This window comes from Oncorhynchus masou, chromosome 33, assembly GCF_036934945.1.
Source record: "Oncorhynchus masou masou isolate Uvic2021 chromosome 33, UVic_Omas_1.1, whole genome shotgun sequence".
NCBI lineage: Eukaryota > Metazoa > Chordata > Actinopteri > Salmoniformes > Salmonidae > Oncorhynchus > Oncorhynchus masou.
Window position 1 is genome coordinate 26,573,301 of NC_088244.1, and position 284,892 is coordinate 26,858,192.

General features: G+C 42.2%; 7 protein-coding genes and 1 long non-coding RNA gene across 32 annotated transcripts; 3 read left to right on the forward strand and 5 right to left on the reverse strand.

The window, feature by feature from the left end:
- The first annotated feature begins 2,932 nt into the window (after window positions 1-2,932).
- On the forward strand, window positions 2,933-75,969 carry LOC135528161 (E3 ubiquitin-protein ligase MIB2-like). 4 transcript variants are annotated; one of them, XM_064957039.1, is made up of 19 exons: window positions 2,933-3,042; window positions 24,789-25,178; window positions 32,372-32,543; window positions 45,361-45,467; window positions 47,418-47,612; window positions 49,519-49,661; window positions 50,023-50,130; window positions 50,889-50,993; window positions 52,216-52,378; window positions 53,472-53,605; window positions 53,683-53,831; window positions 54,459-54,615; window positions 59,890-60,044; window positions 67,637-67,763; window positions 69,074-69,349; window positions 70,557-70,735; window positions 70,955-71,148; window positions 72,919-72,984; window positions 73,169-75,969. In XM_064957039.1, the coding sequence occupies exons 2-19, from the start codon at window positions 24,956-24,958 to the stop codon at window positions 73,408-73,410; spliced, it is 2,895 nt and encodes a 964-aa protein (XP_064813111.1). In that variant the 5' UTR covers window positions 2,933-3,042; window positions 24,789-24,955; the 3' UTR covers window positions 73,411-75,969. The 4 variants fall into 4 exon arrangements, with proteins under 4 accessions (XP_064813111.1, XP_064813112.1, XP_064813110.1 ...); XM_064957040.1 differs by lacking the exon at window positions 2,933-3,042 and adding an exon at window positions 9,329-9,411; XM_064957037.1 differs by lacking the exon at window positions 2,933-3,042 and adding an exon at window positions 10,237-10,375.
- Window positions 75,970-81,322: 5,353 nt separating this feature from the next.
- On the reverse strand, window positions 81,323-84,000 carry LOC135528162 (ubiA prenyltransferase domain-containing protein 1-like). The gene is made up of 3 exons (XM_064957041.1): window positions 83,794-84,000; window positions 82,691-83,291; window positions 81,323-82,575 (listed from the first exon to the last, which is right to left on the reverse strand). The coding sequence occupies exons 2-3, from the start codon at window positions 83,247-83,249 to the stop codon at window positions 82,088-82,090; spliced, it is 1,047 nt and encodes a 348-aa protein (XP_064813113.1). The 5' UTR covers window positions 83,250-83,291; window positions 83,794-84,000; the 3' UTR covers window positions 81,323-82,087.
- A 957-nt stretch (window positions 84,001-84,957) lies between these two features.
- On the forward strand, window positions 84,958-96,278 carry LOC135528166 (matrix metalloproteinase-23-like). Of its 2 annotated transcripts, none has more exons than XM_064957058.1 (8): window positions 84,958-85,313; window positions 92,361-92,500; window positions 92,708-92,847; window positions 93,296-93,463; window positions 93,928-94,092; window positions 94,468-94,578; window positions 95,561-95,687; window positions 95,779-96,278. In XM_064957058.1, the coding sequence occupies exons 1-8, from the start codon at window positions 85,164-85,166 to the stop codon at window positions 95,957-95,959; spliced, it is 1,182 nt and encodes a 393-aa protein (XP_064813130.1). In that variant the 5' UTR covers window positions 84,958-85,163; the 3' UTR covers window positions 95,960-96,278. The 2 variants fall into 2 exon arrangements, with proteins under 2 accessions (XP_064813130.1, XP_064813131.1); XM_064957059.1 differs by having other exon boundaries at window positions 92,365-92,500.
- A 1,336-nt stretch (window positions 96,279-97,614) lies between these two features.
- Window positions 97,615-114,393, reverse strand: LOC135528163 (cyclin-dependent kinase 11B-like). 16 transcript variants are annotated; one of them, XM_064957044.1, is made up of 21 exons: window positions 114,327-114,393; window positions 113,653-113,689; window positions 113,142-113,269; window positions 112,562-112,701; window positions 112,228-112,406; window positions 111,955-112,099; window positions 111,347-111,525; window positions 111,065-111,205; window positions 110,856-110,954; window positions 110,544-110,645; window positions 110,341-110,415; window positions 109,910-110,178; window positions 109,600-109,690; window positions 107,912-108,033; window positions 107,589-107,694; window positions 107,178-107,299; window positions 106,853-106,960; window positions 106,313-106,429; window positions 103,201-103,349; window positions 98,995-99,184; window positions 97,615-98,784 (listed from the first exon to the last, which is right to left on the reverse strand). In XM_064957044.1, the coding sequence occupies exons 3-21, from the start codon at window positions 113,250-113,252 to the stop codon at window positions 98,692-98,694; spliced, it is 2,538 nt and encodes an 845-aa protein (XP_064813116.1). In that variant the 5' UTR covers window positions 113,253-113,269; window positions 113,653-113,689; window positions 114,327-114,393; the 3' UTR covers window positions 97,615-98,691. The 16 variants fall into 16 exon arrangements, with proteins under 16 accessions (XP_064813116.1, XP_064813124.1, XP_064813123.1 ...); XM_064957052.1 differs by having other exon boundaries at window positions 111,347-111,486; window positions 111,955-112,096; window positions 112,228-112,355; window positions 113,142-113,272; XM_064957051.1 differs by having other exon boundaries at window positions 111,955-112,096; window positions 112,228-112,355; window positions 113,142-113,272.
- Window positions 114,394-114,539: 146 nt separating this feature from the next.
- On the reverse strand, window positions 114,540-151,157 carry LOC135528167 (solute carrier family 35 member E2A-like). Of its 2 annotated transcripts, none has more exons than XM_064957060.1 (9): window positions 151,049-151,157; window positions 138,521-138,965; window positions 138,209-138,344; window positions 137,679-137,806; window positions 132,633-132,753; window positions 132,459-132,512; window positions 132,147-132,219; window positions 120,216-120,361; window positions 114,540-119,913 (listed from the first exon to the last, which is right to left on the reverse strand). In XM_064957060.1, exons 2-9 carry the CDS (start codon window positions 138,798-138,800, stop codon window positions 119,676-119,678), a joined length of 1,176 nt encoding a protein of 391 aa, XP_064813132.1. In that variant the 5' UTR covers window positions 138,801-138,965; window positions 151,049-151,157; the 3' UTR covers window positions 114,540-119,675. The 2 variants fall into 2 exon arrangements, with proteins under 2 accessions (XP_064813132.1, XP_064813133.1); XM_064957061.1 differs by having other exon boundaries at window positions 151,044-151,148.
- LOC135528168 (uncharacterized) lies at window positions 142,210-143,825 on the forward strand. The gene is made up of 3 exons (XR_010453514.1): window positions 142,210-143,234; window positions 143,350-143,422; window positions 143,584-143,825. It is a non-coding gene; the product is annotated as an uncharacterized LOC135528168 (long non-coding RNA).
- A 9,029-nt stretch (window positions 151,158-160,186) lies between the features above and the next one.
- On the reverse strand, window positions 160,187-194,367 carry nadka (NAD kinase a). Of its 5 annotated transcripts, none has more exons than XM_064957064.1 (12): window positions 194,141-194,367; window positions 189,886-190,047; window positions 183,371-183,454; window positions 168,907-169,036; window positions 168,511-168,616; window positions 167,924-168,009; window positions 167,653-167,755; window positions 167,394-167,503; window positions 166,674-166,773; window positions 166,020-166,177; window positions 163,299-163,381; window positions 160,187-162,902 (listed from the first exon to the last, which is right to left on the reverse strand). In XM_064957064.1, exons 2-12 carry the CDS (start codon window positions 190,032-190,034, stop codon window positions 162,755-162,757), a joined length of 1,257 nt encoding a protein of 418 aa, XP_064813136.1. In that variant the 5' UTR covers window positions 190,035-190,047; window positions 194,141-194,367; the 3' UTR covers window positions 160,187-162,754. The 5 variants fall into 5 exon arrangements, with proteins under 5 accessions (XP_064813136.1, XP_064813134.1, XP_064813135.1 ...); XM_064957062.1 differs by having other exon boundaries at window positions 168,511-168,619; XM_064957063.1 differs by having other exon boundaries at window positions 168,511-168,619; window positions 194,321-194,339.
- A 17,527-nt stretch (window positions 194,368-211,894) lies between these two features.
- On the reverse strand, window positions 211,895-270,509 carry LOC135528171 (guanine nucleotide-binding protein G(I)/G(S)/G(T) subunit beta-1-like). Its single transcript, XM_064957067.1, has 11 exons — window positions 270,131-270,509; window positions 238,410-238,516; window positions 232,610-232,648; window positions 232,035-232,141; window positions 227,601-227,664; window positions 226,611-226,773; window positions 222,903-222,969; window positions 222,509-222,710; window positions 221,784-222,000; window positions 219,630-219,745; window positions 211,895-213,772 (listed from the first exon to the last, which is right to left on the reverse strand). Exons 2-10 carry the CDS (start codon window positions 238,464-238,466, stop codon window positions 219,639-219,641), a joined length of 1,023 nt encoding a protein of 340 aa, XP_064813139.1. The 5' UTR covers window positions 238,467-238,516; window positions 270,131-270,509; the 3' UTR covers window positions 211,895-213,772; window positions 219,630-219,638.
- Window positions 270,510-284,892: the final 14,383 nt, after the last annotated feature.

Genomic DNA, 284,892 nt, shown 5'->3' on the forward strand with positions numbered 1-284,892 from the left:
AACTTCACCCCATTGGCGTTGTTCCTATTTTGTTGCATTACAACCTGTGAATTAAATGGATTTTTATTTGAATTTTGTGTAATGGACATACACAAAATATACCAAACTGGTGAAATGAAATAAAACAAATGTCTTATTTCAAAAAATTCTAAAAAGAGAAGTGGTGCGTGTATATTTATTCACCCCCTTTGCTATGAAGCCCCTAAATAAGATCTGGTGCATCCAATTACCTTCAGAAGTCACATAATTAGTTAAATAAAGTCCACCTGTGTGCAATCTAAGAGGCACATGATCTGTCACATGATCTCAGTATATCTACACCTGTTCTGAAAGGCCCCAGAGCCTGCAATACCACTAAGCAAGGGGGACCACCAAGCAAGCAGCACCATGAAGACCAAGGAGCTCTCAAAACAGGTCAGGGACAAAGTTGTGGAGAGGTACAGATCAGGGTTGGGTTATAAAAACATATCTGAAACTTTGAACATCCCACTGAGCACCATTAAATCCATTATTAAAGAATGGAAAGGATATGGCACCACAACAAAACTGCCAAGAGAGGGCCGCCCAGCAAAACTCACGGACCAGGCAAGGAGGGCATTAATCAGAGAGGCAACAAAGAGACCAAAGATATCCCGGAAGGAGCTGCAAAGCTCCATAGCTGAGATTGGAGTATCTGTCCATAGGACCACTTTAAGCTGTACACTTTACAGAAGAGTGGCCAGAAAAAAAGCCATTGCTTAAAGAAAAAAACGTTTAGTGTTCTCCAAAAGGCACGTGGGAGACTCCCCAAACATATGAAAGAAGGTACTCTGGTCAAATGAGACTAAAATTTTGTTTTTTGGCCATCAAGGATAACGCTATGTCTGGGGCAAATCCAACACCTCTCATGACCCCGAGACTACCATCCCTGTGGGGATGTTTTTCATCGGCAGGGACTGGGAAACTGGTTAGAATTGAAGGAATGATGGATGGCGCTAAATACAGGGAGATTCTTGAGGGAAAGCTATTTACATCTTCCAGAGATTTGAGACTGGGACGGAGGTTCACCTTCCAGCATGAATACTTTTGCAATAAACTGTAAATAAAATGTACTTTTTACTCCATACATTTTCCCTGACACCCAAAAGTACTCGTTACATTTCGAATGCTTAGCAGGACAGGAAAATGGTCCAATTCACACTTCAAGAGAACATCCCTGGTCATCCCTACTGCCTCTTATCTGGCAGACTCACTAAACACAGATGCTTCATTTGTAAATTATGTCTGAGTGTTTGAGTGCCCCTGGCTATCCGTAAATAACTAAAAACTAGAAAATTGTGTCGTCTGGTTTGCTTAATATAAGGAATGTAAAATTATACTTTTACTTTTGATACTTATGTATATTTTAGCAATTACATTTACTTTAGATACTTAAGTATTTAAAACAGAATACTTTGACTTTTACTAAAGTAGTATTTTATTGAGTGACTTACTTTTACTTGAGTAATTTTCTACTAGGGTATTTTTACTTAAGTATGACAATGATGTACTTTTTCCACCACTGAGTGATACCATGCAAAGCAACTGTTTTCTGTCCCTCAAACTTTCTCTTTTCTCTGTTTGCTCCACACAGACCCGACAGTAAGTGAGCACGCAATGGATTACGGTCATTGTAGTGGATTACCACGTTTTATGTGCTAAACTATGTAGAATATTGGTCTGTTTGAAACTTCAACTCCCTACTACATAGCACGGTTTGGGATTGATCTGATTTATCTTTACAGAAACTGAGCATCAAGCTCACAGAAGAAAAAAAAAACTACGAAATGGAATTCAAATAATTTCACCAATGTAGGTCAATTAGTTATATATAAAAAAAAGACTTTTCGGTTAATCATTCAGCACTAATGTTGAAAATATTTGACTGCAGAATGTATTACCCAGCCTTGAATCAATGATGCTGTCGGTCTGATCAAGGAGTCAATCTGCTAGTTAAATTACGTTACTGGATAGGTGACAAACTATGTCCCCTGAGCAGGCTATTGTTATTTAATGTTTACAGGAAACATAAATACATTCAACACATGAATAGATACATTTTATGCAAGGAGTTAGCCACCCAGCTATTTCTGTGCATGAGAAAACAAGAAGTGACGCACTGTATTTCCTCCACAATTCATTGTATGGGCACAGATAGAACAATGAGCCAGATGTTTCATCGGATGTGTAAATCTGACGCATCCTGTTGGCTTTTTCACCCACCACTAAATATGGTGATGAGAGGAAGCCCAGTGGCTGGCGGTGGGAGAAGATGGAGAACAAATATAGAAAACCCGTTGTCAAATGTCAATTTAAAATATGTTGTTTTCCAATGAGACAGCTTTTAAACAAATTAAAACAGAACTGAAAAGGAGAAGAACAATCTAAACAGAACGTGTCCATATTTAGTCCTTTGAATATTTAAATAAATGTATTTTAAAATAAATAACAATCATAAATGCAACAAAACAAGAGGATGCAAACACATTTATGTATCTCTTCAAAGCGAAAAATATGATTTTGGCCGATGTTCTGCTTATTTTCTCATCTATGAAACATTCGATCTCAGTACAGTTTTCTGTTCCCCAAACTAGACTCTGTTACGGAGAGTGGACTAAGTTTAGTAGACTTTACCCTTTGCCAAAGTTTTTAAAGTTGCTTGTTTAGAAGGAGTTCAAGGGCAAATTGAGTTAATGCACACCCCCACTTCAGAGTTCCCTAACCGAAATATGCAAATAGATGCTAGAACATGCCAATAGGATCACACTAGCTAGTGCCTGGCTCGGCCCACCTCCTTGCTTGTTCTGCCCATTATGGTTCATTTGCCCCCATTGGAAACGACAGGCTGTGGTCTATCTTGGGTTAGTTATAAGAAATCTTTGGTATGGGCGTGTGGCTGACTGGCTAGGTTGCAACTTGCTAGTTAGCCAATCAACTTCCGTCCTGAGCACAGCAGACGTTAACCATGACCATAGACACCCATATGGAGTTACACGTTAACACCGATTAAATATTTGAAGTCGGGTAAGGAAAGCACGATAAAACATTTTTTTCGAACTAGTAGCTTAGCTAAAATGTTAGCTAAACGTTTTTAGAGTTAGCTCGCTAAATGTGTGCTAGCTAGCTAACGATAGCTTATTAACAGGACTACCAGCTGTACCAATGAATGTAGCTAACGTAATGCATATCAGGGGTGTAAATAAGGCGATTCTGTTGCAAAACGTTTCGTCTGTTCGTAAACGTTTTGCAACAGAAACCGTTTACTCCAAACGGAAAACGTTTCTATTGGATAAATGCAGGTAGGTCCCTCCCCGTTTCGTTCAGGTTGGTTCTGTTTGGATCTTAAAACGGTAAATATTTTTCACTACGTACTCAATAAACCTCAGTCCATGCATGGCAGCTGTTATCGCCTAATGTCATTATGGCCATTGAAAAGGATAGAATTCCGGACATTTTAAGCAGCTTTGTGGATTGCACTTTAATGTATATCCACTTACTTTCACACATTTAAACCCCACGTGGGTCTAACGTTACACCGATACCTCCTGAAATTCAGGAGTAGCCAAAGTGTTTACATTGTGTGTCAGTGAAGTAGTTTATGTTCATTTGGTGACACATGAATTACATTTTTGTAGGCTGATTGGCTAAACTAGCAACATTAGACCTACTGCCAAAGAATAGCCTCAAAGCCTCAATATGGTTGTATTGCATAAATGAAGTCAGCTACATAATAAGTAGGCCTATGCCTTTAGTTAGCCCAAAGCCTTTATCAGGGGTGGCAGGTAGCCTAATGGTAAGAGCTTTGGACAAGTAACCAAAAGGTTGCAAGATCGAATCCCCGAGCTGACAAGGTAAAAATCTGTCGTTCTTCCCACTGTCCCACTTCCCACTGTTCCTAGGCTGCCATTGAAAATAAGAATTTGTTCTTAACTGACTTGCCTAGTTAAATAAAGGTAAAAAATATATATACATGAAAATCTCTGTTTTGCCTAACATCGCACCATAAGGACACACTATGTTTGGTTTCAATAGCAGGTGTGAGCCTGCTTCTTCACTGGTATCAGAAAAGTGTGATAACTGTTAAAGATAAACTCCAGATTTTGATGATAACATTTCCTCATTGCTGCCCAATGCCCCTGATTTGCAATGACCCTTCTCTGGGGTGACCCATTGATTTGCATACTCCTCAGCCAGAAGAAGTATTTGCTCAGTCCACTGCAAAGATGCAGGTGATACATCCCCCATTGCCACTACTGCTGAAAAAAAATCATAGGGAAAAACAATGTCTAGCCTTGCTAAATGTATGTTTTATTGTAAAACTTTGCAAAAAATGTGATACAAATACAGAGATTTGCACATTCCTCAGGCAGACGAAATACTTGCTAAGTGCCGCTCGTCCATATATTTATATATTCTTATATCCTTTACTTAGATTTGTGTTTTGGTATAATTTGTGAAATTGTTAGATATTGTTCGATATTACTGCACTGTTGGAGCTAGAAACACAAGCATTTCGCTACACCCGCAATAACATCTGCTCAACACGTGTATGTGACCAATAAGATTAGATTTTGAGTAGGCTATTCTAGCCTTGAGGTGTGGTGGTTCAGGTGCTGTTATTATCACACATTCTTTCTAAACAGAGGTCTTAGAATCAATAGTTTTTGAGTGGTGTTTGACTGGACTGGACTGCGTTGCTGTTTCTGTCTAGTTTGTCACCATTGTTTGATATTAGCTTGGCTAATGTTCTTAAGGCTGTTTTGGGACAATGAGGTTATCACTGTCTATCCTACCATACAGGATATGTGATAATTTGCTCTGTATTACTCAAAAATTAATCATATGTGCCCCTATGCTTGAGCTATGCCTCATGGGTTTGTTTGAGTGTTCCTTCTAGCCTAGTATACATTTAAGCTGTTTTTTCATTTATTGACATTGATCAGACATCTCTGATTGTTGAAACATCACAGGCATTATGCCTATCCAGTTTATGTGTATTGCCAAGATGCTGCTGCTGAAAGTTGTCTGAAACTTGGAAGTGCAGAATATGACTTGTGTGTGGGTCTTTCTATAAAGTTTACACACACCTTAGCCAAATGCAATTAAACTCAGTTTTTCACAATTCCTGACATTTTATCCTAGTAAAAAATCCCTGTCTTAGGTAAGTTAGGATCACCACTTTATTTTAAGAATGTTAAATGTCAGAATAATAGATTTCAGTTTTTATTTATTTCATCACATTCCCAGTGGGTCAGAAGATTACATACACTCAATTAGTATTTGGTAGCATTACCTTTCAATTGTTTAACTTGGGTCAAATGTTTTGGGTAGCTTTTCACAAGCTCCCACAATAGGTTGGGTGAATTTTGGACCATTCCTCCTGACAGAGCTGGTGTAACTGAGTCAGGTTTGTAGGCCTCCTTGCTCTCACACGCTTTTTCACTTCTGCCCACAAATTTTCTATAGGCTTGAGGTCGGCTGCCACCACCGTGGTTCACGGTTGGAATGGTGTTTTTCAGCTTGCAAGCCTCCCCCTTTTTCCTCTAAATATAACGATGGTCATTATGGCCAAACAGTTATATTTTTGTTTCATCAGACCAGAGGACATTTCTCCAAAAACTACGATCTTTGTCCCCATGTGCAGTTGCAAACCGTAGTCTGGGTTTTTTATAACGGTTTTGGAGCAGCGGCTTCTTCCTTGCTGAGCGGCATTTCAGGTTATGTAAATATAGGACTCGTTTTACTGTGGATATAGACACTTTTGTACCTGTTACCTCCAGCATCTTCACAAGGTCTTTTGCTGTTGTTCTGGAATTGATTAGCACTTTTCACACTAAAGTACGTTCATCTATAGGAGACAGAACGCGTCTCCTTCCTGAGTGGTATAACGGCTGCCTGGTCCCATAGGGTTTGTACTTGCGTACTATTGTTCGTACAAGCGTTTGGAAATTGCTCCCAAGGATGAACCAGAATTGTGGAGGTCTGCGATTGTTTTTCTGAGGTATTGGCTGATTTCTTTTGATTTTCCTATGATGTCAAGCAAAGAGGCACTGAGTTTGAAGGTAGGCCTTGAAATACATTCACAGGTACACCTCCAATTGACTGAAATGATATCAATTAGCCTATCAGAAGCTTCTAAAGCCATGACAATATTTTCTGGAATTTTCCTAGCTGTTTAAAGGCACAGTCAACTTAGTGTATGTAAACTTCTGACCCACTGCAATTGTCTGTAAGCAATTGTTGGAAAAATGACTTGTCATGTATAAAGTAGATGTCCTAACCGACTTGCCGAAACTATAGTTTGTTAACAGGAAATTTGTGGAGTGGTTGAAAAACAAGTTTTAATGACTCCAACCTAAGTGTATGTAAACTTCTGACTTCAACTGTGCATACATACATACATACATGCATACATACATACGTACGTACGTACGCACAGTTGAAGTCGTAAGTTTACATACACTTAGGTTGGAGTCATTAAAACCTGTTTTTCAACCACTCCACATACATTACATTACATACAGTGGGGAAAACAAGTATTTGATAAAGTTGACCAAATATTAAGTTCTGCTTTTCTGATGTATCAAATACTTATGTCATGCAATAAAATGCAAATTAATTACTTAATCATACAATGTGATTTTCTAGATTTTTGTTTTAGATTCTGTCTCTCACAGTTGAAGTGTACCTATGATAAAAATTACAGACCTCTACATGCTTTGTAAGTAGGGAAAACCTGCAAATTCGGCAGTGTATCAAATACTTGTTCTCCCCACTACATACATACCTACCTACCTACCTACCTACCTACCTACCTACCTACCTACCTACCTACCTACCTACCTACCTACCCACCCACCCACCCACCCACCCCTTTGACTTATTCCACATGTTGATGTTACAGCCTGAATTTAAAATGGATGAAAACATTTTCTCACCCATCTCCACACAATACCCCATAATGCCAAAGTGAAAACAGGTTTTTAAAAATGTATTCCAAATGAAATATATCTTGTTTACATAATTATTAACACCATTGAGTCAATACTTTGTAGAATCACCTTTGGCAGCTATTGCAGCTGTGAGTCTTTTTGGGTAAGTCTCCAAGAGCTTTCCACATCTGGATTGGGCAACATTTTGCCCATTATTCTTGAAAAAATTATTCAAGTTCTGTCCAAATGATCCCTCATTTATGTCACTTGTTAAATCCATTTCAATCAGTGTAGATTAAGGGGAGGGAACCGGTTAAAGAAGGATTTTTAAGCCTGGCAACAATTTAGACATGGATTGTGTATATGTGCCATTCAGAGGGTGACTGGGCAAGACAAAAGATCTCAGTGCCTTTGATCGGGGTATGGTAGTAGGTGGCAGGCGCACCGGTTTGAGTGTGCCAAGAACTGCAACATTGCTGGGGTTTTCACACTCAATAGTTTCCCGTGTGTATCAAGAATAGTCCACCACCAAAAGGACATCCAGCCAACTTGAAAAAATCTGCGGGAAGCATTGGCGTCAACATGGGCCAGCATCCCTGTTAAACACTTTCAACACCTTATAGAGTTGAGGCTGTTCTGAGGGAAAAGGTATATTTTGATATTTTTTGTCTTCTGTGTGAAAAACACAGAACTCTGCATTAACGAGACCCCTGGGGTGTGTCCGTATGAAGGGACCAGTATCGAGAGCTATCCGGCTAGTAACAGTGACTAAGGTTCAGGGCAGGGCACTGGGCGGAGGCCGGGTAGCGATGACTATTTAACACTGATGGCCGGGAAATAAACAGCTTCAATCGGTCTCTCGGTCCCAGCTTTGAAGCACCTTTACTGTCTCCTTCTTCTAGATGATAGCGGGGTGACAGGGGTCCTTGATTATTTTCTTTGCCTTCATGTGACACAGGGGACTGTTTAAGTTCTGGAGGGCAGGCAGTGTGCCCTTATGCATTCGGCTGACCGCACCACCCTCTTGAGAGCCCTGCGATTTGCGGAAGGTGCAATCGCCATACCAAGCGGTGATACAGCCAGACAGGATGCTCTCAATGGTGCATCTGTAGAAGTTTGTGATGGTCTTAGGGGCCAAGCCAAATTTCTTCAGTCTCCTGAATTTGAAGAGGCACTGTTGCGCCTTCTTCACCACACTGTCTGTGTGAAGGGACCATTTCAGGTTGTCAGTGATGTGCACGCTGAGGAACTTGAAGCTTTTGACCCTCTCCACTCCGGCCCCGTCGATCTCAATCTGCTGTGTGGCGCACCACAACCCCCTGCTCCTCCTTTTCATTGGCTAGTTGGCAGTAGGAATGTCAGCTGCATATTAGGTAGCTTGTTCATGAGCCAGTGACTGTTAGTAGAATGGCTGGCTGCAAAATGCACTGTCCTGTCCGTTCCATGCCCTCCACAGCTGTGCCCATTACTGTATTACTGTGCTGTTCAAGGCTGAGAGAACACACACTACCCCCATTTCTCTTCCACTTCCCTTGCTATACCTCAACACACACACAAACACACTCGGGTCTACTCACAGTCCGTGATTGAAAATCGGAACCAATGACAGGTGCTCATTCTTCAAGTCCCCATCCATCCTGCCCCTTTTCTAACACAGAAAAGCACAGCCTTTCTCCAAACACACTGCCCCTCCCTTCCCCCAGCTCTTGCTGCCCCTCCCCCTCATCTCGGTTCTCCGGCTGTCTGTTCACTGGCAGCAGAAAGAGAGAGAGAGAGAGGTGTCCCTGGGTATGGAAAGGAAGCTGTGCAGTGCAGTGTGTAAAATACACACACAGGCATAGTGTGTTGGTGAGGGAGACAACGCATACCCGTGTGTGCCACCGGTGTTCGACAGTAACAACGGATTTAGCAGCTGAAGAGAATCCCGTCCGCCTGTGTGTGAGAGTGGGTGTGTACGTATGCATGCACGCCAACCCGAATGGCCTGCTTGGGCAGCCAATTTCCTCACTGCCCTCCTCCTCTGATAATCTCTGCTGACACTGCACACAAAGGACTAAATGCTGGCCGCATCCTCCAGAAAGACCCTCTTCACTCTGCTTATCTGTCTGTCTCGTTCCGATTACCCACAACCAGGCTGGCTACAGGGAGGATGCTGCTGCCGTAATGCTGTATGCCTGCTGCTACATCAGCTCTTGTTACTGGGCTGCTACCTCCTTCCTTCTCCTCTGCTGGTCCTTTCTGCTGGTCCAGTCCCACTCCACCACAGCGCTCTAGACCCAGGATCCTCCCCCCTCTCAATCTTTCACTGGAGGTGTTCCTAGGCTGCTGGTAGAACCGCTGCATGGTCTCTTTCTCCTCACCATCTTGAGCTGATCTGAGGAGGCTGTCGCCGCTGCCTCCTCTCCTCCTCCCCTGTTTTTGTGTCTCTCGCTGACTGTGCCGCACACGTCTATTCCAACAGGTAAACCTGCGAACCGAGCCACAAATTTGTAGCCATGACACAATATTTCACAAAATTGGCGCTAGTTTCAGTGTGAAATGAGAATGATATTTGGAAATTCAGACAGTAATGTTGTTTCTTATCACACTTCTGGTAATGCAGTGCATGTGTTGCTTTTTATGTTGCTATAGCTATTTCATTGTTTTGGTTTGAAGGATCACTAAAATTAGAGGAGTGTCTTTTGAAAACGTGGCTGTATCCTGGAAACGTTTGTGTATTTTTTTAAACTTTGAAATGGAGCATGGTGACCATCTTATTAGATTTTCTTTTTCTTTATTGATAAATAGGACGGGACTGTCTCTTTTCCAGTAGGGCACAAGGAATGGTGGACAAGTGAAATATTTTAATATTATATATTATTAATAATACTATTTTATTGTTTGAGATTGAGGTGGCAAATCTCGGAAAACTGTTTAGAAATTATGAGTTAGGCAAATTTCTCACATGAAAGGTATGCTATTTGATCATACATGTGCCCAGCTATAAGAATAATTTTACACATGTAATTTAATTACCTCAAAATGTGGATTGATCTAAGGGCCTACTCTAAATATTCAAAGCTATCATCAGTAGGCCTACTTCTGTAAGTCATCAGTGATATGAATGCAGTTAGTGATACAGGGCTACCATCGGGCTATTGCTACAACCCTTTGACAGACTTTCTTTACCTTGTTTTTTTGTGACAGATAGTGAGTCCAGCATGTTCCATTCCAAAAACAAAGAGCAAACTTCACCCCAAAGCAAATACTGTAGGGTAGAAATGGCTTGAACATGTATATTCCTCTGATAGCAGGATGACTGGTCCATAGTGCTAAGACAGTCACATTGACAAGGCAATGACACAGCACAAAGCTGCTCATGGTGTCCTGCGACTCTGGAATAGAGCTCTTTGAGATGTTCAGGAGTGGGATGAAGATCATGGGGAGTGAGTTTACGTCTCTCTTTTTACAAACTAGTGGATATACTGACTCAATGTTGCATTATTTGGAGCTTTGATATAATACAGAAATATAATACTCAGTAGGGTTGGGTACTGTTCAGGCTTCTGTTCAGATATTGTGTTTATGATTGTTATGTGGTTTGTGATAATGGTTCAGAGGCTCTGGGATGCGAAAATTTCTTCTTTCTCAGTCACAGGGTGTCCAGTGAGAGTACATTGAGTTTTTGCCACATTCTGGCAATTTTCAATATGACTTAGGTCTAATTACACACCAAATTATACAAAAAATATATATATGACGAACACTGCTTTACTCCAGTTGGAATATACTGATACAATGTAAACAGTCAATAATTACCTTGTACAGCAAGTTACATCAAATCAAAACCAGGGAAGTCACGAGCCAGAAATGGAAAACGGCAAATTAAGTTGGTCCGGTGTTTTAGCCAGGGCTACGTGATGCAATCTTGCCAGATGGGTTGTTTATCCAGTTTTCAGAAAACCCTGCATCACCAGATGTTTCTGACATGTGTCAGTTCCATCAAGATTCCACCAAGTACCCAGCCTAATTCTAGCAATACGCACAGCCTATATGGGGCGGCAGGGTAGCCTAGTGGTTAGAGCGTTGAACTAGCAACCGAAAGGATGTAAGTTCGAATCCCCAAGTATGTAGTTAACCCACTGTTCCTAGGCTGTCATTGAAAATAATAATTTGTTCTTAACTGACTTGCCTAGTTAAATAAAGGTAAAATAAAAATATACTTCAAAATGTGTGTATGTCTAGCCCTAGCATAGGCCTATATGATTAAATAAATTATTATCCAGATAAGATTTAGATGGGCATCAGATGTTAGTGTGATAGAATATGATAACATGGCCGTGTGGGCACTCAATCCTGTGTGGGCACTTAATGTGAAGCATTTTATCACACTGTTGAAATTTAGTCAATCAATCAATCAAATGTTCACAGTAAGGTATTGGTCAGATAGCATTTTTTCACCGATATTTGTTTTTATAGACGGGCAAAGAATCAGAAAAATGTCATTTAGGCTTGGGTAACTTTGAATATTTCGCTATTGATAAATCTGTCTCAACTTACATTCAGCCCATGCACCTTGCCTCATATATAATGCTTAGAATTGTGGGGAAGGGCCGCTCTTTGAAATGAGTGATTTTCATTTGTAATGTTTATGATTAATCCACTTATACAGGGTTGGAGACTTGGGTACGCTATGTGTCTTGTACACTTATCAGAAAATGCCCTTTAATTTACACTCTTATTATGCACCTAGAGAGTATTACCTTGGAGGTATGCTATTTCTGTCTCTGTCCGAGCATCTGTGTGTACGTGTGTCTGTGTGTGTGTTGGTGACGTCAGCTTCACAAGGCCAACATCCCGGAGTCGCCTCTTCACGTTTGATGTTGAGACTGGTGTTTTGCGGGTACTATTTAATGAAGCTGCCAGTTGAGGACTTATGAGGCGTCTGTTTCTCAAACTAGACACTAATGTACTTGTCCTCTTGCTCAGTTATGCACCGGGGCCTCTCACTCCTCTTTCTATTCTGGTTAGAGACAGTTTGTGCTGTTCTGTGAAGGGAGTAGTACACAGCGTTGTACGAGATCTTCAGTTTCTTGGCAATTTCTCGCATGGAATAGCCTTCATTTCTCAGAACTAGAATAGACTGACGAGTTTCAGAAGAAAGTTCTTTGTTTCTGGCCATTTTGAGCCTGTAATCGAACCCACAAATGCTGATGCTAAAGATACTCAACTAGTCTAAAGAAGGACAGTTTTATTGTTTCTTTAATCAGAACAACAGTTTTCAGCTGTGCTAACATAATTGAAAAGGGTTTTCTAATGATCAATTAGCCTTTTAAAGTGATAAACTTGGATTAGCTAACACAACATGCCATTGGAACACAGGAGTGATGGTTGCTGATAATGGGCCTCTGTACGCCTATGTAGATATCCCATAAAAAATCTGCCATTTCCAGCTACAATAGTCATTTACAACATTAACAATGTCTACACTATATTTCTGATCAATTTGATGTTATTTTAATGGACAAAAAATGTGCTTTTCTTTCAAAAACAAGGACATTTCTAAGTGACCCCAAATTTTGAACGGTAGTGTATATTTCTCATTACCGCAATACCACCTTTTCTGAATATTTGTTTTTGTCATAATTTCTTGTGTATAGCCTACATGTTATTTTTAATCAAACTATGAAATAACACATATGGAATCACATAGTAACCAAAAAACTGTTAAAACCTCTCTAGGATATGTGGGACGCTAGTGTCCCACCTGGCCAGAAGCCAGTGAAAATGCAGAGTGCCAAATTCAAATAAATTACTATAAAAATCAAACTTTCAAATCACACATGTAAGATACCAAATTAAAGCTACACTTGTGAATCCAGCCAACATGTCAGATTTCAAAAAGGCTTTTCGGCGAAAGCAAACGATGCTATTATCTGAGGATAGCACCTCTGTAAACAAAGAGAGAAAAGCATATTTCAACCCTGCACGCGCGACACAAAATGCAGAAATAAAAATATAATTCATGCCTTACCTTTGACGAGCTTATTTTGTTCCAATATGTCCCATAAACATCACAAATGGTCCTTTTGTTCGATTAATTCCGTCGATATATGTCCAAAATGTCAATTTACTTGGCGCGTTTGATCCAGAAAAACACCGGTTCCAACTTGCGCAACGTGACTACAAAATATCTCAAAAGTTACCTGTAAACTTTGCCAAAACATTTCAAACTACTTTTGTAATACGACTTTAGGTATTTTTTACGTAAATAATCAATCAAATTGAAGACGGGATGATCTGTGTTCAATACAAGAAGAAAACAAACTGTAGCTAGCTTTCTGATCACGCGCCTCTATCTAACAGTACACTTGAAGTGACCCTCGTTCTGAACAGTGCTACTTCATTACACAAGGGAAAAACCTCAACCAATTTATAAAGACTCTTGACATCCAGTGGAAGCGGTAGGAAATGCAAGAAGGTCCTTTAAAAATCTGGATTCCCAATGAAAACCATTGAAAAGAGAGTGACTTCAAAAAAAAATCTGAATAGTTTGTCCTCTGGGTTTCGACCTGCTAAATACGTTATGTTAGACTCACAGACATGATTCAAAACAGTTTTAGAAACTTCAGAGTGTTTTCTATCCAAATCTACTAATAATATGCATATCTTATCTTCTGGGGATGAGTAGCAGGCAGTTGAAGTTGGGCATGCATTTCATCCGGATCCCCCCTGTCACCAAGAAGTTAAACAAATCCAAATATATTTGCGATTTTCGATTCTTCAAAGTAGCCGCCCTTTGCTTTGCTGATAGTTTTGCCTACTCTTAGCGTTCTCTCAACCAACTTCACCTGGAATGCTTTTCCAACAGTCTTGAAGGAGTTTGCACATATGCTGAGAACTTGTTGGCTGCTTTACCTTCACTCTGTGGTCCAACTCATCCCAAACCATCTCAATTGGGTTGAGGTTGAATGATTGTGGAGGCCAGGTCATCTAATGCAGCACACCATCACTCTCCTTCTTGGTCAAATAGCCCTAGCACAGCCTGGAGGTGTGTTGGGTCATTATCCTGTTGAAAAACAAATGATAGTCCCACTAAGTGCAAACCAGATGGGAAGGCGTAAATAATTTACTCTCCGACAGTGTCACCAGCAACGCACCCCCACACAATCACACCACCTCCTCCATACTTCACGATGGGAATCATACATGTGGAGATCAGGATGATCACCTACTCTGCGTCTCACAAAGACACAGCGGTTGGAACCAAAAATCTCAAATTTGGACTCAGCAGACCAAAGGACAGATTTCCACCGGTCTAAGCAAGTCTCTTCTCATTGGTGTCCTTTAGTAGTGGTTTCTTTGCAGCAATTCGACCACGAAGGCCTGATTCACGCACTCCCCTCTGAACAGTTGATGTTGAGATGTGTCTGTTACTTGAACTCTGAAGCATTTATTTGGGTTGCAATTTCTGAGGCTGGTAACTCTAATGAACTTATCCTCTGCAGCAGAGGTAACTCTGAGTCTTCCTTTCCTGTGGCGGTCCTCATGTGAGCCATTTTCATCATAGCGCTTGATGGTTTTTGCAACTCAAATCAAAGTTTGTTTGTCACGTGCGCCTAATACAACAGGTGAAGTAGACCTTACAGTGAAATGCTTACTTACAGGCTCTAACCAATGGTGAAGTGTGTGTGTGTGTGTGTGTGTGTGTGTGTGTGGTAGGTAAGTAAAGAAATAAAACAACAGTAAAAATACATTTGAAAAAAAGAGTAACAAGGCTATATACAGACACCTGTTAGTCAGGCTTATTGAGGTAGTATGTACATAAAGAGAACAGTCTGTGGCTGGGGTCTTTGACAATTTTTAGGGCCTTCCTCTGACACCGCCTGGTGTAGAGGTCCTGGATGGCAGGCAGCTTTGCCCCAGTGATGTACTGGGCCGTACGCACTATCATCTAAAGTGCCTTGTGGTCAGAGGCCGAGCAATTGCCGTGCCAGGCAGTGATTCATCCGGTCAGGATGCTCTCGATGTTGCAGCTGTAGAACCTATTGAGGATCTCAGGACCCAGGCCAAATCTTTTTAGTTTCCTGAGGGGGAATAGGCTTTGTCGTGCCCTTTTCACGACTGTCTTGGTGTGTTTGGACCAATCCAGTTTGTTGTTGATGTGGACACCAAGGAATTTGAAGCTCTCAACCTGCTTCACTACTGCCCCGTTGATGAGAATGGGGACGTGCATCTCCTTAGTCTAGGTTACGTTGAGGGATAGGTTGTTATTCTGGCACCACCCGGCCAGGTCTCTGACCTCCTCCCTATAGGCTGTCTCGTCGTTGTCGTACAACTGCACCTGAAGAAATGTTCAAAGTTCTTCAAATTTTCCTGTTTGACTGACCTTCATGTCTTCGTTGGTTATTTGAGCTGTTCTTGCCATAATATAGACTTGGTCTTTTATCAAATAGCCCTATCTTCTCTATACCACCCCTACCTTGTCACCTCACAATTGATCGGCTCAGACGCATTATGAATGAAAGAAATTACACAAATTAACTTTTGACAAGGCACACCTGTTAATTCAAATCCATTACAAATCCATTACTCACGAAGCTGGTTGAGAGAATGCCAAGATTGTGCAAAGCAAAGGATGGCTACTTTGAAGAATCTCAAATATAAAATATTTATATTTGTTTAACACTTTTTTTGGTTACTACTACATGTTATTTATTAGTTTTGATGTCTTCACTATTATTTTACTATGTAGAATGTACAATGTAGAAACCCTTGAATGAGTAGGTATGTCCAAACTATTGACTGGTACTGTATGTGGGGTATGGACCAAAAACAGGTACACATGTCAAAATTAAGGATATCCTCCTTTTTAGTGCTAAACTCCAGATTGTGGCTTTAAGTAAATTTAAAATGGGGTTTATACACCCATATTTCCTGACAATCCCTACTTAAATCAATAACTGATGTTTCACAAAAAATATGTATAAGTAGTGGTCCAAGTAAATCATTCAAGTTACCTAGTTCTGGCAGATCCTGGCTGACTGGTGGTGCCGGCAGATCCTGGCTGACTGGCAGCTCTGGCGGATCCTGGCTGACTGGCGGATCCTGGCTGAATGGCGGATCCTGACCGACTGGCGGATCTAACGGATCCTGGCTGACTGGCGGCACCTGCGGCTCCTTGCAGACTGGCGGCTCCTTGCAGACTGGCGGCTCCTTGCAGACTGGCGGCTCTGGTGGCGCTGGGCAGACTGGCGGCTCAGTCGGCGTTGGGCAGACTGGTGGCTCAGGCGGCGCTGGGCAGACTGGCGGCTCTGATGGCGCTGGGCAGACGGGTAGCTCAGGCGGCGTTGGGCTGACTGGCGACTGATGGCGCTGTGCAGACTGGAAACTCTGGCAACGCTGGAGAGGAAAGCTCTGGCAGCGCTGGACTGATGAGCTCTGGCACCTCTGGAATGAGGGGCTCTGGTGCCTCTGGACCGAGGGGCGGGAGCTCTGGCAGCGCCGGACAGGCGGGAGACTCCGGCTGCGCTGGAGAGGAGGAAGGCTCTGGCAGCACTGGACTGAGGAGCTCAGGCGCTTCTGGAATGAGGGGCGGGAGCTCTGGCAGCGCCGGACAGGCGAAGCGCACTATAGGCGTGGTGCTGGCACTGGTGGTACTGGGCCGAGGACACGCACAGGAAGCCTGATGTGGGGAGCTGCCACCGGAGGGCTGGTGCGTGGTGGTGGTACTGGATAGACTGGACCGTTGCAGGCGCACTGGAGCTCTTGAGCACCGAGCCTGCCCAACCTTACCCGGTTGAATGCTCCCGGTCGCCCTGCCAGTGCGGCGAGCTGGAATAGCCCACACTGGGCTATGCAGGCAAACCGGGGACACTGTGCGCAAGGCTGGTGCCATCTAAGCCGGCCCAAGGAGACGCACTGGAGACCAGATGCGTAGAGCCGGCTTCATGACACTTGGCTCGATGCTTACTCTAGCCCGGCCGATACGAGGAGCTGGTATATACCGCACCGGGCTATGCACCCACACTGGAGACACCATGCGCTCCACAGCATAACACGGTGCCTGCCCGGTCTCTCTAGCCCCCCGGTAAGCACAGGAAGTTGGCGCAGGTCTCCTACCTGGCGTCGCCATACTCCCTGTGTGCCCCCCCCATGAAATTTTTGGGGCTGACTCTCGGGCTTCCTTGCCAACCTTGTTCCCTCGTATCGCCGGCTCCTCTCTCCGGCTGCCTCTGCTCTCCTATGTGCCTCCACCTGTTCCCATGGGAGGCGATCTCTTCCAGCCAGTATTTCCTCCCAAGTGTAACAACCCTTGCCGTCCAAAACGTCTTCCCGTGTCCATTCCTCCTTTCGCTGCTCCTGCTGCCGCTGCCTGTCACCATGCCGCTTGGTCCTGTTGTGGTGGGTGATTCTGTAACGGTTTTCTTGAGTCAAAGGAGAGGCGGACCAAAACGCAGCGTGGTTATTATTCATGGTTCTTTAATAAAGAAACTATACATGAATAGACTAACAAAACAAGAAATGTGAAAAACCAAAACAGCCCTATCTTGTGCAAACACAGAGACAGGAACAATCACCCACAAAACCCAACACAAAACAGGCTACCGAAATATGGTTCCCAATCAGAGACAATGACTAACACCTGCCTCTGATTGAGAACCATATCAGGCCAAACATAGAAATAGACAAACCAGACACACAACATAGAATGCCCACCCAGCTCACATCCTGACCAACACTAAAACAAGGAAAACACACAAAAACGATGGTCAGAACGTGACAAAACTACAGCAACATATTTTGTTTTATTCAAATAATTTAGATTTTTCTAAAGTAACATTTTATAAGAGACACAAGAATTTAAACTGGGTGCATTTCGGTAATGACAATTTTGGGGTGAAATGTACAAAATTCTAGGGAAATGTTGATTTAAAAAAAAAACTAAGCATCTTAGTCTTCAGAATGATAGTTGATTGTGGCAAATGCATCATGGTTTTCTAACCATTTGTTACTGCCATGGATAAAACTGGTTTCATGCGACTCACCCAACCACAGTACCCTGTATGGCCCACAAAAGAATATGGACCTCTGCTGTGTTGGTGATGTTGGGTTTTGGCTTGCTTGCGCTCTTGCTTGCTTACAGTAATTATAGGAGGATACAATTTGGTGGCTGAGAATCCTTTTGAAAAACCTGGTTGTCCTTTATGGCTGCCCTACTCCTTTTTCATGTTGATTTATTGATTAGGTTCTAAATGTGGTCCACCCAGAAGTCTGCTGTACACCTTTGTGGGAAGATCCGTTTAGCATGCCACAAATGTAACCCATTGATTGTGAATATCGATTCCCAGTTTTTCTTCTTTGGTCCGATGTCAGCCAACTAGCCACTGTATCCTACTGGGTTGAGCTAAGCTCCCACTGTGGAACAGTGTTCTTCTAAAGCCAGGATAAGGGCTTGTTGTGTACGTAGTCACCCCAGATTCATCCATGCTGGGAGTGTACTTGGCACAGTCATTCCTAGTCCAATTTGAATTCTGATTAGATATCAGTATGCTCTGGCAGGATGGTGAAATCCCTGCCTGATCAAGAGGCACAAGCATGGAGGGAGATTGGTAGGCAAATGTTTCCTTTCCCTAATCTCCATAGATCTCTCCATCCAAAGGGTGCATCTCAGTCATTTCAATTATCCCAACCTTTTCTGTTCCAGGGACCAACAAATCACTGTCAATCTCTTTAGGACAACCAGTCAAATTTATCAGTGAATATACTGTAACAGATTAAAGGTTTTAATATTGTTATAAACAATTTGCATTGTGAAAAGTAAATGTAAAATTGCTTATAATTCCATTAGCCTAATACTCCCATGTCTCAACTGTGAGGCCTATTCTTTTTGGAAGAAACATATGTTAAAAACATTCGGACCACCTGCAGTAGAAAACAGCTGGCCTAGATGATCTCTTTATCCTAGTTTATTTTCCTGTATCAAGGGTGATCTGAAAGAACTGCTAGGATTTCTAATTTATTGTTTTCACCTCACCGGTAGATCAGAGCAAATGGAGAAGAGGAGCCAAGGATAGGAAGCTACTTTAGACTATCAATACTCACTCGAAGGCTCCCCTTAAACACAGTGTCAGATGACTGGCCAGAGCTATTAATCCAGTGAAGGCAGGCTAAACTGATTTTAGGGCTGGAGAAAGAGAGTATGAGCAGCCTGCTTGTTCTCTCTCTGATCCCCCCCCCCCTCCGTATGTTTTCACGCTTAAGCAGATACCTTTAACACACAAATGACACAGTAATCTCTGTGAACATACAAATATAATCTCAAAAGTAGTATAATAATTTTGTTCGGCCTATTGCTGCTGGATTAAGATGGATTTAGGCATACACTAAACCAAGTATCTGAATACTTATCATGGGATTAAGACTAAATTAGGCACCAACAAAAAATGCATTTGGTCTACATTGTCAGTTGTATCAACCAGGGTGAATAAATGTTGTTTGTAAGCACAAAGCTTCATAGGTAGTGTTGTATGCATGGGTAGATAATAGTTGCAGGCTCTGTCTGTTATTGGAAGCTGTGAGTGTTAAATAGTCTTTCCAGTGAGAAGTGACAATTAAAGGGAGAGCTGTGAAAAGTTCAGAACTTCTGTAGATTAGGCTACATGCTTGGTTTTAACAAGGGAAAATGTCAAATTTGAGTGTGTTTCACTTTACGATCCATTTGTGACAGGTTTTTATTGGATTCGTCTCTGCTTTTTTCTTGTCCTCACACAAATGCACAAACAAACTTCTGTAGGCCGTTACGTAAAGGCTGCAAGCCCACAGTAGGCAGCCCAGGCAGGCAGATGAGGAGGATGCAGAGAGACAGGCTGATCTAGTGTGCTCCACATCTACAGGCGACTGGACTGCCTGCCTCTATCTATGCAGTAGCTCCCCCTCTATTCCCCTGTGTACGATAGACACAGACCGAAGCAGCATCCAGGAATGCCATCAACAACATGATCAACGTAAATCAACCAAAGCCAAGCATTTGTTGGCCGAGGGACAACCGAGGTAGGCCTCCCCTGCCTCAACAATGGTAGGGTCATTGACCGTGGTTAACTCAGCAGTTTAAAAAATGTGACTGTGCTTTTTAGCCTCTTGTTGTGGCTGTGTAGACACAGTGTTTCAACAACCGGTCAACTGAGACATTCCTCCTAGTGGTTAAGGGCATTAAGTTAAGGGCAACTTTTGGTTAAGGGCAACCAAAAGGTCACTGGTTTGAATCTCCAAGCCGGCAAGGTGGAAAAAGGTCCTTTAGCAAGGCAGTTAACCCCCAACAACAACTGCTCCCCAAGTGCTGATGACGTTGATTAAGGCAGCCCCCCAGACCTCTCTAATTCAGAGGGGTTGAGTTAGAAGCGGAAGACACATTTTGGTTGAATCCATTCCGTTATGAATGGATTCAACTGACTACACTACATGACCAAAAGTATGTGGACGTGCTCGTCGAACATCTCCTTCCAAAATCATGGGCATTAATATAGACTTGATCCTCCCTTTGCTGCTATAACAGCCTCCACTCTCCTGGGAAGCCTTTCCACTAGATGTTGGAACATTGCTGTGGGGACTTGCTTCCATTCAGCCACAAGAGCATTACTGAGGTCGGGCACTGATGTTGTGCGATTAGGCCTGTCTCTCAGTCGGCGTTCCAATTCATCCCAAAGATGTTCGAAGGGTTTAAGGTCAGGGCTCTGTGCAGCCCAGTAGAGTTCTTCCACACCAATCTCAATTGATTTCTGTATGGACCTCACTTTGTGCACAGGGGCATTGTCAGGCGGAAAGGGCCTTGCCCAAACTGTTGCCACAAAGTTGGAAGCACAGAATCGTCTAGAATGTCATTGTATTCTGTAGCGTTAAGATTCCCCTTCACTGGAACTAACGGGCCTAGCCCGAACAATGAAAAACACCCCCAGACCACTATTCCTCCTCCACCAAACTTTACAGTTGGCACTATGCATTCGGGTAGGTAGTGTTTCCCTGGCATCCGCCAAACCCAGATTCATCCATCGCACTGCCAGATGGTAAACCGTGATTCATCACTCCAGAGAACACGTTTCCACTGCTCCGGAGTCCAATGGCGGTGAGCTTTACACCACTCCAGCTGACGCTTGGCATTGCGTGTGGTGATCTTAAGCTTGTATGCGCCTGCTCGGCCATGGAAACCCATTTCATAAAGCTCCCGCCGAACAGTTCTTGTGCTGACGTTGCTTCCAGAGGCAGTTTGGAACTCGGTAGTGAGTGTTGCAACTGAGGACAGGTGTTTTTTACGCGCTTCAGCACTCTGTGGTCCCCTACTGTGAGCTTGTGTGGCGTACCACTTCGTGGATGATCTGTTGTTGATCCTTGATGTTGCCACTTCACAATAACAGCACTTACAGTTAACTGGGGAAGCTCTAGCAGGGCAGAAATTTGATGAACTGACTTGTTGGAAAGGTGGCATTCTATGACGGTGCCACTTTGAAAGTCACTGAGCTCTTCAGTAAGTTCATTCAACTGACAATGTTTGTCTATGTAGATTGCATGGCTGTGTACTCGGTTTTATACACCTATCAGCAAATCCACAAATTTGAAGGGGTGTCCACGTTATTTTGTGTATATATAGTTTAGATATCCCCTTTCCCTATGCTAAAGTAGGCCATATATGCAGCCTGACTGGCTGGTGGGCTGTCAGATTGGCATACCTCTCTTATTTGTGAAAGTTCCTGCCATTCTGCCAACTCAGTCCTCCACATGAATAAGCACTTCCTTCCTGCGTTTGTTGGGTTTCAAGTGGCCTGCTGAGCACTAATGCCACATGCCATAGTGTCATGATGAGGGCATGACTGTGGCTGCTGTGTCATGTCAGGGGTACAGAGGAAAGCAGTGAGCGTGTTAGGGGAGTCTAATGTCCAGCTGCTCCTCTATGAGTCAGCCCATGTCACACAGCATGGGGCTCAGTGAATGTTGAAGAAGGGACAGGATAAAATCACAGGGCTTCAGTACATGGGTTAATGAGACAAAAGTCATTGCTGCTGCAGTGTCGCTGACAGTATCTCTGGGAGTGGTGTAAAGCTCTCTGATTATTGAGACCATAGAGATCCTGGCTATGTCATAAACTGTCAAAGTCCCAGAATGTGGTGAAAATAGCAGCCATATTGGTCAGGGAGAAATCCAAACAAATTTAATTGGAATGAATGGCAGAAGAGGCATAATCTGGATTTTATTTACGCAAGGAAAATTTAAGTAAGGCATGTGATCTATCAGAAAATGTGTGATAGAATTACTGTTACCCAATAATATTGTCATATAATTATAAATGCGGATTATATGGGTTTTAAACAAATGTTCTGTGATATATACAGTGGCAAGAAAAAGTATGTAAACCCTTTGGAATTACCTGGATTTCTGCATAAATTTGTCATAAAATTTGATCTGATCTTCGCCTTTGATCTGATCTTCGTCTTAGTGGGGGAGCAATATGTATTGGACTGCAGAGTGAAGGAAAAGCAGCCAACAAGTGCTCAGCATATGTGGGAACTCCCTCAAGACGGTTGGAAAAGCATTCCAGGTGAAGCTGGTTGAGAGAATGCCACGGGTGTGCAAAGCTGTCTACTTTGAAGAATCTCATATCAAATATATTTTGATTTGTTTAACACATTTTTGGTTACTACATGATTCCATTTGTTATTTCATAGTTTAGATGTATTCACTACTATTATACAATGTAGAAAATAGTCCAAATAAAGAAAAACCCTTGAATGACTAGGTGTGCCCAAACCTTTGACTGGTACTGTGTATATATAGCCTCTAAAATATATGTAAAAAGACCATACATTTCAACATTTTTGTTTTCTTGAAAAGCTATTATATGATACAATATCAGTACTTGTTGCATTTACAACTTGTCAAAGTCCAATCAACTAATTTCAGCCAATAAATGGCTGTGGATTGACTGCATTGTTTGAATGGAGTGTTAGCATATTGGCACTTAATTAGAAAAATGATGGAATCATAACTCTAAAACTGTCTGGCTAGCTAGTTAGCTAACAGAGTGCAGATTAAAGGTGCGTTTCGTAAATTCACTCGGCCATCCACTCCAATTTCAGAGCGCTCTCATCTGAGTGTGCCAGAGCACAGAATAACTAATGAATTTATGAACGTTCCATACCTGTTGAATATGGCCAGTGTCGGTAAACGTCAGCAAAAAAACATAATTAAATTGTTGCCAGCAGCACAGTTACAGTGACCAATGCTCTGGATAACATGAAAACAGCCTAACCAGCTCTGCAAGGGCGAGTAAAATGGTCAGTGAGTTGTTTTTTCATTTGTGTCTGGAAGTAGCTAGCCAACGTTAAGCAGTTAGCTCAGGTGCTGGACTGCCGTTGTGAGGTCAGAATGCTTGGATCAACCTTACTCCTCCGAGAGCGTCCAGTGTGCGCTCTGAATGTTCCGAGAACGAAACGCTCTGAATTTAAAAACAGACAATCTGACAATGCTCTGAATTTACGAATACCCAGAGCGCATTCTGAGAGCACTCTGGCACTCCAAAATGAATTTACTAACACAACCATATTCTTAATTCATTATTTTTCACTATCTTATCAATAGAAATAGAATGGAATTCAAGTCAATGATGGCATAATGGATGGCCTCCTGAGTGGCGCAGCGGTCTGAGCACTGCATCAGTACAGACCCAGGAGACCCATGAGGTGGCACACAATTGGCCCAGCGTCGTCCGGGTTAGGGGAGGGTTTGGCCGGCCGAGATGTCCTTGTCCCATTGCGCTTTAGCAACTTCTTGTGGCGGGCACGGTAGCAGTGCGGGGTTATTTTTCAGAGGACGCATGGCTCTCGACCTTCGCCTCTCACGAGTCCGTACGGGAGTGGCAGCGATGGGACAAGATTGTAACTACCAATTGGACATCATGAAATTGGGGAGAAAAAGAGGTAAAAACTACCAACAAAAAAAAGATGACATAATGGGTGGACTAGAGGCCATTGCTAGTGTACCCATAGACAACAACATCTAGGTTAACGATTACAAGGTTAAGACAACGTGGTTATAATTTCCCATAACTCTTTGCAATTCATGGGACCAGCGGCGCTAATAGTTATCAATGGCACTGGTCTCATTAATTTGTTTTATTTAGAACGCTTTTCCATGGAATTATTACATTGTCTTAACCTTTTGGTTGTTTTGTTTTTTACCTAGAAGAAAAGCCAGATGTAAAAGCAGGAAGTGTACCCATCAATCTGGAATGTGATTTGTTGAATCAACTCAACTGACATTACAAAAGAATTACATTCCATTGCATGAGCCACATCAGTTAGCATAATTTGAATGAACATTTGACATTACCATGGAAATTATTGCATCAAAATACCAGGCAGCCATTGCGAGTGTACCCATGAGTTTACCAGTCAAATTGCCAGTGTTAGAGGTTCCAAGCCCATTCTATTTCTATGATCTTATCACAGCACTGGCAAACCATGGTTTACCAATTCCCTGACAAACATGGCTGACATTTATCCCATCATAAGACGGTCCATGTCCATTCTGGTGTTCTAATTCCTAATTCTATGATTGAGACCATTGTTTTAGGGCTTAGGCTGACTTCTTTTTAAAAAAATGGTCAAGATCATGAATTTGTTTACCAATGAAGAAGTGCCGGTGAATGGCCAATCTGAGCTAGCCTATTTACAGAAAAAGATGCTTGGCTGCAATAACTATTTGTCACAAAAAAAACCCTCAAATGCCGGTTTTCATTCACATCTCTGCTCGTAGACAGCGCCCCAATTGATTAGACATCTTTTTCTTTCTCTCTCCTTCTCCCGTCAGTCACCCCTGATCTGGTCCCGGAGCCCCTGGTGCTACCCGTGGTGCCCTCCCTGCCCTCTGTGCGGGTCCGTCCTGTCCTTCACAGGCCCCGGAGGCGCAACAACAGCAGCAGCGGAAGCGACCCCACCAGGCCGTGGCCCTTGGGCCCGGCTGGCCCGAGAGGCAGCATGGAGGTGGGCATGCGCGTGGTGCGCGGCCTGGACTGGAAGTGGGGGAATCAGGATGACAGTGAGGGTCATTTGGGCACAGTGGTGGAGATCGGGCGGCAAGGCAGCACCACCACGCCCGATAAGACGGTGGTGGTACAGTGGGACAGCGGCACGCGCACCAACTACCGCACAGGATACCAAGGCTCCTACGACCTGCTGCTCTACGACAATGCCCAGATCGGTGAGCATAGCACCCCACCTTAGCTGTTTACACACATATAGACTATGTACTTACAGTGAATTCATAAAGTATTCAGACCCCTTCACATTTTGTTACATTACAGCCTTACTCTCAAAATGATTAAATTGTTTACCATCAATCTACACACAATATCCCATATTGACAAAGTGAAAATAGGTTTTTAGAAATGTTTGCAAATGTATTAAAAATAAAAAAACAAATAAGTATTCAGACCCTTTGCTATGAGAATCGAAATTGAGCTCAGGTGCATCCCGTTTCCATTGATCATCCTTGATTGGAGTCCACCTGTGGTAAATTCAATTGATTGGACATGATTTGGAAAGGCACACACCTGTCTATAAAAGTTCCCACAGTTGACAGTGAATGTCAAAGCAAAAACCAAGCTATGAAGTCAAAGGAATTGTCTGTAGAGCTCCGAGACAGGATTGTGTCGAGGTATAGATCTGGGGAAGGGTACCAAAAAATGTCTGCAGCATTGAAAGTCCCCAAGAACAGAGTGGCCTCCATTCTTAAATGGGAGAAGTTTGGAACCACCAAGACTCTTTCTAGAGCTGGCCGCCTGGCCAATTTGAGCAATCGGTGGAGAAGGGCCTTGGTCATGGAGGTATGCCAATCAGGAATTTGCCAAAAGGCACCTAAAGGGCTCTGTTCATGAGAAACAAGATTCTCTGAAACCAACATTGAACTCTTTGGCCTGAATGCCAAGCGTCATGTCTGGAGGAAACCTGGCACCATTCCCTACGGTGAAGCATGTTGGTGGCAGCATTGTGCTGTGGGGATGTTTTTCAGCGGCAGGAACTGGGAGACTAGTCAGGATTGAGGGAAAGATTAGCTAAGCAAAGTACAGAGAGATCATTGATGAAAGCCTGCTCCAGAGCGCTCAGGACCTCAGACTGCGGCGAAGCTTCACCTTTCAACAGGACAACGACCCTTAGCAAACAGCCAAGACAATGCAGGTGTGGCTTTGGGACAAGTCTCTGAATGTCTTTGAGGGGCCCAGCCAGAGCCTGGACTTGAACCCGATGGAACACCTGAAAATAGCTGTGCAGTAGCATTCCCCATCCAACCTGGCAGAGCTTGAGAGGATCTGCAGAAAAGATTGGGAGAAACTCCCCAAATACAGGTGTGCCAAGCTTGTAGCGTTATACCCAAGAAGACGTGAGGCTGTAATCGCTGCCAAAGGTGCTTCAACAAAGTACTGAGTAAAGGGCCTGAATACTTATGTAAATGTACTTATGTAAAATTTGTTTTTTAAATATTTTTTATACATTTGCAGAAATGTCTAAAAACCTGTTTTTGGTTTGTCATAATGGGGTATTGTGTGAAGATTGATGAGGGTGGAAAATGGTTTAATACATTTTAGAATAAGGCTGTAACATCTCAAAATGTGGAAAAAGTCAAGGGGTCTGAATGCTTTCTGGATGCGGTGTATATACTGTACAGTGCCTTCAGAAAGTATTCCCACCCCTTGACTTTTTCCTCATTTTGCTGTGTTACAGCCTGCATTTAAAATTGATTAAATTGCATTTTTTTTTGTGTCACTGGCCTACACACAGTACTCCATAATGTCAAAGTGGAATTATGTTTTGTGAAATTTTTACAAATTAATTTAAAAAATGAAAAGCTGGAATGTCTTGCGTTAATAATTATTCAACCTCTTTGTTATGGCAAGCTTAAATAAGTTCAGGAGTAAAAATGTGCTTAACAAGTCACATAATACGTTGCATGGACTCACAAAGAAGGGCATCTACTGGTGGATGAGTAAAAATACACTGAGCAAAAATATATACGCAACTTGCAAGAATTTCAAAGACTGTACGGAGTTAATGTTCATATAAGGAAATCTGTCAATTGAAATAAATTCATTAGGCCTAATTTATGGATTTCACATGACTGGGAATACAGATGCATCCATTGGTCACAGATAACTTTTTTTTAAAGGTTGGGGCATGGATAAAAAAAACAGTCCCTTTCTGGTCTGACCACCATTTGCCTCATGCAGCGCGACATCTCCTTTGCATAGAGTTGTTCTGTTGATTATGGCCTGTGGAAATCCTAGACGGAGAAGGACCCTGGGCACAGCCTGGAGAATATCGCCGCCCCAAGGAAGAACTGGAGGCGACGAAAGTGGAGAGGCGCTGGTATGAGGCGGCAGCACGGCGACGCGGATGGAAGCCCGAGAGTCAGCCCCAAAAATTTATCGGGGGTGGCTCACAGGGAGTATGGCGACGCTAGGTAGGAGACCTACGCCAACTTCCTGTGGTTACCGGGGGGTTAGAGAGACCGGGCAGGCACCGTGTTATGCTGTGGTGCGCACGGTGTCCCCAGTGCCGGTGCACAGCCCGGTGTGGTATATTCCAGACTTTCCTATCGGCCGGGCTAGATTGAGCGTCGAGCAAAATGCCATGAAGCCGGCTCTACGCATCTGGTCCCCAGTGCGTCTCCTTGGGCCAGCTTTCATGGCACCAGCCTTGCGCACGGTGTCCCCGGTTCGCCTGCATAGCCCAGTGCGGGTTATTCCACCTCGCCGCACTGGCAGAGCGACCGGGAGTATTCAACCAGGTAAGTTTGTGCAGGCTCGGTGCTCAAGAGCTCCAGTGCGCCTGCACGGTCCGGTCTACCCAGTACCACCTCCACGCACCAGCCCTCCGGTGGCAGCTCCCCGCACCAGGCTTCCTGTGCGTGTCCTCGGCCCAGTACCACCAGTGCCAGCACCACGCATCAGGCCTACAGTGCGCCTCGCCTCTCCAGCGCTGCCAGAGCCTTTCTCCTCTCCTGCGCTGCTGGAGTTTCCCGCCTGTTCAGCGCAGCCAGAGCCTTCCTCCTCTCCTGCGCTGCTGGAGTTTCCCGCCTGTTTAGCGCTGCCAGAGCCTTCCTCCTCTACAGCGCTGCCGGAGTCTCCCGCCTGTTCAGCCAGAGCTGCCAGTCTGCATGGATCAACCAGAGCTGCCAGTCTGCATGGAGCAGCCAGAGCTGCCAGTCTGCATGGAGCAGCCAGAGCTGCCAGTCTGCATGGAGCAGCCAGAGCTGCCAGTATACATGGAGCAGCTAGAGCTGCCAGTCTGCAAGGAGCTGCCAGTCTGCAAGGAGCTGCCAGTCTGCAAGGAGCTGCCAGTCTGCAAGAAGCTGCCAGTCTGCATGGAGCTGCCAGAGCTGCCAGTCAGCATGGAGCAGCCAGAGCCGCCAGTCAGCATAGAGCCGCCAGTCAGCATGGAGCAGCCAGAGCTGCCAGTCTGCATGGAGCAGCCAGAGCTGCCAGTCTGCATGGAGCAGCCAGAGCTGCCAGTATACATGGAGCAGCTAGAGCTGCCAGTCTGCAAGGAGCTGCCAGTCTGCAAGGAGCTGCCAGTCTGCAAGGAGCTGCCAGTCTGCAAGAAGCTGCCAGTCTGCATGGAGCTGCCAGAGCTGCCAGTCAGCATGGAGCAGCCAGAGCCGCCAGTCAGCATAGAGCCGCCAGTCAGCATGGAGCAGCCAGAGCCGCCAGTCAGCATGGAGCAGCCAGAGCCGCCAGTCAGCATGGAGCAGCCAGAGCCGCCAGTCAGCATGGAGCAGCCAGAGCCGCCAGTCAGCATGGAGCAGCCAGAGCCGCCAGTCAGCATGGAGCAGCCAGGATCCGCCAGTCAGCCAGACTCTGCCAGAACCGCCAACCAGCCAGGATCTGCCAGAGCCAACGACCTGCCTGAGCTTCCTCTCAGTCCCGAGCTGCCCCTCAGTCCCGAGCTGCCCCTCAGTCCAGTGGGGTCCTGGGTGAGGACTACTAGGCCATGGTCGGCGGTGAGGGTGGCCTATCTAAGAGGGACTAAGACTTTGATAGAGTGGGGTCCACGTTGTCTTGGGGTTTTTTATAGGTTTTGGGATTGTAGCTTAGTGGGGTGTTCTAGATAAGTCTATGGCTGTCTGAAGTGGTTCTCAATCAGAGGCAGGTGTTTATCGTTGTCTCTGATTGGGAACCATATTTAGGCAGCCATATTCTTTGCGTGTTTTGTGGGTGATTGTCCTTATGTCCTTAGTGTCCTTTTGTCTGTAGTGTATTAGTTTGCACCAGTATTAGGCTGTTTCGGTTTTCGTTACGTTCATTGTTTTTGTAGTGTTTGTATTTTGATTCGTGTTTCTTCAGTTTATTAAACATGGATCGCAATCTACACGCCGCATTTTGGTCCGATCCTTGCTACACCTCGTTGTCAGAGGAGGAGATAGAAGAAAACCGTAACAATCATGCTGAAATATAAGGTGATGGAAGCAGATGAATAGCACGACTATGGGCCACAGGATCTCGTCAAGGTATCCCTGTGCACTCAAATTGCCATTGATAAAATGCAATTTTGTTTATTGTCCGTAGCTTATGCATGTCCATATCATAAACCCACCACCACCATGGGGGCACTCTGTTCACAGCATTGACGTCAGCAAACCACTCACCCACACGATGCCATACACGCCATCTGCCCGGTACAGTTGAACCTAGGATTCATCCATGAAGAGCATACTTCTCCAGCGTGCCAGTATCCATCAAAGGTGAGCATTTGCTCACTGAAGTCAGTTATGACACCAAACTGCAGTCAGGTCAAGACCCTGCTGAGGCGATGAGCATGCAGATGAACTTTCCTGAGAGGGTTTTTGACAGTTTGTGCAGAATTTCTTAGATTGTGCAAACCCACAGTTTCATCAGCTGTCCAGGTGGCTGGTCTCAGACGATCCCGCGGGTGAAGAAGCCTGATGTGGAGGTCCTTGACTGGCGTGATTACACGTGGTCTGCGGTTCTTAGGCCGGTTGGACGTACTGACAAATTCTCCAAAACCTGTGTAATGATCATGCTGTTTAATCAGTTTCTTGATAAGCCACACCTGTCCAGTGGCTGGATTATCTTGGCAAAGGAGAAATGCTTACTAACGGGTATAAACACATTTGTGTACAATATTTGAGAGAAATACGCTTTTTGTGCATATGGAACATTTCTGGAATATTTTTTTTTCAGCTCATGAAACATGGGACCAACACCTTTACATGTGGCTTTGGCTTTTTTATGGTGGTTTTGGAGCAGTGGCTTCTTCCTTGGTTTTAGAGCAGTTCCTTGGTTTTGGAGTGGTTTTGGAGAAGTGGCTTCCGGCCTTTAATTTTGTCGATATAGGACTCGTTTTACTGTGAATATAGATACTTTTGTACTTGTTTCCTCCAGCATTCTTCACAAGTTCCTTTGCTGTTGTTCTGGGATTGATTTGCACATTTCTCACCAAAATACGTTCATCTCTAGGAGACAGAACGCGTCTCCTTCCTGAGCGGTATGACGGCTCCGTGGTCCCATGGTGTTTATACTTGCGTACTACTGTTTGTACAGTTGAACGTGGTAACTTCAAGCGTTTGGAAATTGTTCCCAAGAATGAACCAGACTTGTGGAGGTCTTGGCTGATTTATTTGGATTTTCCCATGATGTCAAGAAAATAAGCACTGAATTTGAAGGTAGGTCTTGAAATACATCCACAGGTATTCCTCCAATTGACTCAAATGATATCAATTAGTCTATCAGAAGCTTCTTAAAGCCATGACATAATTTTCTGGAATTTTCCAAGCTGATTAAAGGCACAGTCAACTTAGTGTATGTAATCTTTTGACCCACTGGAATTGTGATACAGTGAATGATAATTGAAATAATCTGTCTGTAAACAATTGTTGGAAAAATTACTTGTGTCGTGCACAAAGTAGATGTCCTAACCAACTTGCCAAAACTATAGTTTGTTTACAAGAAATTTGTGGAGTGGTTGAAAAACAAGTTTTAATGACTCCAGTGTATGTAAACTTCCGACTTCAACTGTGTGTGTTTAAATATTTGCTGCGAAGAGACCGATATCGCTTTTGGTCGCAGGTTCAGGAATGGCTGAAGAATTGCAAAGCAAACTCTGTAATCGCACTGCTGGGTGATTTGAAAAGTTTAAAGTCAATCGATCAATTATATAATACTTTTTTAGAAAGAAAAACATCTTTAATTTACAATCTGTAGAAACTATGAGAATAGAAAGGTTCAGAACTTGTGGGAAACATCATAGCAGATTAGAAAAATATATTGCAAATGGAAATCAAAACTGGATGGTGTTAAGAGATAGATGGGAAGGGTTGAGTGGAGCTGATGGGGGAGACTAAAAACAACAAGATAACTAATGTAAAATATACTGGTCCGTAAAATGTTTAGAGGTTCAGAACGTTTGTGAAACAGCACAGTTAAAAATATATTGCAAATAGAAATCAAATCTGGATGGTCTTCAGAGATAGATGGGAGGGGTTGAGGGTAGCTGACAAGAGGGGATCAAAATAAAAAAAAAGTGAACTATTGTCAAATGCATAAATACATTGTGTCCGTAAAATGTATATAGTATGACTAAGCTGGAAGTAGAAGCCTAAGTGTTGTTGTCCATTGGTTTACTCCAATTAGGGGAGGGGTGGTAGGAATAGGGGAACACATATGAAAACAGGATGCACCTGAGCTCAATTTGGAGTATCATAGAAAATGTCTGAATACTTACGTAAATAGGGTATTTCTGTTTTTTTATGAATGTGCAAAAATGTCTAAACCTGTTTCTCTTTGTCATTATGGGGTATTGTATTTAGATTGATGAATGAAAAAACAAACAAATATAATAATTTTTAGAATAAGGCTGTAACGTAACAAAATGTGGAAAAAGGGAAGGGGTCTGAATTCTTTCCAAATGCACTGTATCTAATGTATTGTTTGTATATCATTTGTTATTTTTAGGTATTGGTCTCATCTTTGTGACTCAAGCAAGGTTCCTCAAGCTCATGTTTACTCAGCATCGCAGAGCAAAGGGCATCTCTCTCCATCTCCGTAACTCTCGACTCAAGCAGGAGACAGGCAATACAGCCCTGTTTTAGAATCGGCTGTATTAGAATTGAATGCCAAGTGCTAATGCAGGATTCATCTGCATTTTCCCCATTAAAACAGAATTGTTCTGCCTCAGAAGTCAATAAGGCTTCAATTAATGTAGCGAAAGCAAAGAGAAGGAGAGTGAGAAGGGGGAGGAAGATTTGCATCTCTCGTCATCTCTGTCATCAGTTAACTCTTCTCATTTGCTGTACTATGAACTAATTCTGGACTGGCTTGTCTTAACCTCCTTCAACCTCACTCTGACTTTCTCGCTCCCCCCCCCTTTTCTCTGTCGCAGGTGTGCGCCACTCCAACATCATCTGTGACAGCTGCAAGAAGCATGGCATCATGGGGATGCGCTGGAAGTGCAAGGTGTGCTTTGACTACGACTTGTGCACGCAGTGCTACATGAACAACAAACACGACCTGGGCCACGCATTTGAGCGCTATGAGACAGCCCATTCCCAACCGTGAGTACCATACACCCCCCCCCCCAAACTCTCCATTCCTTCAATCCCTGTCTCCAGATTCACTCGGGTTGATTTCTGTTCAAATTCACTTCAAAATACAGTGTGTGATTTGCTGAATTTGATTACAATTTGTTTTACTTTTCAAATAATAACTTGTGCCAGATTAACTGGAGAGGAACCATTCTAACTGTCCCTGTGTCCCTGACTCCCCTAAGTTGATTCCCATTGTCTCCTCTGCCTACCTTCTCTAATTAAGTGATCATGCCAGAGATTTGCCAATCTTTGGAGGATATATTGGCATGGCTGTTGTTAGGCCCGAGACGATGTCGAGGGCCGGAAGACCGTGCCAATATATCCTCCAAACAATGGCTTCGAGGGCATTATCACTTTTATACAAGTACGCAAATTATCCCCTCCTCTCTCCTTATCCAGTCAACTGTATCAGTTCACAGTAAAGCTCCCAGCCCCTACAGGCACTGTCTGAATGTCAGCTGGGTGGACAGTTCCCTTTATAATATTGGGTGATACTCATGGCACACTGAATTTAAAATGGGGCACAGAATTCTTCTACTAGTCCACCAGAGAAGAGCCAGCTCAAACCTCTGTATTCCTTTGTGTGCTCGCTGGTGAATGTGTTTCTGGGCTTTTTGAAGCTTGAGACTGAATTTCTCAAGAATTCTCCATTCATGTAGTATAATACACTTAGTATTACACAGACACGGGCTAATCATCTGGCCAGGAGCTAAAACTCAAAATGGGAGAACAACACTTAAGCAAATATGTTCAGTGATGCCATGCAGAATACTGTTGGCCAATAGTACAGTAATTCCTTATGTGGAACCGATTCCCTCTTATCCGTGATCGGCACACATTTCATCACATAATTAGTTCCCTCAAATGAGTGAAGCCTTTTGGAGATCATAGACATTGCGAAAGACATTAGGTGAAGATAGAGGTACTGTGTCAGAGAACAAGCTTACCAACCCTTCAATGGCTGTAAGAGTAGCCTGAACTACTGAAAAGCCTGTAAGAATTAGTATTCATCTTGAAATTCAAACAAACCCCATAAGCAGTTTGGATAGTAGGACCGCCGGTTTACATTTTTCTCTCATAACGAGAGAATAGATCAAATGTATTTGACACTGTTGGCCAGCTCTCATATTCTGTACCAGGGTTCAGTACTGCAACTAAAACAGTCGCATTTGCAACACACATTTTTATTTGGTCGCAAGGGTGCCAGCAAACATTTTTTTTACCTGGTCATGTTCGTTTTAGGATCACAATTTGCTCTCTTTATCATGTTTTATTCAAACAGTTATGTGCAATTGACCAAAAATTAACCCAACTGTATGAAGCATCAGAGATCGACTTACAGGGGAGGTCGATCATCCCCATCAGTGGGCCACTTGGGCCAGTGAAAGAAATATTGCAATAATGCTATTTTTAACCTAGGCTATATAATTGAGCAACTCAATGAAGAACTACAGCAGTAGGAAAGCTGTTCCAAGTTATGAGGCAAGAATGGGTGTACAAACCAGGTATTTAAAAAGTTATAAGTCTTGGTTGAATATTTGCGATGTACAATTCAGTCATCATGGAATGGCGTACCTTCAAAATCATACATTTCCTCTTGGCTATTTGGTCTTTTGAAAAGTCATTGAAGTTATGGTAGCTGATTTAGAAGTTCTACTGCTCCAATATAATTATTCCATGATTTCATTTCTGATCCGTTTTAATGAGAGATGAAGGCACTTTCATTTACTTCCCGCCATTTCAATTGAAGGGTGTTTTTTCTGTAGACTATTACAACAAATATACAATCTTGGTCCTTGAAAAATACAATTAAGTGTTTGGAAATGTCCTTGAATTTGACCCTGTAAAGGCTACTTGCTCAGACTGTAAATGAAAGGTAATATATTCTTAAAACAATGAAAGCATAATTTGCTTTCCTGTCAGCTCTTGACCCGGGCCAGTATTTTTTTCATTCGAGCCAGTAGCTTTCAGTTGGCACTGGCCCGGTGTGACACTGGCAAATTTACCTGAATGTCGAGCCCTGATGTGTGCAGTGCGCGTAGGGCCTATATAGCTACCACTTTGTGTAGCTGTTAGCGATGCTAATGATAACAGTTTTCAAGCAGATTGAAAGGCAACTACAAAGTAGCCGATGTCTGGCATAATCATAATTATTTGCGTCAATCCAGTGACCATTTTCTTTTGAAAATTCCCACACAAGTGTGCTACAGAAACACTGCTGGCCAAACACAACTGTCTGGCTGGTGCACACCTGAGTTAAATGGTAACTACAATTTCTTTTTTTTAATTTTACCTGTCTTTAACCAGGCAAGTCAGTTAAGAACACATTCTTATTTTCAATGACGGCCTGGGAACAATGGGTTAACTGCCTGTTCAGGGGCAGAACGACAGATTTGTACCTTGTCAGCTCGGGGGCTTGAACTCGCAACCTTCCGGTTACTAGTCCAACGCTCTAACCACTAGGCTACCCTGCCGCCCTGAAGAATATGGTTTAAGCATTGTTATGGACTCCGAACATCCCATTTTGAGAATGAAAACCTGCAAAAACTGGGGGAAATATATATAAATACAGTACAACAGTGGTTCCCAACCAGGGGTACTAGGACTTCTGGGCGTACTCAACCTATCCACAGGGGGTACTTGAGAAGACTCATGAGACCATAGGCCTACTGGTGAAATGCACATGAGGGGGTACTTCTGGGGGCAGAGCAAAATTCAGTTGGTGGTACAATAACCAAACAATTTTGGAAACTACTGCAGTACAATACCGTCTGACAGAGACTCCTTCCCCCTCTCACTTTGACTCCCACCTCAGTTTCTCTACGGTATTGATTAAACATTGGGCATGTATGCTGTTTGGCTCAGCAACCTTCATTAGAAGAGTCCTTCATTAGAAGAGAGCCCTTCAGACAGTCCTCAGGATTGATGGCTCTCCTGTTCCTGGAGACTTCAGGCCAAGAACAGTGGCCAGTGCTTTCTTAGCGGAAGGCAGGGATTCATCCCACTCACTTGATCGAGTAAAGATACATTTTGTAGATTCAGTGACGGGATGCTTGCCATTTACTAATTTCTCCTATTGTGGTAAATGTGATTTGATTAAGGTTGTTTGGTTTTTAAAATGTTCAAGGTTGTTTGATTTAAACTTGAATGTAATTACTTTGCGTTATCACATAAAGAGATGGGCTAAGTCTGGAGTGAAAAAGTTATAAGGTCGGATTTATACTTAACTCTTTATTTGAAACAAAGTAGTTAAGTCTGGACTTGAGGGCCTGAAAGCTGTCCAGAGAGTAAACACAAGGCCAAATGTTTTATTTCTGTCCTTTGAAAACACTAGTGGACAGCAGTGTGTCCCATAAGACCACTATAAGATCTAATCATCTTATTGGTCTTGTTATTTGCAGGTTGTTTACAAACTATTCAATCCCAGAGTAGAACTTACGCTAGCTACCTGACGAGACTGCAAATCTCTACCTTTTAAAAATATATATATCTTCTACTTATTACATGTAAGAAGATTGATACAGTGCCTTGCGAAAGTATTCGGCCCCCTTGAACTTTGCGACCTTTTGCCACATTTCAGGCTTCAAACATAAAGATATAAAACTGTATTTTTTTGTGAAGAATCAACAACAAGTGGGACACAATCATGAAGTGGAACGACATCTATTGGATATTTCAAACTTTTTTAACAAATCAAAAACTGAAAAATTGGGCGTGCAAAATTATTCAGCCCCTTTACTTTCAGTGCAGCAAACTCTCTCCAGAAGTTCAGTGAGGATCTCTGAATGATCCAATGTTGACCTAAATGACTAATGATGATAAATACAATCCACCTGTGTGTAATCAAGTCTCCGTATAAATGCACCTGCACTGTGATAGTCTCAGAGGTCCGTTAAAAGCGCAGAGAGCATCATGAAGAACAAGGAACACACCAGGCAGGTCCGAGATACTGTTGTGAAGAAGTTTAAAGCCGGATTTTGATACAAAAAGATTTCCCAAGCTTTAAACATCCCAAGGAGCACTGTGCAAGCGATAATATTGAAATGGAAGGAGTATCAGACCACTGCAAATCTACCAAGACCTGGCCGTCCCTCTAAACTTTCAGCTCATACAAGGAGAAGACTGATCAGAGATGCAGCCAAGAGGCCCATGATCACTCTGGATGAACTGCAGAGATCTACAGCTGAGGTGGGAGACTCTGTCCATAGGACAACAATAAGTCGTATATTGCACAAATCTGGCCTTTATGGAAGAGTGGCAAGAAAGCCATTTCTTAAAGATATCCATAAAAAGTGTTGTTTAAAGTTTGCCACAAGCCATCTGGGAGGCACACCAAACATGTGGAAGAAGGTGCTCTGGTCAGATGAAACCAAAATTAAACTTTTTGGCAACAATGCAAAACGTTATGTTTGGCGTAAAAGCAACACAGCCCATCACCCTGAACACACCATCTCCACTGTCAAACATGGTGGTGGCAGCATCATGGTTTGTTCCTGCTTTTCTTCAGCAGGGACAGGGAAGATGGTTAAAATTGATGGGAAGATGGATGGAGCCAAATACAGGACCATTCTGGAAGAAAACCTGATGGAGTCTGCAAACGACCTGTGACTGGGACAGAGATTTGTCTTCCAACGAGACAATGATCCAAAACATAAAGCAAAATCTACAATGGAATGGTTCAAAAATAAACATATCCAAGTGTTAGAATGGCCAAGTCAAAGTCCAGACCTGAATCCAATCGAGAATCTGTGGAAAGAACTGAAAACTGCTGTTCACAAATGCTCTCCATCCAACCTCACTGAGCTCGAGCTGTTTTGCAAGGAGGAATGGGAAAGAATTTCAGTCTCTCGATGTGCAAAACTGATAGAGACATACCCCAAGCGACTTACAGCTGTAATCGCAGCAAAAGGTGGCACTACAAAGTATTAACTGAAGGGGGCTGAATAATTTTGCACGCCCAATTTTTCAGTTTTTGATTTGTTAAAAAAGTTTGAAATATCCAATAAATGTCGTTTCACTTCATGATTGTGTCCCACTTGGTGTTGATTCTTCACAAAAAAATACAGTTTTATATCTTTATGTTTGAAGCCTGAAATGTGGCAAAAGGTCGCAAAGTTCAAGGGGGCCAAATACTTTCGCAAGGCACTGTATGGTGGGTGTGGTGATGGGATAGTAGTAAACACACAGACCACCACGCTGCCACTTTGTTGTGAGGGAAATAAAATCCTATTATTTAGTTAGTTCACTATTGATGAAATTACTCCCACACACACACACACATTAACTTCTCTATATCAACAAACAGTACAGCCAGGTAAAGGCAAATGCAGGATAAGATATCTCAGTAGTTGAGTCCTGTGCATGAATGATGATGGTTTTTTTTTACCCAAAATGGCTGATGGTCAACACATGTTTAGTGCGTGCGGTCCATGCAGGGAATTGTTTGAATATGAAGTGGTTCTTTGGAGGGATCTCTGTCACCCCAATACTAACACGTTATAAAGCTCAGAGCCATCTTTCTGAGCCATCTTTAAGTAAAGGAGTATTTAGTCTTAAGTGGAATGAAAGAATATGACTCAGCTGAAGTCAGTTGGCCTGCAGTGATGTGATGGGCCCTTTAGACATCTCTGGCCTTAGCTAGAGAGGACATACAGTAAGTAACGTGATGAATGGAGGGCTCTTACGCAACCCTCATCCCGACAGAACATTCATTAAGATGAATCTACTAATGTTTTCCCACCATTACCACTGAGGATTTGGAGAAACTAATCTCACGTGGACAGTTTTACTTCTTGGTAACTGAGATTAGGAGAAATGGATGATACAAAGAGCCATTGATGGTCTTTCTCAGTTCTGTTTAGGCCTCGCTACTTAGCCTAATTTTGTAGTCACACAGCTCATGTGGTGGAGCAGACGTCTTTAGAGAAACCCACTGAATCGTAATTCGTTTATTTGAACTATGAATCCCATTGGGGTTGAATTCGCTAGATTGGTGTCAGGCAGGAGGCTGAGTCGCTTTCAGTTCTCCTTTGACCAAATATGCCATATGCACGAAATATAGCCAGTCATTTCTATTTCTACAGCTCGTCATACCAAAACTCATCCATACTTCATTAGATCATGCCATTAGCGTTTTTGACATACTTACACACACAACATTCCATCTTTACCGTACAAGATTACAAAACATTGCACTCGTCCGTTGCAATAAGCGTATGCGTATAAGGTTTCATTATGAATCCAACAGTTTTTTGATCAGCTTGGTCTCATAGTAAATCTGGGACACTCAAGTTAGTTTGATATGTCACGTTTGGTATGGTTATAAAAGACAGAAGGTTAATTAAGGCAAAAACAAAAGGAGGGTGGTTGGTCGGGGGGAATGTATAACGCGAACGTATAGCAACAATTTTTAGCTAACCCTTCCCCTAACTCCTAACCAGCTAGTTGTGGCTAAAGTTAGCTATGTGGATTGGTTGCTAACGTTAGCCACAAAAAATTGGAATTCGTAACATATCATACGTTTTGCAAATTCGTAACATATTGTAAATTGTGCAAGTTTGTAATGCAGTGCATTCAGAAAGTATTCAGACCCCTTCACTTTTTCCACATTTTGTTACGCTACAGCCTTATTCTAGGTGATACAGGAGTAGATCAAAGTAGGGAAATGGTGAATAAATTAGTCAATGTTTATATCCAACCATTTGATCACAATTCTGGTTTAGATGTAGTTTTGATGTCATTCATTACACACAGTGAAGATAAATTCAACAGAACATTGACTGTTGCTGCTCCAAGACCCAGCCTCTAAAGCAAAGGGGAAAAACATCATATGAAAGTCACACCCGCAAACCCTCGTTCTTCTTCATGCTTGTTGTGCATGGGGCAAAACACAACAGTGCCCCTCTATACAGAGCCTTCAGAAAGTATTCACACATTTGACCTTTTCCACATTTGGTTGTGTTACAGCCTGAATTTAAAATGGATTAAATTGAGATTTTTTTGTCACTGGCCTACACATAATACCCCATAATGTCAAAGTGGAATTATGTTTTAAATTGTTTTTACAAATTAATTAAAAGCTGAAACGTCTTGTCAGTAAGTATTCAACCTCTTTGTTATGGCAAGGCTAAATAAGTTCAGGAGTAAAATTATGCTTAACAAGTCACATAATAAGCTGCATGGACTCACTCTGTGTGCAATAAGTGTTTAACATGATTGTTTAACATGATTTTTGAATGACTACCTCATCTCTGTACCCCACACATACAATTATCTGTAAGGTCCCTCAGTCGAGCAGTGAATTTCAACCACAAAGACCAATGAGTATACAGTGAATGTTCCTGAGTGGCCTAACAGTTTTGACTTAAATCTACTTGAACATCTATAGCAAGACCTGAAAATGGTTGTCTAGCAATGATCAACAACCAATTTGACAGAGCTTGAAGAATTTGAAAAGATAAATGGGCAAATGTTTTGCAATCCAGGTGTGGAAAGCTCTTCGAGATTTAACCAGAAAGACTCACAGCTATAATCGCTGCCAAAGGTGATTCTACAAAGTATTGACTCAGGGGTGTGAATACTTAGGTAAATTAGATATTTCTATATTTAATTTTAAATAAATTTGCCAAGATTTCAAAAAACATGTTTTCCCTTTTTCATTATGGAGTATTTAATCAAGTAAAGTCAAATTGTATTTGTCACATGCGCCGAATACAACAGGTGTAGACCTTACAGTGAAATGCTTACTTACAAGCCCTTAACCAACAATACAGTTTTAAGAATATACACAAAAAAAGTAAGAGATAAGAATAACAAATAATTAAAGAGCAGCAGTAAATAACAATGGCGGGGCTATATACAGGGGGTACCCATACAGAGTCAATGTGCGGGAGCATTGTTGTCAAGGTAATATGTGCATGTAGGTAGAATCCATTTTGAATTCAGGCTGAAACACATTAAAATATGGAATAAGTCAAGGGGTATGAATACTTTCTGGAGTGAGGGAGTCCTCAGTGATGTCATCCAAAGTGCTACAGTCTGTCTCGCGTCTCATAAGACCTGGTCCGTCTTAAGAAAATGCAGGCATTCAATCTGTCCCAAATTGATATTGGGGGAGCCGAGAAGTTGGCTGGCTTCCATGATGAGAGAGGCCCTGCTTTATTTTGCTGATCATTTGTGATGGAGGGATTGGATCTGGGCTCAGCAGCACAACTAATGGGATTCATTTAATGTCAGAGACGGAGAGAGTAGCCGAGCAGGTGGCTCAGCTGAGGGCTTATTAAAGCAGAGAGAGAGCCACTGTTAGGCACACACCGCCATGGGGTCAGGGGGTTCTTATTGAGTAGTACAGGACCTGCAGTGCCAGAGTTTTGCTGTATTCTAATTAACCCACTTATTAATGGGATTAGCATGTTAGCAGAATGTCATGTAAATTCTAATCAAGCAAGGGAGAAAGGACTTTCAATTTCTTCAAACAATCAACCTTTAATACCGATTAATTATTGCAATAATGGAGCTGGTCAACGACCACCCGTAGGTGATCAGTGAGAGCCCAATAATACAGAAAACGCAAGGGGTTTATATAGAAACCCCAAAACTGCTTAGTCATGGTTGGTTCCAACCCTCCCCAGCAGATCGGGGCATCACAAGCTACTGTGGTTTCTTCTTTGTCTTATGCCTTGTGACCAAGTTACTCAGAAACAAAGATGATTGTAAACAATCTCATGTCCTTAACTACACGCCCAGACCAGCTGCGGTGAGTGAACGTGGAAGAGAGGAACCATCCCTGAGGCGGGGGAAGTGGTGAAACTATCTTGTAGTTTCAACCCTCCATATGTGCACAGCAATATGCCTTCTTTATTCCTGTAAGCAGAAAGCTCTTTAAGATCACTAAGCTCCTATTTTGAAGCTACAGATAATTATATAGATACATCTAATAGATCCTGCAAATGCATGTTTTTCCCTCACAAGTCTCACCTTCCTCCTCATTGAAGTGTGTTATGTCATTAATAGTGGCTGAGTGTGAATACAGATTTGGGGAAGTGAGGTGCCAGTGGATGTGCTGTGATTTTCCTTAATGCAGGATGTTCATTACCATGTGTGTGTCTGTGATCATCTGGATAGAGGCTAGGTCATCTGGATACTCTCTAATAATTTAGTCACGTGTTTTGTAGAGTGTTTTGTCACGTGCGTGTGTATAATAACCAAGTGTTCACAATGACGTTTGGTCACCGTTGTTCATGGTAAGTGGTGTGTATCGCCTTGACGTGTGTGTGTAGGTTATGGGGTGTTGACGGTGCCCTGTGCAGCATATGGGTGTCCATATGTTTACTGAGGGGGGTGGGGGTGGAAACGCAACAACAACTTCGCGGTTGGTTAATCGTCTCTCTCTCTCACACACACACACACACACACACACACACACACACACACACACACACACACACACACACACACACACACAGAGGCCCTGTCAAGTAGGCTCAGTTTAATCCTTATCCTGCATATCTGGCAATTCAGCACCTCTCTACCTCCTACTGGTCATGTTTCAGCTCACCACATCCTCTATCTCAGAGACCATTGGTCAGGCAGGATGAGACGTCCAGGTCCTTTTAAAGAGCTCGTGTTTAACAGCGACAACACCAACAACATTAATATGTCAAAACAGTTGCTGTCTTCACTAATGCCATCTGTACCATTCATGCATCATTATATTTACTCTCTACTAGATCTGTTTTGGATAGTTCTGCCCCCACCCTTTACATATTTTGCCCAATGGTATCTCGACCCATAAATTTCTTAAAGTGGTGTTTTTAATCTGGCTAAAATCTATTGTTGAAAGCAGCCCATTAACAACCTCCACCCTAATCTACCAAGTCAGGAAATCCTGCTGTATAAACCAGCATTGTTTTATTCAGGTCTTATCCCCACCGCATCATCATCTTTGCATGGAATTCTCTGAAAATCATGTTGCGTACCAACCCTTTCACCGCCTGTGGCCGTACACAGTAAACACAGTGTCTACAGCAAAGGCCTACAGTTGAAGTCAGAAGTTTACATACAGTTTAGCCAAATACATTTAAACTCATTGTTTCACAATTCCTGAGATTTAATCCTCGTAAACATTCCCTGTCTTAGGTCAATTAGGATCACCACTTTATTTTAAGAATGTGAAACGTCAGAATAATATTAGAGTGATTTACTCCAATACCTTTACTTTGTAGTCCTTAAGCCATTTTGCCACAACTTTGGAAGTATGCTTGGGGTCATTGTCCATTTGGAAGACCCATTTGCAACCAAGCTTTAACTTCCAGACTGATGTCTTGAGATGTTGCTTCAATATATCCACGTAATTTTCCTCCCTCATCTATTTTGTGAAGTGCACCAGTCCCTCCTGCAACAAAGCACCCCCACAACATGATGCTGCCACCCCTGTGCTTCACGGTTGGGATGGTGTTCTTCGACTTGCAAGCCTCCCCCTTCTTCCTCCAAACATAACGATGATCATTATGGCCAAACAGTTCTATTTTTGTTTCATCAGACCAGAAGACATTTGTCCAGAAAGTACGATCTTTGTCCCCATGTGGGGGTGCAAACTGTAGTCTGGCATTTTTATGGCGGTTTTGGAGCAGTGGCTTCTTCCTTGCTGAGCGGCCTTTCAGGTTATGCCGATATAGGACTCGTTTTACTGTGGATATAGATACTTTTGTACTTGTTTCCTCCAGCATCTTCACAAGGTCCTTTGCTGTTGTTCTGGAATTGATTTGCACTTTTTGCACCAAAGTACGTTCATCTCTAGGAGACAGAATGTGTCTCCATCCTGAGCGGTATGACGGCTGCATGGTCCCATGTTGTTTATACTTGCGTACTATTGTTTGTACAGATGAACGTGGTACCTTCAGGCGTTTGGAAATTGCTCCCAAGGATGAACCAGACTTGTGGAAGTCTACAATTGTTTTTCTGAGGTCTTTGCTGAATTCTTTTGATTTTCCCATGATGTCAAGCAAAGAGACACTGAGTTTGAAGGTAGACCTTGAAATACATCCACAGGTACACCTCCGTTTGACTCAAATTATGTCAATTAGCCTATCAGAAGTGTCTAAAGAGATCATTTTCTGGAATTTTCCAAGCTGTTCAAAGGCACAGTCAACTTAGTGTATGTAAACTTCTGACCCACTGGAATTGTGATGCAGTGAATATAAGTGAAATAATCTGTCTGTAAACAATTGTTAGAAAAATTACTTACATTTACATTACATTTACTTGTGTCAGAGATTGCCAAAACTATAGTTTGCCAAAACTATAGTTTGTTAACAAGACATTTGTGGAGTGGTTGAAAAACGAGTTTTAATGACTCCAACCTAAGTGTATGTAAACTTCAGACTTCAACTGTATATATGTACACTTGTATGCTCACAGGACCATTTGGCACAGAAAGCTTAATAAGGGCCATATGTTATCTCCGTGGTGACGCGGATGTATTTTTGTAACACTCTCTTAGCTGTGCTGTCTGACATTGTGCTTCCTGATTGCGCTGCTGTCTAGGGATTAGTCCTCAAATCTCTGATTTTAGACACATGCCACCTCACCTCCCCATTGTCCGTGGCCACACAGCCCACACCAGGATTTACTGTCAGTCTACAGTAAGCCTCCAAGAAGCAAAGGTGCCACCGGCTTCTTCTTCTAAGGCCAACGTGCCTCACAATCTGACCTGATTAGTTCAGAAGATAACCAGGGCTAGCTTTGTTTTCCCCCCACGTTTGCGTTGATGGACACCACTCGCAGCCGAAGGGAGAGTGACGCGTAGGTGTAGCAAAGCCTCTTTTCATCCCAGAGGAAGACCACCCACGGGAGGATTGTTTTACTTTGAAGATAGTGGATTGAGAGAAATTCAAGTCACGTTTCCAGTCTTCCCCCAAGCTGCATGGCAGAATGAAGCCTCAATGCTGACCTCGTGGAGAAATAATGGGAATAGGCAGTTAATTTGCCCCTTTGAGATCTGACCAAATCTTTACCATAAGGTACGGCTCCTCCTAGACCCCTCCCCCCTTCTGATTTCTGATGAATTTGATATAACTGCCTGCTTGAACCTGTCAAACAGGTCTGGGTTTTTGGCAGCCATATTCTGCTCAGTCTTGTGGTTGTGATGACATTGAAGTCCCCTGAGTAATTTAAGGGTTTTGCAGCATGTTTTTTTTCAGTTTAGGACGCCTCTCAGCCCTCAGCTATGCTGAACGACCCATCAAAAACAAAGACCTCTCCTTAATTTGGATGAGCAATCGAGCACATGTATGTCATCTCCCCTTGGCAAGCATCCACCACAGAATAGACTCCCCTTTGTCTCCCCACTACCCTTACTGATTCAAGTGTCTTCTGAGTGTGTCTCAGTAACATAGCCCCAACATTGTTGTATCTTATAACCCCCTCTGACTTTCAGGCTAGTGTCTGTGACATAGCGTGTCTATAGGCCAGAGAGCTGTTACATCTGGGCTGTTTGCTTGTGCCCCACTTAGTTGGACAATAATGTAGGTCAGACGGTTGGCTTACTTATTCGAGATAGCTATACGTTTTAAAGGGTTTTAGCTTGGGTTTTTCCTTGTGGCCGATAAGAGAAGCATTTCGAACAAGCTTCTGTCAGTCAGTGGTTATGTTTCTGAAACTGCACAATGTCATTTGGACAGAACATTCTGGATACACTCCATGATGTTGTATCACAAGTCATAATGCTATCTTCTTGCCATAGTGTTTCATTGAGAATGTGGTTTGTACTTTTTGCCTTTCACAGAGTGTGCTTGGCCCCGAGGCAGAATCTCCCACGGATCATCCTCAAAGGAATCTTTCAAGGGGTGAAAGTGGTACGCGGACCTGACTGGGACTGGGGAAACCAAGACGGTGAGGGAGTGAGCGGAGCAATCCATCCATACCGACCAGGGCCTGGCAATGTTGTTGTTGTTTCAACTGTTTCACCATGACCTCTTAACCTCATTCCATTATACTCTAATGTTCTCTAATTACCCTGCAAAGTGACAGTTTGAACTGGTGTCTTTGTGCTTCAAGAATCTTTCCCAACCCAAAAGTATCTCATTGAGTCTGTTTAACAGATATTTCTTAACGATCAGGTTTATTTTGTCCTTTCGTACCGTTTCCCCTCTAGTGTAGTGGAATATACCAAGAAGTCACATGAATTCTAATTATAGAATGTGCTGCAACTCCGGGGAGGAAAAAATTGTCTTCGTGGTTCAGTTAATTTTGGGACATGGCTACTGTGCTGTTGGGTTTCTGTGGGTTCGCATAACATTTAGAATCAAGAGTCAAGAGAATTTGTCTCTCAATGGCAAATTATTATGAAAGAAACCGATTTTCCATACAAGTACTAAATTAACTCTTTGCAGGATCTCCATCTGTGGAAAGTTTGATAATTGTTCCTTTCAATTTCACAACCCTTCAATATCATTGCCTCTAGGGCTGGAAGAAATCTGTCATTAGCTCTTTGTATTACCTCATGTGGGGTCAGACCCGGGAATGGCATTGGGTCCTCTCTGTGTTAAAGCACTGGCCATTGAGTCAAAATGTCCTATGGTGTCTTCGAAAGTGAACCCCTGGGGTCTAAGTCAGTCATCATCAGTCTTTAAGCAGCATGCGGTAAGTGCATAGGGACATTCTGGCTATGCTTAGAAGAGAGGCTGTCCCTTACCTGAGTCCTGTCCTGAACTGAGGTTACCTGGCAGGCTGTGTAATCCTTGATGTAACTGTTAACCTGCATAAACTAGGCTATACAATGTCAGGTTATCTATGTTTGTGGTGGAAACTGAATGAGGTATTTGATGACATTTGACCTTGAAGCAAGTCATTATGTAATAAAGTAGATGCGTATCGTCGTGGTTGTAAATCAATGTATTGTATCTTGTATCCGGTACAGTAGTTGAGAATGTGAGGGGTGCTAGCCACAGCCTCTAAGTGTGCTTTGTTTTGTGTTCTTCCTTGTTAGATTTCTCACTTCTAACCATAGTCAAAGGGATGATTATTTAGATTGGTCTTTGAAAACTTTTCAGCATCCAGAGCACAGATTGGAGTCATGATCCTACTTGTTGTTTCTTACTTTAAGTATGTGATGTTGAATTAGCCAAGTCTATAATTGACAAGATTCCTGTGCCAGAGTATGGTCTTTGTGTTGCAATAAGGTTGAATATGTGGATGTGAAACAGTGATGGACACCATCTCCTGTTTTAACATTGGGTGTGTTTGTAAATTCACCCTGGCTATCTACTCCGATTTCAAAGCACTCTCGTCAGTGAGTGCAGAATAACTGATTAATTTATGAACGCGCAACACCCATTGAATATGACTGGTGTCAGTAAATGTCAGCAAAAAATATAACTAAATTGTTGCCTTCAGCACAGTTACAGTCACCAACGCTCTAGATAACATAAAAACAGGCTAACCAGCTCTGCTAGGACCAGTAAAATGGTCAGAGTGATTTATGTCTGGAAGTAGCTAGCAAGCTAGCCAACTTTAGCCAGTTAGCTTGGGTGCTTTACTGCCGTTGAGGTCAAAACGCTCGGATCAACCCTACTCCTCTGCCAGAGTGTCCAGTGTGCACTCTGATCGCAGTCTGGCAATCCAAAATGCATTTACGAACATACCTATTGTGTCTTTGAAGGGATAATATCCTGCCTGTGCACAGAATCAAACTACACAAAATATAATTGTTTCCATTGTGCTTGATATATTCATCCAAACTATCTTCTCATTATTCCTAATTTTCCCCCAATAAGCCAATTTTACTTGCTCTCTTCGGTTTTTCTCTTCTCTCATACTCCTACATCGTGTGTGCGTGTGCAGGAGGAGAGGGTAAGGTTGGAAAGGTGGTGGACATCCGTGGCTGGGACACAGAGTCTGGTCGCAGTGTGGCCAGTGTCACCTGGTCCAATGGCACCACCAACGTCTACCGTTTGGGTCACAAGGGCAAGGTAGACCTCAAATACGTGTCGGACATCCAGGGAGGCTTCTACTACAAAGACCACCTACCAAAGCTTGGTATGAACCAAGGGGGATAGATTTTAAGTTTCTGCCTGTTGTTAAGGAAGCATGCTTGTTTTCGTAATTCATCAAATTGAATACACTACCGATCAAAAGTTTTAGAACACCTACTCATTCAAGGGTTTTATTTTATTTTTTACAAATTTTCTACATGTAGAAAAATTGTGAAGACATCAAAACTGTGAAATAACACATATGGAATCATGTAGTAACCAAAACAGTGTTAAACAAATCAAAATGTATTTTATATTTGAGATTCTTTAATTAGCCACCCTTTGCCTTGATGACAGCTTTGTACACTCTTTGCATTTTCTCAACCAGCTTCATGGTAGTCACCTGGAATGCATTTCAATTAACAGGTGTGCCTTCTTAAAAGTACATTTTAAAAATGTCTTTCCTTAATGTGTGGGAGACAATCAGACGATCTGTTGTGACAAGGTAGGGGGGTTATACAGAAGATAGCCCTATCTGGTAAAAGACCAAGTCCATATTATGGCAAGAACAGCTCAAATAAGCAAAGAGAAATGACAGTCCATCATTACTTTTAAGACATGAAGGTCAGTCAATACGGAACATTTCTAGAACTTTTAACATTTATTCAAGTGCAGTCGCAAAAATCATCAAGCGCTATGATGAAACTGGTCCTCATCAGGACCGCCACAGGGATGGAAGACCCAGAGTTACCTCTGCTGCAGAGGATACGTTCATTAGAGTTACCAGCCTCAGAAATTGGAGCCCAAATAAATGCGTCAGAGAGTTCAAGTAACAGACACATCTCAACATCAACTGTTCAGAAGAGACTGGGTGAATCAGGCCTTCATGGTCGAAATGCTGTAAAGAAACTACTACTAAAGGACACCAATAAGAAAAAGAGACTTGCTTGGGCCAAGAAACACAAGATTTTTGATTCCAACCGGCATGTCTTTGTGAGATGCAGTGTGGGTGAACGGATGATCTCCTCATGTGTATTTCCCACCGTAAAGCATGGAGGAGGAGGTGTTATAGTGTGGGGGTGCTTTGCTGGTGACACTGTCTGTGATTTATTTAGAATTCAAGGCACACTTAACCAGCATGGCTACCACAGCATTCTGCAGCGATACGCCATCCCATCTGGTTTGGGCTTAGTGGGATTATCATTTGTTTTTCAACAGGACAATGACCCAACAACGGGGCAGCAGGGTAGCCTAGTGGTTAGTGTTGGACTAGTAACCGAAAGGTTGCAAGTTCAAATTCCCGAGCTGACAAGGTACAAATCTGTCGTTCTGCCCCTGAACAGGCAGTTAACCCACTGTTCCTAGGCCGTCATTGAAAATAAGAATTTGTTCTTAACTGACTTGCCTAGTTAAATAAAGGTAAAATAAAACAATAAAAACCCCAAGCTGTGTAAGGGCTATTTTTACCAAGAAGGAGAGTGATGGAGTTCTGCATCAGATGACCTGGCCTCCACAATCCAGACCTCAACCAAATTGAGATGGTTGGGATGAGTCGGACTGCAGAGTGAAGGAAAAGCAGCCAACAAGTGCTCAGCATATGTGGGAACTCCTTCAAGACTTTTGGAAAAACATTCCAGGTGAAGCTGATTGAGAGAATGCCGAAAGTGTGCAAAGCTGTCATCAAGGAAAAGAGTAGCTATTTGAAGAATCTAAAATATATTTTGATTTGTTTAACACTTTTTTTGGTTACTACATGATTCCATGTGTGTTATTTCATAGTTTTGATGTCTTTATTGTTGTTCTACAATGTAGAAAATAGTAAAAAAAAAATAAAGAAAAACACTTGAATGAGTAGGTGTTCTAAAACCTTTGACTGGAAGTGTATGTATCTTACAGATCAATATGAAAGCACTGCAGTAGAGTATGTTGTCACGTGTGTGTGTTTTTATCTATGGTTTGTGTGTACACAGGTGAGCACGCAGAACTGCAGAGGCAGGAGAGTGCAGAAGGCCACACCTTCAACCAGGGGGACAAGGTGAAGTGTCTCCTGGAAGTAGACATCCTCAGACAGATGCAAGAGGGCCACGGAGGATGGAACCCCAAAATGGCAGAGGTACTAAACTAAACTCCCTCCAAGTCAATTGGTGGAATTTCTCTGACATAATCTTATCAAAAGAGTCTTACCTCATTCCAAGCTTTCTCCAGTCGTAGAACTACTTTGAAGTGTATGCCATGTTGTCACTGCATGTGCTATGTAGGGCAAGTACTGGTTCAAATTCTGAGTACCGTATCCCCATTTTGAACTTTTGAACCCAGGTTTATGTAACGTTGCCGGCGTGAATGGTCTCTGGTGTGCAATAGAACAAAATCAACAAGCACGTATTACTTTCAAATCAATGGAGCCAGCGAAATGACGATGCCAAGGCCGGCCACAATCGGCAACTGCAAATCAAATCTGATTTGTGTGTTTACAGTACATCTGCAAAATCGGGACGGTACACAGAATCACTGACCGGGGAGATGTCAGAGTCCAGTACAGCAACAACATCCGCTGGACTTTCCACCCAGGTGCCCTGACCAAGGTACTCTAGCTCTACCAGTGAGAAATGAATACAGGCTCACAGCATGGTCTTATACTGTAGGTTAGCATTAGCTAGCGATGTGATGCTAATCAAATCAAATTGTATTGGTCACATACACATATTTAGCAGATGTTATAATGGGTATAGCGAAATGCTTGTGTTTCTAGCTCCAACAGTGCAGTAGTATCTAACAATTTACAACAATAGACACAAATCTAAAAGTAAAAGTATGAATTAAGAAGTATAAAAATATTAGGACGAGCAATGTCGGAGTGGCATTGACTAAAATACAATAATATAATACATTATGTACATATGAAATTAGTAAATCAGTATGTAAACATTATTAAAGTGACTAGTGTTCCATTATTAAAGTGGCCAGTGACTCCATATCTAAGGTGCAGGGTTGAGTAACCGGGTGGTAGTTCCATTATTAAAGTGGCCAGTGACTCCATATCTAAGGTGCAGGGTTGAGTAACCGGGTGGTAGCCAGCTATTGATGGCTATTTAACAGTCTGATGGCCTTGAGATAGAAGCTGTTTTTCAGTCTGTCGGTCCCAGCTTTGATGCACCTGTACTGATCTCACCTTCTGGGTGGCAGCGGGGTGAACAGGCCGTGGCTCGGGTGGTTGATGTCCTTGATGATCTTTTTGGCCTTCCTCTGACATCGGGTGCTGTAGGTGTCCTGGATGCTGACAGATTAGCATTAGCATCATAACGCTAACAATTTGCTGTCTTCTTCCCCTTTCTTGCCGTAGGTCAACACGTTTGGTGTGGGCGAGCTGGTGCGAGTACTGGAAGACATAGACTGTGTAAAGAGGCTTCAGGCTGGCCATGGAGAATGGACAGACAGCATGACACCAGTACGTTGACATAGGCTGAGGCTAACTATCTGTAGGCTAACGCTAACTTCCGGTAGCCTAACTGAGTGGGGAGAGGGAAACTAAAAACTAGCTGTTATTGGCAGAGAGGTTTCGAACTCTCTTTCTTATTAAGGCATCAGCATGCTTCAGTTAAGCAAGTACCTAGCCAAACTCAGCTAGCCGAACCTTCAGCTAGCCAACCTCTTCACTTGAAAAAAGTGGCAATAGTTACTGTTTGTCCATTTTGAGATGCCATAGCCAGTATACACTTCCTCAAAATAGTCAGAATTAATCTAAGATAACTCAAGAAATCTTATAAATGTTGACGTTTTTGCCGAAGAGATCTTAGTCAATCTTAGCAATTTTACATCTAAGATGTTTGGTGCAGTATTTCTTTATGAAGAAATGTGCATGAAAATAAATGATCTCTTGTTGAATGACAACAAATACTTTATTGAAGAGTCTTTACTGTTAACTTGGGGCATAGACTTCTACTTCGAACTTGGGATTGCCTCCAGAAAAAATTGTCATTACCCTCACTGAAGTTCAAAACGAACAAAAACGTCACAAAATGTCGTCATAATATATGCACAAACTCTACCTAACTGTTTCGACTGGGAAGCATGCAGATGCTTTTAGTCTAACTAATTTACCGCCTGGTGTATCTCATCATCCCACCAAAACAGGCTAACATTTCAGCCGGTCTTTTCAAACAGCTCTTACACTAAAAGGGCATTATCATTTTCACAATTTCACAGTATTTTTTCCAATCTCATAGTGTGGAAATATATAGTACAAAACACAGGAAAAGCTAGTTTTTCACTTCACTGGGCCTTTAAGGCTTCTGCGAAAACAAAGCATCTTGATTATTTACCTATAAATAAAAGCCCTGAGAATTTCCCTGGGTGGCATGGGTAACTGAAAAGAGTGTATTTGAGATGGCACGATGAATCATGGTTGGATGGAGGTTCTTTGAAACGTGTTTATACCTAATAAGTGTTTATACCTAATATACCTCAAATCTTGTCATATCAATGGTCGTGATGGAAAGGCGAAAGTGGGGAAAGTGTAATGGGAAAGAATCCATAGGCCTGCTTACCTATCTGGTGTCCTAACACTGTCAATACCACTGTCTTTTCACTCTCCTCCCTCTCTCTCCTCTGTCCTCCCACTCTTCTTCCTCCTCCTGTTTTTTACACCCCCTCCTTTCTCCTCCGATCAGGCCCTGGGGCAGATGGGCAAGGTGCTGAAGGTATACGCAGATGGGGACCTGCGAGTGGCCTTCGGCGGCCAGACGTGGACCTTTAACCCGGCGTGCCTCTCAGCCCAAACCATGGAGGTGGATGCCAACCTCATGACTGCTGAAAACCCCAATGAATCTGGAAGTAAGGACTACTTAGACCTTGCAAAAAGGAGGAAGGGGGCCTCTTATCCAACAGTCTTCCAGCGACCTCTGCTTTTTGTCCTTCCTTATTCCCCCTCTCCACCCCTCTCTCTTCTTCCAGCACTATTGCTGCAAGCCATGCATGCACTACTGGCCAAGGACTGTGACAGTGGCTGTCTATTGCATAGACAGCCAATCATAACGCTGTTTCTCCTGGTCACTGTCTCCGCATGCATGGCCAATGGGTTTCATTTGCATGTCTCTGAAATGTCTGGTTTCTCTCTCCGTATCATTTCCATGCATGTAGTAAATAAGAATTTGTTCTTAACTGACTTTCCTAGTTAAATAAAGGTCAAATAAAACATTTAAATAAAACAAATGTTGGAGGGAAGCTCCACAGGCCTCATCAGCATATGTGCCTCTACTGCTCCTCATGTGTGTATACGAATGTGTGCTTCTCCTACCAGTCTTGAGTGCCCTGACTCAATCCCCCCTCTTTCTATGTCTGTCATATTCATAATGATGGCACAGAGTGGGGACGAGAGGCTCATAATGCTGGGTTAGGGTGCACAAGGACATTTTGACTCATTCCAATGATTGTACTTTGACTTGACTTTACAAACCGTCTTGGTAACTCTGTGTGTATGTATGTGCTCTCTGGGTTTAGAGGGGCCTGGAGGGCAACGCAGCACAAACTGTTTCCCACGCTCTCGAATCCATCACTAACATGTCACACACTCTCTTCTTTCTCCTTCCCTTGTTCTTTATTCCTCTACATTGTCTTTTTTCACCCTCCCGCTCCCCCTTTTTTCGTTGGCCTCTATTCCCGATCTTCTCTCTCTCTCCCTCCTTTCTTTCTTTCTTTCTTTCTTTCTTTCTTTCTTTCTTTCTTTCTTTCTTTCTTTCTTTCTTTCTTTCTTTCTTTCTTTCTTTCTTTCTTTCTTTCTTTCTTTCTTTCTTTCTTTCTTTCTTTCTTTCTTTCTTTCTTTCTTTCTTTCTTTCTTTCTTTCTTTCTTTCTTTCTTTCTTTCTTTCTTTCTTTCTTTCTTTCTTTCTTTCTTTCTTTCTTTCTTTCTTTCTCCCTCTCATCTCCAGACACAGTCATTTCAGTCCTGGAAAAGCTGCTGTCTCAGTCTACAGAGCAGGACAACCCCAGCCGGCTGGTCATCGAGGCGGCGCATGGCAGTGCCAGCAAAGTCAGAGAGCTAGTGCAGAAATACCCTGACAAGGTGCGCTCACTCCCCACCTCAGACTGTGTGTGTGTGTTATATTTCTTAATGTAATTGTGTGTGTTACATCTCTCCAGGTGGATATAAAGAACCAGGGCAAGACGGCGCTGCAGGTGGCAGCCCATCAGGGCCACATGGAGGTGGTCCTGGCTCTGCTGCAGGCCAACAGCTCCATCAAGGTGAAGGATGAGGACGGAGACACCGCCCTGCACTACACAGCCTTTGGGTGAGAGGAGCACACACAGACCCACGGGACATCTGAAGGTGGCCGTCTAAATCCTGTATTCACATTGTGAGCAAACAAGTTATGGGGAGGGGTTATCTGGATTTAATTGGATTTGGGCTTGTCCATTTCTCCAGCTGGGGTGCATTGGGTTCAGTGAAATCACTCCACACACACACACAGAAGCAGACACAGACAGGCATTACTTTTGTCCCTAATCCTCCACACGACAGAACAGGGATTAGATAGGCCGCTTTAGATTCCATCTATGAGAAAATGAGCCATCGATGGGATTTACAAGTATCTCTCGGTGGTTACATAGAATGTAAACAAGCATCAGCTTTGGGATGGATCTGTTATGAGCCTTGTGCTGTGGGTTTGTTATTCAGGCCTGCGTGTTTTAGTGGTTCGTTCTCCATTTTCAATTCAGTCCAATCCAGTGAGGCTTCATTGGTGTGGAACTCATTGGTAAATATTGCCAAAGCTGAAATTCATTATCAGAATGAGTAAATAAATACAAAACACAACAATTATATGAAAATGCATAGAGTAATGCATATTGAAATGAATATGCTAACTAGATATGAAAAATTATTATGCTTAGGCCTAAGTGTGTGTGCGTGTGTGCAGGAACCAGGCGGAGATTGCGCGGCTGCTGCTGAGCAAAGGGGCCAATGTGAACTTACTGAACAACTCCATGTGCACGGCACTGCACATAGCCGTCAACAAGGGCTTCACCGACGTGGTGCGCGTGCTGTCAGAACACTTGGCCGACATCAACGTACAGGTCAGTACCGACTAATAAGATTTACATTACCTGTGCCTGAAATGGCATCCTTTTCCCTATATAATTCACTACTTTTGTTCATGCTTTCACCTGCCAGGCTCACTGCCCATACATATAAAACACACGTTCACGCACAAACACACTCTCACAAGTCTCTCGAAATAAACAGCATCCTTTTTATCTTCTGCTTTGGAGCTTTTTAACAAACACGTTATATACACTACTGTTCAAAAGTTTGGGGTCCCTTAGAAATGTCCTTGTTTTTTAAAGAAAAGTACATTTTTTGTCCATTTAAAATAACATCAAATTGATCAGAAATATAGTGTAGACATTGTTAATGTTGTAAATGACTATTGTAGCTGGAAACAGCAGATTGTTTATGGAATATCTACATAGGCGTACAGAGACCCATTATCAGCAACCATGACTCCTGTATTCCAATATCACATTGCGTTAGCTAATCCAAGTTTATCACTTTAAAAGGCTAATTGATCATTAGAAAACCCTTCTGCAATTATGTTAGCACAGCTGAAAACTGTTGTTCTGACAATCTAATGTACTTGTCCTCTTGCTCAGTTGTGCACCGGGGCCTCCCATTCATCTTTCTATTCTGGTTGAGCCAGTTTACGCTGTTCTGTGAAGGGAGTAGGACACAGCGTTGTACGAGATCCTCAGTTTTTTTTGCAATTTCTCGTTTAGAATAGCTTTAATTTCTCAGAACAAGAATATACTGACGAGTTTCAGAAGAAAGTTCTTTGTTTCTGGCCATGTTGAGCCTGTAATTGAACCCACAATTGCTGATGCTCCAGATACTCAACTAGTCTAAAGAAGGCCAGTTTTATTGCTTCTTTTAACAGCACAACCGTTTTCAGCTCTGCTAACATAATTGCAAAAGGGTTTTCTAATGATCAATTAGCCTTTTAAAATTATAAACTTGGATTAGCTAACACAGTGTGCCATTGGAACACAGGAGTGATGTTTGCTGATAATGGGCCTCTGTACGCTGTTGGATTCTGGGTAAACTTTGAACATTACTATACTAGAGATATGATAGATCAGAAGTAATACTATAGTATCTGCGGGGTGAGAGAGCATGGTTGTTACATCAGAAGTTAATGGTTATCTGTAGGAGACCAATGGCTTTGGAATGTGCTGGGTGGACGGGAAGAAGTCACAGGAGTGCTATAGGTGATACGGGTGGAGAGCTTTGGATTAGACATCAAGGGGGTTGAGGTCAGGTCACCTTGAGGGAGACAGAGCGGTTAATTACTCACTTAATCACTTCATCTTCCTGTCAGACCTAAGACATAAGGATTGGAGAGAAGGAGTGTCTAAATTGGAGTGGTGGAAACGTGATGTCTGAATGCAGCTGTATCGACCCTTTGGGAAGAAGGAAACTTGTTAAGCTTTTCTAGTGTCCGTTAGCGACCTAACAACGCCTATGTAGATATTCCATTAAAAATCTGCATGTTCCAGCTACAATAGTAATTTACAACATTAACAATATCTACACTGTATTTCTGATCAATTTGATGTTATTTTAATGGACAAAAAATTAGCTTTACTTTCAAAAACAAGGGCATTTTTAAGTGACCCCAAACTTTTGAACGGTGTGTGTGTGTGTGTGTGTGTGTGTGTGTGTGTGTGTGTGTGTGTGTGTGTGTGTGTGTGTGTGTGTGTGTGTGTGTGTGTGTGTGTGTGTGTGTGTGTATATATTTTATTTATGTATTATTATTATTATATATTTTATATATATATATACACACACACACAACCGTTCAAAGGTTTGATATATATATGTGTGATATATAGGGGTCTGAATACTTCCCAAAGGCACACACATATTTTTGTATATATATATACAAAAATATGTGTGTTCCTTTTGGGAACTATTCAGACCCCTTGACTAAAAACAAATATATATATATATTTAAATTGTACCCCTTTTTCTCCCAAATTTCGTGGTATCCAATTGTTTAGTAGCTACTATCTTGTCTCATCGCTACAACTCCCGTACGGGCTCGGGAGAGACGAAGGTTGAAAGTCATGCTTCCTCCGATACACAACCCAACCCAGCTTCTTGACACAGCGCGCATCCAACCCGGAAGCCAGCCGCACCAATGTGTCAGAGGAAACACCGTGCACCTGGCAACCTTGGTTAGCGTGCACTGCGCCCGGCAGCGCCACAGGAGTCGCTGGTGCGCGATGAGTCAAGGATATCCCTACCGGCCAAGCCCTCCCTAACCCGGACGACGCTGGGCCAATTGTGCGTCACCCCACGGACCTCCCGGTCGTGGACAGTAGCGACAGAGCCTGGGCGCGAACCCAGAGTCTCTGGTGGCACAGCTGGCGCTGCAGAACAGCGCCCTTAACCACTGCGCCACCTGGGAGACTCCCCCTTGACTTTTTACGTTAAAGCCTTATTCTAAAATGTATTTAATAGTTTTTTTCCCCTCATCAATCTACACACAATACCCCATAATGACAAAGCAAAAACAGTTTTTTTTTAAGAATTAGCTAATTTATTTAAAATAAAAAACTGAAATATTACATTTACATGAGTACTTACATAAGTATTCAGACCCTGTACTTTGTTGAAGCACCTTTCGCAGTGATTACAGCCTTGAGTCTTCTTGGGTATGGCGCTACAAGTTTGACACACCTGTATTTGGGTAGGTTCTCCCATCCTTCTCTGCAGATCTTCTCAAGCTCTGTCAGGTTGGATGGGGAGCATTGCTGCACATCTATTTTCAGGTTTATCCAGAGTTGTTAGATCGGATTCAAGTCCAGGCTCTGGTTGGGCCATTCAAGGACATTCAGAGACTTGTCCCAAAGCCACTCCTACATTGCCTTGGCTGTGTTCTTAGGGTCATTGTCCTGATAGAAGGTGAACCTTTGCCTCAGTCTGAGGTCCTGAGCGCTCTGGAGCAGGTTTTCATCAAGGATCTCTCTGTACTTTGCTCCGTTCATCTTTCCCTCGATCATGATTAGTCTCCCAGTCCCTGCCGCTGAAAAACATCCCCACAGCATGATGCTGCCAACACCATGCAGGGCGGCATGTATCCTGGCGGGTAGGAGCGTTGGGCCAGTAACGGAAAGGTTACTGGATCGAATCCTCGAGCTGACAAGGTAAAAATCTGCCGTTCTGCCCCTGAGCAAGGCAGTTAACCCACTGTTCCCCGGGCGCCGATGACATGGATGTCAATTAAGGCAGCCCCCTGCACCTCTCTGATTCAGAGTGGTTGGTTTAAATGCGGAAGACACATTTCAGTTGAATGCATTCAGTTGTGCAACTGACTAGGTATCCCCCTTTCCCTTTCTCTCATGCTTCACCATAGGGATGGCGCCAGGTTTCCTCCAGATGTGACGCTTGGCATTCAGGCCAAAGAGTTCAATCTTGGTTTCGTCAGACCAGAGAATCTTGTTTCTCATGGTCAGAGCCCTCCAAGCGGGAGCTGAGAAGTGGCATCCGTCTGGACACTCCACCATAAAGGCCTGATTGGTGGAGTGCTGCAGAGGTTCTCCCATCTCTACAGAGGAACTCTGGAGCTCTGTCAAAGTGATCATTGGGTTCTTGGTCACCTCCATGACCAAGGTCTTTCTCACCCAGTGGCTCAGTTTGGCCGGGGAGCCAACTATAGGACGAGTCTTGGTGGTTCCAAACTTCTTCCATTTAAGAAGGATGGAGGCTACTGTGTTCTTGGGAACCTTCAATGCTGCAAAAATGTTTGTACCCTTCCCCAGATCTGTGCCTCAACACAATCCTATCTCAGAGCTCTATGGACAATTCCTTCGACCTCATGGCTTGGTTTTTGCTCTGACATGCACTGTCAACTGTGGGACCTTATATAGACAGGTGTGTGCCTTTCCAAATCATGTCCAATCAATTGAATTTACCACAGGTAGACTCCAATTAAGTTGTAGAAACATCAAGGATGATCAATTGAAACAGGATGCACCAGAGCTCAATTTCGAGTCTCATAGCAAAGGGTCTGAATTCTTATGTAAATAAGGTGTCTGTTATTTTTAATACATTTGCAAAAAATTCTAAAAACCTGTTGTCGCTTTGTCATTACGAGGTATTTTGTGTAGATTGATGAGAATTATTATTATGTTAGTACATTATAGAATAAGGATGTAATGTAACAAAAAGTGGAAAATGTCAAGGGTCTGAATACTTTCTGAATTGTGTGCTGCTTTTAGTGTCTTTGTCATTTGTTTTGTATTTATTGTTGGTATATCTCTTGGCCGGTACAATTACATGTTCCCTTTGTGTGATTAATAAAGTACTATGTTATCTAAAATGGACACACACATTCACCCCCAGCCTGATTAATTTTTCTATAAGGGCTGTGTGATTTTTTTTTCTGCTCACTTGGGTCCAGTTGTTGAGCTCATTAAAGCCATTTAGATGTCTCTCCAGCTCTCTGTCTGGGCTTTACTCAAATGGCCACACCTCAAAACAGCTCCTTATGCCTCACAACAAGTCTCTGGTTTTGGGTACGGCTCGGGATATTTCATTTTTCCGCTTGTGCAGTGTGCGTGCTCAGGTGGAGTGGAATGGCTGCCTGGAGTTGTGTGTGTTATGTCTTGCTCCAGTAGTAGGATACTGGGTGATGTTGGCGTAAATGTGCAACATGTTTGAGGTGTTGGCAGCTGCATTGGCTATTCTCGTGAAGCAGTGGTGACGTACTCTCTCTTTCCATCACCGTTGTAATCTACTGGGAAGCCAGCATGTTCCCAACTGGAGATTTAAACGATGATGGAGAATCCTCCTGGTTTATCGACCCCAACACTCGCCATTGTACAGAACGAGTTCCCGACTGCGCCTCACAAAAGGACAATTTGAAGTGCGCCAATTAAGATTTTAATTTAGATTACAACTTGCACATAGGCTCTAGTTCTTTTAACCAAATAAGCCAGAAATGTTTTTTTCAGCTCAGATTTACTCGAGGCATACAACGCAGTGTATGCATAGCCTAGTGTATTTAGCCTAGTGTATTTATTTGTTATATATTTTTTTTTAATCAATTTGGGTTCACAGTGCTGACTGAACCGAGGTCCCTGTACCGAATGGTTTTGTACGAATATGTGTACCGTTACGGCCATATCTCACTTCCCTCCAGGACTGCTATTAGGACAAGATGCTGTACAGATTTAGGATCAGCTCTCCCTGCCCAAGTTATAACCCTCTCCTTTAGGGGCTACCATCCTCTAAACTAACCCCATATAATTTATTATAGGGCTAACTACTTTCTCCTCCTATCCCACCAGGACTCGTATGGAGACACACCACTGCACGACGCCATCGCCAAAGACTTCCGGAACATCATTGAGATCCTGGCGGTGGTGCCCAACATCGACTTCACCCAGCAGAACAACCGCGGCTTCAACCTGCTGCACCACGCAGCCCTCAAAGGCAACAAGCTGTGAGTACCACACTGCTGCTGTACACTACACATTACCTCATACACACTACACACACCACGCCACCCTTAAAGGCAACAAGCTGTAAGTACAATCAACACTACTATAAGTACTAGACACTACACACACACATACTACTAGACTATACACTACACACACATACTACTAGACTATACACTACACACACATACTAGCTACATCTCACTACAACCCTCATACTCTTCACACACGCACAAACTAGGACTGGGCGATATGGCCAAAATATTATATCACAGTATTTACAAAAAGTTGAACGGTATTTGACGGTATTTTTAGTTTTTGAATAATACAAGTTCTACATTTCCTTTATGAGTAGTGAGTAATCCGAGGAAGGCAACACATACATTCTAAGTGATATCAATGAGTCTCTCCATTCTGATTGTTTTATACTATTCAATTCAACTTCAACCAAAACAAATTTCAGCACTTTTATAATTTCTGCATTTCCTGCACTCAATTGCAGTGGTAGAAAAAGTACCCAATTGTCATACTTGAGTAAAAGTAAAGATAGTGTTAATAAAAAATGATTCAAGTCAAAGGGAAAGTCACCCAGTAAAATACTACTTTAGTAAACGTCTAAAAGTATTTGGTTTTAAATATACTTACGTATCTAAAGTAAATGTAATTAAGTATCAAAAGTAAAAGTATAAATAATTTCAATTTCCTTATATTAAGCTAACCAGATCAGAGGCAGTAGATGACCAGGGATGTTCTCTTGACAAGTGTGTGAATTGGACCATTTTCCTGTCCTGCTAAGCATTCAAAAAGTACTTTTAGGTATCAGGGAAAATGTATGGAGTAAAAAGTACAGTATTTTATTTAGGATTGTAGTGAAGTAAAAGTAAAAAGCTGTCAAAAAAATAGTAAAGTAAAGATACCAACAAAATTACTTAAGTAGTACTTGAAAGTATTTTTACTTAAGTACTCTACACCACTGCTCAATTGAGATAATTTACACACTGCCACGTAGGGCTGCACGATATGGGCAAATAATGTAGGATTTATCTTTAACCAAATGTTGCAATTGTGATTTGACTTGCGAATTAGAGCAAAACTGTCGTGGAAATAGAAAGACTTCTAACGAATTAAAATGCCAGGGAAAAGTTTTTGTGACAGGGTAGGAACTAAATTGCTGATAAGTGTTTCTTAGGGGACCCTATAAACTTTGGCTACATTGCACTTTTCTCTTAGCTACTTCATGTAGCTAACATATTCTTGCTTTGCATAGTCCTCTTTGATTTAGAAGATACTGTTGCACAAACAACATGCTGATTTAGGTCTACACCATCACTGGTATTATCAGGCTGTATTAGCTAGCTACGTTTGCTCTTACTCAAGTACATTTATTTGATAGGTAGCTAGCTATTAGCATTAGCGGCTAACAATTAGCGTCTCACAAAATGCTGGGCAACTTGCTAAGGAAAGAAAAAATAGCTGTTTGCTGATTTAAGAAACACAAACGAATAGTGTAATATTAGAACGCTAGTGGATTTATATTAAGAAGCAAAGTGAAAACAGCATTATTGTCAATAACATTGTTGCATGTGCTGCATTGACCATGCAGACTGAACACAAGTGTCTCGTGGTAGAGGACCAACAAATGCGCTCCTTGAGTGACAGGGGGCAGGGCTAGGTCTGTGTGGAAAGTGGCACGGAAAGAAAGGGCAGAGAGTGAACGAAACATTAAAATACCGGTATAGAAGATAAAGTAAAAACCCAAACCCCTGCTTCAATACCAGTATATCATAAAATACCGTATACAGTCCAGCCCTAACACACACCAGGCTGAGACGGGAAGCTCCCACACAGCTTCTGTTCCCATGAGCCTCAGCACTGAGAACAGCCAGGCTCTCCTGTCTCTCGCCCTCCTTCCCTTCCCACCAGCACTATTAACACTGAGAGAGAAGACACTCAAGACGTCCCACACACATTCATGGCTAGGCTACATTCTTTGTCCATACAGTTTGTGATGATGAACTGGTAGTTTGTGCTCAAACAATCAGGGTAGTGGTGTTGCATTGAATAAGTACATACCAGATACAGACAGAAGGCGCAGATCTCACATCAGAAACAAAAAACCCTAGTGTTGGCAAAGAGTCCACAATGACTTTGATCTGAAATCAGTTTAGTTACCAAAGCCAGGGTGAAATACATTTGTTTCGGCAATGACTAGAATACCCAGCCCAACAGTGTTTAAAGTTGTAACATTGCTTTCAGTTTTGTTCTTCGTCAGGCCTTTAAACCCCAGAGTCTAGTGAAAGCTTGAGCTGGCGCACACCCCAAAAAAAGTTAGTAAAGGTACTGACAAACAGTGAAAACTGTAGGCTATAAAAAATAAAGAGTTGCACACTCTATACAAGCTCCCAGTAATTTATTGGGTAAACCACCAACGTATGGGCATCACTGTGCCTTATTCAGGGTGATAGGACTGAAATACAGGACAGAACAAATGCTTATAGACCCAACAAGTGATTGAAGTACATCAAAACGCAACTGTTAGACATTCTATTGGCATCAGAACAGTCTGTTAGTCATGGCGTAACCAGTGGTTCCCGGCTCCAGTCCTCAAGTACCCCCAACAGTACACATTTATATTGTAGCCCCAGACAAGCACACCTGATTCAAGTTGTCAACTATTCATCAGGCCCTCAATGAGTTCAATCAGGTGAGTTTGTCTGGGGCTACAACAAAAATGTGTGCTGTTGGGGGGTACTGGAGGACTGGAGTTGGGAACCACTGGTTTAGAGTAACTGGCTTTGCTTAACCCAACACCATATAGCAAGACACTTGTGTTACTGTTAAAGGGATAATTCACCCAAATTACAAATTGGTTTCCTTACCCTGTAAGCAGTCTATGGACAAGGTTTGGCAGCAATCATGTCCAAGGAATCCAAAAGTTTCTACAGTTGATTGTGAAGCTCAACAAAGTCACATATAGATGAATTGAACCTGAAGCACAAAAAGTATATTATCAGTATGGGATTTGTGCCACAAGCCAGGACCCTCCTCCCCAAATCAAATCAAATGTTATTGGTCACATACACATATTTAGCAGATGTTATTGCTACTAGTAGTTATGGCCCAGATTCTCTCATCACATTGGCACAGCTCACTCCCACAGCTCTGGGGGGACTAAATAACTACACCCCCCCATGCCTGAATTCCACAGTAAACACACACACACATCTGCCCTATCCTGCTTGTATCTCTATTCCATAAATGTACACACAGTGGGGAGAACAAGTATTTGATACGCTGCCGATTTTGCAGGTTTTCCTACTTACAAAGCATGTAGAGTTCTGTAATATTTATCATAGGTACACTTCAACTGTGAGAGACGGAATCAAAAAATCTAGAAAATCACATTGTATGATTTTTAAGTAATTCATTTGCCTCTACATGCTTTGTAAGTAGGAAAACCTGTAAAATCGGCAGTGTATCAACTACTTGTTCTTCCCACTGTACATGTATTACAGCAGTGGTATTCAAACTTTTTGTATGTATGCATGCATGCTGAGGTATAGTGGAGAACAATGGAATAAAAAAAAAAAATGTATTTATTGCTAAAAGTAGAACCAACTCGTTTCGGCTTTTGGCCTTTAGGATTTTTTTGCTGAAAGATGCACAAGTGTCTGTGTTTCTTTCATTGTTTAGTTATTTGGGTTTCTTTTACCCCAAAGTAGCAACCTTAAAGTGGTTTTGAGTTTAGTCATAATTATCAAATTCTTCTCTTGCTCCTCTCAAATGTGCATTTGTTTATTTGGTTGAAGGTATTTATTTCGTTTATCTGAGGAAATGGGGAAAGAACCTAGTTCTAAAAGGATCCTCGGAAGGCAGAGGAGTACTGGAGCTCCCCAGAGGCAGGCAGCCAGAGGAGTACAGGAGCTCCCCAGACACAGGCAGCCAGAGGAGTACTGGAGCTCCCCAGACACAGGCAGCCAGAGGAGTACTGGAGCTCCCCAGACACAGGCAGCCAGAGGAGTACTGGAGCTCCCCAGACACAGGCAGCCAGAGGAGTACTGGAGCTCCCCAGACACAGGCAGCCAGAGGAGTACTGGAGCTCCCCAGACACAGGCAGCCAGAGGAGTACTGGAGCTCCCCAGACACAGGCAGCCAGAGGAGTACTAGAGCTCCCTAGACACAGACAGCCAGAGGACTACTGGAGCTCCCCAGACACAGGCAGCCAGAGGAGTACTGGAGCTCCCCAGACACAGGCAGCCAGAGGAGTACTGGAGCTCCCCAGACACAGGCAGCCAGAGGATTACTGGAGCTCCCTAGACACAGGCAGCCAGAGGAGTACTGGAGCTCCCCAGACACAGGCAGCCAGAGGAGTACTGGAGCTCCCCAGACACAGGCAGCCAGAGGAGTACTGGAGCTCCCTAGACACAGACAGCCAGAGGAGTACTGGAGCTCCCCAGACACAGGCAGCCAGAGGAGTACTGGAGCTCCCCAGACACAGGCAGCCAGAGGAGTACTGGAGCTCCCCAGACACAGGCAGCCAGAGGAGTACTGGAGCTCCCCAGACACAGGCAGCCAGAGGAGTACTGGAGCTCCCCAGACACAGGCAGCCAGAGGAGTACTGGAGCTCCCCAGACACAGGCAGCCAGAGGAGTACTGGAGCTCCCCAGACACAGGCAGCCAGAGGAGTACTGGAGCTCCCCAGACACAGGCAGCCAGAGGAGTACTGGAGCTCCCCAGACACAGGCAGCCAGAGGAGTACTGGAGCTCCCCAGACACAGGCAGCCAGAGGAGTACTAGAGCTCCCCAGACACAGACAGACAATGAGACAGAGAGCCTCGGAGAGGCCCTTTCTCTCTCTTTCCCTCTTTCTCGCTCGCCGCTGTCTCTTCTCACCCTCCCTCCCTCTCTCCAATCTTCTTCAATCTCTCTCTTCATCTCTCTATCTGGTGACCTGGGCTCTCAGTGCTCCTTCCCGAGTACCCAGCAAGGCTCCCAGCCAAAGGCCAATCCATCTGTCTGTACTTACCCCAGCTCGGCCTTATCCCTCACACACAGTCCAACCACAGCAACATTAAACATCTGAGATGACTTCCTCTGTCCCTCTGCGTCACATAGTTACTCAGCAAATTAACACACATTTCTTTCCACCTCCTCAAATCAATGTCACTTAGAAGCGATGTTTATTTCCCCAATGAGTCCACGATTAATACCAAACGATGAAAACCCAAAAATACATTTGCTCTCGAGTGTAGTCATTATCATAGCTTTGGAATGCCCTCAAGTCGTGCTGTTTGAGCTCATGTTAAGACAGTAATGCCTCGTAGATATGGGAATATTCATGAATGTGCAGGGGTTATTATGGAAATGATGCAGAAATCTAAACCGAGGGAAGGCGAGGTGAGATGCGACGGAGTGATTGGGCAAAAATCCAATCAGAAACACTTTCCAAGGGCTGCAAGGGGAGGGGGGGCCGGGACTATGAGCTTGTGAAGTGGGGAGGGGTAGGGGGGATCTGAGAGATGCGGTCTTGATGGAGGAGCGAGGGAGGCAGCCGTGACAACCTCCCTATCCACCCTCCATTTTACCTCCCCCTCCTCCCTATGTGATCCACACTGCAGGTACAAATGACCTGGATGTCCCCCCCCACCAGTAGTACAGTATGTGGTGAGCTGCTTCTAGCAAGGCTGGCTGACCATGCCCATCTGCTGGTTGTTTCCTAGGGATAGGGGGGGGGGATCTATACAGTTACATATCGCAACATTATTTTGGACGATATTATATTGATTTGTAAAAATTAAATGCTGTACCTGCGCCAAAACTCTGGTATTTTTCATTGTATATCTTGTTCCCCATCTTTTTTTTAAATAGTGAGCCACTTTTATTTCCATGACTGATCAAACTTTTATCATGCTCCCTTATCTCTATGCAGCAGACATAGTGAGAAATATGTATGGAACATCAAATCGCAATGAAATCTCAGTATCAAATCACAATACATGTAGAGTCATGAGAATCACATTACATATTGTGTCGGCACCTAAGTATCTTGAGAATCGCAATACATATTGTGTCGGCACCTAAGTATCTTGAGAATCACATTACATATTGTGTCGGCACCTAAGTATCTTGAGAATCACATTACATATCGTGTCGGCACCTAAGTATCTTGAGAATCACATTACGTATCGTGTCGACACCTAAGTATCTTGAAAATCGCAATGCATATTGTATCGGCACCTAAGCATCATGATAATATCTTTTCGTGAGGTCCCTGGCAATTCCCAGCCCTTTTGTTTCGTCCCAGCCAGCTCTGCTGGTCGTGTACAGTAATGCGTCTGAAACAGATGAGCATGTGTTAATGAGGGCTGCAATTAGCAGCACTTTGTTGCTATCATAAATAATGCTGCATTAAACCCCCTTATTGCACTCCGCAGCAGAAATAATTTGACTATGCATCCTCTGACCGTGCTTTTACTGTACACTACTGTAATTACTTACAGTAAACGGTTACCCAGTCGAGTCGACACTCAAATGTCTAATTTGCTGTTTAGTGGTGGTCATTTACATTTTTCTTGAAGAATATAATTTATAGATGCCTCATGACATTTCAAATTATTTAACAGTAACTTGGAGATGCAAATGCTTCATGTTGACATTAGATTATTAAAAATGAGATGCAAGTTAAAAACAACTAACTAATGGAAAAGAGCCTGCCTGTCTGCAGTGGCCCGAGAACTGAATAATACTCTACAGGCCAGGGCTAAGGGACTGGGGCACTGACTAACTAAGGTCTGTTGAGTTCAATTTCACACGCCATAAAGCAGCCGGCGCAGAGGATGGACACGGACAGCCCTGCTTTACAGCCAGCCAGCCCTTCGACGGACTGCAATATCAAAACCCAGTGCTTGAATAACAAAGCAGGATTATTCAATACACCCTTCCTATTCTTTCTCAAAGCCCCAGCTCAGTCTTTCCACCACCACCACCTCTCACTTTGCATACTATGGAGATTGGCGGAAGTCTGTAGAAGTAGTTATAGAAAACATTTTGTGGCATGAATATGTGGTGTGAATTAGAGTGAATTATGATGAGTGCTTGAGGAAGATTTATCTGAGTGTGGGAATGGTGGAGGAAGTGACTGATGGTAGAGTGAGATGTATGACGGGGGAGGAGGAGGGTGTTAGGAATGAGCAACGGCAATCCTTTAATGCAAGTTCAGTCGAGAGCTGGAGGTCAATGCTGTTCAGAGCTGCTGCTCCTTAGTAAAACGCTTAGCACTGCCTAATGGAAATCCCTGACCAATATTGGGGCTCGCTGGCTGTGTCGTTTCCTTTCCTTCTTATGACGGCTTAGTTCTAACTCCTGAAGCAGCTGTCTGTGCCATCATCCAAATGCCCCTTAAGCTACCGATGTGACACATTGACCTACGTCACAACATTGTCTCTGATTCCAGGGTTTCCGTGTGTGTGTGTGTGTGTGTGTGTGTGATTATAATCCATAAAGCACTCTTCTGTCCCCAAGGCACGAAACATGTACATTATATGAGTAGTGCACTATATATCACATCTGAACTCAAGGCCATTTGTTTCCACAGGGCCACGGAGAAGATCTTGGCTCGGGCACGTCAGCTGGTGGACGTCAAGAAGGAGGACGGCTTCTCAGCTCTGCACCTGGCCGCCCTCAACAACCACCGTGACGTGGCCGAGATCCTTGTAAAAGAAGTAAGGAACGGGGCTAAAAAGGGGTTTCACCCAGCCTGTATATCTGTGTCTTTCTGTCTCCCCTTCGCTCTCTGCTCCCCAGAGTAATGAAGGAGACCTCCTCCTGGTGGCTGTTAACCGATATGACATGTTTGGTTGTGGAGCAGCTTGAAGAGTTGTTGTTTCCATGCAACACTTGTTGGCTTAAAATGAACTTTCCAAGAAACTTTCCTTAATTCTGCATTGACAGCATCCTTTGAAACTGGGACAGAAATGCCACACTAAACATTACAAGTACTAGAACAATTGTGCTGTTGGAAAAAATCCCTCCTTGCAAACCAAACAGCCAATAATTATAGGCCTACACATAGGCTAGGCCTACTGTCAATTAAAGTCGCAATTAAACGTTACTTCAAGTTAAACTTCGACAATATTATAAATATTTGTTTAAGTGCTCCCACAGCAGATAAATGAATGATGAGTCTGTATTTTCAATAGCTTAAAAATTTGGCATTTATATAAAAGTCAACAACAATCAGAAAAAACAAATTAATATATAGCTTATAATATTCTTTACAACACTTAAATGAACATTGGGCTAAAAATGAATAGGCCCATTATCCCTAGGCTATGCCTTTTGCCTATCGAACTGTAAAACTCCTAGATAGACAATCAGATAAAACAAAATTATTATTTGGAACTTTCTTTGTAACGAATGAACATTGGCTTATTCCCCAAAAAAACAAATAGGCCAATTAGGATATGCCTTTTTCCTATCTAACTGTACAAATCTTAAAATAAGAACTACAAGTAACAAAATAAATAAAGTAGCCTAAACAAAATAATATATTTTAGCCTATCCTATAGGCTATGTCTTTCGAATAAGATGCATCTGGATTTGAATATAGGCTACATTTAAAATTAAATAAAAAGGTGCTATAAGGAACCATTAGGTCTAGTTGTTTTTTACCATGTCTTAGGCCTAAAGACCTAAATGTTTCTGACAAGAAACACAAGCATTTGAACCCTTTTCTGCCCCAGAAAAGCAAAATCAGCCGTTTGTCCTTAATATTGTATTCTTCCAGCCAATTGACCCCTCTGTGCACAATCTTAGTGCAGTACAGCATAATAGCAGCATAATACAGTACAGCAAAACAGCACAGGGAAATACTAAGATACCAGGCAGTCACAGGACAGTGACATAAAAAGCAAACCCATACAATCTAACATTTGTACCTTAGCCTTCCAAAATTGTTTACATGACAGCAATACCTAAAGATGATCACAAACACCAACTAACTTTCCCTGGCCTCTCACCCACCCTCTCTCAGGGCCGCTGCGACATCAACATCCGCAACAACCGCAACCAGACGCCGTTGCAGCTGGCGGTGACGCAGGGCCACGGGGACTTGGTGCAGCTGCTGGTGGCCGAGGGCTCCGACGTCAATGTGGAGGACGAGGACGGGGACACGGCCATGCACGTGGCCCTCAGCCGCCCGCAGCTGGCCAATGCCAAGCTCACCCCGGCCACCTCCAGCACCACAACCACCACACAGGAGAGAGGAGAGGGGGGCCCGGGCTCATCCTCGTCCTCGCTCTACTGTCAGGTAGGACTGTGAGGAGGGGTGTGATCCTTCTTGATTAGTCAGGAATTCCTGCATTTCTAACATTGTCCTCCATTCATATACATTTGAAACTGACCTATCCCCTAGCCAAAATCCTGCTTTTCCTAGAATGGTGAACACAGCGATCAGACTAGTTCCAACAGGCTAGTTTTTCTATGTTGTCCTGATCACATCCTTAACCGGGCAGCCTGGTCCCAGATGTGCTTTAGCTAAATTCCTCTGATTGTTGTTCACAATGGTAGCCAATGGAGTTGGCTGAAGCATGTAAAGATGGAGCCCAGGCCAGGAGAAGGATGGTGTGAGATATATTCTCCCCCAGCTTTATATAGGCACAATCACTCCTCACCTCTATTCAAAAAAATGTGTTCCTTCTATTAGCTAGGTAGGTTATTGGGAATTAATTATATTTTACAATATGGACAAGGTAACAACAGAGCCTTGTATGACTACACTCCCAGGTCGGTGCAACAGATTGTTGGTGGAAGGAATTAGTTACCCCCCAATAACTGCACAATTACAACATAAAGCACTGTTATTTTGAGAAGAGCTTTATATAAATGCAAATCATCAGCATTGTGTTCTAGCTGCCACTGGCGAAGGGCATCCTCTCATATCGGCACGACCCCAAACACTGCAGCGCTCAAACAATGCTGGCCAACCGCCAAGCCTTTTTTGGGGCTTGGTGGATGGATGGGGTAAACAAACACAAACTGGCCATCTCAAGGTGGCCAGTCTTAGTACCCTGTATTCACATTGTAAGCAAAGGAGGGGGGGGCGGGGGGTTCTGGATTTGTCCAGCTGGGGTGCATTGGGTTTAGTGACAACACACCCTTGCGGTACTCTAGTCTGTGTATGAGGACCAGACATGCCCTTTGAATTCTGTAAACAGGTGTGCAGCTTGCATCTCTGACATGCCACTGACTACTATAATTAATAGAAGATTATTGATGAATTTATACTAATGATCAGTTACTAGCAGTTTAGTGTAATCTTATGTCCCCCGTAATTACACTCTTGTTGTGGTTGTTGTACACTGTACTGTCTGTCTCTCTCTCTGCTATATCGTATGTGTGCGGCTTTCAAGCTCACTTATGTGATTCCTTTAATTTACCAGATTAAAGGTTCATCAGAACTCAATTCTCTTTCTTCTTCCCCTCCTTCTCCCTCCCTCTTCATGTCTCCTGTGTAGCTGAGCAGCTCGGGGTTGATGGGTAACACGGAGCTGAGCGTGGGCGCGGCCATCGCCTGTTTCCTGGCACAGGAGGGCGCCGACATCAACTATGCGAACCACAAGGGCAAGAGCCCCCTGGACTTGGTGGCGGATACAGCCGTGCTGCAGCTCATCAAGGGCTTCTCCGAGAAGTACCGGTACATACAGCAGCCAGTGACTATTATAACAAAACCTCTCACACTCCTCACTCCGATGGCTCAGCTTGGAGATTAATGCCCCAATCAGACATAAATGGGCTTTAAAATAAGTGATAAAGAAAAGAGCGAATAACTAACCAAAAGAAAGAAGATAGGATTTGTCCTCTAATCATACAGTATGTGTACCAAATCAGTCTTCCATCCAATCGTTCCTTTTAGGTTGCAGCGGCTGCAGGCCATCACGTGTGGCACGTCACTGAGCAGCACCAGCCTACGGCGGGTCCACACAACGCCCAACACCATGACCAACCTGGCCATGCCCGCCCTGCCAGGGCCCAGCGAGTGCCTCATCTGCTCTGAGCTGGCCCTGCTCGTCCTCTTCTGCCCCTGCCAGCACATTGTTGCCTGCGAAGGTAGATGGATAGTGTACAGAGCTCGACATTAAGGCTTGTCCGGGGCAATAAAAAAAAAAAAATTGTCAGACAACCAGAATATAGATTTCAGTTGTCTAAATGGACGAGTAAAAAATTCCAATATCAAACAATTAGTCCAATCAGAATTGGATACGGCAGCGGTGATGCTGCAGTGCACAGCAGGGTTGATATTCTCAGTAAATTGCCTATATATATATATATATATATGTGTATGTATGTATGTATGTATGTATGTATGTATGTATATATATATATATAATTTGTATTTTATTTATTTTTTTACCTTTATATAACTAGGCAAGTCAGTTAAGAACAAATTCTTATTTTCAATGACGGCCTAGGAACAGTGGGTTAACTGCCTGTTCAGGGGCAGAACGACAGATTTGTACCTTGTCAGCTCGGGGATTTGAACTTGCAACCTTTCGGTTGTCCAACGCTCTAACCACTAGGTTACCCTGCCGCCCCAACACTCGAGTGTCTTATTGTTGTTGGATCCCAAATGTTCTATTTTCTCTCCATTTGACATGAATATGACTTGGCCTATTAAGTCACTCTTTCAGTTTAATGCATGCTAGATCTGTCCTGCCCTGCAATTTCATGATTTCAGAAAGTTTTACATTGTTTAAGGTGAGGCCTAAGGTAATAATGAGATCCTTTAAGGTAATAATGAGATCCTTTAAGGTGAGGCCGAAAGGATCTGGTGTCCTTTGACAGCTCTTTGGTCTTGGCCATAGTGGAGTTTGAAGTGTGACTGTTTGAGGTTGTGGACAGGTGTCTTTTATACTGATAACAAGTTCAAACAGGTGCCATTAATACAGGTAACGAGTGGAGGACATTGGAGCCTCTTAAAGAAGAAGTTACAGGTCTGTGAGAGCCAGAAATCTTGCTTGTTTGTAGGTGACCAAATACTTATTTTCCACCATAATTTGCAAATAAATTCATTAAAAATCCTACAATGAGATTTTCTGGATTTTTTTTTCTAATTTTGTCTGTCATAGTTGAAGTGTACCTATGATGAAAATTACAGGCCTCTCATCTTTTTAAGTGGGAGAACTTGCACAATCGGTGGCTGACTAAATACTTTTTTGCCCCACTGTATATTTGGTCAATGTCATGATTGCGCTTGTCCCTCCCGTAGCATGTCAGCCAAATGTGTAGCGGTCTTCTTTCTTTTTATCTATTTTTTTGTAGATTATTTTCGATGGTAGCTAGGGGAGTTCAGGTGAGGGGAGTTCCTTACTAATCAGTGACTTTTATTCAATCAATTAATTACAAGGGAGAAGCAAAAAACCCGCAGACACTCGGACCTCCATGGAACAACTTTGACATGTGGTCTATGGGCAAGCTTAGAAATGATTTCAGATTCCTCCTATGTACTTCACTCATTTTCAGTCACCCTTTTGGCCGATGGTGTTAGGGTCCTTTTTTATTTGTTGGAACAAGTGACTTCAGCTTTCGGACAAGTAAAAATATCAGTCCTACTTGTCAGAAGGGTAGGTGGCAAAAAAAAATGTATGTCAAGCCCTGGTGTGGGTGGCGTGTGGGGTGGCATCTGGAGCATTAAGGATAGTCCTGGACTAAAATGCATCCATTGAAAGTGGTTTTAGTCCAGGACTAGGTTTAGTCTGTGTCCGGGGAAACTGGCCTTTGATGTTTCCACAATTGTACTCTGTACCTTATTTTAGGATTGAGGTCTTGATGTTTGGGATCTGAGGTAACTCCTTGTGCTTCTCCCTAATCTCTCCACAGAGTGTGCTCATCGAATGAAGAAATGCATCAAATGCCAGGTCACGATCACAAAGAAAATTAGACAAGGTAATGATACCACAGATGAGTAGAAGGCCTGTCTTGTTTTCAGATTTTTATTGATGCGTGTCGGTGAGGAGCATTGGTAGAAATGGATAAATAGAAGATGTCCGGGTCATACTAATACTAGTACAGATCACAATACTATGTGATGTTGAAGTGAATGATGTGCATCCCCTTCCTCTCCCTCCAGACCAGACAGAGGTGGACTGCAGCCCGGGCTCGGAGAACTCCGAGCAGCACAACCTGCTGGAGCAGCTGCAATCACGCTACCGCCAGATGGAGGAGCGCATCACCTGCCCCATCTGCATCGACAACCATATCAAGCTGGTTTTCCAGTGCGGCCACGCCTCCTGCATCGACTGCAGCGCCGCCCTCAAGACCTGCCCCATCTGCAGGCAGACCATCCGGGAGCGCATCCAGCTCTTTGTCTGAACCAGGCCCTCCTCCTTTCTTCCTCTCTTCCCCTCCCCCTGTGGCCCAGTCAGTCTGCTCCTCAGTCCTTTGGGATTAGCCACTCGATCGTCCATCCTGGCTCAGCTGCTGTGCTTTGTTGTGTTCCATTGCGTGACGTTGCACCCAGGGTTCCCAGCAGTGTTAATTTGCTGGATGTGGTCGTACTGATTTTTTAGTTTTGTTGTTGCCTGTTTCTTCATTTCTTCAAATCCAGTCATGGCCTCTGAAATGCTCGGCAATGCTTTGTCCGTGGCTCCCAGTGTGTAGCAGCCGCAGCGGGTTGCGTCAGGAGGAGTCAGTAGTGCTGCAAGCTCCATTCCCATTGGTCCACAAGGAGGACATCCCTACGAACCAGGGAGGAAGTCCCTCTGAATAGTCCATCACCTGTGCTGCTCTAAGAGGATGTCTGTTACTCCCTGTTAGATTGCATCCCACCCTGTTCCGCCAGTTTGCCTGTCTTGCCTACCCTGTTTACAAGGCTGCAGAGAACTGGCTGATGTTTCCCTGTCTTGAATCCGGTGTATTATGTTTGCTCTCCTTCGTATGAAGCTCTTTGTTATCAGTGTTAGTCTCCTGAGGGTGATGGTATAACTAAAGGCTCCTCTGTATAGCCCCTCACGCTTGCCGTACGTACAAAAGTGGGAAAATACACACTTTATATATGCATGAGTATATGCATATTCTAAGCTGAAGACTGTGTTGTGGGTTTGGTTAGATGTGTGGTTTTAAGAGTACCAGTAATTAGTACTGAGTTATTTATGTCTAAAGGTGTTTCTATTTAGCTCTATTTAGCTAAGTCATATTATTTTTGGTGTTTGCTCAGTAAAAAAAGGACTTCTGCTGAAATTTCACCCAAGCCTATGTCCTTCTCTACTCAGGGTCCTGATTCATTGAAACACTTCTAGTATCAAAGGTTACGGAATGTTGTTTTTTTGTTAACCCTTTTTACGTTGGAGCCATCTGACAATTTGGTGTGTGTTCATTAAGGGACTTCTAGTTGAGATCTGGTAACACAACAGCTAGAGCTTTTATAGCAGAATAGACCTGTGGAGAAGTTCACTTCGGTCCAACATACCTTTCCTGCTTTAGGTATGAAATTGTTTCAATTACACCATCGTAGAGAGGGGTTTGCGTGCTGCTTCAAAGGAAAGACTTTGTCAGATGACAAAGTGCAACTAATTTTCATTATACCATCACCCAGATACACATCGGCTTTGTTTTTTATAGATATGTATTGAAAGCATAATCGAAGCCTGTGTCTGTTGTTCATCTGAACCTGAGCGTCTGTTATACTCCTCAGTGTGTAGTGTTGTACTACACAGCCCACAGACCTGCTTGCTAGCATCATCACATTCAGCCTCAGACATGGCTCAGCCCATTTGGTGGTGCAGAGAGGTTTGTCATTATGTATAGGTCAACTTTGGACTCTTTTTGGACAGAATGACTTTTGACTTCTGGAGGCCTTTGTGTCCTCAAATAGAGGAAAAACACTGATACTGTACACGATGATGAATCAATCCTCCAATACAGAACAGGAACGATTATTGATCAAGCGAGGTGTGTGAACTTCTACCAAAGCTGAGCCAGAAAATAATGAGCATGTATTTGCTTTTTCTTTATTTCGTCACAATGTGGAATTTTGGCAGCCTTTTGGACTCTGTTTTCTTGTCATGTATCTTTTTTCTTTCAAACAGATGTCTGTCTCACATCATAGTCATCCTACCTGGAAGAAACCCTCCCCAATCTGTGTTTGGCAAAGCATTTTGGATTGTACTTTATCGTTAATCATCCTTTGTAATGTTTGGTTTGTTTTCCGAAGGGCTTATGCATTAAAAAAAATTGATCTATTTTAATCTTCTATTTAATTTTTCTATTGTAAACTTCCAGTGACAGGGGTTTTGTAACATTAGATCCCAACTTTGGGAGAGCCAATTAAGATGTACATTTGAATGTCAGAAAAATGTAACCTGTAACCTCTGCCTTGTAAAGCTGCGTGGGAGAGAGGAAAGTAAGGTTTACTCAGAAGTACTACTAACGTTGCACCAGTGCCAAATCTTCAAAGGGATGTGCGTGGCTCTGGTAAAAGGTGGTGCACTACATAGGGAATAGGATGTCATTTGAGACGGCGCTTCTGATTAAAAGCTGATATTAAAGAATTCTGATCCAAAGTATATCAATCAAAAAAAAAATGTGGAGCCCAAACATTTTTTTTTTTAGTCATGATGAGTATAGCGAGCATTTCTGATTGAATGAATTAGATAATCAAATATTGTCATCTGGGGTCATGTGAGTAGTCTCTGTGCACAGGTAAAGGTAATAATACTTTAGAAGAGCCAGGAGGTTTTGAAATATACCACTAGAGGTTTGCTATGAGAAGTACATACATAATATTTAAGCAACAAATGTTACTATTGGTGTGTGTACAGTACAGCACTTGGAGTTCTGTTGGCCTTACTGTCCATTCTTATGTTAATGTTTTTTTTTCAGTTGTATTCTGTACAAAAAATATTTTGCAATAAATATGGAACTGTTTTGTAAGGATTGTGTTCTGTGCTTAATCAGTCACTGTCTCCTCCCAACATGTAATTGGCATGTCACCCATCTAACTTGAAATATGTTTATCCAACTCAAATAGTATATTCATGTTTTCTAACTCAAATTTAGTTTACTCACAATAAGTGTAAATTGGGGTAATTAGAGTTGGGTAAAGGTATTATTTTGAGTTGGATAAACTGATTGATTGGCATGATGGTTTATCATACTTTAATATTTTGAAATGTTTTGTGCTGAAGCTCGGATCCACCTGGCTCTCCCTTGGGCCCAAGGTGCAGAAGCCCCGCTCCAGGTAACTCTGGCTCAATTAAACCACGGTTTGTGACTGAAGTTTCATGCTCGTTGAATGACAACATTTAAAGCTTTTCTCTTGAACACAGTAGTACCGTGTTCAGCTAAATGCTGCTGTGTGCCAGTTCTTAGGCCTAATTGTCTACACTGCCACCTGGTGAGGTTAGCATAGGGCTAATGTGCCAGGTTATCTGATGGGACCAGCTACAATGTAGCGTTCTATCACATGCGAGTAAATCAACAATTTTAAATTGTAACTTTTTCTCATTTTCAAATCCACAAGCGGCTCCCGGCATTATACCTAAAGCGGACATTGCCATTGGCTGAACGGAAATCCCTCGTAGCCTTGTTTACATCTCACATTCCAGTGTTCAAACTTGTAATCTACACAATTCAACTGATATAATCCTGAATTTAATGATTTTCAATTTGAGCGTCATTATTTCTATATAGCCTAGACTTTCTAATTCGGAACTTTTGTGAGTTGGAGGGGTGTAGATTTCTGACAATGATCACAAGAGCAGCTGCTCACAGATTTGACCGCTCCGACACCGCCAAAACATCAGCTATGTGGGTGTCAGTTGTTGCTGGTTATTGCTCAATCCAATTGAATTTAGGCCTTTCACCTCTGTATCACCTCTGTAAGTCATTGAGGAAGAATAATTGAGAAGGATCCCTAGAATTCTGCCCAAATGAGTTTTCCTCATTCAGGTCAGGATTAAATTCATATAGTGTCTTTTCAAAAAACATTTTTGATTATGTGGTCAAGATCAGATCATTATGACTACATTAACACAGGCAGCAGCCTAATCTTTTTTTTCTCCATTAATTGGTCTTTTGTCTAATCAGATCAAATCTTTTGCCAATAATTGGGCAATCGATCACAATTGAGTTGCCTGTTTAAACAGCCTACAATATGAAACACTATGTATTTCTGAGCCCCTCCAAGACTTGATACCTACTAATGGTTTAGTTACTATAGACAGAAACAAAAGTAGGGTTAAAGAGGGTGGGTGGGTGTAATCGGCGATCTTCTAGCAATCTCAAGGTTCCATGTTCGAGGAGAGTCGGGGACAACTTTAGCTAACCTTTGCCCTTATTCTAAGCTTAGGTCAATTCACCTAATTGGCTACGTAAATTCACATAACTTTTGTGATTTTAGTTCTAACCTTTTCAAATAATCCTAACTTTTGTTGTTAGTTCCCCTAACCACCAATGTGAATTCTCCCCGTAATTCTTTGTTGTTAAAGCACGAGGTACCTGTATGGTAAGTCAAATTTATTGAAATCAAATCAAATGTATTTATATAGCCCTTCTTACATCAGCTGATATATCAAAGTGCTGTACAGAAACCCAGCCTAAAACCCCAAACAGCAGGCAATGCAGGTGTAGAAGCACGTTGGCTAGGAAAAACAGGAAGCACGTCCGGTGAACAGGTCAGGGTTCTATAGCCGCAAACTTACCTCATCCAATTTGTATGCTATTTTACGTCCAGGTAAGATGTATGATATTGTACGACCGCTATTCCATTCATAATGAAACCTAATATTTCATACTAAATGGGGTGTCACAGATTTACATACAAAATAAGACGAAATGCCCTGAGACCACGTTAGTGTAAACGCAGCCTATCTGTTTAAGCTTAAGCTTATATATGTCGACACATGGTAATGTCTCCACATTGAGCCAATATTTCCTGGTCCCTACCTATATGTATGAAAATGATTTGAGATGCACTGTTTCAAAATGATAATTTTTATTTGATATTTAAGACAAATATTGATGTCTTGAGTCAATGGTGTCACCTGTCAACAAGTATTGAAATATCATACTCAAGTAGAAGTACTGCTCCTTAAATTACATTTTAATCAAGAAGTAGAATTACTTAAAAAAAGTACAAGAAAAGCTACTCAATAACAGTAACAAGAGCCGTTGTAATTTGTTACTTTAGATCTCTGCTTATTGATAATTACAGAGCTGTGTAATGAAATGACACCATTATCCTCAACGGTAGAGTTGGATAATGGTGTAATAAGCAACGGTAGAAATGCAGACAAAACATTGTGCGAGCGCCTCACTATTCCCAATTCAGCGTCTGTGCTTTTAATGGGTCAATTATCTCGCTCTGCTGCAGAGCACACTGATGAGGCTAGACAGCCTGTTCTTAGCAAGGCCTGTATCATAAACAATCCCTGTCCTTAGCCGAACATAACAACCTCATGCCCACTTCATCAGGAACACATATGGTACAAACACACAAATTGACTTGCATATGACAAACTGCTCATGAGTGGATGATGACAGAGCCACATGAGAGCAGGGGCTTAACTCAGGTGGTGGAAGCATTTTGAGCAGTGCAGATAGAAATGTGATGAAATAGAGGAGACATTATGATTTTCTTATCATGGAGTTTAGATCTTTCTTTTCTTTCAAGGAGAGTATAATTATTTTATTGAGATGGACTAGATATTCCCGAATAGGCCCCAGCCTAACCAGAGCAATAATTGTCTCAAGGAAGAAAGGAAAGATGGAGGAAAGAGCATTTGGTCCAGTGTGGCTCAGTTTATAAGAGCTTGTCGCTAGCAATGACAATGTGGAGGGTTCAAATCCTGCAGGTATGCACTCAAACTTTGGATACAAGCATCTGCTGAGTGGCATATTTATGTATTTGTAAAGTTGTTATTCATTATTAAATACAACTTCAGTTGTAAAACATTGAAATGGTGGATGGCTATTATGCACCTGGTGGGGTGAAGCTGAAGCGTTAGAACTGCAAAAGGTTGTCTGTGGTTTGGTTGAACAAATAACCTTTTTCTCTGTTTGTACCTTTTATTCAGATAGGCAATAAGTAGAGGGGGTTCTATACTAAATGGTAGATCTATACTAAAGTTCTATACTAAATGGTAGGGTGTGGCGATAAATAGCCTTTTAAAGAGGCGATCTGCAGTTGAAACAATAACAAAGCTCATCCCCACCCCAGTCCCCAGTTTAGGTCAAAGGTTGAGGGATGGGGTTGGAGAAATGTAACCACTCTCAAATTAATAGACAGAGCTATGGATGCAAGACTGACCATCCACGTTTTCAACATTAGTTTTACCCATGTAGTGAGGCTATACACAGTGTACAAAACATTAAGAACACCTTCCTAATATCAAGCAGCACGGGAAACAGTTGAGCGTGAAAAAAACAGCAACGTTGCAGTTCTTGACACAAACCGGTGCGCCTGGCACCTACTACCATACCCCGTTCAAAGGCACTTAAATATGATTTATTTCCCATTCACCCTATGAATGGCACACACACAATTAATGTCTCAATTGTCTCAAGGCTTTAAAATCCTTCTTTAACCTGTCCCATCCCCTTCATCTACACTGATTAAAGTGAATTTAACAAGTGTCATAACATTCACCTCGCCAGTCTGTCATGGAAAGAGCTGGTGTTCATGTTTTGTACACTCAGTGTATGGTGTTGGTTTACATTGACTTTATTTACAAACATTGGTTTATGTTGGCTTCTGATGGGGTACAACAATTGAACTAAGCTCATGAGGCATTTCTAAGTTATATTCTTCAAGAATCAATGGGTACAATATTATTAGTTTGAAAACATTTATGTAGCAACTACAGATTGCTCTTTTAAATTATACTGGTATGGCTTTTTACAACACCGTCTATAAAGGCATTTCTACATTTAGTAAGTTAACATGATGCATATTCTTACCATCAGACTGAGTAGTTTGGCTGACAAGTCCAATGGTCATGTCCCAGTCCTGTTCCATATAAAACACAAGTTATTTACAAATGGATACAAGTCAATCAATCAAATGTATTTATAAAACCCTTTTTACATCAGCAGATGTCACAAAGTGTTATACAGAAACCCTGCCTAAAACCCCTAACAGCAAGCAATGCAGATGTAGAAGCACAGCGGCTAGGAAAAACTCCCTAGAAAGGCAGGAACCTAGGAAGAACCCTAGAGAGGAACCAGGCTCTGATGGCAGGCCAGTCTTCTTCTGGCTGTGCCGAGTGGAGATGATAAGAGTACATGGCCATTAAGGCCAGATTGTTCTTCAAGATGTTCAAACATTCATAGATGATCAGCAGGGTCAAATAATAATTACAGTGGTTTTAGAGAGTGCAACAGGTTAGTACCTCAGGAGGAAATGTCACTTGGCTTTTCATAGCCGAGCATTCAGAGGTCGAGACAGCAGGTGCAGCAGAGAGTCGAAAACAGCAGGTCCGGGACAAGGTAGCACGTCCGGTGAACAGGTCAGGGTTCCATAGCCGCAGGCAGAACAGTTGAAACTGGAGCAGCAGCACAACCAGGTGGACTGGGGAATGCCAGGAGTCATCGGGCCAGGTAGTCCTGAGGCATGATCCTAGGGCTCAGGTCCCCCGGGACGAGAGCGAGAATTAGAGGCAGCATACTTAAAATTCACACAGGATACCAGATAAGACGGGAGAATTACACCAGATATAACAGACTGACCCTAGCCCCCTGGCACATAGACTACTGCAGTATAAATACTGGAGGCTCAGACATGGGTGGGTCGGGGGCAACTGTGACCCCATCCGACAATACCCCCACCCACTTTGCCAAAGCACAGTCCCCACACCACTAGAGGGATATCAACAGACCACCAACTTACTACCCTGAGACAAGGCTGAGTATAGCCCATGAAGATCTCCTCCAACACATAAGCCCGAGGGGGAGCAAAACCTCCTGGCTTCCAGAGGATTAATACTGTGGGCTTGCATATCTAATGATTAGCACTGGCTCCAATTGGTGAATTGAGGTCTTATTCAAACCTGAAGTTTGGAGCTCAACAGAAAGCTGTGGCAGAGTATGGGCACTGGCCCCATTTACAATGCATATTTCAAAACCCTTTAAAAAAATGTACAGCTATAGTCTTCTCTGAAATAGTCAAAAAGGATTTCAATATCAAATTCTGACAGCAAGAACCTGAAGTAAATAAATAAAAACATTAAATGTTTTGCTGTTTTTTTTAAATGTCATTATGTGAGGAACAAGACAAAGACAATAGATGTCATTTCTTAATGAATCCATAACTTCCCAAAACATACATTTAATAGTAAAATCCTAAAAGATCACTAACTGGTCCGATGCAAATTAGGCTGAGATTTGGACCATTAGGGGGCATTTCCATGTGCATTAATTGATATTTGTTTATAGACTGGATCGATTAATGGTTGCACTCCTCTGTCTAACAAAATAAAATTTGAAATTCCAAACCATGACTGCAAAACCTGATAATTACAAGGCTACCATCTCATACCCCCCCAAATAAAAACATTGCAATTCATCATTTTAACCTCAAAACCTGACTAATAAATCAGGCTATTGTCTTAACTTAAAAGAAATACATTTAATTTCAATTTACAGAGATTAAATGGTTTAGATTTTGTTTTATTGACATTTTTGAAGAATTGCATCACCGGTAGCAAGTCTGAGGGCCCGCTGCAACCCATGGCAACCGTTTCTTCAATGTCTGTCCTCATTTTGAGGCATCAGGACTTGAAATGTCCTCTGTACTGTAGTCTTATACCAAATGAGTCTGAGCACCTCTGACTTCAGTCAATACACAGAACTATGCAAAATACTGGACCAGTTATGCATCTGGTTATATCTGTCAGTATTAAAGAAAAGTAACTAAACTGTTTCTCTGGACGTATAAATTAGACAATACATTAAAGCCTTTGAACTCAAGTAAATAATTACAAATACAAAGACGTACATAAACTAGTCTGCATTTCAACAACAACAACAAAAAGCTATAAAAGCTGCAATTCAATCACAGTAGCGGTAAGCTGCCTTGAGGTGCCAGAATGATCCCAAAGACATAGAAAAGTCCCATCAGGAGGTTGAGCTTGGCTGTCTTTTGGGGGATCTTGGAATAGCACTGGCTGCGGAACTGCCTCTCCAGGGGGAAGGCCATGGGCAGCGTGAGCAGGGGCAGGGCCATGCTGATGGTGTAGTGGGTGGCCAGGATGCAGAAGAGCACATAAGGGACAAACAGCAGGAGGTTGAAGAGGATGTAGGACAACGTGGGCCCGATGAGAATGGCCAGAGTGACTATGCCCGCCTGTTTGTCAGAGTCCATGTCTCTGGTATTGTTGCTGTGGAGGATAGCCTCTGTGTTGAGGGCCAGGGGGACGGCGTAGACCAGAGGCAGGACAGACAGGTAACCCACCTGCACGGCGTGGGCAAACATGACCGCCAGGGGGCCAAACGTGATCAGGATCACCACGTCCCCCAGTGCCACATACTTAAGACCAATGCCTGGAAACAGGACAAGGAAGGTATCGTAAGAATCTGGATATTAGTGTGTGTACTTGTAAATAAAGCGAGGGTAATAATGTCAGTACATTTTGAAACAGGTTAATGCCAAGCTCACCTCCCGTGTACAGAAAAGAGCTGGAGAGCCCTCCAAAATAAATAAGGGCCAGATGCTCCATCCTCAACGTGGAGAGAAAGTAGAGCAGGGTGGCACACAAGCAGCCCAGAGAGTAGAGCAGCGCTCCGAACATGACCACGTCCTGCGGCGCCAGGATCTCATCCACCAGAGTCCTATCGTCGCTCTTCTTGTGGTCAATCCCTTTGGAGAAGTCATAGTAAGTGTTAACCAGATTCCCTGCCCCGTGCACCACCAGCACTGCCACGGCACACACCATGAGGATGACCAAGTCCACAGAGCCCTCCAGCTTGTAAGCCAGGGCACTGCCCAGAGCCACCGGTGTGAGGGAGGCGCTGAAACTCCACGGCCGCAGGGCCAGCACATAAGCAGCACACTTGTACCTCATGTCGCGTCTGACTCTGGCCCTCCCCGAGCTTCGCTGGTCGGCAGAGTGATTCTGCAGAGTGTCATTCAAACCGGTGTGCCTTGTCTCACTATGTCCATTCAATCCAGCCAAAACAATTGTCTCTGCACTGCTTGGTTTCTGCCCCACAGCCATACCTCTGCCAGGGTCCACAAAACAAAGAAACAGAAGGTAAACCTGTAACAGAATTACAGAGGTCACACATAGAATGTCATTTATGTACAATGAACATCTCATTTAATGAACGAGAGCATCAGAATACAGGCTCTTTAAGTTATTGAAAACCAGTATGGAGTAGTTTTTGTATTGTCCGTCATAATTGAAGGGTTGCAAGAGCGTGAGACCAGAATGTTTTGCTGTTGTTGAGCAGGATTAAAGCGTGCTACTACATGCTAAAACGTAGGTAGCAAACGAGTCTGTTTATTTGCAGTAGTTCCCGAGTAGCTAGATATATGCTAGTAGGATCACCTGAATTTCAATGCACCATGTTGTGAATTGTACAACACACCTGTTGGATGGCCACATTGCTTGCTCCCTACAACCTCGCAAAATTGGCATTTAAAGCATTGCACTGCTGGATAGTCAACTCCATAGATTAAAGGATTAAAGCTAACTATCCAGTGTGCTATTAGCAAGCCAAAAACCAGGGCCAAATTAAATGTCCGAAACCAGACTTTACCTGTTTTATGTATCCGTTATCTGATAAACTATTTCACGCCATGTAACAACATATTTATGTGACCGCTACCTAACCACAGGGCTGACCCTACTCCATTGGTAAACTTGCTACGTGTCAATTTCGAGAATATTTCACTGGCTGATCACAGTTAACCCTGACGGACGACATTTCGTCCAACCCTCTTGAGTGAGTGCAGACGTAAATAGGCGCCGTCAGAAACATACTTCAATGTGATCTGCGTTCCGGGTGTTGTAGATGACATGTGCAAGAAGAAGCCTTTCCTCAATAAGAACATTTAAATAAAATAAGAAAAATATCTTGAAAATTGTGGGATGTAAAATATCGCTTATTTTTACACTCGCACCAACGGATGTATTAGAAATACTAAGGCAGGCCAGGAAGTTATTGATTCTCTGGTGGTGGTTCAGTGCGATCTCTCACTATCCCACCCAGATTCGTAAACGGAGGACAACGTTCAACTAAATTAAGACCATCATCGCAGGGCAAATGCCATACTCTCTTAAAAAACACTTGTGAAGTAATTTGTTTTCCAATCATTTTTGAACGTTGCTGGATACGAATGCAGCCCAGACTCAAATTGCGTGTTTTGGGCCTTCACAAACGCACGAGTTTTACACAGATCTGTAGAATATATGCCTATTAGCATAGGCCTACTGACATACATTTTCACAATTCATTTGATGTAGGTAATTTACTCCAATTAAAATATAATTTGAGAAATATTTGTTGTTTGCATCAGGCTATAGCCTGTCGCAGATATACCATTTTCCTATGCAATTAGAACAAAAAAATATAGCATTTTTAATTAAGAGTCAGAAAATATTTAAATAAGTTTCAATAAAAATGAAAGTCAACCTATTGCCCTATGCGTATTCCTCAGCTAAAATGAGAGACCCACACATAGGTATTTTAGCAGGCCTACATTTTTTTAAATCCATGATCAAATCTCTGTTATGAACTTCTAGATTAATAAGCATGCAAAAATAATAGTTAAATCAAAATATAAGATTGTCGACTTGCAAAAATAATAGTTACATCAAAATGTAAGATTGTCGACTACGTGCAACTGGTATCCTTTCCATTTAAACTTGTCAAACTCTGACCTCCATTTAAAGTAATGTGAAACCATTTGGCAGACTGCGGAATAGCGCTGCGGCCGAAGGTTGTATAGAAAGCTGCAACGTTTGATGCAGCCTGGAGCTGGCGACGGGTGACCAAGGATTCCAGCCTTAACACCGTTATCCTCCGTTAATTTGTCAAATAAAAGGATGCATTGGATGGCCATTGATATCCATACGGATAGATGGTGGTGAAATTGACTAGTCTGTCTTTGTTTTGGGATTTTTTTAATGGAAGGTGATATCGCAACGATGGTGTGTCAGACGTTCAGAAGTTTACAAAGAGGCGACTTCAGTGCTCTTCTGCTGGCTGTGGCGGTGCTTGGGATTCTGTTTGAAGGGATGCAAGAAACCACGGCGTTTCCCACCTGGAGAATAGAGGTATGGTGTGAGAATTCAACGTTCTAACTTGATACCTCCTTTAATTGCACTGCTGAATACTTCATTCAGTTTCTATACTGAACAGGTTATGCTGGAATAAATTATGATCAAAATGTTGGATGATTAAACCCGTTTAGGGCAACAATATTTTCATTTTATTTTAACTAGTTTTTTTCAGTGTCTACCAAGACATCTGCTTGGTGACAACTGAGCAAATAATAAATAAATAAAATGTAATTGTAATATAAATCACATTTTTGGTTAAACTTCATCAGACAGAAATGCCTTCAAAAAATCAGTAATTATACATATAATTTATAATGTAGCCTATTCATATTATATAATTGGAGTAATTCTTGGTTTTGCCCTGATTTTTGTCCCGGTTGAGGAAAAAACAACTATTCTTATTGCATTGTAGCCACAATAAAACTGGTTTGATCTGGCTGGATGAAGTCTTAATCCTCACTTATGCCAAGTTAGCTATTCTAAAAGTATCTTATATTGTTCATTAATTCACACTAAGTCAAATGCAGATGTCTCAGAATCCTTGATTAATAAACCAGGGGCAAACAGTTTGGGAATCTTCAAAGGAGAGCACAGTAAGAGGAGCTTAGCATGTTGGTTGAGCACTGAATGATCAGGTTCTAAATGTTATCTCTAGTGTACATGCTTTGGAACATTTTCAGTTGTTTTCCATAGGAAGAAATGGTGTAGCAAATAGTACAGCTTAGAACAACATGTAGCTTCAAGAAATCATGGACTGTTCTCACATTGCTCCAATTTAAGTGGAATGCCTGCTCCAACTTCTAGGCTATGTCCTCTTCTTTTGTAGTGCATGTTTCCTTGACTCTGTTATCAGTGTGGCAGGAAGACTTCAGTCTTCTGCAGGGCTCCTCTGGTGTTTGTCTGGGTGTCTAGGCCTCAGCTCTTGGCATAGCCCTTGTTTTCCTGAGAATTTAGGAACATTAAAAAAGGAATGCATATGTAGCACATGGGGATCTGTGAAACTTACTCCTCAGCCTGAAGTGTCCCCACTTGTGCCAGCGAATAGCTTTTTCCGACTGGTAAGACACTTCAGGAGGGCGGTCACGTGTGCCAGCATGGCCGAGGCCCCGAGTTAGCTCCAGGTATGGGCCGAATCAGCAGCGTGGCAAGCAGCGTGACGTCCTTTACATATAGTATCTACATTATTTCTCTGAGAAAAAAATAATAATTTTCATATAGATATTTTAATAGTATAAATTCATATTTTTAGAAATAGCCATTTTTGGGGGTTGTATTTCCACTGTATTTGTATGTAAATGTTGAACTTGGTCAGGTCATGTTGGTCCAATCCCATATCGTTGATGATAAGGACTATGTAGTAGATCTGTGGATAGGCTAAATTAGCTCATTCACTTGTTATAAAAGTCCCCGATAATGAAGTCACCTAAAGTTATTGGATAATCAGTCAAAGTGTACACAACCGTTCAAAAGTTTGGGGTCACTTAGAAATGTCCTTATTTTTTGAAAGAAAAGCACATTTTTTTTGTCCATTAAAATAACATCAAATTGATGTGTAGACATTGTTAATGTTAATGTTGTAAATGACTTTTGTAGCTGGAAACGGCAGATTTTTTATGGAATATCTACATAGGCGTACAGAGGCCCATTATCAGCAACCATCACTCCTGTGTTCCAATGGCACGTTGTGTTAGCTAATCCAAGTTTATCATTTTAAAAAGCCAATTGATGATTAGAAAACCCTTTTGCAATTATTGTTAGCACAGCTGAAAACTGTTGTTCTGATTAAAGAAGCAATAAAGCGGTCCTTCTTTAGACTAGTTGAGTATCTGGAGCATCAGCATTTGTGGGTTCGAGTACAGGCTCAAAATGGCCAGAAACAAAGACCTTTCTTCCGAAACTCATCAGTCTATTCTTGTTCTGAGAAATGAACGCTATTCCATGCGAGAAATTGCCAAGAAGCTGAAGATCCCGTACAACGCTGTGTACTACTCCCTTCACAGAACAGTGCAAACGGACTCTAACCAGAATAGAAAGAGGAGTGGGAGGCCCCGGTGCACAACTGAGCAAGAGGACAAGTACATTCAAGTGTCTAGTTGAGAAACAGACACGTCACAAGTCCTCAACTGGCAGATTCATTAAATAGTACCTGCAAAACACAAGTCTCAACGTCAACAGTGAAGAGGCGACTACGGGATGTTGGCCTTCTAGACAGAGTTGCAAAGAAAAAGCCATATCAGAGACTGGCCAATAAAAAGAAAAGATTAAGATTGTCAAAAAAACACAGACACTGGACAGAGGAACTCTTTCTAGAAAGCCAGCATCCCGGAGTTGCCTTTTCACTGTTGATGTTGAGACTAGTGTTTAAACTGGCGAGTTGGATTATCTAATACACAGGAGTGATGGTTGCTGGTAACAAGTCTCTGTACGCCTATGTAGATATTCCATAAAAAATCTGCCGTTTCCAGCTACAACAGTCATTTACAACCTCAATGTCTGCACTGTATTTCTGATCAATTTGATGTTATTTTAATGGACAAAAAAGTGTTTTTATTTTCAAAAACAAGGACATTTCTAAGTGACCCCAAACTTTTGAACGGTAGTGTATACTGTAACTGTACATTTTACATTCTATTAGTATTACATAAAAACAAAGTCACAACATATTTCTAAACACTCTTAAACAGTAAGCACCTATAGCTGGCCTTTCACAGCTGTAAAACAAGAATAGAATCCTTGTGTTATTATTTGGAGAGTCTCATTTGCCCCTCCCCAAAGGGACATCAGACATATTGTACCTGCAAAATGTATCATACTTAAAGTTTGGAAAGCAGTTTTACTGCTGACCACTTCCTTTTCTAGAAAATGGAATGCCCTTGCATTAAAATGTAACATGTAACATTCACATGCAAGGCATTGGGATAATAGCTCTCGAAACTGCAGAATCACAATAGAGTTGAGTGTCCTCAGCTGGTCTCGTCAAACCAGAACCCTTGCAGCATGGAACTGTTGATTGTTTAGATTTTGAACATTATAACTATAAATACTGTATAAATTAACGCCATGAATCACAACTGTCAGTTCAACTAACCGTGTAAGTAGATTACAGTACAACGTTAATTCTGTGCTGCTCTCAGCCTGCTACTTAAAGTGTGTCATAGGGTTGGGTGCTGTGGCAGTAAAAAGGCAAATGACGTCGAATAAATGTGTTATGCATTTTTTAATGAATGATACTGCAGACACTTGAATGAAGGTGTATTGACTAGTATCATAAAGGTATTATGCATGCTTCATGTATACCCCCTTCAAGTAAAGTGTTACTACGTTTTACTTCTTGGGAATCTCATTTAACATTACATTTACATTTAAGTAATTTAGCAGACGCTCTTATCCAGAGCGACTTACAAATTGGTGAATTCACCTTCTGACATCCAGTGGAACAGCCACTTTACAATAGTGCATCTAAATCATTTAAGGGGGAGGGGTGAGAAGGGGTGAGAAGGATTACTTTATCCTATCCTAGGTATTCCTTGAAGAGGTGGGGTTTCAGGTGTCTCCGGAAGGTGGTGATTGACTCCGCTGTCCTGGCGTCGTGAGGGAGTTTGTTCCACCATTGGGGGGCCAGAGCAGCGAACAGTTTTGACTGGGCTGAGCGGGAACTGTACTTCCTCAGTGGTAGGGAGGTGAGCAGGCCAGAGGTGGATGAACGCAGTGCCCTTGTTTGGGTGTAGGGCCTGATCAGAGCCTGGAGGTACTGCGGTGCCGTTCCCCTCACAGCTCCGTAGGCAAGCACCATGGTCTTGTAGCGGATGCGAGCTTCAACTGGAAGCCAGTGGAGAGAGCGGAGGAGCGGGGTGACGTGAGAGAACTTGGGAAGGTTGAACACCAGACGGGCTGCGGCGTTCTGGATGAGTTGTAGGGGTTTAATGGCACAGGCAGGGAGCCCAGCCAACAGCGAGTTGCAGTAATCCAGAAGGGAGATGACAAGTGCCTGGATTAGGACCTGCGCCGCTTCCTGTGTGAGGCAGGGTCGTACTCTGCGGATGTTGTAGAGCATGAACCTACAGGAACGGGCCACCGCCTTGATGTTAGTTGAGAACGACAGGGTGTTGTCCAGGATCATGCCAAGGTTCTTAGCGCTCTGGGAGGAGGACACAATGGAGTTGTCAACCGTGATGGCGAGATCATGGAACGGGCAGTCCTTCCCCGGGAGGAAGAGCAGCTCCGTCTTGCCGAGTTTCAGCTTGAGGTGGTGATCCGTCATCCACACTGATATGTCTGCCAGACATGCAGAGATGCGATTCGCCACCTGGTCATCAGAAGGGGGAAAGGAGAAGATTAATTGTGTGTCGTCTGCATAGCAATGATAGGAGAGACCATGTGAGGTTATGACAGAGCCAAGTGACTTGGTGTATAGCGAGAATAGGAGAGGGCCTAGAACAGAGCCCTGGGGGACACCAGTGGTGAGAGCGCGTGGCGAGGAGACAGATTCTCGCCACGCCACCTGGTAGGAGCGACCTGTCAGGTAGGACGCAATCCAAGCGTGGGCCGCGCCGGAGATGCCCAACTCGGAGAGGGTGGAGAGGAGGATCTGATGGTTCACAGTATCGAAGGCAGCCGATAGGTCTAGAAGGATGAGAGCAGAGGAGAGAGAGTTAGCTTTAGCAGTGCGGAGCGCCTCCGTGATACAGAGAAGAGCAGTCTCAGTTGAATGACTAGTCTTGAAACCTGACTGATTTGGATCAAGAAGGTCATTCTGAGAGAGATAGCGGGAGAGCTGGCCAAGGACGGCATGTTCAAGAGTTTTGGAGAGAAAAGAAAGAAGGGATACTGGTCTGTAGTTGTTGACATCGGAGGGGTCGAGTGTAGGTTTTTTCAGAAGGGGTGCAACTCTCGCTCTCTTGAAGACAGAAGGGACGTAGCCAGCGGTCAGGGATGAGTTGATGAGCGAGGTGAGGTAAGGGAGAAGGTCTCCGGAAATGGTCTGGAGAAGAGAGGAGGGGATATGGTCAAGAGGGCAGGTTGTTGGGCGGCCGGCCGTCACAAGAAGCGAGATTTCATCTGGAGAGAGAGGGGAGAAAGAGGTCAGAGCACAGGGTAGGGCAGTGTGAGCAGAACCAGCGGTGTCGTTTGACTTAGCAAACGAGGATCGGATGTCGTCGACCTTCTTTTCAAAATGGTTGACGAAGTCATCTGCAGAGAGGGAGGAGGGGGGGGGGAGGAGGATTCAGGAGGGAGGAGAAGGTGGCAAAGAGCTTCCTAGGGTTAGAGGCAGATGCTTGGAATTTAGAGTGGTAGAAAGTGGCTTTAGCAGCAGAGACAGAGGAGGAAAATGTAGAGAGGAGGGAGTGAAAGGATGCCAGGTCCGCAGGGAGGCGAGTTTTCCTCCATTTCCGCTCGGCTGCCCGGAGCAATCTCCACTGTTTTTGTCCAGTTTCTCAAGTTCCTTCCATGAATACTTCTGTTATTCCATCTCATGTTGTCAGCAATGTTCTCCTGGTCCTTGGTTCTTTGGTCTGGTTCAGACACTGGATCAAGTCAGTCATATCATAATAATCTGTCAGTCAGCCACGAAGACAGGAACACTAAGAGTGATAAAATACTAAGCACTAGCTATGTGTAGTTCATAAACACAAAGGCAAACACTAGGTTAATTACCTACTGAACAAAAATCTAAACGCAACATGCAACAATTTCAAAGATTTTACTTAGTTATAGTTCAAATAAGGTAATACAGATAAGCGTTTCCATCTCCAAGTTACTGTTACAGATAATACAGATATGCATCTGTTGGTCACAGATACCTTTAAATAAAAGTAGGGGTGTGGATCAGAAAACCAGTCAGTATCTGGTGTGACCACTATTTGCCTCAAGCAGCGAGACATATCTCCTTCACATAGAGTTGATCAGACTGTTGATTGTGGCCTGTTGTCCCACTCTTCTTCAATGTCTGTGCAAAGTTTCTGGATATTGGTGGAAAATGGAAAACATTGTCGTACAAGTTGATCTGGAAAACGCTGTTGTACATGTCGATCAAGAGCATCCCAAACATGCTCAATGAGTGACATGTCTGGCGACTATGCAGACCATGGAAATGTTCAACTTCCAGGAATTGTTAACAGACCCTTGTGACATGGGGCCATGCATTATCATGCTGAAACATGAGGTAATGGCGGTGGATGAATGGCACGACAATGGGCCTCAGGATCTTGTCACGGTATCTTTGTGCATTCAAATTGACATAGATAAAATGCAATAGTATTCGTTGCCTGTAGCTTATGCCTGCACATACCATAACTCCCCTGCCGCCATGGGGTACTCAGTTCACAATGTTGACACCAACAAACTTCTCACCCACATGGCACCATACACGTGGTCTGTGTTTGAGGCCAGTTGGACTTTCTGCCAAATTCTCTAAAACGATGTTGGGGGAAGCGAAATTAACATTCATTTTTCTGGCAACATGTGTGGCATTGTGTTGTGTGACAAAACTTCACACTTTAGAGTGGCCTTTTATTGTCCCATGCACAAGGTGCACCTGTGTAATGATCATACTGTTTAATCAGCTTCTTGATATGCCACACCTGTCAAGTGGATGGATTATCTTGGCAAAGAAGAAATGCTCACCAACAGGGATGTAAACAAATTTGTGTACAACATTTTAGAGAAATAAGCTTTTTGTGTGTATGTAACATTCCTAGGATCTTTTATTTCAGCTCATGAAACATGGGACTAATAATTTACATGTTGCGTTTATATTTCTGTTCAGTATAATAAAAAATAAAAAAAGGTTCACTTAAGGCCAACCCAGTGAACACAGAATGTATCTGTAATGTTTCCTAAAGGTTATCCTTTGACAAATAACTTTCACACAAAGTTTTGGAAACCAACATTTGTTTGCTGGGAATCCAGATCCCGATCATAAATATAAATTACATCTGGATGTTGATGTGACACGTGTCCAGTAGGTTGAAACTCCTCTCCTCGCTCCTAACTGGTAGCGCCAAATCTCTGGTGGTTAATCTACAATTTTTTTTGTCCAAGGAAGAAGTTCACACCTCTGGTGTGTTAATGATTGGGATTCGCAAAGATGCCCGCACGCAGGTCCTCCACCTCTCCAGGAACAAGCGCTACACCCTCACCCCTGAGAAACTCAAATGGGACAAGTTCAAGCTCACTTACAAGTTTGGAGATTATTTTATTTCACCCTCCTTTCTTACCAAATATTTACTGTCTAAAAACAAAAGGAAATGCTGTTTGAATTGACTTCAGACATATTCACAAGGGACAGCTGTCTTAGAGCATTATGATAGCTCCAATTGCTTTTACTGATTTCTGCTGTTGTAATATGCCAAGTGGTTTCCCCAGATAATGGCATTGTGTCTGTGCAGGCTGCTCTCTTTCCCAAGGAACCTGATGAATGCCAGTGACACGCGCCGTGGCATTGCCAAAGCCTTCACTATGTGGAGTGATGTCTCGCCCTTCAGCTTTAGAGAGGTGCCCGCTGACCAGGAGGCAGACATCAAGATAGGTATATGTTGTTGTGCCCCCACCTAAAGTATATCAGGCATGATGACTGGCATATAATATAGAAGGACTATACAGTGACATGTGTTTGAAATGCCCTAAGCATTTGAAATGAACAAATCTCCCTCTACTGTCTAGTTATCTATGTTCAGCATGATTCATGGCTCTATTTGTATGATAAAGAGTCCTGTACACCTTCCAAGCATGTGTAATAATTTTAAAATGATCTAAATCATGCTGAAGCCATCAGAGTGGGAGTACCATGATCTGGGAGTCTTGTTCCAGCATAAATACTTGATGCAAGTGTGAAAAATGACAGTCATCCTCAGTGGGTTAAGAAGTTTGAAATCCATCATCTTCTAGACTCTATTGTATGTAGAATGAGATAGAGGCTGGAGAGGTTCCCCTCTTGGTTGCGCTGTCTGAGGCACAGCTCTGTCTCTTTTTGGCAGGCTTCTACCCCATCAACCACACAGACTGTCTGCAGTCCTACTTGCACCACTGTTTCGACGGTATCACCGGCGAACTGGCACATGCTTTCTTCCCTCCGACGGGCGAGATCCACTTTGACGACCATGAGTATTGGATTCTGGGAAACATGCGCTTCAGCTGGAAAAAAGGCAGGCACCTTGGTTGATCTCTTTCCTGATTTTTGTAAGCTGCTGTTGTGCCCTCAGCACCAAAGCTACTTGCTGGATGTCCAGTTGAATTCGTCAAATGCACAGGGTTGTAAAGTGAAAATCATGGACACTGTAGTTGGTAATTATGTCTTGAAGCTGGAATAGTCCACAGTGTAATACTGTGCCTAATTGTGTTATGGTTGGAAGATACTGTGAATTTAGAAGCGTAGTTTGAGTTTGCCGTTGTTGTTAGATCAACTGTGTCTCAGTAGCCGTCTGCTTCATCGACACTGATCTGAAAAGACAGGCATAGGTGAAAGCCATATGTTGTTATGCCACTTTGAACAAACTTTCATGTGTATAGTTCAGTGGATGAGGGAAAGGACTTTAGCAACTTTCAACTATTGAGATGCACCCCAATTACTAAGACAAAATGAACTGTTTTGTGTTGTTGGTTTGTGCAGGGGTGTGGCTGACAGACTTGGTCCATGTAGCGGCTCACGAGATTGGCCACGTCCTGGGCCTCATGCACTCCCTGAACCCCAAGGCCATCATGCACCTGAACGCAACTCTAACAGGGCGCAAGCTCATCACACAGGACGAGGTGTGGGGCCTGCACCGACTCTATGGTAAAGCCAAGCACCCACAAGCAAAGTGCCCTGTAAAACAGACAATAAACCGTGTCATATTGTTTTGTAGCACAAAACGATCAGCGGTAGCATATCTTTCAAATTAAATAAGTCTTCATTTAAAATAATGGTCCCACTTTAAAAACCAATTCATACAGACTTTATAGACTATTCATGATTTCTTCCTAAGCACTATATAGATGCTTCACAAATAATTGATTTACTACCTGCTGCAAGTAAACGTGGCCTTAATGAGTATTGTTGAACCTTTAATACAGTGTGAGTCATTATAAATGTGAAGTCAGATTGTCATCCCAAATTCCTTTCTGTAGACTGAAATTAGTACGCTCATCCCTCTTTCCTCCTCCCCTGTAGGATGTTTGGATAGGTTATTTATCTGTCCAGCCTGGGCGCGGAAAGGCTATTGCGACAGCAAGCGCAAGCTCATGCAGAAGCACTGCCCCTCGAGCTGTGATTTCTGTTACGGTAAGAGCAGCACTGCAAAGGAAAAAAAGATTACTCCCAATCTACTGGTGCAAGGAATAGCATCTGTACCATTTGCCAATGCATTGTAACGCAGCCAACAAAGTCCAGCCATGCAGAACCATGATGAGGGTTTGCAGCCCTTTGGATTTAAAGTCAGATTAGATACTTGCCACTGGATGAGACTCATTCAGAAATAATTACCTCTGGATGGATTTTGGTCTGCTTTATAGCAAGCGAGCAGAGCGTCTTAGTGTACAACCTCGACAGCTTAAATCCCCATAACCTCCGCAACCAGTCTCATCAGGGCCGAGGCCTCCGGTTGCACAACAGGATATGACTCCTCCTCGCCATGGCAGCCATAGATTGTGGGTTTGTCCGTTTTATATGCGTAACAAGGGAGAATGTGGAGAGGAGAAAGGATACCATTCCTGGCTCCTAATCTGTTCCTCATTGTTGATTGGGAGACGTTGTACGGCTGTGGAAAATTCCAGTATGACTCCAAACCACTGGAATTTCAGACTGTGGCTTGAGTGTTAGACGTGGAAGGTCAATTTGGGATTTCTGCGGGCCAAACTAGTGGCTGCCTTTTAAACAGACTTCCAACTGATCATGAGGCACAACATCGTGTTTACACTCATCAAATGGCCGTAGCACTAGGGTAAATTAACTAGATAGAGAATGTCCTTAAACATCTACAATGGAGTTGCCATGAAGTTTTTTGATGCACATGTAGGCAGATATACCCTCAAACTATGTCTTGGGGGATCATTTTAGGTATGATCCAGATCAGATTAAACAATAACTAAGAAGACATTTTCTGGGCGCTTCTTTGTTTACTTTTTGGAGTAAACATTTCATGAAAAGACATTAACATCCGTTTGTGAAATGAAAGCCATACCACACAGTCATGTCTGGTTAAGACGAAGACTATACAGAAGTAGATACCCCAGCCGTTAACCTTGTGTTCCCTAACTTTCCTCAGAGTTCCCCTTCCCCACTGTGGCCCCCACCCCCACCCCCCAACGGACCAAACACAAGCTGGTGGCTGAGGGGAAGAAGCTCACCTTCCGATGTGGGAAGAAAATTGCAGCAAAGGCAGGCAAAGTATAGTGAGTATGTCTTATTTAGCCCAATATCACTTCTAATAAATCATATACCAACAATGGGCTGAATTTAAATGTATTTTTACTGTTTCTGTAGCTGGTACAAGGACGGAGAGATTCTGGAGTACTCCCACCCTGGCTACATCTCCCTAAAAGACGACCACATCAGTATCGTGGCCAACGCCATCAACGAGGGCACATACACCTGCATCGTGAGGAAAAAGAACAAGGTCCTCACCAACTACTCCTGGAGGGTACGAGTGCGCTTTGGAGGGTGATGCCCCCATCCGCACATAGAAGCACTGGGTATTAGCACAGAGAACACACAACCATAGAAACATAATTACCAGAAGAGGAAAGCCCTTAGACAACTGCATTTTCACACATTGACTTGAATGGGATGTCCGTTCTAGGAATTATATTTCAAAGCACACCTTCACTCAAACATTGCTTGATCAAAACGGGGACCTCACTCACTTGGGCACATATTTTAATGTATGTACATTGTCTAAACAATACCCTCAAAACAATCATGTTTTAGGTCTGTTTTTTTGTAATGCATTTTCATATGTGCACAATAAACCCTTTTGTTCTGTGGTAAGTAGTATATAGAATCAAGATGTAAAACTACATTGTGTCCAAGGGAGTATTCGAAACACTGCTGGCATTGTTTCTGTTATGTATTATGTGAACAATATACTTTTCATTGAAGTTAGAGCTCACTGACACAGGGTAGCCTCAAACCTTTCTAAATATTGTCCAGGAATTTCAAATAAATGTAACTAGCCTGGCTACTTTATGCCATGGGTAATGCATTCTAAAGGCTACTGCATCAATGCATGACACCTACAGTATAAACAACATGTTGGTTCCATGTTTCATGAGCTGAAATAAAAGATCACAGAAAAGTTCCATATGCACAAAAAGCTAATTTCTCTTAAATTTTGGGCACGCATTTATTTACATCCCTGTTTGAGCATGTCTCCTCCTTTGCTAAAATAATCTATCCACCTGATGGGTGTGGAATATCAAGAAGCTTAAACAACATGATCATTAAAACAGACGCACCTTGTGCTGGGGACAATAAAAGGCCACTAAAATGAGCAGTTGTCTCACACACACTGCCACAGATGTCTCAAGTTGAGGGAGCATAAAATTGGCATGCTGACTGCAGGAATGTCCACCAGAACTGTTAAATATCTCGACCATAAGCCGCCTCCAATGTAATTTATTCAAATTTGGTAGTACGTTTAACCGGCATCACAACCGCAGACCACTTATAACCATGCCAGCCCAGGACATCCACATCCGGCTTCTTTACCTGGGGATCGTCAGACCAGTCACCCGGACAGCTTATGAAACTGAGGATTTGCACAACTGGAACTGGCACAACTGGCACAAACTGTCAGAAACCGTCTCAGGGAAGCTCATCTGCGTGCTCGTCGTCCTCAACAGGGTCTTAACCTGACTGCAGCTCGGCGCCGTAACCGACTTCAGTGTGCAAATGCTCACCTTCGATGGCCACTGGCACACTGGAGATGTGTGCTTTTCTGCAAACAGCATGTACGGCGTTGTGTGGGAGAGCGGTTTGCTGATGTCAACGTTGTGAACAGAATACCCCATGGTGGTGGTGGAGTTGTTGTATGGACAGGCATAAGCTACTTACAACAAAACACAATTACATTAATTTGAATGCACAAACATACTGTGAGGAGATCCTGAGGCCCATTGTTGTGCCATTCATCTGCCGCCATCACCTTATGTTTCAGCATGATAATGGACAGTCCCATGTCGCAAGGATCTGTACACAATTCCTGGAAGCTGAAAATGTCCCAGTTCTTCCATGGCCTGCATACTCACCAGACATGTCACCAAATTTGGGATGCTCTGGATCGAAAATGCGTAAACCAAAAACATTGTTTGCAGTCATATGAACTGTTTTGACCTTTATTTAGATATGAAACACCTACGACATCCAGCTAGGTTAGTTATCCTTTAGGTGGCCACAATGCTTCGCCTACTCATTTGACACATCAGGTGTAATACTCCACAGAAGGGCTTAGAGGGGACTTGCAGATAAACTGATTAATGCATGTAAATTTCTGCTGATTCTAAGGAGTACCCATACGAGGGAAAGTTTTTCAACTGTTCCAGTCCGAGCAGCCAGCCGTATCCCAAGAATGAGAATGTAAGGTTTATTTTCCTCTCGCAAGAAATCAAATAACTTGATGGTTTAGTCCTAAAAATCATGAGCCACTTCAATAACAAAGACAATCAGGGGCTCCTTCCCCTGAAATCTGCCGAGACATAGCGTGCAGGGCAAAGGAGGACATCACTCTTGGACGGTTACTATAGAGCCGGGTTCAAGGCTGGAATTTTTGTTGGACTCGACATCCTTTCTTTTTTTCTTTGGCAGGCAGTGTGTGGTGCTGTTTGCTTAGCTCAGACAGCATTTATAAATGCCAGCAAAAGAGTTTTACATTTTATTTCTAGCAAAAACATGTCCTGGTATGTTAACCATCAGTCACACAGTTAAGTCCTTACAATATGATGGATTGACATGGATCTAACGCTGCTTCATTATTATACAGTAGCTCCAGTACTCAAAAAATACCAACCACTTAAATTCTGGTCCTTTTCCGCAGTGTAAAAAAAAGACTGAATACAAAAACAAAAAGCCAACATGAGCTAAGCTACTGACAAATTGTAGTTTGGTTTCGATGCACTTGTCAGAGTCGAGAATGTTAAAAGAAGTGACTGTTTAACTGTTGGGATTCATCCATACGGAAAGAGACATTAAGCGGATTTGTCCGTTGTTCATGTCATGACCAGTCTGTACCCTCACAGTGTCACAGTGAGGGCAGTAAGCTGACCCCTGACACCGGAGGTCATTCCCACAATAAGCCCAGCCACATTAAAACCTACATGTCCCATGATTCATTGTCTGGTCAGGTGACCATGCTAGTCTCTCTTTTTGCATACACAGGGTGTCCTGTCCTCCATGTGCAGCTCAGAACTTGAGGCTGAACCCTGGGCCCACAGCAGAAGCCCCTTGGTTGCTGGTGGTCAGATGGAAGCCGGTGTCTTTCAGGTCATCGTCACCCTGGAGAGACGACAAGCCACACACATTAGCTGATGAGGTACATTGCTGTTATGCCACGGAAATAATGTATTCTTGAAACAGAAGTAGTAAGCAGTGGGAGGATGTCTCGACAACAGAGTGCTGTAGGTCTATAATCTGTGTATGACAGAAACTGAGCTCAGATGTTAAACCCTGATCAACATGGGGATGTAGAGTTCAAACCAGCCTCACCAGCTGACTGTAGCCCAGGCCTCCCTCGGGGGGGCGCGGGCTGGTGCCCCTCTTCACTCTCTGTTGCTCGCTCTTGGCGGGCCAGGTGGGGAACATGGACGGGTCGATGGGCTGCGGCGTCTCCCGGAAATACTCGTGCTTCAGTGCCTCATCCGACAGGATCCTCTTGCTGGGGCAATAGGTGAGGAACCTTGGGGAAAGGGAAAAAGTCAAGGCCAGGGGTGGCAGAGGTCACTCAAAACAGGCAGCACTTCTGCATTAAAGCTTTCATAGAGCACATGGGGTCCCTCTCCATAGTCTAAAACGGCGTCCTTTCCCTCATCTCATCTGAACACATAGGGTAAATGAAAGCAACAAGCCCGACAATGAAATTGACCTTCCGGGATTAATAAAGTTGTTTTGAATTGAACGCCTTCCAAGAGTTATTTTACATCGGAGAAGTTGGAGAGAAGCCGATGAGAAGAAGTTCCCTTTAAACTCTTGAGATTAGGGCTGACCCTATTTAGTCGACTGGTTGATTGTTTGATCGACCAAGATTTATTTAGCTAAGCAGTAGCAAAAATGTTTTAAATAAAGTATTGTGTACAACACACCTGTCTGATTTGCGCCTGTGAGTGGACTGATCTATTGTGGAGGCCGTGAGGATGGCACAGTCGCATCAGTCTACAACATATGCTACTAAAACTGTATACAGTTACATTACATAAGAACAATGGTGCAACACTAACACAAATAATATTATTTTAGAACAAAAATGTGCCTTCTCCCGCGTTGGATAGTGGTCGCTGTCCTCGTTTCAGAAGCACATCTGTGCGCTGTGGAATTGGCGCCTTTCCCTAGACCATGTTGCTATGTGCCTAATAGCAACGTTAACCAGCATATTGGTATTGAGAACAATGAGGCGGAGGCAGCAGCAGAATGAGACGAGAAAACAGCCCTTGACTTGTCAATGAAAAATGAGAGAAAACCCCAACTTAATGAGGTTATTGATTATAGACCTATCTGTTAAATATGCCTGGCTTTATACATCATCAATATATCTACAGAAATAAGACAGGTCCTGCTTCTGTTGCCTGTATGTTTAATAGCCTACTGATTCCGTGAACGCCAACCCTCATGCAACATATCAAGTAAACAATTTCACAAATTCAGCTTTAAAAAAAAACAATCTTTGCTGTAATAAAGGACTTACACTTTCCCTTAGAACAGCCTCTATGGTATTATTTATCATTTAGTGTTTACACTGTTCCAAAATGTTATTATAAATATTAATATCGCTCCTTTTTCTTGATCTCCTTATTGTTATTACTAGTATTATTATTAGGATTAGGACTTTATGATATGCTGTAGGTCAGGCCCCATTGTGCCCTATTCGGACTGGATTATGTTTCATATGGAGGTCGGGAAACAAATTGTGCACGAGCACAAAACACCACATCTGTAATTTTAGTTCTGTTTGAATCCACGTCAGTAATTTTTACATGGCTGGAGAGTAACAATTCCAGCCAGAATAGCCTACTGTTCTTTGTCAAACTCCAAAGTCCTCTCATAATACTAGACCTGTGCTAATCAACATCTTTGTGTTTTGAGAGAAATGTCTTGATAGGTGAGAAAAGTTTGACAGGTGTTGCTTGCGGTTTTGCGCATGAAAACAATAACTGAATCGATAAATTTAAGTAGTTCACATAAATTATATTTGAAATGGCCGACATGTAGCCTATCAATGTTTACAGTGAATGCTTTTGTTTATATGTTTTGTGAATATATATTGATTGAATATCGCCAAATGAATCAAAATTGCGCCATTTAAAGCAACTCTTGATGTTAAAATTTACGTTTAAAATCACACTGCCAAAGTCATTACATTTTGCGACACCAGAATTACATTCATTTCCAATTAAACGCTGTGTTTGCCTTGCAGACGCAGTTGCAGTGCGTTCGGTGTGGCGCATACATTGGATTTATCGAGCGTATGCGTCAAACTGTATGCTTATATGGCTTGACAGAAGTGGTAGCAGAAGGTGAATGTTGAACTTTTGTTGCATACATATCCTGATGATGCTGCATACTATCGCGCAGTGACTCTAGGTGTGATCTAAGCATAAGACTTTCTCATCCATAGATTTAAAATGCATCGCAAGTGTAATTGCACTGTTCAGCTCACATCTGAAGGCTGGGAGGCATTTAGAACGTACTGCGGAACGCTAAAATATCCTAAAGATTATGATCACACTTCCTCAATGTAAATATTATCACGACACCACACAAAAGATGGTTTCTAAACCAAACCAAGCTTGAGTTATCACCTGGACATGTTGAAATACTGTATATTCACGGCTAGAATAAAAACCTCCGTCATAACTGTCAATATATTGGAAAAAAATAATTACAGGGGGCAATTTGGAAATAAAATCACGTCTGAATTGTCCTCTGGAATAACAGACATTCTGGAGTAATAATTACACAACCAACGTTTTCTAGTAATACTAATCCTGTGCGAATAGCTAGTCGGTCACGTGCACGCGATGCATACACATGTCACGTAAAAGAGAGCGGGGGTTGAGGGAATAAGGAATATTTTTCCTAAACAAATTAGAGATTTTTTTTCAGTCAGAAATGTCTATGTTGCAACTTCAGTAACACGGACAGCGTGATAAACACTGATGTTCAATGGTGGTCACTGCAACAGGGAGGAGAAAGACAACGGGTGCTGGTCAGTCACGGTCTTATTTTTACACAGCGCAGCAAGCCCAGCACAATCAAATCAATTGCTGGTCGGACTCCCTCTAGTCTTTTGTGTGTCTTAATTATTTAATCAAAACAGTGTGCTTAAAGCATCAGACAAGCTCAGTGAATATAGTTGATTTGATTAAAACACATAGGATGTGTCAATATATGAAAAAATACCAATGGATTGGTGGAAATAACTTTTTTTGTTGTTGTCAGGGACATCCCTAATTGAGATGCATACTTCATCTGCAAGGTCATCATTCAGGTCACAGCACTAAACGCCCCCTACAGCCTGGTGCCATGGAGGAGTGTGATGTTCCAAACTGAAACGGGTCTGCCATGTCCACCCAGAAAGCCTACACACTCAATGAATAGACTTACGCCAGTCCAGTTCTGTGGCTGAAGGAGGTCCAGCCTCCAGTCCAAACATAGCTCACAGGGGGGTCAGGGTCTAATGAGACGGCTAGCAGCCACTGGCCAGGGGTCATTGCACTTCCTGGGTCATGTGACTGTTGCAGCATTCCACTCAGTTGGACTGGTGTCAAAGTTCACCCAAAAGCTGACCCCAACCCCTCCCATGGCCATACATGGTCACCCATTACAGGTGTGTGACGCAAATAATAGGGGCGTGAATGTTTAAACTAAATTGAGATAGTTTGTGAGAAATTGTTTTTCAGTTAGCATTTAGAAGAAAAAAAACTAAGTCACTGTGCTGTTATCACAAAACATATTCCTAGGGAAAGTTGTGTATTTAAATAAAGGTGAACTTAAGGATACTTTGGTAAATATGCGAGATACAGATTACCAAGACATATGCGCACGGTTCTTTCTGCCTCCCTCATCCTGCCTCCCTCATCCTCTCTCCATCTTGCTGGCTCGCCTGCTACTTTTCTTTGCCGTTGATGCGAGTGTGTTCAGTCTTCGGTCAGTTGAATGTAAAATATCCTAGCATATTAATTTATGATAGGCCCTGCTTTAATGCAGTTGTGAGACACGCAAGCCAAGATGAAAAAAAACAAGTCTGGAGGAGGGCTGAGGTACTTTGATGCAACGCCAAAAATGATACTTCTCCATCCTGTTTATAGTCAGCTTGCCAAGAGTGCAGTGACTGAAGCAGAAGACATGTGGAGCATATCACAGGGCAGACCTGACAGCATACACACATTACATCAAGGCATAACAATGCTGATGTTAAACCCCCCGCTGAAAAAGTAAAGACCACATCGTCACAGACACACACAATAGTCTTTCAGGTTGATGGATAATTAAGAATTAGGTACCACAACAACAAAAAATGCATTCTCTCACTTTAGATACACTGCTCAGTTGAGGTTGAATTTCAAGTAAGTCTGAGGTTTGGTGTAAAGGTGAGTTAGGTCAGGTTTTTTTAATAGGTTAGTAATGAATGGTGTTGTAACTAACCATGCGGTTGAAATGGTTAGGGGTAAGTGCAAGTCTGAAGTTGAGTAGACGTACTTGTTCATGAGGTCAAAGCCCTGGTCTGATAGCAGGGCTCCGAAGCGCTTGCGCATGTTGTTGTAGGGGTACTCTGTGAAAGTCATCTTCTTCACGGCAGGGAGCTCGTTGTAGCCCGGCCAAATCTTCTCGCTGGGCGACCCCAAGTCCTGGTGAGAACACGCATCAGCACAGAGTTATTATGTGTATATGAGGGGTGGTCACCATTTTGTATGGTATGTTCAGAACTGCTAAGTAAGGAGTACTGGAGCACAGTCAAGACCACATCTTTTAATCTGAGTTCTACGGTTTAGCCCAGTCAGACAAGCGCCACAGACAAGACCGTTATGTCACACTGTCTAAAAGAGACTGGGTCATTGAACCGCAGTCCCTTTCTGAAAAATAGATTGTGACGTCAAATTAAATCCATTTAATATGACTATATTATATTACTAACTGCAACCCTATGGGGAGATCAAAAAACTGCAAAACTTTTACGGACTACTATTACGGACCACAAAAGGGAAGCACAGCTGCGAGCTGCCCGGTGACACGAGCCTATCAAATCTCTATTACACTCCACACTGCCCTTTCACACCTGGATAAAAAGGAGCACCTACGTGAGAATGCTGTCCATTGACTACAGCTCAGCGTTCAACACCATAGCGCCCTCTAAGCTCATAACTAAGCTAAGGATCCTGGGAGTAAACACCTCCCTCTGCAACAGGATCCTGGACTTCCTGACGGGCCTCCCCCAGGTGATAAGGGTAGGTAACAACACGCTGATCCTCAGAGGCTCCTCAGGGGTGCGTGCTCAGTCCCCTCTTGTACTCCCTGTTCACGCATGACTGCATGGCCAAGCACAACTCCAACACCATCATTAAGTTTGCTGACAACACAACAGTAGTAGGCCTGATCACTGACAACGATGAGACAGCCTATAGGGAGGAGGTCAGAGACCTGGCCGTGTGGTGCCAGGAAAACAATCTCCCTCAACGTGATAAAAAAAAGAAGAAAAAAAAGAGATGATTGTGGACTACAGAAAAGGAGGGCCGAGCACGCCCCCATTCTCATTGACAGAGCTGTAGTGGAGCAGGTTGAGAGCTTCAAGTTCCTTGGTGTCCACATCACCAACAAACTACATTGCTCCAAACACACCAAGACAGTGACGAAGAGGGCACGACAATGACTATTTCTCCCTCGGGATACTGAAAAGATTTGGCATGGGTCCTCAGATCCTCAAAATGTTATAAAGCTGCACGATCGAATCATGACTGGTTGCATCACCGCCTGGTAGGATAACTGCTCGGCCTCCAACCGCAAGGCACTACAGGAGGGTAGTGCGTACGCCCAGTACATCACTGGGGCCAAGCTTCCTGCCATTCAGTACCTCCATACCCGGCGGTGTCAGAGAAAGGACCAAAAAAATTGCCAAAGACCCCAGCCACCCTAGTCAAAGACTTTCTCTCTGCTACTACACGGCAAGCAGTGGAAGAGAGCCAAGTATAGGTACTTAACAGCTAATCAAATGGCTACCCGGACTATTTGCCCTGTCCCCTCCCCCATTTTTACATTTTGTACACTGCTCCTACTCTGTTTATTATCCATGCAGTCACTTTACCTCTACCTACATGTACATATTACCTCGACTAACCGTTGCTGTATATAGCTTGTGTATAGCTTCGCTACTGTTATTTTATTGTTGCTCCTTAGTAAATACTTTAACACATTTTATTTTCTTAAAACTGTATTGTTGGTTAAGGGCTTGTAAGTAAACATTTCACTGTAAGGTCTGTTGTATTCGGCGCATGTGACAAATACAATTTGACTTGATTTTGATGGCTAGTTTACCGTCACTGTGGTCCAATTCAAACTCAATTGGGTTAAGGTTGGGTGATTGTGTAGGCCAGGTCATCTGATGCAGCACTCCATCACTATCCTTCTTGGTCAAATAGCCTTTACACAGCCTGGAGGTGTGTTGGGTCATTGTGCTGTTGAAAAACATATTATAGTCCCACTAAGCGCAAACCAGAGGAGAGCATATTGCTGAATGCGATAGTAGCCATGCTGGTTAAGTATGCCTTGAATTCGAAATAAATCAGACAGTATCACCAGCAAAGCACCCCCACATCTCCTCCATGCTTCATGGTGGGAACCACATTTGCGGACATCATCCAGTCACATACGCTGCGTCTCACAAAAAAAATCTCAAATGTGGACTCCTCAGACCAAAGGACAGATTTCCATTGGTCTAATGTCCATTGTTCGTGTTTCTTGGCCCAAGCAAGTCTCTTCTTCTCATTGGTGTCCTTTAGTAGTTGTTTCTTTGCAGCAATTTGACCATAAAGGCCCGACTCAAGCAGCCTACTCTGAACAGTTGATGTTGAGATGTGTTTGTTACTTGAACTCTGTGAAGCATTTATTTGGGCTGCAATTTCTGAGGCTGGTAACTCTTAATGAACTTATCCTCTGCAGCAGAGGTAACTCTGGGTCTTCCTTTCCTGTGACGATCCCCATGAGAGCCATTTTCATCATAGCGCTTTATGGTTTTTGCGACTGCACTTAAAAGTTCTTGAAATGTTCCAGATTTACTGACCCTCATGTCTTAAAGTAATGATGGACTGTTGTTGCTCTTTGCTTATTTGAGCTGTTCTTGCCATAATATGGACTTGGTCTTTTACCAAATATATCTCTTCTATATACCATCTCTACCTTGTCACAACACAACTGAAAGGCTCAAATGCATTAAGGAAAGAAATTCCACAAATTAACTTTGAACAAGGCACTCCTGTTTATTAAAATGCATTCCAGGTAACTACCTCATGAAGCTGGTTGAGAGAATGCCAAGAGCGTGCAAGCTGTCAAAGGCAAAAGGTGGCTACTTTCAAGAATCTTAAATATATTTAGATTTGTTTAACACTTTTTTGGTTACTCCATGATTCCATGTATTATTTCATAGTTTTGATGTCTTGACTATTATTCTACAATGTAGAAAATAGTACAAATAAGAAAAAACTCTGGGGTGAGTTGCAGTGTCCAAACTTTTGACTGGTACTGTAGGAGTGGGGTAAAGTGCTATTACGTTCCAGACAGTATGAAGTAAAATGGGACTTCTTGATCAAAATTAGCTAACCTTAAATATCTTGTTAATTTGGTCGATTTCAGATTTTCCAGGGAAGAGAGGTTTCTGGGTAAGGAGCTCTCCAAATATGCAGCCCACAGACCACATGTCCACAGCTGTGGAGTACTCCTGTGGAGAGAAAAACACACACCAAAACCACAGTATTCCAAGAAACAGACAGGACTACATGAGTCTGGGTTGGAGTGTTTAGTCTGGGTGAGGACAAGCTTTGACTTGGTGCTATGTGTATGCAGTCTTGGGATATGTTCAGAACCCTACTTCTACAATATTTGAAGGTGTACGAAGTATGTTGTGATGTCTGGGTGTTGTAAGGTTCACAGTCAGGCAGGGACTTGTTTAGGGTTTAGAATGGCACCATTTTGACTGTAGAGGGTCTTTGATGTTTGAGACATTTTGACTCAGTTGCTTTGCGTCTTTGTAGACCAGAGGTATTCTGACATTATTCTTGTCTCTCTGAATACAGGTGTGTAATCTCGTTCATCATTAGGATTTGGGGAGGGTAAACTGATTCCAGATCAAGTTCTGACTCACTTTGGCTCCCAGCAGCAGCTCCGGCGAACGGTACCACAGTGTCACCACCACAGGTGTATAGGGCTTCAGGGGAGAACCATACTCACGGGCCAGACCAAAGTCACCCACCTAGAAGAGAGCAACAAACATTTCAAAGATGCCTATGAGGCAAGCACACCCTCTCACGCACATTAACGTCATTATTTGTCGTCATCAGCAAGCCTAGAGCCTAGAATTTCTTTATCCGAGCCATGGTTGACCTAATCCTCATCTGAAGTTCCCAACCCAGTGGTTTTAATATAAATGGAACATAGCATAATTCAAAACAAGAAGACATCTATGGCACCTTAAGGATCCCCTTGTGACTGAGCAGCAGGTTGGAGGTCTTCAGGTCGCGGTGGAGGATCCAGTTGTCGTGGAGATGGCGAACACCTCGCAGCAGTTGGATCATCAGGGTCTTCACTTCACCTGAGGCCAAAGAAAAAGAGGAAACGAGACATGAGTTCATAAACATTAGAACAATCCTTTAAACCCCAGACCACATCGTCTGGGAAGAAGTACTAACCCTTTTGGTAGTATGCTCACCACAGAAGCATGACAATATTTGCTAGGTAAACAAAGGGAACCCACCAGATAACACGTTTAATTTCTATTCCAAACAGAGTACCTCTTACCTAGCCACATGATATGGGAAAATGGCTGGTGGATATTTGCATACCGCATGTAGTCCAACTCAAACTGTATCCCACAAAATTACCTGGCAGGAAAGGCTGTTTCATGGTCTCCATCAAGCTCTTCAGGTCGTGCTCCACGTAGTTCATAACAATGTAGATCTTGTCCATGTTGCTTCCAACAACAATTTCCTAACATGGGAGAAAACGGGATTAAGTACGAGTTCTGCTATCACTAGTATACATTGCTTGTTTATCCATTTTTTTACTTGAATTTGTGCTACACTTTCAGATGAAAGGAGCTAAACAAAACAAATGTCTAAATATTGGAGGGGGGGCTTCCTCTAAATCAGGTGTGTGCCGCTCACCATAGAAATAGAATACCAATATGTATTTCTATGCTCCTCACCCTGACAGTGACGATGTTGGGGTGCTGGGCCTTCAGAATGGTGTTGATCTCTCTCAGAGATGTGATGGGGAAACCTTCTTTCTCCTTCTCCATCTTCAAACGCTTCAAGGCCACAATCTCATCTGAAAGAGAAAGGTGTGTTTTAGTGTGTGTCCGAGTCCAGGGATTGGAAATCGATTGCAAGGTAGCCCACAGTGACTTCGGAAAGTATTCATATCCCTTGACTTTTTCAACATTTTGTTACGTTACAGCCTTATTCTAAAATTGATTTGTTTTTTCCCCCTCATCAATTGACACACAATACCCCATAATGATAAAGCAAAAACAGGTTTTTAGAAATGTTTGCAAATGTAATTTTAAAAAAATCACTTAAGGATTCAGACCATTTACTCAGTACTTGGCAGTGATTACAAGCTTGGCACATCTGTATTTGGGGAGTTTTTCCCCATTCTCGGCCAATCCTCTCAAGCTCTGTCAGGTTAAATGGGGAGCGTTGCTGCAAACCTATTTTCAGGTCTCTCCAGATATGTTTGATCGGGTTCAAGTCCGGGCTCTGGCTGGGCCACTGGGACATTCAGAGACTTGTCCCGAATACACTCCTGCGTCGTCTTGGCTGTGTGCTTCGGTCCGTTGTCTTGTTGGAAGGTGAACCTTTGCCCCAGTCTGAGGTCCTGAGCAGGTTTTCATCAAGGACCTCTCTGTACTTTGCTCCGTTCATCTTTCCCGACTTGTCTCAGTCCCTGCCGCTGAAAAACATTCCCACAGCATGATGCTGCCACCACCTTGCTTCACCGTAGGGATGGTGCCAGGTTTCCTTAAGATGTGATACTTGGCATTCAGGCCAAAGAGTTCAATGTTGATTTCATCAGACCAGAGAATCTGGTTTCTCCTGGTCTGAGAGCCCTTCCGATGCCATTTGGCAAATTCCAAGCGGGCTGTTATGTGCCTTTTCCTGAGGAGTGGCTTCCGTCTGGGCACTAGCATAAAGACCTGATTGGTGGAATGCTGCAGATATGTCCTTCTGGAAGGTTTTCCCATCTCCACAGAGGAGCTCTTTCAGATGACCATTAGGTTCTTGGTCACCTCCTTGACCAAAGCCCTTCGCAACGATCGCTCAGTTTGGCCGGGCGGCCAGCTCTAGGAAAAGTCTCGGTGGTTCCGAAGTTCTTCCATTTAAGAATGATGGAGGCCATGGTGTTCCTAGGGACCTTCAATGCTGCAGACATTTCTTGGTACCCTTCCCCAGATCTGTGCATCGACAATTCTCTCGGAACTCTACAGACAATTCCCTCGGAACTCTACAGACAATTCCTTCAACGCCATGGCTTGGTTTTTGCTCTGTCATGCATGGTCAACTGTGGGACCGTGTATATAGACAGGTATGTGCCTTGTCAAATCATATCCAATCAACTGAATTTACCGCAGGTGGACTCCAATCAAGATGTGGAAACATCTCAAGGATGATCAATGAAAACAGGATGCACCTGAGCTCAATTTCAAGTCTCAAAGCAGAGTCTGAATACTTATGTAAATAAGGTATTTCTGTTCTTCAATTTTTAATACATTTGCAATTTTTTTGTGTGTAGAATAAGGAAAACAGTTAATATAATAAATTTTAGAATACGGCTGTAAAGTAACAAGATGTAGAAAAAGTGAAGGTGTCTGAATACTTTCCGAATGCACTATACCTGTTTTTTTGTCCTTGGCCCTGTACACCACACCGTAGGTCCCTTCCTCGATACGATTTAGACACTGGAACTCCTCGACACTACGACACCCCTGGAAAACCAATGTCAATCAATACGTCTCTATACAATTTGCATGTGTGTACAGGTCTCGGTCAAATATGTTTTTGTTTTCTGTTAAATACTTGAGCATTTCTTGGAATATTCTAATGGGCCCCAATATGCATGGTAAGCTAGGTCAAGCGCACCTCAGGTGTTTGAAATAAAACAAACATGTATTTGACCCAGGTGTGGTGTGCTGCCAAACACAGACCTGTAGAGCTGGCAGGTACTTGGGCAGCTCCTTCTTTAGCTCCACCGGGGAGATAGGAGGAGAGTCAGGGATGTAGTTCTCCTCTAGTTCAGGGGTGGCTGAGTGGGAGTGAGACACCGACTGGGGGGTGACATCACCCTCCCCTGCTTCTTCCTCCTCCTCCTCCTCGTCCTCTTCCTCCTCCTCCTCCTCCTCCTCTCCACTTTCCTCAGTGTCATGGTCAAATCGGGACTCAGGCACTGGGATGGTTAATGAGGGGGCAGTTACAACTTATAGAAACAGGACAAAATAGCATCTGGTTGAGAATACCTCCTAACATTTTTAGATAAACAAGCTTCAAGACCAGTCAAAACAAACTTTACTCTTAGACATGACATAATAATACATGTTCAAATGACTGCCACCAGACAAATGGAGTACGAAATGCCTACCTGGGGCAATATGGTTGCTGTTCTCTCTTTCTTCCTCAAACTCTTCCTCAGACCGCTCATCTTCACTCACGTCACCTGAAACACAGACAATGGGTGGGTCCAAGCCATGTCACCGTGACAACACCGTAATGGTAGTCCGGGATAAGACATGCGCACGATCACGCACACAATCACAATAACAGAGAGACATAAATTCAGCAGACCTGCAGTCTGGTCAGATTCTCCTGAGCCCGAACCCGATTCCTCTTCCTCTCCCTCGCTGCTAGATCCATCATCATTCTCCTCATCAGAGCCTGACCCTGAACCTAGGAAAGAAAAATCCACTCCGTGTCACCGCCAAACTACCCACATTAACATAACACAAGGAGAAGTGTCTTGACTGAATATCTATAACAGAACTCCGTTACTGATTAAACATCAGTAGGAATGTGCTTTGTTTTCATTCCTTTTTTGTTATGCCAATCTGGTGTAAAGTGACAGTGGGGTATGTTGCGACTGTAAATGAGTGTGTCTACCTAAGGAGGACTCTCCTGTACTGGTCTTCCTCTCGCTGTCACTGATGTCCTGGAGGTCAGAGAGAAGGTCCTTGTCCTCAGGCTTCTCATCCTTTGCTGCTGGACAACAAACACAAGCACCCCATTATAAGTCATGGATTTAATTTATTTTGAAGCTAACTACCACCAAAGCAATATTTTATAAAAACAACTTGATTGGTTAGTCTCACCACCAGTTCTGTGTGGCTCGCTGTTTTGCTCCAGTCTATCCCGGGGAGTCTGGTTGGGGTTGGGGTTGGGGCTGCGACTGCGGTGGCTCTGTTTGGGCTTGTCACCGTACTCATCGGGCAGCGCACGGTGGTGGGACGGAACTGTCAGAGGGGGACAACAGATTTAGCTTCCTTCACCAACAGCGTGCCCTTACATACATCAAAAGACATACATCATTCACGCACACTCTAAAGCAAAAACTTTAACCTTGTGTGTGCGAATATGCATTTGTGAAGCCTGACCTTCTCGGCGCACCTCGCGCTCTTTCCGGCGCTCCTCTGCCCTTCTCTCCCTCTCCTTCTGCTCACGCTGCTCCTTCTGCTGCTGCTCGCGGAGCTTGCGGTCCCTCTCGCGCTGGCGCTCCACCTGCTCCAACCTGTCCCTGTAGTCCGGGGAAGACGGGGGAATCCTGTCAGGAGCTCTCCAGAAACCCAAAAGCCACCCACCCCACACCGTTAATGTCTGCTTCAGTGAAGAGTACAGTATACAGTGTGACAGGTAACTGCACAGTAAACGTGATGACTGAGCAGTGATTGAGGATCTGCAAGTTTAAAAGTAGACTAAGCAATATGACATCACAAGACAGTGAGGCGATACGCATTAATAACAAAAATGCTGATGTATTTTTTGGGTAGTCTTTGCTCTTGAAACTTTTGTTCCAACTTGCCCCACTCTTGGGGGTCATATTCTGATACAGGTGTACAGTATGAGATGCCACTGATTAACAGACATGTTGAGAACTTCATACGTTTGAACACAAGTGATTTGTTCTGTTGTACATATTAGCTAATACAATCCACGCTAATACACCCAACTGTGTGTGTGTATGGTCACAGTAGTCGGTGGTCACCTCTCTCTGCGGGATTGTGCTCTGGCCTGTTCCCTGCGTTTCTGCCTCTCCCAGTCTCGCCGGGCCTTGTCCTGCTCCTCCCACTGCCGCTTTCTGCGCTCACTCTCCCTGTCCTTGTCTTTGGGCCGAACGCGTTTCCCTGCTGCTGTGATAAATACAAAATGTGATAGAGTGCTAATAGGTGCTACATATGCATAAATACAGTTTAACACTACATGATCCAGTCCATATGAAGCATTCTATAGAGATACACGTCCCAGGATGGCAACATACCTCCTTCAGCAGAGTGACTGCGGCGGCGTCTCTTGTCCTTTCTTTTCTCCTCCTTTCTGTGGTGAGATTTGTCTTTTCTGGTAATTTGCTGGGGAGGCTTTATTGCCAGCGATTCATCCTCTTCTCCCCTGGAATTGGGAAGACTGTCTAGTGCCAACGACTCAACAAACAGGCTGCCCCTGTGCATAGCAGGGTGGCGTTCAGTTGGGACAAAAATGGGAGAAAATGTATTCAAAAGGAATAAGTTCAGTTTTGAAACACATTTTTTCTCCATTATCTGGCCCGCCTGAACGTGACCCTAATTCCCACAGCTCTTTTTTCGTATCCTCTTTACCTGTCCTCGGTGGAATCTTCCCGTATGTACGGGGAATTCCGGATTGTTATTTCCATTTTTTTATCCCGTAGTTCTCCTTCTTCCGGAGTGTCCCGTTTGGCTTCCCGATCATCCGTCTGTGGAACAGGGCACGGAACGCACTGGACAAGACATGAGAAAGAGGGGACATTATACCCATTCCCCCCAAAAAACACATAGGGGAAAAAAAACAGTATGGTAACCATAACAATGATTGATTGCACATATGGTAATATTACAATAAAGTTTGAGTCACTGGTACAGGTATAGCTGTAGTCTGTGATACATTTCGATAAACATGATCTAATCAGAATGGGAACCAGCATCCTCTGATGGGGGAAGAGAAACAATGTGCCCCAAATCAACCCCTAGACCATCGTCAGGTGGAGATCTGAGCTATCGGATGTGTGTAAGCAATATGGCAAACATTTCACCTCGTTTATCAGGGGGAAAGGTGGAGCCATTTCCACATTCCTTATCCCAATCTTTTTTCAGATCTCCCCAAGTGTATAGGGGGTACTAGGGTCAGTTTGGGGCACCACAGAATCTCTCTTCCGTTTACATTTTTCAGACGTTTGGGCTCCGTACTCTCCTCCAGCTCCCGTCTGCGTTTCTTCTCTTGGAGAATTTCGTCGAGTGTTTTCACTTTCCAGGTGTCCTTTTCGTCCCCCATCAGCACCCGCTCGCCGCCTGCTACAGAGACAGAGATCCCCTGCTTCAGACTAACATGAAGGGCAATGGAAGAGCAGTGTGCACTGGTGTCATGTTAGTGGCAACTGTGGTATTCATGTGCAAATATTTAATTTCTATTCATTAGGTGATGTAGGCCTGCATGTAGCCTTTGGACAATACATTCCACAGTTCAATGCATGCGTTTCATGATTTGCGCAAAGGTGTACATAGCTACACACACTATTTCACACCTCGGGACAAGAGGGTTGTACGAATAAGAATTTGATGGGTTATAATAGTCAAGATGGGTCTTGCCCAGGATATAGAAAAAAAGGTCCCATCGTATAAGGATTGTATGGGAGAGGAGGCTCAAGTTTGTAGCCTATAATTTCTGTTGTTACCTGAGTAGCGCCTCGTATCTTATCCATAGCAGTTTCACTGGTACAAAATAAAAAAAAATCCAAAAATGGAAGGAAAACGTCGGTGTGATAGAAGGGGGAGAGAAGTCATACGTCCAAGTCAAATAGAGATATCTACACACACGTTGCGTGAAACCGCACTGTGTAATGCTAAATGTGAACTGAATCTATGAAATATTACTCGCCGACACTCCTTACATCATTAGTATACAGCATAATTGGCTTTAATTCATTAGTTAGCTAGCTAGGCCCGTTGTCATAAATAAACCAACTCTAAACGTTACGTGATACCAATTAACGTACTATATCTTACAGCTAACCGTAGCTAGCGTAAGCAAACTTCTCAATTACTAGTAGCTACTGTATAGTAACCCGTGGCGGTCGTTAGTTAACATCTGAAAGTGTATCTAGCTGCATGCGTCGTGTAACTAGTAAGCTAGTCCGTTGCAGTCAGAGCCATATATATAGAAAAGCTCTGGTGCTAACGTATGCTAATAAGCTAACATTAGCATTGGCGAGAAATTAAGGCGCTGATGACAATAGGTATTAGTTTTTTCCCAGGAGAAAATTATAATTGAAATCCGTCTCCTCTCAATAAATCTGAAGTGGGTTAACTGAATTTTTTAATCCTTTGCATTACAAATTATTAAACAAACCTGAAATATACTCCGCGCAATCTTGGACAACCGGAAGACTCAAACGCTTCCTTCTTCTTCTTCTAAAGGTCATACAATTACTTCCAGTTAATATTTTTTCGCTGGGTTTTAAAGCTAAGAGAACACCTTACTGCTATCACCTGGACAGGACTTGCAACTGTTTCAAGGTGCAAAACGACAGATGCAGTACAAGCAAACAAAAAACAATATAAATGCGGAAGAAAAATATATTTTATTAATCATGTGCATAACATTATCGATTATTAAACACCATTACATCTCAGATAAAATTCACATGAACAGCTCCCCAAAATATACAATTAGCATCCTCACTGACAATTTTTATGAACATTTCCCCTTTTCACAATACATTTTTTTGTTATATTAGCTGGTCTATTTTGATATATTTCCATCCCTTACCAGGAATTAAAATTAAGGGTTGCCCTATTGCCTGGGGCAAGTGAATTGAGTAGTCGTGCAAGCCTGCCCTGAGGTTGCCCCATTGAGTAGGTGATTATTATTTTTTTGATTGCTACCCTATGTTTAGGTGCAAGGCAGACAATATATGGCATTTCTGCAAGTAAATAGCTCATTTACATTTTCGGCAAATGATCATAACCTTCAGGCAGCCAAAACTCCTGTCTTGCCCGATGGTTAAGTGCATTTCAGACTTGAATGTCAATCTCTAAGTACTCCTACACAATACTTTTCCCTTTAATCCTTGTGACTCAGATTTTGAGAGGTATAATATTGTGAATTGTGACATATTGCTATTAAATTAGAAAAGTGGTGATAAATCAGTGTAAAACTATGTCTGGTTCATATGACAAGCAACACAATCATTTTGGGGAATGCATCAACATGAAATCTTAGTCCACAGGTTTCTTTTAAAAAACGACAGAGGCCTCTCTTTTATGAGTGATACAGTACTTAGAAAATACAACCAAAAAAACGAGGTTCTGAGCAAATTCTCAGAGAATGAGATGAAAAAGGTCACCTGGTGAGAATTTCACTTAACAGTAGAAATTATGTAGCCTTCGATATACCCCATCGGTTAAACATTTTGAAGTCTACAGTAAATATCTTAATTACAGTAATCATATCAACACTGGACCATCAGTGAAAATCACATTTTGGCAAGAACATGAATTCAGAGAAACAGCCCTAAAGGAACAATTCATGTGCAAGTAAAGTGGCACTTGTAAAATAATTAAGTAAACAAAATCAGTCAACAGGAGTCAGAAAGAAATTTCAACTTGTAGCTATAAACATTGATTGATTACAATAGTCAGGGAACATAAGATTACATTCTAGTCAAATTCACATAAATGATCTGTCCAAACTTGAGACATCCACATATTGGGAACTTTTCTTTGCTGAACTTGTTGTTAGTCTGAGAAAAGCACCACACTATAACAAAAACCAAGGAAATGCCAGTGCCATTCACTCAAGCAAACAGACATTTCTTTTTTACAAAATGTAGTCAGTTCGGTAGTTTCGCTTTATCCTATCCAACTGACCACACTTTCACTATAGACAAAGGACAAAAATGAGATCCAGTTTCACTAAACCTAAGCTCAATAGAGAGGTTGAATAAGATTAGGTTGGATTTCAAGCCTTGCACCTAGCTCTTTCAACCCACAGGACCGCCATTTTCTAATTAAGTTGGCAACTCCATCTATCCAGGATATTCTGGGTGTAAATCAAACACACCCAAAAAATCTGCAAGGGTTGAATTCCGGCTGTGTCAGGGGTGCAAAACTCCAGGGAGGTATTCATTATGCCGATTTTGTTGATTTTTTGGGGGATTTTTTAAAATGGAAGCAAACAGAACGGAGGAACCTACCTAAATTTGTCCAATAGAAAATTTTGTTTTAATTTATTTTGCTTCCGATTAGTTCTTAAACTGTTTCTGGAATGAATATGCCTGTCCTTGGGGGCCGATGTACTGCTGGTTTTTGTTTCTCCCTGGTGCTTAATTGCTAAAATAGCGAGGAAAGTCACACACCTGGTTATGCCGGTATTATTCAGTTACAAGGCAAGGACGAGAACCAGGATAGAATGCAGGAGATGTACACCCACTGTCTGCTCGCTTATTCTCGGTCTACAGGCAGGCAGTGGAGTAAACCAGTACTTGTAGATTCCTCAACAAAATTTATATAGTTGAGCTTGTTTAATGCAAATATTAGATTATATCACCCAAATGGTAATATATAGAAATTACAGAGGAAATGGTTAAAATGGTTGAGACCTTGGGCGTTTCACAACCCGAATGACTAAAATTAAATGCGCTGTTAAAAAAGAATGCAAAGACAAAGGAATGTACTCAAGACAAATAACAGTTTCATGTACAGTACTTGAATTACAGCACTTTAAATAAAGTACACCAAGTCATTGGCACTTTACAGTGAAGTCCCTTTTAAACCAAATATTCAACTGACTCATAGTGAATAACAGGATTCAATGTGGCACATAAAGTAAGACATGGGTGTGGAAGGCTACACAATGCCACAACATATCAAATCAATCTACCTTTCAGGTTTTCGTGCAAGAAAAAGAACAAACAATATTATCAGAGAAATCTTTGAGAATATTTTTTTTTTTATAGGTGAATTTATAAGAACTGCAGATGATATGATCTCTGCAGACTGCGCTCAAGGCTTTCAAATATTTCACATTGCTGTAAGAAGTTCAGTGTCAAAAGTGAGCTTTGGGAAAACAAATAAATACCACTCTCCCTACCTCTTCTCCCCTGAGGGTAAGACACACCTTTGTAGTCAGACTAATGCCTCAAATATTTGCTTTTCACTTGTGACTAGTTGGTAAACAGCTGAGCTAATGCCCTATTGGAATTAATAAATGCCTTAACTGTTCTACATTATGATGGACGGTGGCAAATGAAATCGGGAGGATAAAGCCGTTTTGTCAACGAGAATATGTGCCTATAACCAATTTTTTTAAAGACCAATGGAAAAAATAAAATCCTAAAAGGCAAGTATGCAGAAAAAATAGACTTGTATTGAACCACTTCCACCAATGAACATTTAGAGAAATCCTGAGTTTTCACATGATTTGAAAACAGGCGAAGGAATGAAACAACAAAAGGAATTGACAGTGTAACAGTGAAGTGAAGACTGAAGATCTGGCCATCTGGCCGAGTGCTTGACCAGGGGCCTCATTTATCAACTATACATACATTTCTTACTCAATTCTGGCATACTTGGGAGATTCTAGGATTTACGTCAGGGCCGGATTACCAAACGGTCAAACAGGGCACATGCCCAGGGGCCACTAACCTTTTTTGGGTTGTGGGTCCCCTGGAGGTCAGGGGCCCCCCAGATAGCATATGCATATGATAGAACAAATATGTACAATTGCTGGAAATATGCTTTAAACTGCAACATTTTCTCTCAGCCTCATGGAGAAAATGTGAGCATGAGATGAGCTATTGAAAAGCACATTTATCACTGACCCATGTCAAATAGTGTAGAATTGCAGGAAATTAGCTTTAAAACTTGTTTAGCATTATTAAACAGAATTATTATTATTTAAAACAATTCTGGGGGCCCAAATGCGGTAGTCCGGCCCTGATTTGCCTGTGCAACAAATTATTGCGATGTGGCACGGAACATAATCATGTTTTCATTGATACACTATAATTTGTGAGTTCGTGAACAACCCTGCCTGTAAAACTTATTGATTCACTTATGGTAACAACAACGCCTTCATTTGCGGTTTGATTTGGTGATGTTGGAACTGGGCCATGATAGTTGCAAAAGAAAGCTCAATGGCAAATGTGATCACATTTCTGTAGAGGTGTGGGTAGAATGTTTCTTTACAAAACATGCATACCGCGTATAGCGAGTGCCAAACACTAGTCGCACATTCTGCAAGATTTATTGTCTATTGAACAATTTAAAATTAAATGCTTCCTACAGCCCACACTTCCATGAAAAATACAAATTGTTGTTCAATATTTTGTTTATAAATACGTGATTGTGTTTCTATCTCCTGCCTTGGTATATGCTTGGAGATTAAGGGTGTGTTCATAAATTCAATCTAGAGTGTCAGAGGGGGCGCTCAGAGGGCGATCGTAAATTCAGTTGTCAGATTGTCCGTTCGTAAATGTTTCGCTCTCAAGAGTGCACACTGGACGTTCTGGCCAAGTAGTAGGGTTGATTCGAGCTTTCTGACCACACAATGGCAGTCAAGCACCCAAGCTAACTGGCTAATTTTGGCTAGCTTGCTAACTATTTCCAGACACAAATGAGAACTCCTCACTCTGACCATTTTACTGGTCCTAGCAGAGCTTGTTAGGCTGTTTTCTTGTTATCCAGAGGGTTGGTGACTGTAACTGTGCTGCTGGCAACAATTTAATTACGCTTTTTTGCCGACGTTTACTGACACCGGCCATATTCATCGGGTGTTGAGCGTTCGTAAATTCAACAGTTATTCTGCGCTCTGGCACACTCAGGCGAGAAAGAAATAAGAATGTTTGCTTGCAATGTAGTTGATCAACCATTAGAAGTAGTGTGTACGCTTGGCCTGAGATGTGCGTGGAGATACTCACACTTTCCCGTCAACTTCAAAATGGATAAACACCAAACTTTGAGGCCTAACTGGCGCAGGAAAGTTTAGTCTTTTTTTGTGCGCATGCAACTTTGATAAATGAGGCCCCAGGGCTGGGAAAACTACGGCCTGGCCCATGAGCCCATTCAATCCGACCCACAGGAGGTAAAAATAAACAAATTAAAATAAGTTGTTTTTTGGGGAGGTGGGAAATTGTTTTGGGTAAAAAAAAAAATTTAAAAACACTCCAGGCCACACTTGAACGTCTAAAACTAGATAGAAAGTATGTCGAAATATATAAATGGACCTATATATTTAAAAAATAACTGGAACGTTTCTGGCACAAAAATTGATTTTGACAAACATATCAGTAAAAAATAAATCTGTGTGGCCCCCGTTCAATTTAGAAATCCGGATGTGGCCCTCAAGCCAAAAAGTTTGCTCACACCTGCTGCACCAGTCCACTGTCAAACAGTGGTCCATGGTCAGACCACACACTAAGACAAGTTCACATAGGTATCAGAGAATGCATCAAAGTGAGGCCGAATGAAACCTCAAGAGAAACCAGCCTCTCAAATGGACCATTCCTACTGAACGAAACCTCACTTGAGTGACAGATCCTTCTACTGTGCTATGATGACCATTGACTTCCCTCATTCGTAATAATGCTGGCGCGAGTCAAAACATGGTCTAGTCAAATCGTCTGCGTATCAGGTTCTACATTATCAAAGTTAGAGAGAAGAGACCTCTGGTCTCTCCCCCCTTATTCTCCAGGGGAGTCTATCGGTCCGATGCTTTGAGCTTGTGATCCTGCAGTAGTGGTTTGTAGTTGTGGCCCTGAGCCTGGGCGTGGGCCAGGGCCTTTAAGGTGTGTCTTTGAAACTGCTTGGCCTTGTTGTACAGCAGCACGCCCACAAACACCAGGGCCGTGCCGGCAGCGCTGAGCACCGTGATGTGGTTACTGAACAAGATGATGCTCAGCCAGACAGACAGGGCGTGCTTCACTGTGCTGGCTACACTGTGGAGGCAAGGGGAGGGTGTTAGACGCTGCTGCAGGCCGCACTAAATATTTATTGAATGTGGCTTCTGTCTGACAGACTGTCTGCCTGTCTAAATGCAATGACTGTCAAGGATAGTGCCACCTGAAAGGGCAATAGTCCCACCTGAAAGTGAGTGGGTGGGGGGGGGGACATCTCAATAAATTCACGTGGCTCTCTATCCTTATCTACTTTCCTTCATCTGTACTGAGATAAAATAACTGATGGGAATGATGGCTAATTGTATTGAGATGCCCCCTGCCTGTGTGTGTCAGACTCTTACCTAAAGGTGACGGGAGAGATGCGTCCCATGAGGGCGTAGGCGGTGACACTCTGCAGGTGGAACAGGGCCCCATCAAACAGCAGCAGCAAAACAATGTCTGGACTCCAGCTGAACGAACGCCCACTCTTCCCAATCACTGAAATGTCCTGGAAACACAAAGGAGCATGGGAGAACATCTTCAAACTGTTGGCACTCTCCCAAACCAAATATCAGGTAAGTTGCTAACTTACCACTTTCATTCCAACTTAAAAAGGCTGACACACGCAGTGCAATTATCATTTTAATTGCTTGTTTTTAAAGCAACAATTTGTCAACATAATACCAGTGTTTTGGCGATCATAATGATAGTAATAGTATTTTATAATTTGCATCTGCCATCAGTAGCTTTGGCTGCACAACACAATACTACACTGAACAAAAATATAAAACGCAACTTGTAAAGTGTTGGTCAAAAGTTTCATGAGCTGAAATAAAAGATCACAGAAATGTGCCATACGCACAAAAAAACATTTCTCTAAAATGTTGTGCACATTCATTTACATCCCTGTTAATGAGCATTTCTCATTTGCCAAGATAATCCATCCACCTGACATGTGTGGCACATAAAAAAGCTGATTAAACAGTATGATCATTAGGTGCACCTTGTGCTGGGTACAAGAAAAGGCCACTTTAAAATGTGCAGTTTTGTCACAAAACAATGCCACAGATGTCTCAAGTTGAGGGAGCTTGCAATTGGCATGCTGACTGTAGGAATGTCCACCAGAGCGGTTACCAGAGAATTGAATGTTTAGCATCCAATGATCAAAAATGACGTTGGCCCATTGAAAATTTGTCAGTAAGCCCAACCAGCTCACAACTGCAGACTACGTGTAACCACGTCAGCCCAGGACCTCAGCCACCTTCTTCACCTGCGGGATTGTCTGAGACCAGCCACCCGGACAGCTGATGAAACTGTGGATTTGCACAACTAAAGTATTTCTGCACAAACTGTCAGAAACTGTCTCAGGGAAGCGTGCTCATTGTCCTCACCAGGTTCTTGACTTACCTGCAGTTTGGCTTGGTTACCGACTTCAATGGGCAAATGCTCACCTTCGATCAATCAATAATATGTATTTATGAAGCCCTTTTTATATCAGCCAGCCAAAAGCCCCCAACAGCAAGCAATGCAGATGGCCACTGGAGGAGTGTGCTCTTCACGGATGAATCCCGGTTTCAACTGTACCGGGCAGATGGCAGACAGCGTGTATGGCGTTGTGGGAGAGAGCGGTTTGCTGGTGTCAACGTTGTGAACAGAGTACCCCATGGTGAAGGTGGGGTTATTGTATGGACATGCATAAGCTAAGGACAACAAACACAATTACATTTTATCAATGGCAATTTGAATGCACAAAGATACCGTGACGAGATCCTGAGGCCCATTGTCGTGCCATTCATCCACTGCCATCACCTCATGTTTCAGCATGATAATGTACAGCCCCATGTCACAAGGATCTGTACACAATTCCTGGAAGCTAAAAATGTCCCAGTTCTTCCATGGCCTGCATGTTCAGCAGACATGTCACCTATTGAGTATGTTTGGTATGCTTTGGATTGATGTGTACGACTGCGTGTTCCAGTTCCCGCCAATATCCAGCAACTTCTCACAGCTATTAAAGAGGAATGGAACAACATTCAACAAGCCACAATCAACAGGCTGATCAACTCTATGCAAATGAAATGTGTCGCGCTGCATGAGGCAAATGGTGGCTTCACCAGAAAACCGGCTGGTTTTCTGATCCACGCCCTTACTTTTTTTTTTAAGGCATCTGTGACCAACAGATGCATATCTTTATTCCCAGTCATGTGAATCCATAGATTAGGGACTAATGAATTTATTTAAATTTACTGATTTCCTGATATGAACTGTAACTCAGTAAAATCTTTGAAATTGTTGTATGTTGCGTTTATATTTTTGTTCAGTGTATATTCAAAACAAATGGAGACCGGTATACACTATGCTACACAATATACTCTAGGGTAGAGCGCTGCATTGTGGGCCCTGCACAGTCGTTTTTCCATGGACATGAACTTCCTAAACATAATAGGCTATCATTTAGGCTCCAGCATTGACTGGAAAATAAATATTGATAACACGTCTGCCTGCAAATTGTCCCGCCTCTATCAAATTTATGCCAGATTATTTTAAAATGTTTGTCTTTGTTTTGTAGGCTATTCATTATCTATTGTATTAAACAGAATAGTCAAACTCTAATAACCTACTTTTTGCTGATTTACGTTCAGTATTCTACCTTATCTTTTGTTGGGCGTGCGAGATCAAGTGTTCCTATATGTGTGTTCTCAATTACCACAAAAAAAATACTCTTATTCTGTGCATTTGTGTTCTTTTCACTGTCTGGGTAGCTTAATACATAATTCACAGCATGATTATTACCTTGACCATGCTTAAAGAGATATTCAATTGTGTTATTGTTACCCATCTACCAATCACTGTTCTTCTTTGAAGCTTTTGAAAAGCTCCCTGGTCTTTGTAGTTGAACCTATGCTTGACATGTATTGTAGACAGAGGAAGGGTTAGTCATTTAAAAATCATGTCAAACCCTAAGAGTGAGTCCATGTAACTTTTTACTCCTGAACTAAGTCTGGCTTGCTTAAACAATGGGCCTGAATTCTTATGCAAGTAATATATTTTAGTTATGCATTTTTGTATTCATGTTTTCTTTTTAAGCAATTTTTTATGCCACTGACAGAGTATTGTGAATATTGTTGACTAAAAATTACAATTAAATCCATTTTAATACTACTTTGTAACACAAAATGTGAAAAAAGGGGTCTGAATAGTTTTGAAAGGCACAAGGATATTTAATGAATTTATTTGCAAATTATGGTGGAAAATAAGTATTTGGTCAATAACAAAAGTTCATCTCAATACTTTATATACCCTTTGTTGGCAATGACAGAGGTCAAATGTTTTCTGTAAGTCTTCACAAGGTTTTCCACACACTGTTGCTGCTATTTTGGCACATTCCTCCATGCAGATCTCCTCTAGAGCAATGATGTTTTGGGGCTGTTGCTGGGCAACACAGACTTTAAGATCTGGAGACTGGCGAGGCCACTCCAGGACTTTGAAATGCTTCTTACGAAGCCACTCCTTCGTTGCCCGGGCGGTGTGTTTGGGATCATTGTCATGCTGAAAGACCCAGCCACGTTTCATCTTCAATGCCCTGGCTGATGGGAGGTTTTCACTCAAAATCTCACGATACATGGCCCCATTCATTCTTTCCTTTACACGGATCAGTCGTCCTGGTCCCTTTGCAGAAAAACAGCCCCAAAGCATGATGTTTCCACCCCCATGCTTCACAGTAGGTATGGTGTTCTTTGGATGCAACTCAGCATTCTTTGTCCTCCAAACACGACGAGTTGAGTTTTACCATAAAGTTATATTTTGGTTTCATCTGACCATATGACATTCTCCCAATCTGCTTCTGGATCATCCAAATGCTCTCTAGCAAACATCAGACGGGCCTGGAGATGTACTGGCTTAAGCAGGGGGACACGTCTGGCACTGCAGGATTTGAGTCCCCGGCGGCGTAGTGTGTTACTGATGGTAGGCTTTGTTACTTTGGTCCCAGCTCTCTGCAGGTCATTCACTAGGTCCCCTCGTGTGGTTCTGGGATTTTTGCTCACTGTTTTGACCCCACGGGGTGAGATCTTGCGTGGAGCCCCAGATCGAGGGAGATTATCAGTGGTCTTGTAAGTCTTCAATTTCCTAATAATTGCTCCCACAGTTGATTTCTTCAATCCAAGCTGCTTACCTATTGCAGATGCAGTCTTCCCAGCCTGGTGCAGGTCTACAATTTTGTTTCTGGTGTCCTTTGACAGCTCTTTGGTCTTGGCCATAGTGGAGTTTGGAGTGTGACTGTTGGAGGTTGTGGACAGGTGTCTTTTATACTGATAACAAGTTCAAACAGGTGCCATTAATACAGGTAACGAGTGGAGGACAGAGGAGCCTCTTAAAGAAGATGTTACAGGTCTGTGAGAGCCAGAAATCTTGCTTGTTTGTAGGTGACCAAATACTTATTTTCCACCATAATTTGCAAATAAATTCATTAAAAATCCTACAATGTGATTTTCTGGATTTTTCTCTCATTTTGTCTGTCATAGTTGAAGTGTACCTATGATGAAAATTACAGGCCTCTCATCTTTTTAAGGGGGAGAACTTGCGCAATTGGTGTCTGACTAAATACTTTTTTGCCCCACTGTATATTGTGATTCTCACAATTCTATATCTATTGCGGTTCGATACTGAAATTTTATTGCGATGATGTTCCAAACATATTGCTCAATATGTGTCTGCTGCAGAGAGATAAATGAGAGCAATAGTCAGGGAAGTAAAAGCACTGAAAACATGTTGGCTCACCATTTCAAAAGAAGATGGCGCAGGTACAGCACACTTTTTAAATATTGCAATATGTAACTGTCAATATTTTCCCCCCGTCACTAATTATCACCTGTAGCCCAACTGATGCAGCATAGTGGCTATAAAACATGTACATTGGCTGAAGCATGGTGTTTGTCCATCTGCATTTACTCCATTGGAACAAACTTCACATGAAAATGTAGGGCCGCCGTGCTTCTAGCCTCTAGGCAACTTTGCAGTATTTTGTTTTTTGAGAAACAGCTTCTATCTCAAGGCCATCAGATTGTTAAATAGCCATCACTAGCACCTTAGAAGCTGCTGCCCTATATCCATAGACTTGAAGTCACTGGCCACTTTTTTATAATGGAACACTAGTCACTTTAATAATGCTTACATATTTTGCATTACTCAACTCACACGTATATACACTGTATTATATTCTACTGTATCTTAGTCTATGCAGCTCTGACATTTATTTATTCTTAATTCCATTCCGTTACTTTAGATTTGTGTCTATTGTTGTGAAATTGTGAGATATTACTGCACTGTTGGAACTAGAAACACAAGCATTTCGCTACACCCGCATTAACATCTACTGAATATGTGCATGTGACCAATAAAATTGGATATCCTGATTGTTATTATTAATAATTGTTATATAATTCTGAATTATGATTTACTATATTTGTTTGTTTTTTTTATAAAGTAGGCCTATGTCATTGCCCATTTAACCCCTAAAGTCGATGTCCATACTACCCCAAAAAGACGAGTTAGCATAATAATAACAAATAAAAAAAGCCAAAAATCTTTCAGTTTAAGATAGAGAGATTTTTAGGTAACAGAGCTAGATGAGAATTCCCAAAAATCGTCCTTCTCACAAAATCGTCTGTAGCATCCGATCGGTTTGGCCTACAAACTATTATGACCCCTCAATGGGAAATTTAGACTCTCACAAACACAATGGTTGTCCCCAGTTTTGCTCTAAAGTGGGTACAGCCGATCTAACTTCCGTCTCTAGTGTCCGAACAGTTTGGGCTACACACTAATATGATGGTGAGACTCCCACGAACATGTCACTTGTATTGCTCTAGGATGCCCACAGGCCTCACAAGACTCATCTGAAGGTACCCCAGCACCAGTTGAAAAATACATGAATGGAAGTATACATGTACACTCTTTCGTGCCAAAAATAAGGGGTTAAATATATATATCTATATATTTTTTGAAATGTATCCTGATCTTTACATCTCTCAGATATAGGACAGACACTTCAGAACAAACTTTCTTTAGATTGTTGAGGGGGTCTATCTGTTATTCAGATCTATCTGTTAGGAATACCTAGGATAGGATAAAGTAGGATAAGTAAGTAGGATAAAGTAATCCTAATCCTTCTCACCCCCCCCCTCCCCTTAAATGATTTAGATGCACTATTGTAAAGTGGCTGTTCCACTGGATGTCATAAGGTGAATTCACCAATTTGTAAGTCGCTCTGGATAAGAGCGTCTGCCAAATGACTTAAATGTATTCAAAGAGTTTGTAAGGGCTAATAGCAGTAAAGCCAAAATGTATTTATCCTCAAATCACCTTTTCATTTATTTATTTTATACTTCAAGGGGTCTTACAATTCTAAATCAAATAGCTAAATTATCCTTGGTATTACCTTCTTAAAACAATTCCATATAACTTAGTAGTATCCTGGTCAGTGAAAGGGGTACACTTAAGAGTACCCCTGTCAAGAGTTTGCAAAGCTGCCATCAAGGTAAAGGGTAGCTATTTGAAGAACCTCAAATATATTTGTAATTTGTTGAAGACTTTCTTGGTTACTAAAAATGATTCCATTTGTGTTATTTCATAATTCTGATGTCTTCACTATAATTATACAATGTAGAAAATAGTAAAAATAAAGAAAAACCCTGGAATGAGTAGGTGTTCTAAAACTTTTGACAAAGTTTGGGGTCACTTAGAAATGTCCTTTTTTTTTAAAGAAAAGCACATTTTTTGTCTATTAAAATAACACATTTTATCAGAAATACAGTGTAGACATTGTTAATGTTGTAAATGACTATAAAGCTGGAAACGGCTGATTTTTAATGGAATATCTACAGAGGCCCATTAACAGCAAACATCACTCCTGTGTTCCAATGGCTCCTTGTGTTAGCAAATCCAAGTTTATCATTTTAAAAGGCAAATTGTTCATTAGAAAACCCTTTTGCAATTATGTTAGCACAGCTGAAAATTGTTTAAAGAAGCAATAAAACTGGCCTTCTTTAGACTAGTTGAGATATATCTGGAGCGTCAGCATTTGTGGGTTCAATTACAGGCTCAAAATGGCCAGAAACAAAGAACTTTCTTCTGAAACTCGTCAGTTTATTCTTGTTATGAGACTATAAGACTATTCTATGCGAGAAATTGACAAGAAACTGATCTCGTACAAGGCTGTGTACTACCCCCTTCACAGAACAGCGCAAACGGGCTCTAACCAGAATCGAAAGAGGTGTGGGAGGCCGCAGTGGCCAACTGAGCAAGAGGACAAGTACATTAGAGCGTCTAGTTTGAGAAACAGACGCCTCACAAGTCCTCAACTGGCAGCTTCATTAAATAGTACCCACAAAACACCAGCCTCAACGTCAACAGTGAAGAGGCGACTCCGGGATGCTGGCCTTCTAGACAGAGTTGCAAAGAAAAAGCCATATCTCAGAGGAAGATTGGAAAAAGGTGTTATGGACAGACAAATCTAAGTTTGAGGTGATTGGATCACAAAGAAGAACATTTGTGAGACACAGAAAAAATGAAAAGATGCTGGAGGAGTGCTTGACGCCATCTGTCAAGCATGGTGGAGGCAATGTGATTATCTGGGGTGCTCTGGTGGTGGTAAAGTGGGAGATTCGTACAGGGTAAAAGGAATCTTGAAGGAAGGCTATCACTCCATTTTGCAACGCCATTCCATACCCTGTGGACGGCAGTTAATTGGAGCCAATTCCCTCCTACAACAGGACAATGACCCAAAGCACAGCTCCAAACTATGCAAGAACTATTTAGGGAAGAAGCAGTCAGCTGGTATTCTGTCTATAATGGAGTGGCCAGCACAGTCACCGGATCTCAACCCTATTGAGCTGTTGTGGGAGCAGCTTGAGCGTATGGTACGTAAGAAGTGCCCATCAAGCCAATCCAATTTGTGGGAAGTGCTTCAGGAAGCATGGGGTGAAATCTTTTCAGATTACCTAAACAAATCGACAACTAGAATGCCAAAGGTCTGCAAGGTTGTAACTGTTGCAAATGGAGGTTTATTTGACGAAAGCAAAGTTTGAAGGACACAATTATTAGTTAAATTAAAAAATAATTATTTATAACCTTGTCAACATCTTGCCTATATTCCTATTCATTTTGCAACTCATGTCGTGTGTTTTAATGATAAACATGGTAATTTCTAAGTGACCACATACTTTTGAACGGTAGTATATAATTTGAATTATAAGAAAGGAAGACGTGTGTGTGTGTGTGTGTGTGTGTGTGTGTGTATGTGTGTTTGGACAAGATTTCACAATGGGAGCCAAAAGCAGTAAGGGAGAACCTTGTCTGCCCGTTCCGTTGATTGGACCGGTGAAGGTACTGGCAGATGAATGGGGCAGGGACATTCTGGTACATATTTTTCCCTTAAAAAGGCACATTGAGTGAAGTTTTATTAGCAGAATGTAGAAAGAAGTTAGAGAAGTTTGAGGAAACCAAGAAAGGCAAGAAATGTCAAATAGATTGGGGCAGGTTTAGAAAGTGGGAGAGGGGAGCCAAAAGACAGGAAAGTTAAAGGAATATTGGTGAAAGAAAGTAAGAAGAAGAAACAGGGATGTTGATGATAATGACTTTCCACCCTCCTATTATACCCCTTTATCCACTGCACCAGCCCTGGTTGTCCGACAGCCGCTCGCTAAGCTGTCACCCCAGCCGCAGCTCTACCCCCAACAAGACCTGATACAATTGTGGGACCAGCAAACCGCTAGGAGGTGGCCCATGAGCAGTGGAAACACATCGACCCTGGCTTGGACGATGGACAGAGGGAAAGAGGAAGGGGTAGAGGAAAGGGGGGGGGGTGCTGACAGACGGGCTGGACGACAACCACTACTGGGTAGGAACATCGCTTGGTACAACAGGAAAGGAGGTACATTTCGCCAGAACATGTTGAAACGAATCTAACTAACAGGGGTCAGCAGAGGAAATGTTGGAAAACCGGACCTCCACCGAAAACAACCCTTTCCAACCCACATATGGATTGACACAAGGTAGAGACAACTGACAGCATAAGAGACCTTAGACAGCATTTCAAGATTTTTTTAAACCCCTGTGAGGAGCCGATGGTTTGTTTTTCGTCAATGGTGAGTTAATCAATTTTGTAGTAGATACTGACGCTGCAATGTCCGTCATAAACTCTAAATCTATGTCCGAACCTCCCATGCCAAATGAATCAGTCAGCACTGTGGGAGACTCAGGGGTGACTATGAAAGAGTTGCTCACGATGCCCCTACCTGTTAAAGTTGATAACACATACATCAATTAATTTACTCTGCATGTTTTCCTGTAAATTTGTCAGGAAGAGACCTTTCTGTAAATTGGGGATTAATATTCTTTGCAAAGGAAAAGGCCTCAGTGTTGTACAGCCTCGTGAGACATGTCATCTCATGATGCTGTTCGACACGGTCTCAACATGTGATTGGTACTATGCATGGGACATACAGGATATTGAGCGGTCACATTATGACTCTATTGGCAAAATTTTCTCAACTGCTGGCAGCTGTTGGAAACAGAAAGGCAGTTATGTCACAGACTGGCTTACATTGCACCGCAAATTTCTCACCATTGACAAGAGATTTATATTATGAACAGAATTGGCTGACAGGGACCATACCCAAAGACAGCCTCCTGTGCACGAACATGTATAGGTGGGCCCCAATTTTGCACTCTGAGTGTTAAATTGATAAATTAACTATATGCCAACTACCCAACGTTCATTATTTATGTCATTCTTAGCTTAGATAAATGGTATAGTCATTGTGCGTTCTCAATGAACATTGTAAAATCGGATGCTTCGTAAATTCGCTCTGGCCATCTGCTCCGAGCGCAGATTAACTGTTGAATTCACTAATGCTCAACACCCGTTGAACATAGCCGGTATGTAATTGTATTCGAACACAGCTTGGGTATGTGAGTATGTTGATCAAATTTGTACGTATGCTTTGACGGGAGGTTTGAAACATTTTTCATTGGAATGAAATAGTAAAGGAGGTTGAGTAGAATGCAATTCTGCTCTCTTGGCAGCCGTGTGTGTGGTTAATACAGTCACAGTGAAAGTCACCCTGTTTAAGGTGTGGGGCCGTTGGTCATTGGAAAAGTGAGTAAAGGCAATAGAGTTGAAATTGGCTAAATGTACCACAGGAAAAGTATTATATTTAGTGGGGAAACAGACAGAATCAAAAGCAATAAGACTACTATCCATAGGACCAGTAACAATACCCGGATAATGTTACATGGCGACAGAATTGGAGCTGGTATTAGGGTTGGATAATCCTTGCGAGATTCAAAGACCGTGTATACTAATAGGTAACATATTAAAATTGTTAGTATATATGGGCAAGAGCAGGAATGATGTTTACAAATAGTCCAACTTTGTATCACGCCGCAACGAAGCAATCGCTAAAACTGTGTTGAGGGTTTTGTGTTGTATATAGTTCATTTGTACAGTATATAGTTCATTTGTTATTGGTGTAAAAAGACGAAGAAACTTGCCAGACATCATATTCAAAATAAAGAAAAACCCTGGAATGAGTAGGTGTGTCCAAACTTTAACTGGTACTGTAGTCATAAATCTAAGATTTATGAGACACTTGGGCGTGACGGCAGTATGTGACGACCTGTTGTTTACGATCGGCAGTAGGAACAGAGGATGGTGGAGATATTAGCTCTCCTGATCTACACAGAAGAGCTAAATTTATTTTTACAACTATTTTCCCAGGGCCTGTTTCTGCACATCTGCTAACTGTCACAAAGATTAAAGAGTACTTTCTATAAGAGGAGAGTGACAACTCAGATCGTTGGGCATTCAACTCTGAACTATTCTTAGTTATGGTTGATTGCTTCAGTTTTTGCAAATATTATAATACATTTGTTGTTTGTAAGAATCTGCAGTCTCTCTTCCTATAGAATTTCTACCACAAGCTACACCTAACAATGCTTGAAACACTGGTTGCAACTGTATTTGTAAAAACAATGCCACTTGTGCAATTGTGCAATTGAAGGAGTTTAGAAATAAATGCAGTAGCAATGGAAAACTGGGATCCCCTCTTGACTTAATTAACAATGGCCAAAACTGTCTTCAAAAGTGTTTTCCCACGATTGCATTAAGAATGGTTGTGCATTGCCCGCTTGTCAAAATACATGTTTTCCTCCGCCTTGAGGAGTGTTTCTCTCACATAGAACACACAGGCTGACCAGGTAAATAGGTCAACTATTCTACTATGGAGTTGTCTGATTTAGTTTTAATAACAATAGGCTACATGGGAAAAATAGTAGCACTGGAAAGTTGCATTCTGAGTGATGAAGTATAGGCTTTGAATTGCTTTGCCAGCAGCTACACACCACTGTTGAGTTGAGCGTCGCGCGGTGAAGCGCATTATAGACTAATTCTTCTTCTGAACATCGGAGTGTCAGCAACAATCATGCATATCAGTTCAGAGCACACAGCGTAACAGAAAAAATAAAATATTTGAGAATAGATTTGGGAATATATTTCGTAGAACAGACAAGCTTCTATATTAGGCCATTTACAAATGTAATATACTCAACAGTACATTAGTATAGTGCCTTCAGAAAGTATTCATACCCCTTATTCCACATTTTGTTGTGTTACAGCCTGAAATCAAAATGAATTAAATATATTTTTCCTCACCCATCTACACACAGTACCCATAATGACAAAGTGAAAACATGTTTTTGCAGATTTATTGAAAATGAAATATCTAATTTACTTAAGTATTCACACCCCTGAGTCAATACATGTTAGAGTCACCTTTGGCAGCGATTACATAAAGTTAATTTCTTTGCCACATGTTTTGCAGTTTTACTTTAGTGCCTTATTTGCAAACAGAATGCATGTTTTGTAATATTTTTATTCTGTACATGCTTCCTTTTCACTTTGTCATGTAGGTTAGTATTGTGGAGTAACTACAATGTTGTTGATCTAACCTCAGTGTTCTCCTATCACAGCCATTAAACTTTAACTGTTTTAAAGTCACCATTGGTCTCATTGTGAAATCGCTGAGCGGTTTCCTTCCTCTCCGGCAACTGAGTTAGGAAGGACGCCTGTGTCTTTGTAGTGACAGGGTGTATTTATACACCATCAAAAGTGTAATAACAACTTCACCATGATCAAAGAGATATTCAATGTCTGCTTTTAAATGTTTGTACCCATCTACAAATTAGGGGATGTGAATACTTTCTGAAGGCACTGTACTGTATATGTGACTGACCATGAGGAAGACCCAGGCAGGTATGAGCATAATGACTGCAGCTGCACTGGTGTAGAACTGCAGATCTGGAGGGCTAAACAGGACACAGGAACAAGTATTTTATTCAGTACAATTTCACATACTATAATCGACAGTAAACATCAAATCAAACTCCTCACATTATTTACACATCTGTTAATACACTGATGTATTGTGCTTTTTTATTCCTACGATACAATTAAAACAGGTATTATAATCTAGTACAGGATATAAAACTGGCATAACAGGCCTACATTAATTTACTAAAATATGGAGGAACTAAAAACAACTTACCTGAATTTGTAGGTGTCTCCACTTAGTAGCTTCTTTGAAAAAACATTCTGTAAACTGAAAGGGAATATGAAGAGAACAATGAAAACATGTGGTGTTACATTGCCTTAGAAAAGACAAAACTGTGAAATGTGAGAAAAGTTATCAATGCTGGTACTATTGTGTGTGTGTCTCTACCAGTCCATGATGTTGGTGGAGAGGGCTGCGGAGAAGCCCAGCATGTTGAAACTGATCTCTGTTGCAGTGCAGAGGGCCAGACCAGCCATGACAGGAAAGAGGGACAGGTTCACCCACATACCTACAGTAGTTTACGTACGTACGCACGCACACACACGCACACGTCAGCTATCTGCACAACACTTAAGGACATAGTCATACTTCATTAATAAGTGCATCGATGACGTCGTCCCCACATTAACCGAACATACATATCCCAATCAAAAGCCATGGATTACTGGCAGAATTCACACTGAGCTAAAGGCTAGAGCTGCCGCTTTCAAGGAGTGGGACACTAATCTGGACGCTTTTAAGAAATCCCGTTACAACCTCCGACGAGCCATCAAACAGGCAAAGCATCAGTAACGGACTAAGATCGAATCCTGCAAAGTTGGCTCTTTAAAATCTTTATTTAACCAGGTAAGCTAGTTGAGAACAAGTTCTCATTTACAACTGCAACCTGGCCAAGATAAAACAAAGCAGTGCGACAGAAACAACAACACAGAGTTACATGGAATAAACTAGTGTACAGTCAATAACACAATAGAAAAAAAGAGTCTATATACAGTGTGTGCAAATGGCATGAGGAGGTATGGCAATAAATAGGCCATAGTAGCAAAGTAATTACAATTTAGCAGATTAACACTGGAGTGATAGATGAGCAGATGATGGTGTGCAAAAGAGCAGAAAAGTAAATAAAAACAATATGGGGATGAGGTAGGTAGATTGGGTGGGCTATTTACAGATGAACTATGTATAGCTGTAGCGATCGGTTAGCTGCTCAGATAGCTGATGTTTAAAGTTAGTGAGGGAAATGTAAGTCTCCAGCTCCAGTGATTTTTGCAATTCGTTCCAGTTACTGGCAGCAGAGAACTGTAAGGAAAGGCGGCCAAAGGAAGTGTTGGCTTTGGGGATGACAAGTGAGATATACCTGCTGGAGCGCGTGCTACGGGTAGGTGTTGTTATTGCGACCAGTGAGCTGAGATGAGGCGGAGCTTTACCTAGCATAGACTTGTAGATGACCTGGAGCCAGTGGGTCTGGCGACGAATATGTAGCGAGGGCCAGCTGACTAGAGCATACAGGTCGCAGTGGTGGGTGGTATAAGGCGCTTTGATAACAAAACGGATGGCACTGTGAGACTGCATCCAAGTTGCTGAGTAGAGTATTGGAAGCTATTTTGTAGATGACATTTCCGAAGTCGAGGATCGGTAGGATAGTCAGTTTTACTAGGGTACGTTTGGCGGCGTGAGAGAAGGAGGATTTGTTGCGAAATAGAAAGCCAATTCTTGATTTGATTTTTAATTGGAGATGTTTGATATGAGTCTGGAAGGAGAGTTTAGTCTAGCCAGACACCTAGGTATTTGTAGTTGTCCACATATTCTAGGTCAGGACCGTCTTGAGTAGTGATGCTAGTCTTACACTCGTCGGATGTGGCAGGGATAGCAAACTATCAAGGAATACAAAGGGAATCCCAGCAGCCCGGTGATGCGAGCCAACCAGACGAGCTAAATGGCTCGCCTGGCAATTTTCAAAGATCTTTAGTTTTTTTTGCAATTTCTCATTTGGAATAGCCTTAAATTTCTCCAAACAAGAATAGACTGACGAGGTTCAGAAGAAAGTTTTGTTTCTGGCCATTTTGAGCCTGTAATTGAAACCACAAATGCTGATGCTCCAGATACTCAAATAGTCTAAAGAAGGCCAAATGTATTGCTTCTTTAAATCAGCGCAACAGTTTTCAGCTGTGCTAACATAATTGCAAAAGGGTTCTCATGATCAATTAGCCTTTTAAAATGATAAACTTGGATTAGCTAACACAAGGAGCCATTGGAACACAGGAGTGATGGTTGGTGATAATGGGCCTCTGTATGCTGTTGGATTCTGGGTAAACTTTGAACATTACTATACTAGAGACATGATAGATCAGAAGTAATACTATAGTATCTGCGGGGTGATAGAGCATGGTTGTTACATCAGAAGGCTGGCTTTGGAATGTGGCTTTGGAATGTGCTGGGTGGACGGAAACAAGTCACAGGAGTGCTATAGGTGCTACGGGTGGAGAGCTTTGGATTAGACATCAAGGGGGTTGAGGTCAGGTCACCTTAAGGGAGACAGAGTAATTAACCGTTCTATCACTTCATCTTCCTGTCAGACCTAAGACATAAGGATTGGAGAGAAGGAGGAGTGTTTAAATTGGAGTGGTGGAAACGTGATGTCTGAATGCAGCTGTATCAACCCTTAGGGAAGAATTAAACTTGTTAAGCTTTTCTAGTGTCCGTTGAGTTACTTACTCTAAAAATAAGAACCTAACAATGCCTATGTAGATATTCCATTAAAATCATATGTTTTCATCTACAATAGTAATTTACAACATTAACAATGTCTACAATGTATTTTTGATCAATTTGATGTTATTTTAATGGACAACATTTTTTGCTTTTCTTTCAAAGTGACTCCAAACTTTTGAACGTTAGTGTGTGTGTGTGGTGTATATATACAGTGGGGAGAACAAGTATTTGATACACTGCTGATTTTGCAGGTTTTCTTACTTACAAAGCATGTAGAGGTCTGTAATATTTGTCATAGGAACACTGCAGCAGGGCCAAAATCCCTGCTGCAGTGTGTGCAAACCTGGTCAAGAACTCCAGGAACGTATTATCTCTGTAATTGCAAACAAAGGTTTCTGTATCAATATTAAGTTCTGCTTTTCTGATGTATCAACTACGTATGTCATGCAACAAAATGCAAATTAATTTATTAAAAATCATACAAAGTGAATTTCTGGATTTTTGTTTTAGATTCTGTCTCTCACAGTTGAAGTATACCCATGATTAAAATGACAGACCTCTACATGCTTTGTAAGTAGGAATACCTGCAAAATCGTCAGAGTATCAAATACTTGTTCTCCCCACTGTGTGTGTGTGTGTGTGTGTGTGTGTGTGTTATATATATATATACATATAATATATACACACATATACATTTATATATTTTAATTTATACACACACACACACACACACACAGGGGAGAACAAGTATTTGATACTCTGACGATTTTGCAGGTTATATATATATATACACAGTGCCTTTGGAAAGAATTCAGACTCCTTGACCTTTTCCACATTTTTGTTATGTTACAGCCTTATTCTAAAATGTATTAAATTGTTTCTTCCCTTCCTCAATCTACCCACAATAACCCATAATGACAAAGCAAAAACAGTTTTTTGAAAACAATTAGCTAATTTATTTAAAATAAAAACCAGAAAAATTACATTTACATAAGTATTCAGATCCTTTACTCAGTACTTTGTTGAAGGACCTTTGGCAGCGATTACAGCCTTGAGTCTTCTTGGGTATGACGCTACAAGCTATACACACCTGTATTTGGGGAGTTTCTTCCATTTTCTGCAGATCTTCTCAAGTGCCGTCAGGTTGGATGGGGAGCGTTGCTGCACAGCTATTTTCAGGTCTCTCCAGAATTGTTATATCAGGTTCAAGTCCAGGCTCTGGCTGGGCCACTCAAGGACATTCAGAGACTTGACCCAAAGCCACTCCTGCGTTGTCTTGGCTGTGTTCTTAGGGTTATTGTCCTGTTAGAAGGTGAACCTTTGCCTCAGTCTGAGATCCTGAGCGCTGTGGAGCAGGTTTTCATCAAGGATCTCTCTGTGCGTTGCTCCGTTAATCTTTCCCTCGATCCTGACTAGTCTCCCAGTCCCTGCTGCTGAAAAACATCCCCACAGCATGATGCTGCCACCACCATGTTTCACCGTAGGGATGGTGCCAGGTTTCCTACAGATGTAATGCTTGGCATTCAGGCCAAAGAGTTAAATCTTGGTTTCATCATACCAGAGAATCTTGTTTCTCATGGTCTGAGAGTCTTTAGGTGCCTTTTGGCAAACTCCAAGTGGGCTGTCGTGTGCCTTTTACTGAGGAGTGTCTTCTGTCTGGCCACTCTACCATAAAGGCCTGATTGGTGGAGGGCTGCAGAGATGGTTGTCCTTCTGGAAGGTTCTATCTCCACAGAGGAACTCTAGAGCGCTGTCAGAGTGACCATCCGGTTCTTGGTCACCTCCCTGACCTAGGCCCTTCTCCCACAATTGCTCAGTTTGGCCGGGCGGCCAGCTCTTGGAAGAGTCTTGGTGGTTCCAAACATCTTCCATTTAAGAATGATGGAGGGTACTGTGTTCTTGGGCACCTTCAAAGCTGCATTTTGTGGTACCCTTCCCCGGATCTGTGCCTCAACACAATCCTGTCCCGGAGCTCTACAGACAATTCCTTCGACCTCATGGCTTGGTTTTTGCTCTGACATGCACTGTCAACTGTGGGACCTTATATAGACAGGTGTGTGCCTTTCCAGTTCATGTCCAATCAATTTAATTTACCACAGGTGGACTCCAATAAAGTTGTAGAAACATATCAAGGATGATCAATGGAAACAGGATGCACATGAGCTCAATTTCAAGTCTCATAGCAAAGGGTCTGAATACTTATGCAAATAAGGTATGTTTAGTATTTTTAATACATTTGCTAACATTTCTAAAAACCTGTTTTCGCTTTATCATTATGGGGTGTTGTGTGTAAATTGATAAGGCTTTTTTTATTTAATCCATTTTACAATAAGGCTGTAATGTAACAAAATGTGGAAAAAGTCAAATGCACTGCATCTACCTCCATTACCTCGTACCCCTGAACATCAACTCTGTACTGGTACCTCGTGTATATAGCCAAGTTATCGTTACTCATTGTGTATTTATTCCTTGTGTTATTGTCTTTTTTAATTTCTCTCTGCATTGTTGGGAAGGGCCCGTAAGTAAGCATTTCACTGTTAGTGTATACCAATTGTTTACGAAACGTGACAAATACAATTTGATACTAGAGAAAGGAATGTTTACAGAATGAAACCCTGACAGAATCCTAAGAACATAATGAAGGGTGCATATAAAGGGGATAGTGAAGGGTTTTCTGGATTGGAACTCAGCCAGGCACTTCACTGTGTGTATGTCCTTTACCTGTATATTCCCCCAAGATCAGCCTTGACATGATGACAGTGAAGATGGGTGCAGAGCTCTTCACCGTCTCGGCAAAGGAAACGGCCACATTCTTCAGGCTCACCAGACCCAGCACCACACTGGTGAACCTACAGAATGGAACAGGTCAGTGGCATTCAGACCAGAAGACAATGACACACTACATCCACTCTGAACCTGAACCTCTGCTACACAAAGTCTGTTTCAATTTTCCAGATTGTCAAACTGTTTACCTGTAATGATAGGAGCTGATATTGAGGTGCAGCATCTCACTTCCCTAAAATATACCCATTTAGTGGCCATTTAAGTTCAACAACCATTTTGGTAGCACTGATACTTCTACTATGGAAACAACACTCAAATGATCACAAAATAAACATTGATCAATTAACATTAGCCATTACGGAATTAAAAGCTAGTTATGTATTAGTCCAACTTAACAAAAGGAAACAAACCAACCAAATAACTTCAACAATGCAGCTGAAAGTAGAGTCATTAGAGTACAGACCCACCTCATGAGCCCCACAAACAGCATGATCATGAGGAAGTTGGGGGGGTACTCAGTCCTGGACTTGTGCTGGTATAGGCAGCAAGGCACATACATCTTCAGAAAGCCTATGATGGTGGTGGAGACCATTTGAACAGCGCCTACAAATCAATTAAAACCAATAAACCATGGTACAACAACATGTAGGAATTGAGTCATCTACCCCTGAGGCACTTAGTACACTGATTAGAATCAACCAACTATCATCTATGGATTGGAGTATTGACAATTTGAAATTGTGTGTGTGTGTGTGTGTGTGTGGATGCCTGTTCCTTACCCAGCATGCTTGGCTCCCCCTCTAGCAGAGATAGGATGTACTTGTTGAGGAAAAGTGTGCAGAAGCTGAAGAAATACCACAGGCCCAGGTAGACCAGCGACTTGGAGTTCCACACCCCTGAATCTGCTTCGATTATCGTGGTCTCTGTGATGGTGATCTTCAGCACGTGTTCCCCCGGCATGCTCTCGCTGCGTGCCAGCACCACACGCTCCTGCCTGCTTCGAAACGGCGAAAGGAACCGCCACAGGGAATGTCTCCCAGCCCAACCGTTGGACGCCATGAAGCACAGCGCCCGAGGATCCACTGACCAGGATCCAGCAGGCACAAATACAGAGAGGAGGGGGAGGGGACTGGTGGAGAGGACCAATCAGTCCATCGTCAGTCTGTGTGTCTATCCAACGGTGTGTTCAGCATGACTGTAGAACTGGTGGTCTCTGCAACACAGCTAAAACACAAGGAATGAATATAGTTGACAGTCTTCTAGCATTATGCCATTTTTAAATAATCCTAAAAGGGATCAAAGTTACTTAACCCATATGCAGTCTTTACTGATTTTCTAAACGATACACTAGACATTGAAGGCAATACTGCTGGGCACAAGCTTCTAACAGCGCAGACCAAGAGTCAGATCCACAAGACATGGCTATTAAAAGCCATGAGTGGTGAGTAGGGTTGCAAAGGGTCGGACATTTTTCAAAAAATTTCTATGGGAAGTTAAGGGAATAATTTGAGGAATTTTACTTAAATTCATCAAAAAGTTAGCTTATAACAGTGAACCTTTTTGTGGGATACACATAAGGCAATTCTAGGTCTTGTGGCATATTTTGGTTAAACTATCCCCAATTCAATGGAATTGCAACCCTATGCATGTGCAGTGCACTCTCAAGATCTTGCACACTAATGAGATGCTATTGAGCCCACACTACTACACTGTCTGAGCCAAGGACTACATGCTTTCTGGTTAGTTTTGATTACAATACTGGCTGGGGTGAATATATTTTATAGGACATACATGATTTTTTGTTAACTAGTAAATTGTAGCCTACAGCAAAGTGTGTTTAAATAATTTCTAATTTGTTAACAATTTCTACTAGTTAGTTTTTGCTACCATGTGGGTTTTAGCTTGCTTAAGCCTGCTAACTGAGGAGTGTTAATTCACCTGTTTCCATACATGTTTCATTGTAAAACATGTATCTTACAAAGGAGTTGTTTAATCTAACTTCCCCAATCTTCATAGGAAAACACCACGGGTCTCTATCTGATGTATAGAGACATTTCACTGCAGCTAATGTAGAAGGAAAAGCTGTGTATATTTGCAGATACTGGGCCAAATCATATGTGAAGAATGCAACAAAGATGTGGAATCATCAGGCCAAGTGCATAAAGTTCCCTCAGCGCTCACAACAAGCAACCTCTGATAAAAGGCAGTCTACATCTATTCGAGGTGAAAATGATGAATCAGACACCTTATCGATAGTAACAGCTCATGGTCCTCCTGGAAGTTTTTTTGACTCAATGGAGGAACTGCACATGGGGACAAAGATCGTACTTTTTGGAGTAATGTCCTCTTGTCTGATAGTTCTATTTTTGTATTGTTTGGCCATAATGACAATTGTTATGTTTGGAGGCAAAATGGGTAGGCTTGCAAGTCGAAGAACACCATCCCAACCGTGAAGCACTGGGGTGGCAGCATCATGTTTTGGGGGTGATTTGCTGCAGGAGGGACTGGTGCAGTTCACAAAATAGATGGCATCATGAGAAAGGAAGAGTATGTGGATATATTAAAGCAACATCTCAAGACATCAGTCAGGACGTTAAAGCTTGGTCGCAAATGGGTCTTCCAAATGGACAATGACCCCAATGGACAATGACCCCAATGGACAATGACCCCAAGCATACTTCCAAAGTTGTGGAAAATGGCTTAAGGACAACAAAGTCAAGGTATTAGAGTGGCCATCACAAAGCCTTGACCTCATCCTATAGAAAAATGAGGCCTACAAACCTGACTCAGTTACACCAGCTCTGTCAGGAGGAATGGGCCAAAATCACCCAACATATTGTGGGAAGCTTGTGGAAGGCTACCCGAAACATTTGACCTAAGTTAAACATTTTAAAGGCAATGCTACCAAATACTAATTGAGTGTATGTAAACTTCTGACCCACTGGGAATGTGATGAAAGAAATAAAAGCTGAAATAAATCACTGTACTATTATTCTGACATTTCACATTCTTAAAATAAAGTGGTGATCCTAACTGACGTAAGACAGAGAATTTTTACAAGGATTAAATGTCAGAAATTGTGAAAAACTGATAAGCATGCAATAAGCATGCAACCATTAAATTCCTGTGGTTTGATGAGAAATTGAAAAATGGTGTGGTTGAGAGCGATGAGGCGAGAGGGATGAGGCAAAAGGAATGGCAAATAAGCCTGGCTGTACAAACGTTTGGCAAACATATTGCAAATTGAGAAATCATCTAAAATAAACTGAATAAAAAGAAACTACACTATGAAACCAAGATAAATGACAAAGAATGATAGTAAAAAGCTTTGGAGCACCTTAAATGAAATTCTGGGGGAAAAAGCAAACTCAGCGCCATCATTTATTGAATCAGATGGCTCCATTCATCACAAAACCGGCTGATATTTCCAACTACTTTAATGATTTTATCATTGGCAAGATTAGCAAACATAGGCATGAAATGCCAGCAACAAACGCTGACATTACAAATCCAAGTATATCTGACCAAAGTATGAAAGACAAGCATTGTAATTTTGAATTCTGTTTAAGTGAGTGTGGAAGAGGTGAAGAAATAACTTGTCTACAAGCCACCGGGATCTGAAAATTAGGATCATAGCAAACAATATTACCACTCCTATTTGCCATATTTTCAATTTAAGTCTATAGTGGTTCCTCCTTTAAAAGTTGTCATACCGCGGCACACCCTGCGTTCTGCTGCAGCAGCATTCTGTGGCACGTCATTTCATTCTCAGCCATTTCTTCTGTTACTGCAAGTTATTGCTAGTTTGACCACCAGAGGGCATCTTTGAGAAGCATTTGATAGTATTTTTTATTGGCATTACCAGAGAATGTAAAACCTTTTTTGTAATAACATAGTATATGAGATTGATTTTAAGAAATGTGGCTTAATTAATTTGATTCATATTATGGTGTTTCCATTCAGAGAAAAAATGAAACCCTGAGGGTTTCCGTTCAGATAGAATGGTAAATATGGTCCTGTACAACGCGATTGTCGGGAGTAGGCTACAGGATTGGAGGATTCTAAATTGTTTGCCTTCATGAGACAACCTTGTTCCAATATTTCTGTAAATCAGTGATATTTATTCCCATAGTAATTTGTAATGGATCCATAACTAAATCAACATCTGCATTTTGAAAGAGTATTTTTTTATCTTTATTTTATTAACAAAAGTAATCAAGTCAATAAACGTTGGGTAGTTAGTTAGCCTGTAGTTAGTATACTGGTAAGTTTGATGTATAACTACTAACGTTAGGTAGCTAGCTAACATACTGGTACATACTGCTGTAATAATATGCTATGTGGTTGGTAAGGACAGCGTAGCTAACAAATTGACAGCAAACATAACGTGTAAGGTAACTTATTTGAAAAGTCATTACTTTATTACATTGAGTAGCAAGCTACCTCTTGGTCGTTAGGGCAAATCTGGTCTGTGATAGGGGGGAGGGGTGTTTCACACCTAGCTCGGCTATTAGACTATTCTTTAGTAAAAGGATGAATAGTCTATTGTTCAATTATTTAGCCCCCCACCCCAATTTGCAACAAATTGTTGTTCCCATCTCATTCCTTTCCCTCTTTTACGCGTCATCATTCTGCTCCTGAGTGGCTCGCTTGCGGGCGTGCTAGCAGGATATGGCAGCATCTTCGGTTGTGCGTCAAGAATTCTACATACAGTAGCACGTTTGTATGAAGGTGTGGTTATTCACAGGCAAATTGTTATATGCTATAGAGGTACATTTGTGTATTTTTGTCAAGAGCAAAAACTTTTATTTTTTTCCAATCACAAATAATTGTTATGAAAGCAACTTTTCTCCGACACAAAGGAAGTCAAAGCAGACACTTACGAAGATGGCATCTCAGGTAAGCATCTCTGGGCTGTATTGACATATTCTAAAATTGACATCTGCTGCTTTAGATTGAACAGTCATATCTCAGTTATTGTTTTCATATCTATAAAAAAAATAAGCTGTTTTCTTTACTTTCAGAGAGTGAGATGATCAAGAGGTGGAAAATGTAGACATTGCCAGATGTTCACTGTCTGAGGAACAGGCCGTGGAAGCTTTATCGCTGGCCAAAGTGTCCATAACTGCTCTGTGTTCTTTTTCTCCATCTCTGCCTGTCTTGTTGTACATGGAACCTCTCTCACGTGCATTCATTTAAAAAACCTTAAGATGTAAATCTGAAAATTAGCAGCTGACACCACATAAACACAGCCATTTTCACTGGACTATCTGTTGCTATCTGTTGCTGCCAGGTCATGATTTCCCTGGGGGGTTATCCTTGTAATAACCAAGTGGTGAGACACATAGCACTCTATATTTAAATGTTTCAGGTACACTCAGATAGGTGTCTGCGTCGCATACAGTATCTTCTATTGACATTATCTTCTATGGTTTGTCTTCATGTCTGTTTTTCAGCATAAAGTACTCTGTAGCCACTCAGTGTGGACACCAGGTGAGACCACACACACACACACACACACACACACACACACACACACACACACACACACAATAACAGTCTCTCTTCTTCACTTCATCCCTCTCCCCCTTCTCCCTAAATCCTCTAGGTTTTATCAGCTGTTTTGGTGAACCCCTCCTTCATCTGCACTGTCTGACACAGACGGCACAGCATGATCATAGGTGAGATGTCACTTGGTCGGGACAACAGGAATATTATTAAAGAAATGCTTTACATTCAAATACAGAAAGAGATGTAGTAGTCCGAGTGACTGACCGTGTTAGAATATAAAAACAAAGCTTAAATCATGCTCTCTCTGTATCCATCTGTCACTTGTCTGCAGGTATGTTTTGATGTGCGAGAGAAAGCCAGTCCCATCATCGCCACCTCATCTGCTCTTAAAATAACCTTCGGGCCAACTGGGGGCCCAAGGCTGGTTAGGAGACACCGCAATTGTGATGAACTGAGAGAATATTAGGGTAGCACTGTAATTCATTAATCATATGCTGTATACCGCTGTTCTTAACTCTTTCCCTTTGTCTTCTACACCTCTCTCCCCACCTCGTCTTTCTTCCTCGTTTTATATGTGCATTGAAGTACAGATTGAACTTGTATTTATAATATTACTATTATCATAATTATGCATTTATAACACCTGGATAATGAACTTCTTTCAATAAAGCGTTTCACATTCTCCACTGGTTGAAATTAAATATCTTATTGAAATACTATCCTGTGTCCTCAGACTAATGCAGATGGAGTTCGATATGCATAGTTATTTTTCTGTATATATGAATTACAAATCAATCATGTTTCTAGTCTATTGCATAGTTACAATGTGAAATCATTGATATCCCATGAGCGGTAAACACTGTTGAAGTGTATAATTGTAATACATACATTCAAATCATGGAGTTTGATATGACTGAAAAATAATGCCTCAGAGATTCATACCTGAACTGCACCTTTATTTGCCAAGGAAGAGTACATGATCATTGTAGCCTCATTGTACAGGCTACAATGTGGGAATCTCATGCGTGGTAATAACTACAGTACATGTATATAGGACTTGCATCCTTGGCACAACAAAGTTATTAAATTCTACTCTATCCATATGTAACAGTATAGCTTCCGTCCTCTCCTCGCCCCTACCTGGGATCGAACCAGGGACCCTCTGCACACATCGACAACAGCCACCCTCGAAGCGTCGAACAACTACTTCAAGGACTCAGTGAGTGACGTCCCCGGTTGAAACGCTATTAGCGCACACCCCGCTAACTAGCTAGCCATTTCACACCGGTTACACATAGGCTTCATTAATGCCATTCAGACTTGAAGTTGTTCCAACAACTATGATAGCTGAGGTTCATAGGTTGTGAACTAGCATTCACAGCCATATAAGGAGACATTGGAACACAGCGCATTCAAAATCTGGGGTATTTGGGGCATTTCCTGTATGAAATTTCATCTTGGTTTCGCCTGTAGCATCAGTTCTAGGGCACTCACAGACAATATCTTTGCAGTTTAGGTAACATCAGAGTGTCCTCTTTCCAAAGCTGTCAATTATATGCATAGTCGAGCATCTTTTTGTGACAAAATATTGGGCTTAAAACGGGGACGTTTTTTTTATCCAATAATGAAATAGCGCCCCCATAGATGTAACAGGTTAACTAGGGAAATTGTGTCACTTCTCTTGCGTGGGGTTGGGGTCCTCCGTCGAAATTATTGCGCAATCTCCGGCTGCGTCCACTTTTCCATTAGGTTCAGAGGAGAAAGGCAACTGCCACGAATGATTTATCATCGAATAGATATGTGAAAAACACCTTGAGGATTGATTGTAAACAAGAGGCTAAGCTTGTGAGCCAATATATTTATTTCATTTGCGATTTTCATGAATAGTTAACGTTGCGTTATGCTAATGAGCTTGAGGCTATGATTACGCTCCCGGATACGGGATTGCTCGACGCTAGAGGTTAATGACCTAAGGCTCGTATTTCTGTGTTTATTATACACTGCTCAAAAAAGTAAAGGGAACACTTAAACAACACAATATAACTCCAAGTCAATCACACTTCTGTGAAATCAAACTGTCCACTTAGGAAGCAACACTGATTGACAATACATTTCACATGCTGTTGTGCAAATGGAATAGATAACAGGTGGAAATTATAGGCAATTAGCAAGACACCCCCAATAAAGGAGTGGTTCTGCAGGTGGTGACCACAGACCACTTCTCAGTTCCTATGCTTCCTGGCTGATGTTTTGGTCACTTTTGAATGCTGGCGGTGCTTTCACTCTAGTGGTAGCATGAGACGGAGTCTACAGCCCACACAAGTGGCTCAGGTAGTGCAGCTCATCCAGGATGGCACATCAATGCGAGCTGTGGCAAGGTTTGCTGTGTCTGTCAGCGTAGTGTCCAGAGCATGGAGGCGTTACCAGGAGACAGGCCAGTACATCAGGAGACGTGGAGGAGGTCGTAGGAGGGCAACAACACAGCAGCCGGACCGCTACCTCCGCCTTTGTGCAAGGAGGAGAAGCAGGAGGAGCACTGCCAGAGCCCTGCAAAATTACCTCCAGCAGGCCACAAATGTGCATGTGTCTGCTCAAACGGTCAGAAACAGACTCCATGATGGTGGTATGAGGGCCCGACGTCCACAGGTGGGGGTTTGGCATTTGCCAGAGAACACCAAGATTGGCAAATTCGCCCTGTGCTCTTCACAGATGAAAGCAGGTTCACACTGAGCACCGTTGACTGACGTGACAGTCTGGAGACGACGTGGAGGACGTTCTGCTGCCTGCAACATCCTCCAGCATGACCGGTTTGGCGGTGGGTCAGTCATAGTGTGGGGTGGCATTTCTTTGGGGGGCGGCACAGCCCTCCATGTGCTCGCCAGAGGTATCCTGGCTACCATTAGGTACCGAGATGAGATCCTCAGACCCCTTGTGAGACCATATGCTGGTGTGGTTGGCCCTGGGTTCCTCCTAATGCAAGACAATGCTAGACCTCATGTGGCTGGAGTGTGTCAGCAGTTCCGGCAAGAGGAAGGCATTGATGCTATGGACTGGCCCGCCCGTTCCCCAGACCTGAATCCAATTGAGCAAATCTGGGACATCATGTCTCACTCCATCCACCAACGCCACGTTGCACCACAGACTGTCCAGGAGTTGGCGAATGCTTTAGTCCAGGTCTGGGAGGAGATCCCTCAGGAGACCATCCGCCACCTCATCAGGAGCATGCCCAGGCGTTGTAGGGAGGTCATACAGGCACGTGGAGGCCACACACACTACTGAGCCTCATTTTGACTTGTTTTAAGGACATTACATCAAAGTTGGATCAGCCTGTAGTGTAGTTTTCCACTTTAATTTTGAGTGTGACTCCAAATCCAGACCTCCATGGGTTGATAAATTTGAATTCCATTGATAATTTTGTGTGATTTTGTTGTCAGCCCATTCAACTATGTAAAGAAAAAAGTATTTAATAAAAATATTTCATTCATTCAGATCTAGGATTTGTTATTTTAGTGTTCCCTTTATGTTTTTGAGCAGTGTATTATAATTAAGTCTATGATTTGATATGATAGAGCAGTCTGACTAAGCAGTTGTCGGCAGCAGCAGACTCGTAAGCATTCATTCAAACAGCACTTTCCTGCGTTTGCCAGCAGCTCTTCGCAATGCTTGAAGCACAGCGCTGTTTATGACTTCAAGCCTATCAACTCCTGAGATAAGGCTGGCAATACTATAGTGCCTATAAGAACATCCAATAGTCAAAGGTAAATGAAATTCAAATGGTATAGAGAGAAATAGTCCTATAATAACTACAACCTAAAACTTCTTAACTGGGAATAAGACTCATGTTAAAAGGAACCACCAGCTTTCATATGTTCTCATGTTCTGAGCAAGGAACTTAAAACGTTAGCTTTTTTACATGGCACATATTGCACTTCTATGTTATTCTCCAACACTTTTTTTATTATTTAAACCAAATTGAACATATTTCATTATTTATTTGAAACTAAATTGATTTTATTTATGTATGTTATTAAGTTAAAATAAGTGTTAATTCAGTAGTTGTAATTGTTATTATTACAAATAAATAAATATATATAAAAATAATAGGCCGATTAATCGGTATAGGCTTTTTTTGGTCCTCCAATAATCGGTAACAGCGTTGAAAAATCATAATCGGTCGACCTCTAGTCCATACACAGATCGGCTACATGCTGTAGGCATAGAGTTATTTGTATCCTCCACTACACAATAAGCAAATAAATAGTTAGCTATGTTACTTCAGCTGCATTGCAAGGCAAGCTTACACAATTGTACATTCAATTTGCAGTAACTGCTTTGGCTAGCTAGATTATTTACATCCACTGTTTGACAAGACAACAGCCTGGTTTGCTGGTTCTCAGGAGTCCCTAAAATATTAAACAACACGAATTACAAATTCATTCTCCCAACACTAGCTAGCTGGCTAATGTTAGCTAGTCAGAGAACTTGCTAAATAGCGATTTTCGTAACTTAACTTTATGACAAAAAATATGCACAAACGTTTGTCTCTACATTAACTGACATATTCCTCTCAATTGTACATTTTGTCAGCCATCTTCACCCAGGGATGGGTGGCTCGTGTCAAAATGTATCATCGGAACCACTCGATATGATTGGTCATATAAAAACCTTGGGACCCAAATGCATAATGAGTGCTCTAACTCCCCCTTGTGGTGGTCTGGAGCAATGAAGCAGTGACGCTGGACACTAAGTCCCGCGGTGCAAGCTCGCAACTTTTAAAGGAGAAACCACTGTACTAGAAAGTGTGTGCCCCCAGGCCTGGAGGGAAGCAAAAGTCCTTCCGCTACCTAAGAATAGTAAAGCACCCTTTACTGGCTCAAATAGTCGACCAACCAGCCTGTTACCAACCCATAGTAAACGTTTCGAAAACATTGTGTTTGACCAGTTACAATGCTATTTTACAGTAAACAAATTGACTAAATACTTTCAGCACGCTTATAGGAAAGGACATTCAACAAGCACTTACACAAATGACTGATGATTGGCAGAGAGAAATTGATGATAAAAAGGATTGTGGGGTTTGACTTCATTGCGGCTTTTGCCATTGTCGATCATAACCTGTCTAACAGAACACATAGGTTGTTCTTTAATGGAAGCCTCTCAAACATGATCCAGGTAGAATCAGGAATTCCCCAGGGCAGCTGTCTCGGCCCCTTACCTTTTTTTCAATCTTTACTAACAACATGCCACTGTCTTTGAGTAAAGCCAGTATGTCTATGTATGCGAATGACTAAACACAATACACATCAGCTACTACAGTTACTGAAATGACTGCAACACTTAACAAAGATCTGCAGTTAGTTTCAGAGTGGGTGGCAAGGAATACATTGGTCCTAAATATTTCTAAAACTAAAAGCACTGTATTTGTGACAAATCTTTCACTAAACCTCAACTGAATCTTGTAATTAATAATGTGGAAATTGAGCAAGTTGAGGTGACTAAACTGCTTGGAGTAATCCTGGATTGTAAACTGTCATGGTCAAAACATATTGATACAACAATAGCTAAGATGGGGAGAAGTCTGTCCATAATAAAGCATTGCTCTACCTTCTTTACAGCACTATCCACCATGCAGGTCCTACAGGCCCTCGTTTTGTCGCACCCGGACTACTGTTCAGTCGTGTGGTCGGGTGTCACAAAAAGGGACTTAGGAAAATTGCAATTGGCTCAGAACAGGGCAGCACAACAGGCCCTTGGATGTACACAGACAGCTAACATCAATAATATGCATGTCAATCTCTCCTCGCTCAAAGTGGAGGAGAGATTGACTTCTTAACTACTTCTATTTATGAGAGGTATTGACATGTTGAATGGACCGAGCTGTCTGTTTGAACTACGGCCGCACAGCTCGGAAACCCGTGCATACCCCAACAAGAGGTCTGTTCACAGTCCCCAAATCCAGAACAGACTATGGAAGAAGCACAGTACTACATAGAGCCATGACTACATGGAACTCTATTCCACATCAAGTAACCGATGGAAGCAGTAAAATTAGATTTTTAAAAACCCTGATAAAAATACACCTTAAGGAACAGCGGGGACTGTGAAGCAACATAACCCCACAGCGCCGTGCAAAAGTATTCATCCCCCTTGGCATTTTTCCTATTTTGTTGCATTGAACCTGTAATTTAAAATTATTTCTATTTGGATTTAATGTAATGGACATACACCAAAAAGTCCAAATTGGTGAAATGAAATGAAAAAATAAAATCAAAAACTGTTTAAAAAAAATTCTACAAATGTAAAAAAGTGGTGCGTGCATATGTATTCACCCACTTTACTATGAAGCCCCTAAATAAGATCTAGTGCAACAAATTACCTTCAGAAGTCACATAATTAGTTAAAGTCCACCTGTGTGCAATCTAAGTGTCAAATGATCTGTCACATGATCTCAGTATATATACACCTGTTCTGAAAGGCCCCAGAGTCTGCAACACCACCAAGCCAGCAGCACCATGAAGACCAAGGAGCTCTCCAAACAAGTCAAGGACAAAAGTTGTGGAGAAGTACAGATAAGGGTTTGGTTATAAAAAAAATAACAGAAACTTTGAACATCCCACAGAGCACCATCAAATACATAAGAGATTGGAGTATCTGTCCATAGGACCACTTTAAGCTGTACACTCCACAGAGCTGTGCTTTACTGAAGAGTGGCCAGAAAAAAATGCATTGCTTAAAGACAAAAATAAGCAAACACATTGTGTTTGCCAAAAGGCATGTGGAAGACTCCCCAAACATATGGAAGAAGGTACTCTGGTCAGATGAGACTAAAATTGAGATTTTTGGTCATCAATGAAAATGCTATATCTGGCGCAAACCCAAGACCTCTCATCACCCCGAGAACAACATCCCCACAGTGTAGCATGGTAGTGGCAGCATCATGCTGTGAAGGTGTTTTCCATCGGCAGGGACTGGGAAACTGGTCAGAATTTAAAGAATAATGGATGGCACTACAGGGAAATTCTTGAGGAAAACCTGTTTCAGTCTTCCAGAGATTTGAAACTGGGACGGAGGTTCACCTTCCAGTAGGACAATGACCCTAAGCATACTGCTAAAGCAACACTCGAGTGGTTTAAGGGGAAACATTTAAATGGCCTTGCCAAAGCCCAGACCTCAATCCAATTGAGAATATGTGGTATGACTTAAAGATTGCTGTACACCAGTGGAATCCATCCAACTTGAAGGAGTTGGAGCAGTTTTGCCTTCAAGAACAGGCAAAAATCCCAGTGGATCTGTTTTTTTGTCTTATTTCTTGTTTGTATCACAAAAAAATATTTTGCATCTCTCTCCCCCCCCCCCAAAAAAAAAATAAAAAAAAAAATAACAATAATTCCGGATTGTAAAACAACAAAATAGGAAAAATGCCAAGGGTGTGAAGACTTTCGCAAGCCACTGTAGACGCACGCACACATGGCTGCGCCCCTGCCCGGTCATGTGAAATGTATAGATTAGGCCTAATTTGTTTATTTCAATTGACTGATTTCCTTAAGTGAACTGTAACTCAGCAAAATATTTGAAATTGTTGCGTTTATATTTTTGTTCAGTATAGTTGTCAAGCAAAATTAACCAGTTGGCTAATGCTAGCTAACGTTAGCTTAAATATGAATGTGCTTGTGCCTGTCAAATAGCCAGCTCGTGAACATACTCATTCATTAAATGAACGCGTACTTCATTGGAAAAATAATAATTAAAAATCAGCTTGTAGATGCAGTAAATATGGGAATTAGGAATTACCTTACCAAGTGGTCACACCTAGGCAACTCCGATTTCCAGTTGCTTCTGTAAATTCAAAACAATCGCTTGCATGAGGACACCACCGGTCGTCACTAGTTAACACAGCGACAAAGTCCTAATTATGGCTAAACCCAGCCCATTTCTACAATTGATCTTCTTTTAATATTTTAAAATAATCTTAACCACAATGCTAACCTTATGCCTAACATTAAATGAAGACCACAAGGCTACTTTTTGTAGCTAATTTTGACTTTTGGGCTGTGGAATCTGACTTGTGGCTGTGGTATCTAGTGGAAACCAACACCACCCCCGGCTTGTTGGACTTCCAATTACTTTCACGGAGTTTAGCGTTGGTTCGAGTCGACTGTCGAGACCACAACTCCCGCTGCAGCATTTCCAACCTTAAAAATAACAGAGGTGTCCCTAAAATATCGTTTTGAATAGATAATACAAGGACCACCGCGAAATTGCATGTTAATAGTGGAAGTTTTCTATGTTTATAACGTGCATTTGCAAACTGCATTCATCTCAACTTCCGAAACGTTTAATCACAGAACGATTAGACAGATAATTCACTGGACGAATAAATATGAAGCATCCGCTTGGCGTTTCCACTCACTACCAAATATGGTGGGAGGAGATGGATTTTGGCCGACATTCTGCACATTTTCTCGTCGATGAAACATTTGCTCTCTGTTCCCAAAACTCGAATCTACTATGAACACAGTGGACTACGTTTGGTAGACTTTACCCTTTGCAAAAGTTGTAAAAAAAAAAGAAGCGCTGTGTAGGAGTGCAAAGGCGAATTTAGTTATTACACACGCGCACTTCACAGAGTAGACGTTCCTTAATGAAATATCCAAACACAGACTTGTTCTGCCCATTAGAAACGACAGGCGGTGGTCTATCTTGGTTTTGTTATAAAGCTTTGGTTTAATCTTGAACACAACTCTGATGAGGTTCCACTGGAAATGTTTGACCACAAGGGGGCATAATGACTCCCCAGTCCACTGATCAGTGCATTGGACAATGTAAACAAAGACAATACAAAGGTTTTGTATAATTTCAGCCAGTAGTTTTGAAATTAGCACTCAAAACTGGTCCCCAGAAAGTGTGTAACACACAGAGATAGAGAGGACTCATCTTTGTGTCTGTGACAGCATAGGCAGCGCCATTAAGGTGATACCATTTTTTAAGTAATCAAATTTCTTCTTCAAAATTGGCTGTTCCCTCCTGATGACCAGGTTGGACATGACTCCAACAGGAAGTCATTGGAAGTCCCACCCAGTTGACTGCCTTAAAGTGGTGGAAGCTGCCCATACTAACACCCCCTTTTGGCCACTATAGGCCTCTATCCTTCTCTATTGTACAACATCATCCATTAAGTATGATATGTTATGTTCTGTCAACAAATATATACAGTGTATTCGGAAAGTATTCAGACAACTTGACTTATTCCACATTTTGTTATGTTACAGTCTTATTCTAAAATGGATTCATTTATTTCCTTTTTATTTAACTAGGCAAGTCACTTAAGAACAAATTCTTATTTTCAATGACTGCCTAGGAACAGTGGGTTAACTGCCTTGTTCAGGGGCAGAACGACAGATTTGTACCTTGTCAACTCAGGGATTCAATCTTGCAACCTTTCGGTTACTAGTCCAACACTCTAACCACTAGGCCAAGCTGCCACCCCGATTAAATAGATAAACATCCTAATCTATCAACACACAATACCCCATAATGACAAAACCTAAACATGTATTTAGACTTTTTTGCAAATTTATTAAAAGTTAAAAACAGAAATACCCTATTTACATAAGTATTCAGACCTTTTGCTATGATAATCGGAATTGAGCTCAGGTGCATCCTGTTTCCATTGATCATCATTGAGATGTTTCTACAACTTGATTGGAGTCCACCTGGCCAAATTGAGCAATTGGGGGAGAAGGACCCTGGTCAGGGTGGTGACCAAGAACCCAATGGTATCGCTGACAGGATCCAGAGTTTCTCTGTGGAGATGGGAGAACCTTCCGGAAGGACTACCATCTCTGCTGCACTCCACCAATCAGGCCTTTATGGTAGAGTGACCAGATGGAAGCCACTCCTCAGTAAAAGGCACATGACAGCCCGCTTGGAGTTTGCCAAAAGCCATATAAAGGACTCAGTCCATGAGAAACAAGATGCAGGTCTCTGAATTCTCTGGTCTGATGAAACCAGGATTGAACTCTTTGGCCTGAATGCCAAGCATCATGTCTGGAGGAAACCTGGCACCATCCCTATGGTTAAGCATGGTGGTAGCAGAATCATGCTGTGGAGATTTTTTTTAATTTTGGGAGACTAGTCAGAATCGAAGGAAAGATGAACGGAGCAAAGTATAGAGAGATCCTTGATGAAAACTTAGCGCTCCAGAGCGCTCAGGACCTCACCTTCCAACAGGACAATGACCCTAAGCACACAGCCAAGACAACGCAGGAGTGGCTTCAGGACAACACTCTGAATGTCCTTGAGTGGCCCAGCCAGAGCCCGGACTTGAACCCGATCTGATCTCTCTGGAGAGACCTGAAAATAGCTGTGCAACTACACTCCCCGTCCATTCTGACAGAGCTTGAGGCTCTGCAGAGAAGAATGTGAGAAACTCCCCAAATACAGGTATGCCAAGCTTGTAGTGTCATACCCAAGAAGACTCGAGGCTGTAATTGCTACCAAAAGTGCTTCAACAAAGTACTGAGGGTCTGAATACTTATGTAAATGTGATATCAATACATTTAATACATTTGCTAAAATTTCTAAACCTGTTTTTTCTTTGTCATTGTGGGTTGTAGTGTGTAGATTGAGAAGCAACAGCAATTTAATCAATTGTAGAATAAGGCGGTAACGTAACAGAATGTGGAAAAAGTCAAGTGGTCTGAATACTTTCCGAATGCACTGTATATGTTCAATTTGTATGATGTGGGTATTTTTTTTAATTCGTATGACATGTTATTAATTCCAATTCATAGAATATGTTACAAGTTCAATTGTCTTTAAGTGGTTGTGCTAAAAAAATGTTTTATTGTACTGTCGGCCGACCCCCATTTTGTAGGTCCATTGATCCATGAGACACATGTAAGAAGGGGTGTGTTATGATGAGCATCTGTTGGCTGTCATGGACAAAGTTGAGTTTTCATTGAGAGTTAGAATAGAAGAATACACAAGATGTAATTTCAACATTTGGTTGTGCTTCAGCAGTTTTTTTTTCTTGTCAGTCACTTAGTCACACAATTAGCCCATGTCAGATAACATTTTTTAGATTGTAAATTAATCTTGTAGCCAGCTATCTAAACTTTCTGTAATCATGGTCGAGTTACCAACCAGGAGGTCCTCATTGATTTTGTTAGCCACTCTCAGTCAGATATCATAATAAAAACTGCAAACCTTTCTTTCCACCCTATGACAAAATATGTAGAATTGCAGGAAATTTACTGTAAAATGGAACATTTTTCTCTCTGCACCATGGCAAAATTCGTAGAACTGCATGAAATTAGTTATAACATTGCTACATTTTTCTCTGCCTCATTGCAAAATATATGTGTGGGTATAGTTGTGGGTATACAGACCTGCGAATCAATGCAGCATCCATGATGAGTTCAAATGTTGTTGTGGTCCCCACCCATAGCCAAGGGTACTAGCAGTGCTGAGGGTGCTGCAGCCCCCCCCCAAATGTATTTTTATTCAGAAGAAAATGTGGGCCTGAGTGCTTGCGGAGATATAGAAACATCAAGACCAAGATAAGATTTTCTTGCTGCTGTTTCACTTAAAAATGGACGATACTCATCTTATCAACATAAAACTAACATCACATCTATGAAATTGTGTCCAGCGTCCTCAAGTCACAACATAGTTTTTTTTTTACACCTCCACACAGTACTGCAGTCATGTGCACACAGGTGTGCTTTATTTACAAGGCGTGTACCCCTATGTAAACTGCGGAGTTTCATCGATCATCGGAGGTACATTCATTTCCAAAGGAACACTGCGTTTTCCTTGCAGCATTGCGTTGCAGAGACAGTTGTTGCGCGATCTGTGTGGGGCATATGTTGGATTTATCAAACGTATGCGTCAAACTGTATGGTAGACGGCTTGACATAAATGGTGGAAGAAGGTGAATGTTGAACTTTTGTTGCAAAAAATTGGGCAAATCAGTGCACATTTCTCCAAAACCAGAATAAAAGCATAGTCATATGTTTAAGTAATATCGTGGTTCAATTAGCATATTATTATACATCAGCCATACAATATACATGTGGACTTGTTACCATCTTGTACTGTAACTAATATCCACATACTGTATATTCCTATTTCAGTCCCTTGTTTAGCAATGGGAGGGGCTCAGATCTTCCATCCCCAAACCTGAGACCAAGGCACCAGGAACTGATCCCTCCACCTTGTGGCCCGGTCAGTATACCTTCCAACTGTTCTCCTTATACATGGAGTAGAGACCTTTTGGTCACATTTAACCATTTATTCAGTTCAACATTTTTCCTGAACTGCAAGAAAAGCTTTGGATAAGTTCCAAGGTACAGTTGCAAGGTACATTTTCACAGCACAAGAAGAATGACTGTCTTACTCAGGAATTTTCCCGGTTTTGATTGAGTAGGGCCTAGGTGTCAGTGTAACCGATGTGAAATGGCTAGCTAGTTAGCGGCAGTGCGCGCTAATAGTGTTTCAACCGGTGACTTCACTCACTGAGACCTTGAAGCAGCTTTTGTGGAGCGATGGGTAACGATGCTTCGTGGGTGTCAATTGTCTGTGTGTGCAGAGGGTCCCTGGTTCGAGCCCAGGTAGGGGCGAGGGGACCAAAGCCAATAGGCTTTGCTTTCTCTTGACCCTAGAGATAAAGCCTTGGTCAGAGCTCTCATGCTTGAAGTTTTACTTCTGCTTCCTCATCGCCTCTTTGATGGCACTCCAGCCCTCACACTGACAAACATCTACAGGCAAAGTACAGCTATGAGGACGACTTCACTGTATCCCTCATCCAACTGGTTGGAATTTGTAAGTGGCGTGACTTACATTAGTGGCAATAGCAACAGATTGGAAACTTATGACCGAATCAACAGCCCCTCCTGAAAGCAGAAGTGTGCAGACATGAACACATGATGAAAAGTCCAGAGAAAATAAATGCAACCCCCGACTCAGATCATCCCCCATGTCAACATTGTGTGCTATGGTGAAATCCTGATTATGCCACCAACACCAAAGACTCTGTGAGACTTCTTTCCGTTCCTCCAGTGTTCTGCATATACTACATCACCAGGGGCATCCTGCAGGAGAACAGGCAGGAGCTGATAGTGTTTGTCCTCAGTGTGTTGATGGTCATAATGCGCTCTGTGGTCAACTTCATGGTGCTTCCAGTCCAGGATAGAAAGAACTTGCTTGTGGTATGTTGCATGTGAACGTACAAAATTAAACCAACCTCTTTTTAAAGGATCATGTTCAGTACGGTACACCATAGCAAAACGTTTTGCAACGGAAAATAACGATCTGAGCTCTCATTGGACAAGTTCAGGTACTAACTTCTTGTTTCAAAACGTTTCTCCCTACTGAACATGGCTCAATTATGACCAGATATATGACTGTGCATGTCTTTATGCCACAGGTACTGTTTTGGTAGCGGCAGTTGTGACTCGATGGCCTCTCATCTCCTTCTGAAAAACCCATTGGATGAGAAAGCCAGAGGTACCGCCCCGCTTACCTTCTCCTCCAATAGGTTTTGAGGAGACGAGGAGTGATGACTCAAGGAGTATGCAATTAAGAAAAGGCCTGTGTGTGCGCTTTTGTGGAAGGTGAGGTTTGTATGCATCCTGTGTGTGGTCGTGGTGGCCCATGTCCTGTGCGCCACGCTGCTCATCCAGAGGCCCAACATGATGGTCTGCCGGGTGGGCGGAGCTCTCGAGACCATCCAGGAGCAGTACTTCTTGCTCAATCTGTGCTCCTCCATGGTTACATTTGAACTACAGGCTCAGGTCCTGCCACATTCCACATGAATCATAACACATCTGGCACCCGATAGCTGTTGTCTTCCAACAGATGGTGTCATTCTAACGAGGTGTGGACTTGGATCTGTGGTGCAGATGTATATGATTAACTTCAGGGTACCTGGGTATTTGGGATGGAGGTGTACTGGATCGGTAGTTGGTTTAACCTTTGGCTGATTTTGACATTTGTCTGTCAGCTGTGCCTTTGCATCCTGATCATGATGTCAGGCACAACCATGTCCCTCACATACCGCATCATCCTTGGTTTTGGAGTGGTCTGGACCTGCCTTACCGCAGTCATGGGGGCTATCGCAGTGAGTCACAAGTATCAAGAGAATAAAAAATAAAAACATTTAATCATTGGTGTGCGTGCACTGAACATAATATTATGAGTGCATAAACAGTGCATAAACAAGTGCATAAACAGTGAGTATGTAAAGAACAGTACAGAAATAATACAAGATTACACAATACTATGCATAAAGCATGTGAACTCAATAGAAGGAAGGGTAGTGGAAAGAATGTTAACCTTTAAAGATGTCCTCCAGTGATATTCCAAGTATATACACAGTAAAGTACACCCACTAAAGAGTTTAAAAAAAACAACCATTTTGAGCAAAAGTGTTTAGGCAACTTCAAGGAGTTGGTCTGATGGGAATCCATGATGTCATCGGCCTCCCCCCTTGCTTGAGGAACAATAGAAGCACTATAGAGAACAAAAGAGGAAAGCCCCACCCCCCACACTTGTGCAATGTCATGACTTACCTGGACCACCTATTAAGATGTGCCTTTTGTTAAGTAAATCAGGTGTTAAGAGGTGAAAAGGAGACTGGAGTTTCACTTATGAGGCGCATACTTCATGTAAAACAGGTTTGGCGCAATAACAGGTTTATCCATCCTTTGTTCCAGGTTTTAGAATGTGCCAGAGGTAGCCTACTTCCTGTACCTGATGTACATGGTGAGTAAAGCCAATGGTTGACCTGATCCCGACACCGATACACACTGGAGACCACTGCTGTGACAGGAGCAGTGATCTCAGTGCTGATCAAGGGCGTGCTCTTCTGGGCTCTCTTCCGATTGGCGCGCAGCTCTGGCCAGGGCCTGGACAGGAGTGTGTATAGCTTATTTTTCCTTCACCTGTTCCATTGCTTGTTTACGAGGAGTCACTGGAAGTCCAGGATATTCAGGCTAGACAAGAACAAGGCTCAGATGACACACAAACATGACTTCAAACAATATTTTGACACATTTAAGGATCATTTGTAGAAACACATTTTTGTTATGGACACAGTAAAACAGTCATTCCGAGAACCTCTGACTGAAATCGAAAAATAGACCAACTACTTGTTTTTGTTGGAAGGTTTCCATCCAATTTGCGACAGAATTTTTTGGTTTATTTCCATCAAACTGACTTGTTGCGGATAAAAGGCTGTGCATGATGACAGTGCACATAAACACTTCTGGCTTAGAGCAACTGCCCCTAAAAAGCAACATCTTTTTGAAAACGGTCTGTATGGCATCAATTGGAGTCATTAATATTTAATAGTGTGAAAATTGAACACAACGTGTAAATAAGATCATTTGGATCATAAAGTCAGTCTTGTCCAAAACAGAGAAAGGAAAAACAATGGTCACGGAATGAAGGGTAAAGTAAGTTTTCCTTGGGTTGAGTTTCTTTCAAACCTTTCCACACCTCCACAGCACCCAAGTAATAATCAAATCGGCGTGCAGCTGCACACAATCCGATTGTAATGCTCATGGTCAATTTGGTTTGACATTCAATATCCCTATGGGACAAGTTACAATCAGTAAATTACACAATGTTCATGGGACAACAAATTCTGTCAACATTTAGAAAACTGTACCGACACTTCCTGTTTCCTTCACAGCGGTGGTGATTTTTTAAATTTGGGGTATGAAAACTGGTTTGTGTGACTATCTAATCAGGGTACTTATGTTTCTTTCTCTCTCTCTCCCCAGTGTTAACAGACAAGCAGTAAATTGCTTTTGTGAGAAGGAAATGGCTACGGTTACAGGACGGATTAGCTGTTTGTAACAATTTCCCAATAATTTTGTAACAACTCTGGTTCTAACCAATGTTTGCAGTTAGGAACTGGAGAGAAATGCACTCAGATGGCCATCTGACTGGTCTGTTTTTACTGGATGATTCCACTGCCTGTGTCAGACATAAGAATGTCATGCAAAACATTGTAAACTGATTCTTTTATAATAGCTGTTGAGCATCACCACTGGTTATAATTTATTACGCGAGTCTAGTGTACTACACAGGGTTACTTTTTCACCACATTTTGCCTACTTCTGGAGTATTGTGGCCGATGCTTACCCTTCAGTGTGCCTACAACACATACAGTGAGATGCTCGGCCACAGCATGCACAATCCAACTTTTGATCACTGGAAGAATTACAGAAATACTAAATCATTGCAGTTATTCAGCACAATTATTTTATTTTTAGGGTCTGCTGCTTTTACCATAAACCCTTTAGCAAATGATCACTTACCTTAGTAATGCTTGTAGTAATATAAATAACAAGTTTTCAGTGGTATTGTAATACAGCCCCATCTATGTAATTGACTGATACGTTTTATACTGCCATCTTTTTATTAGCATTTGAGATGTATCGTTTGGGTCTTATTTACATTCTTTTATATACATTAATGTATTAACTATTTGACATTTCAATTTTCTACGCACTTAAAGGAAATATCTTAATTGAAGTTGATTAATCCTTATATCAATTAAACATTGTTGATAGCCCGTTGACGTGATCTATCTAGGTTTTTTGCTGCACTATGATAATAATTTGGTTGACCACCCATTGTGTTTTTGTAAACTACAGGTTCTGAAAATTACAAAACAAATTGTTGCAGTAAACTCCTTTGTTGCTTCATTTTGAAAAGAAATACAGGAAGAGGAGTGCACTGTTGGGAAAGAGATTACTTCCTCAAATATTCAATGGGTAATGAATCATAGGTTGTGTTGTCTATTTCCTTGTTCCTAGACACCTACAAAAGGGTTCAAATTCAGATGAAACCAACATGCAGCAAATTAATGTCTCAAGGCACACAAATAATACCAAACAAATAAATTCACACTTGCCCGACAATTCATTGGCTCTCTGTTTATTAAAGTGCTCTGGAAAAATAGCAGAATTCATTTCAGAAACAATATTTACAAAACGTACCATTACAAAAGAGTTATAGGACCACAGAGCTGTAGAAGTCTACAAAACAAAGTGAGAAGCACTTGAAGATGAGACTTGACATAGAAAGCATCATAGGAATAAGGTCCTTCATCCAAAAGGAACTATAAAGTTATCACATTGGGGAAGCTTAAATGATTTCAGTGTAAAAATCTTGGTTCTTTCGTTATCTATCGGCTGGTTTGTAAGGCAAAGTCCACGACTGCCATTACTTCAGTAGAGGATACACTGTACTCACTGAAAAACAAAGTATAGTAGCAAATAAAGACAAACACATTTCTTTCAAATGTTTGCTCTTATAAAACGATATCCCCTAACAACTGAAGGGACTGTCATTCAATCTTGATGAACATACTCCACTCCAAACTCAATTGTTAGTGGAAATTAATATTTTTCTACTTTAAGAGAATAGATTGTGAAACTAACCTGCACTGAAGCCTTAAGACAATATCAATATAGAAAAAGTACCAAAGATAATTATATTTCAGCAAAGATACAGTGCAAACTGGTTAATAAACATATAGGCTATATAAAAAACATCTTATTGAAGCATCATAAATGAGAAAATAAAGGAATGATTGATTGACTAGTTAGAGTAAGCTGGTCCTCTTGCAGTGGTGCACTGGTATCCAGAGCGTAAACCACTTTTTCTATTGGGGGAAATGTCACTTGCCCATCGAACAAGTACATTAAACACGCAAATTCATTAAGAATTAAATTCATATAAACTATAATTAGTTGTCTCTAAAATGAACATCTGATAGTTAAAGATTATATTATAATTCCTTGATAAAATGTTATATGAAAAACATGTCAATTTTATCACCCCCCGAAAAGCCAATTAGGAAAGAAGAAAAACCCCCAAACCATCATATCATATTTTATTATATTATCAAGTCGATATTTCAGAGCTGGTCCGTCAGAGGGGGTGAGAATTATTCTCATTTGGTAAGTTAGGCCAACACCTACAACTGGTATATGAATGCCTTCAATCTCTCATCATACTGCAATAAGTCTGACACCATAGGTCAGGGGCGGACAACCCTGGTCCTGGAGTACAACCCTGGTCCTGGAGTACCACAGGCACAGCAGGGTTTAGGTCCATCCAGGCACCACACCAGACTCATCACCTCGCCAACTGAGCTAATTATTCAATATCATTGATGGGCTAAATTCCGTCTCTCTGTCCTCCCAAGTCTAAAGCAAATATAAATAGGTTAACCATAACAACCTGCGGTATCCACGGCACTCTGGGACCAGGGAGGCCTACCCTGCCTTGGGTGGTAAAACCCTGTTGTGAACAACGAAATTACCTTGAAATTAATGACATAGTAGATCTATGGCTTTACAGTGAAAGGCAATGAATACAATCAAGTTGTGGTCTCATCTCACCTGGAATGGACTTTAGTTCTTAACGTTTGTTCCATACTGTTCGGGCATTTTACATGGTCAGACACTACAACGTTGTTGTAGACAGAGTAGTTAACGTAAGATGAACATAAGCTTCTCAAATGGCTTGCACTGCAGACAAACTGCAGAGAGAGGAATACTGAAGATATGATTATGCTACACTTGCACTAAGCTGTAAATACGATTAAGAAAATTAAAGTTATGTAAACCTTAATAAGCAATTATCTATGTAATAGTTACAAGTTGAAGGCACAATCTACACATTTAGTTCATTATTGCAGAGTAGACGCAATTATTCTGCTTTTCCTGAAGTAGTAGTAATAATAACACCTACTTTTCTGTTAGGGATTGTATAAAAAACAAATACATTTAATTCCTTATCCCCATTATCTCCAAGAACATTGGTTCTTGATGAACAACCCCACTGACAATAGTCACGACATCTGTTTTCTATGTTGAGGAGCTTGGCAGCCCTTTAGCATTCACGTCGCTCAAGCTAAACAAAACAACGTCCATGGTTTAAGAGGAGCCGAGGTTTGTCCCTGATAGCCTGTAGACGCCACGAAACAATAGACAAAGTGCTAAAACAGACCACATATCTCATGGCCCAACTTTAACAATCATTATCAGGAGGATGATATCATGGTTTTGATCCCTAGCTCAGTATTACTTTGTCTCATGTCTGACTGAAAACAATCCAGGTTTAAGTTAACCCGTGAGACTGTTTGTTGGCATAAAAAGGCAATTTCGACAATCTTTTTCAAAGGGCGTGAAATTCTTAACAGTAAGGGATGATTCATTCTAGAACCAAAACAAAATAATGCAAACCATCTCTGGAGGATATTAGTTGCAAATTTACCTGATGGAATCCAACTGAAGTCAATGGGTGCATTCCAGATATAGGATATCAAAATATCATGTTGACGTCGTATCCTAGTATGTTAAAACACTTGTCCAGGTATTATAAAGATCAGATTTCATCAGTGAACTGTGCAGAATCTGTATATCTGGAACGCACCCAAAGGGTCAACATAGCGTCACCGGGTGGCGAGTTTGTTGGCCTCAGAATTCTTCCTCCTCTGAGCTGAGGTAGTTCTGCTTCTTCCTCACATTCCAGTGTAAACATTGACTCAGGCTCTCAAACCAGTCGTTCACGGGGTCCCGGAAACAGATGGAGGGAACAGGGAAGCAGGAAGTAGTGATGGTAATGCTGGAGATGAGACAATAGGGAGATAAAGAGCAAAGACCGTCAAGTCGCAAGTCTTGAGTGGGAGGCATGCCAGGTATTCACAATCATCCAAAGAATTACTTGAAAATGACAGACTGACGCTGTTACTAGTAAATCAATGACATGGGCTGCAAGCATTTCAGCAACAAGGAATAATTCTCTCTGCCCACATAAAGGAAAACCTGTACTGAACAACATGTGACATGACCTTCTTGGCTTGAGTCCATGAAACGGGTCAATATAATTACATAACTGTGTGTATTCAGGCGACTTGCGGAAGTGTGTCAGGCCATCTTCCATGTTCATCAGCATTTGATGTTCGGTGGTGATTTAATTAAGGGGAGGTTGCAGTGATTGAGGGGTCAAAAGGTTGCCCACCTGTCTCCATGGCAGATCTCTTGTCTCTTCCTCCCGTCAAACGACACCCAGGCCGTATTTCTGGCGTCACGTGACAGCATGATCTGAGCGTGACAAACGGAGCAGAAGAACGACCAGTCAAAGACAACAAAAAGTCTTCAGCAGAAAATGCTCTGTTAAAGTGTGTGCGTATTACAAGCAATTCCCATCACCGGTGACAACTGAAGGGTACGCATTGTGCTAGCCGTGTGTCAGACTGATCATTTCTTACCGGTAATTGCCTGTGTTGTCTTACGCAAATGTGTTCTGGAGAGGAGTAGTAAATGCTAATGGATTGTGGAGAGGAGTGGTAAATAGATCATGTCTATGTTGAATGTGTGTGTATGAATTTGTGTGAATGTACAGTACCAGTCAAAAGTTTGGACACCTACTCATTCAAGGGTTTTTATTTTTACCATTTTCTACATTGTAGAATAATAGTGAAAACATCATAACTATCCTCGACGATGTCATCTACAAAATAGCTTCCAACACTCTACTCAGCAAACTGGATGCAGTCTATCACAGTGCCATCCTTTTTGTTACCAAATCACCTTATACCACCCACCACTGCGACCTGTATGCTCTAGTCGGCTGGCCCTTGCTACATATTCGTCGCCAGACCCACTGGCTCCAGGTCATCTATAAGTCTATGCTAGATAAAGCTCTGCCTCATCTCAGTTCACGATAACAACACCCACCCGTAGCACACGTTCCAGCAGGTATATCTCACTGATAATCCCCAAAGCCAACACCTCATGTGGCTGCCTTTCCTTCCAGTTCTCTGCTGCCAGTGACGAACGAATTGCAAAAAAAAAAAAAAAAAAAAAAAAAAAATCACTTAAGTTGGAGACTTATTTCCCTCACCAACTTTAAACATCAACTATCTGAGCAGCTAACCGATCACTGCAGCTGTACATAGTCCATCTGTAAATAGCCCACCCAATCTACCTTCCTCATCCCCATACTGTTTTTATTTGATTTACTTTTCTGCTCTTTTGCACACCATCATCTGCTCATTTATCACTCCAGTGTTAATCTGCTAAATTTTAACTATTCGCTCCTATGGCCTATTTATTGCCTACCTCCTCATGCCTTTTGCACACACTGTATATAGACTTTCTTTTTTCTACTGTGTCATTGATTTGTTTGTGTTATTGACTTGTTTATTGTTTACTCCATGTGTAACTCTGTTGTCTGTGTCACACTGCTTTGCTTTATCTTGGCCAGGTCGCAGTTGCAAATGAGAACTTGTTCTCAACTAGCCTACCTGGTTAAATAAAGGTGAAATAAAAAATAAAATAGAATATGGAATCATGTAGTAATCAAAAAAGTGTTCCATGAAAATATATTTTATATTTGATTCTTCAAAGTAGCCACCATTGCCTTGATGACAACGTCGCACACTTGGCATTCTCTCAACCAGCTTCATGAGCTAGTCACCTGGAATGCATTTCAATTAACGGGTGTGGCTTGTTAAAGTTCATTTGTGGAATTGCTTTCCTTCTGATTGGCTCAAATGCATTAAGTCGTGTTGTGACAAGGTAGGGGTTGTATACAGAAGATAGTATTTTACCAAATAGGGCTAAGTTCATATTATGGCAAGAACAGCTCAAATAAGCAAAGAAAAACAACAGTCCAATACTTTAAGACATGAAGGTCAGTCAATCCAGAAAATGTCAAGAACTTTAAAAGTTTATTCAAGTGCGGTCGCAAAAACCATCAAGCGCTATGATGAAAACAGCTCTCATGAGGACCTCCACAGGAAAGGAAGCCCCAGAGTTACCTCTGCAGAGGATAAGTTCATTGGAGTCATCAGCCTCAGAAATTGCAGGCCAAATAAATGCTTCAGAGTTCAAATAACAGACACATCTCAACATCCACTGCTCAGAAGAGACTGCATGAATCAGGCCTTCATGGTCGAATTGCTGCAAAGAAACCACTACTAAATGACACCAATAAGAAGGAGACTTGTTTCTTGGCCCAAGCACGAGCAACAGACATTAGACCGGTGGAAATCTGTCCTTTGGTCTGATGATTCCAAATTTGAGATTTTTGGTTCTAAACGTGGTGTCTTTGTGAGACGCAGAGTAGGTGAACGGATGATCTCTGCATGTGTGGTTAGCACTGTGAAGCATTGAGGTGGTGGTGTGATGATGCTTTGCTGGTGACAGTCGGATTTCTTTAAAATTCAAGGCACACTTATCCAGCACAGCTACCACAGCATTCTGTAGCGATACGCCATCCCGACTATCATTTATTTTCAACAGGACAATGACCCAACACACCTCCAGGCGGTGTAAGGTCTATTTGACCAAGAAGGAGAGTGATGAGTGCTGCATCAGATGACTTGGCCTCCAAAATCCCCCGACCTCAACCCAATTGAGATGGTTTGGGATGAGTTGGACCACAGAGTGAAGGAAAAGCAGCCAACAAATGCTCAGCATATGCGGGAACGCCAAGACTGTTGGAAAAGCATTCCAGGTGAAGCTGGTTGAGAGAATGACAAGCGTGTGCAAAGCTGTCATCAAGGCAAAGGGGGGCTACTTTGAAGAATGTTAAATATATTTTGATTTGTTTAACACTTTGTCACTACATGATTTCTTAAGTGTTATTTAATAGTTGATGTCTTCACAATTATTTTACAATAAAGAAAACAGTAAAAATACACTTTTGACTGGTTCTGTATGTGTGTGTGTTTACCTTGAGTTCCACCCCAGCAGGCACTACGATGGGTCTGAAGGACAATGAGTGGGGGCAGATGGGAGTGATCATGATGGCCGGCACGTTGGGGTGGATCATGGAGGCTCCGGCTGCCACCGCGTACGCCGTGCTGCCCGTGGGAGTGGACACTATCACACCTGAGACAACACACAGACACTACTTTGAGCACAACCCCAAAAACACTCAAGTGACACATGCCTACAAACACCAACAAGCTGAAAGCATTTCCAAAACTCAGTAAACCATTACCGAAGACAAGGGAAATACATCAGACCCTGAGAGGATTCCAGAGAGGGAATTACGAGGCAGTGGTGAAGGACAGATGGGAGAGTTTGGTCTATGCTCTACTAACAAGGCGAGCTGCAGTCCAACAGTCTGCAGCACAAATAGACCATCAGTACCACTGGTGCTTGTTTGCACTCTGGGCTTGTACACAGGCAGTAAGCAGTAGCAAACAGTATGACGACCAGTTACAGCATCTAAACTCTAAAACTTAAAATCAGAGCTGCATGAACAATAAAAGTGTATTATATTAGTGAAACATCTAAGTGGGAAATAAAAGTGAAGCAGCCAAAACAGATGGAGTGTAATCCTTTAAACCAGTAGCAGCAGGTTGAGGAGTTTACTACTCACCGTCTCCCTGTACCGTGGTGATGAGGTGTCCGTCTAGGAAGAGGTCCACGTTGGAAAGGTAGGACGACGGGCCTCTGTCCACCACCACCTCATTTAGCACCTGTTGGACCAAAACACCCAGAGCCATGTTAACCAGAGATACTGCACTAGCCAAGTTGTTAGTCACTTTGGGAACCCTTTTTGAACACAGCCATATGTTATGGCTTGTCAAAGTCCACTCAGTAGGAAGTATGATGACACAACTCAAACATCCCACGCAGCTCACGTACATTAACTCCATGGTGTGATAGGCCAAAATGGAAGCAAATAGCGTGGATTGTTAGAACCTTCAGAAAAACAGGGAAACCAATCCTTGTGAAGGATTACATCAAACATATAAGGAGGAATTGAAACAAGCCCTGAATGATTGCTGCCACCCTACACACCCCAGAAAAGGTGGTACATTTCAAACTTCCTGATGTTGTATCACCCCACTGGGATCTTTGGTCAGGCCTGTGGCAGTGGGAATATTACCAGAGGAAACACCTCATGTCCGCTACATGCACCTGATGACTGCATGTTTGTTCAACACGTCGCAACAATAGGTTAACACCCAGTGACCACACAGTAAAGACAATAAGCATGAGATGTGCCAAGTCATCATGATGCTAGCAACCTATTGTGGTACGAACCATAATACTAGGATGACATAACCAGCCAGGTGTATGGTGTAGAGCTCACCTGGTACTGCATGGATTTGCGGCAGCCCTCACTGTCACCGTTCGTCATAATGATGCCCTTCTTCACCACTCTCACCCGCAGGCGACTGCGCAGGATGATGGCGGTGTTACCTGCTCAGCAGAAACACACCCCAAAAGAGAAACACACACACGTTAAACCAAAAGGAGCACAAAGAGGTTAACCTAGCTGCTAGAAATGAGAGCATGGCTCCTGTTATTGAAATTAGATAAGGCAGAGGCTAAAGGAACACACAACGTACCCTCAATGATTTGGGTGACCTGAGACTGGTATGTGTCAAATTTGAAAGGTGTGAGGAAGCCCAGAGAACCCAGGTGGAAGGCCATAACAGGTGGAACGCTCTCCTGAAAACACAGGAGCATACGCACGCTATGGAATAAGCTAAATTGATACAAATCAATACACAACCAAGTTGCAGAATTATTTTTGTACAATTCACACAGAGCACACTCAAAAATGTATAAATCAATGTGTTTACTATACCACAAGATGTTAATATTGTAAATGTATACCTGGAAGAGTGACGATGCGTAAAGTAAGGTCCCATCTCCACCAAGACAAATGATGAAATCCACTCGATTGGAAATGTCATCGAGATCTGAACAGTGCATACAAACACATTAGGATCATGTCCATAAGAGAAAGCAATACTACTTAAAGTTAGAGTTCCATAGACAATCCTGACACTACATCACTAGCTAGAGTCACACAGATCAATCAATAAGGATTGTATTCACTAGGCACCAAATGGAAGAAAACAAACTAAAATAGGGAGGAACTAGGGAAAGGGCATACTTAGTCAGTTGGACAGCTGAATGCATTCAACCGAAATGTGTCTTCCGCATTTAACCCAACCCCTCTGAATCAGAGGTGCGGGGGGGCTGCCTTAAATCAACATCCAGATTTTTCCACCTTGCCAGCTCAGGGATTCGAACCAGCGACCTTTTGGTTACTGGCCCACTCTTAACCGCTAGGCTGCTTGCCGCCCCTAAACCTCTCCCATAAGATAATGCATAGTCGTTTTCTGATGTAAATAAAAGTGCTACGGTGTGCACTAATCAATACAACCCAGTCCTCTGATGGCTAGTGGTCTCCTCACCTTCTCTGAAGGTACAGAACTTCTGGATGACGGCCCCAAAGCTCTCATCGCCTGCAATGGCTGTGTCCGCCAGGACCTTGCTCTCCACATAAACAATCAAGTTTTTCTGCTAGAACAACGCACAAGTATAAACATATGCATTAGCAACATGCACATGTAATTACCCTTTAGAAGACGAACGGGATATTCGACAGGATATTCCGACTCTACAGTTTACAAGCAGCTTTCCTTTCTAATGGGGTAAAAAAAAAATGTGTACAAATTCTCAGTCACTGAAACCTCTTCATTGCAGACTTTAATGAAACGGAAGTAATATACCACACAGGCCGCTAAGGTGCAGGAAGCTCTAATATGAGACTAGATGGACTCAGCAAAAAAAAGGTGCAAATGTCCTACCTCTGTGAGAAAAACACACAGCTCTTTGAAAGGCTGCAGTAGACTGGCATCCTGGATCTTCTTGACGACAAGGACACTTTTGGGAGGCTTGTTCCACGTCAGCCTCTGACTGGCTGGGTCCTGAATGTGCCTGGATGGCGAGAACGACCAGATTTAAATCAATACCTTTTCAAAATATTTGACTGGACAATTTAATCACTCATCATTTGATCAAAGGTATTGCAGCAATAAAGAGAAACATTGAAATGTTGTTCCTTAATAGAGACATGCATGACTCATTACCCCAATCGGGCTTTCCAAAATGATACCATTTTGGTGGAGCACAATTTGTAAACATACAGCTAAGAGCAATAGTTGACAAGTCATTGCTCACCTTGACATCTTGAGGTACAGTATGTAAATAAATAGTTTACAAATTAGTAATTATATCATGGTTGCTCACTACTGTAACCTGTAAGCGTTGTGGCAGTGGAACATTTCTGGTTTGGGCACGGTGAGCTCTCAATAGCCATGTTTTGAGCTCTTGTTGGCTCAGTGTTACTTCATACGGTTTGTGTTTGCCCAGTTGGATAAGAGGCAAGGCTGCTTAACACCTATCCTATTATTGGCCAGGGCTTAGTTTAGCAACATCAGAGTTCAAAAGAGTCAAGACAGGGACCAGTACATTTACATACTCATCACAGGGACCTCGCGTTCCAACCAAGGTGCAGGAATAACACCCTGATTAAGGGTACAGATTGTAAATGCTTTGGTGTCATAATTCTAGGGCTGGAAATTGCCAGGGCCCTCACGATACAATATTATCACAATACTAAGGTGCTGATACAATATATATTGTTATACGATGGTCCAAACATATTGTGCACCATATGTCTGCTGCAGAGACAAGAGAGCCATGAAAACGAGTTTTGATCAGTCATGGAAATAAGTGCTGAAAACAAATTGGCTCCCTATTTAAAAAATAAAATGGAGAACAAGCTATGAAGGAAAAATACTGGAGTTTGAGCAGGTACAGACAACAAGCTAAAAAATAATTTTGCGATAGTCAAAATGATTCCCCATCACTACATAATAAGGAAGTATTTTTCTTGTCAACTTCCACTGCTGTATTTGTTTCATATTTCCAAAGTCATGTACATTTTTGAAGGTTTACAGATACTTAAATACTTTATCAATTGTTACGCGGTAGAACTTGCACTTGCCATTTTTTCAAAGTAAGGCTACTTGTAATTTATCATTACACTTGCCTGTGATTGGCTTTATCAGTCATTGTAGACTTTATGAGCTGGTTAGACATTACCTTAAGTGAAAACTCAAATGGCCAATTCAAACAAAAACCCAAACTAATCCACAAGTAGCCTAACTTAGGGAAAACCATAGTTAGGCCAAAGATGTTTTTATAACTAAGCCAAGATAGACCACAGCCTGTTGTTTCCAATGGGAACAAATTAGTCAGTGTGCAGAACAAACAAGGAGGTGGACGAGCTAGCGAGATCCTATTGGCCCGTTCTAGCATGCAACTGCATATTTCTGTTAGGGAATGACTACTCTGATGCGTGTGTGATACAACTCAACTCACCTTTCCACTCCAAAAGAACACCATTTTTTTTTTTTAAATTTGGCAAAGGGTAAAGTCTACAAAAAAAACTTAGTCCACTCTGCTCATAACAGATTCTAGCTTTGGGAACAGAAAACTGTATTAAGATAAAATGTTTAAGTTGATGAGAAAACATGCAGAAGGTTGGCCAAAATCCATCTCCTTCCATCTTCAACCACTGGGCTTCCTCTCACTACCATATTTGGTAGTGAGTGAAAACGCCAAGCGGATGCTTCACATTTACACAGCCAGTGAATTGTCATTTTTCTGTGGTAAGGCAGTCTGTTGACCTTGTGCAAGATCAAAAAGTGTTCTTTTGAGATAAATGTTTCACATAGAAAATGTGTTAAAACAAAACTTACTGCCAACAATAGAAGACAATGCAGGTTAAAAATTCAGTCAAACATTACTGGCACCACCATGTTCCTGTTGAGAAACGCTGTCAGCAGACAGAGAGGAACGAGAATATTCTTACCATTTCCACACTTTGTTGTCGCTGTTCTCCAGAGCTTGCTGTTGCACACACTGGTTGAATTTCATGTCTGCCTGCATGTGATGAGGCTTCTTCTAGCAGAGATGAGTGGAAGGCACTAACTGCCAGGTTTTGCCTTGCTACCTGCTCTTCAGTCTACCGATTCCACAATCTAAAGCAAAACAATTCATTCTGCTCTGTAGTCTTCCCATGAGCCGTCTTCAATCTCTCCCCCTCATCAAAACACCAGGAAAGCCAAACTAGTCACTAATTCTTCTTGAATTGCTGTCCACACAACAACATCTAAAAGTTAAATCTCTATTCTGCCAGTCATCCAAACCGCTCACTCATCTTAAGACAGACCTGAAAGATGACATCACCACAAGTAACGCCCACAACCACTACAGACCTGCCCCTTTAAGGGAAACTACCCGCTCATTGGCTAGCTGTGTTATGATATAGAACAATGTTCAAGTGGATTTTCCCCAGGTAGGCCAACCTAAAAGGTTTCCTAGGGCGTATGCAGTAAGAGCTAAATACTTTCAACTACCACATACTGCTATGTAAAAATAAAAATAAATCAATTTAAGCATTGTATTCAAATATACATTTTAGAAGAGTTAAAAATTGTAAACAAATATTTGGTTAAATAAAAGAAAAAAAGAGCCATCCTAAAACAAGTGCCTGTCAATGACTGCTCTTCGTCATACCAGATATATTAAGGGTGTGGATTCTCTCTATAGTCCATCACTACACAGTCCCCAGTGTCTCTGTCAGTCTCTCTTACACACACAAAGAAAAATGCCCTTCCTATTAGGGTTGGGTAGTTTAAATGGACACACCCACCCAGACAAGGAAATGGCTTACCAGGGAAAAGTTATAAAGGTGTTCTTGCTTATAGCATTGAGTCATGAACAGACTAATTCATCCTCGACCCACCAACGTCTTCTGAACTTCATGCCATTTTAAAAATGTAATTTCTCTGCCATTTTTTAAGTCATATCTCCCCCCAGTCCTGGACTTTTCCTAAATAAGTCTATTTAACACACTGACATTGTAAGAATTTCGATAACAAACAGAATGTGTTAAGCATTTTTAGGAGGACGTCAGTTGTCTGCCCAGCTGATAATGGCCCATCGAAACTAAACCTAAACAAATTTCACACATGTAATAACAGATGTTATCTATAGACAAGATTACCGTAATAAGTCTGAGGGGTGACAATCAATTGTCAAATAGTGAATGAAGAGACCACACACACACGTTCACCTCTCCAAGAGAAATCCCCTCTTCATTCCCAGTCATGGATAAAGAACCAATTAACACTAGAATAGCCAGGCCTAAACGAGTTCAATAGCCACACCCTTGGAGCATCTTATGATTCAATTTAAATATAGGCCTACACCATCATAAAGTAAGAAACATTATTATGCTAATAAAATGTATTTCAAAATAACAGAATAGCATATTGAGTTTAATCAACATGTAGAATCGCCGGGAAATGAATAGAAAATGCAGGCCGATGTTCTGTGGTCAGAGGAGAAAGAATGACCACACGCGCACGGTTGATGTTCATGTTTGTATGTCTTCCCTCTAAAGCACACTATCAACCTACACTGCTACTCAGTTATGTATTTATCAAGGAGTACTGGTAGGCAGTGGTGTAAAGTACTTAAGTAAAACTACTACTTAAGTAGTTTTTTGGGGGGTATCTGTACTTCATTTATATTTTTTACTACATTCCTAAAGAAAATATTGTACTTTTTACGCCATACATTTTCCACGACAACTCAAAGTACTAGTTACACCTTGAATGCTTAGCAAGACAAGAAACTGAAATTGATGTACTTATCAAGAGAACACATGGTCATCCCTACTGCCTATGGTCTGGCGGACAAACTAAACACAAATGCATCTTTTGTAAATAATGTCTGAGTGTTGGTGTGCCCCTGGCTATAAGTAAAAATAATAAAATGATGAAGTCTGGTTCGCTTAATATATGGAATTTGAAATGTATACTTTTACTTTTGATACTTAAGTAAATGTAAAACCAAATCCTTTTAGACTTTTACTCAAGTAATATTTTACTTGGTGACTGATCTTTTTAATAGAAAGTTACTCAAGTAAAATTATACTTTTACTCAAGTATGACAATTGAGTACTTTTCCCAACACTGCTGATAGGCAGGCTGTAACAGTTTTATAGGCTCTCTCTGCTACTTATAGCCAGCCCAGAGGCTTGCACCTGAGGATGCTGATCCAATCTAATTCTATTTGTCACATGCGACAAATACAACAGGTGTAGACTATCTTGAAACGCTTACTTACGAGCCTTCTCCCAACAATGCAGAGTTAAGAACATTTAGACAAATTTGCTACAAAATAAATAAATAGTAACAATAAAATAACAATAATGAGACGAAATACAAAGAGTACCGGTACCTAGTCAATGTGAAGTGGTATGAGGTAGTTGAGGTAATATGTAGATGTAGGTAGGGGTAAAAGTGACTAGGCAATCAGGATAGATAAACAGTGCAGCAGCATGGTACGTAAAGAGTGTGAAAGTGTATACATGTAAGTGTGTGGAGTCAATATGCATGTGTGTGTGAACGTACGTAGTCACAATTCATCCATTATTGCTGCTTAAAGCAGACAGTATAATAACCAGGTTACATGATGGCCCGAGTCAAGGGCCAAGGAAGGCTCTGGCCAATCTAAGGGGCAGCCAAACTGCTTTGGTAAGAGTCTTTCATGAGCTGTATGCAGACTATCCCATAATGTGTGATCTTGGCCTGTATCCACAAAGCACCTGAGAGTTGAAAACCAGTCGTAAGTGCTGAGAATAGAGATATTTTAATTATACTCTTATGGGTAAAAATAAAAACTAAGCCTGAAGTCTATTCGGCAGATATTGAGGAGCCCTCATGAGCTGTCCATTAAGAGTTACCAGCAGAATTCTTGATTATCGATAAGGCAGTAAGTGAGCGTTTCTCACACCATACAGGCAATTGATTTGGAATAATATCTGTATATTTCTGTATGATCAATCCATAAAAGGAAATATCTATGTGACCCCAAACTTTGTAACAGTAGTGTACATGCAACATAATATCCCGCACTTTTGACAATGATTTGAAGGCATATTTCACATGATATACCGTCAAGTCACACTTGTGTTTCGATTTAATTAAACTACAACATGTATCACTATTTCATGTTGCCCCTTTGGAACGCAAAATCACAAAATCTACAGCCGGCGATGATCCTCGCGATTGGTTATTCCCCATAATTTGCAACGATGTCAGAGCATAATAACATTTTCCACAATCTCAAATTGTCTTGTTCACCAGCTGAGAAACTTTAACGAATAGATTTTTACTCCGAGTGTCTTAAAGGCCCAGTCAAAAAAGTAGTCAAAAAAGTAAATTGTCCTGTTTTACAATACATGACCAAAAGTAAGTGGACACTTGCTCGTCGAACATCTCATTCCAAAATCACAAGCATTAATATGGAGTTGCACCCCCCTTTGCTGCTATAACAGCCTCCACTCTTCTGATAAGGCTTTCCCACTAGATGTTGGAATGGAGGCAAGTCCCCACAGCAGCCACAAGAGCATTAGTGAGGTCAGGGGCGATTCGGCCTGGCTTGCAGTCGACTTTCCAGTTCATCTCAAAGGTGTTCGATGGAGTTGAGGTCAGGGCTCTGTGCAGGTTAGTCAAGATCTTCTACACCGATCTTGACAAAATATTTTGCATGAACCTTGCATGGAACTTGGTAGTGAGTGTTGCAACCGAGGACAAACTATTTTTAGCACTGCTTCAGCACAGTAGTCCCATTCTTTGAGCCTGTGTGGCCTACCACGTTGCAGCAGAGATGTCTAGGTGCAACAACATTTCCAATTCACAATAACAGCACTTACAGTTGAACAGGGAAGCTCTAACAGGGCAGAAATTTGACGAACTGACTTGTTGGAAAGGTATAGGATGCCCCGTTGAAAGTCACTGAGCTCTTCAGTAAGGCCATTCTACTGTCAAAATGTTTGTCTATGGGGATTGTATGGCTGGGTGCTCAATTTTAGACATCGATCAGCAAAGGGTATGGCTGAAATAGCCGAATCCACTAATTTGAAAGGTTGTCCACATACTTCGGTATACAGTGCCTTCAGAAAAGTATTCCGACCCCTTGATTTTCCACATTGCTGAGGATTTGTTTTATTTAATTCATTTTAGAATAAGGCTGTAACGTAGCAATCTACACACAATACCCAATAATGACAAAGCAAAAACATGTTTAGAAATCTTTGCAAATGTAAAAAAAAAAAACTCTGACCCTGTGCTATGAGACTCGAAATTAAGCTCAAGTGCATCCTGTATCCATTGATCATACTTGAGATGTTATTACAACTTGATAGGAGTCCACTTGTGGCTAATTCAACTGATTGGGCATAATTTGGAAAGGCACACCTGTCTATATAAAGATCAGTTGACAGTGCATGTCAGAGCAAAAACCAAGCCATGAGGTCGAAGGAAATGTCCGTAGAGCGCCGAGACAGGATTGTGTCAAGGCATAGATCTGGGGAAGGGTATTCAAAACCTTTCCGCAGCATTGAAGGTCCCCAAGAACACAGTGGCTTCCATCATTCTTAAATGGAATACGTTTGGAACCACCAAGACTCTTCCTAGAGCTGGCCGACCGGCCAAACTGAGCAATAGGGGGAGAAAGTCCTTGGTCAGGGAGGTGACAAAGAACCCGATGGTCACACCAACACAGCTCCTCTGTGGAGATTGGAGAACCTTCCAGAATGACAGCCATCTCTGCAGCACTCCACCAATCAGGCCTTTATGGTAGTGGCTAGACTGAAGCCACCCCTCGTTAAAAAGGCACATGACAGCCAGCTTACAGTTTGCCAAAAGGCACCTAAAGACTGACCATGAGAAACCAGATTCTCTGGTCTGATGAAACCAAGATTTACCCCTTTGGCCTGAATGCCACACGTCACATCTGGGGGGAACCTGGCACCATCCTTACGGTGAAGCATGGTGGTGGCAGAATCATGCGGTCGGGATGTTTTTCAGCGGCAGGGACTGCTAGACTAGTCAGGATCGAGGCAAAGATGAATGGAACAAAGTACAGAGATCCTTGTTGAAAACCTACTACAGAGCTCTCAGGACCTCATACTGGGGCAAAGGTTCACCTTCTAACAAGACAACAACCCTAAGCACACAGCCAAGACAACGCAGGAGTGGCTTCGGGACAAGTCTCTGAATATCCTTGAGTGACCCAGCCAGGGGAGGGACTTGAACCCGATCGAACATCTTAGAGACCTGAAAATAGCTGAATAGCGACGCTCCCCATTAAACCTGATAGAGCTTGAGAAGATCTGCAGTGAAGAACGGGAGAAACTCCCCAAATACAGGAGTGCCAAGCTTGTGGTGTTATAACCAGGAAGAGTCTAGGGTGTAATCACTGCCAAAGGTTCTTCAACAAATTACTGAGTAAGGGGCCTGAATACCTATGTAAATGTAATTTCAGTTTACTATTTTGTATAAAATAGCAAATTTCAAAAAACATTTTTGCTTTGTCATTATGGGGTATTGTGTGTCGCTTGAGGGGAAAACATGTATTTCATCCATTTTAGAATAAGGCTGTAACCTAACAAAAATGTGGAAAAAGTCAAGGGGTCTGAATACTTCACAAAGGTACTGTGTGTGTGTATATACAAATAAAAGTTGAAGTCAGAAGTTTACATACACCTTAGCCAAATACATTTAAACTCAGTTTCGCAATTCCTCACATTTAATCCTAGTAAAAATGTCATGTCTCAAGTCAGTTAGGATCACAACTTTATTTTAAGAACGTGAAATGTCAGAATAATAGTAGATAAAATGATTTTTTTATTTCAGCTTTTATTTCTTTCATCACATTCCCAGTGGGTCAGAAGTTTACATACACTCAATTAGTATTTGGTAGCATTGCCTTGAAATTGTTTAGCTTGGGTCAAATGTTTAGGGTAGCCTTCCACAAGTTTCCACAATAAGTTGGGTGAAATTTGGCCCATTCCTCCTGACAGAGCTGGTGTAACTGAGTCAGGTTTGTAGGCCTCCTTGCTCACACACGCTTTTTCAGTTCTGCCCACAAATTTTCTATAGGATTGAGGTCAAGGCTTTGTGATGGCCAATCCAATACCTTGACTTTGTTGTCCTGAATACATTTTGCCATAACTTTGGAAGTATGCTTGGGGTCATTGTCCATTTGGAAGACCCATTTGCGACCAAGCTTTAACTTCCCCCTATTTCCTCTAAACAGAACGACAGTCATTATGGCCAAACAGTTCTATTTTTGCTTCATCAGACCATTGTGCAAAAAGTACTCTCTTTGTCCCCATGTGCAGTTTCAAACCGTAGTCTGGCTTTATGGCATTTTTTGAGCAGTGGCTTCTTCCTTGCTGAGCAGCCTTTCAGGTTGTCGATATATGACTTGTTTTACTGTGGATATAGATACTTCTGTACCCGTTTCCTCCAGCATCATCACAAGGTCCTTTGCTGTTGTTATGGGATTGATTTGCACTTTTCGCACCAGGAGACAGAACAAATGCCTCTACTTCCTGAGCGGTATGACGGCTGCGTGGTCCCATGGTGTTTTACTTGCGTACTATTGTTTGTACAGATGAACGTGGTACCTTCAAGCGTTTGGAAATTGCTCCCAAGGATGAACCAGACCTGTGAAGGTCTACCCAAAAAAATTCTGATGTCTTGGCTGATTTTTGAATTTCCAATGATGTCAAGCAAAGAGGCACTGAGTTTGAAGGTAGGCCTTGAAATACATCCACATCCTCCAATTAACTCAAATGATGTAAATTAGCCAATCAGAAGCTTCTAAAGTCATAACATAATTTGCTGGAATTTTCCAAGCTGTTTAAGGCTCAGTCAACTTAGTTTATGTGAACTTCTGACCCACTGGAATTGTGATACAGAGAATGATAAGTGAAATAATCTGTCTAAACAATTGTTGGAAAAATTACTTGTGTCATGCACAAAGTAGAAGTCCTAACCGACTTGCCAGAACTATATTTTGTTAACAAGAAATTTGCGGAGTGGTTGAAAAATGAGTTAATGACTCCAACCTAAGTGTATGTAAACATCCGACTTCAACTATACACATACAAACACACCAAAAATAAACAGTTAAAGATTTTACAGCGTTAAAGTTCTAATCGGAATGGCCGATTAATTAAGGCAGATTTAAAGTTCATAACAATTGGAAATTGGTAACTTTGGACGCCGATTTTGACAATGGTTTTTTTTTTACACCTTTATTTCATCTTTATTTAACTAGGTAAGTCAGTTAATTAAGAACACATTCTTATTTTCAATGACGGCCCGGGAACGGTTGGTTAACTGCCTTGTTCAGGGGCAGAACGACAGATTTTTACCTTGTCAACTCAGGGATTCAAAATTGCAACCTTACGGTTAACTAGTCCAACACGAACCACCTGCCTCACGCGAATGAAGTAAGAAGTCAAGGTAAGTTGCTAGCTAGCATTAAACTTAATCATAATCACTAGTTATAACTACACATGGTTGATGATATTACTAGTTTATATTGCGTGTTCTGCGTTGCATATAATCAATGCAGTGCGCATTCGCAAAAAAGGACCGTCGTTGCTCCAACATGTACCTAACCATAAACACCAATGCCTTTCTTAAAATCAATACACAGAAGTATATTTTTAAACCTGCATATTTAGCAAAAATAAATCCAGGTTAGCAGGCAATATTAACCAGGTGAAATTGTCACTTCTCTTGCGTTCATTGCACGCAGTCAGGGTCAGCGAACTAATTTGCCAGAATTTTACGTAATTATGACTTAACATTGAAGGTTGTGCAATGTCACAGGAATATTTCGATTGATGGATGCCACCCATTAGATAAAATACGGAACGGTTCCGTATTTCACAGAAAGAATAAACGTCTTGTTTTCGAGATGATCGTTTCCGGATTCGACCATATTAATGACCGAAGGCTCGCATTTCTGTGTGTTATAATTAAGTCTATGATTTGATAGAGCAGTCTGACTCAGCGATGGTAGGCACCAGCAGGCTCATAAGCATTCATTTAAACAGCACTTTTGTGCGTTTTGCTGCAGCTCTGCTGTTTATGACTTCAAGCCTATCAACTCCCGAGATTAGGCTCGTGTAACCGATGTGAAAGGGCTAGCTAGTTAGCGGGGTGCGCGCTAATAGCGTTTCAAATGTCACTCGCTCTGAGACTTGAGTAGTTGTTCCCCTTGTTCTGCATGGGTAACGCTACTTCGAGGGTGGCTGTTGTCGTTGTGTTCCTGGTTAGAGCGAGGAGAGGTACGGAAGCTATACTGTTACACTGGCAACACTAAAGCGCCTATAAGAACATCCAATAGTCAAAGGTATATGAAATACAAATGGTATAGCGAGAAATAGTCCTGTAATTCATATAATAACTACAACCTGAAACATCTTACCTGGGAATATTGAAGACTCATGTTAAAAGGAACCACCAGCTTTCATATATTCTCATGTTCTGAGCAAGGAACTGAAACATAAGCTTTCTTAGATGGCACATATTGCACTTTTACTTTCTTCTCCAACACTTTGTTTTTGCATTATTTAAACCAAATTGAACATGTTTCATGATTTATTTGTATTATATTAAGTTAAAATAAGTGTTAATTCAGTATTGTTGTAATTATTATTACATACACATACATACATACATACATACATACATACACATTTTAAAAATCGTCCGATTAAATTGGCATCGGCTTTTGTCCTTCAATAATCGGTATCGGCGTTGAAAAATCATAATCGGTCGACCTCTGGTATCAGGACCTCGTCACAGTATCTCTGTGGATTCAAATTGCCATCGATAAAATGCAATTGTGTCCGTAGCTTATGCCTGCCCATAACCCGACCGCCACCATGGGGCACTCTGTTCACAATGTTGACATGAGCAAACCATTGGCTCAGACGACACCATACACGTGGTCTGTGCTTGAGGCCTGTTGAAAATACTGCCAAATTCTTTAAAACATTGGTGGCAGCTAATGGTTGAGAAATTAACAATCAATCCGGCAACAATTCTGGTGGACAATCCAACAGTCAGTACGCCAACTGCACACTCCCTCAAAGCTTGAGACATCTGTGGCATTGTGTTGTGTGAAAAAAGTACATTTTAGTGGATATTTATTGTCCCCTGCGCAAGGTGAACCTGTGTAATGATCATGCTGTTTAATCAGCTTATTGATAAGCCACACCTGTCAGGTGGATGGAATCTCTTGGCAAAGGAGGAAAGCTCACTAACAGGGATGTAAAACAAATTTCTGCACAGAATTGTAGAGAAATAAGCTTTTCGTGCGTATGGAACATTTCTGGGATGTTTTATTTCAGATCATGAACCATGGGACCAACACTTTACATGTTGTGTTTATATTTTTTGTTCAGTGTATATTTCCACACTATGAGGTTGGAATAATACTGTGAAATTGTGAAAACAATGATAAATGCCCTTTGTAACTTCTTGGCGCTACCCATCCCGTTAGCGGGATCATTTTCGTCAGCAACCGCTGAATAGCATCGCGCAACAGTCAAATAATATTACTAAAAAAAAATTCGTATTCATGAAATCACAAGTGCAATATTGCAAAACACAGCTTAGCCTTTTGTTAATCCACCTGTCTCAGATTTTGAAATTATGCTTTACAGCGAAAGCAATCCAAGCGTGTGTAAATTTATCGATAGCATAGCATAATATCATGTACACTTAGCATCAGGAAGCTTGGTCACGAAAATCAGAAAAGCAATCAAATTAATCGTTTACCTTTGATGACCTTCGGATGTTTTCACAGAGAGGTTTCAAAATAAGAGGCACTTCCTGATTGGATTTTCCTCAGGCTTTCGCCTGCAATATCAGTTCTGTTACACTCACAGACAATATTTTTACAGTTTTGGAAACGTTAGTGCTTTCTATCTTATTCTGACAATTATATGCATATTCTAGTTTCAGGGGCTGAGAAATAGGCAGGTTCAAATGGTTAAGTTTTTTTTAGACAAAAAACGAAAATACTGCCCCCTACAGGCAAAAGGTAAAGAGCTGTTTGAATATACATCTGTCCCTTCTTTGGACACTGTTAACTAACCTCCAAACGAGCTTCAATGTCATACAACACTCCTTCCGTGGCCTTCAACTGCTCTTAAACACTAGTAAAACCAAATGCATGCTTCTCAACCGTTCGCTGCCGGCAACCGACCACCCGCACGACTAGCATCACTACCCTGGACGGTTCTGACCTAGAATATGTGGACAACCACAAATACCTAGGTGTTTGGCTAGACTGTAAACTCTCCTTCCAGACTCATATCAAACATCTCCAATCCAAAATTAAATCTGGAATCGGCTTTCTATTTCGCAACAAAGCCTCCTTCACTCACGCCGCCAAACTTACCCTAGTAAAACTGACTATCCTACCGATCCTCGACTTCGGCGAGGTTATCTACAAAATAGCTTCCAATACTCTACTCAGCAAACTGGATGCAGTCTATCACAGTGCCATCCGTTTTGTTACCAAAGCCCCTTATACCACCCACAACTGCGACCTGTATGCTCTAGTCAGCTGGCCCTCGCTACATATTTGTCCCCAGAACCACTGGCTCCAGGTCATCTATAAGCTTTTTCTAGGTAAAGCTCCGCCTCATCTCAGCTAACGATAACACCCACACGTAGCACGCGCTCCAGCAGGTATATCTCACTGGTTATCCCCAAAGCCAACATCTCCTTTTGCCACCTTTCCTTTCAGTTCTCTGCTGCCAGTGACTGGAACGAATTGCAACAATCGCTGAAGATGGAGACTTACATTTCCCTCACTAACTTTAAACATCAGCTATCTGAGTAGCTAACCAATCACTACAGCTGTACATAGTCCATCTGGAAATAGCCCACCCAATCTACCTACCACATCCCCATAGTTTTTATTTACTTTTCTGCTCTTTTTCACACCAGTATTTCTACTTGCACATCATCATCTGCTCATTTATCACGTGTTAATCTGCTAAAATGTAATTAGTTCGCTACTATGGCCTATTTATTGCCTACCTCCTCACGCCATTTCACACACTGTATACAACGAGAGCATACAGGTCGTGGTGGGTAATATATGGGGCTTTGGTGACAGAACGGACGGCACCGTGATAGCAAATTGGATGCAGTCTGAGTGGAGTGTTGGAGGCAATTTTGTAAACGACATCGCCGAAGTCAAGGATCGGTAGGGGATGGGTAGGATTGTCTGTTTTACAAGGGTATGTTTGGCAGCATGATTGAAGGAGGCTTTGATGCGAAATAGGAAGCCGATTCTAGATTTGTTTTTGGATTGGAGATGCGTAATGTGAGTCTGGAAGGAGAGTTTACAGTCTAACCAGACACCTAGGTATTTATAGTTATCCACATATTTTAAGTCAGAACCAGAGTAATGATGCTAGTCGGGCGGGCGTGTGCAGGCAGCGATCGTTTGAAGAGCATGCATTTCGTTTTACTAGCATTTAAGAGAAGTTGGAGGCCACGGAAGGAGTGTTGTATGGCATTGAAGCTCATTTGGAGGTTTGTTAATTAACCATGTCAAAAGAAGGGCCAGATTTATATAGAAGCGGGCTAATCACTTCACCGGCTCTGTTCTGTCATAGATCCATCTTCAGCAAGGGAAAGCTGCAGAGTATAACCTTATCCATGTTATGTCGGTTGACAAACAAAGCCTAGCTTGACCCCAATGGAATGGAGAAGACTTTACTTACTGGATGCAGGTGAACATTCCATGTCTGACTGGTTCAGTGTAATTACAAATGAAAAAGGTGTCCACTTGAGTCCAAATACCATTTAGCAGTCATTCCCGACAATGGGGAGATTCAAACTATTTTGGCCCTCAGTGAAAGTGATCCAAGTTTCTTACATCAGGCAATTTATATTGAGTTATGGTTTGGATTCAATTATGTTATACATCATAAATACATCATACATCAGGAACTTGCGCCAATCAATAGCAGCAGACAAAAGCATGGCATGGTTCTGACTTCCTTCTAAGGCGACGTTAACAAAATGAGTTTTTCTTCAATAACTATTTAGCTGGAAGAGATTTCATCCAGAATATATAAAATATTGTTAATGAAATATCAAGTCAGGGTGGAGTGTAGTCAATTTTAGATTTTTATGGCTAATAATTGATTTAACTACTACTCGAAAAAGCATGCACAAAACAATTACACAATACATTCTAATTAACTGTGTGGAAAATAAGTGACTCTTCCCCCCCAAAAGTTGGTAAGAATCACAAGCACCATGTGTAATTTAAAAACATCCGTTGTTAGGGACTTACATGACTGCGTGTGGATTCTGCAGCATACATGCTTTCGGTCCAAAAGTGGTCACAGGACTTGGTCCATGTAGAGACTGATTTCTCCTGAAACATTTGAATGACAAAGAGAAACCGGTGATTAATTTTTATACTGATAACAACCTAAATGAAAATAATTTCAGTAGTCTGGTCTTTCTCAATTCAAACCCTTCTGGTTCCTCCCCTGTGTTTAGGTGAAAATAGCTACTTTAAAAAAAGGTCAGAAAGTAATAGCTATACACTACCAGGCAAAAGTTTTAGAACACCTACTCATTCAAGGGTTTCTTTATTTTTGACATTGTAGAATAGTGAAGACATCAAAACTATGAAATTGCACATATGGAATCATTTAGTACCCAAAAAAGTCCTAAACAAAAAGAGATTCTTCAAAGTAGCCCCCCTTTGCCTTGACAGCTTTGCACAGTCGCGGCATTCTCTAAACCAGCATCACCTGGAATGCTTTTCAGTCTTGGAGTTTTTAAAATTTTATATATTGATTATCCGAAACATACAATATACTTGCAGTGAAGCCGCTCAACAACTACATCATACCAGTCATCCAACAGACTCCCATTCAGAGCAACACACAAGCATCCAGGTTCAATGCCCTGCTCAAGGGGCGCGTTGACAGATCTCCCACCAGGCCAATTTTTTTTAACCCTAACCCCCCAACATCCCCCCACAGTTCCCCAATAGCTGTCCCTCAACCATTCAAGACCCCCCCCCCCCCCCAAGAAGAAAAAATAAGAATATCCATTCCCCACCCCCAAGAACCCCCAAATGCACCAACAACCAAGAGAATGAAATACAGAGAAAAAAGACAGAAGACAACAGCAAACAATGCAAAGAAAATGTATATATAAAACATTTAAAACAAAGGACATCAAGGACAACTAAAATCATAATAGCAATGCCAACTGTATATGTTTGTGTGCATGTCTGGCACTATTACATGCAGTGTGTTCTAATATGCATTTATTTGAATGAGAGTGTGTGTATTTGCAGGTGTACAAACACCTGCACGGCATCAGCCTCAGGCAAACCGGCATTAGCTGTAAAAACACTGCCCCTCAATGTCATTCAAACATAATAAAAATGGTTTTATTTTGACGTAATTTTTTACTTTAAATCTTTGATCATTCCATCTCCCGCACTGCAACTCCACTCCCACTTGTCTCCAAATCCACATCCTAACCCACCTCTCTCTGCTGGCCACCTTAAGATTTATACGCAACACATACCTTTCAACTATGCTATGATGTTTAACGTATTATTCCAATCTAATCGAATCCACAGATTGCGAGTTGAAGATAAATACTTTTACTAAGAATATTAGTAATTGACTGACCCGATCTCTCCAGATCTCCTAACAGTACAATTTCTAGGGTCATTTTTTTAAACCTGAGACCAGAAACAGGCTACCTGAGGGCAATACCAAAATAAATGGTCTATTGATTCTGTATCCTCACAAAAAAATCTGCAGAGCTTCGATGATTTTATGCCCCAAATATTCTACATTTTGTTGGCGGCAAGAACTCTGTAATAATTTTAGCTGAAAAAGCACAGTCTTGAATCTTGCGTTGTTTTATATATCAACTCATACACCCTGTATCATGGACTACGTACATCAAATCTCTTCCCAACTATTTTGCAATCTGTATGGCACAGTGGTCAACCAGCACATTTGAGTTGAGCCATAATAAACTCGGCAAAAAAGGAATGTCTTCTCATTGTCAACTGCGTTTATTTTCAACAAACTTAACATGTGTAAATATTTGTATGAATATAACAAGATTCAACACCTGAGACACAAACTGAACAAGTTCCACAGACATGTGACTAACAGAAATGGAATAATGTGTCCCTGAACAAAGGGGAGGGGGGTCAAAATCAAGTCAGTCAGTATCTGGTGTGGCCACCAGCTGCATTAAGTACTGCAGTGCATCTCCTCCTCATGGACTGCACCTGATTTTCCATTTCTTGCTGTGAGATGTTACCCCACTCTTCTACCAAGGCACCTGCAAGTTCCCGGACATTTCTGGGGGGAATGGCCCTAGCCCTCACACTCCGATCGAACAGGTCCACAAGGTGCTCAGTGGGATTGAGATCCGGGGTCTTCGCCGGCCATGGCAGAACACTGACATTCCTGTCTTGCAGGAAATCACACACATGAGCAGTATTGTGGCATAGGGTTCAAGTAAAAAGTTTGAATAAGTGAAGCTTTTATATTTAAACATTCTTGAAGGAGTTCCCACATATGCTGAGCACTTCTTGGCTGCTTTTCCTTCACTCTGTGGTCCAACTCATCCCAGAACATCTCAATTGGGTTGAGGTCCGGTGATTGTGGAGGCCAGGTCATCTGATGCAGCACTCCATTACTCTCCTTCTTAGTCAAATAGTCCTTACACAGCCTGGAGGTGTGTTGGGTAATTGTCCTGTTGAAAATTAATTATAGTCCCATTAAGCGCAAACCAGACGGGATGCTGGTTATGTGTGATGCTGGTTATGCTGGTTGTGTGCCTTGAATTCTAAATAAATCACAGATAAATCAGTATCACCAGCAAAGCACCCCCACACCATAACACCTCCTCCATGCTTTACGGTGGGAAATACACACGAGATGATCATCCGTTCAGACACACACACACCTCTCACAAAGACATGGAGGTTGAAACCAGAAATCTCAGTGTTCTTTAGTAGTGCTTTCTTCGTAGCAATTCGACCATGAAGGCCTGATTCATGCAGTCTCCTCTGAACAGTTGATGTTGAGATGTGTCTTTTACTTGAACTCTGAAGCATTTATTTGGGCTGCAATTTCTGAGGTTGGTAACTTATCCTCTGCAGCAGAGTTAACTCTGAGTCTTCCTTTCCTATGGGGGTCCTCATGATATCCAGTTTCATCCAGTGTCATCAAAGTTCTTGAAATGTTTGGTAGAACAGACCATCTCTTAAAGTAATGATGGGCAGTCGTTTCTCTTTGCTTATTTGAGCTGTTCTTGCCACAATATGGACTTGGTCTTTTACCAAATAGGGCTCTCCCTGTATACCCCCCCCCCACGTTGTCACAACACAACTGACTGGATCAAACTGGATCAAACGCATTAAGGCATTCCACAAATTAACTTAAGGCACACCTATCAATTGAAATGCATTCCAGGTGACTACCCCATGAAGCTGGTTGGGAGAATTCCAAGAGTGAGCAAAGCTGTCATTTAGACAAAGGGTGGCTATTTTTTATTTCATCTTTATTTAACCAGGTAGGCAAGTTGAGAACAAGTTCTCATTTACAACTGCTACCTGGCCAAGATAAAGCAAAGCAGTTCGACACATATAACAGAATTATACATGGAGTAAAACAAACGTACAGTCAATAATACAGTAGAAAAATAAGTCTATAAACAATGTGAGCAAATGAGGTGAGATAAGGGAGGTAAACGCAATAAATAGGCCATGGTGGTGAAGTAAATACAATATAGCAATTCAGACATGAATGGTAGATTTGAGTGTGCAAAGTAGAAACACTGGGGTGCAAAGGAGCAAAATAAATAAATACAGTGGGGGAAGAGGTAGTTGTTTGTGCTATGTACAGGTGCAGTGTATATGAAGAAGCTCAAATATTTTGATTTGTTGAACACTTTTTTGGTTACTACATCATTCTGTGTGCTACTTCATAGTTCATGTTATCACTATTATTCTGCAATGTAGAAAAGAAAAACTCTTGAATAAGTAGGTGAGTATGTGTTAACTTTTGAACGGTAGTGTAAGTGTGTTGAGACACCGCAGGATACCCTTTCAAAATAATTTATGAAACCTCAAATCATGAGAAGGCATACTAAGCCCTGGGTTTGTTAGTTTGTTATGAAACAATAAAGTACCCATCCTGCATAGGCTCGGCCTACATTTTCAACATCCCCTCATTTACAATGAGAGGTTGCAAAATAATTGCCACTAATTATTATATTTTGACAATTCTACTGCAATTTTCAGGAGACATTGGAAGCTATTAACATGTCTTCAGATACAGGTACGATTCATTTCTAGGGCTGGTAATACAAATTATTTTGGAAGGAAGTCAAATTAAATAGTATATTATGCAACACCCTCATCACCCATCTGAAATTTCTAAGCTTAACCAATTGAGAAATACTATTCATCTCAAACACTGATTAAAATGTAATGTCCAACCTGAGCTTTGGAAATACTGCAACAGCAAATAATGAAATAGGAACATAATAAATTAGGCTGCAACCAAAGAAACATTCAGTTTCATACACAGTGACCTGTTGTTATCTTCTAAGTTCTCAAATACAGATAGAAAGCCAGCCTCAAGAGTGCAGCAGTGTAAAAATCCTGAACTAATTTTCTAAACTTCATTAAAATATCAGTACTTGTTTTAGAACTTAGATTGTATTAGGGGTGAAAGGCCATTTCCAATTGGGCTAAATGAGTTTACCTGCTCTGATGGCGCTGGATAAGAGGACTGCCTCTCCTCCCCTCTCAGAAGGCCCTCTGGTCAGTCAGGTCACGTGACTCAGGTTAGCAAATCCTATTAGCGAACTTTTAGAATCAGACTGCTATTTGTTACTACACTACAGGCTGCAGACAAACACAATGCGTTTGTGTGTGTGATGCTTAAGACAATAATAATTCATGGAGGGCTCAGCTGGTTGTTGCCATCACACACACTACCTCCACTTCCTGCATCATCTACCGTGGGGAAACACTTGATGTGTCGTTTCCTTGAAACCTCTGCTCTGGTTGTCTGAGGGACTGTACAGTATTTCACATTTGAGATGGTGGAATTTCAAACCACGGACATGTCGTAATGGGCTGCGTATATATACTCTCTTGTCAACCTCAAACCACACTGCAAAGGAGACGCTAGCACATTTAGGCCTACCAAAACGGAATAAATTAAGTGTGAAAGTGGCAATTATGGGTCTGTGTGTTATCTGAAAAGCATTGCTCACCAGGAAATCTCCCATGTTGATTCAACTGTCATACTCTACCATACGACAGATGCCTCATTCTCAGTCGCTAAAACACTAACACACAGTACCCGTTTGACAACACCAGATTAGAGGTCGGCCGATTAATTAGGGCAAATTTCAAGTTTTCATAACAATCGGAAATCTGCATTTTCAACTTGTCAGCTCGGGGGATCCAATCTTGCAACCTTACATTTAACTAGTCCACCGCAATAATGATCTGCCTCTCTCGTTGCACTCCACATGGAGACTGCCTGTTACGCGAATGCAGTAAGCCAAGGTAAGTAGCTAGCCATCATTAAACTTATCTTATAAAAAAAACAATCAATCATAATCACATGGTTGATGATATTACTAGATATTATCTAGTGTGTCCTGGGGGGGGGGGGGGGCTAAAAGTTTGTAACTGCCTGTATCTGCTATTTTGTGCATTCTTGAGCATTTTTTTTTTACCCTATTGGGATATGGTGCCTGGCCTAAAATGAAAAGTACAAAAATGTCAACAAAACAAAAAAATTAAATGCAACAATTTCACTGAGTTACAGTTTAGACAAGGAAATCAGTCAATTTAAAATTCATTAGGCCCTAATCTATGGATTTCACATGACTAGGCAGCGGTGCAGCCATAGGCCCACCCACTGGGGAGCCAGGCCTAGCCAATCCGAATGAGTTTTTCCCCCACAAAAGGGCTTTACAAAAGACAGAAACACTCCTTAGTTTTGTCAGCTGTCCGAGTGGCTGGTCTCAGATGATCCCGCAGGTGAAGCAGCCGGATGTGGAGGTCCTGGGGTGGCGGGTTCTGCGGTTGTGAGGCCGGTTGGACGTACTGTCAAATTCTTTAAAACAACGTTGGAGGCAGCTTATGGTAGAGAAAGTAACATTCTCTGGCAACAGCTCTGGTGGACCTTCCTGCTGTCAGAATGCCAATTACACGCTCCCTCAACTTGAGATATCTGTGGCATCGTGTTGTGTGACATAACTGCACATTTTAGAGTGGCCTTTTATTGTCCCCAGCACAAGGTGCACCTGTGTAATGAACATGCTGTTTAATCAGCTTCTTCACATGCCACACCTGTCAGGTGGATGGATTACCTTGGCAAAGGAAACATTTTCACTAACAGGGATATAAACAAATGTGAACAAAATTGGAGAGAAATAAACTTTTTGTGCGTATGGAACACTTCTGGGGTCATTAATTTCATCACTTTAAACACAGGACCAACAATTTACATGTTGCGTTTTAATTATTTAATATATATATATATATATAATCACATAGTGGCGCAGCCAATCCACAGGGTGGCACAGTTACATTCTCTGGGGAGAAACCTGGTACCTCCAGAAGTGTGCATATACAATTTACGCATACACATTGAAAATGAAAAAGGCAATGTGAATAACAAGAAAATAGGGTAGTGAGAAAACTAAGAGTGACTTTAAAGTTGATTGTTTCATCGTTTATTTAAGTATTCCACACGGTGAAGTGAAAACGGGGTGATAATACGGTACCTGTAGTCGCAGGCAGTGGCAGATGAGGTGCTCAGGCTGCGGGTCTTTCTGGTGCGGATAGCCAGGCCACGGGCGGGGGTCTCCCCACTATCGAAGTCAGAACAGCAGTAGGGGACAGCCTCCACTCCAACCTGCTCTCCAGTTTCCATCTCAGCTCACAGTCTGATAGGAAACACAGGCCACGAGGGGGCAAAAATTGAGGCGTCAGGTCTACACAGTCAACAAGGCAGGGTAACAGGTTGCCTTCAAAAGTCTCTCTCTTTTACGGTTTACATAGCCCAGAGTTTAACCTTATATGATATGAGTCTATAAGCTTCAGCTTTGGGCTACTGTTGACAAACGCCAAATGATACAGCAGCTAGCTTAGAACGCAAGGTCAGCGTACCTAGTACTCATGCAAGATAAACTTAAGTATGTTGTCTTTTTGGTAACGTTATAGCATGTATGTTCAACATTTAGCATACAAAGTATCTAGCTAGTCAGTGGCATATGACAAACTTCTTGAACTTCTGTCTGTCTGTCTGTCTGTCTGTCTGTCTGTCTGTCTGTCTGTCTGTCTGTCTGTCTGTATGTATGTATGGAGGCTCAAGAAATTGCATAGGAACACCGACTGTGCAAATTACATTACCCATGAAGTATTACTAGCTACATATCATATTGCGTTGATCTTTCTTTCAGCATTACGTTAGCTAGATAGCTAGCTAGTTACATATAAAGACAAGTGTGATTGCAAGCCAGTCAATAACTACCATGCTAGCTATCTGTTACAGCTAAGTTAGCTAGCTCACTTTTCCAAAATAGTCTAACCACTGCTGGTTAGTAACTTGGCTAGTATTTCTCGTCATGGAGCCTACTACGGCAAGGTTATTAAACCCCGCTCGAATGGCAATTCATCTTGGTGGTGGGCCATACAAGCCACCTGCTTTAGCTTTTGAGATGATTGATCACTGTCGACGGAGGAGCTGTTTTTTACATAGTGTATATTTATTTCTTCTGAAAACATTTGTTGGTTGGCAATGTCAATTCTTCCAAATTTTTCCTAAATGTAGGTACATTTTATGTTAGATAGCTGGACAGACAAACACTGCAGAGTACTACACTGTAAACCAATCACAACACCTGTACTATCCATGGTACTATTGTTGCTAATCACATCTGCCAATGACATGATCCATACCAAAGGCAGTAGACAGTTGGTGACAGCTCGAGAGATCTCCGTCCGACAAACTGCTCTATCAGGTAAAATATTTTATTTAGTTGTAATTACAGAATCATTATAACATCAATGCAAGCTGTAAAATGACTCCAAACAACCTTAGTAAAGTAGCTATCTTGCTAGTTAGCTTGCTAATTACAACAAGTAGATATGTTGCTAGCTAGCAGGAGAAGATAGCTTTACCACTAGCTAGCATGTCATTCCGGGACCAGGAGCATTTTAGCTATCAGTTTGTTCCAAGTAATAATTTAAGACAACAAAAATCTATAGGACAAGTATTGTAAAGCTAATAGTCATCAAGGCAGGACCCACTAATTAAATACATGATATACAACATCTTGTTATGTCCCGTGTATATATATTTACATCTTTCTTCACATATCTTTTAGATATTTTATTTTCCAAAAACTCAACTTCAAAACACTCTCCTGCAACCCACCTCACCAATTAAAAAAAAAAAGTATTATTTACCTCAAATCTGAAATCTACAACAGAAGCCAGCCAGCTTACTGGCTAATGTTAGTATTCAGCTAACCACGGTTGATGGTCATCAGCTATCCTTTAGCTCGAAAAGCGATCGGCAGTTTTATACAACATGACTCAGACCAGAACATACCGGACCTATTTTTCTCTCTATATCCCCGGATTTCAACCGCAAGCTCTGGACATTTACACCTGGATCTCGAAGCTAGCTTGCTGCTATCCGTGTGACTATTGGCTTACGTCAATAGTCTATTGGCTTACGATCCCGGAGCAAGCTGAAGAGTTCCATCAGCCACTCCTGAGCTACAATCACCTATCCGGACCCGTTTTACTGTAGATGCGGAGCCACATTGGGCCTTCACGACTGGAATACCGATGTTATCTGACCGAGGGAGTTATCCAACTGTCCCCTCTGTCGCGACGTTACCTGAACACCCATCTGCAGCCCGCTAATCGTCACTATATCTATTTTGCCAATTGGATTGATCCCCTCTACCACACGGAACCCCACTAATCTACCGACGGAAACGCACGAGGTGGCTAAAAACAAACCTCCATCCTATGCTAGCTTGCTACCGATGGCCCGGCTAGCTTTCTGAATCTCCGTTACCCCAACCAACCTCACTACTCACTGGACCCTTATGATCACTCGACTAAGCATGCCTCTCCTTAATGACAATATGCCTTGTCCATTGCTTTTCTGGTTAGTGTTTATTGGCTTATTTCACTGTTGAGCCTCTAGCCCTGCTCATTATACCTTATCCAACCTCTCAGTTCCACCATCCACACATGCGATGACATCACCTGGTTTCAATGATGTTTCCAGAGACAATATCTCTCTCATCATCACTCAATACCTAGGTTTACTTCCACTGTATTCACATCCTACCATACCTCTGTCTGTACATTATATCTTGAAGCTATTTTATAGCCCCCAGAAACCTCCTTTGACTCTTTGTTCCAGATGTTCTTGACGACCAATTCTCATTGCTTTTTGCCGTACCCTTATCCTACTCCTCCTCTGGTGATGTAGAGGTGAATCCAGGCCCTGCAGTGCCGAGCTCCACTCCTATTCCTCAGGCACTCTCTTTTGATGACTTCTGTAACCGTAATAGCCTTGGTTTCATGCATGTTAACATTAGAAGCCTCCTCCCCAAGTTTGCTTTATTCACTGCTTTAGCACACTCTGCCAACCCGGATGTCCTAGCCGTGTCTGAATCCTGGTTTAGAAAGACCACCAAAAACAAAATCTCCATCCCAAACTACAACATTTTCAGACAAGATAGAACGGCCAAAGGGGGCGGTGTTGCAATCTACTGCAGAGGTAGCCTGCAGAGTTCTGTCCTACTATCCAGGTCTGTACCCAAACAATTTGAACTTCTACTTTTAAAAATCTCCCTCTCTAAAAAACAAGTCTCTCACCGTTGCCACCTGCAATAGACCACCCTCTGCCCCCAGCTGTGCTCTGGACACCATATGTGAACTGATTGCCCCCTATCTATCTTCAGAGCTCGTGCTGCTAGGCGACTTAAACTGGAACATGCTTAACACCCCAGCCATCCTACAATCTAAACTTGATTCTGGTTTAGAAATCAAACTCTGGTCATTTAATTGCAGAGCACATTGTACAACTGTTTTTAGAGAAGTTCGCATTGCAAGGTACGCTTATGTTATGCCATATGTATTGGCTAATATACATATGCAGCTGTCGTTTCTAAACATTCTAGCATACATGCCATCTTTCTATCTACATTATTTTGTTTGGACTAATATGAAAATTATGATTGAATGTTTAAGCCTGCAACTAGTTAATTGAAATTAAACAATCATGCCAAAACATGATTCAAAATTGAATTCACTGAGAAATAGCTCATGAAACATAGGATGCTGCATATTTCAAGTGCACTCAAAGTAATATTTATCTTACGTCATTCAGTCTTTGCGAGCTAAAGTTAGTTAGTCCCTCTGACTTAACACAGACGGCAGACATTCGGATCACTATTTCATGTGAGGCTGTATTTACATTTTAGTTAGGTAGAAGCAGATCATTGGCTGCGTTCATCATGAGAGGTACGTACAGGAGTACTGATTGGTTCCAAGTTTACACGTTTTTGCCTGAGCAGACAGTGTTGAAACAGTTACTTTTTCTGAAAAAATGTGCAAGAATTTAAGGTGCCAACAAATTCAACAGTAACCATAAGAATATTTCATTGTCGATGACAAAACAATATTCTCCTTCCTCGACGTAGGTCGAGCAACCAATGTTTTCGGCGTCGGCTTTAAACCTACTGTATTTACCTAAACGTTAGTTAAATTAACAGCAACACAACAAGTACCTAGCTAAGCATGCTACCTAACTAGTTATCAAGATAACTATCTAGTGAGCTATCTGATAGCAAATGTCAGGCTAAAAATGTAGCTAACTAACCAGCTTCAACAGAGAAACCCGGACTAGCTGTCCAAGCTAACTTTTAAGCGCCAGCTAGCGTGTCTGATGGCTAGCAAGCAAAATAGCCTAGCTAGCTACTTTACATCAACGCCTTCAAGGTAGCTCACCGTTTGAGGTAACACGTCGTTATGATTTGCCACGAAAATTGGGGCCGCACTACCGGAAAGGCTCTCCTAACCTGCTACGAAAATCACTTCGTATCGAAGTGGCGTGAAAAACGTTGGATCAAAGCTTCTCCATTACTGTTCCCTCGAACTGCTTCTTCACTTATACGGTCTATGACTTGCCTGGCAAAAATACGGTCTTCGGCGTTCAATAGTAGCTGTATTCCTGCAGCAGCCTGTGACTTCTTCTTCGGGATAGTGTTGGATGATAGCATCAAATTTAAGTTGCTTACACCGCCACCTACTGTACTGGAGTGTGAGGCCATTCACGGCCGACTTATATTTAACCTGGCAACCAAAGAACAAATTCTTATTTACAATGAAGGCCTAGGAACAGTGTTCAGGGGCAGAACGACAGATTTTTAACTTGTCAGCTCGGGGATTCGATCTAGCAACCTTTCGGGTACTGGCCCAATGCTCGAACCACAAGGCTACCTGCTGTTAAGACCTTACATCAAACCTCAACATGAGACAATATCTTCTCCATTTACCCACGCTCTCCACCGGATCAAACGGCGAACGTCACAGACACCGGAAATCTTCCCTTTCAGCTGATCTTCCTTAACATTTAATGCCACCCCAGTTATCACTCCTTTCAATGGTGCCCTGCTCTGGAGAGCAAAGCACGTCACATTTATTGTCCCAAATCGTGTGATCCGGAGTGGCCACTCCCTCTGGACTGAAAAAACAATAAATCGTCCCAAACCTCTTCTCCACCCAACCTACCACCACTTATGGATCAGCCAAAATGCAAGAGTCCATTCTCTCCACAAATCTTACTCCCACTGGGCCAGAATCATCCTTTACATCCTCGGACCGAGGCCTGAACTCAGCGGTCCTCACTGCAGGAACTTCATCCACACTCTTGTCAGGTTCCATAGCTGAGCTACTGGATCACGTATCCCTCTTTTTGCACTAGACACCAACCTTCCTCGCCATATTGCTTCCCTCTACACTCAACTTCTTCTCAACAATCATCACTGCATCTGCCAACACATCTAATTCATCCTCACTCTCATCACTCAATTTCCTCAAGTTCTTCCAAGAGTTCTGTGAAATCCATCATTCCAAATTCCCTCATAACCATTTCCACTGTCCTCCTTTTTTCTTGTCCAGCATCTTCTCCTTCACCAGATCTTTCAGAAGGCCTGTGTAATCCCACACTCCATGTTTACTCATAATATGCTCCACTTTCTTTCCTTATTTCCTTTTCCGCCACCTTCTCCAATCACCCCTGTTCTCCAAACATTTCTCCCTGTGCAGCCTCTCCAACGCCGTCTTTACAACAGCTGTCTGTTCTCCCAACCTGTGACGAAAATTACCCTGTCAATAACAACAATCCTTTCGCCATCTACTGGCCGTAGTTGTTCTTCTCTGGGATTGGATTGGCAGATCGCATCCAACTTTTAAGGTGCATACACCGCCACCTAGTGTACTGGAGTGTGAGGCCAGTCACGGCCAACCAACATTAAAATATCTTCATTCGTCCTGTTCCTCTAAGTGAAAGAGTCTAAGACACCACTTCCATTCCCCCACTACACCACCCAAACCAGCCTCTATAACCCTTTCTACATTATACAGTTCACAAAATATCAACACATACTCCACTGTTTCCTCCACCAAACACTCATCACACAGACATGTTTCATGTCTCCTTATCATTCACAACGTGCCATTCAAACCTGTGTGCCCAACCCATAGTCTACTCCACACAACTTCCTCTCTCCTACATCCCATACTCCTTATCTCTTCCTTTACTGACCTGTGCACCTGATAAAATTGCCTCCCCTCACAACTAACTTCCTAGTCCGTTTGTCAAAGATCGAGCGCTTCTGCCTAGATCAAGGACTTGACTTCCATGCGGCCCAGCGGGACCTGAATATCTACCCTCTCTCTCCTCACAGCACTCTTATCCACCACATCAGCCTTCTCATTACCTCCACACCCACATGGGCGGGAACCCAGCAAAAGCTTCCCACCACTACCATCCTCTCCAATCACATTAACAGCACCATCATCTCCACAAACAAGTCTCCTCTATCCGACCTGCCCGTCTTCACACTACTCAACACTGCAGCCGAATCAGAGAACATCACCACTGAGTGGTTTCACCTCCTCCACCCATCTCAGACCTATAATCACAACCAACAACTCAGCCGCATACACTGTCATATAATCTAACATTGAAATCTGGGATAGCATACACAGACGTTTTGGCTTTACAGCCTTCTTCAGTGTAGGTACAATTTTATTTTAATTCAAAACAGTATTTGTAGAGAACAGATGACCAGCAGGTGCTTTTAATCCCTGTTGCCACTCATCTGCCAATCAGGGATGTGGCTTTTCTGGTCAACCTGTAGACAAATTAGTAACAAAGAAATAAATAATTATAGGGTATGGGAGCGGGCACCAAGGGCAACTCACAAATCAACCGTCCCAGTTGTTCGCTCACCCAAATACAGTGCCTTGCGAAAGTATTCGGCCCCCTTGAACTTTGCGACCTTTTGCCACATTTCAGGCTTCAAACATAAAGATATAAAACTGTATTTTTTTGTGAAGAATCAACAACAAGTGGGACACAATCATGAAGTGGAACGACATTTATTGGATATTTCAAACTTTTTTAACAAATCAAAAACTGAAAAATTGGGCGTGCAAAATTATTCAGCCCCCTTAAGTTAATACTTCGTAGCGCCACCTTTTGCTGCGATTACAGCTGTAAGTCGCTTGGGGTATGTCTCTATCAGTTTTGCACATCGAGAGACTGAAATTTTTTCCCATTCCTCCTTGCAAAACAGCTCGAGCTCAGTGAGGTTGGATGGAGAGCATTTGTGAACAGCAGTTTTCAGTTCTTTCCACAGATTCTCAATTGGATTCAGGTCTGGACTTTGACTTGGCCATTCTAACACCTGGATATGTTTATTTTTGAACCATTCCATTGTAGATTTTGCTTTATGTTTTGGATCATTGTCTTGTTGGAAGACAAATCTCCGTCCCAGTCTCAGGTCTTTTGCAGACTCCATCAGGTTTTCTTCCAGAATGGTCCGGTATTTGGCTCCATCCATCTTCCCATCAATTTTAACCATCTTCCCTGTCCCTGCTGAAGAAAAGCAGGCCCAAACCATGATGCTGCCACCACCATGTTTGACAGTGGGGATGGTGTGGTCAGGGTGATGAGCTGTGTTGCTTTTACTCCAAACATAACGTTTTGCATTGTTGCCAAAAAGTTCAATTTTGGTTTCATCTGACCAGAGCACCTTCTTCCACATGTTTGGTGTGTCTCCCATGTGGCTTGTGGCAAACTTTAAACAACACTTTTTATGGATATCTTTAAGAAATCGCTTTCTTCTTGCCACTCTTCCATAAACGCCAGATTTGTGCAATATACAACTGATTGCTGTCCTATGGACAGAGTCTCCCACCTCAGCTGTAGATCTCTGCAGTTCATCCAGAGTGATCATGGGCCTCTTGGCTGCATCTCTGATCAGTCTTCTCCTTGTATGAGCTGAAAGTTTAGAGGGACGGCCAGGTCTTGGTAGATTTGCAGTGGTCTGATACTCCTTCCATTTCAATATTATCGCTTGCACAGTGCTCCTTGGGATGTTTAAAGCTTGGGAAATCTTTTTGTATCCAAATCCGGCTTTAAACTTCTTCACAACAGTATCTCGGACCTGCCTGTTGTGTTCCTTGTTCTTCATGATGCTCTCTGCGCTTTTAACGGACCTCTGAGTCTATCACAGTGCAGGTGCATTTATACGGAGACTTGATTACACACAGGTGGATTGTATTTATCATCATTAGTCATTTAGGTCAACATTGGATCATTCAGAGATCCTCACTGAACTTCTGGAGAGAGTTTGCTGCACTGAAAGTAAAGGGGCTGAATAATTTTGCACGCCCAATTTTTCAGTTTTTGATTTGTGAAAAAAGTTTGAAATATCCAATAAATGTCGTTCCACTTCATGATTGTGTCCCACTTGTTGTTGATTCTTCACAAAAAATACAGTTTTATATCTTTATGTTTGAAGCCTGAAATGTGGCAAAAGGTCGCAAAGTTCAAGGGGGCCGAATACTTTCGCAAGGCACTGTATATAATACCAATTCATGAGGTAGCCTTCCACATGTTAGGCACAACCGTTCGTAGATATGTGGGGCCAACTCATAAACGATATGCAAAATCTGATATTGTATAACAGTCTAAATTTGGCTTATTGGAACGTGAAATATTATCATTCATTTTAAACCATGTGGAGATACAGAATTACATTTGTATATCCACTTCTCTTTGGAGTAATTTGTTGTCATAGTCAACCCTACGTGATGGATGAACCTTTTCAATTCTGATGCAACGCAATTCATTAATAGAAAGATTTTGTTCTATAAAGTGTCTCGCAACTTGCGAGGTGGATTTATGTTCTCCAAGGTGTACTTTCTAGGCACGGGATGTTTTTCCAATATAAATATTATTACAAGAACACTAACATATAAATAACTAATTTCATAGTGAAATTCACACGACTTTATCTCGTAGGTCCTAGAAGTCTTGAGTGCATACCAAGTTAGAACATTTCGGCGGCAGGGTAGCCTAGTGGTTAGAGCATTGGACTAGTAACCGGAAGGTTGCAAGTTCAAACCCCCCAGCTGACAATGTACAAATCTGTCGTTCTGCCCCTGAACAGACAGGCCATCATTGAAAATAAGAATTTGTTCTTAACTGACTTGCCTAGTTAAATAAAGGTAAAAATAAAACATTTCCTTATGGTGCTACAAAAAGGTCCAAGATCTACAGGGGAAGCATCCTTTTCTGAATGCCTCTTTTCTCTCTCTGACCACATTGGATTTAACCAATATATTTGATAGATTTCTAGATACTTTATAGGTGAGTAAAGGTGGATTCTGAAAGGCAGAATTTAAAGAGGAGTCTGTTGATAATATGTGCCAATGTTTATTGATAATAGATAATGCCATGACGGCGATCATTGAAAGTAAGTATACAGTTTATAGAGAAAAGTGTATGTTTTTGTTGGGATTTATTAAGTAACTGGCTTCTGTTCAAGCTTAAGTTGTTTTTGAGCTTTATCAAGCCAGGTATCAGGTATCCTCTCAAGCCAAAACGCTCAAGGAGAGAATTTGATTGTCTATCATATTCTTCCTCTGTGTCACAAATGCGACGCAGTCTATGAAGTTGGTTTACTAGTACACCTATTTTTAGGGGAGAGAGTGATAACTATCAGCTGTTAATATAGTATTTTTTATCTGTAGGTTTTCTGTAAACTCTAGTACTTAGATATTGTCCCTTCTTTGTAACAAATCTAAGAAATGTATAGTAATTTTCCATAGTTAAGGAAACTGATTGTACTCTAGAGTTAATGTAATTAAGAAATTCATTTAATTTAGGAACCTGTCCAGATCATAAAGCAATCGTCTATATAGTGGGTCCAATATTCAACATGATCTTTAACATCGAATAATGAAGTAAGCGTTATGTGACATCTTTTTGAGTGTGAACCCATTACACCTTTTTGTTTGTGTATATACTTCCCTGCCCCCACCTTATCACTGCATGGATCCCTTGAACCGTCTGTATATAAAAACAAATAAAACCGATTATCTATGCACAGTACCACTCGAAAGTTTGGACACACCTCATTCAAGGGTTTTCTTTATTTGATTATTTTCTACATTGTAGAATAATAGTGAAGACATCAAAACTATGAAATAAATACATGGAATCATGTAGTAACCAAACAAGCATTAAACAAATCTAAATATATTTTAAATGTTTCAAAGTAGCCACACTTTACCTTGATGACAGCTTTGCACACTCTTGCCATTCTCTCAACCAGCTTCATGAGCTAATCACCTGGAATGCATTTCAATTAACAGGTGCCTTGTTAAAAGTTCATTTGTAAAATCTCTATACTTCTTAATGCGTTTGAGCCAATCAGTTGTGTTGTGACAAGGTAGGGGTGGTATAGAGAAGATAGCCTTATTTGGCAAAAGACCAAGTCCATTTATGGCAAGAACAGCTCAAATAAGCAGAGAAAGAACAGTCCATCATTACTTTAAGACATGAAGGTCAGCCATACGGAACATTTCAAGAACTTTGAAAGTTTCTTCAAGTGCAGTCGCAAAAACCATCAAGCACCAAAATGAAACTGGATCTCATGAGGACCACCACAGGAAAGGAAGACCCAGAGTTACCTCTGCTGCAGAGAATAAGTTCATTAGAGTTACGAGCCTCAGAAATTGCAGTCCAAATAAATGCTTCACAGAGTTCAAGTAACAAACACATCTCAACATCAACTGTTCAGGGGAGACTGCGTGAATCAGGACATCATGGTCGAATTGCTGCAAAGAAGCCACTACTAAAGGACACCAATAAGAATAAACTTGCTTGGGCCAAGAAACATGAGCAGTGAATACTAGACCGGTGGAAATCTGTCCTTTGGTCTGATGTGTACAAATTTGAGATTTTTGGTTCCAACCACCATGTCTTTGTGAGACGCAGAGTAAGTGAACGGATGATCTCCACATGTGTGGTTCCCACTGTGAAGCACGGAAGAGGTGGTGTGATGGTGCTTTGCTGGTGACATTGTCAGTGATTTATTTAGAATTCAAGAAACACTTAACGAGCATGGCTACCACAGCATTCTGCAGCGATACGCCATCCCATCTGTTTTGCGCATAGTGAGACTAGAATTAGTTTTTCAATAGGACAATGACCCAACACACCTCTCGGCTGTGTAAGGGCTATTTGACCAAGAAGGAAAGTGATGGAGTGCTACATCAGATTACGTGGCCTCCACAATCACCCGATCTCAACCCAATAGATATGGTTTGGGATGAGTTGGACCGCAGAGGGAAGGAAAAGCAGCCAACAAGTGCTCAGCATATGTGGGAACTCCTTCAAAACTGTTGGAAAAGCATTCCAGGTGAAGCTGTTTGAGAGAATGCCGAAAGTGTGCAAAGCTGTCAAGGCGAAGGTTGACTACTTTGAAGAATCTAATCTAATTCACATGAATGGCATTCGGGATAGGCACTGCAAAGCCAGCCCGATTGCCGATAGTTCAAATCCTTATTTCAGCATACCCGGAATCTACAAAGACAGAGGAACAGATACAAACAAACAGCTCGCTCATCCATAACATAGATAAGTACAATAAACGACACTTAAATTAAAAATTAAAGCTGGTCTGAGTATTCCTTATACTATTCCAAAGTGTTACTGAAGGGAGGTAAGAATAATGTGTGTAATGTATGAACTAAGATAGCTAAGTTAACTTGTGTGTCGATCCACATTGCTAATGTAGCTGAAACCGGAGCAAGGACGGGGAGATGAGTGTGTGTGGCTGTGTTAGCTTACCAAATGCTGCTCGCGGCTAGTGACGGACTTCTCCGTCACATTACCTTCCTCCACTCCAGAAGTGGCCAAGTTCGGAAGCCGGGATAGATAGTCCACCTTGACATTGTATTTTCCTCCCTTGTGATGGACACAGCACTGGAAGGGCCAGAGCTCCAGATACCACCTGGTCACGTGAGAATTCCCGTCCTTCATGGTCTGGATCCAGGTCAGGGCTCTGTGGTCCATGTGCAGGTAAACTGTTTTCCCAAGAAGGTAGTACCGGAGGCTATCTGGTGCGCACTTTATAGCCAGGCACTCCTTCTTGATTTTTGAATACCTGGTTTGCACACTGACACTTCAGGAGGTTAAGCGTGAGGCCCGCATCATGGATTTTCTCCAGGAGTCTGCTAAGATGCTGTATGTGCCCCTCCCAGGAATGGCTGTAGATCACCATGTTGTCCAAGTGGCCAGCACAGCAATCGTCACAGTCCTGGAGGACCTTGTCCATCAGTCTCTGGAAAGTCGCAGGGGCCCCATGAAGGCCAAACGACATAACCTTAAACTGGAACAGGCCCATTGGCATCCGGAAGGCAGTGTACGTCCAGGGGCATCTGCCAGTACCCTTTGCAGAGTTCCAAATGTGGTGATGTAATGAGCTCTACCTATTCTCTCCAGTAAGTTGTCAATGCGGGGCATGGGGTAGGCATCAAACTGGGAGATGGAATTCACCTTCCTGAAGTCCAAGCAGACGCGCAAAGAGCCATCCTTCTTTGGGACAATGACAACGGGGCTGCTCCATTCACTTGACGATGGCTCGACAACATCCATTTCTATCATGGTGTGAACCTCTTTCTTGAGGCTCTACTCGTCCCTTCCATGCCTCTGGGACCCCGTCCGACACGTCCTCTTCTTCTACTCTGTGGACCAGGAAGTACATCCCCTTGGACAGATCCTCTCTCTCCTCCCAGGCCTTGAAGAGGTTCACATGGTAGGTTTGCTTCTCCTTACCCTTGTCCGGGTGCAGCACCTCGTCGGTCACCGGGCCCATCTTCCTCCCGATTAGGTTCGGCCCTTGCCACTGCGTGAGGAGCTTGCTGGTAGATGAGGGAATAAGATGATGAGTGAGCTCAAAGTCATGAGGGATCAGGCTACTTCCGCTGCTGCTAAGCAGAGCAGACCATCATCAGTAGTCAAGACTCCAGGCCACCCTCAAAGAGTGGCTACACCTTTGCCGTGTCCCAGAGAGTCAAGCTACCACCCAGATGTGGACTATAGCCAACCTCCTCACCAGGCCAGTGCTGCACCCTCACAGCGTTACGTCGGTACAGTGACCCTTTTCCTCCAAGGGCTCACCCTCATGCAGCAGCCTATGAGCTATGAAGCGATGCCAGCCAAAGGCAACCAGAGCACCCACCAGGTCACTGAACAGGTCAAGTTCCATGGATACCTGGGCCATAACCTCCACTCCATCCGCAGCCCTCTAGAGGCTCCACTGCCGCAGCAGCAATGCAGACCTACAGAGGGCCTAGGCCAACCAACTAACTTCAACAGCCGAGACCCAAGTCAGATCCTGCCAGCTGACGGGAACAAGCTCCTCACGTATCAGATCCTAGCGGATCGCCTAAAGCTAGAAGAAGCCTGCCTAGTGGTAGATTCATATCTCAACTCCCTCATGCCTTACTCAGACACCATGGCAGCCGTGAACGAGAAGTTTGGACAGCCACACCATGTCACTCTGAAGAAGATAGCCAGTGTCATGGACTCTCACAATGTATGCCTTGGAGATATAGCTGCCTTCGAGAAGTTTGAACTACATGTCTAATCCTCAGTGGGCATGCTCCGGACACTGGGTCCAGATGGCGACATAGAACTGATGTGTGAGTCTCATGTGTCATGCCTACTCAGCAAGCTACCATCTGAGATGAGGTCAGACTTCCACTGTCACATGTTTCATCAGCCAGGTACTACATACACCTTACTTGAGTTCTCAGAGTGGTTACAGTATGTCCTGGTGTCAAGAATATGATGGCCAGTCATCAAGAAAAGTGCATAAGGACAGACTTGGGCAGAAGTCAGAAGGGCGAAACGTGCAACATCCATCCTTCACGGAGCTAAAGACAACCCGGAGAATGGATCCGCTGCCTCAGCATTCAATAGTTTGGCTGCAAGAAGAAATATACTGTCCTTATTGCAACAACCCTGAGCACTATCTCAACCAGTGCTCAGCCATCCAGACGCTCACCAAGTAGCAAGTAACAGGGTGGATGATCAAGACCAACAAGAAGTGCTGGCATTGTGGAAGGCGCCATCAGGCGTCCTAGTGCACACACAACAAGCCCTGCGGTCTCTGCAAGGAAACACATCTACAAGTCCTTCACAAGGTCACTGCCAGAAATCCCAAAGAGGCACCAAAAGAGGAGAGCTGCCTGGTAAGCACAGTCACAGAGGGGCTCTACTTGGACAGACCAGCTGATTGTAATCATGTCCTACTGAAGGTGATTGGGGTGCTCCTACACCATGTAGAGTGTACCCTAGATACCTACGCTATTCTGGACGACGGGTCTGAGCATACCATGCTCCTTCCAGATGTTGCACAGAAGCTTGGGTTACAGGGGAACACAGAATAACTAGCCCTCAGAACCATTGGCCTGGACATCCAGACCCTCTGTGGTGCATCAGTGACCCTTCGAAACTCTCCTGCCTCGCAATCCAAGACCAGTTTCCAAATCAAAGGGCCTTCACTGCAACCCACCTTGGACTAGCAGACCATTCCTATCCAGTGATCAAACTTCAGAAGAGGTACAAGCACTTGGTTGGTCTCCCCCTACAGTTGTTCATCAAAGCCAACCCTCTCCTCATTGGTGCAGATCATCCTCATTTGATCTTCCCATCAAACCAGTGAGGTTGGATCCACCTGAGCCAAAGTGTTGGTCCAGCACCTCTGGCATAAACATCGGGACTGGGATGACCCTCTTCTCATTCAAGATCTTCTCCAGGCTTGGAACAATTGGGAAGGAGAGCTACAGATCCTGCCATGCATCATTTTGCCTAGGTGCTACGTAGCTGCAGATGTCTACAAGTCGAATGTCACCAGAGAGGTCCATGTGTTCTGTGATGCTTCAGAGAAGGCCTACAGGTCTGTTGCGTAACTGAGGACAGAAGAGTCACAACAAGACCTACCTGTCATTCCTGATGGCCAGGTCCAGAGTTTCTCCTTAGCGACTACATTCCATGCCAAGACTGGAGCACTGTGCAGACGTCACTGGAACCCAGCTTGCCAAGCTGCTAGAGAAAGAGCTTACCTTGAAGATAGACCAGACCACGTTGTGGACATATTCCACAACATTGCTGATGTGGTTGCAATGGAAATCCTGCCGCTTTCAAGTTTTTTTTAGGCACCCAGGTGGATGAGATTCAAGAACTTACAGACCTCCGTGCATGGCGCTATGTGGATTTGGCGAGGAATCCTGCAGATGACATCACAAGAGGCAAGACTCTGAAAGACCTTGCGGGGCCCAACAGATGGAGCCAAGGACCATTGTTTCTCATTCAAAGTCCAGACGAGTGGGCAGCTAAGCCAAAGTTCATTGTGAAGAGAACACGTCTGAACTCCCAGAAGCCCACCTTCTGTCGTGTCACTGCAGTTGCTTGTCCCCAAGACCCAGATATGGGCCAGTATACCACATGGCGCGTCGAGAAGAGATGGGGATAATCTTCAAGTGTCTCAACCATGAGGGGTATACAGTCGTGGCCAAAGGTTTTGAGAATGACACAAATATTAATTTTCACAAAGTTCGCTGCCTCCGATTGCATGATGGCAATGTGCATATACTCCAGAATGTTATGAAGAGTGATCAGATGAATTGCAATTAATTGCAAAGTCCCTCTTTGCCATGCAAATGAACTGAATCCCCCCCCCCCCCGAAAAAACCCCATTTCCAATGCATTTCAGCCCTGCCACAAAAAGACCAACTGACATCATGTCAGTGATTCTCTCATTAACACATGTGTGAGTGTTGACAAGGACAAGGCTGGAGAGCACGTTCAGTCATCATTGCTTTGCACAAAAAGGGCTTCACAGCCAAGGATATTGCTGCCAGTAAGATTGCACCTAAATCAATAATTTATCGGATCATCAAGAACTTCAAGGAGAGCGGTTCAATTGTTTTGAAGAAGGCTTCAGGGCACCAAAGAAAGTCCAGCAAGCGCCAGGACCGTCTCCTAAAGTTGATTTAGTTGCGGGATCGGGCGTGAGTGCATCTGCACGCACAGTGAGGCGAAGACTTTTGGAGGATGGCCTGGTGTCAAGAAGGGCAGCAAAGAAGCCACTTCTCTCTAGGAAAAACATCTGGGACAGACTGATATTCTGCAAAAGGTACAGGGATTGGACTGCTGAGGACTGGGGTAAAGTCATTTTCTCTGATGAATCCCTTTTCCGATTGTTTGGGGCATCCGGAAAAAAGCTTATCAGGAGAAGACAAGGATAGCGCTACCATCAGTCCTGTGTCATGCCAACAGTAAAGCATCCTGAGACCATTCATGTGTGGGGTTGCTTCTCAACCAAGGGAGTGGGCTCACTCACAATTTTGACTAAGAACACAGCCATGAATAAAGAATGGTACCAACACATCTTCCGAGAGCAACTTCTCCCAACCATCCAGGAACAGTTTGGTGGAGCCCCTTGCCATAAGGCAATAGTGATAACTAAGTGGCTCGGGGAACAAAACATCAACATTTTGGGTCCATGGCCAGGAAACTCCCCAGACCTTAATCCCATTGAGAACATGGTCAATCCTAAAGAGGCGGGTGGACAAACAAAAACCCACAAATTCGGACAAACTCCAAGCATTGATTATGCAAGAATGGGCTTCCATCAATCAGCATGTGGCCTAGAAGTTAATTGACAGCATGCCATGGCAGAGGTCTTGAAAAAGAAGGGTCAACACTGCAAATATTGACTCTTTGCATCAACTTCATGTAATTGTCAATAAAAGCCTTTGACACTTATGGAATGCTTGTAACTATACTTCAGTATTCCATAGTAACATCTGACAAAAATATCTAATGACAGTGAAGCAGCAAACTTTGTGGAAATTAATATTTGTGTCATTCTCAAAACTTTCACTTTAACCCCCTGCAGTCCGCATTTCGGAGTAGTTTTGGAGAGAGATTGGCTCCGTTACCATTGCCCTCATAACTACAGTGGGTGCCTAGTCAGTGACTGAAGAAGTGCTCAGAACTGTCCTCATTGAAGTGAAGGGTATCCTGAATTCGAAGCCCTTGGGCTACGTGTACTGCAGTATCGCAGACCTGGACCCCGTGACTCTTAACCTCCTGTTGATGGGGCAGCCAGACAAATCCCTGCCGTAAGTGGTGTACCCGGAGACTGAGCTCCTCAGCAGACGTCAATGGAGACACTGCCAGATCCTGATGGATCACTTCTGGGCCAGCTACATCAGGCACTACCTAACCAGCCTGCAAGCCCGCCAGAAGTGGAATGCCATACCTGCCGACCTCAAAAGGGATGTGGTGGTTATGTTGTTGGACCCCCAGCTTCTGAGAGCCCTCTGGCCTGTCGGACGGATCATTAAAGTTCACCCAAGCGCAGATGGTCATGTGAGGTCTGCCGAGGTCAAGATCAAAGACAGAACATACACCCGTCCTGTTGTCTGGTTGGTAGACCTCCCAGCTCTCCCGGACAGAAAGGACGATGACAGTATGCCTGTAGTCTCAAAAGCCATTAGCCTTTCTCATGAGCAAATTGACGTCGCAATTTGGGGGCGGCTGTACGAAAGACTATTGAGAGTAAATATTAGTTAAATCATAGGAGAGATGTAGCTCTGCCCACCGGTAATGTGGAGCAGAGCATACTGGGCGATCTCCAACTGAGAAAAGGAAGTAATTTGAGAAAGTACACAAGCCGTGATAAGATCTAGCCATCTCTCCTGTGATTACCTTTAGTTAGCATTCTTTGCTTTAGCCAAGGCCAGTGTGCATTCTTCAGAAATGTGAGGTCATATTTCTTACAATTCATGTGTTGTGAACGCACTTCCTTGTTAGGCCAATAGCGTTTTAACCGCGAGCTAGCAACTAAGCTTGCTAACACTGTTGTTTCTGTCAACTCATTTCAGATGTTTAGCATTTCAGTGTCTATTCTTATATTCCCTATGGTTATATGGATGTATACTGTATAGATTATGTGGCTATTTGTTTTTAGCAATGAGCCTTGTGAATGCATTATACATTCAAGTTCATGCAGTTGTGTGAGGATGATGGTGCTGCTCAGTAGTGCTGTGTAGTTGCACTCCTCTGATCATTCGTGAAGTCACAGCCTTGTTGTTAGGTTGTGTTGCCCTGTGCAGCAGATACGCTATAAATAATATGGCTACAATAGGTTATGTAATTTCAGTTTGTATTAAGCCTATACCTGCCATTTACTGTTGTATTTAATTTCCCCCTTTTCAAAACCACACCCCCTTGGTTAACACAATTGTCGAGCCATACACTGTGCTGTTCTATGTGAATCAGCATCATTAAACCACCTCAACTGGAATCCTACCGGTCTGTCATCTGTGCTCTGACAAGCACCTGGGAGAGAACACATAGTGCCAAGTAGGACGTAACCCAAATGAATATACAGTCCACCAAGTCCTCAACTACTCTAGCGGTTAAACAGGAATATGGTTCAAATAGTTTTTCCCATATGGGATTTTAGAAAAACTTTAAATCAGGGCTGTTTCGTGTAGGCTTACCCTGGCGTGACGTTTTGATAGGCATGTAAATCTCTCTCGGACATGGTGATTTTTATCAATATATTCTGCTCTTTTTAGTTAATTTGCCCTGTTAAAGATTAAATAAAAATTATATATCTTTTTTTAAATGTACTCTGACTGGAAAATGTTTAGCATCAAAGTAGACATCATGCAAAACTACAAAATCCCTGCACGTCATCTCTAGCTGATGCCTTTGCTAACATGTGTTGTGTCAATTTAAAACTTGCACAAGACAGTTCACAGAATTGTCTACGAAAGAAATGTTGCCAATTTATTCAATACTACATTTAGCTAACATTAGATAGTTCATCCAGAGATTCTTAACGTTGCCTTGTTTTTGCGCGCTCGTCCAGATCATCATGGCATTTGTAGTTCTTTATGATAGCCACATTAGCAGGAAATCAGCATTTCATTTTTGGGAGGTGAATATACTGATAAAACTCACCTTGTCCTAGAGAAAATTACATGGTTATCAAAATATCACATCAGGGTTAGTCTACATGAAACACAGCCCTTATTTTAATAGTTTTCAAAATCCCCTATGGGGAATGGTGGAAAACCAATTGGAACATTTCCGTTTGACCGCTAGGTTTTTAGGTATTACGACTCACACTGCGGCGCCGTCATAATTTGTATATACACTGACTAGACTGACAGGGGGTGCTGTTTTGAAGCCACAGCACCATAAAGATGAGGACGTTTTTGGGGGAGTGCCAAAATGGCCGACTAGTGGCTTCAAAGCGTTTCATTGGCCAATACATAAGGTCCAGGGTTTATATTCATTGGTTAATCCTTACCACATACATGAATAAAGGGTTTGGTTGTTTAGCAGCAAAACAGACAGGGTTGGCATAGAGCATTTTTCTCTCAAATACATTGATACAGTTGGTTAGCTAGCTCGTGAATTTTAGCCATATTGACATGAAATCAGTAAAAACACCTCAAAACAAGGCATGGTATCATGAACAATATGAAATGAGCCACTTAAGATAGCAACAATGACAAGAAACTGCCATGTGGGTTATCTGGCCATCCAAAATCACAACACATATAAACGTACACTTTTTTTTCATGACATTGTCAGCTAACGCATCTACACAAAGGACTGCTTCTGCAGGGGAGTGCCAATATGTATTGCTGGTTGCTTCAAAGCATCTCAGTAGCCCATACATAGCATCAGCAAGTCAGGGTTTATATACATCATTGGTTAATCCATACCACATAGTGACTTCAGACCCCTAGACTTTTTCTACGTTGTTTTGTTACAGCCGGAATTTAAAATGGATTAATTTGCAATTGTGTCACTGATCTACACACAGTATTCAATAACATCAAAGTGGAGTTAATTTATAGGCATTTCTAAAAACAGAATAAAAAATATTAATATTCACCGCGTTTGTTATGGCAAGCCTAAGTTAGTTATGAATAAAAATGTGCTTAAAGTCACAAATTGCATGGACTCACTTTGTACAATAAGTGTTTAACAATTTTGAAATGGCTACCTCATCACTACACCCCACACGGTCGAGTAGTGAATTTCAAGCACAGAATTAACCAAAGACTCGAGAGGCTTTCCATGGTTCACAAAGGGCACCTGTATTGGTAGATGGGTAAACAAAAGTTGATATTGAATTTACCTTTGAGCATGGTGTAGTTATAAATTACACTTTGGATGGTGTATCAATGCAGCCAGCCACAAGGATAGAGGCGCCCTTCTGAAATCAGTTGCCATGTTCTAATACGCCCTGTGCAACTGGGTACTGGACTTCCTGACGGGCCGCCCCCAGGTGGTGAGGGTAGGTAACAACATCTCCTCCCCGCTGATCCTCAACACTGGGGCCCCACAAGGGTGCGTTCTGAGCCCTCTCCTGTACTCCCTGTTCACCCACGACTGCGTGGCCACGCAAGCCTCCAACTCAATCATCAAGTTTGCGGACGACACAACAGTAGTAGTCTTGATTACCAACAACGATGAGACGGCCTACAGGGAGGAGGTGAGGGCCCTCGGAGTGTGGTGTCAGGAAAATAACCTCACACTCAACGTCAACAAAACTAAGGAGATGATTGTGGACTTCAGGAAACAGCAGAGGGAACACCCCCCTATCCACATCGATGGAACAGTAGTGGAGGGAGTAGCAAGTTTTAAGTTCCTCGGCATACACATCACAGACAAACTGAATTGGTCCACTCACACAGACAGCATCGTGAAGAAGGCGCAGCAGCGCCTCTTCAACCTCAGGAGGCTGAAGAAATTCGGCTTGTCACCAAAAGCACTCACAAACTTCTACAGATGCACAATCGAGAGCATCCTGGCGGGCTGTATCACCGCCTGGTACGGCAACTGCTCCGCCCTCAACCGTAAGGCTCTCTAGAGGGTAGTGAGGTCTGCACAACGCATCACCGGGGGCAAACTACCTGCCCTCCAGGACACCTACACCACCCGATGTTACAGGAAGGCCATAAAGATCATCAAGGACATCAACCACCCAAGCCACTGCGTGTTCACCCCGCTATCATCCAGAAGGCGAGGTCAGTACAGGTGCATCAAAGCTGGGACAGAGAGACTGAAAAACAGCTTCTATCTCAAGGCCATCAGACTGTTAAACAGCCACCACTAACATTGAGTGGCTGCTGCCAACACACTGACACTGACTCAACTCCAGCCACTTTAATAATGGGAATTGATGGGAAATTATGTAAATATATCACTAGCCACTTTAAACAATGCTACCTTATATGTTACTTACCCTACATTATTCTTCTCATATGCATACGTATATACTGTACTCTATATCATCGACTGCATCCTTATGTAATACATGTATCACTAGCCACTTTAACTATGCCACTTTGTTTACATACTCATCTCATATGTATATACTGTACTCGATACTATCTACTGTATCTTGCCTATGCTGCTCTGTACCATCACTCATTCATATATCCTTATGTACATATTCTTTATCCCCTTACACTGTGTATAAGACAGTAGTTTAGGAATTGTTAGTTAGATTACTTGTTGGTTATTACTGCATTGTCGGAACTAGAAGCACAAGCATTTCGCTACACTCGCATTAACATCTGCTAACCATGTGTATGTGACAAATAAAATTTGATTTGAATATGTGAAATGCGCATCTCCTGAGTTGGGATCGTAGGTGGTTCAACAAATTTGTCCTTAGTTTAATGCACTTACTATAAATTATTCTGCATGTGTATACTATAATAAATATATATATATTTTTAAATATATGTTTTATTGCCACATACACCGGATAGGGTGCAGTGAAATGTGGTGTTTTACAGGGTCAGCCATAGTTGGATGCCACCACTTTAGCAAATTAGGGTTAAGTGCCTTGCTCAAGGGCACAGAGAACAGATTTTTCACCTTGTCTGCAACGGGGATTCGAATCAGCAACCTTCCGGTTACTGGCCAATGCTCTAACTGCTATGCCTCAATAACTATAATGACAGTGTATTTTAAAAGTAGAAATTACAAGACTTCAATATAATTACAATAACTAACATTTTTACTTGCATAATCACACATTTGCGGAATTAAACTCAGAACACAACAGATCATCTCAAACTGCTTTTTATTTCATCTTAAATAACAGTACATTTTAATATAGTTTCTATCTTGCAGCCAGCTTTCGGTTGTACACTGACTGACTTTAAATTTAAATACAAAAGGTGAGAAGGAAACAGCTGGGTGCAGAGATCTACAGTTATTTCATGGCAAGAAAAGGAAAAGGAATTTTATTTAATATTTCTGTATTGATTTTCTTTGTTGCCAACTCCAGGCCTAACGCACAAATACAGCACATTTTTGTACAGAATTTTGCAAAGAAAAAACAGAATGGGGGAAAAAAATGCCACTACTGCTAAAGAAAGTGTTTACACAAGGAGAGGAACAGAATTCTGTCATTCAAATGCTGCAAGTTTTTTCTTTTTTATTATTAAAGGACAGAAAAAAACCTGTGTTACAAAATGTTTATTTTCTTTGTCCCTGGAATTTGTTTGCTACAGAAGGAATGAAAATGTATTTGTTCCATTTGTGTGTGCATATGTTTTAAACGTTTACATTACTTTTATCAAGGAATCCATCCCAAGAATGGATATTGTAAGACCAGGTAACCATTTGTTATGCTGTGGTGTTTGCTTCTCTCAAGTGCATAGGATTGACATTTTAATTGAATTATGTATGCAGAGTAGCCAAAAACAAGATAAATACCATTGTAATGATATATTTAACAGGTTATTTTCTTAAAGAAAAACATCAAAAGGACTTAGTTCTATATGCACCTCTTTTTAAGCAATTCTACAGCATGCGATTCTAAGAGTTAACCCACCCATGGCAGAAAGCCAAAATATTTTTTATTTTATTTTTTAACTTAAAAAGCTTCATTATCATTATTTTCAAACATTGATTTATACAACATGTCATTCACAGAGTAGTCACTGCATTTCCAAGCACGGAATGGGCACCTCTGTTGAATGAAACCGGGGTAATAAGTAGAGGCCTCCCTACCCAACAAAATCACTTCTCCGGTCGCAACCACGGTCATCAAAAGGGTAACAAAACAGAAATAAAACGAAGAAAGTGAACCAATGGGTTAATCTTCATTTAATTATTCTACATTGTCGCCCAACAAAAGGTGAAGAGCATGGTTAAAATGTTGTTTGTTTTCATTTTGAAAATGAGCATTCATTATCATAAACAGAATATGCTTGGTTAGTTAACTTTTCTTGAAACATTATTCTATACATGCAAAGTTTAAATTTGTGCAAACAAACATTTGTGACTAAACAGAAAAAAATAAACAAATAGTAAAGTATCTTGGGACTAAATATACAGAATGGCCAGATCCTCCTGTTGGTGGCTCATGGACTCGACTCCCTGCTGAAGCTCAATTCTCTTGCCTTTTTTTCTGATGTGATTAAGATGACGATAATTTGTCATTTTTATTTCCAACCTACAAAACTTGACTCTAAACTATATCAAGACTGATAAAACAAAGCTCTCAATCCTCATTTTACCAACAGGTCACTGATCTAGTTCCCTGAATCAAAAATAAAAGTGGGGGAAAAAATAAACATGATCAAAAAGCTATCAAGAGTTAAATCCGCATTGTGTAGATTACCTTCACTCAAACCTGTGTATTGAAGATGGATTACACATTTGCATTGGGGGTGAATGTATTTTCTTATGACACAATATCAGAAAATGGTCCCAGGAGGAATGCACAATTCTCTCCCCCATTCCATTCCACTGAAATTCCTCATCTTTTTAGCTGAGTGAAACAATTGTGCTCTTCTTTTAAATGAGGAGAGAATTTTTCCCTTGGTAGTTTTTGGGGATTGGAGTCAGTTTCATGGTTTTGAGAAGATTGGATATGCAATAAAATTAAACATTTTGGAATAGTCTTCCACTCAACTTCGGAGTCCAGATGCCATCTGAAAAAAGCGGGACACACAAAGAAGAAAATGTGCATTATTGTTATTTGCAACAAAAGTACCTCCTAAAAGTGCACAGTAATTGTAGACAATTAACCTCTTAAATTTCTAAACTTAGTCGTCAATGGTGAGCTACAATTCATTGTTGGCCAACTCCCATGTTCACCTCCAGGATGCAGCAGACACATTCAGACTACAGTCGTGGCCAAAGGTTTTGAGAATTACACAAATATTAATTTTCACAAAGTCTGCAGCCCTAGGTTGTATGATGGCAATTTACATACTCCAGAATGTTATGAAGAGTGATCAGATGAACTGCAATTAATTGCAAAGTCCCTCTTTGCCATGAAAATGAACTGAACACCCCCACCGCCCCCCCAAAAAATCCACCGCATTTCAGCCCTGCCACAAAAAGACCAGCTGACATGTCAGTGATTCTCTCGTTAACACAGGTGTGAGTGTTGACGAGGACAAGGCTGGAGATCACTCTGTCATGCTGATTGAGTTTGAATATCAGAATGGAAGCTTCAAAAGGAGGGTGGTGCTTGGAATCATCTCCCGTCTGGATTACTGCAACTCGCTGTTGGCTGGGCTCCCTGCCTGTGCCATTAAACCCCTACAACTCATCCAGAACGCCGCAGCCTGTCTGGTGTTCAACCTTCCCAAGTTCTCTCACGTCACCCCGCTCCTCCGCTCTCTCCACTGGCTTCCAGTTGAAGCTCGCATCCGCTACAAGACCATGGTGCTTGCCTACGGAGCTGTGAGGGGAACGGCACCGCAGTACCTCCAGGCTCTGATCAGGCCCTACACCCAAACAAGGGCACTGCGTTCATCCACCTCTGGCCTGCTCGCCTCCCTACCACTGAGGAAGTACAGTTCCCGCTCAGCCCAGTCAAAACCGTTCGCTGCTCTGGCCCCCCAATGGTGGAACAAACTCCCTCACGACGCCAGGACAGCGGAGTCAATCACCACCTTCCGGAGACACCTGAAACCCCACCTCTTCAAGGAATACCTAGGATAGGATAAGTAATCCTTCTCACCCCCCCCTTAAATGATTTAGATGCACTATTGTAAAGTGGCTGTTCCACTGGATGTCAGAAGGTGAATTCACCAATTTGTAAGTCGCTCTGGATAAGAGCGTCTGCTAAATGACTTAAATGTAAATGTAAAATGAATCATTGTTCTTCCTCTGCCAACCATGGTTACCTGCAAAGAAACATGTGCGGTCATCATTGCTTTGCACAAAAAGGACTTCACAGGCAAGGATATTGCTGCCAGTAAAATTTAACCTAAATCGACCATTTATCGGATCATCAAGAATTTCAAGGAGAGCGGTTCAATTGTTGTGAAGGCGGCTTCAGGGCACCCAAGAAAGTCCAGCAAGCGCCAGGACACTCTCCTAAAGTTGATTCAGCTGCTGGATCGGGGCACGACCAGTACAGAACTTGCTCAGGAATGGCAGCAGGCAGATGTGAGTGCATCTGCACGCACAGTGAGGCGAAGACTTTGGGAGGATGGCCTGGTGTCAGTCAAGAAGGGCAGCAAAGAAGCCCCTTCTCTCCAGTAAAAACATCAGGGAGACTGATATTCTGCTAAGGTACAGGGATTGGACTGCTGAGGACTGGGATAAAGTCATTTTCTCTGATGAATCCCCTTTCCGATTGTTTAGGGCATCCGGAAAAAAGCTTGTCCGGAGAAGACCAGGTGAGTGCTACCATCAGTCCTGTGTCATGCCAACAGTAAAGCATCCTGAGACCATTCATGTGTGGGGTTCCTTCACAGCCAAGGGAGTGGGCTCACTCACAATTTTGTCTAAGAACAGCCATGTCTAAAGAATGGTACCAACGTCTTCCGAGAGCAACTTCTCCCAACCATCTTGGAACAGTTTGGTGGAGCCCCTTGCCATAAGGCAATAGTGATAACTAAGTGGCTCAGGGAACAAAACATTGATATTTTGGGTCCAGGGCCAGGAAACTCCCCAGACCTTAATCTCATTGAAAACTTGTGGTCAATCCACAAAAGGCAGGTGGACAAACAAAACCCCACATATTCTGACAAACTCCAAGCATTGATTATGCAAGAATGGGCTGCCATCAGTCAGGATGTTGCCCAGAAGTTAATTGACAGCATGCCAGGGCGGATTGCAGAGGTCTTGAAAAAGAAGGGTCAACAATGCAAATATCGACTCTTTGCATCAACTTCATGTAATTGTCAATAAAAGCCTTTGACACTTATGAAATACTTGTAAATATACTTCAGTATTCCATAGTAACATCTGACAAAAATATCTGAAGACACAAGCAGCCAACTTTGTGGAAATTAATATTTGTGTCATTCTCAAAACCTTTGGCCACGACTGTAGAGAACATAATATCCAGTACTACTAAATATATACACTCCACTCTGAAATACATTTGGCAAGGGTGATGAGATCCATCTATATCCTAGCTGAGAAACGATCAACTCCGCTTCTTGTATCGAGGCGGAGTTGAGTTTTGATAACTGGTCGTGGGATTTGCTAGCAATAACATTGAGTCACCATCAGTCAATTCCTGTAAAGAAATGTCAATTCTGGAAACACAGTGCCTTCAGAAAGTATACAACCTAAATTCAAAATGGATATCGATTTTTTTCCTCTCACCCATCTACACACAATACCTTATGACAGTGAAAATGTGTTTATATATTTTAGCAAATGTACTAAAAATGTAATAAAGAAATCTAATTTATATAAGTATTCACACCCCTTCGCTATGACACTCCAAATTGAGCACAGGTGCATTCAATTTCCTTTGATCATCCTTGAGATATCGCTACAACTTGGGAGTCAGCCTGGGGCTAGGGCTGTTGCGGTGACCGTGTCACTCCCACAAAGGTGGTCATGAGTCATGAAGGCAGTCACGGTAATTGGAGCGGCAGTGTAGCCTAGTGGTTAGAGCATTGGACTAGTAACTGAAAGGTTGCAAGTTCAAATCCCCGAGCTGACAAGGTACAAAATCTGTCGTTCTGCCCCTGAACAGGTAGTTAACCCACTGTTCCTAGGCCGTCATTGAAAATAAGAATTTGTTCTTAACTGACTTGCCTAGTAAAATAAAGGTTAAAAAAAAATAAAAAATAGGCTTCTCCAAGCTCTGGTGTTGCTCATGGTCATTAATTATCTAACATTAAACTTCTTATAAAAAAAACGATCGATCTTCACATAATCACTAGTTAACTACACATGGTTGATGATATTACTAGGTTAACTAGCTTGTTTTGCATTGCATATAATCAATCAATTATTTAAACAAAATTGAACATGTTGAACATGTTTCATTATTTAATTTGAGACTAAATTGATAAGTTAAAATAAGTGTTCATTGTTCATTCAGTATTGCTGTAATTGTTATTACAAAAATATATATATAAAAATGTATCAATCTTCCGATTAAATCGGTATTGGCTTTTTTTTCGGTCCTCCAATAGTCGGTATAGGCGTTGAAAAATCAATCGGTCGGCCTCTAGTCCCTACCCTAAACCTTAACCCTTACCGTGACAATTTTAAATTCAAATGGAGTTGGGACGCCAAGGATCCCGGATGGCACGGACCCAATTCAATCTCAGCATACGTAGTACAAGCAACCCAAATGAGGAAGACGTTGGTGGATGTATTGGGCTCCCGAGTGGCGCAGCGGTCTAAGGCACTGCATCTCAGTGCAAGAGGCGTCACTACAGACCCTGGTTCGATTCCAGGCTGTATCACAACCGGATAAGAATATCTTAACAGACTTGCCTGGTTAAATGGTTATATATATATTTATATATATCACACACACATACATTCACTAAAAGCTTTTATTAAAAGTATGAAGGACCACAGTTGTACAGGACAAACAAAGGTACAGTAAGCGGTTATAGAATTGACATTTTTACAAGAGTCAACTGATTGTGACTCAATGTTGTTGCTAGCAAATCCCATGACCAGTTATCAAAACTCAACTTCACCTCGATATAACAGAGTTGACATTTCCTCTGCTATCTTCATCCAAGTTAAACTGGTACATGGTTCCCTATAGAGAAACCCATTTTATCCATCAACTGACAGACTGCATTCTCAGACTGCATTCCCACTTTATGAAGTGCAACTACATGGCATCTTTAATTATCTCATTCTGGTTACTGACATAGCTGTACAGGAACTAGATGGCATTTATAGAGGAACTATAGGACATAATGAAACAATCAGAAGAAACAAAGCAAGTACAAATACATTAGTATTCAACTCAACCATGCATTCATGCCTTACTTTACGGTGTCTATGTTATTGTAAATCATATTGAGATGTTTATATGCACTGAAGTTAAAGTCTCCCTCCAGATATTTTGGAAGCTTTCCAATATACACATATTACATTTAAAGGGATACTTGGCAATGAAGCCCTTTATTTACTTCACCTGAGTCAGATTAACTTGTGGATACAGTTATGTCTTTGCGTGCAGTTTGAAGGAAGTTGCTAACTAGCACCAGCTCAATTGTTAACTAACGTTAGCGCAGACTGGAAGTCTATGGATATCTGCTAGCATGCTAGCATATACCCATTAACTTCCAGTCATTGAGCTAATGCTAGTTAGCATTGGCTAGCGAAACTACCTCTAACTTCCTTCATACACTACATGACCAAATGTATGTGGACACCTTCGAGGAGCTGGTCCCACCTTTGCTGCTATAACAGCCTCCACTCTTCTGGGAAGGGTTTCCACTAGATATTGGAACATTGCTGCGGGGACTTGCATCTATTCAGCCACAAGAGCATTAGTGAGGCCGGGCACTGATTTTGGGCGATTAGGCCTGGCTCGCAGTCGGTGTTCCAATTCATCCCAAAGGTGTTCGATGGGGTTAAGGTCAGGGCTCTGTGCAGGCCAGTCAAGTTCTTCCACACCAAACTTGACAAATAATTTCTGTATGGACCTCACTTTGTGCACAGGGGGCATTGTCATGCTGAAACAGGAAAGGGCCTTCCCACAAAGTTGGAAGCACAGAAATTTCATAGAATGTCATTGTATGCTGTAGTGTTGATTTCTAGTCACTGGAACTTAAGAGCCTAACCCGAACCATAAAAAACAGCCAGAGAACATTATTCCCCCTCCGCCAAACTTTACAGTTGGCACTACGCAGATGGTGACACGTGATTAATCACTCCAGAAAACGTGATTTCACTTCTCCAGAGTCCAATGGCGGTGAGCTTTACACCACTCCAGCCGACGCTTGGCATTGCGCATGGTGATCTTAGGCTTGTGGTGCGGCTGCTCGGCCATGGAAACCCATTTCATGAAGCTCCCGACAAACAGTTACAGTGCTGACGTTGCTTCCAGAGGCAGTTTGGAACTCGGTAGTGTGTTGCAACGGAGGACAGACGTTCTGTGAGCTTGTGTGGCCTACCACTTCGCGGCTGATCCCTTGTTACTCCTAGTCATTTCCACTTCACAATAACAGCACCTACAGTTGACCAGGGAAGCTCTAGCAGGGCAGACATTTGACATGCTGACTTGATGGAAAGGTGGCATCCTACAAAGGCGACACATTGAAAGTCACTGAGCTCTTCATTATGGGCCATTCTGCCAATGTTTGTCTATGGAGATTGCATGGTTGTGTGCTCGATTTTATATACCTGTCAGCAATGGGTGTGGCTGAAAGAGCAAATTCCACTCATTTGAAGGGGTGTCCACATACTTTCGTATATAGTGTGTACATAAAAAAATACCGAAGTATCCATTTAAGCATCAATAAATAAATGTGGAGCAAATCAGCAATATATCTTAGAGTGCCATGGCATGTCGGGCAAACTTGTGGTGGAAGGGCGGCTACGCTGTGCAGTTACCTTCAGACTCTAGTTCCAGATCTTGAGGAAGCTGTCCCAGGACCCTGTTGACACGGCCATGCCGTCATCAGTTACACCCAAGCAGCTGACACGGTTGTCATGTCCAGCCAGCACACCTAGGGAAAGAGCAGGGTCAGCGGTTAGAAGTCAGGCCATGATATATCACAACACGCTTGGCCAACGCCACTCTATAAAAGATTCCATTAAAGACGTGGCTGTGTACCAGTTCTATTCTGTTGTATATCGGTAAACTCAGTTAATAGAAAATGTTGCTAGTACAAGTGTGTGTGTGGCAGACCCATCCCATCTCTTATCCAGACCACATATGTAATCAATAGAACTGAGCAATTCATACCTCTGTGGGACCAGATCAACTGCTGGAGCAAACAAAACAGCAGGGGCTTCATCCACAAACCCTGCTGCTGTACAAACTAGCCTTCACTTGTACAATGGCTGTCATGGATTTAACAATGAAAACTCCCTCTAGCCAATGCTTACATCAGTCCTATGCTTTTGAATCGATGACAGGAAGTCTAAGTGCTCAATTCTGGAAAGGGGTGGATAATTGGGAATTCTCCTGTTCAATCTGCTTTATATCTTGTCTAGTAATGCTGCATGTATGAAGTATCCCTGCTGTGCTTGAGGAACTAGCCTGGCTACAAAACTGATCAATTGCGTGGCTGCAGACGGTACCACCGATGTGCTCAACTATAGTAACCCTGCTGTCACCTGGGTGCTACACATTGGTAGTGGATGCAGTTTATCACAGTGCCATCCGTTTTGTCACTAAAGCACCTTATACTACCCACCACTGCGACTTGTATGCTCTAGTCGGCTGGCCCTCGCTACATATTCGTCGCAAGACCCACTGGCTCCAGGTCGTCTACAAGGCCATGCTAGGTAAAGCTCCGCCTTATCTCAGTTCACTGGTCACGATGGCAACACCCATCCGTAGCACGCGCTCCAGCAGGTGTATCTCACTGATCATCCCTAAAGCCAACACCTCATTCGGCCGCCTTTCGTTCCAGTACTCTGCTGCCTGTGACTGGAACGAATTGCAAAAATCGCTGAAGTTGGAGACCCTTATCTCCCTCACCAACTTCAAACATCAGCTATCTGAGCAGCTAACTGATCGCTGCAGCTGTACATAATCTATTGGTAAATAGCCCACCCATTGTCACCTACCTCATCCCCACAGTTTTTATTTATTTACTTTTCTGCTCTTTTGCACACCAATATCTCTACCTGTACATGACCATTTATCAATCCAGTGTTAACCTACAATATTGTAATTATTCGCCTACCTCCTCATGCCTTTTGCACACATTGTATATAGACTCCCCTTTTTTTTTCTTTTCTACTGTGTTATTGACTTGTTAATTGTTTACTCCATGTGTAACTCTGTGTTGTCTGTTCACACTGCTATGCTTTATCTTGGCCAGGTCACAGTTGTAAATGAGAACTTGTTCTCAACTAGCCTACCTGGTTAAATAAAGGTGAAATAAAATAAATAAAATAAAATTGAACCCCAGTCATTTCTGTACCACGGAGACCACTAGGTGCTCTAAATCAATGTCCCTCAGGGACTCCCCACATCTAGTCCATTTCAACCCACTCCCCCTCCACCAGCCCTGGCTCCACTAGCTACATTCTACCCTGTTCCACTACAGGGAGCTGTACGGGCCTACAGCATTTTGGCTGATGACGTCAAATATATGTGTACAGCCTTCGCAATAACATCAGGAACCTAGCTTGACCACTGTACTGTACTCCACTGTACTGTCGTCATCATGGTGGCCACATTTTGAAAAATGTGTATTAAATATATTTTACCTTTATTTAACTAGGCAAGTCAGTTAAGAACAAATTCTTATTTTCAATGACGGCCTAGGAACTGCCTTGTTCAGGGGCAGAACAACAGATTTGTAACTTGTCAGCTCAGGGATTTGAACTTGCAACCTTTCGGTTACTAGTCCAACGCTCTAACCACTAGGCTTACGCTGCCGCCCCCAATGATGAGGTGGCCCATAGATTTAGGGTCAGTTGTTAAACACCCCCCCCCCCGCCTAACCATTAAGGTTTGGGAGTACTGTGCTCTGATCCTAGACCTGTGATTTGGGCGTTTAAAAACCCTCACACCCGCCCGCTGGTCACCTGCACGGTCGGCCTTGAGGCTATCCCACACGTTGCAGTTGAAGTCGTCGTAGCCGGCGAGCAGCAGGCGGCCACTCTTGGAGAACGCCACTGAGGTGATGCCACAGATGATGTTGTCATGTGAGTAGACCATCAGCTCCTGGTCGGCGCGCAGGTCAAAGAGCCTGCAGGTTGCGTCGTCTGAGCCCGTGGCAAAGGCGTTACCATTGGGGAAGAACTGGGAGGGACGGGAAAGAGGGGAGAGAAAGAGAGGGGGAGATGGTATGAGGTTAGGTCTGATAATATCTTCCTCATCGCTCTACGTGCGGTGTATATGTCAGTGTGTAATGAGCTAGTGCATAATGGTTGCCATGGCATTATCAAGGTGGGTGCTACACATTGGTAGTGACTTCACCCTTTCATAATGTAAAGTGCTTGGTATTGACCAAGTGATCATCCATACAAAATACACAAGGGACAATAGATACAGATGTAGCATGTCCACATTCACGCTTCTACACGTATCACAGAATCCACCCTTAAGCATGCTAGTGTATATACAATCTCCGTATTGAAGTCTCTCTCTTATGTCTGAATGCAAAAGAAAACCGCTGACGTGGTAGGCCTTCTGCCGAAAAGCTAGTGACCAAAGATACTGACGCCGCAGGTTAGAGTGTTGGGCTCCATTTTGAATGGAAGTGTAGCTACACAGGTTGACCGGTGGTCGGATCGTGTGATTGGCTTACGCAGATGGCATTAATGTCCGACTCGTGCCCGGTGAAGGTTTGTCGGCACATTCCTTCTCTGACGTCCCAGAGCTTGGCGGAAGCGTCACATGCCCCGGACACAAACAGCCGTGTGTCGGGCGCAAGCGACAGGCTCATGACATCGCCGGTGTGGCCGGCGAACGTGGTCGTCTGCAGGCCCGTCTCAATGTCCCAGAGACCACTGGGGGAAGGAGAGGCAGGGAGGAAAAATAAGAAAGTTTGAGGCGTTTGGAGTGACTGTTTTCCACCATACTCTTGGGATGCATTCAGATATTCGCCGTTGCGTTTAACCTCAATTTTAACAAACAGTGTAGAGCTGGCATATCCACTCAATGAACCTGGGGAGGCAGGCAGGCACAGTTCCCCCACTCACCATGTGGTATCTCCAGAGCTGGTGACGATCTTGGTGTCATCCACGAAGCGACAGCAGGACAGGTAACCTGGAGGCCACAGCAGAATTAGGTCAGTCATCAGACATGATTTGATTTGAGACAGTCAGCACTGAGAAGCAGTCTCAAAACAGGGGAAATGGTCTAAAGATACAAGGAGGAACTATATTACAGGCCCTGACCCAGTATGTAGATTATATAGGCCTTACCACCAAAAGGGTACAATATAAATGAAGACTATAGGAAATGAACATGTGCAAGTACAACAGAACCCACTCAATAACACAAACATAACTTTTCACAGTGAGCTGACAGACATGGGTCCTGTCATGTGAAACTAAAATCACAGTGGTATTGAAAGCATTCAAGACTACCAAGGCACTGGTTAATAAATAAAAAAGTGTGCATAAACAATACCAGTCTTGTAAAGTGGTGGTTAACCATGGTCTATCATGTGTCACAGGTGAGCTAGCTGTGTGTGTTGGCATGTACAGCGCCTTTAAAAAACTCACACCCTTCGACTTTTACCACATTGTGTTACAGCCCGAATTTAAAATGGATTATATTTAGATATTTGTCGTCCCTGGCCTACCCCATAATGTCAAAGTGGAATTAAGTTTGTCAACATTTTTACAAATCAATTAAAAAATGAAAAGCTGAAATGTTTTGAGTCAATAAGTATTCAACCCCTTTGTCATGGCAAGTCTAAATACAGTGTATTCGGAAAGCATTCAGACCCCTTCACCTTTTCCACATTTTGTTACTTTACAGCCTTATTCTAAAATGGATTATATAAATGTTTTATGATCAACACACAACACCCGATAATGACAAAGCGAAAACAGGTTAAGAAAAACTGAAATACCTTATTTACATAAGTATTCAGACCCTTTGCTATGAGACTCGAAATTGAGCTCAGGTGCATCCTGTTTCCATTGATCAACCTTGAGACGTTTAAACAACTTTGAGTCCACCTGTGGTAAATTCAATTGATTGGACATGATCTAGAAAGGCACACACGTGTCTATTTAAGGCCCCACAGTTGACAGTCCATGTCAGAGGAAAAACCAAGCCATGAGGTCGAAGGAATTGTCCGTAGAGCTCCGAGACAGGATATTGTCGAGGCACAGATCTGAGGGAGGGTACCAAAACATTTATGCAGTATTTAAGGTCCAAGAAAACAGTGGAATCGATCATTCTTAAATGGAAGAAGTTTGTAACAACCAAGACTGAGCAATAGGGACAGAAGGGCATTGGTCACAGAGTGGACCAAGAACCCGATGGTCACTCTGACAGAGCTCCAGAGTTCCTCTGTGGAGATGGGAGAACCTTCCGGAAGGACAACTATCTCTGCAGCACTTCATTAATCAGGCCTTTATGGACAGAAGCCACTCCTCAGTAAAAAGGCAGGACAGCACGCTTGGAGTTTCCCAAAACACACCTAAATACTCTGACCATGAGAAATAAGATTCTCAGGTCTGATGAAACCAAGCTTGAACCCTTTGGCCTGAATGCAAAGCGTCACATCTGGAGGAAATCTGGCACAATCCCTACGGTGAAGCATGGTGGTGGCAGCATCATGCTGTTGGGATGTTTTTCAGCGGCAGGGACTGCGAGACAAGTCAGGACCGAGGGAATGCATAACGTAGCAAAGTACAGAGATCCTTGATGAAGTCCTGAGCTCTTTGGAGCAGGTTCTCAGACTGGGGCGAAGGTTCACCTTCCAACAGGACAACAATCCTAAGCACACAGCCAAGAGTGGTTTAGGGACATGTCTCTGAATGTCCTCGAATGGCCCAGCCAGAACCCGGACTTGATTGAACATCTCTGGAGAGACTTAAAAATAGCTGTGAGCATTGTGTATCAATACACCCAGTCACCAAAGGCGTACTTCCTAACTCAGTTGCCAGAGAGGAAGAACACCGCTCAGGGATTTCAACAAGAGGCCAATAGAGACTTTAAAACAGTTACAGTTTAATGGCTGGCATAAGAGAAACCTGACAGATCAACAACATCGCAGTTACTCCACAGTCATAACCTAATTGATAGTAAAAATAAGGCAGTTAAGTAATCCGGCAAAAAGTGTGGCAAAGCAATTCACTTTTTAGGCCTCCTGAGTGGCACAGTGGTCTAAGGCACTGTGCTAGCTATGCCACTCGAGATCCTGGCTCGAGTCTAGGCTCTGTCACAGCCGGACGCGATTGGGAGACCAATGGGTCAGCGCACAACTAGCCCAGTGTCATCCGGGTTAGGGGAGTGTTTGGTGGGCAGGGATGTTCATGTCCCTAGCAACTCCTGTAGCAGGCCAGGCGCAATGAAAGCTGACACGGTCGCAAGGTGTACGGTGTTTCCTCCGACACATTGGTGCGGCTGGTTTCCGGCATAAGCAGCATTGTGTCAAGAAGCAGTGCAGCTTGGAAGGGTTGTGTTTTTTGAAGGACGCACAGCTCTCGACCTTCTACTCTCCCGAGTCCATAAGGAAGTTGCAGCGATGGGAAAAGACTAACCACAAATTGGATATCAGAAAATGGGGGAGAAAAGGGGGTGATATTTTTATTTTATTTTTTATAAATACGCTATTACATTTTTGTCCTGAAAACAAAAAGTGTTTTTTGGGGCAGATCCAATACAACACATTACTGAGTACCGCTCACCATATTTTCAAGTATAGTGGTGGCGGCTGCATCATGTTTTGGGTATGCTTGTAATCGTTACGGACTGGGTCGTTTTTCAGGATAGAAAAGAAACGGAATGGAGTCAAGCACATCAAAATCCTAGAGGAAAACCTAGTTCAGTCTGCATTCCACCAGACACTGGGAAATTAATTAACCTTTCAGTAGGACAATAACCTAAAACCCAAGGCCGTGCAGTTGCTTCCTAAGGAGACAGTGAATGTTCTTAAGTGTCCGATTACAATTTTGACTTAAATCTACTTGAAAATCTATGGCAAGACCTGAAAATGGATGTCTAGCAATGATCAACAACCAATTTAACAGATCTTGAAGAATTTTGAAAAGAATAATAGGCAAATACTGCACAATCCAGGTGTGGAAAAGGCAACGACTTACCCAGAAAGACTAACAGCTGTAAACGTTGCCAAAAGGTGCTTCTACAAAAAGTCTGAATACTTTTGTAAATTAGATATTTTTTCAATTTAATTATCAATAAATTAGCAGAACATTTCGGTAAAAATATGTTTTCATTTCACAAAAAATAAAAAATAAAAAATAAATAAATAAATAAATAAATATATACACACACACACGAACCATTTTGAATACAGGCTGTATCAACAATGTGGACTAAATCAAGGGGTATGAATACTTTGTAGGCTGTGTGTATGTGTATGTATGTATATATGTATGTATATATGTGTATATACACACACACACACACACACACACACACATATACAGACACACACATATACAGACACACACATATACAGACACACACATATACAGACATACACATATACAGACATACACATATACAGACATACACATATACAGACATACACATATACAGACATACACATATACAGACATACACATATACAGACATACACATATACAGACATACACATATACAGACATACACATATACAGACATACACATATACAGACATACACATATACAGACATACACACACACACTGGTAGACTTGTGGAAACTAGGGGTGACTATCGTACCTGTGTGTCCGGCCAGCTCACGGCTGACACGCACGTTCCCCTCGCGGGTCTTGAGGTTGTAGATGGAGCAGACGTTGTCCAGGCCTCCGCAGGCCACGTAGTTCCCAGAGGGGGCGTAAGCGCAAGTCATCACCCAGGAGGAGCGCAGCGGGATGGCGTGGACCTGAGGGAGACCAGGCGGGCAGAGAGTTAGAGGGAGCATGGCTCTGGGTCTGATTGACTCCCGCAAGGACCACATTTACTAGGTAGCCAAGCTTATATCATACACTACATGACCCAAAGTATGTGGACACCTGCTCGAACATCTCAATCCAAAATGATTGGCATTAATATAGAGCTGGTCCCCACCTTTGCTGCTACAACAGCCTCCACTCTTCTGGGAAGGCTTTCCACTAGATGTTGGAACATTGCTGCGAGGACTTGCTTCCATTCAGCCACAAGAACATTAGTGAGGTCAGGCACTGATGTTGAGCGATTAGGCCTGGCTCGCAGTGGGCGTTCTAATTGACCCCAAAGTTGTTTGATGGGATTGAGGTCAGGGCTCTATGCAGGCCAGTCAGGTTCTTCCACATCGATCACGACAAGCCATTTCTGTACGGACCTCACTTTGTACACGGGGGCATTGTCATACTGAATAACGAACATGAAGGAAACATGGCACCCTATGGTGGAGCAGCACTGAAAGTCACGGAGCTCTTCAGTAAGGCCATTCTACTGCCAATGTTTTTCTATGACGTTTGCATGGCTGTGTGCTCAATTTTTATACACCTGTCAGCAACGGGTGTAGCTGAAATAGCTGAATACACTAATTTGAAGGTGTGTCCACATACTTTTGTATATATAGTGTATGTCACATATGCTGGATATCCTTTGTCACAGTCATGAAACAAATGGTGGAAAAGTTTAAAAAATGTTGTCTTTATGCTAAAAAGAAAATGTATTCAAATGTGATAGATTCCTTTTAATTCTTCAAGATGTGGCCAGCATTACCTTGTTTGTGGTGTAGCTATCCCAAATAATGAGTTTACCATCCTGGGAGGCACTGACTAAAAGCCTATGGGGAAAAAGGAGAGCAATGATTAAACCAGTGAACATAGGGTGGAACCATGTGTTGCATTTTAGGGGCGGTGTGGTTTCCAGGCGCTTTCATGGCCGGGGAGCATCTTGCTGCTATCTGGACGAATCAAAAACAGAGTCGCCACGGAAGCCAGCACCCGATGCACAGAGGTTGGGGCACATTGGCTCCCTTTGGACCTGCTCAGCTTATGCAAATCCTACCTACCCGAGGCGCACAGTAATAAACACATGCTAACACACACATGCCAATGCACACACACACACACTAACACACCCACCACTGTACTCTACAACATCCCCATCATCATAATAGGACATGGCAACTTTGTAAACAATTAATTTTGACCCGGCACTTATTTGAAACTGGAATTTATTTGCTGAAATCTGGGGTGTTGCCTGGGTATTAAAAAAAAGAGAGAGTGCATTTAATTGAAGTTACACGGTGTAAAAACATATTAACGCCTATATTATGGATGTGGTGGCTGTCAAAACGTATTAACGCCTATATCATGGATGTGGTGGGTGTCAAAATGCAAGAGCGTTAAAAAAGAGAAAGCTGCTGGCTTTAGCTCTGGCAGTAATTAGAGTCATATACTTCCTGTCTATGTGGTTAGAAATCACGTGCTGTTAGTGGCCGATGAAATACTTCGGTGTTTGCCTCAGAAATCCATCTTACGTCTTATGTAACAGTGACAACACAGCCTTCGTGAACCTCCGGTACACTTGCCTTACAACTCTTGCACACTAAACTGTTGACTGCTTGTCGAAGTAGCGCGTTTGGAGGGAGATTATGTTAATGTCTAAAATAATTAAGCTCATGTGGATTTATTTTTTTGCTTTTGGGAGGGTTGTGAAAGAATGTTGACTTTGAACCAAGTTGTGTGTGTCAGTGTCCACTCTTTCTCCAGAGAGTGAGTAAAATGCTTAACGGAGATTGCAGCGCATTATCTAACCTTTTAAACACACCTGCAATAAAGCAGGAGTGGAAAACATTAACTAGCTCTTTTCTGCTAGCTTAGCGCCGGTCCGTTCACTTGTATTTACTTACACATTGGCATTTGGATTACTTCTGCTTTTCCATTAGGCTACCACACCTCGACGCAGATGGAGGCATTCCAAGTGACTGTTGAGGCTTTGTTGTGAATGAAAAACAAACAAATGGAATCAGATGTACCTTGTTGACGGCGTTTGACAAATACTAAATATTGTCTGCTGCGTTGCACAACCTGAAAGGCAGCAGTTAAAACTCACTGTCCAAGATAATCCTGGTAGTAGGTAACTGGAAATGAGATGGTTTGGTGATTGACAGACTGTATGGTTGAGGGTCATCATTGAGGGTGTTGGGTGAGAGACTGGGACTCTCGCTTTAGAAGGCGTTCCTCTTCACTAAGTCTATGGTTTATAGATCTATGGTGTAAACCTGAAGGAGTCCTGGGCTCATATTCATAAACCCTCAGAGTAGGAGTGCTGACTTAGGATCAGTTTGGCCTTTTCAGACCAATGAAACGTACAATGAAAACAATAACTGACACGTTGACCTGATCCTAGATCAGCACTCCCACTCTGACAAACACATTGGGCACAATTCAGACTTAGGAAATGTACGCCTTTGATACATCCTTCTCAGTAGTTCGTATTCAGACTTAGGAAATGTACGCCTTTGATACATCCTTCTCAGTAGTTCGTATTCAGACTTACCTTATACAGGTGTGTAACAGGTTTTACAGGCGTGGTTCCCTTGTGTGCGCTGAATAAATGTATTTAAAAAACTGAAAACCCTCCCACTTGCTGGCCAACAGATTCTCTCTTAGAGTTTGCATTGAATAGGGTTTTCAGTACATTTATCTTAAAGGAAAACTCCACCCATAAACTATATTTTGGTATTAGTTTCATTAGTCCGCTGTTGACATAGTCCCAAAATGTTTTGTTTGTCAGCACTCAAGTTAAAAGATACTATAAGTAACTTTCAAAATACAGAAATCATCCCTGTAAGATGCGTTTTGAAATCATCCCTGTACGATTTCTATATTATGAAAGTTACACATTACTTCTGACTAGTAATACATTTAGAAACATTACAAGGCTTGCGCATCTGTTTTATCTGTGTTTTTTGTTGGTATAATTTTAGAGGGGGATAAATATTTTGTCTGGTAAAAAAACATCCGAGTGGCTGGTAGATAAAAAAAAACAAAAAAACTACCTGACACAAACGGGAAAGTGTAGAAAAAAAAGCAGTTATGCCCTGTCTAATATGATCCACTATTGTTAGCGACCCTCAGGAACAACTACACGGACATCACAGAGGAAAGGAAACTAACACTAAAATGATAGTTATAAATGTATGTGGGTATTGCTGACGGTGGATCCGGATAGGCCGACATGTCATGTCACGATTTTCAGTTTGATTCCATATGACACATTCATCTATAGGGATCATAAAGGTCAAATCTAAAATAATTGCTGTGTATATTTACAATTCCGTTCTAACAGACTACTTACTTAGCTAGCTCTTATCAATTTATAAATTACAGTGCACGGATATTATCGGGAAAAATAAAGTAGACGCGCTAAACTTGGAACCACAGGTTCGCACGACCTTATTCATGGTTTTGTCACGCGTAAAGGTGGTAGAATTATTAGGGCATTAACTCAAGGTCAGATTACGATCTGTAGACACAGCTCCACCCCCCAACGAATAGCAGGTGAATAGCATACTATTCTCATGCTTAAATTCAAGGTCAGAATACGCATTGAGAGAAAAATGCATAAAAAAGGAAATAACGTTCCATTTACGCATGCATAACGCGAGTCGGAATCCCCCCTTTATAAACTGAGTCAATTAAATGAGAGCCACAGGGCACGGGGCTATAAATAGCAGTGGGAGGAACACAGACCATGTGTATGAATAGCACCCGACTCCGGGTCAATACTTCTTTTCATTATGCCTTCTCTTTGGACAGCTGCACTTCGCTACAGGTAGACTAATTAGATTATTTAACCCACCAAAGCAAAGACAAACATTAGGGCTGGCACCATTACCGTATAACTGATGGTCATGAAAAATGTGTGTGGAACGAACAGCCAACTGGGCATTTGTGAGGTTGAGTCCGTTTCTGCCATAACATGGACTCTTAAACAACGTGAAACTTTCTCTTGTTACTCCTTGCTGAAATAAGCAAATGAGTCTTCTGTTGCCTGGGCAATGCCCCCGACAACGCAGCAGCAGCACAGAACGAGAATGAATAGAAGAATAGGTCTGGGTACCTCTAACCCTGGCAATTTCACTGGTAAACTCCTGGGAACACTCGCAATGGCTGCCTGGTATTGTGATGCAATACTTTTCATGGTAATGTAGAATGTTAATTTCAATGATGTGAATCATGCAATGGAGTTTTTTTTTTTTTTGCAATGTCAGTTGAGTCAACAAATCACAGCACATGTTTTACTTTCTGCTTTGCTTCTATGGGTACACTTGCAATGACCGCCAGTCCACCCATTATGCCATCATTGACTTGAATGAGAATCCCGTTCTACTCATTATATTTCTATGGCAAGCACATGCAGTCAGGAGAGGAGAAACTGTGCGCACATTTGTATTTTTTGCTATTCTAACTGTTATTACGGTGAATTACCATCATCGAAAATTACATGACAGTCACAGCCATAATACACGTTAATATGAAATGGAGGAGTGACTGTTGGGGACTAATTATTTTAATAATTTTTCTGTTGCATCATTGTGAGCTCACCGGTTAAGAATGGTCTATTCTTTTAATTAGGGTGGGGCGATAAAAATGAATCGGAGCAACAAAGCGAGATGACAAGGCAGTTTGGTGTGTGTGAGGTGTGGCATCTCTGCGGAGCGAAGCAGCACACCTGCGGTATTGTAATTAGTTGGCTGGTTACTGAGGTGAGGTGAAAGCTGCAGGACTGGGGGCTCCTAGGACGCCCCCCTATGCTCAGGAACACGGGAGTCACCAGCACTGACTGGCACTCAGGGAAGAGTCACCACGTACAAAGGATGACTCCATTTTGAATGTTTTCCCTACCCACATATCCCACCCCTTACACACACAATGATACCGACACAAACATAGAAGCGCACACAAAAACACACGTGACCATATTCAGAGGTGACTGTAGAGTACGCACACAAAAAAAACATGTAAGTTAACTTTTTCCCACAAAAACACACCATTAGATGTTTTTTTGGGGTGGCGGGGAATCTTGGAATAGTTTTATACAGGAAAACTACACAAGACAACCTTTTATGGTCACTTCCTGGATTTTTTTTTTTTGGGGGGGGGGGTATTTAGTTAATGACAGAAAGTGGCTAAATAAGATTACCTCGAGTCAGTGCCCCAGTGCATGGCATAGATTTTTGCCAGATGCCCCCTCAGTGTCCGTCTAGTGCGCATCTGAATTCGGCCAACTGGGTCGATGTTTGCTGTGATCTGAAGGGAAAGGGGGGGAAAACACTCAATGACCATGACACAATAGGCTGTGTATCTCCATGGGAAATGGGGATGCCCTTTACTAGGTTCTCTACTGTGAAACCATTGCCTTTCCTTATCAGCTCCCATGATGTTGCATTTACAGAAATATAGAGTGGGTGCTGCTGCTTCCAGGATTTGTTGGCTGGATGACACATATGGAGCCAAGCGAGAGCAGTCTCTATTCTTGTGAGCTATCTCTGCTGCTAGTTACGCTCAGCCTTTGAGCTGTGGACTCATTGAACCCCAGTGCATATCGCCTATTGCAATTTAACCTTTACTCAGCTTTGACAAAACGTTTAACATGACACGTTACCTGTATCCTGAATAATGAAGTTGACTTCAGTGGTTCCCCATCCCCGTGTCTGAACTGCACTCGAAGGGATCTGTTTGTTTCAACAGAGTGATGAAGGTGGAAAGGGGTCTTACCTGAGACAGGGTAGCATCTGCACACGCTTTCCTGGCATCCTGGAGGTTAAAAAAGAAAAAAAGTTACATTTAATTTTCAAAAAACGAACTAGCCAAGTCTTAATTTTATCCCACAAACGCTTGATAATGTAACAATATCAAAAAAACAAAAATCCACCTCAATAATCGAAGTGGTGAGCCAATAATTTCAGTGATCACGGAGACAATTACCATTCCCACTGACCGGATAAACATTACCACTTACTAACACTACACAACCAAAAGTATGTGGCCACTTGCTTGATGAACAACTCAATCCAAAATCATTTGGAGTTGGTCCCCCCTTTGACGGAATAAAATTCTCCACTCTAATGGGAAGGCTTTCCACTAGATGTTGAAACATTGCTGCAAGGGCTAGCTTCCATTCAGCCACAAGAGCATTAGTGAGGTCAGGCACTGATGTTGAGTGATTAGGCCTGGTTCGCAGTTTGCATTCTTATTCACCCCAAAGTTGTTTGATGGGGTTGAGGTCAGGGCTCTGTGCAGACCAGTCAGGTTCTTCCACACTGATCGACAAACCATTTCCGTATGCACCTCGCTTGGTGCACGGGGGCAACGTAATGCTGAAACAGGAAAGTGCCTTTCCTAAACTGTTGCCACCAAGTTGGAAGCACAGAATCATCTAGAATATAATTTTATGCTATCGTGTTAAGATTTCCGTTCACTGAAACTAAGGGGCCTAGCCCAAACCATGAAAACCCGCCCCAGACCATTATTCCTCATCCACCAAACTTTACAGTTGACATTATGCAGTCGGGCAGGTAGCGTTCTCCTGGCAGTTGCCAAACCCTGATGTGTCCGTTGGACTGCCAGATGATAAGTGTGATATATCACGGCAGAAAACGTGTTTCCCCTGCTCAGAGTCCAATGCCAGCGAGCTTTATACCACTTCAGCCGACGCTTGGCATTGCGCATGGTGATCTCAGGATGGTGTGCGGCTGCTAAGCCATGAAAACTAATTCCATGAGACGCCCGACATTGCTGACGTTGCTTCCAGAGGCAGTTTGGAACTCCTGTAGTGAGTGTTGCAACCGAGGGAAGATTTTTTTTTAGGTGCTACATGCTTCAGCACTCAACGGTCCCGTTCCGTGAGCTTGTGTGGACTACCACTTCGCGGCTGAGATGTTGTTGCTCCTTGAGACTTTTCCACTTCACAATAACAGCACTTACAGTTGCCCGGGGGAAGCTCTAGCAGGGCAGACATTTGACGAACTGACTTGTTGGAAAAGTGGAACCCTATGACGGTACCGCATTGAAAGTCACTGAGCTCTTCAGTAAGGCCATTCTACTGCCAATGTTTGTCTACGGAGATTGCATGGCTGTGTGCTCAAATATATACATCTGTCAGCAACGGGTATGTCCACATACCTTTGAATATACAGTGTCTTCAGAAAGTACTCAGACTCCTCGACTTTTCCCACATTTAGACTATTTCCTTATTCTTACATGGATTAAATATTTTTTCCAGTAATCTACACAGTACCCCATAACAGAGCAAAAACAGGATAAGATTATTGAAACAAATATAAACTATTTACCTAACTATTCAGACCCTTTGCTATGAGACTAGAAATTGAGCTCAGGTGCATCCTTTTTCCCACTGATCATCCTGGAGATTTTTCTACAACTTGGAAGTCGCCCAGTGGTAAATTCAATTGATGGAACATGATTTGGAAAGGCACACACCTGTCTATAGAAGGTCCCACAGCTGACAGTGCATGTCAGAGAAAAACCCAAACCATGAGGTCAAAGAAACCTGGAACCATCCCGACAATGAGGCATGGTGGTGGCAGCATCATGCTGTGGGGATGTTTCCAGCAACAGGGACTGGTCAGGATTGAGGCAAAGATGACCGAGGCAAAGATGACCGTAGCAAAGTACAGAGAACTCCTTTATGAAAACCTGCTCCAAAGAGCTCAGGACCTCAGACTGGGGCGAATGTTCACCTTCCAATAGGACAACAACCCTAAGTACACAGCCAAGACAATGCTGGATGTTCTTGAGGGGCTCAGCCAGAGCCTTGAACCTGATCGAACATCTCTGGAGAAACCTGAAAATAGCTGTGCAGCGACGTACCCCATCCAAACTGACAGAGCTTGAGAGGATGTGCAGAGAAGAATGGGAGAAACCCCCCAAATACACGTGTGCCAAGCTTGTAGCATCATACCCAAGAAGACTCGATGCTGTAATCACTGCCAAAGGTACTTCAACAAAGTACTGAGTAAAGGGTCTGAAAACTGATGTAAATGTGAAGTTTTTTAATACAAATTTGTAAAACCTGTTTATTTTTTGTCATTACGGGGTGTGTAAATTGATGAGGGAGAAAAAAACTATTGAATCAATTTTAGAATAAGGTTGTCATCTAAATAAAAAAGTGGAACAATAGGTCTGTAGTGTACCGCCAACTCCACCTACTTAGGCTCAGTTTTGACTAATCCCATTTAGTATATATAATATTAATATATATACCCGTATCAAACAAATCTTATCTGTTCCCTAAACCATTTCCTTTCAAGTCAAGATAAAATGTGAACAGTCAGATTATTGTGCCAATGGATGTGCTAGTTGCTCAATCCATATAACACAAAATCGGCACGCTAAACCTATATTGACAAACTGTTTTTTAATCATTGCAGTAGCACACTGACAATAAACAATCAAGCTATAGACATTGTACAAAACATTGAGATCACCATCCTAATATTGAGTTGCATGCATCCCTCCCCCTTCTGACCTCCGAACAGCCTCAATCTGTCGGGGTATGGACTATACAAGGTGTCGAAAGCGTTCGATCCACATGGATGCTGGCCCATGTTGACTCCAAAGTTGTCCTTCTTGATACACAAAATAAATTGCTGAGTGTGCAAAACACAGCAGCGTTGCAGTTCGAAACAAACCGGTGTGCCTGGCACCTACTACCATACCCCGTTCAAAGGCACTTCAATCTTTTGTCTTGCCCATTCCCCCTCTGAATGGCACACAGACACAATCCATGTATCAATTGTATCCAGGCTTAAAAATCCTTCTATAACCTGTCTCCCCCCCTTATCTACACAGACTTAAGTGGATTTAACAAGTGACATCAATAAGGGATCATAGCTTCCACCTGGATTCTCCTGGTCATTCTGTGTCATGGAAAGAGCAGGTGTTCATGTTTTGTACACTTAGTGTACAAAAGAACACTAGCTAGCTAAAGGCTACATATTTCAAGCTATTGCATGATTCATGAGACACACAAAACAGAAAAGCACCTCAAGGATACAAACATGCAACACTTGAACAGACCACGCTCAGCAAACAATTACATAAATCTCAGGAACATACTATACATTAGAGGTCGAACGAGTTTTCAAGTTTTCATAACATTCTTAAATCGGTATTTTTGGGCGCCGATTTGTAAAAAAACATTCTTATTTGCAATGACGGCCTAGGAACTGTGGGTTAACTGCCTCGTTCAGGGGCAGAAAGACAGATTTTCACCTTGTCAGCTCGGGGGATCCAATCTTGCAACCTTAGTTAACTAGTCCAATGCAATAACGACCTGCCTCTCTGGTTGCATTCCACACTGCCTGTTACGCAAATGCAGTAAGCCAAGGTAAGTTGCTAGCTAGCATTAAACTTATCTTATAAAAAAACTATCAATCACTAGTTAACTACACATGGTTGATGATATTACTAGATACTATCTAGCGTGTCCTGTGTTGCATATAATCTGACTGAGCATACAAGCATCTAAGTATCTGACTGAGCGGTGGTAGGCAGAAGCAGGCGCGTAAATATTCATTCAAACAGCACTTTTGTGCGTTTTGCCAGCAGCTCTTCGTTGTGCGTCAAGCATTGCGCTGTTTATGACCTCAAACCTATCAACTCCCGAGATGAGGCTGGGTTCTCTAGAAAGGGTTGCGATTCTGTGATTCACAGTGAGTTTGTGTGTCACACCAGCTTCATCTCGAGAGTTGATAGGTTTGAAGTCATAAACAGCGCAATGCTTGACGCACAACAAAGAGCTGCTGGCAAAACGCACGAAAGTGCTGTTTGAATGAATATTTACACGCCTGCTTCTGAAATGGCTGGCTAATTAGCGCACGCTAATAGCGTTTCAAACTTCATTCGCTCTGAGCCTTGGGGTGGTTGTTTCCCTTGCTCTGCATGGGTAACGCTGCTTCGATGTGGTGGCTGTTGTCGTTGTGTTGCTGGTTCGGGCCCAGGGAGGAGCGAGTAGAGGGACGGAAGCTATAATGTTACACTGGCAATACTAAAAGTGCCTATAAGAACATCCAATAGTCAAAGGTTAATGAAATATAAAATGGTATAGAGGGAAATAGTCCTATAATAACTACAACCTAAAACTTCTTACCTGGGAATATTGAAGACTCATGTTAAAAGGAACCACCAGCTTTCAAATGTTCTCATGTTCTGAGCAAGGAACTGAAACGTTAGCTTTCTAACATAGCACATATTGCACTTTTACATTCTTCTCCAACACTTTGTTTTTGCATTATTTAAACCAAATTGAACATGTTTCATGATTTATTTGAGGCTAAATTGATTGTATTGATGTATTATATTAAGTTAAAATAAGTGTCAATTCAGTATTGTTGTAATTGTCATTATTACAAAAATATATATATATATATTTTTAAATCGGCCGATTAAATCGGTACCGGCTTTTTTGGACCTCAAATAATCGGTATCGGCATTATGATTTTTCAATCGGTCGACCTCTACTATACATTCCTCCAACTTGTTCAACAAACTCACTGTTAAATCTACCCACAGCACACTACCCAAATCTAGATATATACGCACACACGCTGAATCTGTGTTTACATTGTTGTATCCTTGAATCCTAGTGGGATAAGGAAAAAGGCAGGGAGGTAAGAGCTAAGCCAAACATACTACAGCCTCAAACACAGCTCTAACTAAATTAGTATTCTAATTCCTTATTCTTTGATCAAACATGCATAGTGCTGTCATCACTCAGTATGGAAGGTGGGGCCAATTGCATGAGAAAAACAAGGAAGGTGGGGCACAAGGACCTGTGAGTTTAACTTTATGTTCATTCGGCTGAATTAGGATACACTATGAAAACAATGCGAGTTAGACACGGTTTGACAATATTGCAATACTATTTTTGCGCTAGTTGACTGTTCCTGCACCAAAACTCCAGACTTCTTCCTTCATAGGTTGGTCACCATTTGCATTTTAAATAGGAAGCCAATTTGTTTACGGCACTTATTTTCCATGAATGACCAAGACGTATTTCCTCAAGGCTCTATTGCCCCTTTGCAGCAGACATAGTGAGCAATATGATTGGACCATGGAACTGCAATAAAACCAGTACTGAATCGCAAAAATACATTTAGAATTGTAAGAGTCGCAAAATATATATATATATATAAATATAATCCTAATTCCCAGCCCTATTCAAAACTGACAACTAATCACAAATTAAACCGTTCTCACTTTTGCAATCCAGCTTGCTACTAGTATCTTGCAGAGAGATTTCACAGCAGCTAGCAAGTTATGAGAGAATTGGCTGTGACTAAAATAGGTGCAGGAGTAGTTATAGTTTGAAGCATTTTAAAGTGCAGAAATTTTAAATCGTATTGTTCAACTGAGAACAATGTTTTTGTTAGACTTTCGGGACAGCTGGTGAATTGTAGTTCCCTCTAGTGGTGCCATGTAAAAATCACTGCACAGAAATTCCCAATGCATTTATGAGAAGAAAGCAGGGAGAGGACGATTGTGGAGGACCTACTCTGATCTGGTTCTTGAGCTGCTCGGCCTCCTGGCGTAGCTGGTCCAGTTCGCTCATTTTCCTCTGCTAATGGTGTGCCTCGCTCCGCCGCCGGGACTCCTGCTGATCTGAGGGGAAAGGAAGAGGGACAAACTCAACACCTTGGTCACAAACCGTTTCTCCTATTAGCAATTAGAGGTACTCACCAGACCAGGGTTCAAACTGTATTTGAAATCTGATAAAGTCCTAAAAAGTACAAACCCAGCCCAACTCCAGGCAAGCTCATGCTCTCTGAACCCAGGTCTGGTACACAGGCAGCTCAATAAACAGCTGTTACAGGGGCCCTAACAAGGCCATCAGCTCAAAGTGACGGTCCAAATCCCTGAGACAGGCTCAATATGCTTGAGGCGCAGCAAGGACAAGCTCGGAGAAAGTAGGGTTGAATGTTCCAGAGACCATGTTATGGTAAGTTGCTATTTCTAAATAGTAGCCATTAGATGTTCAAGCTAATACCTTAGTGCTGTGAAAGATAGGAGAAACTGAAGAGGTGTTCATGTAACATCCAAGAAAATAACTGCAGAGAAGAAATTGTTCACCATTTGGACTCAGCAAACACAAGCTTCAGTAAAATACACAGGAAAGCATATTCCTGCTCAGAATCACACAACATCGCTCTGAAAGATCCACAAGGCACACACAAACTCACTGTGAATCACAGAATCACAACCCTTTCTAGAGAACCCAAGATGTGTCCTTGCCAGCCTGAAACGGTTACCTAGCAACAGGATTCTGCAGCTAGTTTGTGCTAAAGATCACTTTTTTCAATTATGCAAAACTCTCCCCTTCTCTATACACTGGCCAACCCAAGGCAAACATCTGGCACTTGGCGGCCGGTAGCCATTCCTGGACAACTGAGGCTAAATTAAAATCCATTCAGACTGCGAAACCCTTGAGAACATACCCCTCCTTTGGCTTGCCGAACGGAGAGAGTGCTGGAGCGTGAAAAGAGAGGAGCCGAGTGGGTTCTGTGAGTTAGTTCTAGCCCAGAGGTGCTCAGGTGAGAAGGGCAGGCACTAGTGCAGCGCTCAGATGCTCTGGCCCTGGTCAGTGGGCTCAGAACTCTCCTTCCAATGTCATCCCTGTAATCCTGGGACACAGTTGATTCAGCTCCTCCAGCTAAATCCGGTTAAGACAAAACCTGCTGATGATCCTAAAAGCAGTGGCTATCCCGCTGACCCCAATCCTTTGGTCAACGGGCTTATCCCTGACACATTCTCTGGAGAAAGAGCAGGAAATACAAAAACAAACGTATAGGCTAATTAGTGTAGGTATAAATGCTGCAAGTTGAAAGTTCTGCATATTGACTGTCTGGGTTGAAGATCATTATTAGCTGATGGAGACTGCTAAGCACTAATGCTACCACGAGCACTACGCAACAATGCTCATCTTACATTTCTACCAAACGGTTCACAAAAATAAAAGAGCTCATTGTCAATATCAACCAGTTGCCATTGATTTTTACAAGACAAATTGTGGTCTTTTGTGTTCGTACATTGACAGGCTTCCTTCCGGCTTTACGAGTCACAGGTTTCTCCAATGTCCGTAGGGAATAGATATAAAGTAGAGCATTTCTTTAAACTTTTGTGCCAACCATTACATCCACCTTTGTCATTAACAACTCACAGTTAAAGAAACACTTGGCTAAACACTACTAATATCCACATTTCTGAATTGTATGTAGACCACCGATACTCAAATTCTAATTGAGAAGGTCCGGTCACACAAAAACGTCCTAGGTGGCAAAAGTCTGGATAGATATTATAATTCATCGCCGTTGTAACAAACTCCCACCACGCGACCCAAGCAACACCAACCCCAATTTTTGTTTTGGTGGGGAGGCGGCCCGGCTCGTATTGGCCCAATTCTAGGTCCGGATCTGGACTGCGGTCCACCTATTGACTATTGCTGGTGTAGACTATCACAGTTGTACAAAACATTTACCATCCTGTCTGGATTTTCCTTACCTCCCTTTCGCTCTGTCTTTTCTGTACAGGTCGTGGGTCCTAAGAGCTTGGAGACCTTCTAAATGACAAGACCTTTTCCTTTAAACACCCGACATCTCATCAGCTACCTGCCACCTGATTGGCCCGTGGGGCTAACTACGTCTGATTCTAAGCAATGAGACTTAGCCCCCTAATCTTGTTGATAAAAATGTGTCATGGTAATATCTCTAATTCTTCTCGTCTTTTCCTTGACGAGAGCCTTGGTGTCAGAGCCAGTTAGCAGGACCTGCGTGTGGCCTTTTCACAGAACCAATGCTATACAGACATGGACCTCCAAACTCCACATAAAAACCTGTCGCTATTTTAACTAAATACACTTACAAGAAACAGTGGAGTGAGTAGTAGGGCCTTGAATAGAGTGAGTAGTAGGGCCTTGAGTAGAGTATTCTAAACTACATGATGCCTTGAATAGGCTTAGGGATATCTAGGCTGTAGTAATTGGACCATATTGGATGCTGGTGGACAAAATACATTTGTAAATCCTCTTACAATAGTCCAATAAATACAAACAAAGTGCCATTAATATTCAAATTGAGAGGGAATAAGTACCTGCAAAATTAGTCAAACTGACAGCAATTAACCCGACCATGGTGGCAGAAATATGAGTGGGGCTCTATAAATGTCGGCAGAAGTGGAATTTGTTTGGCGCACCAAACAATTAAGGCAACAGGGATCTTGATCCAGATGGGGATCGAATGTATCTGCCTAAACCAAGAATCTTATCCACTTAGCTAGCAAACCAAATGCATAGCCGGAGCCCTGAGCTAGATTTGACACATCTTAGTTTTCTTATAGTTATACTTAACTTCTAGTTAGTTATAAGCAGTAAGCATAGCACATACCACCGCAGCCCCAGCGAGGCAGGGGTGCCACCAACCCCAAAATAATACATTATTTTTGGTATTGAAAAACGACGTAGGTATTTCAAAATACCCCGGTATATCGCCCAAGCCTAATTCAGGAGGGGATTTTTCTGTTCCGGTGGTGGGAGTGTGTTGAAACATCTGGCAGCCCCACTGATGGTGTGTCTCTACACTGCTGCCTTCACTCTCAGCCGGCTATTTTTAGAGAGGTGGAGGACGAGGGAAGCAGACTTTACATTTTCCAGCCAGTCCTATCAGCTCCATCATCTCAAGCACACGCAGTGACAAGGGGAGAGGGAAGTGAAATTAGACTCTGCACCAGAGCTTTAAAGACATTTCTTCCTATAAAGCAAAACATTTAGTTCTGTATCAAGCCCTGACTTCACATTGTACGGCCGTTTGACATAGGGAAGCCTAAAAACCTTAAACCGCCGAGGAATGCCTTAATTTTGAAAAGCATCTAGTAGCAATTGATTACTTCCATAGTATAACAGCTATAGATTTGATCAGAGTAAAAGTGAACAACAGACATTATTAGGCCTCCTTTTCAATCACATTATTGGCTCAGAGACAAAGCAGTCAAATGAATTGATCTTTCAGAACCCAATTCATCCTACCCCCGATATGCATGTTAACGTTATTCATATTAACAATACCATTAAAACAGACCTGATTTATTCTAAATGGAAAAATGAATCAGAACCCGTACACATGAAGGTGGTAGGAAATTGTTGGGCCAGTAACCAAAAGGCCGCTGTTTAGAATCCCGAGCGGACGAGGTGGGGGGAAAATCTGTCGGTGTGCCACTGAGCAAGGCACTTAAACCTAAATGCCCTTGTAAGTCGCTCTGGATAAGAGTGTCTGCTAAAATAACGTAAATGTAAAAACAAGGCTTGACTCAACATGAATTAATGTGGGAGGTTGGTGGACTATTGTGGTGTAAACCGCAGAGGGGCAGGAAGAAGAGGGAAGCTCCTCCCCATGGCATAAGGTAGAGGACTGAGGCAGGCCGGGCGGGTAGGCAGGGAGATGTTCTAGTGCACAGGAAGATACAGGGAAGGGAGGTGAAGGACAGAGACAGATTAACCTAATGAGAGTGAACAAGCAGAGGACGATAGGGAGGAGAGCGGCTAATTAACCCCTTGGTGAAGGGGAACAGGGTGTGGTAACCTTCAAGGCATTAAGAGCCCGGTGGAGCAGACGCACAAACCCAGTCACCTTGCTGCTGCTGGGAGCCTCTTAAGTCCGCAGCCTAAGAGATCGGTGCTACTACAGATGAGCCACACACTGTGGCCATTCACTTAACCCAAAACCAAGACATAACTCCATTTGCCTTGCAGTCATCGACTCCAAAGTTTATCTTGGCATACATCTTTTATTACAAACATAGATTCAACCAAGTGCTCATAAATAAGTTACACGGAGATAGCCAATGATTTCTATGGGCTTGTTCTCAACTAGCCTACCTGGTTAAATAAAGATGAAATAAAATTTCAGTGAATTTCAATTTCAGGGTTTGAAAGCTTTGCCCAAAAATATTTTCTCTTGTTGAGTTAATTGCATGGTTATCTAAATAATTACTATTAATTGCAATTCCCTAAAAAATATTATACATTGGTTGTAGTCAATGTATTTTGATTGTAAGGGAACAAAAACTGTATTCTAAGAAAATATCATATCCACAACTATTAGATCTAGCCTACGCCACTTCTTATCCAGGTTTTTCAACAAACTAGAATTGGTTCTGTTCTGGTTAAAATCGTTGTAGGAAATGTTTGCTAAATCTAGACCGAAAGGTTGCAAGTTCAAATCCCCAAGCTGACAAGGTACATATCTGTCGTTCTGCCCCTGAACAGGCAGTTAACCCACTGTTCCCAGGCCGTCATTGAAATAAGAATTTGTTCTTAACTGACTTGCCTGGTTAAATAAAGGTTCATTTAAAAAAAATGATTATTATTATTTTAAATTCAGCCATGGCATTCTAAACATTTTTGTTTGGTTAGCTAGCCAACATTAGCATACCCGCTAGCTACTTCAGCGCAAATTGTATTACTGTTACCTAAAGAAAAGCATGAGCAAGTGTCTGTTTGAACTTTCTATAAGTTTCCCTTCAAAGTTGTTGCTCGTAATTGTGCGCATAGTGGATGGTTTCAACACCAAGAGAGACAGACTGCTCTACAGCTGGTGAGACCAGAGAGTGCCCGGTGTTGCGCTCAAAAGCAAGGGTGTGGAAGCACAGACACTTGGGTGAAAAGAATAAGTTGAAAAAATTAACTGTGTAAAAAAAGGTAACTATAATCAACACGTTAACCTTTTTTATTTAACTAGGCAAGTCAGTTAAGAACAAATTCTTATTTACAATGACGACCTACACCGGCCAAACCCGGACGACGCTGGGCCAATGGGACTCCCAATCACGTCCGGTTGTGATAAAGCCTGGATTCGAACCAGGGTGCCTGTAGTGACACCTCTAAACACTGAGATAGATGCAGTGCCTTACGACTGCTGTGCCACTCGGGAGCCCCCAATTCCAGAGTAACACGGTGTTACCCAGATAATAAAACTAAGGTTTGTTCTCTAAATACAGGAAATGTCTCTGAAAACAGACAGAGCATGCGCATGTTTCAGCACATGATACCATGGATACTTCGCATGAGGCTCTGACAACCAACCATTGATTTTTTCACTTGCCTATTTCAGCCATGAGGACATTAATGACTTCACTGCCTCTGGGGTTAAAAAAATAATAATCTCATGACTGAAAATCAATCTCAGATGGATTATCTCAGGCCAAGTTAACCTCCCCTTTCATGTAAGAAAGTCATGACCATCATGCTTTTAGGGAAAGATGATAATTTTGCATTAAATTGAGTTTGACCAATTCCAGTCCCGTTTCTTTGGGAGTTCAGGGTCCTCCCCGGTATAATTTTTATGTAGAAGGACTGAGAAGCTCAGGTGTGGTGACTTTTAAAAGGACATTCTACAAAAAATAAAATGCTGACACCATCTAAAACAATTTCCACCCCCAGAAATAAGCCCAATAACGTGGTGGTAAAAGTTATTGAAATTATTTTAACATTTTAATGTACATTCTCCGTTTCCACAATCTGGTTTCCGAGCTGTCATGGGTGCACCTCGGCCACGCTAAAGGTCCTAAACGATGTCATAAGTCGCTCTGGATAAGAGCGTCTGCTAAATGACTTAAATGTAAATGTAATCGATAAAAGACAATACTGTGCAGCTGTATTCATCGACCTGGCCAGGCTTTCGACTCTGTCAATCACCACATTCTTATCGACAGACTCAACAGCCTTGGTTTCTCAAATGACTGCCTTGCCTGGTTCACCAACTACTTCTCAGACAGAGCTCAGTGTGTCAAATCGGAGGGCCTGTTGTCCGGACCTCTGGCAGTCTATGGGGGTGCCTAAGGGTTCAATTCTCTGGCCTACTCTATTCTTCTCACACACACACACACACACACACACACACACACACACACACACACACACACCAATGACGTCGCTCTTGCTGCTGGTGATTCTCTGATCCACCTCTACACAGACACTATTCTGTATACTTCTGGCCCTTTGGGCACTGTTAACTAACCTCCAAATGACCTTCAATGTCATACAACTCTCCTGCCGTGGCCTCCAACTGCTTTTAAATGCTAGTAAAATGAAATGCTTGCTCTTCAACTGATTGCTGCTTGCACCCGCCCGCCTAGCATCACTACTCTGGACGGTTCTGACTTAGAATATGTGGACAACTACAAATACCTAGGTGTCTGGCTAGACTGTAAACTCTCCTTCCAGACTCACATCAAGCATCTCCAATCCAAAATGAAATCTAGAATCGGCTTCCTATTTCACAACAAAGCCTCCTTCACTCATGCTGCCAAACATACCCTCGTAAAACTGACTATCCTACCGATCCTTGACTTCGGCAATGCCATTTACAAAATAGCCTCCAACACTCTACTCAGCAAATTGGATGTAGTCTATAACGGTGCCATCTGTTTTGTCACCAAAGCCCCATATACTACCCACCACTGCGACCTGTATGCTCTCGTTGGCTGGCCCTCGCTTCATATTCGTCACCAAACACACTGGCTCCAGGTCATCTATAAGTCTTTGCTAGTTAAAGCCCAGCCTCATCTCAGCTCACTGGTCACCATTGCAGCATCCACCCGTAGCACACGCTCCATCAGTTATATTTCACTGGTCACCCCAAAGCCAATTCCTCATTTGGCCGCTTTTCCTTACAGTTCTCTGCTGCCAATGACTGGAACAAATTGCAAGAATCACTGAAGCTGGAGACTCATATCTCCCTCACTAACTTTAAGCATCAGTTGTCAGAGCAGCTCACAGATCACTGCACCTGTACATAGCCCATCCAACTACCTCATCCCCATACTGGTATTTATTTTTGCTCCTTTGCACCCCAGTATCTCTACTTGCACATTCATCTTCTGTACATATATCACTCCAGTGTTTAGTTGCTAAATTGTAATTATTTCAACACTATGGCCTATTTATTGCCCTTATCTTACCTCATTTGCACACACTATATACTTTTTCTATTGTGTTATTGACTGTTTGTTTATTCCATGTATAACTGTTGTTTGTGTTGCATGCTTTGTATTATATTGGCCATGTCGCAGTTGTAAATGAGAACTTGTTTCCAACTAGCCTACCTGGTTAAATAAAAGGTGAATAAAATAAATAAATAATAATAATAATAATATTGGACCATGCAAGGCTGTAGACTAAGTTAATCCACTGGTGGCACAAACATCTTCAGTTGATGGCCCCAGCACATGATTTGGTCGCACCAATGTTTCGCTTCTGCCCGGCGATAATGACTTGACCCGTGTCCTAAAAATGTACTTGCATTCCATACAGAACCAAGCTAATAATGATTAGCCATCTTTTAAATGAGCATGCTCTTGCAGGGCTTGGCATTCAGGAAAATTTGGCAGTGGCATACGAATGAAAAGAATACTGGCCAGGGAAAGCGGATGGTGGGGGATTATTTAAATGTTCTTTAAATTTGTGGGCTGAGCAAATAGCATTTAGACTATAATGGAGCTGGGCAATATGACAAATATCATATCACAGCATTTAATTTTTTTTTTTTTTTTTTTTTTAATTGGATGGTATTTTATGTTTTGAAATACAAAAGATCAAAAAAATTGCTTTATGAGTAGTGCGTGACCCTAGGGTGGCAACACAAATTCTAAATGATTTCAATGGGTCTTTGACTGTTCAATTAAAGCAAAAATACTTTTCCACGCATTTTCATCAATTTCTGCAATCATTTGAGAATTTCCACACCGCCACTTACGTTTGCACGATAATGGGAAAACAATCTAGGTTAATTTTTAACCAAAAGTTGAGAGCAAAACCCTCAGGTGAACTGTTGGAATCATGGAAACTATTATTCTAATTCTAGCATTGGAATATAATTGCGGGCACTATAAAGATAGTGACCATGTCAAATAAAACTAATGAAAATGTTATTGTAACTGGGTAGGAACCAAGTGTGGATACGTGTTTCCCAGGGGACTATAATCTTTAGCTAAATTGAATGTTCTCTTAGATACTTCATATAGCTAACATTCATGCTTCACGTATTCCTATTTGATTTAGAAGATACTGGTCCACCATCACTGGTATTATCAGGCTGTACAGCTAATTACGTTTGCTCTGATGAACTAGTGATTAGCATTAGCAGCTAACAAGATTTAGGTTGAACTTGTTAAGAAAAGACAAACGGTGTAATATTAGAACGCTAGTGGATATATATTAAGAATCAAAGTGAAAAAGCATTGTTGTCATTAACATTGTTGCATATGCTGCATTGTCCATGCAGACTGAACGCAAGTGTGTCGTGGTAGAAGAACCACAAACACTCTCACTGAGTTACAGGGAGCAGAGCAGGGCTAGGTCTGTGTGGAAAGAGGCACGAGAGAGAGAGATGACTCAAGTAGTGAACTATAAAAATGGATGTTACACATGGCGTATCACATTTAACAAACCAAATTCAAATACTGTTATAGAAGGTAAAGTAAAAACCGGTCCGTGTATCAATACCGGTATATCATACATTACGGTATACCGCCCAGCACCACCCTATAATGACCTACCCTCCATACACAAATAATAATTACTTTTTAACTTGACAATATCATATATGAATTGTTTAGAGGGGGGCGAAACACACTTTACTTTAATGGAAACCCTATAAAAACATGATATTCTAAGCCCACAACAATACTTAAACTACATCAGGAGACCACTTTTCAGGTCAGAGAATAAATAAATAATAATTTGGAGGGGGTAGTTGCTCTTTAAATTGTGCACCAAGCAATAGACTTGTTTGGCTAGCTGTGTTTTTTTTAGGCTTTGGCAGTATACAGGGTTATATGGATAAAGCCACAGGATGGTTTTTCAATACCGTTGAACCTATTTATTTGAAGTCTAATACATGTGTAGATACTTGAAGCAAATACCTGCAGTCCACTTGTGCAATACGTTAGGAGATAAAAGAACATTGCGTTCTTCATTTCACCAGTCACAATATGTAGCTTACGGTTGTCCCCAGTCTCGCTGTGTTTGTTTACAAGCACACAACCACGAGAGACCATAGGCGTGTGAGTCACTCACTGTCGAGCAGCATGCACCAGGTTATCTAATTACAGTATGGAATTCACAACTAAATGTTTGCCAGCTAGTTATCTTATAACTACTAAGTTCACTGTCTAAAATGTGCTAAAAGCTCCGCAGTTTGGTTTGCTAAATAAGTAGCTAGTTAGCTATCTAGCTAAGTGGTTAGCTTCTAACAAAATCAAGCATTTGCTTGGTAACAGCAGAAGATCACCCCCTGGATCAAGAGCTTTGCTGGCTGGCGAATATTCATTTGTGCCTGCAGCAAACTGAGTAGAATGAGTTACGTATATAGTTTAGGTCAGAAACTGTACAAAATGTTCCCAATGCGCTCGTTAGCATTTCATTAGCATTCTGATGATTCATTAGAACTAGTTAGCATTTTGTTACATTCTGTTAAGTGACATTTTTGGGGCTTTGAATATTAGTACTTTGTAAATAAACACATGCATTAAATTTCTGCACTAGGCAATAAAGCAGATTGCGTCCATCATTTCACCCAACCGTGGGATGGACTCTTCCCGCACTCGGGACTCTGACTTTATTGGTTACACGGACTCTTGGCCTTTCGCCGGCTTTGTATTCATGTTACCTGATGAAATTGCTCTATACAATATTGCTGCCATCTAATGCACATTCAAATGTCATAAATCAACACTGCAGAGCTCTCCCTGTCCTATGCCGTGCATGAATTGTATTACGTTTGATGATATCTGGAAAAGTGCATGTACAGCCTGGCCCATCTTCTGTTGCTAGCCTCAATTCTTATTTGTGCTCTGATATTTGCTCTCATAAAAGCATGTTAACTTCTTGGTGACAGGGGGCATTATTTTCACATCCGGATGAAATGCATGCCCAAATTCAACTGCCTGCTACTCATCCCCAGAAGATATGCATATTATTAGATTTGGATAGAAATCTCTGAAGTTTCTAAAACAGTTAAAATCACGTCTGGAGTATAACAGAACTTATTTAGCAGGCGAACCACAGAGGACAAACTATTGAGATTTTTTTTTTTTAGGTCACTATTTACAATGCGTTTTCATTGGGAATCCAGATTTCTAAGGGACCTTCTTGCAGTTCCCATCGCTTCCACTGGATGTCAACAGTCTTTCGAAATTGGCTGAGGTTTTTCCTTTGTGTAATGAAGTACGGCCATCTTGAACGAGGGTAACTTGAAGTGTACTGTTAGAGGCGCGTGACCAGAAAGCATGCTACAGTTTGTTTTCCTCCTGTATTGAACACAGATCATCCAGTCTTCCATTTTTTTTGATTATTTACATTTAAAAGAATACCTAAAGGTGTATTACAAAAGTAGTTTGAAATGTTTTGGCAAAGTTTACAGGTAACTTTTGAGATATTTTGTAGTCACATTGCACAAGTTGGAACCAGTGTTTTTCTGGATCAAACACGCTAAATAAATGGACATTTTGGATATATAATTGACGGAATTAATCAAACAAAAAAAACATTTGTGAAGTTTATAGGACATATTGGAGTGCCAACAAAAGAAGCTCATCAAAGGCATGAATTATGTTTTTATTTCTGCGTTTTGTGTCGCGCCTGCAGGGTCGAAATATGCTTGATGGTGCCATCTTCAGATAATATCATCGTTTGCTTTCCCCCGAAAAGCCTTTTTGAAATCTGACATGTTGGCTGGATTCACAACAAGTGTAGCTTTAATTTACTATCTTGCATGTGTGATTTCATGAAAGTTTGATTTTTATGGTGATTTATTTGAATGTGGTGCTCTGCATTTTCTCTGGCTTTTGGCCAGGTGGGACGCTACCGTCCCACATATCCCAGAGAGGTTTTAACACTAGAAGCTTATTACCTAAATGGATCAATTGAAAGTGTGGGTTCACAGCTCCAATCCAGATGTGTTGGTCATTACTGAGACGTGGTTAAGAAAGTGTGTTTTGAATACCGTTCTGGTTATAACCTTTTTCGGCAAGATAGATCTTCCAAAGGTGGGGGAGTGGCAATCTTTACCAAGGACCACCTTCAGTGCTTAGTTGTCTCCACCAAGTCTGTCCCCAAACAATTTTATTTGCTTGTTTTAGCATTAACCTCTTGAAACTACCGGGAGAATTGTCATCAACTGACACTAATTAGCATAACGCAATGGACAAAAAAATATTACTAGAAAATATTCATATTCATGAAATCACAAGTGAAATATATTGAAACACAGCTTAGCCTTTTGTTAATCACCCTGTCATCTCAGATTTTGAAATTATGCTTTACAGCCGAAGCAAGACAAGCATTTGTGTAAGTTTATCGATAGCCTAGCATTATGCCTAGCTAGCAGCAGGCAGCTTGGTCACGAAAATCAGAAAACCAATCAAATTAAATAGTTTACCTTTGATAAGCTTTGGATGTTTTCACTCACGAGACTCCCAGTTAGATAGCAAATGTTCCTTTTTTCCATAAAGATTATTTTTGTAGCCAAAATAGTTTGTTCTTCACGTTTGGCTGAGAAATCGAAATTGCGGTCACGACAACGCCGAAAAATATTCCAAATTAGATCCATAATATCAACAGAAACATGGCAAACGTTTTTTTTTTAAATAATCAATCCTCAAGGTGTTTCAAATATCTATTCGATAATATATCAACCGGGTCAGTTGGCTTCTTAGTAGGAGCGAGAGAAACAATGGCCGCATTGGTCTACTACGCACATATCACTCAGAGCCACCAGCTGACCACGGACGCAATGTCGCTCACACTTGAAACTATGTCTTGGGACACTAGACACATTAGGGAAGCCATAGAAAAAGGAATCTGGTTGATATCCCTTTCACTGTTCAATAGGGACGCAGAGGTTTCTAAATAAAGAGTTACTTCCTGATTGGATTTTTCTCAGGCTTTCGCCTGCAATATCAGTTCTGTTATACTCACAGAAAATATTTGTACAGTTTTGGAAACTTTAGTGTTTTCTATCCTAAGCTGTCAATTATATGGATATTATATTATCTGGTCCTGAAAAATAGCCTGTTTACTTTGGGAATGTCATTTTTCCAAAAAATGAAAATAGTGCCCCCTAGTTTCAAGAGGTTAAACTTTCAAACAGCTCTTTGTTGACTGTTGCTGGGTGTTACCATCCTCCATCAGCACTGGCCTGTACCCTAACTGCCCTAAGCTCTCTCCTGGTCCCTGACAATAAGTCTGAATTCGTCCTGCTAGGTGACAAACAGGGACATGTTTAAACCACCTGACCAAGCCCTAAAGCAATGGGACACCCTAAATTTATCTCAGATTATTACCAATACCACAAGGTTCGACTCCAGACAGCTAGAAAAGGCTAACTCCTCAATGTTATCCTCACAAATAATTCTGAAAGGTCTCAGTCTGGTGTTTTCTGTAATGACCTTAGTGATCACTGTTTTACAGCCTGTGTTTGATGGCTGCTCAGTGAAATGACCTGTCCTGATTTGTCAGACGCTTGCTAAAAAACTTTAATGAGAAAGCCTTCCTTCATGACCTGGCCTCTGTAAATTGGTATAGAATCAGCTGGATCCCCTCTGTCGAAGACGCTTGGACCTTATTTTTTTGAAATTTTCAGCCATATTGTTAACAAACATGCCCTCAAAAAAACAAAACAGGTTTAACCCCTGGTTTGACCGTGATCTTGCAGAGTTACTCCAGCTCAAGAGTTGCATTTGGCGAAAGGCTCGGCGCACACACACAGGCTGACTGCCTCTAGTTCAGGCAAATGAGAAATAAGTGTAATCCGGCTATCCGGAAGGCCAAAGTTAGTTACTTTAAGGAGCAGTTCACTCTGTGGGTCTAACCCCAAGATGTTCTAGAAAACAGTCAAAGACGTGGAGAACAAACCCCCCTCACAGCTGCCCATGTCCCTTAATTTTGATGTGGTTGTTACTCATAAGCACATGGCTGCGCTTTATAAAATCACCACTTCATTAAGTCAGGATTCCTATGACTCAGCCACGCCTCCTAACCTGTCCAACATTTCCTTATCTCCCACCCCTTCTAATGCGACAAGCCCCAATGCTCCTCCCTCTTTTTTACCCTGCCCCGCTACAAAGTTCATCCCTGCAAGCGGTCACTGAGTCCAAGGTGCTATAGAAGCTCCTTAAAACTTGACCCCCCCCAAAAAACATTGGGGTCAGATGGTTTAGACCATTTCTTCTTTATTGTCGCTGCCCATATTATTGCCAAGCCTGTCTCTTCTCCCTAGGGAGGTTCCCATTGCTTGGAAGGCAGCCAAGGTTCGTCCTTTATTTAAAGGGGGAGATCAAGCTGATCCTATTTCCATTTTGCCGGTTTATTAAAAGTGTTGGAAAAACTTTCCAATAATCAACTGATTGGCTTTCTTGATGTCTATAGTATTTATTCTCTCTGGTATGCTTTCTGGTTTCCGCTCAGGTTATGGATGTGTCACTGCAACCTTTAAGGTCCTCAATGATGCAAAACATTGCTAAAAATCAAGGGCAATGGTGACATCTATTTTTATTGACTTGGCCAAAGCTTTTGATATGGTAGACCATTCTATTCTTGTGGGGTATTGGTGTCGTCTCAGAGGTGTTTTTGGCCTGGCTTGCTAACTACCTCTCTCAAAGAGTGCAGTGTATAAAGTCAGAACATCTGCTGTCTCAGCCACTGCCTGTAACCAAGGGTGTACCCCAGTGCTTGATCCTAGGCCCCATGTTCTTCTCAATTTACATCAGCATAGCTCAGGCAGTAGGAAGCTCTCTCATCCATTTATATGCAGATGATACAGGCTTATACTCAGATGGCCCCTACCCGGATTTTGTGTTAAATGCTCTACAACAAAGCTTTCTCTGCCCTTAACCTTGTTCTAAACATCTCCAAAACTAAGGGCATGTGGTTTGGTAAGAAGAATGCACCTCTCCCCACAGGTGTGATTACTACCTATGAGGGTTTAGCGCTTGAGGTAGTCACCTCAATCAAGTAATTAGGAGTATGGTTAGACGGTACACTGTCCTAATCTCAGCACACATCAAAGCTGCAGGCTGAAGTTAAATCTAGACTTGGTTTCTTCTGTCGTAGTCGCACCTCTTTCACCCCAGCTGCCAAACTAACACTGATTTTGATGACCATCCTACCCATGCTAGATTACGGAGATGTAATTTATAGATCGGCAGGTAAGGGTGCTCTCGAGCGGCTAGATGTTCTTTACCATTCGGCCATCAGATTTGCCACCATTGCTCCTTACAGGACACATCACTGCCCTCTATGCTTCCCTGTATACAGTTCTCTCTCAATCTCTTCATTCAAAAGACTCAATCATGGACAATCGTACTGACAGTTGTTGCTGCTTTGCATGATGTATTGTCTACCTTCTTGCCCTTTGTGCTGTTGTCTGTGCCCAAAAATGTTTGTACCATGTTGTAGTCTTCGGTCTCTCTTTATGTAGTGTTGTCTCTCATCGTGATGTATTATGTCCAACATTTTTATTTTTTAATCCCAGCCCCCATTCCCGCAGGAGGCCTTTTGCCTTTTGGTAGACCATCATTTGTAAGTAAGAATTTGTTCTTAATTTTTCACGTTCAAAATTGTGCACTCTCCTCAAACAATAGCATGGTATTATTTCACTGTAATCGCTACTGTAAATTGGACAGTGCTGTTCGATTAACAAGAATGTAAGCTTTCTGCCAATATCAGATGTCTATGTCCTGGGAAATTTTCTTGTTACTTACTACCTCATGCTAATCGCATTAGCCTATGTTAGCTCAACCGTCCCTGGGAAGGGACACCGATCCCAAATCATTTTTATGTGAGCTGATCAAGTTACACTTGTTTGAAGTTCACTACTGTTTGCCAGCTACACAGTGCATTTGGAAAGAATTCAGACCCCTTCACTTTTCGCACATTTTGTTACATTACAGCTTTATTCTAAAATGGATTACATTTGTAATTTCCTCGATCTACACACAATACCCCATAATGATAAAGTGAACACAGGTTTTTAGAAATGTTTACAAATGTATTACAAATTAAAACAAATACCTTATTTACGTAAGTATTCAGACCCTTTTCCATGAGACTCAAAATTGAGTTTAGTTGTATCTTGTTTCTATTGAGATGTTTCTACAACTTGGGAGTCTATCTGTGGTAAATTCAATTGATTGACATGATTTGGAAAGGCACACATTTGTCTATTTTTAATTTTACCTTTATTTAACCAGGCAAGTCAGTTAAGAACAAATTCTTATTTTCATTGACGGCCTGGGAACAGTGGGTTAACTGCCTGTTCAGGGGCAGAACGACAGATTTGTACCATGTCAGCTCGGGGGTTTGAAGTCGCAACCTTCCGGTTGCTAGTCCAACGCTCTAACCACTAGGCTACCCTGCCGCCCCCACACTATAAAGATCCAACAGTTGACAGTGCATGTCAGAGCGAAAACCAAGCCAAAACTGGAAAAGGGTACTGGAAAAGGGTACCAAAACAATTCTGGAAAAGGGTACCAAAACAATTCTGCAGCATTGAAGGTCCAAGGTCCAATTTGTAAGTCGCTCTGGATAAGAGCGTCTGCTAAATGACTTAAATGTAATGTAAATGTAGAACACAGTGGCCTCCATCATTCTTAAATGGAAGTAGTGTGGAACCACCAAGACTCTTACTAGAGCTGGCCGAACGGCCAAACTGAGCAATCGGGGGAGAAGGGCCTTGGTCAGGGTGACCAAGAGCCTGAAGGTCACTGACAGAGCTCCTCTCAGATGGGAGAAACTTCCAGAAGGACAACCATCTCTGCAGCACTCCATGGCCAGACGGTAGTGTACCACAATCCTTTACAGACATAGAGCGCAGGTACAGTAACATGATGATAGCGACAATAGATAACATTTCAGACTGATAAACAAAGTGCCACATCAGGTTCACCCTTCGACAGAATTCTGCTCAGGCGTAAAATATTCTGTATTTTTTCCCCTGTCAACAAGTCTCTGATTGACGTGTTGTGGTTTATATACATTTTTCTTATGGTACCGTTTTATTTCTATTAATTGTTTTGGTAAGTCACAGTATAATACACTTTAAAGTATTTTCTTTTAGGAGAGAATGTATGTGCACAGAAGCTCGGGATTATTGGATTGATATTACTAGGCAACCAGAACTAGACTTTAGTTTCAAGGGGCCACATTGTATTAAGTCTGAAAAGCGTAAATCGATACAGGCTACCTGTAGCCTACTGTAATCATTTCATGGGGCAAAAACGAAGAGCAGGCTTCCCCGTGCTCGCAAGACTGGCCTAAAGACAGTGTCATGAATAGATAGGATATTCTAGACGCAACAGACCAAACACACTTGTATCATTAGCAAGAGACAGAGCAGGCAGGCTAGCGTTAGGGAGAGTCGGGCAGAAGCATGCTCATATGTTTTGGTAATCTGCATCTCACCAAGTCTTGCAAATTCATCAAGGAAACCGAAAGTTTGCCTCTTACTTTCTGGTTTTATTTTAACTACACATCTTCCCCAAGCCTTTACAGCCTATCAGCTATAACACAGAAAATATGTTTTGTGATAACTGAATTGGGATTTTAATTGTAAAAAAATGTTTAGGGATTTTCTGAATGTTAAGGATCACAACTTCGTTGGATTGAGGTCTGGGCGTTGACGAGGCCATTCCGAACCTTTAAACGTTTCCCCTTACACCACCCGAGTGTTGCTTTAGCAGTATGCTTCAGGTCACTGTCCTGCTAGTAGGTGAACCCCCATCCCAGTCAAATCTCTGGAAGACAAACAGGTTTCCCTCAAGAAGTTCCCTGTATTTAGCGCCACCCATCATTCCTTCAATTCTGACCAGTTTCCCAGTCCCTGCGAATGAAAAACATACCCACAGCATGATACTGCCACCACCATTCTTCACCTTGTTGATGGTGTTCTCGGGATGACGAGGTGTTGGGTTTGCGCCAGACATAGCGTTTTCCTTGATGGCCAAAAAGCCCAATTTTAGTCTCATTTGACCAGAGTATCTTCTTCCATACGTTTGGGGCATCTCCCACATGCCTTTTGGCAAACACCAAACGTGCTTGCTTTTTTTTCTTTAAGCAACAGCTTTTTTCCTGGCCACTCTTCCGTTAAGCCCAGCTCTGTGGAGTGTACGGCTTAAAGTGGTCCTATGGACAGATACTCCAATCTCCGCTGTGGAGCTTTGCACCTTCAGGATTATCTTTGGTCTTTTTGTTGCCTCTCCGGTTAATACCCTCCTTGCCTGGTGAGTTTTGGTAGGCGGCCCTCACTTGGCAGGTTAGTTGTGGTGCCATCTCTTTTCAATATTTTTAATAGTGGATTTAAAAATGGTGCTCCGTGGGATGTTCAAAGATTCTGATATTTATTTTATAACCCAACCCTGAGCTGTACTTCTCCACAACGTTGTCTCTGACCAGTTTGGAGAGCTCCTTGGTCTTCATGGTGCCGCTTGCTTGGTGGTGCCCCTTGCTTAGTGGTGTTGCAGACTCTGGGGACTTTCAGAACAGGTGTACAGCTGTGGCCAAAAGTTTTGAGAATGACAAATATTATTTTCACTCCAGAATGTTATGAAGAGTGGAATTAATTGCATTTCATCTAATCAAAGTCCCTCTTTGCCATGCAAATGAACTGAATCGCCAAAAACATTTCCACTGCATTTCAGCCCTGCCACAAAAAGACCAGCTGACATGTCAGTGATTCTCTCGTTAACACAGGTGTGAGTGTTGACGAGGACAAGGCTGGAGATCACTCTGTCATGCTGATTGAGTTTGAATAACAAAATGGAAGCTTCAAAAGGAGGGTGGTGTTTGGAATCATTTTTCTTCCTCTCAACCATGGTTACCTGCAAGGAAACATGCTGCCATCATTGCTTTGAAAAAAAGGGCTTCACAGGCAAGGATATTGCTGCCAGTAAGATTGTACCTAAATCAACCATTTATCAGATCATCAAGAACGTCAAGGAGAGCGGTTCAATTGTGTGAAGAAGCCTTTAGGGCGCCCAAGAAAGCCCAGCAAGCTCCAGGACCGTCTCCTAAAGTTGATTCAGCTGCGGGATTGGGGCACCACCAGTACAGAGCTTGCTCAGGAATGGTAGCTGGCAGGTGCGAGTGCATCTGCACGCACAGTGAGGCAAAGAATTTTGAAGGATGGCCTGGTGTCAAGAAGGACAGCAAAGAAGCCACTTCTCTCAGGTAGAGGCTAATATTCTGCAAAAGGTTCAGGGATTGGACTGCTGAGGACTGGGGTAAAGTCATTTTCTCTGAATCCAGAAAAAAGCTTGTCCGGAGAAGACAAGGTGAGCGCTACCATCAGTCCTGTGGCATGCCAACAGTGAAGCATCCTGAGACCATTTATGTGTGGGGTGCGCTTCTCAGCCAAGAGAGTGGTCTCACTCACAATTTTGCCTAAGAACACAGCCATGAATAAAAAATGGCACCAACACATCCTCCGAGAAATTTCTCCCAATCATCCAGGAACAGTTTGGTGATGAACAATGCCTTTTCCAGCATGATGTAGCATCTTGCCATAAGGCAAAAGTGATAACTAAGTGGCTCGGAGAACAAATCAATATTTTGGGTCCATGGCCAGGAAACTCCCCAGACAATCCCATTGAGAACTTGGTCAATCCTAAAGAGGCGGGTGGACAAACAAAAACCCACAAATTCTGATGAACTCCAAGCATTGATTATGCAGCCACTGATTTGTTGCATGTCAGCACACTGCCTCTAACCCAGGAAGTACCGTGTTGAGTTTCTAAAACAGGCGTTTCCTCTCAAAGGGTGTTTCCTTTGCTGCACTTGGCTCTCCTTGTCGAAACATCCAGCGGAAGAGGTGACAGCGCATCCTCCCAAAAGAGTCTCACAGGTGACTAGACTACCATCTGACCAGTCTGAAAGCAAAACTCCAGTGTTTGACCATGGCTGGCTTGTGCAGGATGATCGGTCCCTGTTCTCTGTTATAAACTCAGCAAAAAAGAAACGTCCTCTCACTGTCAACTGTCATCTTAAGTTTGGTGTTTTTCCAGAGTCAGTAGAAGGCCTTCTTTAGTGTCCTAAGTTTTCATAACTGTGACCTTAATTGCCTACTGTCAGTAAGCTGTTCGTGTCTTAACGACCGTTCCACAGGTGCATGTTCATTAATTGTTTATGGTTCATTGAACAAGCATGGGAAACATTGTTTAAACCCTTTACAATGAAGATCTGTGAAGTTATTTGGATTTTCACAAATGATCTTTGAAAGACAGGGTCCTGAAAAAGGGACGTTTCTATTTTTGCTGAGTTTACTTAATTGTTTGAAACTTGAATGTTTTACTACATATTATGAGGCATGTCTTGGGCTACCTACATTCTAAGTAGCCTAGCCAAAATCAAACAAACGTACAGGAAATTATTTTTAAAGACTTCCATATGCAATTGAAACCAGTAGCCACTCGCTCATGTTCTATTGGTTTTCAAATCAACTTTCTTTCATTGGCTACCGGATAAAGGCAATATCTTAGTCATATAATCAATTGAAAAATGTGTAGCCGATGATTTTTTATCTTGGTCACATGAAACCGCTCAAGGGTGTTTTCCCGCTAATTGCATTATGGATGAACATTTGGGTGTAGCCTACTGCCTTGTACGCATACAATGTGAAGAAATAATAGGTTATCAACATTTTATGCTAAACGTTCTGATGTATTGCATGAGCCTCATTGCTTTAGCCTTGGCCTACTGGTTGTATTAATTTGGGATTGATCGTCCCACAACTGTCCAACAGACTGTTTGGAATAGGCTATTTCTGTCTCGCACAGAACGACAAGCTGACCAATAGAATAGATCAACTTTCCTACTATGTGGGATAGTAGATTGACAGGCTAGTGATTTAGCTCTTCGTTACTTGTGTTGGCTGAGGAAAAGTTCATGTGGGTATTTATTCTAACATAGGCGGTGTGTGGGTTTCAGGTTTGGGAAGCAAATTTTCCATGCACCCTCACATTTGCAAACTTATGCAAGATGGCCTACTATTCCAAATGCAATTATTGGATAGTCAATTTAGGCTAATATTAAATCACTCACTGTTAGCAAAATAATACTAGGTAGGCTTATAGAGGCTACATTTCTTCTTTCTTTGCACAGGAACATGTCCTTTTTATAAGCGCATTGCAATTCTACTACATGCTATGACTGGAGACATTAGCAGAAACTGACATGCATGATTGTTGCTGAAACTCACTCGGAAGACTGCACACACGCACTACAGCCTGGACCTAAACTACATATAGTCATTGGCATGCTTACACGTGAGCAACACATTTCACAATTTTGCACTATGGGACTGGACTGGGAAGAGACCAATTGACTACAACATGTCAGAGGAAAGGGTGAACTCCAGATTCTATAGGAAAGAAATCACTATACTGCAATGAGTAGCCACTAGCCACTAAGTTTTCATAACAATCGGAAATCTGTATTTTTGGACAATTTTTTTTTTTTTTTTTTTTTTTTTACACCTTTATTGATCCTTTATTTAACTAGGCAAGACAGTTAACACATTATTATTTTCAATGACTGCCTAGGAACAGTGGGTTAACTGCCTTGTTCAGGTGCAGAATGACAGAATTTTATCTTGTCAGCTCCGGGATTCAATCTTGCAACCTTACAGTTAACTAGCCCAACGCTCTAACCACCTGATTACATTGCACTCCACGAGGAGACTGCCTGTTACGCAAATGCAGTAAGAAGCCAAGGTAAGTTGCTAGCTAGCATTAAACTTATCTTATGAAAAACAATCAATCATAATCACTAGTTAACTACACATGGTTGATGATATTACTAGTTTATCGAGCGTGTCCTGCGTTGCACATAATCGATGTGGTGCGTATTCGCGAAAAATGACTGTCTTGCTCCAATGTGTACCTAACCATAAACATCAATGCCTTTCTTAAAAACAATACACAAGCAGATATTTTTAAACCTGCCTTTTTAGTTCAAATTGCCTGCGAACTCTGTGAAGACTATTTCTTCCTAACAAAGACAGCCAACTTCGCCAAATGGGGGATGATTTAACAAAAGCACATTTGCGAAAAAGCACAATCTTTGCACGACTGTACTTAACCATAAACATCAATGCCTTTCTTAAAATCAATACACAGAAGTATATATTTTTAAACCTGCATATTTTGCTAAAATAAATCCAGGTTAGCAGGCAATAAACAGGTGAAATTGTGTTACTTCTCTTGCGTTCATTGCACGCAGAGTCAGGGTATATGCAACAGTTTGGGCCGCCTAATTTGCCAGAATTTTACGTAATTATGACATAACATTGTAGGTTGTTCAATGTAACAGGAATATTTAGACTTATGGATGCCAACCGTTAGATAAACTACGGAACGGTCCCGTATTTCACTGAAAGAATAAACGTCTTGTTTTCGAGATGATGGTTTCCAGATTCTACCATATTAATGACCTAAGGCTCGTATTTCTGTGTGTTATGTTATAATTAAGTCTATGATTTGATAGAGCTTTGTATGCATTCACCAGAGTCCCCAATGAAATCCCCTTGAGATATTAATGATGTTGCACTGCCTAGGAGTTCCACTAGATGTCAACCATTGATAGAAATTTGAATGAGACTTATGGTGTTGTGGGAGTGAATGAGTGCAGAATCTGTCAGGTGTCTCGCAGTCAGCCATTTTCTGATCGCGCTTATTCCTCATGGTATCCACTTGCGTTCCATTGCTCATGAAGACACAAAGGAATACTCTGGTTGGAACCTTATTGAAGCTATAGGTTAAAAACATCCTAATGATTGATTCTGTACTTAGTTTGAAATATTTATTCTGTAATATAACTTTTTAAAGTTTTTGTCCGATGTAACGCTGACCAGAATGAGCGTTTGGATATGTATACCAAACGCGCTAACAAAAGAAGGCATTTGGACATAAGACATTATCGAACAAATCAAACATTTATTGTGGGCCTGGGATTCCTGGAGTGCTTTCTGATGTAGATCATCAAAGGGAATATTAATCATGTAATTTCTTGGTTTATGTTGACACAATCATTGCGGCTAGTGATTTTTACTTCTGAGCGCCGTCTCAGATTATTGCATGCGTTTCTTTTTCCATAAAGGTTTTTTGAAATCTGACAGAGCGGTTGCATTAAGGAGAGGTATATCTATAATTCCATGTGTATTATCATCTACATTTATGATGAGTATTTCTGTTGAATGATGTGGCTATGCAAAAATCACTGGATGTTTTGGGAACTAGTGAATGTAATGCACCAATGTAAACTCATATTTTGATAAATATGAACTTTATCAAACAAAACATACACAATACATGTAACATTAAGTCCTATGACTGTCATCTGATGATGAAAGGTTAGTGATTAATTCTCTCTCTATTGGTGGTTGTGACTGGTTGGAAAATCTTTGGCTGGAAAAATGGCTGTGTTTTTCTGTGTCTATGTGGTAACCTAACAATCGTTTGTGGTGCTTTTGCTGTAAAGCATACTTTAAATTCGGACACTGTGGTGGGACTAACAACAATATTAACTTTAAAATGTTATGAGATACATGTATGTTTGAGGAATTTTAATTATGAGATTTGATGTTTTGAAATTGGCGCCCTGCACTTTCACTGGCTGTTGTCATATGACTGTAATCCCGTTAACGGGAGCGATAAGTTAATTGATATGCATTCCAGGTGACTACCCCATGAAGCGTGTTGAGAGAATGCCAAGAGAGTGCAAAGCTGTCATCAAGGCAAAGGGTTGCTACTTTGAAGAATGTCAAATATAAAATATTTTGATTTTTTTTAACACAATGGTTACTACATGATTCCATGTGTTATTTCATAGTGAAGACAAACTATTATTCTACAATGTATAACATAGTAAAAATAAAGAAAAACTTAAATGAGTAGGTGTCCAAACTTGTGAATGGTACTATATATTTAATTTTTTTAACCAATACTTTGACTCAAATTATCAATATGGCATCCAAAATAAAATAGCTGTATCTAAATGTATACATTTTTGTGACAGAGTACCTTTTTTGGATGTTGTGTGTTAGTGTTAATCAGTCTTGCGGCCTGCCTCTGCAATATATACTAGGCCTAGACTTCAGTATCAGCACTTCTACCAATGGTGATTCAGTGTTTCGTGACTGTTTGCACCAAATATAACTTCTCATTCACTTAATAATTAATTGACTGAGAGGCTTGGTACAATTGAGAGCATAACATTAAAGATAGCCACACAATGCTTTTACTTGTGTACACGTTGATACAAGGTCCCAGCACAAGTATCCTTTCAACATATTATAATAATACATGTGAAATGAGTCCCATTGAAGTCAGTAAGTCAGGACCTCAGGGGTGATTGATTGATGGGGATAGAGGGGATGGGTTGGCCATCATATAAGGTCCCATTCACAGGGGACACTAGCATCAGGACTCCATACAGTCTACACAAAAGCATTTCCACCTCAGCAGCTACACGTGTACAGCAACTCATGCCCTTGCAAATTCCCTGACAACTGGGTCGAAGAACCCCACTACGGATAGAATTGTGGCTTCGATAAACAAGCATCCTCTGCTGTTGAACCGTGGGGCTGACTTCAGAACAGATCTGGGGAGGATAACGCAATTCAATTAAAGCATTAGGAGGTCCAACATATGACAGCACACATACTGTATACTTAGGCACATCTTTGGTATATGATGCACGTGCATAGAAAAGCCCTCCATCCTCAGTCAGTTAACTAGAAGGGTGGCATTATTTTCATTAGGACTAAAAATACTAATGGCTTTTGAAATCGCCTAAATGCAGAAAAGCAATGGTATACAAGTATGGTTTTAGCTATCAATGCAAACCTCTGCTTTCTGTGGAAAACACCTGAAGGTATACACCACATTGATGGGTGTGGCAGTAAAGTTTAATTGATTGATTCGTGAAACATACCATGATGCCACAAGTTTCTAGGAAGGGAGGCTGGGGCAGGTGGAAATGGTAGGTGTGCTATTGCCATTCAAGCAAGCAGATACAGTGCCTTGCAAAAGTACTCATCCCCCTTGCCGTTTTTCCTATTTTGTTGCATTACAATCTGTAACTTTCGGCTGAGCCGTTGTGGCTAGACATTTCCACTTCACAATAAAAGCACTTCCAGTTGACCGGGGCAGCTCTAGCAGCGCAGAAATTTGACAAACACTTGTTGGAAAGGTGGAATTGTGACGATACCACGTTGAAAGTCACTGAGCTCTTCAGTAAGGCCATTCTACTGCCAATGTTTGTCAATGGAGATTGCATGGCGGTGTGCTCGATTTTCTACACCTGTCCGCACCGGATGTGGCTGAAATAGCCAAACCAACTATTTGAAGTGTTGTCCACATACTTTTGTATATACAGTGAACATCTAGTATGACAAGTTTCAAACCGGTTGTATTTCTGCCTGCTTGAACAGCAAATAGTTAAAATACAAAAGAATACATTAAATAACCCTGGGAATCAATATAACAACGCTCAGAGAAGCAAAGAAAAACATACAAAATAAGTTACCCCTTCCTTTGCGAGAAATGGAGCTGTTGGGAGTGTACGTAACCCTTCATCTGCCATCTAGTACCTAAATTCTCAGGCACCCCTCACCTCTGCAGCCTGGCAGGCCCATCCTTGGCCTCCCGGCCCTCCTCCCACCTTGCAGCATGTCCCTGAGCATGAGGCTGGAGTCAAACAGGTTCCACAGGATAGCGCCCGTGCTGGCAGACATACTCCAAATGCCACGGCGTGAAGGCAGTCATTAAGGGAGGATTAGGGGAAAACAGTAAAATGCTCATGGTAACAGCCAGACCGGTCTGATAAAGACAAAAAAACACAACTCAACCACTTTTTATATCCAAACATACATAAACAAAAAGGTGTAGTTTGTGCTTGTGACATATGCCCAACTTGCTTTTCCATATCAGAAAAACTAAAAAAAATCAGGTCAAGCTTGCCCAAAGCCAAAAGCATGACTGTTTAAAAAGAAAAACACTCCTTTGATTGCATGAATACATTTACCCCTCCCCCCGCTCTCTCTCCCAGATTCTCCCCAAAAAGAGAGGAACAAGTATATGTGTGAAGTGCCACATGACAGCCAGCCAGTCCTTTTTATTCCAGCGACTTACTGTCTCTCTTTGTCATATAAAAACTCACTCCCTGCCTTCCTATCAAAGGCTCAGAATTCTGGTTTGGTGACATTTCCCCCCGGCAGTCAAATCTATGGGGCTGAATGTAAATAGAAAGCAAGAGGCCTTTATTCAAAGCAGAGCCCTGAGGTTCCCCATGCAAAGTGCTGTTTCAGGTTGACAGGACTCCATAGCAGTGGAACGACCAACGACAGGAGTAGAGGGGCCAATAACAGTCCTGTCGCCACTCACTTTGACTATTCAAAACATAGTGGCCCTCAGCCGTGCAGTCATCCCTGATAAGCCAGGGCCATACAGCGTGGACCTTCAACCAAACTAGCTTGTGAGCGGAACAGTTACCACAACAGTTCTACTGGTGTACGGCTAACCGAAACTACGTGGCTTGGATTTGCTAGAGGTTATCAGACACATTGGGAGCACTAGCAATACAAATAGAAGAGGAAACATATTGACCAAGGACATGTTTGTCCTCGGGTAAAACATAGGACAGAATTGCAGATTATGTTGCTGACAGCTAAAATGATATAACACAAGGTAGTTGTCACACTAGTCAATCTGTCTGTTTTCAGTCACTGGTCATTCCATAAATCAGCTGTAACAACAAGACACCTGGGTTGCCCAGAATAACCAGGGTGTCCTTTTCTCTGGGCACACCCCACAGAACCGGCCACGTCATACAGCAGAGAGAGGAGAGGCCGGAGAGAGAAAGAAAAGAGGAGAGAGCGAGCGAGAGCTTGGTTGAAGAGTACCTCCCGACAGTTTTTTCCCCTCTAGTCAGGAACAGAAAGAGAAATTAACTCTGCTCAGGCGTTTCTTTTACGCCTGCTACGTTAGGTTGGCCGTGTTCTGACCCTTCGGGGAATGGAGGGAGGAGATGGATTTAGGGAGTGAGTGCAAAAGACTGGGTGGTACTTGAGATATTCGACTGCATAGAATCTCAGAATCATTAGCACCGGTGTAAATGGATCAGATTTGGCCAAACAGGACTAGGCAGCTCACCTTTGAACCCTAAAGTAAAGACGGGCTGTCAACCTGCACTGCAGGTGGGGTTGAGGAGGGGGTAAGGCCACAAGCAAGGAAAAGGATTTGTCTGGGAAATCTATTGGAATTACATGGTTCTGGCTGTTTGGCCGCTGATGTGAGCCCAATATTAGCAGTCAAACAGCTGCTGCCTGTCCTGGGTGATCTTGTTCGACTGTGCTAAAATGATGGAGTGAGGAACATGGAAGACAGAAAGACACAGCAGGAGAGAATAGTCTAGTCTGACAGGAAATCTCTGCTCATGAGCGGTGTCCCGCCTACTGAGGGATGTTAATGTCTGTTGGAGTTTCTCAACCCCAAGTACTGGGCTGCTAAGTTAAAGGTCCAATGGAGTCTTTATCTTAATATAAAATCAGTTCTGGGTAACAATTAAGCACTTGAATGGGATTGTTTTCAATTAAAATTGTGAAAAATAAACAAAAATAGCTTCTTAGCAAAGATAGATTTCTCAAGCAAATTTTTGCTAGGACAGTGTGGGAGTGGTCTGGGGGAAACGGAAAACTGGCTGTTTTTGACAGAGGGGTTTGGAACTTTCTTATTGGTCTATTAAATAATTACCACCTGGTCATTTTTCCAACCTCAGTGTAGAAATATATATAAAACACAGGAAGAAAAAAGGTACTGCACTGGGCCCTTAAATATTTCCCCAGTAAGAACATATTCTTAAATGTAGACTCAGCTAAATAACATTGCCATGAACAGCACCGCAGATATTGAGACGAGCGAGATGAGACTTCACTCTCACAAAGTCACACACACAGTATCTGCGCATGTGCACGGGTTCGCCTCACGCCGTCACAGCGTGGCAACCACGGGACCAAAACAGTGGAGAAGTTGAGACTTGCGCATCAAAGCTTTTAGTTGTTGCGGAAATTGACCCACTATGCTGTTTACTTTCTGCATATAAAGTACGTCATATCGCCGAGTCTACCTTTAATGTAAACAAATCATACAAAGACTTGTATGTTTATCTTTTAATTTAATGAGTGTGATCATTGTTATAAAGCACAAAGAACACAAATGCTATGACAACTCACAATATAGCTATGCAAAGCAGATATCCTAAATCAACAACTGTATGGTCAAATGAAGGGTGTAAGTAAGAAACCAACATTTCACCGAGAGATGATCCCATCTAGTCTGGCTGTGGCAGCCCCAGTCATAACAGGGAAGGCATGTTATTGTAATAGTAAGAAATTCCATATGGCTAAAAGCAGGATCATAGGAAAATAGAAAAATCAGCACTATCACTGACCATGCCCCATAATCCTAAAAGCTGAAATCCAAAAACTAAGATTTTAATCCCATTCATACCATGCGCTCACAGAAATCCAGGGGGATGAAAATCTGTATAAAACAAAACTAAATATCCCTCCTGCTTCACAAAGGACAGATAATTCAGCACATCCCCTGATAGTGATGCTCATTCTAGTGTCATCTCTCAGGTGAACAAGTTTGGCCAGGGGGCCAAATGCCACATTCTGATTTTGCTTCTGGAACCTGATTGTAAAGGCGAATGTTAGTGAGTATGACTGTCATCTGAAGTGTTAACTGCACTAGTCTGGGAGACACTGACTGAAGTCTCCATGAATGTCACTATATGTATCGACATACTCCCTGTTCACCCTCCTGGACATTGTGAGATGTCATATGTTACAGAGTGGCCAGTTCCTGCCAGATGTCAACACGAGGCAGTGGATCATATAAGGTTACAGCGGGGTCGCAGTCAAAATGAAATTTGCACATTGACACGAGTGAAAGTACTTTTTGGCAACAGCTTACTTGAGACTGACACTGAATAGGGGGCAGTAGTGTGTGGATGTGTGAAAAGCATCTTATGTTCTACTGCCGGTGTGTTGTGTGTAGTGTGGTGTTCTGACCTGTAAGCAAGTAATGGGAAGAGAGCTATGCGATGAGAGAGCCTTCAGGCCTGAATACCGTAGTCACTGATTAGACTCAATCACACTTGCATGATGAGAGAAACCACAGTGGAGCTCAGATTCCTGTGAATAAGACTGAGAAATTAGGTGACGACTATTCCAGGACTACAGTTAAATCTCTTAATCTCCTGGCACAGCCATAAAAGTGAATACATTCTTCAATGTGCTGGATGGCCAGTACTGTGTGAAGGTGTAGATATGTGGGGAGGATTCACAAATTTATGTTCAAGTGCAACAAAACAAATGAAAAACGCATCCACGTTCAGCAAATAATATCCTACAACTTTGAGAGACAGGCACTTAGAACTGCTAAAAAAAGGGGATAGTTATGGAGTCGGCAATTGGGTCAATCCCTCTATTGAAAGTAATATGATAATTTATAATCAGTGTCCACAAATCCTTACAATGCACTTTTCATCCATGGCGAGTGCCAAAACAGCTTGTTTTGCTCCAAGTCACATTAAGTTCTTTAAGTAAAAAAGATACATGATGTAGGGTAGCCTATACTCAAAATGTGACAATGGTAAAGGACCAGCCCCAGTACACTGACAACACAGAAACCGCAAGTATTATGGTTCCATTTGGATACATGTAAAAAATAAAATAAGAAATACAAGATTTAAAAAAGGTTCCTGAACTACAAGCTCGCTGATCAGTACAAAATACATTAATCTTTATATATTAAATTGTTACCTTGATACATACATACACACACTTGAATATAATCTGCCATATACTCGTACTACCTTAATACTTTACATCAAAATGAAACGTACATTTGTATTGGAATAATATTGATTTAAAAATAACGTCCAACCTTGAAATAAATCTCACTCATATGAAGAACAGCTAAAGCGCAAGTGCTTTTGTGTACCAAGCAAAATAAGATTTTAATGCATATTTGTGGATTCCTGAATTTAGCTGCTCACTGGCTAATATTCGAGATGTACTAACGTTACACCCGTCCACCTAAATGTTGTCCCACAGCACACAGTAGAAAAACACCTCTCTTTTATATCATTTATACATGATTCAGAGACTAGTATATTTACTAAAATGTATGTTTATTAACTACAATTATCGATATATATTATGGTACCCCTGAATCCAGCCGAAGCTGGGCTGATGTCTTTCAGTCAGAAAAAAGCGATGTGGAAATGGGCTTTGAACGCCATCTTGTACGTTGCAGCTGCTTGGGCCCTGAATACAGGAACCCATTCATTCAAGGAGGGAAGCGAACTAGCAAGATTAATTCATCTTTGTGAACCAGAAATTACAAATATCCCTTTGAAAAACGGAACATGTTGAACGTGACAAAGATATTATGGAACATCAAATAACTATATTGGAAAACTTTACCTGCTGGCGTCCTATATAGTCTCAAAATGTAACAAATATACAAGTTATTTCAACCAGCGATTGACAATGGCAACATTGTTGTTACTCGTTCTCAACATGACGACAATTTCTGGTTCGACAAAACTAAAAGCCCCGTTTAGAATGTTTGCCGCTTGTATTGTTGACATAAAAAATCCCCTCCCTACACTTTATTTTCAGTTCTAGAAAGTAACAGGATTAGCTGCTTCCATTTCCTCTAGTCTGCTCCATGAAAGACCATTCACACTGGAGCGGACAGAGGTATGGCTATTAGGTGTAACCACTTGTACACTAAAACCTATGGGGCCAGGTTGAACAGATTGTAGAAATCCAATTAACGTTAATTTACTTCCTCTGTATATCAAATTAAGGCCAATCAAATGCTGCCAGCCCGTACATTAATAAAGTAGCAAGCTGGCTAAACATACCGCTTACGAGTTAGCAATATAACGTTAGGTGGCTGATTTATGCAATAGCTAGCTCGTCATACATTAATAGACAAGCTTGTTGCTGATTTTAGGTGTATTAAGGCCATAATCTTGTACTGCCATAGTTATCACGCCAGATATGATAGCTAACTGTAACGCAATATAATTGTGGCTGGCTGACATAATGGCTGTTCAGCGAATGACAACGTAAACAGATAGCTAGGAAACTAGGCGATAGGTGTCGAATGTGTCCAGCCTAAACCCAACAGCAGCAGCTCCATCTTGGTTGGGTACTGTTGCAGGCTCACACGCACAATTGGAAACATGTCAAGCTTCTTGCTAATTGCAAACGTAGGCAGTAGTATGGCTTTCTATACCGTCTCAGTCTGTGTTATGGACTACGAACAAGTGTGTGTGGGGTTGCACTGATAGCCAACTAGCTAGCTTTCGGCTCCAGTGATGTTGAAATAGCCATTTTTGTCTCCTATTACCACTTAACGTTACTTGCTACAGTTGTATTATAACGCACAAATACTCTATGCATTATATGACCACTTAATCATTGGTAAAATGTCAGATGCATTAAAACATTATGCATCACCATCTATGACATTTGGTATAACTTAGTTAACTAAATTAGTGGTTGGATATAGCTAATTTGCTAGCAAGCTCGTTATCTAGGAATGTCAGCAAACGTCTATCACAATCATCTTGATTTACAAAAGCCAATTAGACTGAATATTAGTTAACTAGCTACGTTTGCCATTTTGTTAAATGCGTGAAAAACAGTGCAACTCAAATTCAGACGTTGACAGTTTTGTTAACTAGCTTTAGCTAGTGATCTTACGAAAGAAGCTAAGTTCCACTAGCTTTGAGGCTTACATTTAGCTGCCAGCTAGCTAGCCCACTCACTGGTATTGCAAAACCTAAGCCATGGCAAATAGCTATGCCCCACCATAATAAAAACTTTGCATAAAGTAAGTTATATTGTGACTACCTACAACCACAACTCAAATAAGTACAACATCGAATAATTTAAATTGTGTTTTGTGCTTTTCCAACTACCTACCTACCCACCCACACCCCGTTAGCTTCAACCAGCGAGTCACTCAACTCAATTTAACCCCTTCCGCCTAGCTTCCTAGCTAGGCACCCCAGACAATGTTAGCAACAGAAGTTAGCTACGTCTTTAGAAAAATAAGTTGCCATTAATGCGTCCCAACTCATAACTAACTTACCCGTTTTCAGTCGAGGGTATCCGTTGTTTATATCGCATTGACTGGAAACAGCGAAGATCTACTCCTCTCCACCTAGCTAATACACAGACTAGATCTAGCAAGCTATCGAGGAGTGGCACTCCCCGAACAGAGGTTTCGATCCGCCAAGAGGAGACACACCGGCACAAAGATGAGGAAATGTTCACCCTACTAAACCAACGCTTTGTGGAAAAACACTGCGTTTGAGAGTCTATGGGTGGTCTTGTATTTCACAACAGTCTCGTTCCAATCTTCTAACTATCCTTCTGGTCTTTCCCACCGTAGTTCCCCGTTCTCTCTTCACACCACCAGTATCTCAAACGCTTCCCCCGGCCATCAAACAGCAGAGATGGGCGCGGTAACCCTGCTCTCAGCTCTAGGAAACCCCACGTTACGGCTACGTCATAGCGCACGACAAAGGGTCGTCGTCGATTCAAAAATCTGGTCATTTGGTGGATTTGGTACAAAATTGATGTAGTTTAATACTAGAAAACTATCCCGCTTCAAAATATTGTATTTTCATATTTTAGTTTGTACTCCCTTGAAATTCCATTCATGAACCTTTTTGTGATAGACTACTACTTGACAACCACCAGTCTACTCTTGCTAAAGTAACACGGTACAGCTGGGCAATTTAGGGAAGTCGTCAATAAAGGCTCTGGCTGGTCAGTCAGGCTGGACAACAAATTGTGTTTTCATGATTTGGTGGTATTCTAAATGTTCTAGTATTCTGATTTCAGCGATATAGTTGTGCATACAGAGCTCTCCATTTGGCAAATATGACCATAACTATCCTCCTGATTCCTGTTTACCCACAAAAAAAACTAAAACAGGAAGTACCAGTGGCAAGCTCAATAAGGAAGTGGTCTGATGAAGCGGATGCTAAGATACAGGACTGTTTCGCTAGCACAGACTTGAATATGTTCCGAGATTCATCTGATGGAATTGAGGAATTTACCACATCAGTCACGAGCTTCATTACCAAGTGCATCAACAACATCATCCCCACAGTGACCATATGTTTATATCTCAACCAGAAGCCATGGATTACAGGCAACATCCGCACTGAGCTGACGCTTTCAATGAGTGGGACACTAATCCAGACACTTATAAGAAATCCTGCTACGCCGCCCGACGAACCATCAAACAGGCAACGGGTCAATACAGGACCAAGATCGAATCCTACTGCACCAGCTCTGGTGCTTGTCTGATGTGGCAGGTCTTGCAAACTATCATGGATTACAAAGGGAAATCCGTCCGTGAGCTGTCCAGTGATGTAAGCCTACCAGACAAGCTAAATACCTTCTATGCTCGCTTTGATGAACCATGCACGAGAGCACCAGCTGTTCCGGATGACTGTGGGATCTCGCTCTCCATAGCCGATGTGAGTATGACCTTTAAACAGGTTAACATTCACAAAGCTGCAGGGTCAGACGGATTATCAGGATGCGTAATCCGAGCATGCGCTGACCAGTGGGCAAGTCTCTTCACTGATATTTTCACTCTCTCCCCGACCCAGTCTGTATTACCTACATGTTTCAGGAAGGCCACCATAGTACCTTTTCCCAAGAATGCCAAGGTAACCTGTCTAAATGACTATCGCCCCATAGCACTCACATCTGTAGCCATGAAATGCTTGGAAAGGCTGGTCATGGCTCACATCAACACCATCATCCCAAGACCCACCCCAATTCGCATAATGCCGCAACAGATTCACAGATGACGCAATCTCTGTCACACTGCAATTTCCCGCCTGGACAAAAGGAACACCTACGTGAGAATGCTGTTCATTGACTACAGCTCAGCTTTCAACACCGCCACATTGAATGAGAAAGTTAGAGGCATAAATATCATACCCCCTAAAAAATGCCAACCTCGCCTGTTATTGTAATGGTGAGAGGCTAGCATGTCTTGGGGGTATGATATTTCTGCTTCTGTAACTTTCTCACTCATCATTTACAATTCATTCAGGATTATCTGTAAAAATTGTAGATGTCACATTAATGTAGAAGTGTTTAGAAACATTCTTATTTACAATAAAAGTGACTCCAAAATGGCAATACATTATTTACCACTTATTTCTAGTGGACACAAAATAATCTGAAACACAACCAAAACAAACAGCAAATTCATCCCAAAAAATGTTTAAATCACAAAAAAATCCTCAATCTACACACAATACCCCATAATAACAAAGTGAAAACAGGGTTAGGCATTTTTGCAAATTTACAAATAAAAAAAGGTATACCTTATTTTTACAAGTATTCAAACCTTTTGCTATGAGACTCGAAATTAAGCTCAGGTTCATCCTGTTATCCTTGGGATGTTAATACAACTTGATTGGAGTCCACCTGTGGTAAATGCAATTGACTGGACATGATTTGGAAAGGCACACACCTGTCTATAGAAGGTCCCACAGTTGACAGTGCATGTCAGAGCAAAAACCAAGCCATGAGGTCGAAGGAATTGTCCGTAGAGCTGCGAGACAGGATTCTGTTGAGGCACAGATCTGGGGAAGGGTACCAAAACATTTCTGCAGCATTGAAGGTCCCCAAGAACACATTGGCCTAAATCATTCTTAAAAGGAAGAAGTTTGGAACCACCAAGACTCTTCCTAGAGCTGGTCGCCCGGCCAAACTTATCAATCGGGGGAGAAGGGCCTTGGTCAGCAAGGTGACCAAGAACCCGATGGTCAATCTGACAGAGCTCCTCTGTGGAGATCGGAGAACGTTCCAGAAGGACAACCATCTCTGCAGAACTACACCAATCATGCCTTTATGGTAGAGTGGCCAGACAGAAGCCACTCCTTAGTGAAAGGCACATGACCGCTTGGAGTTTGCCAAAAGGCACCTATAGGATTATCAGACCATGAGAAACAAGATTCTCTGGTCTGATGAAACCAAGATTTGTCTTTGGCTTGAATGCCAAGCGTCACATCTGGAGGAAACCTAGCACCATCCCTACGGTGAAGCATGGTGGTGGCAGCATCATGCTGTGGGATGTTTCTCCGCAGCAGGAACTGGAAGACTAGTCAGAATCGAGGGAAGTATGAATGGAGCAAAGTACAGAGAAATCCTTGATGAAAACCTGCTACAGAGCTCTCAGGACCTCAGACTGGGGCAAAGGTTCACGTTCCAACAGGAAACTGACCCTAAGCACACAGCCAAGACAATGCAGGAGTGGCTTTGGGACAAGTTTCTGAATGTCCTTGAGTGGCCTGACATGAACTTGATCGAACATCTCTGGAGAGACCTGAAAATAGCTGTCTAGCGACGCTCCCCATCCAACCTGACAGAGCTTGAGAGGATCTGTAGAGAAGAATGGGAGAAACTCCCCAGATACAGGTGTGCCAAGCTTGAAGCGTCATACCCAATAATACTCAAGGCTGTAATCGCTGAGTAAAGGGTCTGAATACTTATGTAAAATATGATATTTCAGTTAAAACATATATATAAATTAGCAAAGAATTTGCTTTGCTTTCCTCATCACTTTCAGAATAAGGCTGTAATGTAACAAAATGTGGAAAAAGTCAAGGGGTCTGAATACCATCCAAATGCACTGTAAGTGAATTTGTCCCAATACTTTTGGTCCCCTAAAATGGGGAGACTATGTACATAAAGTGCTGTAATTTCTTAACAGTTCACCCGATATCAATGGAAATACCCTAAAATGAAAGCTGACAGTCTGCACTTTAACCACATAGTCATTGTATTTTCCAAAGTGCTGGAGTACAGAGCCAAAACATCAAAGCATTTGTCACTGTCCAAATACTTTTGGAGCTCATTGTATTGCCTCAACCACCTCGTACCCCTGCACATTGACTCTGTACCAGTACTCCTTGTATATAGCCTCATCATTGTTATTTTAATGTGTTACTATTTCCTTTCGTTTTTTTTCTTATTTGCTTATTTTCTTTTTAACTCTACATTGTTGGGAAAGGGCTCGTAAGTTAGCATTTCACAGTAGAGTCTACATGTGGCGCATGTGACAAATAACATTTGATTTGTGTTGGGTTGGACTCGGATAGCTGTTATCTGATAGGGCCTAGATTAGTGGAGGCTCACCACCTCCACATTTGTTATCCAAAGTAGCTCTACAGGTGTTGGTCATCATGACCTAGGCAAATTCATATGTTCACGGTTCACGATAAACACACAAAAGTCCTCAATTTACCTTGTGAACTTTAATAGAGAAAACAGAAGTACCAGTGAAAACAAAAATTGTCAGGGGACCTAGCTATCCCAGCTCTGTCTGTAGGGGAAAATATCCATCTACTCATTATCACCAGCAGGCAGCAGCTTGTGTGTGTGATAGCGCTCAGAGGAAGGGCTGATGCTCAGTGGGTTAAGACGTTACTTAGAGACCTGGAACACAATATCCCCTCGTCCATTACCCAGGGGAGAAAGAGAGAGAGCCTCTGCCCTCCCACAGTGTGACCCTCCGGCGGGGAGACAGGAGCATCAACATATCCCTCTCCAGGAGCTGAAGTTCATTAAGATCAACAATAATTCTGTATAACCAGGCATTGTCTACTACCCTACCCGGTCTCTGGGGTATGTCTGCTGTGCATTGCAGACAGGAGAATTTCATTTGCAAATGCTTCATTCTAGTAAATTCTAAAATACATTTTTTTCTAGTAGCTCGAGACAGAGCAATTATAATCATGTAAAGCCATACTAACTCTGAGAATTTAAAATGTCATCCTACCCATGCATCAGAATTCTCTAGAGTCCTGTTACAGGTGAGGATTGTGTGTGTTACATTGGCAAGCACAGCCCTTCTACCAGGTAAAATCAAATGTTATTTGTCACATGCGCCGAATAAAACAGGTGTAGACTTTACCGTTAAATGAGCCTTTTCCCAACAATTCAGAGCTAAAAAGTAAAATAAATTTGAACAAAATAAAAAAAGTAAATAGTAACACAAAATAACGAGAATATGCAGTATACAAGGAGTACCGGTACCGAGTCAATGTGCAGGGGTACGAGGTAATGTAGGTAATATGTACATAGGGGTAATGAATAGGCAATCAGGATAGATAATATACAGAGTTCACATACACTGTTGTTACTCTGTATATGTTAGAGTGTGAAAGCGTGTCCGTGTGTGAATGTGTGACGTCAATATGCATGTGTGTTTTGTGTGTGTATGTGTGTCAGTGTAAGTATGTGTGAGTAGAGCCCAGTGAGTGTGCATTGAGCCGGTACAAGAGAGTAAAAAAAAAACATGAATAAATAGGGGGGTGGTCAATGCAAATAGTCAGGGCAGCTATTTGATTAACTGTTCAGCAGTCTTATAGCTCGGGGGTAGAAGCTGTTCAGTAGGATTTTGGTCCTAGACTTGGCGCTCCGTTACTGCTTGCCGTGCGATAGCAGAGAGAACAGTCTATGACTTGGGTGGCTGGAATATTTGGCCATTTTTATTTGGCCATTTTTAGGGCCTTCCTCTGTACGGCCCCAGTGATGTAATGGGCCGTACACGCTACCCTCTGTAGTGCCTTACGGTCAGATGCCAAGCAGTTGCTATACCAAGCAGTGATGCAGCCAGTCAAGATCTTCTCCATGGTGCAGCTGTAGAACCTTTTGAGGATCTGAGGGCCAATGCTAAATCTTTTCAGCCTCCTGAGGGGAAGCGGCATTGTCGTGCCCTCTTCACGACTGTATTAGTGTGTTTGGACCATAATAGGTCCTTAGGGATGTGGACACTGGGTTGGCGCCCCTCCCCCTTGGGTTGTGCCGTGGCGGAGATCTTTATGGGCTATACTCGGCCTTGTCTCAGGATGGTAAGTTGAGGGTTGAAGATATCCCTCTAGTGGTGTGGGGGCTGTGCTTTGGCAAAGTGGGTGGGGTTATATCCTGCCTTTTTGGCCCTGTCCGGGGGTATCTTCGGATGGGGCCACAGTGTCTACCTGACCCCTCCTGTCTCAGCCTCCAGTATTTATGCTGCAGTAGTTTATGTGTCGGGGTGCTAGGGTCAATCTGTTATATCTTGAGTATTTCTCCTGTCTTATCCGGTGTCCTGTGTGAATTTAAGTATGCTCTCTAATTCTCTTTTTCTCTCTTTCTTTCTCTCTCTCGGAGGACCTGAGCCCTAGGACCATGCCTCAGGACTACCTGGCATGATGACTCCTTGCTGTCCCCAATCCATCTGGCCGTGCTGCTGCTCCAGTTTCAACTGTTCTGCCTGCGGCTATGGAACCCTGACCTGTTCACCGGACGTGCTACCTGTCCCAGACCTGCTGTTTTCAACTCTCTAGAGACAGCAGGAGCGGTAGAGATACTCTCAATGATCGGCTATGAAAAGCCAACTGACATTTACTCCTGAGGTGCTAACTTGTTGCACCCTCGACAACTACTGTGATTATTATTATTTGACCATGCTGGTCATTTATGAACATTTGAACATCTTGGCCATGTTCTGTTATAATCTGCACCCGGCACAGCCAGAAGAGGCGCCCCCTCATAGCCTGGTTCCACTCTAGGTTTCTTCCTAGGTTTTGGCCTTTTTCCTAGACACCGTGCTTCTACACCTGCATTTCTTGCTGTTTGGGTTTTTAGGCTGGGTTTCTGTACAGCACTTTGATATACCAGCTGATGTAAGAAGGGCTATATAAATACATTTGATTGACTGATTTGATGACACCGAGGAAGCTCACAAACCCGCTCCACTACAGCCCTGTCGATGTGAATGGGGGCCTGCTTGACCCTCCATTTTCTTTAGTCCACAATCGGCTCCTTTATCTTGCTGATGTTGAGGGAGAGGTTGTTGTCCTGCCAGGTCTCGGACCTCCTCCCTATAGGCTGTCTCATCTTCGTCAGTGATCAGGCTTACCCCCTTCTTGTCTTCTGCAAACTTAATGAAGGTGTTGGAGTCATGTGCAGCCACACAGTCGTGGGTGAACAGGGAGTACAGGAGGGGACTAAGCATGCACCCCTGAAGGGCCCCTGTGCTGAGGGTCAGCGAGGCAGATGTGTTGTTGCCTACCCTTACAATATGGGGGCTGCCCGTCAGGAAGTCCAGGATCCAGTTGCAGAGGGAGGTGTTCAGTCCCAGGGTCCTTAGCTTAAGTATGAGCTTGGAGGGCACTATGGTGTTGAACGCTGAGCTGTAGTCAATGAACAGCATTCTCATGTAGGTGTTCCTTATGTCCAGTTGGGGCAGTGTGGGTTGCATAATTTGTGGATCTGTTGGGGTGGTATGAGAATTGGAGGGGGTCCAGGGTGTCTGGGTTGATGTCAGCCATGACCATTCTTTCAAAGCATTTCATGGATACAGATGTGAGTGCTAAGGGGATAGTCATTTAGACAGGTTACATCGGTGTTCTTTGGCACAGGGACCATGGTGGTGTGCTTGAAACATGTAGGAATTACAGACTGGGTCAGGGAGAGATTGAAAATGTCAGTGAAGACACTTTCCAGCTGGTCAGCGCATGCTCTGAGTATGCATCTGAGTAATCAGTCTGAATGTTAAGCTGTTTAAAGATCTTACTCACATCGGCTATGGAGAGAGTGATTACACAGCTGTCCAGAACAGCTAGTAATCTCATGCATGGTTCTGTTTTGCGAGCCTCAAAACAAGAATAGAAGGCATTTACCTCATCTGGTAGGCTTGGGTCACTGGGTAGCTCGTGGCTGGGTTTCTGGTTCTAATCCGGGATAGTTTGTAAGCCCTGCCACACCTAACAAGGGTCAGAGCCTGTGTAGTAAGATTCGATCTTAGTCCTGTATTGACGCTTTGGCTGTTTGATGGTTCGTCAGAGGGGGATTTGCCATACCGGGATTTCTTATAAGCGTCCAGATTAGTTTCCTGCTCCTTGAAAGTGGCAGCTCTAGCCTTTATCTTAGTGAGGATGTTGCTCTCAACGTCAACAAAACTAAGGAGCTGGTCATGGCCAATAGGAGACAGCAAAGAGAGCACGCCCCCATCCACATTGACAGGGATGCAGTGGAGAGAGTCAAAAGATTAAAGTTCGTCAGGGTGTACATCACTGAGGAGGACCTGAAATGGTCCCATTGCACTGACAGCGTGGTGAAGCGCCTCTTCAACCTCAGGAGGCTGAAATTCGGATTGGCTCCTGGATCCATGGCCTGTTCCCCCCACTACCATCTATAAGGTAGAGACAGTACCGGTGTATCAAACCTGGGACTGTGAGACTGAATAACATCTATCTACAGGCCATCAGACTGTTAAACAGTCACGACTAGCCGGCCTCCGCCCAGTACCCTGCCCTAAAGTTCAGACACTGTCAATAGCCGTCCACCATCCGGTACTCTACCATGCACCTTAGCGTCTGCTGCCATATGTACATAGAGCCATTGAACAAGGGTCACTTTTATATTATTTACATACTGTTTTATCCACTTTATATGTATATACTGTATTCTAGTCATGACTTATCTTATCTTATATAACTACTGCTATACACACCTTTTCTATTCACATACTCTCTATACCCACCATTCACAAATACAGTACTAGTCAAAAGTTTGGACACACCTACTCAGGGTTTTTCAGGGTTTTCCTTCATTTGTACTATTTTCTACATTGTATAATAATAGTGAGACATCAAAACTATGAAATAACACATATGGAATCATGTAGTAACCAAAAAAGTGTTAGACAAATCACAATATATTTTATATTTGAGATTCTTCAAAGTAGCCAGTCTTTGCCTTGATGACAGATTTGCACACTCTTGGCATTCTATCAACCAGCTTCATGAAGAATGCTTTTCCAACAGTCTTGAAGGAGTTCCCAAATATGCTGAGCAATTTTGGCTGCTTTTCCTTCACTCTGCTGTCAAACTCATCCCAAACCATCTCAATTGGGTTGAGGTCAGGTGATTTTGGAAGTCAGATCATCTGATGCATCACTCCATCACTCTCCTTCTTGGTCAAGTAGCCCTTACACAGCCTGGAGGTGTGTTTTGGGGATTGTCCTGTTGAAAAACAAATGATAGTCCCACTAAGTGCAAATCAGATGGGATGGCACATTGCTGCAGAATGCTGTGGTAGCCATGCTGGATAAGTGTGCCTTGGATTTTAAATAAATCCCAGACAATGTAACCAGCAAAGCACCATCACACATCCTCCTCCATGCTTCACGGTGGGAACCACACATGTGGAGATCATCCGTTCACATACACTGTGTCTTACAAAGACACAGCAGTTGGAACCAAAAATCTAAAATTTGGACTCAATCAGACCAAAAAACAGATTTCCACCGGTCTAATGTCCATTGCTCATGTTTCTTGGCTCTTCTTTTTATTGATGTCCTTTAGTAGTGGTTCCTTTGCAGAAATTCAACCATGAAGGCCTGATTCAGGCAGTCTCCTCTGAACAGTTGATGTTGAGATGTGTCTGTTACTTGAACTCTGAAGCATTTATTAGGACTGCAATCTGATGTACAGTTAACTCTAATGAACTTATCCTCTGCAGCAGAGGTAACTCTTGGTCTTCCTTTCCTGTGGCAGTCCTCATGAGAGCCAGTTTCATTATAGTGCTTGATGGTTTTTGCAACTGCACTTGAAGAAACTTTCAAAGTTCTTGAAATGTTCCGTATGACTGATCTTCATGTCTTAAAGTAATGACGGACTGTCGTTTCTCTGTGCTTATTTGAGGTCTTGCCATAATATGGACTTGGTCTTTTACCAAATACGGCTATCTTCTGTATACCACCCCTTCCTTGCCACAACACAACTGATGGCTCAAAAAAATTAAGGAAAGAAATTCCACAAATGAACTTTTAAGGCATTCCTGTTAATTGAAATGCATTTCAGGTGACTACCTCATGAAGCTGGTTGAGAGAATGCCAAAAGTGTGCAAAGCTGTCATCAAGGCAAAGGGTGGCTACTTTGAAGAATCTGAAATATAAATATATTTGGATTTGTTTAACACTTTTTTGGTTACTACATGATTCCATATGTGTTATTTCATAGTTTCGATGTCTTCACTATTATTCTACAATGTAAAAATAGTAAAAATAAAAGAAAAACCCTGGAATGAGTAGGCGTCAACTTTTGACGGGTACTGTATATTTATATTCCGGACTCTGGTCCGCAAGCAACTGTCCTGCAATTCTATCCATTTTGCCATGGGGTTTTGTACTGTGTATTTATACTGGATTTTTGACATATCATTCTTAGTATATCTTGTGTAAATTCAACTGGTGTATATTCGTGTAGATTGTATTTGGGTTACTGTTACAGTGCTATGTGGGTTGTTAATTGGATTCGTTCCAACATTTGTTGATTATTTGTCATTTTTTGGGGGGGTACTGGTTTGACATTATACTACATTGTTAGGAACAAGTAACATAAGGTGGGTGCAAAAAAGTGCTTAAAAAGGCTCTCCAACCCTGTTCCTGGAGAGCTACTGGGGGTTGGAGTGAAAACCTACAGGAGGGTAGCTCTCTAGGAACAGGGTTGGAGAGCCCTGTGCTACAACATCTGCAAAACTGTGTATGCGACCTATGAACTTTTGGTAATGATACAAAATATATCACTCAATGAGCTGCATTCCTCATGCTTGAAAAACTACAATATGTGCATTTTGCAATGATAGATGGGCAACAATAATTCCTCTATGATATACACATACTATTGTATTAGTCAATCTTTGGATTTACAAAAATCTGTGTATGTATTGCAGACATTTGAATGGATACTTCTGTAAAAGAAATACACCTCGTGGAGTGTGTGTAGAGCAGGGGTAGGCGACCCTGTTCCTGAAGTCCTGTACTGCAGGATTTTGTTCCAACTCGTCACCCACCACACCAACCAACTGAGCTAATTGATCAGTTCAGTGATTGCCTAAATTTTACACACCTGGTCTTCCAGGTCGGTTAAATCAAAAACATGAAGTGCCTGTGGCACTCCAGGATCAGGGTTGCCTACCCCTGGTGTAAAGACTGCTATCTATAAAGCCAACACCTCTGAGTTAAGTTGGTGGCTGGTTTCATAGGGACCCATCTGCACAGCCCAGCCCCATTTCAGCTAGACCTGAGCGCTGGTGAGATTTAGTTGTCTTGGATACACTATGTCTGCATTCATGTGTTGTGAAGTATAATGCCATGTGCCCCAGGGAACCTTTTCCAAGATTGTCAAAGGCAGGCGCAAGTCAGACAATAGGCTGTAAGAGAAAGCCCCAGTGTACTATCTATCCATTGTTAAGGAAAACACCAGTCTCAACATCAACAGTGAAGAGGCGACTCCAGGATGCTGTCCTTCTTGGCAGAGTTGCAAAGAAAAAGCGACATTTCAGGCCAATAAAAGATTAAGATGGGCAAAAGAACACAGACATTGGACTGAGGAACTCTGCCTAGAAGGCCAGCATCTCGGAGTCGCCTCTTCACTGTTGACGTTGAGACTGGTGTTTTGCGGGTACTATTTAATGAAGCTGCCAGTTGAGGAATTGTGAGGCGTCTGTTTCTCAAACTAGACACTCTAATGTACTTATCCTCTTGATCAGTTGTGCACCGGGGCCTCCCATTCTTTCTATTCTGGTTAGCGCCAGTTTGCGCGGTTCTGTGAAGGAAGTAGTATACAGTGTTGTATGAGCTCTTCAGTTTCTTGGCAATTTATTGCATGGAATAGCCTTCATTTCTAAGAACAAGAATAGACTGATGAGTTTCAGAAGAAAGTTCTTTGTTTCAGGCCCTTTTGAGCCTGTAATTGAACCCACAAATGCTGATGCTCCAGATACTCAACTAGTCTAAAAGGCCAGTTTTATTGCTTCTTTAAATCAGCATGTTTCAGAAAAATGGAGGCCAATTCCCTCTCTCACACACACAGTCTTGCACAGCTAACCTTGTGGGGACATACAATTCAGTCCCATTCAAATTCCTATTTTCCCTAACCCGTACTCTTAACCTAACCCTAGCTCCTAAACCCCCTAGAAATAGCATTTGACCTTGTCGGGACTAACAAAATGTCACCAGTTGGTTTGTTTACTATTCTTGTGGGGACTTCTGTTCCCCAAAAGAATAATTCAACATGTCCACACCAGCAAACCACCACCACCACACAAATACACTAACTCTCACAACTCCACTGATCAGAGAAAACAAGTAGTAGCAGTATCATATGGTATTAGTGGAGATCAGACAACAAATCAGATTAGAAAAAGGCAAAATGGCAACACAAATATGATCTCATACATTTAATAAAATGGGTGACATTACATTAAACTAAGCTCATAATGACCTTGCTTTTTATAGCCAGGTTGGGATGCACTAATCCGATCTAGTGTAATCTGTTTCAATCTCTGATAAATGCTTACCACATGCATCTCTCTGAACGGATGGTTCCTATTGGCCCATCCATAGCATCTGCTATTCCTATAAAGAGCTTCACCACATGATTAAACTGAGCACTTCGTTCTCATTCTCCTTATTTTGTTTTGTAGCTGCGCAGTCCAGGATGTAACGACAGAATGCATGTTAAATTGTAAATTCACGAATAGGAATATATCCTGATCATTACGTTTTCAAAGCCTTGTTATAAGTATCTTAGCAAATTTTTTAAATTCTTATATTACAATTGACATGGAATTATTATCAGAGATACACTGAGTATACAAAACATTAAGAACACCTGCTCTTTCCATGACATAGACTTACCAGGTGAAAGCTATGATCCCTTATTGATGTCACTTGTTAAATCCACTTAAATCTGTGTAGGTGAAGGGGAGGAGACAGGTTAAAGAAGGATTTTTAAGCCTTGAGACAATTGAGACATGGATTGTGTATGTGTGCCATTCAGAGGGTGAATGGACAAGACAAAATATTGAAATGCCTTTGAACGGGGTATGGTAGTAGGTGCTAGGCGCAACACTGCTGGGTTTTTCACACTCAACAGTTTCCCGTGTGTATCAAGAATGGTCCACCAGCCAATTTGACAACTGTGGGAAGCATTGGCATCAACATGGGCCAGCATCCCTATGGAACGCTTTCGACACCTTGTATAGTCCATACCCTGACGAATTGAGGCTGTTCTGAGGGCAAAGGGGGGGGGGGGGGGGGTGCAACTCAATATTAGGAAGGTGTTCCTAATGTTTGGTATACTCAGTGTATACACTATAGTAGATATACTGGATCTTGTAACAGTGATGGAACTGATCAGAGAGTAGGCATACATTTACAACAATACAGTATGTGACAGGCAGGGAGGGATGTGAACTTGCAGTGGTCTGGACTTATTCTCCAAATAAATTATACACCATGCACTTTTTGACACTTACAGTTGAAGTCGGAAGTTTACATACACCTTAGCCAAGTACATTAAACTCAGTTTTTCACAAATCCTGACATTGAATCCTAGTAAAAACTCCCCGTCTTATGTCAGTTAGGATCACCACTTTATTTTAAGAATGTGAAATGTTAGAATAATAGTAGAGAAAATGATTTATTTCAGCTTTTATTTCTTTCATCACATTCCCAGTGGGTCAGAAGTTTACATACACTCAATTAGTATTTGGTAGCATTGCCTTTACATTGTTTAACTTGGGTCAAACGTTTTGGGTAGCCTTCCACAAGCTTCCCACAATAAGTTGGGTGAATTTTGGCCCATTCCTCCTGACAGACCTGGTGTAACTGAGTCCGGTTTGTAGGCCTCCTTGCTCACACACGCTTTTTCAGTTCTGCCCACAAATTTCTACTGGATTGAGGTCAGGGCTTTGTGATGGCCACTCCAATTCCTTGACTCAACTTTGGAAGTATGCTTAGGATCATTGTCCATTTGGAAGACCCATTTGTGACCAAGCTTTAACTTAGACCTTGAAATACATCCACAGGTATACCTCCAATGTCTTGAGATGTTGCTTCAATATATCCATGTAATTTCCCCTTCTCATGATTCCATCTATTTTGCGAAGTGCACCAGTCCCTCCTGCAGCAAAGCACCCCCACAACATGATGCTGCCACCCCAGTGCTTCGCGGTTCTTCAGCTTGCAGGCCTCCCCCTTTTTCCTCCAAACATAACGATTGTCATTTAGGCCAAACAGTTATATTTTTGTTTCATCAGACCAGAGGACATTTCTCCAAAAATAACGATCTTTGTCCCCATGCGCAGTTGCAAACCGTAGTCTGACTTTTTTATGGCGGTTTTGAAACAGTGGCTTCTTCCTTGCTGAGCTGCCTTTCAGGTTATGTCTATATAGGACTTGTTTTACTGTGGATATACAGTGCCTTGCGAAAGTATTCAGCCCCCTTGAACTTTGCGACCTTTTGCCACATTTCAGGCTTCAAACATAAAGATATAAAACTGTATTTTTTTGTGAAGAATCAACAACAAGTGGGACACAATCATGAAGTGGAACGACATTTATTGGATATTTCAAACGTTTTTAACAAATCAAAAACTGAAAAATTGGGCGTGCAAAATTATTCAGCCCCCTTAAGTTAATACTTTGTAGCGACACCTTTTGCTGCGATTACAGCTGTATGTCGCTTGGGGTATGTCGCTATCCGTTTTGCACATCGAGAGACTGAATTTTTTTCCCATTCCTCCTTGCAAAACAGCTCGAGCTCAATGAGGTTGGATGGAGAGCATTTGTGAACAGCAGTTTTCAGTTCTTTCCACAGATTCTCGATTGGATTCAGGTCTGGACTTTGACTTGGCCATTCTAACACCTGGATATGTTTATTTCTGAACCATTCCATTGTAGATTTTGCTTTATGTTTTGGATCATTGTCTTGTTGGAAGACAAATCTCCGTCCCAGTCTCAAGTCTTTTGCAGACTCCATC

Excerpts from the sequence above, each read along its gene's own strand:
- LOC135528161 (XM_064957037.1), top strand. The coding sequence starts at position 10,309 with ATGGTGTCCTGCGACTCTGGAATAGAGCTCTTTGAGATGTTCAGGAGT. Across the intron at positions 47,613-49,518 it reads AGACCACCTACCAAAGCTTG|GTGAGCACGCAGAACTGCAG; the intron begins GTATGAACCAAG and ends GTGTGTACACAG. Across the intron at positions 54,616-59,889 it reads TGGCCGACATCAACGTACAG|GACTCGTATGGAGACACACC; the intron begins GTCAGTACCGAC and ends CTATCCCACCAG.
- LOC135528162 (XM_064957041.1), bottom strand. The coding sequence starts at position 83,249 with ATGGCTGTGGGGCAGAAACCAAGCAGTGCAGAGACAATTGTTTTGGCT. Across the intron at positions 82,576-82,690 it reads CTCTTTTCTGTACACGGGAG|GCATTGGTCTTAAGTATGTG; the intron begins GTGAGCTTGGCA and ends TCCTGTTTCCAG.
- LOC135528166 (XM_064957058.1), top strand. The coding sequence starts at position 85,164 with ATGGAAGGTGATATCGCAACGATGGTGTGTCAGACGTTCAGAAGTTTA. Across the intron at positions 85,314-92,360 it reads TTCCCACCTGGAGAATAGAG|GAAGAAGTTCACACCTCTGG; the intron begins GTATGGTGTGAG and ends TTTTTGTCCAAG. Across the intron at positions 94,093-94,467 it reads GGGCCTGCACCGACTCTATG|GATGTTTGGATAGGTTATTT; the intron begins GTAAAGCCAAGC and ends CCTCCCCTGTAG.
- LOC135528163 (XM_064957044.1), bottom strand. The coding sequence starts at position 113,252 with ATGGGGGACGAAAAGGACACCTGGAAAGTGAAAACACTCGACGAAATT. Across the intron at positions 112,100-112,227 it reads CAGTCACTCTGCTGAAGGAG|CAGCAGGGAAACGCGTTCGG; the intron begins GTATGTTGCCAT and ends TATTTATCACAG. Across the intron at positions 110,416-110,543 it reads AGAATCTGACCAGACTGCAG|GTGACGTGAGTGAAGATGAG; the intron begins GTCTGCTGAATT and ends TCTGTGTTTCAG.
- LOC135528167 (XM_064957060.1), bottom strand. The coding sequence starts at position 138,800 with ATGGCGTCCAACGGTTGGGCTGGGAGACATTCCCTGTGGCGGTTCCTT. Across the intron at positions 138,345-138,520 it reads GGGGGAGCCAAGCATGCTGG|GCGCTGTTCAAATGGTCTCC; the intron begins GTAAGGAACAGG and ends ATTGATTTGTAG. Across the intron at positions 120,362-132,146 it reads CTGCCTGGGTCTTCCTCATG|GACATTTCAGTGATTGGGAA; the intron begins GTCAGTCACATA and ends TTGTGTTTCCAG.
- nadka (XM_064957062.1), bottom strand. The coding sequence starts at position 190,034 with ATGGAAACTGGAGAGCAGGTTGGAGTGGAGGCTGTCCCCTACTGCTGT. Across the intron at positions 163,382-166,019 it reads CTGCTGGGGTGGAACTCAAG|ATCATGCTGTCACGTGACGC; the intron begins GTAAACACACAC and ends TGTCACGCTCAG. Across the intron at positions 162,903-163,298 it reads GAGATCTGCCATGGAGACAG|CATTACCATCACTACTTCCT; the intron begins GTGGGCAACCTT and ends TCTCATCTCCAG.
- LOC135528171 (XM_064957067.1), bottom strand. The coding sequence starts at position 238,466 with ATGAGCGAACTGGACCAGCTACGCCAGGAGGCCGAGCAGCTCAAGAAC. Across the intron at positions 232,142-232,609 it reads CAGATGCTACCCTGTCTCAG|ATCACAGCAAACATCGACCC; the intron begins GTAAGACCCCTT and ends CTTTCCCTTCAG. Across the intron at positions 219,746-221,783 it reads CCTCAAGGCCGACCGTGCAG|GTGTGCTGGCTGGACATGAC; the intron begins GTGACCAGCGGG and ends CTCTTTCCCTAG.